The sequence below is a fragment of the Macaca fascicularis genome, chromosome 14 (genome assembly GCF_037993035.2).
Source record: "Macaca fascicularis isolate 582-1 chromosome 14, T2T-MFA8v1.1".
Classification (NCBI taxonomy): domain Eukaryota; kingdom Metazoa; phylum Chordata; class Mammalia; order Primates; family Cercopithecidae; genus Macaca; species Macaca fascicularis.
In genome coordinates, this window is record NC_088388.1 from 12,056,580 (window position 1) to 12,334,036 (window position 277,457).

The 277,457-nt window shown below is 53.8% G+C and overlaps 8 protein-coding genes, 1 long non-coding RNA gene and 2 pseudogenes across 70 annotated transcripts in view; 7 read left to right on the forward strand and 4 right to left on the reverse strand.

Moving 5' to 3' along the window:
• Positions 1-8,035: 8,035 nt before the first annotated feature.
• On the forward strand, positions 8,036-30,843 carry RAB3IL1 (RAB3A interacting protein like 1). Of its 6 annotated transcripts, none has more exons than XM_005577607.4 (10): positions 8,036-8,279; positions 19,913-20,165; positions 20,552-20,647; positions 20,743-20,820; positions 21,527-21,745; positions 23,335-23,463; positions 23,559-23,671; positions 25,659-25,758; positions 28,766-28,832; positions 29,777-30,843. In XM_005577607.4, exons 1-10 carry the CDS (start codon positions 8,128-8,130, stop codon positions 29,857-29,859), a joined length of 1,290 nt encoding a protein of 429 aa, XP_005577664.3. In that variant the 5' UTR covers positions 8,036-8,127; the 3' UTR covers positions 29,860-30,843. The 6 variants fall into 6 exon arrangements, with proteins under 6 accessions (XP_005577664.3, XP_005577665.3, XP_073869551.1 ...); XM_005577608.4 differs by having other exon boundaries at positions 29,780-30,843; XM_005577611.4 differs by lacking the exon at positions 8,036-8,279 and adding an exon at positions 11,116-11,272.
• A 4,542-nt stretch (positions 30,844-35,385) lies between these two features.
• FADS3 (fatty acid desaturase 3) lies at positions 35,386-53,899 on the forward strand. Of its 4 annotated transcripts, none has more exons than XM_074013447.1 (12): positions 35,386-35,663; positions 47,316-47,426; positions 47,959-48,156; positions 48,622-48,723; positions 48,838-48,960; positions 49,258-49,318; positions 49,889-49,965; positions 50,482-50,579; positions 50,989-51,085; positions 51,259-51,338; positions 51,473-51,598; positions 53,560-53,899. In XM_074013447.1, the coding sequence occupies exons 3-12, from the start codon at positions 48,007-48,009 to the stop codon at positions 53,609-53,611; spliced, it is 966 nt and encodes a 321-aa protein (XP_073869548.1). In that variant the 5' UTR covers positions 35,386-35,663; positions 47,316-47,426; positions 47,959-48,006; the 3' UTR covers positions 53,612-53,899. The 4 variants fall into 4 exon arrangements, 3 of the variants coding, with proteins under 3 accessions (XP_073869548.1, XP_005577670.1, XP_073869549.1); XR_012423158.1 differs by lacking the exon at positions 35,386-35,663 and adding an exon at positions 35,986-36,362 and having other exon boundaries at positions 49,889-50,065; XM_005577613.4 differs by lacking the exon at positions 35,386-35,663 and adding an exon at positions 35,986-36,362.
• A 5,678-nt stretch (positions 53,900-59,577) lies between these two features.
• On the reverse strand, positions 59,578-165,165 carry FADS2 (fatty acid desaturase 2). Of its 3 annotated transcripts, XM_074013446.1 has the most exons (14): positions 164,058-164,304; positions 109,677-109,804; positions 108,053-108,151; positions 90,267-90,377; positions 87,454-87,651; positions 87,260-87,361; positions 79,729-79,854; positions 69,641-69,701; positions 69,184-69,260; positions 63,627-63,724; positions 63,319-63,415; positions 62,901-62,980; positions 61,429-61,554; positions 59,578-61,287 (listed from the first exon to the last, which is right to left on the reverse strand). In XM_074013446.1, exons 5-14 carry the CDS (start codon positions 87,601-87,603, stop codon positions 61,236-61,238), a joined length of 969 nt encoding a protein of 322 aa, XP_073869547.1. In that variant the 5' UTR covers positions 87,604-87,651; positions 90,267-90,377; positions 108,053-108,151; positions 109,677-109,804; positions 164,058-164,304; the 3' UTR covers positions 59,578-61,235. The 3 variants fall into 3 exon arrangements, with proteins under 3 accessions (XP_073869547.1, XP_065384135.1, XP_005577676.1); XM_065528063.2 differs by lacking the exons at positions 108,053-108,151; positions 109,677-109,804 and having other exon boundaries at positions 164,058-165,165; XM_005577619.5 differs by lacking the exons at positions 108,053-108,151; positions 109,677-109,804; positions 164,058-164,304 and adding an exon at positions 99,418-99,821.
• LOC135966995 (uncharacterized) lies at positions 98,670-151,976 on the forward strand. The gene is made up of 4 exons (XR_010580783.1): positions 98,670-98,815; positions 131,743-131,792; positions 136,617-136,709; positions 151,891-151,976. It is a non-coding gene; the product is annotated as an uncharacterized lncRNA (long non-coding RNA).
• Positions 143,860-144,420, forward strand: LOC107127259 (prostaglandin E synthase 3-like; annotated as a pseudogene).
• On the forward strand, positions 145,478-146,453 carry LOC141408440 (fatty acid-binding protein 5 pseudogene; annotated as a pseudogene).
• FADS1 (fatty acid desaturase 1) lies at positions 163,556-180,241 on the forward strand. 2 transcript variants are annotated; one of them, XM_005577617.5, is made up of 12 exons: positions 163,556-163,931; positions 166,824-166,934; positions 167,499-167,696; positions 169,097-169,198; positions 169,293-169,421; positions 173,378-173,438; positions 175,031-175,107; positions 176,031-176,128; positions 176,337-176,433; positions 176,685-176,764; positions 176,876-177,001; positions 177,340-180,241. In XM_005577617.5, exons 1-12 carry the CDS (start codon positions 163,557-163,559, stop codon positions 177,389-177,391), a joined length of 1,506 nt encoding a protein of 501 aa, XP_005577674.3. In that variant the 5' UTR covers position 163,556; the 3' UTR covers positions 177,392-180,241. The 2 variants fall into 2 exon arrangements, with proteins under 2 accessions (XP_005577674.3, XP_045227912.2); XM_045371977.3 differs by lacking the exon at positions 163,556-163,931 and adding an exon at positions 163,989-164,067.
• A 3,791-nt stretch (positions 180,242-184,032) lies between these two features.
• FEN1 (flap structure-specific endonuclease 1) lies at positions 184,033-187,855 on the reverse strand. The gene is made up of 2 exons (XM_045371978.3): positions 187,737-187,855; positions 184,033-185,449 (listed from the first exon to the last, which is right to left on the reverse strand). Exon 2 carries the CDS (start codon positions 185,426-185,428, stop codon positions 184,286-184,288), a length of 1,143 nt encoding a protein of 380 aa, XP_045227913.1. The 5' UTR covers positions 185,429-185,449; positions 187,737-187,855; the 3' UTR covers positions 184,033-184,285.
• Positions 187,856-188,155: 300 nt separating this feature from the next.
• On the forward strand, positions 188,156-191,627 carry TMEM258 (transmembrane protein 258). Its single transcript, XM_005577614.4, has 4 exons — positions 188,156-188,210; positions 190,161-190,270; positions 190,847-190,983; positions 191,520-191,627. The coding sequence occupies exons 1-3, from the start codon at positions 188,208-188,210 to the stop codon at positions 190,971-190,973; spliced, it is 240 nt and encodes a 79-aa protein (XP_005577671.1). The 5' UTR covers positions 188,156-188,207; the 3' UTR covers positions 190,974-190,983; positions 191,520-191,627.
• A 616-nt stretch (positions 191,628-192,243) lies between these two features.
• On the reverse strand, positions 192,244-229,244 carry MYRF (myelin regulatory factor). Of its 39 annotated transcripts, none has more exons than XR_012423147.1 (28): positions 229,077-229,244; positions 215,325-215,412; positions 214,803-215,066; positions 211,348-211,409; positions 210,154-210,433; positions 208,913-209,163; positions 208,711-208,834; positions 206,522-206,717; positions 204,498-204,574; positions 204,199-204,309; positions 203,754-203,844; positions 203,167-203,367; positions 202,781-202,892; positions 202,159-202,268; positions 201,252-201,412; positions 201,105-201,177; positions 200,731-200,819; positions 200,371-200,439; positions 199,867-199,947; positions 199,614-199,699; positions 199,329-199,520; positions 198,834-199,085; positions 197,091-197,178; positions 196,785-196,859; positions 196,332-196,437; positions 196,047-196,175; positions 194,863-194,937; positions 192,244-194,676 (listed from the first exon to the last, which is right to left on the reverse strand). XR_012423147.1 is itself a non-coding variant. In XM_005577622.3 (27 exons), the coding sequence occupies exons 1-27, from the start codon at positions 229,120-229,122 to the stop codon at positions 194,596-194,598; spliced, it is 3,441 nt and encodes a 1,146-aa protein (XP_005577679.3). In that variant the 5' UTR covers positions 229,123-229,244; the 3' UTR covers positions 192,244-194,595. The 39 variants fall into 39 exon arrangements, 26 of the variants coding, with proteins under 26 accessions (XP_005577679.3, XP_005577677.3, XP_005577678.3 ...); XR_012423153.1 differs by lacking the exon at positions 198,834-199,085 and adding an exon at positions 198,582-198,654 and having other exon boundaries at positions 197,091-197,193; positions 199,614-199,702; XR_012423146.1 differs by having other exon boundaries at positions 199,614-199,702.
• Positions 229,245-234,975: 5,731 nt separating this feature from the next.
• Positions 234,976-277,457, reverse strand: part of DAGLA (diacylglycerol lipase alpha) — a 68,667-nt gene continuing 26,185 nt past the window's right edge. For 4 of the 13 annotated variants that reach the window (XM_005577626.5, XM_045371974.3, XM_065528056.2 and 1 more), the window contains exons 2-20: positions 262,351-262,489; positions 261,697-261,908; positions 259,618-259,719; positions 258,994-259,132; positions 256,489-256,576; positions 254,294-254,428; positions 253,575-253,652; positions 250,820-250,944; positions 247,238-247,391; positions 246,615-246,698; positions 246,443-246,520; positions 245,918-245,998; positions 244,922-245,064; positions 244,492-244,560; positions 244,039-244,111; positions 242,585-242,781; positions 241,673-241,802; positions 240,917-241,104; positions 234,976-238,452 (exon numbers count right to left, since the gene is read on the reverse strand). In XM_005577626.5, the coding sequence (XP_005577683.1) occupies positions 237,492-238,452; positions 240,917-241,104; positions 241,673-241,802; positions 242,585-242,781; positions 244,039-244,111; positions 244,492-244,560; positions 244,922-245,064; positions 245,918-245,998; positions 246,443-246,520; positions 246,615-246,698; positions 247,238-247,391; positions 250,820-250,944; positions 253,575-253,652; positions 254,294-254,428; positions 256,489-256,576; positions 258,994-259,132; positions 259,618-259,719; positions 261,697-261,908; positions 262,351-262,445 (3,132 nt within the window). In that variant the 5' untranslated portion in view covers positions 262,446-262,489 and the 3' untranslated portion in view covers positions 234,976-237,491. Of the gene's footprint in view, positions 238,453-240,916; positions 241,105-241,672; positions 241,803-242,584; positions 242,782-242,947; positions 243,070-244,038; positions 244,112-244,491; positions 244,561-244,921; positions 245,065-245,917; positions 245,999-246,442; positions 246,521-246,614; positions 246,699-247,237; positions 247,392-250,819; positions 250,945-253,574; positions 253,653-254,293; positions 254,429-256,488; positions 256,577-258,993; positions 259,133-259,617; positions 259,720-261,696; positions 261,909-262,350; positions 262,490-263,608; positions 263,905-266,424; positions 266,587-277,457 lie in introns of those variants that run through there. The other 9 variants (XM_065528059.2, XM_065528058.2, XM_065528062.2 and 6 more) reach the window with 7 other exon arrangements.

A 277,457-nucleotide genomic window follows, 5' to 3' on the forward strand; every position in this document is an offset into this window, starting at 1 on the left:
TGCCTGTAATCCCAGCACTTTGGGAAGCCGAGTCAGGAGGATCATGAGGTCAGGAGATCGAGACCATCCTGGCTAACACGGTGAAACCCCATCTCTACCAAAAATAGAAAAAAAAAAAAATTAGCAGGGCGTGGTGGCAGACGCCTGTAGTCCCAGCTACTTGGGAAACTGAAGCAGGAGAATGGCATGAACCCAGGAGGCGGAGGTTGCCGTGAGCTGAGATCACACCACTGCACTCCAGCCCAGGAGACAGTGTGAGATTCTGTCTCAAAAAAAAAAAAAAAAAACCCAGATCTCATGAGAACTCACTTACTATCACAAGAACAGCAGCGGGGAAATACATAAATACATTACCATGATCCAATCATCTCCCACCAGGCCCCTCCTTCAACACTGGAAATTACAATTCGACATGAGATTTGGGCAGGGAGGCAGAGCCAAACCATACCACATACAAAGCCCCGCATGATCTAACCCCTGACTCTTTTGCCAGCCCCAACTCTTTCAATGGTCTCCCTTTCCACTCCCAAACTCCTGCCTCACGAAATTTTTCCAGACTCCTAACCTTAAGTCTAGGTTAGGAGTTCCTGGATGTGCTCCCAGATGACTTTGCACTTCCCCTATCCTTGTACCTGAACTGTGGTCCTGTGTGTTAGTCTGTTTTGCATTGTTATAGGGAATACCAGAGACTGGGCAATTTGTATAGAAAAGAGGTTTCTCTGGCTCGCAGTTCTGCAGACTGTATGGGAAGCATGGCACCAGCATCTGCTTCTGATGAGGGCCTCAGAAAGCTTCCAATCATGGTGGAAGGTTAAGGCGGGGCATGCATGTCACATGGTGAGAGAGAGAAAAAGAGAGAGATGGGGGAGGTCCCAGACTCTCTTTAAGAATCAGATCTGGCTGGGTGCGGTGGCTCATGCCTGTAGTCCTAGCACTGTGGGAGGCCAAGGCGGGTGGATCACCTGAGGTTAGGAGTTTGAGAGCAGCCTTGCCAATATGCTGAAACCCATCTCTACTAAAAATACAAAAGTTAGCTGGGCATGGTGCCTGTAATCCCAGCTACTCAGGAAGTTGAGGCAGGAGAATCGCTTGAACCTGGGAGGTGGAGGTTGCAGTGAGCCAAGATCGTGGCATTGCATGGGCCTGGCACCAGGCAAGAAAGAGTGATCAAATAAAAGTTTTCTGTACCCCGGCCAGGTGTGGCTCACATCTACAATCCCAGCACTTTGGGAGGCCATGGCAGGCAGATCACAGGGTCAGGAGTTCGAGACCAGCCTGGCCAACATGGTGAAACCCCCATCTCTACTAAAAATACAAAATTTAGCCAGGCATGGTGGCTCACACCTTTAATCCCAGCTACTATGGAGGCTGAGGCAGGAGAATCACTTGAACTCGGGAGGCAGAAGTTGCAGTGAGCTGAGATCACGCCACTACACTCCAGCCTGGGCGACAGACTGAGACTCCATTTCAAAAAAAGAATCAGATCCTGCAGCAACTTATGACCACAGAGAGGGCACCAAGCCATTCATGAGGGAACCAAGCCCCCATGACTCAAACACCTCCCATAAGGCCCACCTCCAACATTGGGGATCATATTTCAATGTGAAATTTGGAGGGACGAATACCCAAACCATATCATGCTATAATTAGATGTCCGAATCCCCCTCTACACATAATCCCCTCCTAAGCTGTACACTTCACGAGTGCAGAAACATTGTCTGTCTGGCTCACTAATACGCCATCAGCACTTGGCATGTGTGTTCTTAAATATCTGATGAATGAGCGAACACCTCTACTGAGCTCCCAGTGTTTTTCTTATTGATCTTTGCAAATTCTTTATATGTTAAAGATATTAACGCATTGCCATTGCCTGGGAACATTTTCCCCAAGCTATTTGCCTTTTAATTTTGGCTTTTTTTTTTTTTTTTTGGCAGGGAGGAGCATAAAGAAGCTTTACATTTGAATGCGGACGGATCTATTGATCTTTTTCTGTTAAGATCTCTTCAAAATGTTTCCAAGTATAGAAAGTCTCTCCTTTGCTAGATGTGTAAAAAGTGTTCACTTCTATTTTTTATGCACACGGCTATCCATTTAATCTTCCCAAAGCAGGGCTCTGATCATTTCTCTCCTCTGCTCAAGAATGTTTAACCATCTCCTTGGAGCCTTTAGAATAAAGTCCAAATTCTTTAACTCGCCGCCAATGCTTTTCAGGATTTAATCTGAGGCTGCCTTTCCAGACTTTTTTTCCTGTCCCCCAAATGAGCCTGAGCTCCTGGCAAAGTGAGGGGTGTTCCTCTTTGTCTGTGTTGTGCCTTTCCACCTCCAGGCCTTTGTACCTGTTGGTCCCTCTGCAGGGAATGCCCATCCTTCAGTTCTTTTTTTTTTTTTTTTTTTTGGAGACGGAGTCTCGCTCTGCCGCCCAGGCTGGAGTGCAGTGGCCGGATCTCAGCTCACTGCAAGCTCCGCCTCCCGGGTTTACGCCATTCTCCTGCCTCAGCCTCCCCAGTAGCTGGGACTACAGGCGCCCGCCACCTCGCCCGGCTAGTTTTTTGTATTTTTTAGTAGAGACGGGGTTTCACCATGTTAGCCAGGATGGTCTCGATCTCCCGACCTCGTGATCCGCCCGTCTCGGCCTCCCAAAGTGCTGGGATTACAAGCTTGAGCCACAGCGCCCGGCCACCATCCTTCAGTTCTATATGGACTTTTTTTTTTTTTTTTTTTTTTTTTGAGACACAGTCTTGCTCTGTTGCCCAGGCTGGAGTGCGGTGGCATGATCTCTGCTCACTGCAGCCTCCACCTCCTGGGTTCAAGCAATTATCCTGCCTCAGCCTCCCGAGTAGCTGGGATTACAGGCGTGCACCACCACGCCTGGCTAATTTGTGTATTTTTAGTAGAGACAGGGTTTTTACCATGTTGGCCAGGCTGGTCTTGAACGCCTGACCTCAAGTGATCCGCCCACCTCAGCCTCCCAAAGTGCTGGGAATTACAGGTGTGAACCACGGCACCCGGCTCTATATGGATATTTAAATCCTATTTATTCTTCAATCCCTACTTTCTTTAAAAAGCCTCATCTTACCCTTCCTTCCTCCTGAGGCAGTGAGTGGTGGAGCTTTGGAGTCAGACAAACCTGGGTTAAAATCTGAGTTCCTTTACTTGTTAGCCATTGGCCAAATCCTTGAACCTTTCCAAATCTCAGTTTCCTCATCTTTAAAATGGGAACAGAAAGCAATGAAGGACCACCAAGGACCGTGGGGCCTCTGCGAGGATGAACGGAGTCTGAGATAGCACGTAAAGATCCCAGCACAGTCTCCAGTTCACCCCACATTCTGCCACCTTGGAAGGGAGTCATCAGCTCTCTGGGGGTCACACCCTCCTCCACTGGTCATGTTTCCCCCTCAAGGTTTCTGGTGGATTATCTGTTCTCTAATAATTCCAGGAGGTGGCTGAGCTTTCCTTCTGAGGAGTTGAGAGTGGGCGAACAGGTTTCATCTCTAGGAATTCGGCTCAGGCCCCAGGCATCTTGGTCGGCCTCCCACGCCCATCTGGGCCCAAAGGAATCCCCTCCTTCCTTCCTTCCTTCCTTCTTCATTTGAGGTCAGTTTCATTACCGGGAAATGTTGAAATGTTGACGTTTCCAAAGGGATTCACCAGCTCCTCCCGCCCCTCACCATCAGCACCCCACAATATGATAAGTCAAGTGGAACAAAGATAATCCTCCCAGGTTTAAGGTGGGTAAACTGAGGCTCAAACTAGCTTCCATATATTTGTGTCTAGAACTCGTGGGTCTTTGCAGCCAGAGAAGGGATTCGTTTCGCCTGAGGGGCCTGGGCAGCTGTGGTGGAGAACTAGGGGAGCTCTGGCCCCGGAGCAGGAGATGGACCAGGAATCCTGTCTCTCAGGGCCTCTGCCTTGTCCTCAAGTAGGTTAATGCCAGTCTCTCAGAGGCTGGCCTGGAGCTCAGTGTCGGTGCTTGCTTTGTGAACTGACTTTGGGAGTAGATTATTTTGCCTGCATCATTTGGGAAAGGAGCAAAGATGAAGACTCACTGGCTGGGGCTTTATCTCTGGGGCTGAGAGTGAGGATGGAGACTTCCTGGACAGTGAAAACAGCAAGTTTAGCTTCAGGAGGCCTGGCTGCCAGCCCAGCTCTTTTCCCAGCATGCTGTGCCACCTGGGACAAGTGCCTGCCCTCTCTGGACCCCAACTGCCCTCCCTATAACATGGAGATGGTGGTCGAAGGAGGTCTGTTGTGAATCTTAGTGTTCTCAAAGTGCTGTCCTGGGCTGAGCCCCTCCCTGAGCCCAGACTGTCCCTGGGGCCTGGCTTCACCAGGTTGGCCTGACCAAAGCTGTGACCCCATTCGGTGCCTCCACGCCCTCTGTCCTGCCCTTCCCTGAGGGGCCTGGGTCTGGTTTTGGTCAGGCCTAGGGAGAGAGCAGGGAGCCTCCAGGCCCGAGTTTGACCTCCTGAGTCGCCTCCCCTCTCCCTGGAGCCAGAGCCAGCGTCCTCTTTCCCTCCTGCCTGAAATCTGAGCTCAGGGATCCAGGGAGGACTTTGGCTGCAAAACATTCCATCCCGCTGTCCAAACACGCTGCACAGCTGGCGGAGGGAGGGGCAGCCAGAACCGGCTTTCAGGAGCCCTGGGGCTGTTGTGTTCATGGAAATGGGGGAACCCTCACTCTGAGGACCAGCGCTGGCTGACCTGAGGAGGTTCACAGGGTCAAGGAAGGGTCCACCTGCACACATGTTCCTGGGGCTTACTGCAGTGCCCAGCCCTGCAGGGGAAAATCCAGTTGCTTCAAAGTCTGCCAAGCCAGGTGTGCGTGGCTGCCTCGAGCCTGCCAGCCGGGAGGTGTCTGGGCCACAGGCAGGCGGATGGTGGCCTTGTGAGCCTCCCCTCGTGACTGAGCTCTGTGCAGAGGCAGGGGAAGGGCAGGCAGGAATGACGCTGAGATAGCAAGCAGGGGAGGTGACTTCAGGCAGCAGCTTTTACTGACGAGATGTCCCAGACTCGGCTGCTTCTTGCTGTGACTCACCAGTGACCCTGAATGAGCCTCTGAGCCTCAGTTTCCTCATCTGCAAGAAGAGAGGATTGGGCCTTTTCTGGCTCTGCCTTTTTTCTAAGAAGTTACAGCCAAAGACAAGATCCTCACAGCTTTTCATCCAGTCCAAGCTGTGTCTAAATGTCCAAAAACATAACAGGTTTTTCCATACAGTCTCCAGCAACTCTGACTCAGTTTCCCCTCTCCCCCCAACAAGAGGCTTGTGGGGCCTTGGCAGGGAGGGAACAAGTCCCACCTACATTGCCACCAGTCAGGCCAAGCCCCTTCCCCTCCTGCCTTGTTGGGGTGATGGGGAGATGCCCCCCTTCACACATCCTGTTTTCCATTAATTGTTTCCAGGTGGGCCCAGAGGTTGCCCAGCAGAGGAAGGTGGGGGCACAGGAGAATTGAGCAGGGGGATCAGAGAGGAGCAAAAACAGGAAGGGGGTGGGAGCAGGCCATGGAAAATTCATTGCCAGGAAAGGGAGGCCAGCATCTGGTTTGCATTAGGCTGAGAGAGCTTCGAAGCCCAAAGCCCAAGTGGGAGATACTGTTATCCGCTGGGCGGGGCGGGCCGGGGTGTGAGGAACTGGCAGCTTCTCCCCAGCAGGGACTCAGAGGCTACCCAGAAAGAAGAGGGAAGTCCAGGGAGAAGGGAATAGGGAACACTTCTTTCAGTCCACACTGTGGCAGACACTTCACAAATGTTATCTTCTTCTTTTTTTTTTTTTTTTGAGACAGAGTTTTGCTCTTGTTGGCCAGGCTGGAGTGCAATGGCAGGATCTCGGCTCACCGCAACCTCTGCCAACTGGGTTCAAGCAATTCTCCTGCCTCAGCCTCCCCAGTAGCTGGGATTACAGGCATGCGCCACCACGCCCAGCTAATTTTGTATTTTTAGTAGAGACAGGGTTTCTCCATGTTGGTCAGGCAGGCTGGTCTCAAACTCCCAACCTCAGATGATCCACCCGCCTTGGCCTCCTAGAGTGCTGGGATTACAGGCATGAGCCAACCCCTGTGGCTTTCTTCTTTTTTTAAACCTTTTTTTTTTTTTTGAGACGGAGTCTCACTCTGTCGCCCAGGCTGGAGTGCAGTGGTGAAATCTCGGCTCACTGCAAGCTCTGCCTCCCAGGTTCATGCCATTCTCCGGCCTCAGCCTCCCAAGTAGCTGGGACTACAGGTGCCCTCCACCACACCCGGCTAATATTTTGTGTTTTTAGTAGAGACGGGTTTTTGTTTGTTTGTTTGTTTTTAATAATAGAGATGAGGTCTCAGTTTGTTGCCTAGGCTGGTCTCAAACTCCTGGGCTCAAGCGATCCTCCCACCTCGGCCTCCCAGAGTGCTGGCATTACAGGCGTGAGCCACTGCACCTGGCCACAAATGTTATCTGCTTTAATACTCACTACTTCACAGGGGAGAACTGTTCCCATTTTATATAGATGAGGAAACTGAGTCCCAGAGAGGTTAAGTGACTTGCCTGAGGCCACACAGCCAGCGAGTGGCAGAACTAGGATGAGAATTCGGGCCAAATGAAGACAGGGTGGCACATTCACACCATCCCACAGATGGATGGGGTCTGTGTACCAGGCAAGGGGACACTGAGAAGGGTGACGAGGATGGCCCAGCCTCTGCGCAGAGGGCCACTCAGTTCTTGCGGGAGTTGCACCAGTTCCGTGGGGTGTTTGTCATGTGCAGGGCTAACCATGTGTCTGAGGGCTCTAGTGTCTGCAGAGGAAAAAAGTAACCCACAGGGGAGGGCTTCCTAGAGGAGGGGGTATGAACAAAAGAGAAACTTACCAGCAGAGGCAGGATGCAGTGGAGATTGCAGACAGGTGGGATAGTATGTGGAAAGAAGAGGAATGGGCACATCTGGGCAGTGGCAACTGGCCTGGTGTGCTTTGGAGGGTGAGAATCCATTTCATAGTTGGAGAAACTGAGGCACAACGAGGCTAACGTGCTCAAAGGCACACCGTCTGAAAGTGGGGTTGAATCCAGCCTGTCTGACCCTGGGCCTGTGCTCCCAGCTGCTACCACTGAGTTGTTCCTGGGTGGTGGTGGTGAAAAGTTTTAAGGGTAGCGAGACCCCGTCTCTCCAAACAAAAAAAAAAAATTAAAAATTAGCCAAGCATGGTGACACATGCCTGGAGTCCCAGCTGCTCAGGAGGCTGAGGTGGGAGGATGGCTTGAGCCGGGGAGTTTGAGGCTGCCTTCCAGCCTGGGTGACAGAGTGAGACCCTGCCTTGAAAAATTAAAAAAAAAAAAAAAAAAAAGACAAAACTAGGAATCTCAAATTTAAGAAAAAGAATTAAAAAATAATAATAATAACAGTTTTTTGTTTGTTTGTTTGTTTTGTTTTTTGAGATGGAGTTTCGCTCTTGTTGCCTAGGCTGGAATGCAATAGCACAATCTCGGCTCACCGCAACCTCCGCCTCCCAGGTTCAAGCAATTCTCCTGCCTCAGGCTCCCGAGTAGCTGGGATGACAGGCATGCGCCACCATGCCTGGCTAATTTTGTATTTTTAGTAGAGACGGGGTTTCACCATGTTGGTCAGGCTGGTCTTGAACTGCTGACTTCAGGTGATCTGCCCGCCTCGGCCTCCCAAAGTGCTGGGATTACAGGCGTGAGTCTCCGTGCCCGGCCAATAACAAAGTTTTAAGTGGATATTCAGGCTTGTGGTCACAGTCGGGAGGGCCTGTCAGGGCTCCACAGCCAGCTTACGACAGCTATGACAGGGTCAAGGCTGGACAGGCAGTTTCCAACGCCCCAGCCTGTGTGGCGAGGGGACAAGTAGACCATCTGGGAGCCTGGCTGAAACACGGGGCCTCCTCTTGAGGTGTCTCATCTCCCCTGGCCCAGAGCCCAGGAAGGAGGGCCCAGTGTCTTCTGCTGCCTGAGGAGCCACAGGAGTTAATAATTACGGGGTTGAAGGAGATAGCGGCTGTCCTGGGAGGTGGTGCCTCCCTCCCAGGCTGCTGCTCTGAGGAGATAGCAAAGGTTAGTGTGAGGCCCAGCCTAGTGGGGGGAAGAAGGCTCCTGCTACCTCCCTTCCCAGCACCCTCCAGAGGGACCCTCAGTCTGGCCTTCCAAGCATGGACTCTTCTGAGGAGCACGCCAGGTGCCCCGCCCGAGGGACATGCCCCGTGTTCCTGGCCATGAGTGCAGGGACTGTCCGCTACGCCCCATTAGGCCTGTGCCCTGCACTTGAGGGGAGCTTGAGAGAAGAGCCCTGGGGCACAGAAAGGTGAGCTCAGGACCTGCGGCATGGAGGGGAGGGGGAATCTTGGCGAGCTTCAGGGCAGCCGGTGTGAGAAGCTGGGCTCAGAGAGTCCTAGGGAATGGCTCTGACTGTCTTGTCCAATTTGGTGGCTGTAGAGAGGTGGAGACTGAAGCTCAGATAGGGCAAGACACTCGTCCTGGGTCACACAGTGAGCTGAGGTCAGACTTGTAAGTCCAGAATCAGGGCCTGGGTCATCCAGGCTGACTGTCTCCTACTCCTCAGCTGCCTTCAGCCAAGGGTCTGTGGTCAAGGCTGTCAGGCTTGGGATGTAGCAGGCAGAGGGGGATAGAGGGAGGGAGGGTCAGGAGGGCAGTGGCTTGTGGGCAGAGGACACAACTTTTTTTTTTTTTGAGATGGAGTTTCGCTCTTGTTGCCCAGGCTGGAGTGCAATGGTGCGATCTCGGCTTACAGCAACCTCTGCCTCCCGGGTTCAAGCGATTCTCCTGCCTCAGCCTCCTGAGCAGCTGGGATTACAGGCATGCACCACCACGCCCAGCTAATTTTGTATTTTTTAATAGAGACAGGGTTTCTTCATGTTGGTTAGGCTGGTCTCAAACTCCCGACCTCAGGTGATCCGCCTGTCCTGGCCTCCCAAAGTGCTGGGATTACAGACGTGAGCCACCGCGCCTGGCCCAGACACAACTTTTATTTCTCCCTTCCCTGCCACTGGCCAGGAACCTATAGCCTGTGCTCGGGAACCTCTTGCTGCCTGGCTGCACACAGCTGCAGCTGCCAGTGAGCTTCTAGTTTCTGGATGGTCTTTTTGGAAAACTGGTGTAAGAGGACTCAGCCCCACTGCCCCTGGCTGTGTGATATCTGGCAAGTTCCTTAACTTCTCTGAGCCCATCCTTTTTGGCTGAGGAGCAAGTTCAGCTGAGCAGTAGGGTCCTCCCTACTGGGGGAGGCAGTGAGGCCTAGGAGTCCATGGTAGCAGGAAGCATGGATGACAGGCTATTTTTGGTTAGAAATTGAGTGTCGATGCTTTCTGAGTGGTGACCACACACTTGTCCTTCGAGACCTCGCTCAAGGGCCTCCCCAGTCCACCAGCTGTCCCAGGCTGAGGACTCTTCCTCCAGGGACATAGCCCTGAGCTGACGCCTCCTCCACCCACTTTATCTCCCACTGGTCTGGGTTGCCATGACTTACCTCCTCCCGGTGCTTGTGAAGACTTGAGGGCAAGGGCCCTGTGCTGGGTTCCTTTTGTGTCATTTTCTCCTCCTTCTCTAAATAGTGAACAAAACAAGGGCCAGGAAGACAACAGTTGCTCAAGACCTACTGATGAGGGATTCAAGCCAGCAAACACATGTGGACATCTGCTTTGGGTGGGCCAGACCCTGAGCTGGGCTGGGGGCGGGGTGAGGGAACACAGCTCCAAGAAAGAGAGAATCCCTGCCCTCTGGAAGCCATGGCCATGGAAACAACTGCCCTGCTGCGTGATGGCTATGGGACGCCTGGGCTGAATGATTCTAGAAAGTTGGAAGGGATGCTAGGGAGAACTGCCAAGGTTGTTCACTGCACAAAATGCTGGCCAAGGGAGCAAGCAAGGCATAGAATCCAGCCTCGCCTCCACTCTCCAGATTCCCTACCTTGTTGTGCACTATGCCCAGTGGGGAAAGAGCACTGTTGTCTATTTGTACTCTGGACATGGAGGTCTTAGAGAATACCTCCCTCATCCTCCATCCTCCATCATGGAGCCCCAGGAGGGCAGAGCCTATGTCTGCACAGTTTCCTTCTGGGTCACCAGCCCTTGCATGGCCCATAGACTATGCTCAGATGGAGTGGCTGAATGTATGAATGAGTTGAATGAATGAATAAAATGTGTCCTCAAATGAAGATCTGACTAGCTTGAGCCTGGGGCCTGAGTCAGTGGGCCTGGAGGGGTTCAGCACTAGGACCTCTGGTAGCACCTAGAAGGGCAAGTACCTCCCCCCAAGCTCCCAGTCCTCCCCCAGACAGGGAAGGTGGGAGCCATGGTTCCTGGTGGGAGAGAAGAGGGGTTCTGCTCTTACTGGTCCAGTCCCAGGCTGAAGTTGAGAACAATGATCAGGACTCAGAATGGGTGGGACAGAGGAACTGAGGGACAGGTAGACCAGTGGTCTGGGATTCAGGGAAAGGTTTCACGGAGGATGAGGAACCAGACAGGTGTGCGTATGTGTGTGTGTTGGTGGGGGTGGGGTGGGGAATACTATCCAGAGGGCAGATGGTGGGTAAAGGCAGGGATGGGCACAGTGTGTTAAGAGGCAGGAGGCTGGGTGAGGAGAGTTGGACCAGAAGTGGAAACTCCTTCGGGGTAAAACTCAGAGAGTAGGACTCAGAAAACTTGTTTCGGGTTTGTCCCCTCCCCTTCCCAGCAGGCAGGATATTGCACAGGGACAGGCACTAAGCAGATAGACTAGGGAAGGAGTGCCGGTGAGGATGGGGGAGGGTGTCTGCTGGCCTTAAGTGACAATCTGTGTGAGAATCCAAGAGCTGAGAGCCCGGGAGCCATTGTAGGTTCTTGAGCAGGGGTGGCCCAAAGTGGGTGGTGCAGAGGGCGATTGGAGAGGACGAGTCAGCTAGGGAGTCTGAGCGCGGCGCGGGCCGCGGGATGTTGGGGGCCGGGTTCCTTCCCCGCGCCGCGGTCTCCTTGTCCCGGCGCGGCGGGCCGGGTGGGGCCGGGCCCTGGGAGCGCGCGCCCGATCCCAGCGCCCGGCCGGCGAGGGGCGGGGCCGGGCACGTGTCCTCGGGCCGCCCCCCTCCGCCACGTGACCCGCCCAGGGCAGGGTCGGGGCTGGGCTGGGGGCCGCGAGCCCAGGCAGCTGAGACCTACTGACCGGCCGCGGGCTGGGCTGACAGGCGGTGGGGCGGCTCGGCCCCGGGAGGAGTCGGCGGCTGGCGGGGACGCGGCGCGGGGAGGACGCGGCGGCGGCGCTGGGAACAAACGCCCGGGCGCCCCGAGGCGCCGGGATGTGGAGCGGGTAGGTCCGCGCGCGCTCGCGGTCCCGCGCCGGGTCTGGGCCGCGGCTGCCTCCCGGGACAGAATGATTGGGGGGGGGGGGGTCCCCGCCGGATCTGCGCCGCCACCCAGAGGTGCTGTGCGCCCCCGCCCTGCCTGCAGGCGAGCCGACTTGCGGCCGGGAGACTCCGGGGGAGGGGTCGGGAGTCTCTCTCGGGGTGCAGGATGCGAAGGGTGGGCAGCCGACCGTCCCGGGGTGACAGCGTCAACTCCTCCTAGATCATCAGGAGCGCAAGTGAGAAGAGTCGGGGTATGGGGAAGAGTGTGCACGACTCCGGGGCATGCACCTAGAGGAGAGACCCCCAGTCCACCCTCGCAACCCGTCCCTCAACCCCCTCGGCTGGATGAACTCTTGGAAAGCAGTGTAGCTGGGAAAGAGGGGCTGGGTCTCTGCCAGGGCGGCTCCCAAGTTGAGGGCAGAACCTCCTTGTGGGGCTCCCGAAGTGCGGAGGCTCTCAGAGGTGTGGAGTGGGATCGCCCTGCAGCCTGGAGTGGGGTAGCACAGATTCCGGGTTCTGGATTAGTGGCCCCTGTGGCTATGTCTGTTCAGGCCATTGGTTCTCAGGGGCAGTTGCAGTTCCTGGCCCATCTGATGTGGCACCCCCTCCCTGTATGTGCAGAAAGGTTGTGTTTTTGTGGAGTTGGCCAAACACTCCCCAGTGGCCTGGAAAGACCAGGTCCTGGAGGAAATGTGGCCCGAATGGGTGACAGGTTGTATTCCTCTGCCCCCTGGGTCAGATGAGTGGTCCCAGGAGAGGGCTACTGCCCAGCTACAGCTGGGGAGTGAGCAAAGTCCCCCCTGGAAAGGCAGGCAGGATCCACTTCACTCCATGGCACCTAGCAAAGACTGAGCTGCGATGCTAGGGGAGAGATGGCCTTTCATCCCCAGCAGGGGTTGCAGAAGAGAGTGGGCTCCTGGTAGGGGTGAGGTGTTTTTGAGACGGAGTCTTTCTCTGTCACCTAGGCTGGAGTGCAGTGGCGAGATCTCAGCTCACTGCAACCTCTGCCGCCCAAGTACAAGCAATTCACCTGTCTCAGCCTCCTGAGTAGCTGGGACTACAGGTGCACGCCACCACACCTGGCTAATTTTTGTATTTTTAGTAGAGACAGGGTTTCATAATATTGATTGGGCTGGTCTCGAACTCCTGACCTTAGGTGATCCACCTGCCTCAGCCTCCCAAAGTGCTAGAATTACAGGCTTTCACCACCACGCCCTGCCCTAAGGCTTGAGACTCTTAAAGGGAGAGAGTTGAAGGCCACCAGTGTATTCCTTGGCATTGTGCTGGGAGGAAGGAGGCTGGCTTAGGAGAAAGTGCTTGATGTGGGTTTGTGATACCTGGAGAAGTTAGGGCAGTCCTGCCTGGGGTGAATTGTGTTTGGGGAGTAGCTTCCTCTGCAGGAAGCCTGTGTCTTGTGCCGGGTGGACTCAGGCAACACAGCCACTGAGTTAGTTGCTGTGTGACCTTGAGAATGTGGACTTCCTTCTCTGGGCCTTTAGGTAAAATAAGTGGTTTCTGGGGGTGGGAATGATCTCAGGTCAGAGAATGTCCTTCCCTGGAGGCATCCAGGCCAAGGCCAGACACAGCTGAGAGCCATGAGTAGATGGATGGTTGCTTCGAGGAGAGTCGGAGAGCCTTAAATCCTGGGCAAGGACCCCTCCCCCCCATCCAGCCCCCCTGCCATATTCCCAGCGCCACTCTGGATGAGCCAGCTGCCAGGCTGACCCCCACAGAATCCTCAATGTGGCTCACTTCCTGCATGCACCCCTGCACCCCCGGGGGCCTAGCTGGGTGCTGAGCTCATATCATAATAGGTGCTTCATAAATGCAGATGGAAAGGATGAGGGGCAGTGAGGAGCTGGGGGAAGGGGTGAGGCAGAGCTTGGGGGTTATCTTGAGCTCTGTATTTCAATGGCCCCCTATATGGGTGTGGAAACAGGAATTTAGAGTCAGGGGCCAAGCCGCCAGCCCCCACTGGGTGCTTGGTGTCCTAGGAGCTCACCCAGACCCCAGCAGCAGTTGGGAGGGGTCCTGTTCAGAGTCATACTTGCCAGGTGACTGACCAAGCGATGACAACTCTGGCAGGTGTATATTTGGAACTGCTGATCTAGAATAGGAGGAGCTGGGATTAAGAGTTGGTGACCAGGGCGGGGTCAGTGATGTTTCTGGGCTTGGTTTCCTCACCTGTGAAATGAACTGAGCTCTGTCTCTTGATGGCTGTGCTTTGTTAATGGCCGGGTCCTGGTCATGGCCCCAGCCCTGGGCTGCTCTTCTGGGGTGGGTGGCAGTGGCTGGGCTCTGCAGCAGCCTGGGTGAGTTCTCCTCCTTGGGACTCCTGAGCCTGGGCCCTGAACTCCAAACCCAGAGGCAGCTCCAGTCTGACTTTAGGTGCTCCCCAAACTGGGCTGCTCCCCTTCCAATTCCCCACAGTTTCACACATTCATAGTTTTGGGTGCCAAGCCTGCTCCAAGGTGACGAGGTGAGGACAGCGTCTTGAGTACTTCTGTATCTAACACAGTGCTGGGCACTTGGGACTTGGCCAGCGGAAGCCAGCGTTCGAGTTCCCACATGACAGTGTTGCAGCCCCCTCCCCCCCGGTCTCAGTTTCCCCAGAGACAGGGCTCATCATGCCTATCTCCAGCCTCCCAGGAGTTGGGGAGCATGGTTTTGTGGCAGGCAGAGCTGCAGGGGCCACCAACTGGCTCTGTGATCCTGAGCAAGTCACTTCCCTGCCCTGGGCCTTGGCTATTCTAAGGGCATGGATCTGTGAGCTCCTGCCTGTAAGGCCTAAGTCACGGGGGACTAGAGGCCATGAGACAGAGTCTGAAGTATGGCCCGAGGGCTCCAGGGTCAGACATGCAGGCCTCTTCATTGGGAAGGGGTTGTATAACCCTTGCTGTTGCTGCTCCCTGGAAGCCCTCCATGATCTAACTGCCTGCCCTACCCCTCAACAGGTGGAGATCTTTCCTGCTGTTCCGTAATCAGGACATGGGTGTTGGGGGCAGACATCCTCATTAGAATCCTGCTTGTCCTAGACCCTTCGAGCTCTGCACAGGAATTATGCCCAGTAGGTCTTGGGAAATGAGGTAGCGGGAGGGAGATGCAAACCAAAATAGGATGTGGTAAGAAGGGGGCCGCCTGGTCGTGCAGATTGGATGGGTCACGGCTGGTGGGGTGCCTGGCACATAATGGGTGCTCAGTATACACGCTAGCTGTTGGAGGCCTTCGGTGTCAATTCTTGGACTGAATGGGCAGGGTCACCACAGGCAGATTTGAGGATGTACTGCGTGCCCGGCCCTGTAGCCGAAGAGTAGTGAGATGCGCCCCCACCTAGGCCCTGTGCTGGCTCCGGTGGAGAGACAGGGCTGGATTCCCCTGCCAGGGCTGGGCTGGGCTGGCCTGGCGGCCTGACTCACCTGCTTTGGATGTTCTGGTCTGCTTCCCATCCCCCGCTGTTCCTGACCTTCTCTCCCCCTCCTCCATGGTCTCTACTAGGACGTGCTGTTGTGCCCTTCTGCCCGCTCTGGCTCCCCCTTCCCCTGTGGCCCAGGCCCTCCTTGGTTCCCACCTGTCCGTTTGTCCCCTCCTTGCTTTGAGCTCATTGGATCCTGGCCCAACTCAGTGAGACTCATGACGATCTCTTTCATCCCCGGGTCCTGGATACTCTTCAGCTCCAGTGTCCAACACTCTCGTCTGTTCTTCCGGCTGGCTCTCAAGCCCTTGTCTCCACTGACAGCCCATCATCCAGGCTCAGGTTGCGGCTGCTTTCCCAAGCCAGTGCCACTCGACAGCGTCACCCCATCCTGCCTATTCCCCCTCAGCTGCCTACGGGACGTGCCACTTCCCAAATGCCTCAGCCACCCACTTTCCTGTCCCTGAAAGACCCCCTCCCAGTTCCTCTTTCCCAGCATGGGCACCACTGTTCTCAACTTTCACCTTTTCCTTAGTTTTGAATTATCTTAATTAATGACTGCTTTTTCCTGCCCCCTATCCAGCTGCTGGTCCTCCCACAATTCCCCCTTCCCATCTTTTGTTTCTGTGTGTCCCCTCTGCTGTCCCCTCCTAGGCCAGGTCCTGCCTGGCTGTACAGCAGTCTTGGGTGGCACCCCTAGTACTTGGGCACTGTCTCAGACTTCCTCAAACCCCATCTGCCTCCTGCCTCACTTCTCCGAAACCGCCATTCATCCCCTTTCCTCTGGGTGACAGGCCACGTGATGCGCTATGCCTGTACTCTGAGTTCAGTTCCCATCCTGCCGCTTCCTTGCTGTGTTTTCTGGCCAGGTTACCATCCCTCTCTGAACCTCAGGGGCCTCATCTGGAAACCAGATGGAGGAGCACATCTCCCTGCAATTGTCCCGAGCTTCCAGGCCCACGACACCTGTGGAGTGGTGTGCTGGAGCGGATGTGGCCAAGCATTTGGGAACCTGACATGCTTGTGGGTTGGGGGCTGAAGACTTGGCTGCTCTTTAGGGGAGCTGAGCTTTGCTGGGCTTGCAGGCTGGCTTGAGAGCTAGCCCACCAACTCTTTCCTGGGACTCCCTTGGTCCCTGGATATGAGTCACATGGCTGTCAGCCTCCATCCCCTCAGCCTCACTGCACAGGCAGAGTGTGAGTCTGAATAGGCCCCTGTGCCATGGTACCACCCCCAGGAGCCAGGCCCTGTGTCGGGGTTTCTGCAGCCTCCCTCGAGGCCTGGGCCCTGGCAGCACGCTGAGTGGTCCCAGTGTGCCCTCCCAGCCCTCTCCTTGGCCCATTTTCAGAGCCACCCGTGCTGTCCCCTCCCCTGCTTATTTAATGAATCCACTGTGCCCATGACCAACAGGGGTCTTTAGTTCCAGGAGGTAACTGGACAGGGTCCTCTTGGGCACTGGTTGAGGGATAGGCTGGTCTGGCCTCTGACCAGGCCCTGCTGGCTCAGGGAGATACTGAGGGCCGCGGAGTCTAGGTCTCCTTCTTATTTTGTGGGTCGGGGCAAAAGCCCTGCTGGCCGTCCTAGGGCGGGCCTGGTGGGGTGAGGATTGTGGTTGCTACGTTTTCTCTTAGCTGTGTGTTTCCTGGGGAAGTGACCCAGGGGGCCTTTCCTGTATGAACTGCCCGGGGCCCTCTCGGCGGTGGGAGCTGGCTCTGGGATGGGGGATGTTGGCTGCCCCATCTACCTCTGACCTTGACTCCTACCCTCTGAGCAGGCCCCTTTCCAGAGGCATCTGTGGCTCATCCCAGATGCTGGGCTCTGTTTCCGCAGGGAACGGGGACTGAGGAGGTTTGTACAGAGAGGGGTGGACCGGGACTGAGGAGGGTAGGGACGTTGGGCAGCAGAAACCTAAGTGGTCCCTGCTTGTCCCAGGACTGAGTTCGCCACTGACTTGGGTGTTCACAGCCGGGTTTCCAGGCCTCTGCTCTGGGAGGCCGCAGTGTGTGTGAGATCGGAGATTCTGGCTTCGGCTGGACCTGAGGAGCCCAGGGTCCCCTCTTTGAAATTTCTGAGTCTCAGGAGTGGGCCTTGCAGCCCGGAAATGAGGGGGAGGAAGGTCTGCAGATTCCGGCTACCCTCCAAGGGCAGGTCAGGCCCTTCTTCCCCTCCTGCTCCTGCCACCTTTGGCGTTGGGGAGTTGGTGGCTACCGGGTGGTCCCACTGTTCCCGTGTCCCACACTTCCTGCCATTAGGATTGGGCTTTGGGCTCTTCTACTGGGGGGGATGGGAAGGGTGTCACAGACTCTGTCTCAGGCCTCCTGGACCACTGTTTCCTCTGGCTGCAAAATTGGGCCCTGTCCCCACTCCGCCCCACAAGGCAAAAGTGAGTGCCTGTTGGGAAAATGGCGAGGACAGCCAGCCACACCTCCAGACCGTGTGCTTGGGACCAGCAGGAGAGAGAGTTAGTCTTTCACTGTGGCCAGAGGCCCAGACCACACTGGTGGATGAAGCCCGGCCCCCCGGGGAGGGCCATCAGTCTGCTTCTCCTCGGTCAGGGCGTAGGCAATGGTGAGAGTCTTCTGTCCTGTCCTGTGCTGTCGCTTCTTGCCCTTGGCCTGCAGTGAGCAGCCTCCAGCCCAGCCTGAGTGACTATGGCCATCCTGTCCCACCTGAGGGCTTGGGCCGTGATGATTAAGGTGGGGACACATATCTATCTCTCCATCGACAGTGTCTATGCCACACAGGGCTCTCTCCTAACACCCTTGTTTGGGGAAGTCTTGTTGGCAGGGGTCCCCAGGCCTCCAGTTTAAGCCGCGGGACCCAGAGGCCAGGCAGGCTTCGTGGGCGTCTCAGCCAAACATGGCTGTGGATTGAACACGATTCACCCAGCGCCAGGTTGGGACTGCTCTTAGAGCTCTTGATTCTTAGAGCCCCTCCTGCAGGATTTTAGCTCCTGTCCCTCAGGTGCGGAAGCAGGTTCAGAGAATTTCAGAAGCATTCTCAGGGGCTCATGTGTACCCCAGCTCAGAGGCTGACGTGGACCCCAGGCTTGCCCCATCTGGCCTGTTCTCTCTGCCACAGCTCCCCCTGCCCAGGCCTTCCCTTCTGGAAAGGGGGTTTCTGGGCCTGCGCAGAGTCTGAGAAGCCAGTTCGGGCCAGAAGTGGGTCAGATTTCCCTACTGCAGCCAAAGAGGAGCCTCCGAGTCCCCCTGGGCCCAGCAGCCCTTCATCTTGAAGCAGATGTGCGGATTCCAACACTCATACTCCCCGCCCACCTGCCCTTCCCCTGCAGTGGGGAAGCTTTGGGCCTGGGCTGAAGACCTGGCCAGCTGTCCCAGCACTGTCACTGACCAGCCGCATGACCCCCAGCAAGTGCCTTCACTCTGTGAGTCTCTGTCCCCTCATCTGTAGAACGGAATGATGCCATGAGGGCCGATCAGAGAGTTTTTTGTTTGTTTGTTTGTTTGTTTGTTTTGAGACAGTTTTGCTCTGTCGCCCAGGCTGGAGTGCAGTGGCACAATCTCGGCCCGGCTAATTTTTGTGTTTTTAGCAGAGACGGGGTTTCACCATATTGGCCAGGCTGGTCTCGAACTCCTGACCTCAGGTGATCCACCTGCCTCAGCCTCCCAAAGTGCTGGGATTACAGGCGTGAGCCACTGCGCCTGGTGGCTGTTGAGAGAATTTTAAAGGAGACAGCGTGGTTAGAGACCTGGTAGAATCTGGCAGTGTGAGTCTCTAGGGCACAGACCCCAGCCCAGGGCACCACCGTAGCTCTCAGGCTGCGGGGGACCGTTGCCAACAAGACTTCCCCAAACAAGAGTATTAGGAGAGAGCCCTGCCTGGCATAGACACTGTTGATGGAGTGATGGATATGTGTCCCCACCTTAATCCTCAAACCCACATCCCTGTCAGGCAGGACCCAGCCTGAGGAGCCAGAGCGGAGGGCAGGTGGAGCCGGGCAGCTGGACGGATCTGTGTGAAGGGACTCACTGCTGGAAGTGGGCTCCTTGCTGGAGTCTCTGGGGACCCATTTTCTGTGTGTTAACCAAGGGAGAAACTGAGGCTCAGGGGCTGCTTGGTGACCTTCCCAAGGTCCTGAGGACAGGGAGGGGAGACTGGTCCACAGACTTACCTCTCACTCCTCCCTCTGCCTCAGCTGTCCTGAGTCCCACATTCTCCTTGGCCTTGCCTTCCCCCTCTGGTGCAGCCTCCCTGAGCCCCTCCCCCCAACTTCCCTCACTGATATCAGCGGCCTGCCCAGCCCCCCAGCCCCAGCCCTGGCTGCTGCGGCTCAGAAGCTGCTGGCTCAGGAGCCTCCAGCTTTTGCTGAGTGAGCGAGTCCAGAGGTGCTGTCTTGGCACAAAACACCGCTGGCCGGGCCTTCGCCCTCCCTTCCTTCTCCAGGGTCCACTTTGGAGTGGCGGATGTGGATGGGGGGAGTGAGGCCCCACACCACCTTCAGGGTCTGCAGCTTCAGGGAAGGGAGGGTCCTGAGGCCCAGAGAAGTGGGTGTTTGCCTGAGGTCACACGGCAGGCCAGGGGAGAGCTGGGACTGCTCCCCACCAAGTCCAGGGGGACAGGAAGTGGGTCTGTCTTGCCTAAGATGTTTGCAGAATCTTCCTGCCTCAGCCCTGCCTGCCCTGGCCTCATCCTTCCTCTCGGGTCCACCCCGAAAGGGGCAGAGTTCGCATTAACTGTATCAGTGAAGGCAGCTCCTGCTTGAGTGCATCCGAGGTGCCAAGGTTTTACGCACACCTCCTCTGATCATTCAGTGGCCTTTGAGGTAGGGCCATCGGCATAGGCTTCACTTTATACAAGTGGGACTCACGCCTGATGCATTTACAGTCGTCCGTTAGACAAACAGGCTGCGCACCTGCTGTGTGCTGCACACCTACTGTGTGCTGAACACCTACTGTGTGCTGAACACCTACTGCATGTGCCAAACGCAGCCCTCAGCCCTGGGCTGGAGGGGGTGGTTGACAAAGAGGAATGAGCCTCTTGCCCCAGGAGACTTTGTGCTTGGACATTTGCCCTTGTAACAACCCTGATGATAGCTGGTAGTGTCCCAGTTTTCAGATGGAAAGGCTGAGGCTCAAGTGGTAGGCACATTGCCCCGGAGTGGTTTCTGGGCTCAGCTCTCCAAGCCTCAGGACCCCACCCTGAACCTGCGGATGCCCTTGTTTGTCTCCAGCCCACCCCAGCCAGACCAGGGCCTCCCGCCACCCCTTGCAGCTGTCCCGGTCCCCTGGAAGAGCACGGACCCCTGCCAAGGCCACAGGGAGTCCCCAGGAGCCCTGGTGGAGACCTCTGCAGGGGAGGAGGCCCAAGGCCAGGAGGGCCCTGCAGCCACCCAGCTGGACGTGTTGCGCCTGCGCAGCTCTTCCATGGAGATCCGAGAGAAGGGCTCTGAGTTCCTGAAGGAGGAGCTGCACAGAGCGCAGAAGGTGGGTGCCTGTAGCAGGCTTGGGGGGCTTTGGTGGGAAGAAGTCCGCTTGGGAGAGCTGTGGGCTCTCAGGTGCCCAGAGATGTGCCCAAAGGAGAGGGATGTGCCCTCGCTGAGGCCAACTGCAGGCCAGGCCTGTGCTGGGCACACCGATGGTGGTCTTGACTGCAAACCTGCCCTGAGCTCTGATGAACTGGCAGGCAGGGCTTCAGCTTCATGCTGCGGCTAAACAGAAAAAGCATCATCAACTGTCAGGCACCAGAGGAAGTAAGCTCTGGGCCCCACATCAAATAACCAGGGGATGGAGCCTGGTCAGGTGGGCCTGGTCCCTCCCGTGCCAGGCCTGGGGATGCTGAGGGCCTCAAGTGCCTGCGTCTTTTCCTCCAGGAGCTGAAGCTAAAGGACGAGGAATGTGAGCGGCTCTCCAAGGTGCGGGAGCAGCTAGAACAGGAGCTGGAGGAGCTGACGGCCAGCCTGTTCGAGGTACACGGGCTGAGCAGCAGGAACAACTTGGGGAATGGGTCACCTGGGCGTCCATCAGCTCTTCGCCACTCATGCAGGGACTGCCTTCTTCCTAGGAAGCTCACAAGATGGTTCGAGAAGCCAACATGAAGCAGGCGGCATCAGAAAAGCAGCTGAAGGAGGCTCGGGGCAAGGTGAGGCCCGTCCCCGCCTGCCCAGGCCAGCCCAGGCACCCGCCCTGCCTCCCGGCTCAGCGAACAGTGAGCTTCACTGCCTGAGTGGACGCTCGCCTGGCCCAGTGGGGCCAGCAGGAATGGGTGAACCCAGGCCCAGGGAGGGAAGGGAAGGGTGGGGGTCTGAGATCACAGGGCCCAGTGCCCCGGGACTTCATCAGTGATTCTGCTGCAAGGCAGAGGCTTTTCTGGGGTCGTGCTGGGGCTGGGAGGACCCTGTGATTATTGTACCTTCTTCCCTGTCCTCCCAGCCCCACTTCACAAAGCAGAAACCTCACTCAGTGTGGCTGTCTGAGCCTGGGCAAGTTGCTTCCTCTCTCCAAGCCTGGTTGCCCATCTGCAAAATGTGAGGCCTGGGCCTTTCCTGGCTCGTGGGGGCCCCAAGAATTCTCATGGGAGGCCTAGCCAGCTCCCAGACACTTGTTCCTAACAGAATCCTGCTCACAGCACGACCTTGGGCAGACCATGTCACCTCTGTGAGCCTCAGTTTCCCTATGTGTAAAATGAGTGTCTGGGTCTCTGCCACGAAGGCTGTTCTGAGGGTGTCAGGAGGGACTAGCTGCTCATCGCTGCAGGGGTGCATTGTCCTGAGTTGGGCTGATAGGCGGTGGCAGCCAGGATGGCATCCAGCCTGGGTGAGGGTTGACAGCCATCCCATCCCATGCAGATCGACATGCTGCAGGCAGAGGTGACAGCCTTGAAGACACTGGTCATCACATCCACACCAGCCTCTCCCAACCGCGAGCTTCACCCCCAGCTGCTGAGCCCCACCAAGGCTGGGCCCCGAAAAGGCCACTCTCGCCACAAGAGCACCAGCAGCGCCCTCTGCCCCGCCGTGTGCCCCGCTGCGGGACACACCCTCACTCCAGACAGAGAGGGCAAGGAGGTGAGGGCGGGAGGCGGGCTCTGGGTACGGGGAAGGGTGGCAGTGCCTGTGGTAGGCAGGGCCAGAGCCCAGTGAGGACCAGCCTGCCCCACGCTGTGTGACCTGGAGCCTGTCCTGCGACTCTTTGGGATGTGAGGGCTGGGCAGGTCCTTTCTCTCCAACCTCCTGTGATCCGAGGCACTTGGCCTGCAGCCTCCAGGGTGCACCATCTGGGGACCTGAGGCCCCCTCCCTGCCCTGCTGACTCCAAGCAGTAGGTAGTGGTCTCTGCACCTGAGCCTGGCTTTGGCCCTGAGGATGGCTTTGGCCCTGAGGATCTGGGGCTTCCACTGAGACACACATTTCCTTGGCCTTAAGAGGCCAAGCAGCAGCCACTGGGCCTCAGCGGGGAGGCTGCCTGAACCCCGTGTGGCCACAGCCTTGAGCCCCAGGACCACCTGGTTACAGCCCTGTGCTCAGGGGGTTCCTGGCGCCCTCTGACTGTCGGGCGGAGACAAGCGTGGCCTTTGGATGGTGTCTCCATCCCACCTCAGCTGGCCACACCAGTTGCTGGGTCCAGGCTGGGCTGGACTCATGGTCATGGTCCGTAGGCAAATGCGGCCACCTGTCAGCACCTCAGCTTCCTCACCTGATAAATGGGGCCTCCTGGGGCTGCCAGAGGAACCAAAGAGACAGGGACGTCAAGAGCTGAGTTCAGGGCTGCGCTCAGAGGGCTGTGGTGCCTCCAGCTTCCTGGGTCCCTGGCGCCAGCCCACTCAACTCCATCCTGGCTTCCACCTCTGTCTCCAGGGCCTCCAGGGAAGACGAGCAGGCCCTCATCCACCTCCTGAGCTCTGAGCTTCTGAATGTACATTAACTTCTCCCCTTCCTCCTGTTCTGTCTCTGTGCACCTGTCTACCTGTCTGTCTGCCTGTCTGTCCGTCCATCTGTCTGTCCATCCGGCCCAGCCCGGGCTGGCCCCGCTGCTCTCCCTGCTCCTCTGCGTGGTCCCCAGCAAGGCGGTTCACCTCACCTACGAGCCGGCCTGGCAGCTCCCTCTTGGGGAGCCCCCAGCCCCCGCCTCCACTCCCTCTCCCTCCTTTTCCCGACAGGTAAATGACCCCAGAGAAGGGCCTCCCACTTTGCCCCCTCCCAGCCTCCCTCCCTCTGCATGCGGCCTGGGGTAGGCCAGCAGTCGCCTCCGAGGCGTGGGCCCTGGGCAGCCTGTGTGTGTCCCCTCCTGTGTGCACGTGCCTGTGTACCTGCTGGTACCTGTAGCCTCCTGCCAGTTGCTCTTTGACTTTTCCTCCTCAAGGAGGCAGTGATGGTCTTCAGGACAAAGCCCTGCACCCCACTCTAAAATCCTATTGCACCAAGAAATTTAACGCCGACCTGGAAACAAAACTTGTAGTTCTAAATTCTTTGGTGCAAAGGGCAGAAGGGAGTTCTGCTGCCGCTGGACTTGGCTTCCCTGCACGTCTGCTGGGGACTGACCTGCTGGCTTGCTGGGCCTGCCCCACGCCCTCCCTCGCTCCCCTTCAGCTCAGCCTGCATCTTCTGTGCTGGCCCTAGTCCCCTGACTGCCCCCACCCCGCTTGCCCTCCCCCACAGGTGGACACAATCCTGTTTGCAGAGTTCCAGGCCTGGAGGGAAGCCCCCACCCTGGACAAGACCTGCCCCTTCCTGGAAAGGGTGCACCGGGAGGACGTGGGCCCCTGCCTGGACTTCACCATGCAGGAGGTGAGGCATGGCAGAGGCAGGGCCAGCTGGGGGACCCGCCCCTCCGCCAGGGCCCAGCCCCTTACCACCCTGCCTGCCACCCTGGTCTGCCGCAGCTCTCAACGCTGGTACGGGCCGCCGTGGAGGACAACACGCTCACCATTGAGCCGGTGGCTTCGCAGACACTGCCTGCAGTGAAGGTGGCCGAGGTTGAGTGCAGCAGCACCAAGTAAGCTGAGGGTCTTAGCTCCTTCCTGCCCATGCAGGAAAGCTCTGCCAAGCTGTGTGCTCGCTGCGCCGAGGGGCGGTCAGGATGCAGCAACGCCAATGGGACAGGGACAGTTGCTGCCCTCACAGGGCAAGGAGGCAGTTTGGCAGGTTTTCTGTGAACCTGCAGGCTCTCCAGAGAGGCTGGGAGCTGGGGTCTGCCTCTTCCTGACTGGCCTGCCCTGTGCCCTCCCTTTCTTCTTGAACCATGATTGTCAGTTGCTGGCTCTGCCCCTGCCAATAAATAATGCAGTAGCCCTGGCATTTGTCCTCCAGCTACTCACCTGGCATTGAGCAGGGGAGCAGCGGAACAAAATAGCCAGGGGGAGCAAGGGGCAGAAATTGGGGAGGATTTCACCTTGGCAGCCAAGAGCTGGCTGGGGATGGCTGGTACCCTGGTGGGAGGCTCATTATGGAGAGGGAGCATTTGAGCCAGGTTTTGAAGGATTAATAGAAGTTTGCCAAGCAGGGAAGGGCATTTCTGGCAGAGGGAACAGAATGTGCAAAGATCTGAGAAGCTGGGATATTAACAGAAGCACCACTGGGGCATCTGGCTAAGCAGTGGGGGGACAGGGAATTGGGGTGGAGGCTGCAGAGGCTGTTGGAGCCAGAGTGTAAAGAGCCTTCACAGGTTTGGGCTTTAACCCACCAGCCAGTGCGGCAAAAGTCATCAATAGGCCTGGTGCAGTGGCTCACGCCTGCACTCTGGGAGGTTGAGGCTGGTGGATCACCTGAGGTCAGGAGTTCGAGACCAGCCTGGCCAACATGGAGAAAATCCCATCTCTACTAAAAATGCAAAAGATAGCCAGGTGTGGTGGCACATGGCTGTAATCTCAGCTACTCTGGAGGCTGAGTCAGAAGAATTCCTTGAGCCTGGGAGACGGAGGTTGCAGTGAGCTGAGATCGCACCACTGCATTCCAGTCTGGGTGATAGAGTGAGACCCTGCCTCAAAAAAGAAAAAATGTCATCAGTAGCTGCCACCTGAAAAGAGGCTCTCCGGTCCATCAGAGTCCCAGTGAACCAGGAGGCAACAAATGCTCTGATAAGTCCTGCAGCCAAGGAGCTTTTTAAACCTTCTTTTATTTGGGATTCTCCCTATGTCTTGGGAATTAGGAAAGCAAGAGGGAAAGATGATGGGTTAGACGTGGGTTTTTGGAGGAGCCCCTGGCTCTGATGTGGAGAAGAAAGAGAGCAATGAGGCAGAGAGTTGGCCAGAAGGAGCCGAGGGGATGCAGGCCAAAAGCCCTGCTGCTGTGCCCTGACCTGGGGACCTGGTGAGCAAGCGGAGGGTGAGGAAGAGAGAGCTGAGCAGATCATGGCCAGCAAAGAGCAGATTTGGGGAGTGGGGCCCAGATGGGGGTTGCTCAGGGCCCACAGAGACCCTGCGTGTGGGTGGCTGAAGATGCTGAGCGCAGTCAGGCAGGACTGGGGGAGGAGAGAAGAGGGTATGCGAGAAGGCTCTTAGACGGAGTTGGTTGGCACACAGCTGAGAACCATGGGGGTTAATGGGGTCAGAAGGCCTGGATGGATAAAGCAGGGGAGCCGCTGAGTGTTGGGAAGGGGGAGGCAGCCAGACCTCAACCCTGGCCTAGCTGTGGGGAGGAGTGCCTGGTCTGAGTCCCCAGAAGTGGAGGGAGAGGCATTTGCAGAGCCTGCAGAGGGTGGGGCTCTGTACACCTGGTATGAGATTAACCAATTATCTTGCCCAGTAGGGCAAAACAAGGGTTCTAGGGGTAGAGCTCAGCTTAGTTCGAGGACTGTCTCGGGGACGGCTGGGGCCAGCTCCCTTCTCTGCCTGGCTCTGGGCTCCTTTAGAAGCCTGGTGGGGGAAGGGAGGCCTGCCCCTCCCCATGTATCCTCTTGGCTGCTGCATCTTCCCTGCATGCAGGGCGGGGGGGAGGGGGGCGAGCCCCAGCCAGCCCTCATGACCCGTTTTGCTTTCCCCCAGCACATGTGCCCTGAGCGGACTGACCCGCACCTGCCGCCACCGAATCCGGCTCGGAGACTCCGAAAGCCACTACTACATCTCGCCATCTTCCCGGGCCAGGGTGAGTCAGCCTTTGCAAGCGTTACTTGGCTCCTTTGGGGCCACCTGGGTGCTGGGACTCTGGGCCCTGGGCCTGGGAGTTATGAATAGCACTACACCTTGATTTACTTATTTTTACTGATTTATTTTTTTGAGACGGAGTCTTACTCTGCCACCCAGGCTGGAGTGCAGTGGCACAATCTCGGCTCACTGCAACGTCTGCCTCCCAGGTTAAGCAATTCTCCTGCCTCAGCCTCCCAAATAGCTGGGATTACAGGCATGCGCCACCACGCCCAGCTAATTTTGTATTTTTATTAGAGATGGGGTTTCACCATGTTGGCCAGACTGATCTTGAACTCCTGACCTCAGGTGATTTGCCTGCCCTGGCCTCCCAAAGTGCTGGGATTACAGGTGTGAGCCACCACACCCAGCCTTACATCTTGATTTACAGAGCAGGGTACAGGCTCAGAGAGGCACAGAGACTGACTTGGGCCACACAGCCAAGCCATGGGCAGTGGTTTGATAGCACGCAGTTCCCCGTGTCGGGAGTCTAAGCGCTACTTACTGGATTCTCTGCTCAGGGACTCGCAAGGTCGCAGTAAGCTGTCAGGGGACTGTGTTCCTTTCTGGAAGTCAGGGTCCTCCTCAAAACTCACACTGTTGGCAGCATTCAGTTCCTTGTGTTTGAAGGACTGAGGTCCCTGTTTTCTTGCTGGCTGCTGGCAGGGGATACCCTCAGCTTCTAGAGGACACCCACAGTCCCCTGCCACATGGCCTTGTTGCACAGGGCAGCTGACTTCAGAGCCATTAGGAGGGCCACTCTCCAGTTGGCTCAGACGCAGCCTTATATATGAAATGTGGTCGTGGGATGACATCGCCCCCCTCTGTCATTCAGTGTCACCTAAGCCAGGAGCGATGCTAGAGTTCCGGGTGAGTGCAGGGCTCCTGACACCCAGACTCAGGTGCTGGCCAAGGCTTTGGAGAAGGTTCAGAGGTGCATCTGGTGCACCAGCCTTATTTCGGCCGTGAGTGCCAAGGGGCCTCTGGGAATCCCAGCTCCCACCCTCCCCTGCCGAGTGACCCAGACCAGGACACGGGTTCTCACCGAGCTGGGGATTGAGGACAGGGATTCCTCTTCCTCTGTCCCCCTGTTGACTCTTAAGAGCATTGAGGAGAATGAGAGAACATGCTTGGAAACACGTTTCCAGTGACACAGTTCGAGCAACCATCTCAGGCCTGCTAGAGGCTCCTCGCGGGGGAGCAGGTCTAAAGGGGACAAACGGTCCCTTTGCTGGCAGCAGACTGTACTGTCCTTGCCAGACTCCACAAGGCCTCTGAGCGTGAGTCCTCCCAGCGTTGTGCTGAGCACCCATTTACTGAAAGGGAGGCTGAGCCTTGGCAAAGGAAAGGGGTGTGCTCAGGACCACACGGCCGAGACCTGGGATCCTGGCTCTGAGTCCACTGTAGCCCCTACCCTGTGGATTTGTGCCCACTGAGCCTTGTTCACTGGCCACATGTCTCCATCACCCCTTTCCAGGCCCAACCAGGGCTCAACAGCAGGCCACACGAAAGATAATCCCATGCTCAACAGAGTCACCTCTAGCACTTTAAGTCCCTGGCCTGGGTGTCCTGCTGCACTGGGTGAAGCTGGGGGAGGGAAATGAGGTGAGGGTCTGAAGTTTTAGGATGTGGTCCCTGCCCTGAAAGACCAAGACGTGTGGGGTCTACAGGGAGAAGTGTTTCCTCCCCAGCACACTCCCTGGAGAGAGAAAGCCCCCGTCCCTGCTATTCCCTGCTCATGAGCCTCTGTGGGCATCCACTGTCCCTGCTCCTGTCCTGAGCTCTGCCCTGCCCAACCCTCCTGCCGCAGCCTCTCCTCAACCCTCCCTGTGCAGCACTGTCCCTGCCACAACAGGCTGATCCCCCAACCTCGCCCCGCTCTCTCACACCTCCCTATCTTTGCCAGGCCACCACCGTCCTGCCCCTCCCCAAAGCTTCTCCGCTCCCCAGCCTGTGGGTGCCCCTCTCACTCGACGTCCCTCCCCGGGAGTGTTGGACATTCAGTAGGGGCTGTTGCGGGCAGGCACAGCTGCCAGCTACCTTCCACCCTGTCTTAGGCTGGGTTCCATAGAGGCAGAGCCTCACCAGGAGATTGTGTGCAGCTCTCAGGAGAATGAGGGAAGGGATGGGGGAGTCCAGCTAGGACGTGGCCTCAGCCGCAGCCAAGCTTCAGCCCCATCCACCGGGCTCTTAGCAGAGTTCCACCCTGAGGCAAGGGGACTGTGTGACTTCTATCTCCACACAAGTCAGTCATCGACTGAGGTCTACAGGAGGTGGAGGTACGGGGGGGGGGCCACCTCGGAGCCATTAGTGCCCAGCAGCTGGGAGATGGGGCCCAGGCCTGGGAAGGGGCCCTGGGCCAGGCACCAACAGTACCCTCTCCATGGTATGAATCCTCATAGCAGTGTCTGAGCCAACACAGGGTGCCCGGGGCCTGGCATGGAGCAGGCCTGAGGCTCCAGGGGCCCCGGGCAGCCCAGGTGAGCGGCTTCTGACCCCCTTTCCTTTCCTAATGTTATGAGTAGCACTGGACTGAGGCCTGGCTGGCCCAGACCTCCAGCATCTGGAGCAAGCCGGCCTGTGAGAAGGGTGAGCATAGACTCTGGGACAGGCTGCCCGGTTCATCTCGCAGCTCTGCTGCACGCTGGTTCATTAGCTCCGCCATCTCCGTGATGGATATCAGCAGCTTCCCCTAGGTGGTTCCGCATTCCCCCATGTAAAATGGAATAATAAGCGCGTCTGCTTCATTCGCTGCAGGCGCTTGATGAAATGGTTGCTGCTATTGTTATTATAACGGTGCTAGTCATGCTGTTGTTGATTACTACTTGAAAGCCCAGTCCCAGCTGAGTCAGGGAGCACTGCCTGGCTTTGCGGGGACCTGGGGCCTCCTGCTCTGGGCTCAGATCCGCCTGTCAGGGGATCCTGTGTGCGGGGCTGGCAGGTCACACCGTCCCCGCCTCTGCCCACAGATCACCGCAGTGTGCAACTTCTTCACCTACATCCGCTACATCCAGCAAGGCCTGGTGCGGCAGGACGGTGAGCGCCCCCTGGTGGCCGGTGCAGGGATGGCACACGGGAGTGGGGCTGGGTGGGGAAGCGGCCTCTGGGCCCAGCTGCCCCTAGTGGAGGGGAGACTCAGCTAAGAGGCTGCGGAGCGGGGAGGGCTGTGGGTTAGTAAAGGGTTCACACCATCCTCCTGGGTGCTGAGCTGTGTACCTGAGTCCGTCCGGCTGGTCTTTCTTCTGCCACCAAACCTCTCTCGGTCCTGCACAAGGGGTCACCCCTGTGAATCTCTCCCTGGCCCTGGTGTGGCCATCTCCTCCTGGTCACCTGAACACAGGCTCGCCCGCCTCCAGCCTTTGATCCCACTCTACTCCATGCTGGACAGGGCCTCCCTCCACCCCCTTCCCCCACAGCCCATTCTGCAAGGCCTGGCTCCCTGCTCCTCCACCAACTTTGCTCCCTGCTGAGTCTTCTGAACCAGTCTGGCCCCACCCTCTGAGTAAGGAGCCGTCTTCTCTCCATCCTGGGGGTCAAGTCCCCTTGGAGGCCAAGGCACGCTGGGTGTTGACGCCTGTTAGATCCCCGGATGGCCACTGTGGTCCCCCCTTCACTGCGCAGGGTCCTTGTGAGAGGGTCCCAGGGAGGCATCTGTGCCTTGTCTAATGTAGTTCCCAGGTCTGGACCACCGCTGTTGCATGTGACAGCGTGTGCCTGCGTGTCTGCATCGGGCTGTGGGGGTGGCCGTCAGTGTGGTGCAGACAGATCCCTCGAGTGTGGTCGACACGCAGCAGTTTCCAAGGCTCAAGAGTGGAGCCTCAGAGAGATCCAGCCACTCGCTGAGGTCATCTGTTTTGGGGGCTGGGGACCCTAGGGTGCTGTGCCAGCTGCCCCGTTCAAAGCCACGGGAGGGGACCTGGCCATGTGCCCGAGGTGGCCCTGAGCTGCCCCTGACCTGCCCGCCCTCTCTCTGCCTGCAGCAGAGCCCATGTTCTGGGAGATCATGAGGCTGCGGAAGGAGATGTCACTGGCCAAGCTCGGCTTCTTCCCCCAGGAGGCTTAGGGCACAGCCCAGGCCTGAAGGGGAGCTCTGAGACAGAGCAAACTCCCATCCCAGAACAAGCCGACTCACAGGGAGACGGGCCTGGAGCCAGCCCTGAGCCAGAGGCAGAACGGATGGACAGACAGGCCATGGAGGCAGCACTGAGCCAGCACCACATGTCCATCCTGGGACAGACAGAGGGACAGACGGGCCTGGACTTCACAGCAAGACCCCTCTCTCTTCCCCACTGGGTTCTGCCACCACCAGGAGGATTTCAAGAAAGCACCAAAGACCAGGGAGCTCGGATCCATACTCAGGGGGCCTCAGCCCTTGGGAGGGGACACCTGAGGCAGCCAGCGCCCCCTCCCCAGTCCCCAGAACCGCCTGCAGGTGCCTTGTTGCCGGCATGTCTTCAGAAGGGGACTGTTCGGGGTGGCTGGATCTCCAGGGTACCCTCCGCCCCAGCTGCCAAGCCCTGGGCCAGCGGCGCCCCCTTGTGGCCATCCCATGCCTTGTTCCCGGTGGCCTCCCTATTGGACTGCTGGGAGGGGCTGGCAGGGCCTCCGGAGCACAGAACTGCCCCAAAGCCTTGTTAAGATGAGTCAGGCCCCCCCTCCCTCCCTCCCCTCCTTTCCCCCTTCCTCCCTCCCCCTTCATAAAGGCCTCCCTTGTCACCTTCCCTCCCACCCCATCTCAGCCCTGTGCTCCTGGAGGCCCTGCTCCCAAAACCGCTGGAAGGATTGGGGCAGTTTCTCCCACAGTAGAACACAGACAGGGCTTCCGATCGCCCACGCCTGTTTTCAGCTGTGGGTGGCCATGCAGACACGCGCCCTGGCACGTGGGGCCTGGGTGGGCAGGCAGGACTGGGCCCTACTACCCATCAGAGCCCACTCGGGACCAGGGTTCAGGGCGCCCACCTGGACACATCCCTCACCACGTCCGGATTTCCTTCTTTGGATGGAATGTAACGCGATCTCTATTTAATAAAGGAAGGCTTTGTTGGTACAGGCTGGGTGGCCACGCGCCCTCACTCCTGCACCCTGGGGCTCTGGCCAAGGCTTGGGCATCTGAAGGAATGAAACCAAATCCTTTCCCTGCCCACCCTCGTGCTTGGGATTAAACCCAAATCCTGAAGCCACCCCACCTCCGCCATCACCACTTACTTGCTGTGGGGAGGACTATTGGAGTCCTCCCTTAGTATTCAGAGGGCTGTGGGTTACTGGGGGATGAGCCAGGCCTCCCTCTCCCCGTGGCTGGTGGCCTGCTGTCGGGAAGAATGGCACCAGGGCTGGCTCTCCCGCTGCCTCACTGTGGCACCTTGGGCAGGTCCTCCCCTGGGTCTCCTTGCCTCCAGCAGTGGCCTCCTCCAGTCTCGCAGAAGCCTGCAGCTCAGAGGCAAAGCATCCAGGCCGCCTGGTGCTCAGGGGGACAGTGACAGGATGGATTGGTGATATCTGCTGGAAGTACAGGCAGGGACCATGGAAGCTCTGGGTTTCCCAGCCCAGGTCTTAGGTGGGCTCTCACCAAGGGGCAGCAGTCATAGTTGGAAGAGGTGGGGGTGGCCAGGACCTCTGAGGACCCGGAGTGGGGCTGGGAAGGTGTCTTGTGGTGGCTGAGCCCCTCCCGACCTGTAGGGATGTGGGCCCAGGCCAGTAGGTGCCTTCCTGGGGTGGCGGAGAGCACAGCAGCTTCTGAGTCGGATCAGTGTGTACTGGGCTGGTGACACCTTGTGGGGACTTCCCTATTGGCCTGAGGCTTTGGTGCCACTCAGCTGGTAGGTCAGGCTGGCTATGGACTGGCCGGGACCTCATGAAGCCCTCCACCCATGCTGGGGACACCTGTGCTTGAGCTGAAAATGTCCGGGGGAAGACTGGCAATCACAAAACATACCAGAACATGCACAGTCAGATGGAAGAGAGGAAAGCAGGCAGGCAAAGGAGGGTGTCAGAAAAGGGCACAAGAGGCTGTGTTCACTGCTGTGATCCCCACAGCCTCTCTTGAGTGGCAGTCACTTTCTTTCCTCTCTGTCAGTCCTGGGTCAGCTGGAGGCCAAAGGAAGTTGGAAGTCTGGGCCCTGGAGCTGTCTAACCTACCCCCAGCTTCTGTGCTCCTGGCCCAGCCATACCCAAGACAGGAGACACCAGGCCACACTCCGGGAGCCAGGCAGACGGTCCCACATCCCAGACCCACGCTGCCTCCCCTGCAATGGCATAGCCTACTGTCAGACCCCAGGTGGGGTCATAAACAGAGAACTGAAATGCCTGAAGCATGGACGCGCACACTCAGCATCTCTCAACGAGAGCTAATAGCTGAGCACTGACTGGGCCAGGCATGATTCTAAAGCCTTTATTTTTTATTTTATTTTATTTTTTTTTGAGACGGAGTCTCGCTCTGTCGCCCAGGCTGGAGTGCAGTGGCCGGATCTCAGCTCACTACAAGCTCCGCCTCCCGGGTTCCCGCCATTCTCCTGCCTCAGCCTCCCGAGTAGCTGGGACTACAGGCGCCCGCCACCTCGCCCGGCTAGTTTTTTGTATTTTTTAGTAGAGACGGGGTTTCACCGTGTTAGCCAGGATGGTCTCGATCTCCTGACCTCGTGATCCACCTGTCTCGGCCTCCCAAAGTGCTGGGATTACAGGCTTGAGCCACCGCGCCCGGCTCCCTTAACCATTTTTAAGTGTATAGTTCAGTAGTGCTAAGTCCATTTACAGTGTTCTGAAATATCTCCAGAACATTTTCATTTCACAAAACTGAGACTCTATACCCATTAATCAACCCTCTATTTCTACCTCCTCCCACACCAGGCAACCCCCATTCTACTTTCTATGAATTTCACTGCACGAGGGCCCTCATTTAAGTGGATGATACAGTATTTGTCCTCTCGTGACTGGCTCCTTTCACTTCACATCGTCATATCCTCAGTGCCCATCTGTTGTAGCATGTGACAGGATTTCCTTCCTTTTTAAGACTGAATAATATTCCATTGTATGCGTAGACCACGTTTTATTTTTTATTATTTATTTATTATTATTATTTTTTTGGAGATGGAGTTTCGTTCTTGTTGCCCAGGCTGGAGTGCAGTGGCGTGATCTCAGCTCACCGCAACCTCCACCTCCTGGGTTCAAGCAATTCTCCTGCCTCAGCCTCCTGAGTAGCTGGGATTACAGGCATGTGCCACCATGCCCGGCTAATTTTTGTATTTTTAGTAGAGACGAGGTTTCTCCATGTTGGCCAGGCTGGTCTCAAACTTGTGACCTCAGATGATCCGCTCGCCTCAGCCTCCCAAAGTGCTGGGATTACAGGCGTGAGCCACCGCGCCTGGCCTGACCACGTTTTATTTATCCAGCATCTGTGGATGGACAGTTGTGCTGCCTCTATCTCTTGGCCATTGTGAATAATGCTGCTAAGAACATAGATGTACAAATATCTCCTTAAGACTCTGCTTTCGGTTTTTTGGGTATATGCCCAGAAGTGGAATTGCTGAATCATAGGGTAGTTTTATCTTTATTTTTTAAAGGCATTTTCATACTCTTTTCTATAGTTGGCTGTAGCACTTCACATTCCTACCAACCATGTACAAGGTTCTGCATCATTGCCAACATGTGTGATTTTGTTTATTTTTTGAGACGAGGTCTCCCTCTGTCGCCCAGGCTGGAGTACAGTGGCATGATCTCGGTGCAGTACAACCTCTGCTTCCCAGGCACAAGCGATCCTCCTACCTCAGCCTCCTAAGTAGCTGGGACTACAGATGCATGCACCACCATGCCCTGCTAGTTTTCGTATTTTTTTGTAGAAATGGGGTTTTGTCACGTTGCCCAGGCTAGTCTCGAACTCCTAGGCTCAAGAGATCTGCTCACCCTGGCCTCCCAAAGTGCTGGGATGCCTGGCATGATTTTTTCATTTATGTATTTATTTATTTAGTAAAGACAGGGTTCCTGCTATGTTGCCGAGGCTTGTCTTGAACTCCAGCGCTCAAGCAATCCTCCTGCCTCGGCCTCCCAAAATGGTGGGATTCGAGGCCTTTTTATTTTTTACAGGAGCCCACCTAACAAGCGTGAGGCGGTATTTCATTGTGGTTTCATTTGCAGCTCTCTGATGGTTAGCAGTGCTGAGCGCCTTTTCCTGTGCGTTGGCCCTTTGTGTGCAGCTCCTCTTTCCTGAGGAGCATTCTGAGGAGCTCCACCTGGCCTCCACAGTGATCCCTTCAAGGAGGACTTGGCCAACAGGACTGTGGTCCCTGCCCTCACTCACAGCTCTTGCACGATTCTGTGGCCCCCTCCTTCATCTTCCCCATCTCTTCTGGGGGCAGCTGGGGAAAGTGGAGGTTCTAACCTATCACAACCCCCAACCACCTCACACACAGGGGCTGAGACCAGGCCAGGGCTGGCCCCGAAGAAGGAGCCCCTGGGATGGCCGCCTCTGACCACTAAGGGCTGCTGAAGGTGGGGCCAGGGCCATGCCCCCAGTGGATGGGGCTGGATTTTGGTGCAGGGGATGCATTCCTCCAAGAGTCTGCCTTCTCCATTCCTGTGCTGTGTGAACATGGCGGGGACCAGGGCCACCAGCCATGCTCTTGCACCCCCACACACATGTGCCAGGTTGGGGTTCCAGGATATGGTCAGTGGGTGCCTCAGTGGAGAGGGGTCCAGGCAGCCCCGGTGCCTGATGACATCATGCACCTTGCTGGATGTCCTGACAAGCAAAGGCAGGAGCTCCTGGTACCAGGGAGACCTCAGAGGCCCCCTCTGCCCTTCTGGGGATACTGGTCCTCTTTAGACCAAGACAAAATATTAGCTTATCAGAGAAATATACTTAGGGTTTTCTAAGTGCATTTCCCCAACCAGCCAGTCAGCTATCGCCTGTGAACTGGCCATGTAAGTCTCTGCCTCCACACCAGACCCACCGATTGACCCCCGGGGTGGTTCTGCTGGAAGCCTTTCAGGTGGTTCTGATGGAAGTCTGACAACCAGTGCTCTGGAAGTAACCTTAGCCTGATTTGAATTCCTTGTTGGTGTGAACGCTTAACTTTTAGGAACAGGTATATTTATCACAAAGAAATCCAAAGCAATAGGGGAGGTACCTATACTTTCAAAAGGACTTGAATTTATGTAAATTTAAAAAGGGGGTGGGGCTCAGGTGCAGTGGCTCATGCCTGTAATCCCAGCATTTTGGGAGGCCGAGGCGGGAGGGTCACTTGAGTCCAGGAGCTCGAGACCAGCCTGGGCAACATGACAAGACCTCATTTCTACAAAAATAAAATAACACCAAAAATTAGCCAGGTATGATGGCGCGCGCCTGTGGTCCCAGCTACTCCTGAGGCTGAGGTGAGGGTATCTCCTGAGCTCAGGATGTGGAGGCTGCAGTGAGCTGAGATCATGCCACTACACTGCAGCCTGGGCGACAGAGTGAGACCCCTGTCTCAAAACAAAAAAACAGAGGCGTGGGGAAGCAGTAACAAGCACAGGTGTCCTCAGCCCGTGGATGGCAGCGCCCACCTCCACCCGCCAGTGCCCTCCTGCTCCCCTTCCTCCCCCCTGGCCACCCCTGGGCATTCCCAGCCCTGCAGCGCCGACGCTGGCGGGGAGGCCACCCGCCCCCAGCGGAGGGCTCCGCGATAGCTGCAGCGGCGGTGGGGGTCCCGCAGACTTTGGGGCCCATGGTTTGAAGGCTGTTCACAGGCACCCCGAGACAGCATCCCCCCTCCGGGCGCACTGGATTTGACATTGCAGGACGCGCTGCTGGAAGCCCCCCAGGCCCCGCAGCTCACAGACCCGGACTCCGCCTCGGGTTCCCGAGGGCGCGGGGAGGCGCTGCGGGACGCCCAACAGGTGCGTGTTATGTCCCCAGGCCCCGCGCTCCGGGCGGAGTAGAGAGCTCGGGAGCCCGCAGCCCGGGGAGAGGGGGCGGGACGGTGCCCCGGGGCAGGGCTGGGTGGCGGCCACCGTCCTCCCGGGCGGGGCGGGCCGCCTCGACGCCGCCCTCCCGGGCGGCCAATGGAGGCCGAGGCCCCGCGCCTGGATTGGAGCGGGCGCGGGGGGTCAGCCAGCCTCGGGGGCCGGGGCCCGGCCGGGGGCGGGGGGCAGGCGAGGCGAGGCGAGGCGAGGCGGGCGCCGTCCGCGCGGTTATAAGGCGGGGAGTTCCCTGCGCCGCGAGCCGGGAGGCGCACGCTCGCTCGTACGGCGGCCGCGGCGGCAGGGCGGGGCCGGAGCAGCGGGCGGCGGCGGAGGCGGCCCCCGGGAGCGCTCCTCGCTTCCCTCGGGGTCTCGCTCGGACCTCGGCCACCGCCTGGGATCCCCAGGACTCGTGCGTGCAGCATGGGCGGCGTCGGGGAGCCCGGTCCGCGGGAGGGATCCGCGCAGCCGGGGGCACCGCTGCCCACCTTCTGCTGGGAGCAGATCCGCGCGCACGACCAGCCCGGCGACAAGTGGCTGGTCATCGAGCGCCGCGTCTACGACATCAGCCGCTGGGCACAGCGGCACCCAGGGGGCAGCCGCCTCATCGGCCACCACGGCGCTGAGGACGCCACGGTAAGGAAGCCGTAAGGAAGCCACCCACCGGCGGGTGGAGCCTGGAGCTCGGTCGTGGGCGTGATGTCCCGCTCCACCTGTGGGGCCTTAGCATCCTCCCTCCCCTCGCTGACCTTTGACCTCCACGCCGGGACCCAGAGTTGGGGTGGACTAGCCAGGGTCAGATGTGGGGTAGGGAGGCCAGTTCCCTGTGTGGAGGACCCGCAGCTGTCCATGGAGCAGGTCTGCGGGGGAGGAGGGGGCCTCAGAGGTGGGTGTGTCATGCTGCAGAGCCTGTCCTCGGTGAGGGGCTGCCCTGTTGCTCGCAGGTCCCTGTTTCAGTTCTGCGTCCCCATGCTGGGTGCTTGCTGAGTGCTAGGGGTGGGGCAGGGCAGGGTCCCCAGGGGCCGGTAAGGAGCTGCCATTAGAGGCTGGGGGCTGGGCCGGCCTGAGGTCTGTGGCTTTCCCAAGAGCTTCTGTAAAGGGCTCAGGGACAGTGACTCACCTCTTCGGGCTAGCAGCTGCACGTGGGAGGGCTTTGCCAGCCAGGCTGGGTGGGCCTCTCCGGGAAGCACAGTCACCCCAGGAACAGGCTGGCCCCTGGGGACCCCAACTTCCCAACCCCAGCCCCTGTCTAGACAGGGAGGGATGTAGCCTGGTCCCAGGGTACTGTCTGGCTGGAGTCCGGTGGTGGAGCAGCCGGACCAGCCCCTTTTCCTCAGTTCCCCACCTGGATAATAGGGGTTGGGGCCACGATGCCCTGTCCTGACCATCCAAATTTCTAGGTTGGCCACACTGAGTACCAGGAAGGTCTTCAAGACCCGAGACATGAATTCTGAATGTTGGCGCTTTGGGCAGCAGAGGAGATTCTGTCCGGTCCCAGGACTGTGGGTGTCCGTCTTGCCAGGGCCACCTGCTCTCTGCTGATTGCCATCTCCAGCACATTGTACAATCTTCCCTGGACTCTTTGAGGAAGAAAGCCCCTCTTTTCCCCTCCACTCCATGAGGCTGAGGAGTGAGAATAAGAATCCTCCTGAAATTCTAAAAAAAAAAAAAAGAGAGAAAGCCTTATCCCTGGGTGCTCAGGGGCCAGACGCTGGCCCGAGGGGACAGCACAGCCGTGGGATGAAGCAGCCCAGGGGCAGTGTTTGAGTGTGCAGGTGTTTGCATGTCTGGGTGAGTGTGGGGGTGTGTGCCTGCCTTTCTGCCAGGGCATGGCGAGATGAGGGGCACGGCTTCTCCCCATTGGCCTGGCTGAGCCCTGGCCTCCCTTCAAGGAGTCTTGTGGATGCCTGCTCTGGTCTGTTTTAAAAAAATATGTTTTATTTATCATTTATTATTTGTTTAAAAATAGAGACAGGGTCTCACTATGTTGCTCAGGTTGGACTCAAAGTCCTGGGTTCAAGCATTCCTCCTGCCTCAGCCTCCCAAAGTTCTGGGATTAAAGGCATGAGCAACCACTCCCGGCCTGCTCTGGTCTTTTGTAACCTGGAGGACAGTATAGATACAGAAAACTTTACTCCCCGCACCCCCCACCAACCGCTGGAGAGAGAGGAGTCTTGCTCTGTCACCCAGACTGGAGTGCAATGGCGCCATCTTGGCTCACTGCAACCTCCACCTCCCAGGTTCAAGTGATTCTCCTGCCTCAGGCTCTGAGTAGCTGGGATTACGGGCACGTGCCACCATGTCTGGCGTATTGTATTTTTAGTAGAGATGGGGTTTCACCATGTTGGCCAAGCTGGTCTTGAACTCCTGACCTCGTGATCCACCCACCTCCGCCTCCCAAAGTGCTGGGATTATAGGCGTGAGCCACCACGCCCAGCCGGGATATAGAAAGCTTTTATTTCATCACTTTCCTGCCTGATGCCAGGCCCATGCTGGGGTTCCTCCCAAGTGGAATTACTGACTTAACATTTAGCTTGGGATGCTGAGACTTCCATCACACAGTTTTCTCATTGATTCGCAGCCAAGAATATCTGTTTTAAAAACGTCTCAGGCCGGGAGCGGTGGCTCACGCCTGTAATCCCAGCACTTTGGGAGGCTGAAGTGGGCAGATCACCTGAGGTCGGGAGTTTGAGACCAGCCTGACCAACATGGAGAAACCCTGTCTCTACTAAAAAAATACAAAATTAGCCAGGCATGGTGGCGCATGCCTGTCATCCAAGCACTTTGGGAGGCTGAGGCAGGAGAATCCCTTGAACCCAGGAGACGGAGGTTCCAGTGCGCCGAGGTCGCGCCATTGCACTTGGGCAACAAGAGCGAAACTCTGTCTCAAACGAACAAACAAATAAACAAAAAATATCTCTCTGCTCCTTGGGGCTGGGTCCCAGCTCTGCTGTTGGAGGCGCTGAGTGACCCTGAAGCAAAGCAGGCATGTCACGCCTCTGTGCCTCAGTTTACTCATCTGTAAAGTGGGGCGAGCTGGGGCAGACAGTGAGCTGGCTGAGGGCAGGATCATGTCTTCTCAAGTCCATGGCCCAGGGCTGCCATGTAGTAGTTTGTATTCGGTAAATGCTGCTGGCCCCTAAGTATGACTGTGCCCTGCAAACTGCAGTGTACGGTGGGACAGCCCTGCACGGCTACCCCTTTCCTGGGTGTCCTTAGCTGGTTTCGGTCCTATCTGTAGTAGGAAGGGAACACTTTAGGCTGTCTCTTAGCTCCCTCAAGGCCCCACAGCCTGGACTAGAGTTGCCAGAAACACTTGGTCCAATCAGGACAAAGGGACTGAGGTTGCTGGGGCGGAGCAATCAGCCTTTGTCCATGACGAATCCTCAGGGCAGACCAGGGGTTGGGCCAGCCCAGTGCCCTGTGTAGTTGAGCCCAGGCCCCAGGCATCCCATCCTGGGCGGTGGCCTCAGGTGGAGGTGGGGCAGCCAGTTGCCAGGGCTGTGTTCCGGCCGTCACCTCTCACCAGCCCCGGCTGCCCATCAGCTGTTCTCATGTCCAGGCAATGAAGCCTTCCTGCCAGGAAATTCCCAGAGTTTCTATGCCATGAAGTCAGCCTGTGACCATCTTGGGACACAAGGCCGGGTGCCCTGGGGAGAGTACTCTGGGCCCTTGGCCAGGTTTGTCTGAGAGTCATAGGCAGCCTGATACTAGTGGAGCCAGCCAGGGAGATGAGGCTCAGCCGCTGCTGGCCATAAGTATACAAGGGCCATGTGCTGAGCGCCTACTGTGTGCCAGGTTTTGAATTCAGTACTTGATTTATTGAAACTGTCTCTTTTAATCCTCAAAGTGCCCCTATGAGGCAGGTGCCATTTGTTGTTATTGCCACTTGACAGATGAGAAAACAAAGGCTCAGAGAGGCAGAGTGGCTTGAAATTCAGTGATTGGTCCGGGATTTGAATCCACAGCCATGTTCTTAAGTGCATGCTATGCTGCCACCTAGCCTGTTTATTTCCAGCACTCATTCGTTCTTCAATGATTGACTCATTAAATCCATCAGTGAGCATCTTATCTGTGTCACGTACAGTTCTCACCTCTGAAGCTGTGAGCAAAACTTCTACAGGGAATGAGTTCACAGCAGAGGGATCAGCTAGAGCAAAGGCTCAGAGGTGGGACCGTGTGTCCTGTGTTCCAGGAATACAGTGTGGCTGCAGCAGAGAGCAGTGGAGAGAGAGCCTGGCAGTGAGGTCTAGAGGCAGCCGGGCTGGCTCATGCTGGATGTTTGTGTCCTCGGAAGGACTTTGGCTTTATTCTAAAGAGGATGGGGAGCCTCAGAGAGCAGAGCAGGGAAGCCTGGGGAGTCTGATGGACATTTGAAAGGATCCTTAATGGAGAGAGCGAAGGCAGAGCCTTCCAGAAGGGCAAGAGAAGGGAGGATGGAGACCTGCCCTCCCCCAGGGGAGACCACTTAGAAGAGGTAGAGTGTGGCCAGGGCAGAGAGCAGGAGAGGCTGTGGACACAGGCACACTGGTCCAGTGCGAGCCATTAGACATTAGATTTAGCTGCATGTTGTCTTTAGAGAGGGAGCCAGCCTGGCCTCGCTCTATGATCTTGGACACATCCTTTCACTTCTGTTTCTCAGTTTCCCCATTAGTGTGATGAGGATGAGAATGCTTGTGTCCTGGGCACACTGTGAGGGTGGTGCTGGGCACCTGGGTGCCTGGTTACCATGGGCAACAAAGCTGTATTCATGGGTGTGGTGAACGCATTGCCCACAGCTCCTCAGGGCAGATGGGTTTCCCAGCAGCCCCTGGTGCCCTTTCGGCTGAAGCCCTAACTGGGAAAATCCAAGTTCCAGCAGACCCCTGAGCCCTCTGCCTTCGGGCCCTCCTTCTAGGCGGTCCTCTGAGCCTGGCCTGAGCTGGAGGAGGTAGTGGCCAGTGCTGCGCCGGAGGCTGCATCATAGCAATTGCAGCCAACAGTTACTGACTAGGCACTGTTCTGAGGGGTTTAGATGTGGTAACTGATTGAATTTGCCTAACAACTTTATGAGGTAAGTCCTATTGTTAACCCATTTTGTAGATGAGAAAGAGTTTGAAACTGGGTGGTGTAATGGAACCTTCTTGGGACCCTTGAAGGGTAGGGCCTTCATACGTGGGCCATGAGGGTAGGGTTTGTGTCTGGGTGGGAGCTGGGGAGGGACAGGACTAGGACCGGGCAGATTTGAGGACACGGGAGTTGAGGGGGGTGGCTCCAGAGCCACTCCACTCCCTCCTACCACACTGACTGCCTTGAAAGTCCCCTAATGACCACTCCCATGAAGTGGGACTGCTCTGGGCCTCTCGCAGGCATTTTCTGCAAGGCCACCGCCCACCCAGGCCCCTTCCCCAGAGGAGTTGCAGTGCCCTGCCCCTTCCTTGTGGAAGAGTTGGCGTCAGCAGGATACTGCCCCTGGGCGTCCCTCTCGGTCTCTTCCTGCGGGTTTCTGATGAAACAGCCAGGCTCCAGTAGTGGAGCCAGAGGTCAGTGGTGGAGAGAGGACCAGGAGCCAGAGGGTGTAGCTGCTTTGGGGCTACTGTGGGGTCAGGGACACCTGTGAGGCCAAACATCCTGGCTGCAAAAGACTTCACATATATGCCCACCCCTCGCCAGGACATCGAGGGGTGCTGGGGGACAGGGATGGCTTCCTGGGGACGTCTGCTTTCGAGTTGGGCTCCGCTACACAGGCCAAATTTGGATGTCCCATGTTTAGAGCTGTGTTTCTTTTGGACCTCTTTGGGCCTCAGTTTCCTCATCTGTAAAATGGGATATTGATAGTGCTTATGGAGCATGGTGTGCTGGGCATGCTCCTGCTCTACCCACCCACCTGGGAGAGGAGAGAGGCAGGAATGTCCTGGGGGTATCCTTTGAGGCATAGCCCTGTCACCCCAACCTCCTACAAAGGCATGAGAAGGCAGGAAGGACAGACCCCGACCACCTGAGCCCTCAGCAGCCCTGCCACACTCCCTGCTTCACCCCCTTCCTGACTGATCTGGAACATTCTGGATTCTTCTAGGGAGTGACCAAAAATCCCTCCCTGCCCTGCTGTGTCTCTGGGGTGGAAGGAGGCTCCCAGCCCCTGCTCTATCCCAGCCTCAGGCTTGGCCAGGACTTAACAGGCAGGCAGAGAAGCAGCTTCTCCACTCTCTTCCCCGACACCTACAGGCCCCTCCTGCAGGCACTTACCTCTAAGTGGACTCTCAGGAGGAGGCGCATCAGGGCTGCAGGGCTAGGAAAGAGGTGGGCTATGGAGCTCTTGCCAACCACCAGGCCCCTTCTAAGTGCTTTAGTGCCACCGACTCCATCCTCCCAGCAGCCTTGTGAGATGGGGATTTGTGGTTCTCAGTTTACTGATGAGAAATACTGATGAGAGAGGGGTGTGGTCTTGTCTGGGGCTCCCTAGCTCCTGGGTAGCAGCTCAGGTTCCATCCTGGGCAGGCCGGCTCTGGGATCCCTCCCCTTACCAGCTGCTGTGTGGGCTTCATGGTGGGGCTGGGGCAGGGCATGAGCTCTTGGGACCAACTGAGCCACTCTAGGCTTCCAGGGACTAAGGCCAGGCCGAGCTGTCTCTGCGTTCTGAAGGAGCATGAACATCACAGAAGATAGGCCTGGGTTCGAATCCCAGCTCTGCCACTACTAACTGTGACCTGGGCAGGTGTCCCTTCCCGCTGAGCCTTCATTTCCTCACCAGCAAAATGGTTCGTGCCCCTGCTTTGGGGGCTGTGGAGGTTTGGCTCTTGTTTACTTGTTCGTACCTGCTGTTGAGCAGCTGCTCTGTGCCGGCCTCAGAGGATGCTGCTGTGAACAGAGCCGGTCGCTGCCTGCGGGAGTTTGTGTTTAGGGGTGCCGTGTTGATTCCAGCGCTTTCACCCAGCTCTGCTTTGGTACCCAGTGAAAGACCTCGAGTTCCGCTTTCCCCTCACTTGGGTGTGTGTGGGGGTTGGGGGGACAGGGCTTGGTGCACATACCCCTGGGTGGATGTTCCTGGGTGCACTTAGGGTGGGTGAGGGTGGGACCTCCCACAATTCCCTGAGGCTCCATTGATGAGGCCCAAGAACCAACCACCCTCCTGCGCCCGCAGCCCACGCTCCCAGCAGCTGGCCCTTGGCTTCTTGAGATAGTGACTGGCCTCATGGCAAGGACCCCCGCACCCCACCTAGGAAAACTGCTGCCTCCCGCTCTGGTCCAGGAGTGGCCACAAGCACAGTTTTTCATTTTTTTCACTTTAAGTTCTGGAATACATGTGCAGAATGTGCAGGTCTGTTACATAGGTATACATGTGCCATGGTGGTTGGCTGCACCTGTCAACCCGTCATCTAGGTTTTAAGCTCCACATGCATTAGGCATTTGTCCTAATGTTCTCCCTTCCCTTGTCCCTCAACCCCCGAACAGGCCCCGGTGTGTGATGTTCCCCTCCCTGTGTCCATGTGTTCTCATTATTCAGCTCCCACTTACGAGTGAGAAGAGACCTGGGCTCTGATCTAACCTCAGTCAAATGGAACTGTGTGACCTTGAAGAAGTAGCTTAACCTCTCTAAGTCTTAGTTTCTGCATGGCCCCCCCACCCATCCTTAAGGAGGGGCCCAGAGAGGACCAGGTCACATGACCTCAGCCAGTTCCAGAAAAGGCTGTTTGCTGGTCTGTCAGGTTTCAGCCTGAGTCCAGGCCCCTGCCCTACTCGCACTCCCTGACAGCATGAGAAGCACAGCCCTGGGGTGCCCACCCAGCCCTGAGAGCCCAGCCTGCTTCTCAGGGAACTGTCACAGCCCCACCTGTCCCTCCCCCAACTGGAGCCCTGTCAATGGCTTTGGGGTTCTCTGACACAGCCTTGAGGGGGCTCATACCTCCCCTTATCATTGCAAGGGATAGATCTGGCTTGAAGACCCTTGGGTGGGCTTGGCTCTGTCCTCCCTGTCAGTGCCTCGACAGGGCTGGCCTGGGTGAATCAGGACCAACGGGAAAGGAGGCGAGAAGACCAGTCTGGACCCAAGATCCTCAGCTCAAGAAGGTGTCCCCAGAACTGACACGGGATGAGAGAGGGAAGGGCTGGGAGGGAGGAGATTCTGGGGCCGCAGCCACAGCTAGCATGTTGTACCGGGTGCGTCTGTGCTTGCCGGCTGCATCTTTGCGTACCTTGTGTGCAAGGCTGTGTTTGGCTGAGTGTTCATGTGGGCCGTGATTGTGGGCATGTTTCTGAGTGATGCCTGCTGGGGTGGGCTGGTGGGTGTGTCTGCATGTGTGTGTGCGTCTGGGGAGTCGCAAAGGAGAGAGAGAGACCCGGCATCACGCCGGCTCAGCCTGAAAAAGATAGGACATCCTGGCATGTGCTGCAACATGGATGGACCGTAAGGACACTGTGCTGAGTGACACAAGCCAGAGGCAAAGGGACAAATGTGATTTCTCCCAGATGAGGTTCCTGGAGGAGGCAGATCTGTATGGACAGAAGTTAGCATGGTGGTTGCCAGGGGCAGGGGGAGGAGAGAGTGGAGAATTGGTATTTAATGGGGACCGAGTTTCAGTTGCGGAAGGTGAAAAGGTTCTGGAGCTGGATGATGGTGATGGTTGGGTAACACTGTGCATGCACTTAATACCACTGAGCTGTACACCTAAGCATGCTTACAATGGTGAATTTCATGTATATTTTACTACAATTGTTTAAAAATTGGCTGGGTGTGGTGGCTTACGCCTGTAATCCCAACACTTTAGGAGGCCAAGGCAGGAGGATTGCTTGAGCTCAGGAGTTCAACACCAGCCTGGGCAATATGGTGAAACCCCAACTCTACAAAATATATAAAAATTAGCCTGGTGTGGTGGTTTGTACCTGTAATCCCACCTACTCAGTAGGCTAAGGCACAAGAATCTCTTGAACCTGGGAGGCAGAGGTTACAGTAAGCTGAGATCACGCCACTGCCCCCCAGTCTGGGCGACAGAGCAAGACTCTGTCTCAACAAATAAAAAATAAATTAAAAAATTAGAGGCTAGGTGTGGCTCACACCTGTAATCTCAGCACTTTGGGAAGCTGAGATGGGGGGGATCGCTTGAAGTCGGGTGTTTAAGACATACCTGTGCAACATAGTGAAATCCTGACTCTATAAAAAAAACTCAAAAGTTAATGAGACACGGTGGCATGTGCCTGTAGTCCCAGCTGCTGGGGAGGCTGAGGTGGGAGGATCACTTACGACCAGGATTTCAATGCTGCAGTGAGCTGTGATTGCACCACTGCACTCCAGCCTGGTGACAGAGCGAGGCCCTGTCTCAAATAAATTTTTCAGTGTTTTTGTGGGCTGGGCGTGGTGGCTCATTCCTGTAATTCCAACACTTTGGGAGGCTGAGGTGGGGTGGATTGCTTGAGCCCGGGAGTTTAAGACCAGCTGGGCAACATTGCAAACCTCATCTCTACAAAATAATTAAAAATTAGCTGGCCCCAGTGGTACGCACCTGTACCAACAACTACGGGAGAGGCTGAGGTGGGAGGATCACCTGAGCCCGGGAGGTTGAGGCTGCGGTGAGCCGTGATTGCACCACTGCACTCTAGCCTGGGCGATACAGCAAGACCCTGTCTCAAAAAAAAAAAAAAAAGTCACCCAGTGGGGTCAGCAGAACCCCAAGAGTCTTCTTCCCTCCCAGCTTCCCTGTACACCAGCCCCAGCTCCGCAGGTAGCCGGGGGCCCAGACAGCTTCCTGGGGACCCCGCAGCCTTCCCTCTGCCCCTTTTTCTACGAGTTTTGCTGCCCCTGTTTCAGGATTCATGTCCAGAGTGGGTGAGATCTGCACTTATACAGCCCCTCCTCTGTGATGAAGGAGCCAAGTCAGCCCAGGTTATTCTAGAAGGGGCACCCTACCAGCCCCCCAGTCCGCATGCTGCCCTGGGCCTCTAAAAGCAGGCAAGGGGACCCCTAGCAGATCATGTCGGTGTTACCTCTTAGTGGGTGCTGGAGGGACCTGAAGTGCTTTCTTCCCCCAGGGTTGTAGGAGAATGTCCTGGCAGTGACTTCAGGGCCCCGCTGTCACTTCCGTTTTAACCTACACCAGCTGGCAGGCTCATTAGCAAGAGGACAATAGGAGGCCCCTGTCCTCAGTCAGCTTTCTGCAAAAGGTGTTTCCTTTAGCAACCGGGAGGCCTCCCTTCTCCAGACCCGTGGGGACAACACCACCCAGCTGCTGGTTCTATAGTCGAGGCTGCTGTATGGCTCTGGCTAGCCCATTCAGAGAGAGACTCTGAAAGTACAAGGAAAAACATCAGTCCAAGACCTGTGAGCAATTAGTGAGCTGATTACAATACCACGACCACTGGCAGACCCGGAGGGCTACAGGAGCCCAGGTGTGAAGTTCAAGCTTGCTGAACTTCTGGGGCCATTTCCTGGCTGGTCTCTTTCCCTGGCCCTTATCTTTCTTCTGGTCTGTCTTTTCCTCTCACCCTCTTTCTTTACTCTTTCTTCCTTCTGCATTGTATTCCTTCCAGCTATTACACAGAATGGCAAGAATGTTAGATTATTCATTTTATTTATTATTTTTTCTTTTTTGTAAAAACAGAGACAAGGTCTCACTATGTGGCCCAGGCTGGTCTTGAACTCCTAGCCTCAAGTAATTTTTGTGCCTCGGCCTCTTACAGTGCTGGGATTACAGATGTGAACCACCATGCCTGGCCCATTTTATTTACTTAAAAAAATTAGGCTGGGCACGGCGGCTCACGCCTATAATTCCAGCACTTTGGGAGGCAAAGGCGGGCAGATCACCTGAGGTCAGGAATTAAAGACCAGCTTGGCCACCTGGGGTCAGGAGTTTGAGACCAGCTACTTGGAAGGCTGAGACAGGAGAATCACTTGAACCCAGGAGGTAGAGGATGCAGTGAACTGAGATCGTGCCATTGCACGCCAGCCTGGGCAACAGAGCAAGACTCTGTCTCAAAAAAAAAAAAAAATTATATTTTCTACTCCTGCTTCCTGCTTTGTAAGTCAAATGAGTTTAACTGTTCAAGTGTCTTCCTTGCAAACCCCCAAGGACTCAATGTGTGTGGCCCTTGACTGATCCCCCCACCCCATGACCCAGTGATCCTCAAGTTTTCCCACGTACCCTTCACCCACTGCTTATGTTTGTAAAAACGGGGTGAATCAAATGTTTGTGACCGAGATCTTATTCTACATGCAGTGGAAACATGTTTGACTTACAGAAAGCTTTTTGAAAAAGTAGAACCTTTCTTCGTGGTTCAAGAAATCGGAGTCTTCCAGGGAGGTCTTTCTGTAAATCCAGAGCTGTAGATGTTTGACCATGTTCAGAGAGGGGCCCTTGTGCTGGGTAAAGCAGATGGAGCACAGCAGGCAATGGGTGAAAAGCAGGACAACCTGGGGCCCTGGGAGGACCAGGGAGGGCCCATGGGCAAGACGGACCCACTTGGTCCCATGTCTTTGACTATTCATCAGCCGGCTGACTTTCTGTCCACCTGTCATCTGCTCTGCCCATCCATCCATGGTCCTTCCGCCCGTCTCTGCTGGCTGCTACTGTGCTACTCAGCTGTGTCTGTCTGTCTGCCTGACTGTCTGCTCTCCTTCAGGATGCCTTCCGTGCCTTCCATCAAGATCTCAATTTCGTGCGCAAGTTCCTACAGCCCCTGTTGATTGGAGAGCTGGCACCAGAGGAACCCAGCCAGGATGGACCCCTGAATGTGAGCAGGGCCCTAGAGGAGCCTCAGCCTCTGAGGGAGGGGGATGGCTGGAGGGCTGGGAGATATTGTCACATGGCTAGGAGCAGCTCCCTCGGCATTCGCCCAAGGGGATGCAGGGTCAGGGCTGGGCCTCCCCTCCCCTCCCAGGGGGCAGGCAGTTGAAAGTGAAGCTGTAGGGATGCCCTGAGAAGTCCAGGGCTTCAGATCTGGTTTAGCCAGGCACTCATTTGGATCCCGAGGCAAGCTGCCTCCCTCTTGTCACCTAGCATCCCCATCTACAAGGAGGATTTTAATGAGCTGGTTTCCCTCCTGGCTCTAGCGTCTTACCTACCCCATACCTTCTGCGGGGGGAGAGGCGGCTTTGCCACCAGCCAGTGCTCCAGCTCACACCCCGGGCTGGGTACTCTCGACACTTCATTCCCCTTTGCCCACACCCCTTGGGCCTGGTGCTGGGAGGAGTGACTGGGGCTCCAGGAGAATGGGGGTGGGGAGGAATTTCTTCCTTGGCTGATCGACCCTTCTGCTATGGCAGGCACAGCTGGTCGAGGACTTCCGAGCCCTGCACCAGGCAGCCGAGGACATGAAGCTGTTTGATGCCAGTCTCACCTTCTTTGCTTTCCTACTGGGCCACATCCTGGCCATGGAGGTGCTGGCCTGGCTCCTCATCTACCTCCTGGGTCCTGGCTGGGTGCCCAGTGCCCTGGCCGCCTTCATCCTGGCCATCTCCCAGGTGACCCCGGCTCTGTGTTGCAGCCACCCTAACTGCCCAACAGACGTGGGCCCCCATGCACGCGGGCATTGTGAACATATTTGCTAAATGAACGAATGAACCTATGAAAGGATGAATGGATGAATAAACGGATGAATGAGTGAACAGCCTGAAGGCCCATCACGCGTGTCTGTGGGTCAAGCTGCGTTCCAGATGAGCCGAGAAGTTCCTTCTTTAACAAATCCTGATCAAGCACAGGGCCACTGAGCCACAGGCTGCTGCCCTGCAGCTTCGTGACACTTACAAGCCCCCTCCACTTCCCTGGGACTCAGTTCTCACCTGTAAAAAGAGAACACTGGCCCACAAGGATCTTGAAATGGAGCATTAGCACAGGGGTACCCTGCAAGCTGAAAGGATTCGCTGGGGCCCCAGGCCCTGGTGGGTTCCGTCCTTCCCAACAGCTTCTGACCCTGCCTCTCTTCCCAGGCTCAGTCCTGGTGTCTGCAACATGATCTGGGCCATGCCTCCATCTTCAAGAAGTCCCGGTGGAACCATGTGGCCCAGAAGTTCGTGATGGGGCAGCTAAAGGTGAGGGTGGGGTGGGTGGGCAGCCAGGTGCTGAGTGGCGCTGGGTCTGCCCAAGTGTGTGGGCACAGAGTGGGGGGCACAGCCTGCTCCTGAGAGCCCCCTCCTCCTCCACAGGGTTTCTCCGCCCACTGGTGGAACTTCCGCCACTTCCAGCACCACGCCAAGCCCAACATCTTCCACAAAGACCCAGATGTGACGGTGGCGCCCGTCTTCCTACTGGGGGAGTCATCCGTCGAGGTGGGTGGGGAGGGATGTGGACACCCTCTGGCTGGGCCTGCAGCTGAGGGGGAACTGATGCACTGGGTCCCCACTCTGCCCCTGACCTAGCCCCTGATCTAGCCTCCACTCTGGCTGAACCAACCCCTGCCCCCACGTCTTTCCTTCCCACCTGCCGTAGCTGCTGGGGACGACCAGCCCAGTTGTTAGAATCTAGAATTGCCTTTGACCCTTGGCCCCAGCCAGCCCCGTGACCTTGCCCAGGAGAAGGAGGTGGCCTGGAGAGCTGCTGTCTCCAGCCACTGCCTGTCTCCACAGTACGGCAAGAAGAAACGCAGATACCTACCCTACAACCAGCAGCATCTGTACTTCTTCCTGAGTGAGTGTCCATCTGTCCTTCTGGGATGGGGGAGTGCCTGGGCCTGCACTGTCCTCCCTGCTGTCCTGGACCACTCCCCGCCACTTCCTGGGGCAGGGGCATGCCTGTCAAGTCTCCCTTGTCATGGCACCCTCCCAGCCTCTGCAGCCTGTACACACTCTCCCAGCACCATGCCTTTGCCCCAGCTGTCTCCCGTGCCTGGGACACCTTGCAGCCACGGGCCATCACAGCCCTGCTGGGAGCTTCCCCAAGCCCCACGAAGAATTTCTTCCTGCCCTCACACTAGAGTGGTCTGGAGCCCTAGAGTCTTTGGGCAGTTGTTGGGGCGGACAGAGCGAGGACTCAAGGCTGGCCCTGACCTGCGGTGAAGGGTGGTGGGAGGTGGTGGGGTAAGGGCAGCCTGAGGAGGCTTAGACACAGGGTTGGGAGTGATAGGGGTCATTCTAGCCGGACGTGACCAGCACCAACATCCCAGGGACATTCCTGGAGTAACAGAGCCCCTCACTCTGCGGCCCACCCACCTGGGCAGTCCAGCCCCACTCCTGAGCGCTCTCGTGCCTCTTCCTGCAGTCGGCCCACCGCTGCTCACCCTGGTGAACTTTGAAGTGGAAAATCTGGCGTACATGCTGGTGTGCATGCAGTGGGCGGTGAGTGGGGTTGCCCAGGACCCCGGGCATACGGCTGCCGTGGCAGGAGGTGGTGCCTCGGGGGACAGTACCTGCCCATGAAGGCAAACAGGGTGCACATGTGCGTGCAACAGTGGGGCTCACATGTGTGCGCGCAGCAGGAGAGCGAGTGTGCCCGTCACCGTACGTGTGTGTGGGGGTTGAGGAATGGGGGGTGTGTGGGTCTCTCTCGGTGAGGGTGTCTTCCCAGGAGGAATTGCTGGGCCGACTCTGCCAGGCATCTGTGTCCCTGGCAGGGTCTTCCCCAACACACCCTGCGTGACACCTTTATCACTAAAGTCAGCCTCGTGAGCTGGCAGGGAAAGGACCCTGTTCCTTTACTCAACTGAGAAAACCAGAGGGGGTGGTGGCCTGTCCTGGGCTCTGAGGCAAATCAGGCAGAAGGGTTGGATGCTGAGGTCCCCCTCCCACCCACCAGGCCTCCAGACCTCGGGGCGCCTGGAGACCTCTCGGTATTGCCTCTGCCCTCCTCCGCAGGATTTGCTCTGGGCCGCCAGCTTCTATGCCCGCTTCTTCTTATCCTACCTCCCCTTCTACGGTGTCCCTGGGGTGCTGCTCTTCTTTGTTGCTGTCAGGTATGGCAGGGGGTGGCGAGGTCACACACAGGCAACAGGTGACCCCACTGCACCCCCCAACCAGAGCTCCCCTTTCCCGGTCTGCAGAATGGGGCCAGTGGCACTGCCTCCCTGGCTTGCTGGCGGAATCACGTGAACACAAGCGTGACAGGAGCCCAGGGTCAGTGGGTTTAGGGAGCATGGCCTGGCTTGTAAGTGGCCCCGTGGGGGTCAGAGCTGCTCTGGGCTCAGCCTCACAGTGGACACTGCTCCATTCAGATTCTTTAAACACTGGCAAGGGGGCGGTGACCACACTCCTATTGTACAGATAAGGAAGTCGAGGCCACTTGGAGACAGCTGCCCTCCAGCCTCCACTCAGGGTGCCTAAGTGGTGAGCTGGACCTAGGGCAGTGCCCAAGCCTCCCCACAGGGTCCTGGAGAGCCACTGGTTCGTGTGGATCACACAGATGAACCACATCCCCAAGGAGATCGGCCATGAGAAGCACCGGGACTGGGCCAGCTCTCAGGTGGGCAGCAGGGGTGGGGCTGGGTGAGGCCCGTCCTGGGTGGGGTGGGGGATCCCTGCTAGGAGCTAACTGGCAAAGGAGGGATGAGGCCCTGACGGGGCCGCCAGGTGGAGGATGGCGGGGTCAGGGATCTGCAGCGGCTTTCTCACCTGTGCCCCGCCGGCTTCCGGCAGCTGGCAGCCACCTGCAACGTGGAGCCCTCACTTTTCACCAACTGGTTCAGCGGGCACCTCAACTTCCAGATCGAGCACCAGTGAGTGTGGGTGCTGGGGGCCAGTGGGAGGTGGGGAGTGGGTCCTGGGAGGGGTCCTGGGAGGGGACCCGTGGGTGGGGCCTGTCTCTGGAAGCCACCCACTTCAGGTGCCAGCACACGCTCCCCACCCCCAGCCTCTTCCCCAGGATGCCGAGACACAACTACAGCCGGGTGGCCCCACTGGTCAAGTCACTGTGTGCCAAGCACGGCCTCAGCTACGAAGTGAAGCCCTTCCTCACTGCGCTGGTGGACATCGTCAGGTGAGGCCGCAGCCTGGCCCCTCTGCTCTGGTGGCTTCCCCAGGGCCTATGCCTGCCCTTGTCCAGGTCAGCCTCCTGCTGAGCCCCCGGGGCCCCTGAGCCTTTCTGTCCGTGTCCCATGCCCTTCCTCCCTTCCCCAGCCTTCATGCACACAGCGAGAATTTCTGGAACACCTGCTGCAGACTCACAAACACAGCAGCGCCTGCGGTGAGCAGGTCTCTGCAAACCTGCCGCCAAAGGCTGAGGGAAAGAAGCTAACAGATCCAGTTTCTCAGAAAGAAACACTTAATAGGGACTTATAAACAGAAGCCATGTCTCAGGGCCGGGCGCGGTGGCTCATGCCTGTAATTCCAGTACTTGGGGAGGCTGAGGTGGGCGGATCACTTGAGGTCAGGAGTTTGAGACCAGCCTGGCCAACGTGGTGAAACCCCGTCTCTACTAGAAAAAATACAAAAATTAGCTGGGTGTGGTGGCGGGCACCTTTAATCCCAGCTACTTGGGAGGCTGAGGGAGGAGAATCATTTGAAACCACAAAGCGGAGATTGTAATGAACTGAGATTACGCCACTGCCCTCCAGCCTGGGCGACAGAGCAAGACTCTGTCAAAAACAAACAAAAAACCGTATCTCAGGCAGCCAAGAGTTGGTACCTCCCCTCACATGCCCTCCAAAAAGAACCCTCTGTATAGCAAGCTTTTAGGGTGAGCCCCATGCAGGTGGTTCTTATGAACCTGGTGATCACTGGAGACAAGCGTCTACAGGAGGAGGTTATCTATGCCATGAGCTTGGCATTCTGGGTCAAGCATCGGTTATCAGATTTGCTTGAAGATGGCATTGCCCTTGCCATTCGACAGGCTGTTTTCCTACAATCGGAGCAAAACAGGCTCCAGGGAGCTTCCTGCCCTCTTGGAGCTGATGTTCCTTCTAGCAGAGGAAAAGGCAAGCAGTTAAAATAACAAATAAGTACATTACAGGAGATGGGCAAAAGAACAATGAAGAGCCCCTCAGGGTGGAGACAGGGGAGGGGAGGGGGCGGCCAGGCAGGGGCTGCCGTTTTTAATAATGTGGTAGGGTGGGCGGTATTGACAGGCTGACCTGTGAGCAGGGACAGGGAGGAGGGGAGAGGCCTCGACGAGGGACGTTTAGGCAGAAAGCAGAAAGCGCTTGGCCCCGAATGCCAAGCTCATGGCATGGATAACCGAGGCGGGCATGCAGGCGCTCAGGGAAGGGACACGCCCGGCTTGCATCTTGGAAAGCTGCCCCTACTGGGAATGACTGATGGGCGGGAGTCGAAGTGGAAAAGTAGAGCAAAGGACACTGCAGCCATGCAGGCGAGGGGTGATGGGGCTCAGCCCTTGCGGTCACCTTGGAGGTGGGGAACAGAGGCCAGATTCCAGGTCTTTGCACACGCTGTTCCCCTTACTTGGGTGCCCTTCCTTCCTATGCTGGGATTCAGACGCCCACTTCTCCTTCATGATCCCTCCCAGCCTGATGCTGTGAGCCCCTGCCATTTGGCACAGCCCTTTAGAGCGCCTGGCACAGGGCTTCCTAGCAGGTTGTTGACATTTCTGGCTCCACCGCCTAATATCAGGCCCAAGATGGGGTGAGCAGGTTCCACATCCTCTCTGTCCCTGGGTTGCAGTGCCCAGCAGGAGGAGGCAATGGAGAACTCGATGCAGGAGGGACAGGCCCACCCAGGCCCATGCCTGGACTTGGCCTTGGCTGCCCTCCAGCTCCCCTACCCCACACCCCTCACCCCAGTCTAGATTCCATTCCAGAGAATGAGCATTCAGCTGTTCTCCCAACCCACCCTCCGGGCCCACATCACTGCCTGCCCCCGGGGAAGGGAACCCACAGGGAGTGGGGATATCTCCGCTCACACTTACCATGGGGGATACAGGGGTGTTAGGATTTTGCAACTGAGATCCGAACACCCACCGCCACTGCCACCCCCACCTCCCAGATCCCTGAAGAAGTCTGGTGACATCTGGCTGGATGCCTACCTCCATCAGTGAAGGCAACACCCAGGCGGGCAGAGAAGGGCTCAGGGCACCAGCAACCGAGCCAGCCCCTGGTGGGACCGACACCCCCACCCCTCCACTGGCCAGCCTGGCAGTGCCCTGCCTGCCCTCCTGGTACTGTGATCTTCCCCTCAGCCCCCTCACATGTGTATTCAGCAGCCCTACGGCCTTGGCTCTGAGCCTGATGGGACAGGGGTAGAGGGAAGGTGAGCGTAGCACATTTTCCTAGAGCAAGAATTGGGGGAAAGCTGTTATTTTTATATTAAAATGCATTCAGATGTATTATGGAGTGGAGTGGTGAATTTGCATGAGTTTTGAAGCTGGGGTCTGCCCAGACTCCCCTGCAGCATTCAGGCCCTCGGCCATCACTGTGTGTGTTGGGCTGGCGGCGGGGTGAGGGGGAGCGCTAAGGAGCTCCCTTCAGCTCTAGATGCTCTGGGCCTGGGAGCTCATGGCTGCCTGGACTCAGACCTGCCCGAGGGCCTATTCACTTCCTGTTCATGCTGGGCTTACAAGTCACTTGACCCCTCTGCATGATGGGATGAGCAGGCCCAGCAGATGAGGACCCAGGGCTGGGGGCCATGTCTGCAGACGCCTCTGGACATGGACTGGGGAAGATGGTTGTGCCTCTGGACCTGCACTGGCCTCCCACAGCCCTCCATGATGGGGGGCCTCAAAGGGCCCCATGCAGCGGGCCACCTGCTGATCTCAGCACCACACCTGGCATCACACCAGTGGTGGTGGTGCAGCCTGTGCCCAGTGGCCCAAGGAGGCAACGTCGATCTCCCTCAAGCCCACCTGGGACCAGGTGCTTGCCTGTAGTTACTGCAGTGAATAAGCTGGACCCCTGAGGCATGGCCATTCCTGTCCCTGAGTCCCTGGAGTCAGGTCTTAGGCTCCTCGTCTGGCAATGGGCTGGACTGTGCCTGTGGGTTTTGGACAGTTCTGGGGAGGGCTTTGAGTTGCTTCTTGTGGCGCCCAGAATTGAGAAGCAGATCTGGCTGGACCTCTCAGTCCCCAGCACCCACACAGCCTGACAGCTCCAAGCTGAGCTGAGGGTTTCATCTGAAATGTCGGCAGCTGGAGAAAGAAAGTTTTGAGCGAGGATTTCCGTGAGACCTTTCTGGAGTGGGAGCCGGGGTCGCCCTACCAGCTGCAGGGGTTGCCCCACACTCTTTGGGCTTCCATTGGCCTGGACTGGGTTCTCTTTGGGAGGTGGAAAAGGTGCAAATTCTGCCAATTTTTCTTCAACCCCTCCCAGGCCCATCCTCCGTGGGACAGAGCTGGAGGGGAAGCCCTGCTGCCCCATCAACCCGCTCCCCACTCCACACACACACAAGGTGGCTCTGAGCGTTGCTGCCTGTGAACTTCTCTTCCAAGACAGCCAGAAAGCTCCTCAGTGCTAAGGCTGATCACTGTAGTCTTGCACCTGCTTCCTCTCTGCGGGGAGGGGCCGTCACACGTTCCCATGGGCTCTTGCGGCTCTTCCCAGAGGCTCCCCTTCTAGAAAGTTCTCTCTGACCCGCAGGGCTCCTCCCCTTCCCTGCCCAGCCTGTGGCTGGGGTCTCCGTGACAGCACCTGGAATACTGACCTCATTTGCTGCTAGAGGCTGGTGGCAGCCCACAGCCTGGCCCAGGAGACCTTGGTGTGTGTTTTCTGAGAGGATGACAGACAGACAGACAGACAGACAGACAGACAGACAGGGTGTTTGGGTCCTGTTTCCCTCACCCTGACTCCTGGGGCAGGAGAGCACTGGGGACTGGGGGAGGTCCTCCTCAGCTCACATTATCTCCCAGGCCCAGGAGCAGACAGCCCAAAGCTCCCTATGGCCCCCAACCCAGGACAGTGTCAGCAGAGGCCTCCTGGTAGGGCCAGGGAAGCAGAGGGTGGCAGCCCCTTCAGCTTGGTTGTGCGATACCTGCCCTCCTCTGGGTGCCACCCGGCCCCGCCCTGATTCACTCAAGTCAGACAGACTTGGGGCTGGGGTGGAGTCGGGGCAAGTCCTGTCTGCCAGGACGCAGGCTGTGTGACCTTGGGGGAGTTCCTTGACCCCTCTGAGCAGTAGTACCTAGGGTGGTGGAAGAAAGGCTCTTACCAAAGGGCACAGCAGCAGGCTCAGAAGTTTATTCACAAATTTCGTGCACACAACCCAATTCCCCAAGGTGACCATTTGCTCTGTCACCTGGGACAAGTTCTTTGCCTTCCCTGAGCCTCAGTTTTCAACCGAGGGTAAGACTGGATGCTCCTTGAAAGGTACTTCCTGCCTCAGACACACACACTTCTCATACCCAGGGCGCGCCTTGCATTCAGGGTCTCTGCACAGGCTGTTCCCTCTGCGGGGACTCCCCCTTCCTGTCACTGCCTGTTTAAATCCCGTTGGCTCCTGGTGCCACGCGGGTGCCCTGAGCCAGGGCAGGCTCCGAATGGCATTCCCTCCGTCCACACCCTGGTAGAGATCGCTGTGCGATGGCTCCGAGGCACTCTCCAGGGAGATGCTAACACCGAGGACCCACAACAGCCGAGCCTGCAGCGCCACCCACGGGCGCCCGGAGCATCTGCGCCAGTGTGGGGCTGGCCGTGCTCCCTGCTGCCCCTGGTAACTTGCTTCGCGAACCCCTGGGAGGCCCCGCCCTCAGCAGCCACGCCTAGGTTTCTCTGGACTGCCTGGGATCCATCACTGGCAGGGGAATCTTTGCTCTTGCCCCACTGGCCCCCATGCTAGATCCCCTGGGAAAAGGTCACCCTCAGTCCTGAGTTGAACTCCCCCTTCTCCATCTGTAGGTCTCTTAGACTCAGAACAAAGGCTTAGTGCACTGGGGCCAGGTTTGTAAAAGGAAAGAGGCTTTGGTGGAACCTCTGAGCCTCTGAGACCGTGTTCCTTTTTTATTGTCTGTACAAGAGGCGTGGGCCCGGAGGAAAAACAGCTCCCGAGGGAAGCTGTAACTGCAGCGTTGGTTTGTTCCTTTGATCATTAACATTTCTTCGGGTCTCCCAGCCCAGGCAGATGTTGGAAATGATGATGCCCAAGAGCCAGCCCCTGCCTGGCATGTTGGGAGTAGCTGGCGGCGGGCAGGGGGTCAACAAACTCCTTTGTGACAGGACAGGCCGTGGGCTTCTCAAGGTTCCTCCCCCCACCGCACTATGTCCTCAGGCAGTGAGCCACCACGAGTACTGGGAGCTTGGCCTATTCCAAGCTCTTGGCTGCTGTCACTCTTTCTCTTGGACACTTGCTCTTGAATGGGACAATGGAGAAGAAAGACCTGAATGCCCTTAAAATCCAAAGCAAAGTGTGATGGTGGAGGACGATGGGGACGTGATCCTGAAATCTCAGCACGGTGGGTGGCTGCTTGTTCTGGATGTGCACTGGCCACATGAAGCCAGTCTGGTTCAGAAAAGGAAAACCAGTCCCAAGGGCAGTGGCGTTTCAGCCTGGGGCAGGCAGCCCCCACGGCACCCCATTTCCCTCTCAGATGTTGGAACAGGGACTCTTTGAGAGGCAGCTTCTTGTCCAGAGGGGCACACCTCAGGGGAGGGTGCAGCCAGGCCAGCTGAGGAGTCCCAATGGGCCCAAGGCACTGTGTCACACAAGCAATGACCAGCTGCTCCTGATGGCAGCCCAAGCCCAGCCCCAGGTGGGTAAACGCTTCCTCTCCCCTCCCAGTAGGCACAGAGGGCTTCAGAATGTCCAGCCAGACACCCCAAGGATCCGCCTGTGGTGCCACAGCACCACCCCCCGTGCCCACACACACACAGCCTAGGCTTGGGGTGCTGCAGATGCCCCCACCACCCACAAAGCTGATACCCTTTTATCTGTGTAGCTACCCCGCTCTTATCTCCTCCACAGAGACTAACTGCCCTCCACTGCCCCCACCCCTCCAGCCAGCCGCTGGGCCTCCTGGGAGCTGTCTGACATTTGATATGATGGGGGCAGGGTCTGGGAACAGCCCTTTCTGTGCAGGAGAGGTGGCCAGGGGCCTGCGGGTTAGGAGCAGGATCCTGCTGCTGTGTGGCCTCAGACCAGTGCTGTCCTCTCTCTGGGCTCAGCCTCTTCGCCTGTGATGGAGGTGTTGGGGTTTGATCACCCAGGGCCTTGAATATTGGGGCACCATGACTTTGGCAGGGGACAGGGATTAGAAACTCACAGTTCTGGGTGTGTTAGCAAGGGGGTCAGCTGAGTACAGGGACAGGAGGGGGCGGTTAAGCAGAGAGAAGATATGAATGTTCTCAGCTTCTTGACCCAGGGAAGTATTCAAGGGCAAGGTGGGGCTGGGGAAGTCACAGAGAAGCTCCAAGTGCCCGGTGAGACTGGGTCAAGTTTTACCTGGTGTCCTCATAGCCCCAGCGTCCATCTGGCCTTCAGTATCCCCAACTCCAAGCCCCCTGGTTGTTATGGGTGAAGGACCCATAGATTTCCGACTGGCAGGGTTGGGAGGCCTGGGCTGGTCGCCATCCTGGAGGCGGGTCACAGGCACATGGCAGAGGGTGGGAGGCGTGCTTGCCAGGGTCTTGCAACCTTGAAGGCCACCGTCAGTGGGTCCACCAGAGTGAAAGGCCTAGGGTAGGTGGGTATTGAGAAAATGGCATCCTTGGGGCCCCTCTAGCTTGCCCCTGTGGACTGTGGCCCACAGGGCCAGGGAGGGCAAAGGACTCCCCAGAACCACTGTAATGCCAGGCCCTACTCAGGACACCCTATGGCCACTGGGGAGCCATACATACCGCAACCCAGTCTGCTGGCTGTCCCTACCCGGCTGAGTTTCGGCCAGGCAAAGCAGGGGTTGGGGAAGCAGGCGGGGGCTGAGGTCTACTCAGGAGCCCTCCCCAGCCCTGCTGGGAGTAGCTACAAAGCCAAGGGGAGGCCCCGAGGTGTTGACTAGCCAGTGCCTCTTGGCCCTTCCTTAGCACACCTTCCCAGGCTCAGCCCTGCCAGGAGAGCCATCCCAGAGACGACAACGGAGCAGCATGGGGGTCCGTGGGAGACCGACCGTACAAGTACCCCTGGCATGTTACTTTGGACTCTTCCCAAGCTCTGGGGTCAGACAGACCTAGGACCCAATCTCTGTGCCCATGAACTGGTGACCCTGGGCTAGGATGATATCAGCCCCCCCACAGCCTGTGGGCTCTGAATGAGCCACTGCATATAGGGGCACGGGAGCCACAAGACAGAATGATCAGCCCGCAGAGCCTTCTTCAGCCCCTTTTAAATTCTATTTATTTATTTATTTTTGAGATGGAGTCTCGCTTTGTCGCTAGGCTGGAGTGCAGTGGCACCATCTCAGCTTACTGCAACCTCTGCCTCCCGGGTTCAAGCGATTCTCCTGTCTCAGCCTCCCAAGTAGCTGGGACTACAGTCACGCACCACCATGCCCAGCTAATTTTCGTATTTTTAGTAGAGATGGCGTTTCACCGTGTTGGCCAGGATGGTCTCGATCTCTTGACCTCGTGATCTGCCCGCCTCGGCCTCCCAAAGTGCTGGGATTACAGGCATGAGCCACCGCGCCCAGCCTTCTTCAGCGCCTTCCAAGGAGGCCAGGAATTGTGTTTGGCCTGGCACTCTGTGGAAGCCGGCTGGCCCAGGGCTGGGAGGGCAGACTGCACTTGGGGAGACGTCTGGGGAGTGAGGATGTTAGGAAGGGTCTCTGCGAACCCCTCCATGCCACCCTCCTCGGGTAGGGTTAGTTGCTGAGAGGTGGCTCCCAGCCCGGTTCTAGAATTGGGTTGGGGTCGGCTGCTGAGAGGAGGAGGACAGGCCAATGGTTTTGGGTCATTTCTACCAAGTTCTGGGCCCCAGAATGAACCTCAGAGGCAGCAGGGAGAGGCGAGTGGGATGGCCACCAGGGAGGGAGGGGATACAGAGAAATACAAGTGTGGGGACCCCTCCTGGTGCCCAGGCCCAGCTAGGAGGGCCTCCTCTATCACCCAATACCACGGCCTGGCATTTGCGTGCAGGAAACACAGGAAGTGAGAATAAAATTACTTATTTTATTTCAAAAAATTTAGCGGTGGGGAAGCAACATGATAAACATTACAATCAGCTCCCTGTGGGTTCATTCTGCCTCTGCGGGGGTCGGGGGCACACAGTAGCTGGGGGCATGCCATTGCCATGGCAACCCAGACGCTTAGATGCAGGTCCCTCCTGGCTGGTTAGAGCTGGGAGAACTAGGCGCCCTCCCCAAAGGCCCCCATTCTGAGTTGTTGGTGCCCACCCCTCCCCTGAATCTAAGAACTGATTAGTGGGTTAGACTCTGCAACAGCAGCTCAGGATCCCCCCAGGACTTCCCTCCCTCCCCTCTCACTTGCCCCTCCGCTCAGCTACCAACACTTCCAGCCCCCACCTCCTCCTCTTCTCAGCTCCACCCTGGTCCTCATGAGGTAACCCCCTCCCCAGCCCCTCAGGGCAGCCTCCTGCTGACACTCCCTCCTGCTCTGCCTCCCTGGCCCTCCCTGACAGTCAGGGCCACAGAGCCAAGGCCATGTGGTGAAAGGCAGATTGTCACAAGGCCCAGCCCTGCTGCCCACTCCTATCAGAACGCATCCTGGAGCAAAAGGTTAAACACAGTGAGGGCAGGTACAGGCAGGAGAGTGCCTGAGGCAGCGCCGTCCACACAGCAGCCCCAAGATGGGGAGGGCTGCAACGAGACCTCCCAGCTCCAGTGCCCTCCTGCAGCCTGCAGGGCCCACATCCCCTGGGGCCAAATGGCCAGGGATTGACTGGCACTGCCCAGCTGGTAACGGAGCATTTGGAGAAGGGTCGGATTGCTCCAGAATCTTGGACCTCAGGACAACCTGAGGACAAGCTGCGGGTGGGGCTGAGCCTCCAGGCCAGCTGGCGCCTCCCTGAACCTGGCCACTGCCTCTGCTGAGCCACAAGAGACAAGGGACTCCCCTTGGGTCCCAAGGTCACAGGCTCAAGTTGGGGAGGCGGTGGAATGGGGCCCGTGAAAGCCCAGGGTCAGAGCACTCTAGTGATGGGGTGGAGGACTCTTCCAGGGCCTGAGGTTTGGGCTGGCTGTGCCCGCAGGCCCGGGGCCCTGGCCATCTTAAGAGAGGCCCGGGGTACTGATCCCGGCTGCGGGAGGGAGACCCGAGCTTTATAACAAAGCAGGCCTCTCTACGAAGGGTGGACCAATGGCGGCCGTCAGGGAGAGTGAAGCCAGACCCAGAGGGTCATGGGCCCTGCCCGACTAGGACCTGCCCCCAGAAACCCCAAGAGCATCTGAAGAACTGAAGCAGGGGTGAGGCCTAGTGACCAGGCTGCAAGGGGAGGCTCACAGGCCAGACCCAGGGACCGCTGGTCTCCTCCCACCTTTAGGGGCAGAGAGTGGAGGTAGGACAGAGCCACCCGCCGTGGCCACCAATCTCTGCTCCTTGGAAGAAGGGGCTGGGAGGCCCTGGGAGGGTCATGGCTGACGGCTGAAGGAGGGCAGGCCCCATGAGGGCAGGGTGCTATGCGGGAGACGTGAAGGGAAAAAGGAGAGGAGAAAGGGAGAAAGATCCAACACGGAGTACGTGAGTGGTGCGTACACCAGCCTCTCAGACACCCCTCAGAACAGAAGCCCACCATTCCTCTGGCCATCACCCCACCTGCGCCCCTTCCCCACGGTGTCCGAGGCTGTGGCTTCATTTGTGAAGGTAGGCATCCAGCCACAGCTTCCCAGACTTCCTCAGGGACCTGCGAAGTTGGGGATGGACGAGGGTCAGGGACCAGGACGGGTCCAGCCCCAGGGAGTGCAGGGGCTGAGGAGGCCATCATTAAGGTGGAGGTCCACAGGGTGATGCCAGGGCCCAGCCCCTGTGGACCTCCACCCCTCACCTGATGATGTCCAGCAGGGCCCTCAGTAGCGGCTTCTCCTGGTATTCAATGCCATGCTTGGCACATAGAGACTTCACCAGCGGGGCGATCTTGTGTAAGTTGTGCCGGGGCATGGTGGGGAAGAGGCTGAGGAGCATGTGGGATGGGCAGAACGTGAGGACTCCAGAGGGCCAGGCTGCTCCCGCCTCCTCCCACCACCCGCGCAGAGGCTGGCTGGGGCCCTCGGAAACCCTGTCCACAGCCAGGACCAGGCTCAAAGTGTGGCTCCTCGTGTGTGCCCAGTGGGGTGCCACGTGTGTGGAGGAGAGGGTGCAGCCCTCCGTGAGCAGGAGGGCATTTGTGCTTTACGGAGCTGGGAAGATACTGGGTAGCCAGAGACAAAGTGTCATGTTTTTCAAAAAAGAAATGAAATAGCTGGAGGATGCTAGAAAAAGAGGCAGTGAGGTGGGGCACGGTGGCTCATGCTTGTAATCCCAGCATTTTGGGAGGCCGAGGCGGGCAGATCACTTGAGGTCAGAAGTTTGAGATCAGCCTGGGCAACATGGCAAGACCCTTCCTCTACAAAAAATAAAAATAAAAAATTAGGCCGGGCACAGTGGCTCACACCTGTAATCCCAGCACTTTGGGAGGCCGAGGCGGGTGGATCACTTGAGGCCAGGAGTTTGAGACCAATCTGGCCAACATGGTGAAACCCCATCTCCATTAAAAATACAAAAATTAGCTGGGCGTGGTGGCACATACCTGTAATCCCAGCTATGTGGGAGGCTGAGGCATGAGAATTGCTTGAACCCGGTAGGTGGAACATGCAGTAAGCCGAGATGGCGCCACTGCACTCCGGTCTGGGCAACAGAGCGAGACTCTGTCTCAAAATAAATAAATAAAAGTAAAAAAATAAAAAACCAGCTGGACATGGTGGCATGCACCTGTAGTCCCAGCTACTCAGGAGGCTGAGGTGGGAGGATGGCTTTAACTCAGGCATTCCAGGCTGCAGTGAGCTAAGAAAGCACCACTGCACTCCAGCCCAGGAAACAGGGTGAGACCCTGTCTCTAAATTTTTTATTTTTTAATAAAAAAAAAAATGAGTGACAAGAGGTGAGGCAAGGACAAGGGGCAGCAGGGCAGTCCCTCGGCCAATGTTCCAGGCAAGCCCAGCCTTGCTAGCCTCACAGGGTCATGAGGTGCATGTGCAGGCTCCATAACTACAAAATCCCAGGCCCACGTAGAGGGAGGTGTTATCACTATGACCAAGTGGCGCAGGACAAGGGGCACAGGACGCCCCTCCCGGAGATGGCACAGGGGAGCCCCTCTCCTGACCTCAGCGGGGCTGGCTGGGAGCCTCGCTCTAGATTGGGCAGAGACCTTGTCACAGAGACAAAGAGGTGGCCCCCACATTCTGCGCTCTGCCCACACGGGGTAGCGGCCGCTTCCCTCCCGCTGTGGGTCTCCCCGCCTCCCCGCAGCCCCGCGCTCACTGGTGCTCAATCTGGAAGTTAAGGTGTCCACTGAACCAGTCGTTGAAGAAGGACTGCTCCACGTTGCAGGTGGCTGTCAGCTGTCAGTGGAGGAGATGCGTGTCAGGGAACAAAGGAAGGCCTAAGGGCCCGGCCTCATTCCCAGGGGGCCCAGCCTTACCCAGGGTCTCCAGGTCACCCCTCCACATCATACCGTCCTGCCTGATGGCCTCAGCCCATCCAGATGCCCCACCTGTCCCTCCGGGGGACTCCTGCCACCCTTTCTTGCTTAGCCCTGAAGCTCCTAGCAGAAGGACACAGGCAGCCCCGGGAGGCCCAGCACAGCCCTGGATCAACAGATGCAGAGCATCTGGGGCCAGGACATGGACACCGGGACCAGGCTCTGCACAGCTCTGGTGACTGGCCCTGCCTTCCCTACCTGGCTACTGAACCAGTCGCGGTAGGCCTCCTGGTCAATCTCCATGACGATGTGATTCATCTGTGTGACCCACACGAACCAGTGGCTCTCCAGGAACCTGCAAGAGAACACAGCTCAGCGCAGGGGCCTCGGGGGGCCCGGTCATGGTGGGAACAGATGCACTCTCCCAACAGCCCAGGACAGCCCCTGCCAAGGGGCCAGGATGGGAGGTCCCTGGGCAAAGTGGAGCCGTCCAAGCCTCTTCTCATGCCAAAGCCCTCATCGGTGCCAGTGGAGGGCCCAGGGATGAACCAGCAAAGCCCAGGCACCTGATGAAGTTGAGGAAAAGGAGGGCTCCCAGGATGCCGTAGAAAGGGATGTAGGTGACGAAGAACCGGATGTAGTAGCTGATGGCCCAGGCCAGGTCCTGTGGGGAAAGATGAAGTTAGGTGCAGCCTGCCCTCTCCTCTGCCCGGGCACCATGTGCCTGCCCCAGATGTGCACACACCTCACACTCAGGCCTCTGGAAGCTGGACCGCAGCCCACTGAAGCACGATGGGCAATTACACACAACCTGTTTGCTCCGGGTTTGCATGGCTGCCTTTGTTTCTAGGGAAATGCTGAGTGTTTTAGCATCAGGAAGTGACTATGCCCTGTTCTTTGGGAGAGAAACGGACTCTCCTGCTGAGGGCAGTCGTGGGGTAGGAGTGGGGGTCAGCAGCCCTCTCATGGGTCAGGGGTGATTCTGAAGGTGTGCCCCCAACCCTGGGCCAGGTCCCCAACCGTCCCCCAGTCCTGTCCCTGCGCCTTGCACCTGGGTCTCCTCCTGGCCTCTCCTTCCAGCAGGACAGAGGGCTTGGAGGGGCAGGGAAGGTCAGAGGCACCATCGTCCCTACCTCAGGGCTCTCGCAGCAGAGGCTGGCCTCCCCATGCCCCACTGTCGTCCTGTGCCCCTCCACTCTGCTCTCCTTGCTGCCCCTGGCTGGAGTGGTACCAGGGACTGGGCTTGGACATCTCCTCTCATGTACTGGGAGGGTGACTTCACGGCTCTGCCCTGTCCACTGCCTCTCTGCCACCCAAGTCTTGTCTCAACTGGACCACAGCAGCAGCCTCCCACGGTCCCCTGCTTGTCCTCATGGCCACGGCAACCAGAGTGGCCTTCGCTCCAAGTAGGTCCCATCTCTCCCCTGCTAAAGCCTCCATCCCACCCAGAGTCACTCACGGAGCCTCGTGGGGTCAAGAACCTGTCTTTACTCAGCCCCCTGACCCAGCTCACTCCCTCCCCGGGGCCTCTGCACGGCCTGTTCCCACTGCCATGGCGCTCATCCTGCCGTGAGTTTAGGTACGGGGACACGTGCCACGGGCTCGGCACAGGTGTCCGAGGTGGAAGGTGAGGCCAAGGGACTGCCCTGTCTCACGTCGAACGGCTGAAGTACAAGGTCACATTTGAGTCTTAAAATAGATCCCCACTCCCCTGGAGAGGGGGAGACTAGGAGGTTATTCCAGCGGCTCAGACATGAAATGACAGAGGCCTAAACCAGAACCCACGGCGCTGACAAGGAGGTGACAGATTCCAGAACTGTCAGCGGCAACGGTGGCTGCATTTGCGCCTGCTTGGCTGTGGGGAATCTAGGCTGGTCCTAGGTGATAAGGGGTCGGGTGCCAGCAGCTGAACAGAAAAGGAGGAGGGGAGCGCTCAGGAGGGGCTGGAGATGGCTTCAGGGCCAACATTGGCTGAGGACAGGACCTCACGTTCTAATGAGGTGGCCTTCAAGGGGACGAGTGAGGCAGATGTAGCCAGTTCTGCTCCCACTTTCCATCACATTCCTTCTATTTTGTGTGTGGTGCAGTAGTGTGCAGTGTATCTACACATATATGGAAACAAAATGAGGATATGGTTATGGATTTTTTGTTTTTTGGAGACGGGGTCTTGCTCTATTGCCCAGGCTGGAGTGCAGTGGTGTGATCATGACTGTCCCAGGCTCAAGCCATACTTCCATCTCAGCCTCCCAAGTAGCTGGGACCACCACACCTGGCTAATTTTTTTTTTTTTTTTTTTTTTGAGATGGAGTCTTGCTCAGTCACCCAGGCTAGAGTGCAGTGGTGTGATCTCGACTCACTGCAGGCTCCGCCTCCCGGGTTCACACCATTCTCCTGCCTCAGCCTCCCGAGTACCTGGGACTACAGGTGCCCACCACCACCCCTGGCTAACTTTTTGTATTTTTAGTAGAGATGGGGTGTCACCATGTTAGCCAAGATGGTCTCGATCTCCTGACCTCGTGATCCACCTGCCTTGGCCTCCCAAAGTGCTGGGATTACCGGCATGAGCCACCGTGTCCGGCCTCACCTGGCTAATTTTTTTAAAGTTTTTATAGAGATGGGTTGGGGGGGTGTCACTTATTTGTCCAGGCTGGTCTCAAACACCTGTGCTCAAGTGATCTTCCAGCCTTGGCCTCCCAAAGTGCTAGGATTAGAGGTGTGAACCATTGCCCCAGCCCAATTTTTATTTTTAAGAGACAGGGTCTTGCTCTGTTGCCCAGGCTTGAGTGCAGCAGTGTGTGATCACAGCTCACTGCAGCCTCAAACTCCTGGGCTCAAGCCATCCTCCTACCCCAGCCTCCCAAGTAGCTAGACTGCAGGCACGCATCACCATGCCCAGCTTTTTGTAGAGACAGGGTTTCTCCATGTTCCTCAGGCTGGTCTCAAACTCCTGGCTTCAAGTGATCCCTCCTACTTCGGCCTCCCAAAGTGCTGAGATCACAGGCATGAGCCACCATGCCTGGCCTGGACTCTTTTTGAGTGTAGAGGGCAACACATACTCAGAGACCGTTGGTTTCAGGGGCAGGGAGTGCAGGAGATCAGAAGCAGCTAGAGAGGTGGAGCGAGGGGGCTGGGAAGAAGCCAGCAGAGGTGGCTACCTGGAAGCCAACAGGAAGAACTGCAAGCGGGAGTGGCCAGTGGTGTCAGATACAGCAAAATTCCAGGAGGGTGAAGCCTGGGAGCATCTCAGGATCCAGGACGTGGCCCCGGGAACCAGGAAGCTTGCCAGAACATGTAAACCTCCCTAGGAAGCCTCCTTCAAAGATCTAAGGGTTTATCACCTCTTTCCTCTAAGCCAGGGTCCCCCAACCTCCACACTGTTGGCACCTGGGACAGGCTGCTTGTTGCCATGGGCGGTTCTCCAGGGCATGGCAGGGTGCTTAGCACCATCCTGGCTGGATGCCCACCAGATGCCAGTAGCACCCTCCTCTCCTGAAGTTGTGACAATCAGAAGTGTCTCCAGATACTGTCAAAGGGCAGAACAGCTCCCCTGAGAAACAGTGCCCCAGGTCATAGGTGCGCTCCTGGCTCTGAAAGCCCCATGGCTCATCACATTGTCCCCACTCTGCCATCTCCTTTTAGGAACACAGGGTGATTTCTTTTCCTGTTTAATGCTTTGTTCCTTAGGGAACAAGCACAGTCAAAAACAAAAAAAGAGGTTGCTCACTGCAACCTCTGCCTGCCAGGTTCAAGCAATTCTCCTACCTCAGCCACCACCATGCCCAGCTAATTTTTTGTATTTTTAGTAGAGACGGGGTTTCACCATGCTGGCCAGGCTGGTCTCGAACTCCTGACCTCATGATCTGCACGCCTCGGCCTCTGAAAGTGCTGGGATTACAGGCATGAGCGACTGTGCCCAGCAATAGGCCATTTATGAGTTAGAACAGGATTGGATGCTAGAGGCAAAGAGATGGTGTAACATGTATGAGGAAGGAAAAAACATAATGATGCTAGTCTCTAACTTGAGCCACTGGGTGGATGATGGAGCCATTCATTAACATGGAGACCATCAGAAAAGGATTAGGTTGTGGGAGAAGAGGAGAGGACTTATATTGAATATGTTGGATTTGAAATGGCTGCGACACCTCTAGATGGAGTTAGATTGGATATATGGGTCCAAGACTTGGAGATAAAATTTGACTTGGCTGCTCTTAAATTCACAGTCAAGGTGAAAAGGACAACTTCAGTTAGCAAGCGATAAAACAGTAATCAATAGGCCGGGCACAGTGGCTCATGCCTGTAATCCCAGCACTTTGGGAGGCTGAGGTGGGTGGATCACCTCAGGTCGGGAGTTTGAGACCAGCCTGACCAACATGGTGAAACCCTATCTCTACTGAAAATACAAAATTAGCCAGGCATGGTGGCACATGCCTGCAATCCCAGCTACTCAGGAGGCTGAGGCAGGAGAATCGCTTGAACCTGGAAGGCAGAGGTTTCAGTGAGCCGAGATTGCGCCATTGTACTCCAGCCTGGGCAACAAGAGCAAAACTCCATCTCAAAACCAACCAAACAAACAAAAAACAGTAATCAATAAACAAGCCCACATTTGGTTAAGAGAGGAAAAACTTTCCCATAGCTATTGGTTGGAGCATGAGGGGCAAATAGACTGCTTAGAAAGACTGGATTTCAGGCAAGCATTTCAGAAAGTGACAATATAGTCTTTGATAATTGTCAAATAAACAACTTATCGGCTGGGTGCAGTGGCTCACGCCTGTAATCCCAGCACTTTGGGAGGCTGAGGCGGGTGGATCACGAATCAGGAGTTCGAGACCAGCCTGGCCAACATGGTAAAACCCCATCTCTACTAAAAATACAAAAATTAGCCAGGCGTGGTGGCGGGTGCCTATATTCCCAGCTACTCGGGAGGCAGAGGCAGGAGAATTGCTTGAACCCAGGAGGCAGAGGTTGCAGAGAGCCGAGATCGTGCCACTACACTCCAGCCTGGGCGACAGAGCGAAACTCTGTCTCAAAAAAAAAAAAAAGAAGAAGAAGAAAAAAGATGACGTAATTACAATGGGCCCTAAAGCAATATGAGCAACGTCCCTAGTTTAAAAAAGGAAAATTTTCAAGTATCCACTTTTGGTGAAGAAAAAAGGAAAATAAAAAAATAGGCCGGGCATGGTGGCTCATGCCTGTAATCCCAGCACTTTGTGAGGCTGAGGCGGGCAGATCACTTGAGGCCAAGAGTTCGAGACCAGCCTGGCCAACATGGAAAAAACCCATCTCTACTAAAAATACAAAAATTAGCCGGGCGTGGTGGCCGATGCCTGTAATCTCGGGTACTTGGGAGGCTGAGGCACAAGAATTGCTTGAACCCAGGAGGTGGAGGTTGCAGTGAGCCGAGATCATGCTACTGCACTCCAGCCTGTGTGACACAGCGAGACTCTGTCTCAAGAAATAAATAAATAAACAAAATAATTTTTTAAAGAGGGAAATTTGGACACAGATACAGATACAGATATGCAGAGAGACGATGTGCCAAGAGGGAGGGCGAAAACCATCAACCAACCAAGGAGAAGCCCAGAACAGAGCCTTCCAGAGCCCTAAGGAATCCACCCTGCTAACACCTCGGTTTTGGACTTCCCGTCTCCGGAACTGGGAGAAAACACATCGCTGCTGCTTATGCCGCTCAGTTCGTGGTGCTTTGTCATACAGTCTTGGCAAACAAACACACCTCTCCTCTCGGCCAACGCCCAGCTGCTCCGATTTCTGACCAGGCTGTGGGGCGACCCCGTTCATGGGCCTCAGGGCCCGCAGGGAGTGGGGAAGGAAGATGGCTACACTTGCCTCTCATCATGCTGCCTTTGAGAACTTTCTGGGGGGCTCTACAAAAGCAGGGGCTGCCCCAGTGGACTCCCTGTGTCTGAGGGAGAGTAGAGATCTTTAGGACTGGGTCCTGGTGGCCCTAGGGGGAATCCTTTCCTGAGAGGCAGCTACCCCAGGGAGGAGATGCATAGGGCCCTGCAGGCTCCACTGAGGCACACGAGGAGGCAGCGTAGGGTCCCCAGGTCCACCTGTCCCAGTCACCCTCCTCCCCATGCCAAGCCAGCTGTGTCCCTGACTCACCACCCAGTTCTTGTGCACGATCATGGTCATGATGATCTGGTACTGGAAATACATGGGGATGAGCAGCGGCGGCCCAACTGCAAGAGAGAGACAGGCACTTAGAGGCATCCATTCACCCCGCCTGTGCCGGAAGGTCGGGGGGACCCGGGCCCAGCACTGATCACAGGGGCCAGCCCTGCAGACGTGAGCAGAAGCAGCCAGGGACCCCGGGGCCTGCAGAGAAGGCTGGGAGCCCTCGAGGATGTGCGTCACCCCTGGTACTCTCTGAGCCTGTGTCGCCACCTGGCCTGTAACATGGGCTGAGGGGGTCTGCAGGGGATGGCTGCTGTGGCCCCTGCTTCTAACAAGTTTAGTGTCACTTTCTGGACCTGGAAAAGATGTCAGGTAGGAGGGAGAGAGACGCCACTCTGGGGGGAGGGGAGGGACCAGGAGTGGTTTCAGGGTGCTGAGCACTCACTCAGGAAGAAGTATTCGTGCTGGTGATTGTAGGGTAGGTATTTCAGCTTCTTCTTGCCGTACTGAGGAGAGAGGAGAGATCATGAGCGCCCAGCAGCCTCAGCTCCCAGCCTCCCATGCTCCTCGACCCGCCCTGCAGCCACCATCCCTTCTCTCTACTCAGGGCATACCACTGTCCCTTTCCTGTCAATCTGCACCCTGGGCCCACCAAGCCTGGGGCCCCTCCAGCCCTCTGGGCTCCCCATTCTGCAGCCAGCAGTGACCAACGCTTCCTCAGCCCTAGCTGAGTGCTGGCCCAATGGCATCAATCCTCCGCAAGGCCGGCGCTTCTGAGGCTGAGGCTCAGCATTAAGCCATGTCCCAAGGCCATGGGAAGTGGCCCTGGCTGGGATCAGAACCCAAAAAACTGACTCTGAGCCCATGTGACAGGCACTAAATAAATGTTTGTTGAATGAATAGGCAACAGAGCAACTCTCGGCGGGGCATAAGCACCCAGGGGAGCTGCTAGGTCACCATGGAGAGCTCCTGGAGCCCACTGTGGCAGGGAGAACCTAGGTAAGGGCCCCAGAATTGCTGCCAGTCAACAGGCTGGGAGCATCTTCCTCCTTGGAGCCTCCGTGTAATTTACAAGAGTGAATCACTCCTCCCCAGCTGGAGCCTAACCTTGAGGACAGAACAGAGGAGGCCATGGCACACACTCCTAGGCCACATCTGGCTACCTGAGGTCCCCATGAAGGCACCTGTTTCTTCCCCATCATAGCCTGCACTTTGGGCAGCCTGATGCCCAGAGGCTCTGATGGAGGAGGGCTGGGCTGGGTCCCGGGTATCGTCACTGTCCAAAGCTGCTCAGGCCACTCAGTGTGAGCCAGGCATAGGAACCACGGTTCCAGGGGACCTGGAGCCCTTAATTCCATGGTCCAGCCCCTAGGGACCAGCCCACCCTGCTCTTTCAGGACTGAGACCAAAAGATACTGCTCACTGAGTGGCACCTGCTCCTCTTGCTTGCAGTGTGGGGAGGCTGGGCTTGGAGCCAGAAGATGCGCTCGAGCCGACTCTGCCTCTCACCAGTGCTGAGACTGCGTGAGTCGCTTAGCCTTGCTGAGCCTTGTCTGGCATTCGAATCAGTGGTCGGTAAGAGGAGCCAATGAGAACATGGGCACAGGTGCTAAGTGCTCCCTATACGCCTGGATCCAAAGGCCACAGTTGCCTCCTCCAACAGTGTCCAGTCCTACTTATTGCAGTCAGGAGGTCCAAGTGAGTTACAGAGGGAAGGAACCTTGGATGGCGCCTAGGCCAGCGCCCCTGTCATCCAGGTGAGAACACAGAGGGAAGTGATTGTCCAAATCACAGGGAGAGCACAGACTCCTGAGGGAGGAGGCTGTGGGTGGGAACCAGGTCCACTCTGTCCCCAACACTTGCATCTTGGCACCAATGGCCGTGGACACAGCACGCCCAGCCGAAGAACCCCCAGAAACAGTCCCTTTGTTCTGTGTGGCCTCCTGGGCCTTGGCAAGGATCTCACCCATTCCCAGAAGGGACGGCCACTTGTAGGAAGACTATCATTAAGGCCAGGGCTGAGGCCGGCCATGGGGAGGTCCGAGCCAGGAGGCCTCACAGGAGCCTTTCATGAGTCTCCGGTCGATGGAGGCGCTGGAGAAGCCAGCACTGCAGACCATGCCCTCGAGGTGGCCAGTCTCGGAGGCCTGCAGTGGCTCACAGAACAGGCCTCTGGGTCCTGCTCTAAGCTTCTCCCCGAGGAGAGGGAGCAGGCTCACAGCCCCAGCCTTAGCGTGCAGTGTCTCCAGCCCTGGCCAAGAGCTCCTCCCCACCGCATGTCTGTCCCACACAGCGTCCCGTCCCTCTTGGGCTGGGCCGGCTGTACTCGGAAGTGAGCACAGAGGGCAACCCAGGCAGGTCAGCAGGGGCCAGGGCATCCTATGGAGGGACTGAGGGCTGGCCACGCTGCTGTGGGGGCCTGGGAGGCACCTGGGGAGTCTGTTTGGAGCTGCATGTGCACAGTAGGCACCCTGTTCTCATGGGTGATGGTGGCCTTTGGGTGGACAACAGAGGTTACAGGGGCTGCCTCCGCTGGTAAGCACTGCTGGCTCTAGTGTGCACCCCTTTAATGCCCCAGAATGACCCTCGGGAGCCAGGGGGCCCTGCTTGCCAGGCAGCAGCAGGCCTCAGAGTGGGCCTCTGTGGGACAGTGAGCGAAATGCTTATCATAGTCATACGCGTGTATGTGCGTGTGTATGGTGACATACCACTACACATCTGTCCCCATCTCGATGGCCTCAGCTGCAGCGGGTCTGCTGGGGGATGGCCAGTACTCCCCTCCCAAACCAGAAAGTACAACTGTGGGCTTGGGATACCAAGCCCTGCCCTGTGGCTAACTCTCTGCTCTCATCTTTCCCACGCTTGGTTCTTTGCCAGAGCTTTGCCATTTAAGTCATGGGAGCAGGGAAAGGAGGGAGAGGTATTTTAGAATGTACCAAGCTGGGGGGGGGGGGTGAGTGCCTGGCTGTTTAATTGATCAGAAAGCTGGGGCTACCCAACAAACGTATTTCGCAAGGGTCCCCGGGACTCCGAAGCTGTGGTGTGCAGCCAGACGGTTTGGGTTTGGACAGTGGTGTTGCCTTTTCCTAGCTGTTACCTTGAACAAGTCACTTCATGTCCCTAGGCCTTAGTTGTTCCATCCATTGAAGGGGTCGATGACAGCTCCTGCCTCACGGGTTAAGCAAGGACTAAGTGACGTTGGGCACGCACACTGCCCATCGCGCTGTCCAGCCCACAGACTCACTCAACAAGAGTCAGGCTTCTTCCCGACTGGGGGCTCAGAGCCCCAAGTGTGGGGAGTGGAGAACCCCACACATCTCCTCTTCCCGAGGAGTCCCCGTCACACACACAGAGAAAGCCCAAGAGGCAAGGAAGACACACGACTTTCACTTGGCTGGGCTGCGGCCAAGGGTGTGGGTGGCACACATGGACCTCCCCCTGACCAGGGACGGCGCCTTCCCAGACTGCGGCTGATAGGCGGGGACTCAGGCCAGGGGCGAGGGAGGGAGTGCAGCCAACCCTGGCAGTGGGGCTGACTCTCCTGTCCTGGGTCTCTCTGCGCACCACAAGGCCAGGCTTGGATGAGGGCCTGGAGGATGCCGGGCCATGTGGAGAGGACCTTTCAGCTTTGGAACAAAATGTCTGAGGAATGACAAGGGCCCTCCTTGTCCGTGGAGGGTTGGGGGAGGGGAGCTGTCGCAAAGCCCAGTCTCTTGACTCTGGGAACCTGCAAACTCACACACACACAGAGAAACGGGCAGCACGACCTCCCCAGCAGGAGCAGAATGGCAAGGTCCCAGTCCAAGGTCCCTGAGAGGGCGGCCTGTGTCTCCCAAGGTGGGATGGGTGGCTTAGGCCTGTTCATGAAGGTCTGCCTGAAGCAGGAAGACCAGGAGGTTAGCTTCAGACAGGCAGGGCAGCAGAGGTGGTTTCCCGGATGGGAGGAGGAGGGGGAGGATCTCAGGCATGGCATGGCTTCTGAGGCCCATTTACACTGCTACCGGGATAATGGCCTCACCAACCCCCTCAGAAAACGAGGATATGGCAAAAGAAGAACAAAACAAGACTGCTGCCAATATCACCACTATTAAACTCAGCTCTGAAATTTCCCGTCAATGCAATAAAACCCAAAGCAGACAACAGAATGGAGCTATTAAAAGAAAGAGACTACACTAACATCCAGATTAGAAGGAAGGAAGGAGGGAGGGAGGGAGGGAGGGAGGGAGGGAAGGAGGGAAGGAAGGAAGGAAGGAGAAAGAAAAAGAAAAAGAAAGAAAGAGACTACACTAACATCCAGATTAGAAGGAAGGAAGGAGGGAGGGAGGGAAGGAGGGAAGGAAGGAGGGAAGGAAGGAAGGAAGGAGAAAGAAAAAGAAAAAGAAAGAAAGAGACTACACTAACATCCAGATTAGAAGGAAGGAAGGAGGGAGGGAGGGAGGGAGGGAGGGAAGGAGGGAAGGAAGGAAGGAAGGAGAAAGAAAAAGAAAAAGAAAGAAAGAGACTACACTAACATCCAGATTAGAAGGAAGGAAGGAGGGAGGGAGGGAAGGAGGGAAGGAAGGAGAAAGAAAAAGAAAAAGAAAAAGAGGACGGGCGCGGTGGCTCAAGCCTGTAATCCCAGCACTTTGGGAGGCCGAGACGGGCGGATCACGAGGTCAGGAGATCGAGACTATCCTGGCTAACACGGTGAAACCCCATCTCTACTAAAAAATACAAAAAACTAGCCGGGCGAAGTGGCGGGCGCCTGTGGTCCCAGCTACTCGGGAGGCTGAGGCAGGAGAATGGCGTAAACCCGGGAGGCGGAGCTTGCAGTGAGCTGAGATCTGGCCACTGCACTCCAGCCTGGGCGACAGAGCCAGACTCAGTCTCAAAAAAAAAAAAAAAAAGAAAAAGAAAGAAAGAAAGAGAAAGAAAGAAAGGAAGGAAGAAGGAGAAAGAAAAAGAAAAAGAAAGAGAAAGGAAGGAGAAAGAAAAAGAAAAAAGAAAAGAAAGAAAGAGAAGGAAGGAAGGAAGGAAAGAAAGAAAGAGAGAAGAAAGAAAGAAAGAAAAGAAAGAAAGAAAGAAAGAAAGAAAGAAAGAAAGAAAGAAAGAAAGAAAGAAAGAAAGAAAGAAAGAGGCAGGCAGGCAAGCAGGCAGGTAATCTAGCGTGACTATGTGTTTTTTTGGTTTGTTTTTATGTTTTTTTTTTGTTGTTGTTGTTGTTGTCATTGTTGTTTTGAGACGGAGTCTCGCTCTGTCGCCCAGGCTGGAGTGCAGCGGTGCGATCTCAGCTCACTGCAACCTCTGCCTCCCAGGTTCAAGTGATTCTCTTGCCTCAGCCTCCAGAGTAGCTGGGACTACAGGTCTGTGCCACCACGCCCAGCTAAGTTTTTGTATTTTTAGTAGAGATGGGGTTTCACCGTGTTAGCCGGGATGGTCTTGATCTCCTGATCTCGTGATCTGCCTGTCTCGGCCTCCCAAAGTGCTGGGATTACAGACATGAGCCACCGCGCCCGGCCAAGAGATTACGTTTTCATTATTTTCAAGGATATGATCATCTACCCAGGAAACTCAAAAGAATCAACTGAAACACAACTAGAATTGTGAAGAGATATAAGTGGACACTGGTGGGACAAAAGATAACTATCCCATTCATGGGAAGGCCATGCAAATTAAAATTTAGAAAAAAAAAGAAAATGAAGATAACTACCGCAATATCCACTGCTTTCCTGAGTACCAGAGAACCCCCAATCATGAGGACAAAATATAAAACGGATAAGGATTGTGTTTTAAAAGAAACATCCATGAGACATATAAAGAAATATAGACCTTGGCCAGGCACAGTGGCTCATGCTGGTAATCCCAGCACTTTGGGAGGCTGAGGCAGGCAGATCACTGGAGGTCAGGAGTTCAAGACCAGCCTGGCCAACATGGTGAAACCCCATCTCTACTAAACATACAAGAATTATCCAGGCATGGTGGCACGCACCTGTAGTCCCAGCTACTCGGGAGGCTGAGGCGGAAGGATGGCTTGAGCCCAGGAGGTTGAGGCTGCAGTGAACCAAGATTGCACTACTACGCTCTAGCTGAGGTGACAGAGCAAGACCTTGTCTCAAAAAAAAAAAAAAAAAAAGAAAAGAAAAGAAAAGAAAAAAAGAGAGAGAGAGAGAGAAAGAGAAGGGGAAAGGCACCCCACTATGAACTTCCAATGAGTTAAGTGCCAAGGATGAATGAGTGAGTGTGGCTCCCAAGTCATCCAGACGGTGGCCTGGGAGAGGACAGACAGCCCAGCCCAGGCCAAGCCCGGGCTCAGGAGCACTCACTGCCTCAAATGGAGAAGCAATGCCACCTCATGGGGGTGCCGGGAAAACTGGCCGACTCTGGAGAAGAGTGAAGGCTGAACATCATCCTACCCATATCCCGTTTGGCAGAAGTTAAAGATTGAAACATGAAACCTTAAAGAACTGAAAATCGTATGTATGAAGAACTTTCTAAGCACACAAGAAATGAATCTCTGGGGGAAGTGAATATACTTTGCTGCATATGACAAAAAGAGTCCTCCTGGACAGCATCAATAAGACCAAAAGGTAGAAAACGAGGGAAAGGGCTCTACTGCCGAGCACATGCTATTCACAGTTCCACGTGCTGGAGCCGCCTGGCTGGGCTGCTTTGCTCATCTGTCCCCAGAGACAGGAGCTCTGGCCGGCGTCCTTGCTCTGGAGACTGGGATAGCGGCTTGAGACCCTGAGGCCTAGCCGCCCCACCTGGCCCTGCTGTGGTGTGTGGGACTGGCATGTGACAAGTCCCATCAGACCCACCGTCACTTCGGTCAAGAGACCAGAGTTCCCTCCAGGGCAGCCGGGTCCTCTGAGACCCAGCACAGGCCAAAAACCAGGAACCCGGGAAGCACCAGTCCTTTCCCTATGAGTGAGAGAGGGGATTTCCAGAACACTGCGGCACTGGCTGGGGACTTCCAAATGCCACTGGTAATTGGCCAACCAGATCCTCACAGCCTCCCACCCCCATCTCCTGCCCCAGAGCCAGCATTCCAGAAGTGTCAGGGGTGAGAAGATGTTGGGAAAGCAGAGGCTTCTCTGGCCACCACACACAAGAAAGACGCCTTCTTGCCAGTGCAGCTGGCGGGACTAGACTTCCTTTGTTAGAGACACAGAGAACATCTGTCAGGACAGCCAACAACTCTACACCACAAAGCCTCCCCGATACGGCGAAGCCTTTGTCCCCACTTATCAGAAGACCTCAAGTTCACCAGTTCCGCTATCTAGACACCTCTAATTAAAGCTGGCAAACGGTTTCCTAGAAGAATAACAATAGCCTGTACTTTGGCAGAAAATAGAATCCCTGGCAGCTTAGAGAGGCTTCCAAAGTACAGAACTGTGGCTAATTTCCTGCGAATTGGCCACGTTACAGAAAAATCCATGTTACTGCTCAGATCGCCTCACGGGTGGACATGAAATAAGAAGAGGGCATACAAACCAGAACTGGGGAACCAGGCTGTCTCTTCACCTCGTTCCAAGCCTTAGGCGCCAACGCTGTCGGGAATACTACTTCACTCAGGGCGCCACTCCTTAGTGAGAGAAAATTGGCCTCGCTTGGCAAATGCTGATGGAACCCTACTCTATGCATGGCTTTGTGGCTCCTGAGATCTGCATAAAAGCCACAAGGATCTTCTAAACTTTCATTTTCATTATTAATGTATTTCCAAAAAGCAGCGAATATATTTATTTTTTTTCTTGTAAATTAGGCCCTGAGATAGAGGCTGTACATTAAAAAAAAGAATGTATTAAATAAGAACATTTTTTGTGGGATGCATTGTTGGGGCTTTACTTCAAAAGAAATTATGGGCCGAGCATGATGGCTCACACCCGTAATCCCAGCACTTTGGGAGTCTGAGGCAGGTGGATCACGAGGTCAGGAGTTCAAGACCAGCCTGGCCAGGATGGTGAAACCCCGTCTCTACTAAAAATGAGAAAATTAGCCAGGCGTGGTGGTGTGCACCTGTAATCCCAGCTACTCAGGAGGCTGAGGCAGGAGAATCACTTGAACCTGGGAGGCGGAGGTTGCAGTGAGCCAAGATTGCGCCACTGCACTCCAGCCTGGGCAAGACAGTGAGACTCTGTCTCAAAAAAAAAAAAAAATAAATAAATAAAAGAAAAAAAGAAAGAAAAAAAAAGAAAGAAATTATGAATGACTAACACTCAATTTTTCTGCCTTATAAAATAATATAGGTCCTGTTATGGTTCAGAAATACAACAGAATACTATATGGCTAGAGGGAGATGAGACCTGGCTACATGAACTGGTGGGGAAGGGCGTCCACATTCACAGAGGTGGCAAGTTGCAGGACACAAGGTAGAACTTTTTTCTTTTTTCTTTTTTTGTTTTTGAGACAGAATCTTGCTCTTCTGTCCCCGCTAGAGTGCCGTGGTACAATCATAGCTCATTGCAGCCGTGAGCTCCCAGGCTCAAGTGATTCCCCCACCTCAGCCTCCCCTGCACGTGGGACCACAGACGCACAACACTACACCTGGCTAATCTTTTGTATTTTTTGCAGAGATGGGGTCTCACTTTGTGGCCCAGGCTGGTCTTGAACTCCTAGGCTCAAGCAATCCTCCCACTTCAGCCTCCCGAAGCACTGGGATTACAGGTGTGAGCCACTACAGCTGGCCTAAAATTTTTGTTTGTAAAGAAACAGATATATGCATGTTTATACATATATAAAAATATCTAGAAGACTATATAGCATCTTGTTAACAGTGGTTACCCTCAAGGGCATAAAATTTGGGGCAAAGAGGAGGTTTGAGAGACTCACTTTTTTTTTTTTTTTTTTGAGACAGGGCTTTACTCTGTTACCCAGGCTGGAGTGCAGTGGTGTGATCATAGCTCACTGTAGCCTCAACCTCCTGGGCTCAGCTCAAGGGATCCTCCCACCTCAGCCTCCCCAATAACTGAGACTAGGCACATGCTACCATGCCTGGATTTTTTTTTTTTTTTTGAGACGGAGTCTCACGCTGTTGCCCAGGCTGGAGTGCAGTGGCGCGATCTCGGCTCACTGCAACCTCCGCCTCCTGGGTTCACGCCATTCTCCTGCCTCAGCCTCCTGAGTAGCTGGGACTACAGGCGCCCGCCACCGCGCCCGGCTAATTTTTTGTATTTTTAGTAGAGACGGGGTTTCACTGTGGTCTCGATCTCCTGACCTTGTGATCCGCCCGCCTCGGCCTCCCAAAGTGCTGGGATTACAGGCTTGAGCCACCGCGCCCGGCCCATGCCTGGATTTTTTAGAGACGGGGTCTTGCTGTGTTGCCCAGGCTGAGACTCATGTCTTAATTCTGGATATTTCTATACTGCTTAAAAGTTTATACCAAGTGTGTTCTATATTTGTGGTAATACAATGAATTAATATGAAAATAAGATGATGTAGTAAATGGAAGGCAATGGCCTAGCAATCATAAGGTCTGGGGCCTCACCCTAGACTGGCCACTAAATTACATGACTCTCGGTTGGGTGCGGTAGCTCATGCCTGTAATACCAGCACTTTGGGAAGCTGAGGCAGGCGGATCATGAGGTCAGGAGTTCGAAACCAGCCTGGCCATAGTGAAACCCTATCTCTACTAAAAATATAAAAATTAGTCGGCATGGTGGTGCATGTCTGTAATCCCAGCTACTTGGGAGGCTACTTAGGAGAATTGCTTGAACCCAGGAGGTGGAGGTTGCAGTGAGCCAAGATTGCGCCATTGCACTCCCGCTCTGGGCAACAGAGCAAGACTCCATCTCAGAAAAAAACAAATAAATTACTTGACAGTGAACGTGTTCCATCCTCTTGCCAACCTTCAATTTCACATCCACTGGTGAAGCAGATTGGACCAAGCCATGTTGAGGCTCCTCCCAGTGTACAGGATGATGATTCTCTGAATAAGGTTTTCTCAACATGAGCCAGTCGGTTGGCAACCAAGCTTGAGCCCCTGAAATCCTGCCTTCCTGCTGAACTGGAACAAGATTTCCCTCTACCCTGGGAAGAAACAAGACAGAAAATGCTCTTCCTGGCCTAAGGGCGGGCGGGAGGCATCTACCATTCTAATGAGGAGCTGAGTCCCGTATTTACAGGTGAGGCCATTCCACATACATTCCAGCCGGAACAATTCAGGGTACCTAGGAGAGGTGTCTGTGTAGCAGGAGATGCAGACCTGGCTGGCTGAATGTTGGCCCTCTAGGCTTCCTTCCCAGCTCCCTGCTCAGGCCAAACACTTCCTAGGTCAACACCATCCCCTTAGTCATACCCCAGTGGGCTGCCATTCACCCAGGCCAAACACTTCCTAGGTCAACACCATCCCCTTAGTCATACCCCAGTGGGCTGCCATTCACCCAGGCCAAACACTTCCTAGGTCAACACCATCCCCTTAGTCATACCCCAGTGGGCTGCCATTCACCCAGGCCAAACACTTCCTAGGTCAACACCATCCCCTTAGTCATACCCCAGTGGGCTGCCCTTCACCCAGGCCAAACACTTCCTATGTCAACACCATCCCCTTAGTTGTACCTCAATGGGCTGCCATTCGCCCAGGACAAACACATGCAGCATGTTCACATCGGGATCCTTGTGGAAGATGTTAGGCTTGGCGTGGTGCTGGAAGTGGCGATGATTCCACCAGTTGGCAGAGGCACCCTGTGGGGAGACAGGGGTTGGGATGACCCATGCAGGCCACCAGAGAACCAAGCTCACCTGTGATAGGCCCTGCTTACGAGCAGTTCCCAGCACCTTCAACCCTCAGGGACAGCACCTCAGGCCCCGACAAGGTCAGAATCCAGCCCTGCCATGACTGAGCTCAGAGCATGGGCCAGCCCCAGATGGAGTGAAGTCACTTTATCTCTCTAGGCTTCAGTTTCCTGGATCATAAGACAATGATGGCGGGTGAGGCATGCTGCTGTGGGACCACATAATGAACGCTCCAGCAGGTGTGGGAGCTGGTCTCCGCCTCTCCACCACCAGGTGTGGAGCCAGAGCTGTGCGAGGTGAAGCCGGGGTTTCAGGGATAGAGAGAACTGGTCCCTGCTATGTGGCCTAGAAATCTCCCTCCTGAGTGTATATCCAAGATAAATGAAAACATGTCCACACACTAACTCATAGAGGAGGTTCATAGCAGCATTCTTTAAAAGAACCAGAAGAGCAAAAACAACACAAGTGTCCATCAACAGATGAGTGGGTGAATGAAGTGCAGATTAGCCACACAATGGAATATTGTTTGGCTGTGCCATAAAACAGAACGAATCACTGACACTTGCTACAACACAGATGAGCCTGGAGAACATGCTAAGGGAAGGAAGGAGCCACAAAAGACCACATATCGCATGATTCCACCGACATGAAATGTCCAGAATAGGCAAATCTATAGAGACAGAAAGTTGAGCAGTTGTGTAGGGCTAGGATTGGGGTACGGGAGGGAGTGAGGGGGTTGGGATGTGATGGCTAAGAAACCTGGGATTTCTTTTGAGCATAGTGAAGACGCTCCAAAATTGACTATGACAATGGTTGCATAAATCCGTGAATATACTAAAAGTCATTGATTTGTCTACTTTAAATGGGAACACTGGCTGGGCGCAGTAGCTCACACCTGTAATCCCAGCACTTCGGGAGGCAGAGGCGGGTGGATCACTTGAGGTCAGGAGTTAAAAAGACCAGCCTGGGCAACATGGTGAAACCCCGTCCCTACTAAAAATACAAAAATTAGCCGGGTGTGGTTGTAGGCGCCTGTAATCCCAGCTACTCGGCAGGCTGAGGCAGGAGAATCACTTGAACTGGGGAGGCAGAGATCACACCACTGCACTCCAGCCTGGGCGACAGAGGAACGGGATAACTGTATCTCAATAAAGCATTTGGAGATTGCAGTTGTGCTGCTATGCTGAGGGTGGGTCCTGAGATTCATGTCACACCAGGAAGGCTGGAGGGAGGGCTTAACAAAAAACTGCTAACATGAACAAAAAGAACTTTCCTGTTTCTAATACTCAAATAGGATCCCATGAGACAAGATGCATAACATGGATATTTCTTTTGAGGCTGCAGATTTCCATCTCCTCAGCTCAGAGGCATGGCCCTCAGCAGTTGCCCAGCGACAGATGAAAGAAAACACACTTTCCTGACCCTTTAGCATCACGACTATTCTGGTGAGCTCTTGCCAGATCAATGCTTTGGCTAAGGGTCTGCAAAAAATGCCTGTCTGCTAAACAAACATTTCACTTGGGAGATGCTTTTGGCACAAACACCGTCTATGGACAAATAGCCATGGTTGGGAACAGCAATGGACAGCTGCGACCTTTGCAGTGACCTCAGGCCCCTGGAAACAGGCAGGCCTCAAAACCCATGAGAGAGAGAGGAAAAAAAAAAAAAAAGTCAGAGTGAAAGCTTAGAGTCTTCACTTTGGGAGGCCGAGGTGGGTGGATCACTTAAGGTCAGGAGTTCCAGACCAGCCTGGCCAACATGCAGAAACCATCTCTACTAAAACTACAAAAATTATCTGGGTGTGGTGGCGGGCACCTGTAATCCCAACTACTCAGGAGTCTGAGGCAGGAGAATCCTGTGAACCCAGGAGGCAGAGGCTGCAGTGAGCCAAGATCGCACCAACGGCACTTTAGCCTGGGCAACGGAGCAAGAGTCCGTCTCAAAAAAAAAAAAAAAAAAAAAGAAAGAAAGAAAGAAAGAAAAAGAAAGCTTAGAGGCTTGAGGAATCAAATGATGCATTTGTGTTTGTTGTCAAAAGGAACAAAATTCCTGGGAAGAATCAAATGGAAAAATCTCTGGCACAAAGAAACCGAAGAGCAAGGCACGAAACGAGCAAGCTTGATGTTTGGAGGATACCAACCCAGAGATGTTTATTGAGCAAATAGATGGAGGAAAGCAAGACGGGCCGACAAGGAGCTAGTGAGGTGGGCCAGTCCCAGCTCTCCCTGGACTCGGGATGAGAAGTAATGAAAGCATTTTTTGTTCATGCTACTCCTCTGCTGTGATTCTCTTCCATTCTTTTTTTTATTTTGAGATGGAGTTTCGCTCTTGTCTCCCAGGCTGGAGTGCAGTGGTACCATCTCACCTCACTGCAACCTCCGCCTCCCAGGTTCAAGCGATTCTCCCGCCTCAGCCTTCCGAGTAGCTGGGATTACAGGCGCCCGCCACCATGCCCAGCTAATTTTTGTATTTTTAGTAGAGATGGAGTTTCACCATGTTGGCCAGGCTGGTCTCGAACTCCTGAACCCAGGTGATCCACCCACCTCGGCCTCCCAAAGTGCTGGGATTACAGGCATGAGCCACTGCACCTGGCTTCTCTTCCATTCTTCTTCGCCAGGTGAAGCCCTGCTTGTTCTTCAAAAGCCCCTCCTTCCGAGCACCGGGAAGCCCCCCTTGTCCTGGAACAATGGCCAGCTCCTAGTTTCCAGAATGTGGTGCAGGTATTGCCTACCCTAAGCCAGCTGCTATGCTCTGCCTGGGAGGTGAACCAAGAGACAAAGCTCTTGTCCTCAGGGAGCTGTGAGGGAGGGTCTGGCGTCATCACACCAAATCCAAACTGAGCTGGAGCCAGGAAAGCTAAGTGTCCACGCAGCTGGAGAAGTTGGCCAGGCAGAGTGAGGGGTGCTTTCCTGACAGAGGGAAGAGCCTAGGGGAGGCCCTGGGAGGGGAAGGGGGAGTGTGGAATGTTCCAGAAGCCAGAGGAAAGCTCCTTGGTATAACTGTGACCAGCAGTGCTAGGCGAAGCCATATCAGAGACTGAGGCAAAAAAAAAAAAAAAAAAAAAAATGCACTCCTGGCTTCAATGGAAGCAAATTCATCGATAATATTTTCAAAGTCTACTTTTTGCCTCATTTCATTTTCTTCTTTTTTTTTTTTTTTTGAGATGGAGTCTGGCTCTGTCACCCAGCCTAGAGTGCAGTGGTGTGGTCTCAGCTCACTGCAACCTCTACCTCCCGGGTTCAAGTATTCTCCTGCCTCAGCCTCCCGAGCAGCTGGGACTACAGGCGCCCACCACCACACCCAGCTAATTTTTTGTATTTTTAGTAGAGACAGGGTTTCACCGTGTTAGTCAGGATGGTCTCGATCTTCTGACCTTGTGATCTGCCTGCCTCGACCTCCCAAAGTGCTGCGACTACAGGCCACCGCGCCTGGCCTCATTTCATTTTCAGTGGAAAGAATTGCTGAGTTTGATGGTTTCCGTTAACCAAGCGATTAGCTTAAATACTTTTTAATTTTATTTTTAATTTTTGAGATAGAGCCTCACTCTGTTGCCCAGGCTGGAGCGCAGTGGCACAATCTCTGTTCACTGCAACCTCCACCTCCCTGGTTCAAGTGATTCTCCTGTCTCAGCCTCCCAAGCCCCGGGATTACAGGCGCGCCATCTCGCCTGGCTAATTTTTGCATTTTTAGTAGAGACAGGGTTTCACCATGTTGGCCAGGCTGGTCTCGAACTCCTGACCTTAAGTGATCTACCTGCCTCAGCCTCCCAAAGTGCTGGGATTACAGGCTTGAGCCGCCACACCTGGCCGAGCCAACGTGCCCAGCCTTAACTGATTTTTGATTACATTCAAATGAAGCAAACGTATAATAAACTCTGTTTTGGTATAAATAAAGCATTTTCACTTAGAATGTTATGACTTTTAATACGTCAACTTCTTCATTGTTAAATATTTTTTCAACTACTTTAATGCTCTGGAAAAAAAAAAAATCCGTTAAAAATTGACACACGAACATGTATAGAGGGGTGCATGCTTTTCCATTTGCCTCAGTTCATCCTGATCTTTATTTAAAATTTTGATATTTTGTTCATTGTGGATTGTTTTTGCATTAATTTTGTTTTTTAAAAAAAACAAATTGCAGGCCGGGCACCGTGGCTCATGCCTGTAATCTCAGCACTTTGGGAGGCTGAGGCAGGTGGATCACCTTAGGTCAGGAGTTCAAGACCAGTCTGGCCAACATGGGGAAACCCTGTCTCTACTGAATATACAAAAAAATTAGCTGGGCGTGGTGGCACACACCTGTAATCCCAGCTACTTGGGAGGCTGAGGCAGGAGAATCGCTTGAACCTGGGAGACGGAGGTTTCAGTGAGCTGAGATCACGCCATTGCACTCCAGCCTGGGTGACAAGAGTGAAACTCCATCTCAAAAAATAAAACCAAACCACGTTGCATTAAAACATCATTTTTCTTGAAAACTGAATTTGTCTGGTGTCCCGTTAGATTTTATACCCTAGGCGAATGTCTTACTTGCTTTACTCTAATCCTGGCCCTGGTGGCCTGAGATGAGGCTGCAGAAAGGCTAGTGATGTCCATTACAGATGCAGCGCCCAGATGGCACTGGGCCTTTCAGCTTGCATTTGTTTATTTAGAGACAGCATCTCACTCTGTCATCCACGCTGGAGTGCAGTGGTACCATCACAGCTCACTGCAGCCTTCAAATCCCAGGCTCAAGCCATCCTCCCACCTCAGCTGCCCCAGTAGCTGGGACTACAAGCATGCACCACCACCCCTGGCTAATTTTTTTATTTTTAGTACAGACAGGGTCTTGCTCTGTGGCCCAGGCTGGTCACAAACTCCTGGCTTCAAGCGATCCTCCCGCCTTGATCTCCCAAAGCGCTGAGGTTATAGGCGTGAGCCACTGTGCCTGGTCGAAGTTTGCATTTTATCCTAAGTACAGTGCTGAACTATGAAAGAGTTTTAACCTCAAAATAATCTTTGTAAAAGATCACACTCTGGAATAAATGTCTGCTGGGCGTGACACGGGCTGAAGGCAAACAGAAGGTCAGGATGTGGAGAACTCCCATGAAATCCCACTAGCAGTGCAGCTAACAGGAAGAAGGGGGTCCCAGCCTCTCACAGCCCCTGGTAACCTACTTACAGGTCTCTCCAGCTTGTGATAAGACATCTGAGTTGGCAAGGCCCTGGAGGACCTCCCTGCAGCCAGTTCCCTTTTTCCCAGTGATGGGAAGAGACACAGACCTACAAGATTTTTCTCCATGGTTGTGCACCTGCTGAGTGTTGGAGCCAATTTTGAGCAAGCTTGACCTCCCTACTCTGGGGCACCCCTGAGTGAGCCGCATGTCCATGTCCTTGGCCTGGCTCTGTGACACAGCACCAAGGACATAGCCAGTGGGGGCTGCGGGCCATGAGTGGAGCCCACATCCCCAAACCCAAGGACCCTATTTGCTGTCATCCACGTTCTACCTAGAGACCAGTCCTCTCTCCTGGCCCCATCTCCCGCCTGATGCAAGAGCTGTGCTCTGGAGCCCCTCAAGGACCGAGGGCCATTGGATAGGAACGGTCCCCCCTGCCTGGCCCCTGCCCAGAATCTGGAAGCAGGACACAGCTCATCTTTGTTAAGTGTGTGAGGGCTAACGTGGGTCAGGAGTTAAATGTTACTTTGCCATACTGAGGAGGGTTTGATCCCACAGAGAAGAGTATAAAATGAAACAAAGCACTGCACTATGTGCACCCTCTCTCTTTGCCCCTGAGATTCTGGACAGAGACCAGGTTCTCAGGCCACTTCGGGCTCAGGGCCAGGCAAGCTGCTCGCTGCGAAACTGGTGACCAGCTCAGGGGTGGTTGGCCGCCAATGGGATCTGCAGCTGGCAAGCCAAGGGCCCCGTTGTGGTCTGGGTGGAAGAGGGGATCAGCTACACTCGACATGTAGCTGTTCCCTTGCCAGGGTGTGGAGGGATGGAGTCTTTAGGACCCCGCTTTTCTCAGGAAGCAGGTACTGTTGGGTTGGGTAGGGATGGGGACGGTCTATTTCAGAGAGCAAGTCGGCAAAGACTAATTTTCAAAACTGAGGAGATAATGCCTATCAGATCAGAACAAGGCCATTGGCAATTCCAGCTCGTCTTTCTACAAACGTGCTGAGCCTCTGTGGTCTGCTTCCTCATCTAGGGGGAGGTGAGAGTGGAACTTCCTTAACTCCTGCGCTTCTAACGGCTTTTGTCCTTTGGGCCAGTTGATCATTCCATAGTTTGGTGTCCCCTATCTGAGGCCTTATAGGATGACATTTACTTTTTGTACCACACTTATTTCCAAAGAGTATTTGAAGTGGCTTAACATAAAGGACTCATATATAACAGAAGGCTAAAATAAAGATAAAAGCATAAATGCCAGATGAGGAAGGAAAGAATGGGTGCACCAAAAACACAGACTAAAGATAGTTGCTGTTTCAAATGCTGCTTTGTACCTCTTGGCTTCTGAGGGGAAGAGAGGAACATAATGTGTTTCTTTTTTTTTTTTTTTTTAAGAGATGGGGGTCTCACTATGTTGCCCAGGCTGGTCTCAAACTCCTGGGCTCAGGCAATTCTCCTGCCTCAGCCTCCCGGGTGGCTAGGATTACAGGTGTGTACCACTAGACCCAGCACAATGTATTAAAGAGCTCATATCCCCAGTGAAAGGAAGCATACCAACTCATCAAAAGAGACTGCTACTGGCTGGGCACGGTGGCTCACGCCTGTGATCCCAGCACTTTGGGAGACCAAGGCAGGTGGATCACAAGGTCAGGAGTTCGAGACCGGCCTGGCCAACATGGCAAAACTCCATCTCTACTAAAAATACAAAAATTAGTTGGTCATGGTGGCAGGTGCCTGTAATCCCAGCTACTCGGGAGGCTGAGGCAGGAGAATTGCTTGAACCTGGAGGTGGAGGTTGCAGTGAGCCAAGATCACACCATCGCACTCCAGCTTGGGTGACAAAAGCAGGACTCTGTCTCAAAAAAAAAAACAAAAAAAAAAACTGCTACTTTACTGTCCCCAAACGAAAACAGATTTGTTAGATGAGTCCTTAGCTAAGGAACATCAAACAATACAACCCGCTGAGCCAACAGACAAGAAAGGGTGTGCCTGTCTTCACAGTGAGCAGTACACTGTGTCTTCATGGGTCGGAACTGATCCAGAGACGGGGCTCAGGAAGCCAGCAGAATAGAGAGTCACCATGGCCCACAGCATAGGCACACCTGCCTTGTCACCCTGCAGCCTCAGAGCACTGAGCAGAGAGGAATCCTGGTCCCTCTGTCTCAACTGCTGTCCAACAGGACAGATGCCCGGGCTGCTGACATTTACCTTTAAGTGACCAATGACGAACTTGTGGACAAGGTGGTTCCACTTGGGTTTCCTGTAGACAGACAGGTGGCCATAGTCGTGTTGCAGCCATCCAGCTTGGGCCTGGGGAGACAGGGTCACACAAGCTGTCACAGCCTCAGCAAACAGGCACCAGGCCTCTGTTAGCTGGCAGAGGTGAGGGTGTCACGCCTCACCTGAGAGGTAGCAAGGACAAAGGCCGTGATGAGGGTAGGAATCCAGCCATTGCCAAAGTAAAAGACGGTGAACCACGCGATGCTCTCCAAGGCAATGATGTGGGCCAGGAGGAGGAGGAAGAACACGTGGTTGGTCTTGAACAGGTTCATGTCCTCAGCCGTCTTCTTCAGGGCCCGGAAGTCCTCAATGATCTTCGACTGTTGACCAAGAGCACAGGGAAAGGAGTCAGCCACCAGCCACTCTGGAGGGAACATATGTCTCGGGCTGCCATTTCAACAGCCAATGGACAACCCAGAGAAGCTGTGGCAAGAGGGGGCCAAGCCACAAGCCTCAACCCTGCAGGAGTCCCTACAATAGGTGCTGTTGCCACATGCCCCACACAGCCCTGAGCCCTGTATATTTGTCACAGCTAGGTAAGAGTGACCGAGAAAGGCTTTGACTCAAAAGCTTGCATTTTGTACACCCTGTGTTCATAGCAGCTCTATTCACATGGGAAAAAAGGTAGAAACAACCCAAAGATCTCATGACGGATGAATGGATCAACAACACCTGGTCTATCCGTGCAATGGAATATTACTCAGCCTTGAAAAGGGAGGAAATTCTGACACATGCTACAATGTGGGTGAACTTTGAAGACATCATGCTAAGGGAAACAGGCCAGTCACCAAAGGACAAATATTGTATGATTCCATATACAGGAGGTCCTTGGAGAGGTCAAATTCAGAGACAGAAAGTAGAATGGTGCCTGCCAGGGGCTGAGGGGTGGGAGAATGAGGAGTGAGTGTTTAACGGATGTGGAATTTCAATTTGGAGAAGATGAGAACTGATGGCGGTGATGGTTACATAACAATGTAAATGTGCTTATTTAATGCCACTGAACTGTGCACTTCAAATGACTAAAATGGTTAACCACACTTTTTAAAAAAAGGAAAGTTTAATCCCAGCACTTTGGGTGGCCGAGGCGGGCAGATCACCTGAGGTCAGGAGTTTGAGACCAGCCTGGTCAACACGGTGAAACCCCATCTCTACTAAAAATACAAAAATTAGCCGGGCGTGGTGACAGGCGCCTGTAACCCCAGCTACTTGGGAGGCTGAGGCAGGAGCATGGCTTAAACCCGGAGGCAGAGGTTGTGGTGAGCTGAGACCGTGTCATTGCATTCCAGCCTGGGTAACAAGAGCAAAATTCCGTCTCAAAAAAAAAAAAAAAAAAAAAAGAAAAGAAAAAGAAAACTTGCATTTTCCACCACCCAACAGAGCACCACTTGCTCTGTGCCCACTGTTGGGTCTTGAGGGGTTGAGTTGGGGCAACACAAACTAGTGCAGGAGGATGAGCTGAGGCAGGCAGGAGGGTGAGCTGAGGCAGGAGGCAGGAGGCTGAGCTGAGGCAGGAAGGAGGGCGAGCTGAGGCAGGAAGGAGGGCGAGCTGAGGTAGGAAGGAGGGCGAGCTGAGGTAGGAAGAAGGGCGAGCTGAGGTAGGAAGGAGGGCGAGCTGAGGTAGGAAGGAGGGCGAGCTGAGGCAGGAAGGAGGGGGCTGTGAGCCCCAGGCACATGGAGCCAGGGAGGTGAAGTGGAATCAAGGAGTGCCCTGGGAACACAATGGCATTGCGAGAAAGAAGGAACTTGGGACAAGAGGCAGGGGCAGGGCTGGACAGGGAGGAGAGTGGATACTAGGAGAGGAGCGGTACCCACAGGGCATGACCAGGGTGCTATGAAAGGTGGTTCTGGTGGCACACGGTGGGAGCCTGGGTGCTAAGTGATGCAGGATCTGCAGCACAAAGGGAGAGCAATGGACAGAGCCAAGGAGCAAGGCCATGGAGGAGGGAGCTACAGGGCAGGACAAGCAAAGCTGGGTAAGCTGCAGGCCAGGAGGTGCCGGGGGGTGAGAGTGGGAGATGGACTTGTGAAGGAGGCAGGAGGGGACAAGCATGGGTTGGCATGGGTACGGGGCAGGTGATCTCATATACCATGGAGGGAAATATGAGAGTAGGGGCATTGGCCTCTGGAGGACCCGCAGGGTGGCCTGCAGCTCATCAGGAAAGCCAGAGGCAATGGGGGCAGTGGGGGACTGGCCAAGAGTCCAGGCCAGCAGAGACCCTGGTCCTGGCCTGGCTCTGCTAAGCAGAGGGGTCCAGCCCAGGCTGGCAACAAGAGGAGGAAGGGCTCGCTGAGGCCAGGGTGGGACCTCCATGACCACCCTGGTCATGCCCTGTGGGTACCACTCCTCTCCTTGTAACCACTCTCCTCCCCGTCCTGCCCTGCCCCTGCCTCCTGTCCCAAGTTCCTTCTATACACTGCTCCACCATTTACATGGGGACTTCATTGTTGAACAAAACAGCCCGTGAAACCTCAGGGGTTGCTATTTTCACACGTCACTGTCCTGGAAACCCAGCACCCAGGAGAGTGTCTGACCTGCAGACGATGAAGAAATGACCAGGAAATGGCCATTCTTTCTCAAAGAGGTGCTCCCAGACCCCAAAGCCACTCTTGTCATTAAATGACATTTTTCAGTGTTTCTGTCCTGTCTTTCCCCTAGATTGTCATCTGGCACCTTTCTGGAAAGGGATGGAGGAGAATGAAAGTGAAACTGGCTAGAAGAGAGGAGACGCCACTAGCTGTTGTCAAATCCCAGCTCCCAGGGAGGCTCTGAGGCCCTCCCTGACCACAGGTGATCCACAGTGGCTCCTCCAGGACAAAAGCACCCCTGCCTGCCCCAGCCCCAGTTACCGGTCTTGGGGTGAGGGGACCCTCTCTCAGACTCCCAGCCACCCCCAGCCTCTTCTCCACCCCCACCCAGGTTGCAAGCCCGACTCACGTTCTTGCCGTGGTCCTGGCTAGGCTCTTCTGGGGCCAGCTCACCAATCAGCAGGGGTTTCAAGAACTTGCCCACGAATTTCAGGTCAGGGTGGAAGGCGCGGAAGGCATCCTGGAGAGCAGAGGGCAGTGGTGAGGCTGAGACCCGACCTCTGTCTGCTCTCAGGCCCCAAGCAGGACAGTGCTCAACCAGCAGCAGCTCCATGTGTGCACCCAGACACCAAACAGGGTCTCCTGTGATCTGGCCCCAAATGCTGTCTCCAGCATTTTTCCAGGACAGAACCCTTAGTGCCCAATGCCAACAGCAATAGCCACCTGGACTTCTGTGCCGGCACAGGCATGCTAAACTCCCCAGGGGTTTGTGGATAGATGCACAGGCTGCCTTTGGGCAAGTCAGGAAATGGTGACCCTCCAGGAAGGCGCACCAGGAAGACATGGGGCTCAGGGAGGACTTGAGCCTCAACTGCGTGAGATGAGTGCCTTGCATGGTGCACAAACTGCACCACCCACCACCTCTTGTAAGTTCCTCACCTTCATATCCAGGGTTATCGATGAAAAGAACAAGACCGAATACTACCACGGCATTGGAAATGTGCTCAGATAAAGTAAACAAAAAATAAACACAGAGTTATGTAAAAAGCATTCCTGAAAAAAAGCCTGGGATGATCTAGGCTATTATTATACATGTTAAGATAGCTGGATTATGCCTTGCTTTATTTTCATTACTTTCCGAACTCTAACACTGCTATAATGATAAACGCTTTAATCTTTTTTTCCCCAATTATAACGTAAAAATGTGTTGAGTTTTGGTCAAGTTAGAAAAGGCACAGCAGAATAAAGAGGAAAATAAATATCACCCAGAAAGTAATCATTATTGCTAATATGTTAGCAGTTTTCCTTCCAGCTTTTTTCTATACACATTATGCATATTACATTAATTATCTCATAAAAAATCTAGCATTTCTATTAGAGATGAGCTGGCACCAGGCGCGCCTGAGGGGATGCAATAGAATGTCCCAGTGGTGAACACTGTTTAATCTGCATCAAGTCAAGCTTCCAGACATTGGTAGGATTGGCAAACCAGTCAAGCTCCACCATGAGAAACAATCAGAAAAATCAATATAGCTGGGAAAAAAAATACAGGTTTGTGGGAAAAAAAAAAAAAGTATGGAAGCATGGTCTAGATTAAAAGAGACTAAAATGATATAAAAACTGCAACTTTTGTTCAGTCGCAGGGGCTCACACCTGTAATCCCAGCACTTCGGGAGGCAGAGGCAGGGGGATCACTTGAGGCCAGGAGTTCAAGACCAGCCTGAGTAACATAGCAAGACCCGTCTCTCTAAAAATAAACAAAATTAGCCAGGTGTGGTGACCTGCACCAATAACCTCAGCTACTCAGGAGGCTGAGGCAGGAAGATACAATAAGTAATGATGGTGCCACTGCACTCCAGTCTGGGCAAGAGAGTGAGACCCTGCCTCAAAAAACGAACAGGCCAGGCACAGTGGCTCATGCCTGTAATCCCAGCACTTTGGGAGGCCGAGACAGGGATCACCTGAGGTTAGGAGTTTGAGATCAGCCTGGGCAAAATGGTGATATACCATCTCTACTAAAAATACAAAAATTAGTCAGGCATGGTGGCGCACGCATGTAATCCCAGCTACTCAGGAGGCTGAGGCACAAGAATCCCTTAAAACCAGGAGGCGGAGGTTGCAGTGAGCCAAGATTGCACTACTGCACTCCAGCCTGGGTGACAGAGTGAGACTCTTGCCTCAAAAAACAAACAACATCCTGCAATTCTTTAATGTGAAAGGCTCTCACTTGAAGGAAAAAATAAGTTATACAAGGGTTTTCGGGGGTTGAATGAGAAAAAATGAATATGGACCAGATATTCGATCGTATCAAGGAATTACTATTAATTTTCTTAAACGTGACAAAGGTACTGTGATTATGTTAGAGCATCTCTTCTTTTTTCTTAGGAAATGATGAAGACCTTACGGATATGATCACATAATGACACAGCATATTTTCAAAAGGAAACTGCACACGTGTAAAGAGGAAAAACGCGAAGGTGGCAAAATGTTAAGACTAGTGAATCTTGGTTGAGGATACACAGGTGTTTGCTTGCTCTTTCGACATTTCTGAATGTTGGGAAATTTTCAAAATTAAAAAGAAGAGGGGGCTGGGTGCGGTCATCTTAGCACTTTGGGAGTCCAAGGCGGCAGATTGCCTGAGGCCAGGAGTTTGAGACCAGCCTGGCCAACATGGTGAAACCCCGTCTCTACTAAAAATAACAACAACAAAAAAATTCGCCGGGCGTGGTAGCACACACCTGTAATCCCAGCTACTAGGGAGGTTGAGGCAGGGGAATTGCTTTAACCAGGGAGGTGGCAGGTTGCAGTGAGCCAAGATCATGCCATTGCACTCCAGCCTGCCGACAGAGACAGACTCCATCTCAAAAAAAAAAAAAGAGCGTCGTGGGGAGGTGGAGAAGGTGCTAACCACTCCTGGAAATCTTTCCACCCCCACATGTAAGGATCTCCTAAGGGTAACTGCCAGTCTCCCATCATCTCTTTACTACATTCCTGGCATCAAGTCCTTTGCTTGGTCTTTGTTCTATTTGTGTCTAGAACAGACTGACAAAGCAACACTTCGTGCAGGAGAAAACTGGGCCCATGGTTTTTTAAAAAATGCCTACGACCCACTAGCCAAGCAGACAAGGGATAGTAGCAGGGGATCAGGTCAAGTGTATTTTCACGGAAAAGAGATGTGCTGTTCCAGGGCCCTGGGGACGCAGGGAAGAGGCCCAGGGGGCAGGCAGGGAGGAGGCCCTGGGTGGCGAGGAGGGAGGAGCCCCGGGTTGCAGTGGTGACCAGCTTTGCCGGCTCTGGGTGGGGTGAGCAGTCCCCACCAGAGCCTCAGCCACCTCTGCAAAATAAGCAAGGACCTGGGAGAGGCCTGGAGGAGCTGCCAAAGTCAGGGCCCAGGGCTGGGCCTGAAAAAGCCCCTTCATTGGTCCTCCTCACATCACACCACAGCCTTTGAGAAATGAACAGGAAGTCCCTGGTAAGGCAGTTTCCTAAGAAGCAGCTGCAGCGGCTGATAACTAATGGATTCCTCTTGTTTCATTGAAAGGCAAGATTCAGTGGCTTACAAATGGACTCATCTCTGCTCCTGCTGCCTCCCCAACACCCGAGACCTGCAGTCCAGGTTCCAGCTCCAAGGGAGCAGACAGATGACAGAGCCCTGCCTTGACCTGGGTTGCTCCTCAGCCATTTCCAGAAGGCTCACGGGCAGCCTCACCTCCCTGAGCCCATGGGTAATAGGCATGTGCCAGGCAGGGAGCCAGGAGTGTTGTTCATATTACTCCCTTAGGCCTCAAGCCCCAACTTTTGAGATGAAGACGCAGGAAGCAAAGTCCTGGGCTCCAAGTGGCAGAGCCAGGATCAAATCCAGGTCCATCTGCCTTTAAGGACTCCTTTCTCACGTGCCACACGCTTCCTGCCATTTCAGAAAATCGAGCAGTCTGTTGGATCGGCTCCTTGCCCATGGTCAATGTGGCAGCTTTCCGAGCAGGCCTGGTGTGGACCACCCTTGAACATACCACGCTCCTTTCCACACCAGGGCCGCCTCCACTCGGGACTCAGACTCAATATCACCTCCAAGAGGCTTTTCCCAACATCACATCCAAAAGAGCTCTCCCAGCCCTGGGCTTTCCCTGGGTCAATGTCCTATTAGATCTTCATAGCAGTCATCAAGGTTCGTCATCAGACCGTGTGACGTGCCCACTTGTTTATGGCCTGTGTCCCCCGCTGGAGCATAAGCCCCAGTTGGGAAGGCCTGCACCTGTCTTGTTTGCTGCAATAATCCCATTGCCTGGAACGGGGCCTCATAAGATGGCTCACGAGGGAATGAATGGACCCAGGACCCCACAGCTGAACACACTCTGATATCATACTTTTCCACTGTGCAGTCATGATCAGACACTTGTCCTCTTCCGCGTTTCACACAACTTAGCTTCTGCCTCTGGAACACCAAAAGCCTTCTCCGGCATCCCCACGCTGGTGGTTGCTACAGCTGCCACCTGCTGAGGTGACGCAGGCGAGACACAGAGCCCCGGGAGTGGCTTGCATACATCAGCCACGAATCTTTACCAAACTTCGTGAGGCAGGTCCTTTTTTAGAGATAAAAAATGAGGCGTAGGTTGGCAGAGCCACCTGCCCACTATCACACTCGGGGATGAGCTGAGCAGAGTTTGAGTCACATGTGGCTACCTTGAGTGTTATCTGCTGTTCAGACAAAGGCTTCCTTCGACATGAGCATCCTGCTCCCTGAGAGTGGATTATTTTTTGTCTCTCGCTTCCCATTGCATAAATGTGTCTCACACGCTGGCAGAAGGTTCCCAGCACCTGCTGGGTTACAGGACTGTCTGGCAGGTATAAGGCAGACCAGGATTCAAGGCAAGGGAGGGCCAACCCAAACATTGTCTTTGGACCAAGAATTGGAACCGCGCTCTATCCTTGTGTAACAGGAGAGAAGCCAGAGACTTTCCAGAAAGAGGACCTGGAACATGGGGAAGAGAAAGGATTGGCAAACAAGTGAAGAAAGCAGAGCTGCACACACCCGGCAGGGCAGGTGTGTGAGGTGGGGATGTCAGAACACCCAGATTCCGAAGTGCATGTCACACTTCGCTCTTTGCCAGTTCCTGCTTCTGCCGTCACCCAGCTTTGATGACAGTCAACTTCTCCACAGGGATATTTTCCCTGCCCCTGCCCAACTCCAGGTACAACTCACAGTTGCTCGCCATCCACTGAGCACCTGGTGCCAGGATTTGTTTATGGCTGTGCTCATGTCCTCTGCTGAGCAAGGCTAATCTCTGATCGAATGCTACACAACTGGGCACTTGGCCCAGGACTTGGAAAGTGCAGGACGGGCAAGCTCAGGGCATACAGTGCAGTAGGTGGCAGCCCTGCAGACCAGAACTTTACGGAACAAGTGATCTAAGAGTGTGGAGATGCACAGGAGGGACCCTCGCATTCTCCAGTGGAAATGAAGAGCAAGACAGGGACGTTGACTTCCTTTCTGCAGCAGAGAGATGCAGGCAGGGCAGGAAGCCCCTATGCCATGTCCCCTCCAAGAAAAGAAGAGGCTGGTAGGGCCGTGCTCTGTGGCCAAAGAGCCCTGCAGTGAGAGCCTCCCCCATAACACAGGGTCCATGCACTACCCTGAGGGCAGAAAGGCAGGGCTGTACAGGAGATAGGCCCCTGCAAAGGCAACCTGGGCATGAAGAAATTGGTGCCATTCACCACTTCCATGGCAGAACTGCTTCCTGGGGATGCTGAGGCTGCAACCACAGGAATTGGACGGCTCCCACCCAGATCTCAGCTGGGGAGATGGAGCTGCCCTCCAGGCCTGGGAATTCATAAGGCTGGGACTGGAACCCAGGTCCCCTGCCTCTAAATACTACAACCCTCCTGCCTTGTCCAAAGGAGGCCAGAGTTCCACTTTAGATCTGTTGCCTTTTCACAAGAACAACATAAGAGCAGGTTGAAAGGTGGAACAAACCTCTGGTCTCTTCTCGCCTTCCCTTGATTCTAAGAGGTCACCAGTGCAGACCAGGCAGAAGCAGCTGCTGAGACAAGGGTTAAGGATGGGGGGCTGATGTCTGGAGGCAGAGGGTCCAGATCCAAGCCCCAGCTTGACAGAGAGCAAGGGGAGCACATCCCGCAGCTTCAGGTCTCTGTCTGTGGATAATTCATCTTTGTGTCTGGGCCCAGCTCAGAGCTATGGAGACACTCAATTAATGTTTGATGAATTGTTGCTGAAGATGAACAGTTCTGCAGTGGTGGGACTGCTGTGAAAAGAGCAGACACACTCTTAGGGCGTGGGTGAGGGTTCCTTTTGCCCACAGCAAGGAAAAGACGAGAGAAGCACCGCAGCAACAAAGGGAAGAGATCAGAGGTAGAAACAGGAAGAGAAGGAAGGTGAGCTGGGAAGACTTGAGGTCAGATCCTGATTTGAAGTCTGAGCACTGCCACTTGAGCCAGGTTTGATACCTCAGAGCAATGAGAGGTGCCTACGGGGCTGATCTGAGAATGAAATGAGGTGAAATATATGAATGTGCTTTGTAAGCTGCAAAAATCAAGCAACTTGTATTATTATAGGCAAGGCCAGGGTTTAACTTCTGTGGAAGGACCACGTAACAGTTGCCCCATCCTTCTAGGGAGATGGATCCTGACTACCTGGATATTTTCCTCTTCAGAAAAAAGAAAATGCCCTATTGAGGCCCCGAATTGTCCCCCTGATCTTCCGAGATTGTCCCGAGAATGACTTTGACTTCTGACCTGTTTCCAGGCTGGTGTTAGGAATGACTGCACTGTGATGGGCTCAGAACATTGCCTGGGAATGTTCCAGGGAATCCAAGCTGTCTTCTGATCAGTCTCTCCCCGGACTGTGCCTGGTCCATAAATTGTCACTCCGCTTGCTCTGGGGAACAAACCATCACCCAAAGGGGTAAAGCCACTTGCTCAACAGCCTAGACAAGGTGTCTCTGGATTTCAGTAGCCTGTTTCTGCCTCTCTCTTTAGGTCCTCTTTCCACATGCCCCACCCACCCTATGCTGCTCAAGGCCTTTTTCCAACCTGGTCCTGGACAGTTTAAACAAAACAAAACAAAACAAAACAAAAAGAACCCAGCTGCTCACTCCACCATCACCATCATTCAATTCTGTATCCCCAGTTCGTGTATTTCATGCCCCAAAAGTCTTATTTTAGAAGACAGGAAGCTCTGGGGACAGGGATTGTTTTTACGTGTTGCTACACCAAATAAAGCTAGCATAGATTTAAATTTTTTCTTCCAAATTCCTCTTTGCATACTTTCCATTCTAGCTGTTTCATAATCCTTGTTCTTATTCTCGTTTGCCTGAAAACACCCCATTGCATTCATCTGGTGGTTACAGTTGCTGGGGTGCTTTGCCACAAATCAGATTCGTTGAAACAGGTACAGGTGTACCTTATAGATGAGGAGAGGTGGCTCAGTCAAGTGACAACACTCAGTGAATGAGCCCAGTAATGACATCTTTCTTCAATTCTAGATCTGTTTGCAGCCCAGGTTGGCTCTCAGCTTATGAGAGTAACAAAGCAACTAACATCCAAGATGCCAGGTTTATAGTCCATGTAAGTTATACAGAAAGCGCTGGAGCAGGACCAGAAATGAAGAGACTATTACGTTTTTATGAGACAGAGAAAAGGTCAGGGAAGGGTAGGGCATCCTAGTCCTCTGCTAGGAGAGATGTAAGCACTGATTTTTGGAGGGAACTCAGTGTTAAGGTCAGGTAAGCACTGAGAACATCCAGAACAAGGATGAAATAAATCGATGTGATATGGTAATTAAACCAGAAAGGTCAAGGCAATTGCCAGACTGAGCGTTCACGTAAGAAAATATGTTTAACAATATGGAATAATCAGACCAAATCCATTGTATTTGACTTTTCCTTCTGGAAAGCTTTTGGTGAGGGCCTGGACAGGGCAGGAACCTTCTACAATTTACCTATACAATTAGAAACAGACCAGCCCAAGTCCAGCAACATAGAGTGGAAAGATCCCAGCCAGGATCCAGAAGGTCCTTTACTTAGGAATTACCTTTACCCAACCTCCTCACTGGGTTGTGGAAAGGTGCAGGTGAGATAGTGCTGAAGGTATGTGAAACATACCCACCTAAGTTCTAAATAGCATCACAAACCCCCTGGGCTTAAGCAATGTCCATAAGCAAGTAAAACAGGATGGGGCTGGAAGCTGTAGGGAATTTCAATATCGCTGACCTTCCCAATCTTAGATAAGCCCTGGCCCGGCTGGCCCACACCACCTGTCCACTGTCCAGCTTGGATTATGGCGGCCTGGTCTGGCCTTCCCCTGGAGATGCAAGAGGTGGGGAAGGTAAGGGTTGGGGCTACGCAGCTCAGAGAGCAAAAGCCCACAAACAGTTCCGCATCCTAGACCTCCAGGTGGAATGATCTACTTCAAGTTCATCCCTCCTTTCTGCCTCTCTCCTATACACCTTCCCCAATTTCTCTATCCCATCAGACCTTTTTTCTCTGCAGCCTATTCACTACCACCAAGAGCCGCCCTTTCTTCTCTCCTTGCCTCTACTCTTTTCCCTCTAGCCCATTCGAATCCATGGGATACCAGCTGCACCTTTAATAAACGCCAGGATTTCAGACTGGGGTCCCCGGTGCGGATGGCTGGTGCAGGGTAATCACTGAGCCATGCATTTGGTGCGGGTAAGGTGGGCAGCCCTGGCTCCAGAGAGGCCCACTGCCTTTAGGAGTGCAAGATGAGGAAAGGGCGTTCTTGGCAGGATTTAAAAACAGAGAGCCATTGAATTGAACGCCCGAGAGTAACCTCGAGTGCAGATGGACCTGTTGCCAAGCCAGTCTAGCGCTGCTAAATCCACCGGCTCAAGGCCTCACTCGACCTGGGCTTTGCAAACCCCAGCCCGTTCTCCTTCCACCAATCCCCGACGCCGGTCCCCAAGAAGGTCGACTCGAGCTTGGGGTGAGTCTAGATAATCCCTGGAGCGTGGGAACCCGAGCTATTGGGCGGTTTTTCCCAGGCGGCCACTGAGGGCCTTCTTAGACAAGAGTCCCAGCAGGAGCGATCCCCGGCCGGGGACGAGCTTTCCTTCTCGCCACCTAGTCTGGATGGAGAGTGCTGGACAAGCGCAGAGTCCCACACCTGGCTGCCTGCGCTCCCGCTCCTTTCAGCGGCGCGCAGGGGCGGCCATCTTCCACGCTGGGGGCGCCAGAGCCGTCGGGCCCGAGCGCCCCACTTGGAGAGTCCCTGCCTCCGGGCAAACCCCACTGAAGGGGAGGACGCGTGGGTCCCGGCGCGCGCGGTAGATGCTGCCCTGTTCTCCACCGCTGGGACTTTCACCGCAGCGCCGCCTCCCGGGGTCCCAGATCCGGTCTCCACCCCAGTCGGCCCAGAGGAGGAGGAGGATTGGGGCGGGGGTACGAGTGCCATAGATGCACTTTCCTTCCCTACAGGACGTCCCAAGCTCCATTCAGCGCCGGAGGTCTGTTTGGCGCCCGGGGAGCCAGGGCTCCTGACTCCGCCTGCAGCAGAGAAGGGTGGCTGGGGCGCCCCCAGACCCTTACCGTTGCATCTTCTCCAGCGTAGTGCCCGATGACCCGTTGGCCCCCCGGGTGCTGGGTGGACCATTTGGTGATGTTGTAAACCTTGCGGTCAATGACCAGCCACCTGTCGGTGCGCAGGTTATGCTTCTGAATCTCCTCCCAGCTGAAGGTGGGCATCGGCACCTCGCGCTCGGCGGCCCCCTCGCCCTGGTTACCCCCCTTCCCCATGCTGCCTGCCTATTGTGACGCCCGGTGCACTGAGGCCTCCCCGCGCCGGCTGCTCGCTGCACAGACGGCTGCCTCCCAGCCGGTGTGTGCAGCCCGGGCCCTCTTCGCTTTCGGCTTTTGTCTTCTCCTACTCCTCCCACCGCGCCCCCTCCCCCAGCCTCCTCGTCTGTGCTCGGGAGTGTCCCTGCCTTCCTGGCGGAGGATCCCTGGCTTCCCAGTGCCCCAAAGCGGTCCCCTTCCTCCGCCCCTCCCTCAGCCCGCCCGCTATGGACTTTTGCCTCCAGTAAAAACTCCCCGGGAGCTCAGGGCCTCGACACCTCCTCTGCCCGCCCCTCCGGCTCCCCCCGCCTCGGGTTCCTCATCCTCCCGCGTTCTCCGCCGCCCGGGTTTCCACAGCGATCAGCAGAGCGCCTGCACCAATCGGGTCGCGTCGCCCCGCCTGCCATTGGCCCAGGAGGATCTTTCGAAGGCCAGCGGGCTGGAGCGGCGGGTCCCCGGCTCCCCCGCCCTCCCGCGTGGAGTAGAGCCCTGCTGCGAGGCAGGCTACGTGTCCGACCTCCTCCCTCCCCCACGCTCCGGCCCCGGGCGCCGGAGGAGATCCCAGAGGAGATCCGGGTGGGAGCGACGAATGGGCTCTGCGCGCTCCGGGGCGCGTGCGCGCACGCCCGGCGCTCTGGGGTTTGCACCTGATGCCGGTACAAAGCCGGCGCGGCCACCAGGGTGCCAGCAAGCGGCCGGGCGGGCAGACTGGCGGGCTGCGGGGCACTCAACTCCAGGGCCAGCTTGGCTAGGTGACGCCCTTCCTTGGCGCGCGGCAGTCGAGACTCCAGTATCCCACATTGTCCGCACCATCCACATTCTGGCGCCTTCCTGCAACCTCCCTAGAGACACGAGCCGGCCTTGGGTTAGAGTGCTTTGAACCCTCTCATCAGACAGTCTTAGAAAAGAATTGCGGAACCTCTGCTCTGCTTTCTTGGGCTGGGCGTCATGGCTGCGGTGAGGGGGAAGGGAGGGGAAGGCAGAGGAAGGGGGCGACGAGGAACTGGCGCGGTCCTTGCCCTGGTCTCAGTAAGCTCAGTCTCTTTGGGAATCGTGGAAGCAGACGCATCACTGGGGAGTAATGTTGTACAGACTCCAGGAAATAAAGACCGCCGTATCAAAGGGATAGGGGGAGGGTTAGGATTTTTAGGCGTGGGGCGAGAGGCAGGCCCCTCAGACCCCAGCTGGATGAGGCGGCTTAGTGACGGTGTCCTGGGGAAATGGGCCTGACTGCATCCGGAGGGCTAACGGGACACGTGGGAAGTAAGCATGAACAGAGCAGGTGGGGTGCACGAGGCTTGGGAATCAGGAGAGGAGTTACAGGGCCCTGATTTCAATGGGATTTACAGGTGCCTGTGTGCTAGCACACCCTAATCATTAGATTCTCACCACAGGCTGACAGGTAAACAGGACCCATATTATGACATCTCACAGAGGCTGAGATTGAGAGAGATGGTCAAACAGGCCCTATCTAAACTTCACACTGACGCAGGGGTGGTGGGGAGATCACTCTGCCCAACTGGTGGAGTTGTACTGGGGGGCCAGATGGGCTTCCTTTCCTCACATTTACACAGTCCCCAACCTCCCCCATCGCATTTCATGCTGGTGTAAGCCCTGAGCACCCCTCATTCACTCCACAAACTGCAGACATAAAGACAGCAAGGCCTCTCTGTCTTTGAATGGAAGCAGACATCCCAAACAAAAGCCTTCCGTACCAGATAAGAGAATGAAGCAAGACCTCTGGAGAGTACAGTGGCCTTGATATCTGTCAAAGGTTGATGGAAATGGAACCAAGAAAATTATTTTTTCAGAAATGGATTAACACACCATATAGATAACTTCAATGAACATTTATAAAGGGTGTGGAGCTCCAAGCAGGGAGTGATATCTGAAAGGCAGAACCAGGGAATATCTCAGAGAGGAGCCTTTGAAGGTTCAGGCCCTAAAAGGCAGCACGTGTGGGTGGCCTGTGTAGGGTGGCTGAGAAGTATGGACAGGCCAGGGCCTGGGGTCCCCAGTGGCTCCCAGCACAACACTAGCCAGGGTAGGTCCTGAAAACACATAAAAACGTTGTGTTGAAGACACAAATGAATGAATGAAGTTCAAAGAATGGCTCCGGTGAGACCAGCGGTAGATGGGGCTCAGATTGGGCAAAAAGCCCCAGCTGCCTCAGTAAGGGGTAAGAATGGAGGACTTGACCATGGAGGGGGCTTGGACATCCATAAAGCAGGTGTGCTATGATCAGATCCATAATGTAGAGAGAGAACTTCAGAGGCTGGGGCTGGACTGGGATGTAAGGGAGAAACTGGGGAACAGCAATGAGTTCAAAGATGAGGGCAGTGCTCAAGGAGAGGGGAGGGGAGGCCTGAATTAAAAGAGAACTTTAGGCCGGGCGGGGTGGCTCACGCCTGTAATTCCAGCACTTTGGGAGGCCGAGGCGGGTGGATCACAAGGTCAGGAGATTGAGACCATCCTGACTAACACAGTGAAACCCCACCTCTACTAAAAATACAAAAAAATTAGCCGGGCGCTGTGGCGGGCGCCTGTAGTCCCAGCTACTCAGGAGGCTGAGGCAGGAGAATGGCGGGAACCCAGGACGCGGAGCTTGCAGTGAGCTGAGATTGCGCCACTGCCCTCCAGCCTAGGCAACAGGGCGAGACTCCGTCTCAAAAAAAAAAAAGATAGAACTTTAGGGGGCTGACCCCACACCGGACACTGCCATGTGCCTCCCTGCCCTCTAATTTTTTAATTTTTTGTACAGACAGTGTCTCATTACGTTGCCCAAGCTGGTCTTGAAATCCTGCTCTTGTCTTATTTCTTGCACTCTCTACTTGGAGAGACTGATGAGACTGTCCAGAGACAGTCTGCCCAGAGAAAACCTCATAGTATCCATACAACCCCAAAGTCGCTTGGGAAAAGGGGTGATCTCAGAGCAGAACGAGGTTCCCATGGCTTCCTCCTGCCCCACAGAATCCTCCCACCCTCCATCCCCAAGCAGCACCAAGGACTGCAGCTTCCTGGGGATCTTGCCAGGACCTTGTTGTGACCATCGTACTGTACTTGATCAGGGACAAAAGAGACTGGCCTGGGTGGCTTGGAGCCCAGACTCTTTCAGGCAGCCAAGTGGGTGAAAGGCTGGGCTGGGTGGGGGTGGTGCTTTGGGAGACGGGGCCTGGTGCGCTGGAGCCCATGCCACCAATCCCCACTGAATGGGTGAGGGAGGCTTTCCATCTTGTCCTCACAAGGAGTCTGAGGTCTGTTGGGGGACTCGCAGGGTCATGGGAGCAAAGACACTGGCTGATTAGAGGCAGAGTGAAAGTGAAAGGCATCCTTCAGCCACCCAGCAGCCAGCAGGGGAACGAGAGGGACTGTGACACTGACACGGAGCACCTGGTGGGCAAAGGAGCAGCAGAATACCTTTCCTGGCCTCTTCCTTCTCTTCTTTCCTTGGATAATAAATCATCTTTATCAACCAATCGTTAAAAAAATCTGAGTTGTGTCCTTCTCAAGCCATCACCCCTATCTATCGCAGTCAATTCATTGTCAAATTTTGTGAATAAATAGCTCTCTCTGGCTCTTTTTTCCCCTCCCTCCCTCCCTCCCTTCCTTTCTTCCTTCCTTTCTTCCTTCCTTCCTTCTTTCCTTCCAGTCAGGGTCTTGCTCTGTCACCCAGGGTGACTGCAGTAGCACAATCACAGCTCACTGCAGCCTCGACCTCCCAGGCTCAAGCGATCCTCCCACCTCAGCTTCCCTGGTAACTGGGACTACAGGCACGCACCATCATGCCTGGTTAATTTTTTAAGTTTTTGTAAACACAGGGTCTCGCTATGTTGACCAGGCTGGTCTTGGACTTCTGGACTCAAAGAATCCTCCCACCTTGGCCTCCCAAAGTGTTGGCGTGAGCCACTGTGCCTGGCCTCTGGGTCTACTTTCTGTCCCATCCATTTCTCAGATCATTGCAGTCTTCTCTGATTCTAATAGTAAAGATAACCATCCTTCTGATGGGCTTATCAATTTAGGTGTGCAAAGGACTTTCAAATAATGGACAAAAGCATTTGCATGCTGTCCGGGGCCGAGGAAGCATTCAGTAGGTGGTGATTCTTATCCTTCTTCCTCCTAGCTTCATCCTCATGACAAGGCATAAGGTAGGTATTGTTACTGTGTCTTTCCAGATGAAGACATGGGCGCTCATGGAGATAAGTCTGGCCCCTCCATCTGCCCATGATAGATTGAGTCTTGAAACACAAACCCCAGACCCTGAAGGCAGCCCTCTTGGCCTGCTCCCATCAAGCCTTCTGGAACCCTTTCTCAAAGGTCAGCAAATCCAGCTGTGCCTTCTCAGACCTCTTCGAGGCATCCAGCGGGCTGATGTCCTGAAATGCCATGCTTTCAGATTCTCTGACAATACACAGTTCCCAGTTTGCTGCTGGACCACCCCCTTCCTGCCTCCTCCATTTGTTTCCCCTCCCTCTCCTCCTCCTCCTCCTTCCCCTTCTCCTCCTCCTCCTCCCCCCTCCTCCTCCCCCCTCCTCCTCTCCCCTCCTCCTCCCCCTCCTCCTCCTCCCCCTTCTCCTCATCTCCCTCTTCCTCCTCCTCCCCTTCCTCCTCTTCCTCCTCCCCTCCAAATGCTCCGGGCCCTTGACTCACTCGGCATTTTCTCCTTTTGGGAGATGACTGTGTCTCAAATGGACATCCACAGACCTTTCCCAGGGCCAGAGCAGATTTCTAGTCAGCTCTTGCACATGCAAAACTGAGTTTCCTGCTAGCAGCTCAAAGACAATACAGCCTCCTCAGGGCAAGGGAGAAGTCGCACCAGATGTGCTCTGGGACCTATCCAGGTCCAACCCTCACCGTTTCTGGCCCCAAACTGAGGTCATCATCGTCCCTTCAAAAAACCGCCTCTTCTTTTAACTCCTTCATTTCTATTCACGATACCACTGTTCCTCCTGTGATTTGGTCTCAGAATTCCAGAATGTCTTTTGCTGCTTCTCATCTCCCACTGCCCACCCTTAAAAAAAAATTGTGTTCAGCAGACTGTACCCCCAGTGGTGTTTTCTTCTGCCTCTGCTGCTGCCTGCACTGGCCAAGGCTCCCTGGCAGACAGCTGTTGCACACACTGCTGCAGGGCCATCTCGCTGAGGCCAGATCTCACTGCACCCAAATTTTCAGTGGTTTCTTGTGGCCTAGAGAACTCAGTAGGGATGGGGGAGGAAGGAAAATACACAGGAGAATTGCCACAGAAGCAGGGGCACTGATTTTGCCCAGCCCTGATGGCTCCTGAAGACCCCTTGGGGAAAGAGCCCTATAACAGAAACTCAAAGACATAAACTCTAGTCCTGGCTCTGCAGCCACCCAGCTTTGAGATCAGTTTCATGTCTGGTCAAATCAGTTGATTAGATCAGATGCTAAGTTGTGGCCAGCTCCAACATCATAAATATGCATAGATGTCATATATATAGATAGGTGAGGGAAGCATTTAACTTGCATCGTATCAATTTTAAAAGTGCTTTTTCTATCAGTTATTTCAAATGATTGTCACAATAGCCCTTTGAGGCAAGCAGGATGTGTATGTTTCTCTTTTTTACAAATGGGGAAACAGCATTGAACAGGTTAAATGAGTAGCCAGAAGTAAGCCTAGTTAGAGAACAGAGTATACTTTGGAATCAGACCTAAAAAGTCAAACTCCAATGACTTAACTTTGCAGAGCTTCAATTTCCCTGATGTAAAATGGGGATCATAAAGTAGTGCCCACTTCTCCATATGTTGCCTTCTTTGGGTCACACCACATTTGGGCACCAGCAGTGAGAGTCAGCCATGCTGCAAACCAAAGGCTGGGAGGTAGGGGCTGGACACTAGCTTGGTAAGACCCTGAGAGGGTCTCTCAACCTGAGACCCTCAACCCAAGAGGTTCTCTCAACCCTATCCCAGGCAAATTGTGGCCTCCTAATGCTGCATCTCTCAGCAAACACTAAGGTGAGAGGAGGGGGCCCAGACACAGCATAGGAGGACCACAGGGGGATCCCCCAGGATCCAGACTCTGAGACCCTTTGGAGCTCTTTGACCCAGTAAGCATCACCCTCCAATGCTTGCATTTGCTTGTGGTATTGGATCAGGTCTTATCATGCATATTTGTCTTGGCTGTTATCACTAAGGCACTGACCTCAGCTCTGAGAGAGGACAGATGTCTTCTGAGTCAAGTTGGTGTATGGCCAACTTTGAGAGGCTGGGGAGGGGCAGAGGAGATGCCACCAAGGAAAGAGAGCCTGTGGCAGCTAGGGGGGCAGCGCTGAAGCAGAGGGGGAATGTGGTCAAGGTGCCAGCAGGGCAGGAGCCCTCGAAAATACATAGCCGGAGGCACAGGCCAAGAGACCACAGGGTAGGAGTGCTGTACCTTGGGGCAGAGAGCAGCCTGGCAACTCTCTGGCTTTACCTTAAGACAGGGAAACTGAGGCCCAGAGATTGGCTTATCCAAAGTCACACAGAAGGAAATCTGAGAGGTTTCCTATTTCTAAGACTAGGATGGTCTAGACATCCGGATCCACCCTCTCACCAAAAACACATACAAAACCTCAATAAAATAAAGCATCACTGAAATGCAGCAGTCACTGACCAATTGCTTCATCTGTGCAAAGGTTTTTCAGATTTGGCTGACCTCTCTCTCTGATGAGCTAATGTGCTAATGAGCAACATCCTTTACCTTTGGGTCCTGCCCCCAAGGGAGATGACATCCTACCCTAGCACCACCACTTAATGTCGTTGGCCATCTCCATCTGAAGGCCAAGTCGAGCAGGGGGAAACCAGATGACAGCGCACTGTGGTAAGAAGGATGCCACATGGGGACAGGATAGGCTCAAGTTCACTGCCCTGGTTCTGTCTGCTTGGCTTTTCTGTTTCTTGTAAAGAAAATGGTTTTGAGTAGATAGCCTCTAAATTCCTCTCATCTGTGATTCTGCTTTCTCCAAGGGTGGTAGATTGCTTCAAGCCCAAGGCACCACCTCCTTTGTTCCAAGGTGGCCAACCTTCGGCGGTCAGTGTGCGCAGGAGTCAGCCCGCTCCAGTGCTGGCTACTAGAAGGAACCTCCTGCAGTCTGGAGGTCTCTGAGTCATCTGGGAATCCTGTCTGGACAGGCACTGGCAGACTGGCAAACACTAGAGACCTTCCTGCCTGTAGGAGTCTGTCCCGGAGTCAGGAGTAAAAGAGGCTGCTGGTGTCACCTCTCCTCACCTCCTGTCCCAGGCCCTGACATTGGGTGTGGCACAGGGAGGGGCTTCCTCATCCATCTCTGCCATTGCTCTAAGCCCTCAGTGTCATACCTACACCTCTCACGCCCTCAAAGATATCCTCCAGGTCTGCCAAGTCAACTCCTCCCCCTAATTGTCTCAAAAGTATATTTTCTCTCACCAGCCCTAGGCACTGCCCAGGTCCAGCCATCTGCATGTTCCTGCCAGAGTTCTGCACCCAGCATTTAAGAGCCTTGGTGGTCTGGCACCTACCTCACTTTCCTGGCTCTATTCTTTCCTCCAGTCATCCTTCCCTCCGGCCATGCAGGGTGGGTCCCCGTTTCCCACGAACGGCCATGGCCTGCCAGTCCTCCTGGCCCTTGGTCCGTGCTTATCTCCTGGCCAGAGTGCCCTTCCTCACCTTGGCTGCCTGCAACTCCAATTCCACCTTAAGATCCCCCTAGTGACTGGCCTCCACTGTGGCAAAGTCAGGAGTCCTCTCTTTTGGGCTCCCAAAGCACTTCTTATATACACAGCATCAAATTACGTGTGCATCTACCTCCACCAGCCAGCCTGGAAGTTCCCTGTGAGAAGAAGCGGAGTCTGATCAGCATGGAGTCTTTGGTGTGGGTCACGTGCTGGATGCTTATTAAACACGTGTGGAATTCAACTCTAAAGAGAGCTCTGGGGAAAGTCTGAGCCACAGGCCTCACACCTGAGCAGTGGGTGTGTCCTCTGTGGTGACCCTGTGGCTGGGCTGAGCTTCCACTCCAGTAAAGCTGAGCTTCCGGAAGTAAACATGGTGCAGTGGAGCCCCCTCCACTCACCCCACATTACATTCCAGTTTTGCCTCTCAACTGCTTACTGCATGCCCCGGTACAAGTCACGTCATGCATTCATTCATTCATTCATTCATGTGTTCGTTCAGCATTTAATGGGCATCGGGGTGGCTTCATAGTGTGTCTACTTAGCTAAGCTGAACTACATTGCCCAGAATTCCCTTGCCCAGAGGGTCATGGGCTGGGGTGGCGGGGGGTGGCCAGGAGAAAAACGTGCACAAGATTTGGAAAGTGGAAGGGGAGCACAGCTGTTTTTGCTGTGCTCTGAAGCTGTGCAGGGCAGGCGCGCGGCGGCACCTCCCCCACGCTGTTGCTGAACGCTGGCTTACCTTGTTGGCCCAGGGCAGCTGCGGGGCCTGCAGGTCATCCAGCTCCTGGACCAGGTGTGTGGCTCTGGAGTGAAAATCCCCAGTTTGTCCCTCAGGGCCCTGGCATCATGGAGATTGCAGGTGGTGAGAGCTAGATACCATTCCAGTTTGTTCTTTGTCTTTCCCCCTTCACATCCAGCCTCTCTCCCTGAGCCACACCAGCTGACCTCAGGCCCAGCAGAGACACAGAGATAACCCCTTACATAGATTAACCAACCAGCTCCCACCACTGAAGAGTTCTGAAACCTGGAGAAACTCCTTATTCTCTATGGCTCACTGGAGTTCGGCTTCTGATGGAACCCCAGTGGATCCTCTGTGACAGGCACCCTCCTTGTCCATGGAGATAGGAAAATAAGCAAGACATGACCTCCCTGGGCCTCAGGTTCCTCACTTTTACAATGAGGGTGGAGGGGCAATTGGATGATTCATCCCTAAAGTTCCCAGCTGCTCTGTCGAGGGTGTGATTGAACAAGCCCCCAAGTGAAAGGCACACGGAGCCACCGTTTGCACACCTATGGCTTAGGAAACTGCTACTCCCGGGACAGAACACCAAGAGTCCAGAAGCCACCCAGAGTCCGGGCACAGTGGCTCATACCTATAATCCCAGCACTTTGAGAGGCCGAGGCAGGCAGATCACCTGAGGTTAGGAATTCCAAACCTGCCTGGCCAACACGGTGAAACCCCGTCTCTACTAAAAATACAAAAATTAGCTAGGTGTGGTGGCAGGTGCCTGTAATTCCAGCTACTCAGGAGGCTGAAGCAGGAGAATCACCTGAACCTGGGAGGTGGAGGTTGCAGTGAGATCACACCACTGCACTCCACCCTGGGCAGCAAAGTCAGACTCCAAAAAAAAAAAAAAAGGAGAAGCCACCCAGGAGCCAGGCTTTGATGACCTTGAGGCTGTGTCTGCCCCGGACAGAAGAGAGACCTTTGGGCTCTGACCACCTGTTAGTTTGGCCAAACCACCACTTGTTATTTTTCTTTCTGTTAATCCTGAGGTCAAAGACCTTCCATGCTCTGTGCAGGAAGTGGGAGGTTTGCAACCTCTACACTGTGCTTTTTAAACTATCAGTAGTGAAGGAATAGCTTATTAAAAAGAAAAATCCAATCTGTCACAGACTGACACTCATAAAATACAATAAAAATGAGTCATTAGAAAAATAAAATGAAAAAAAGAAATACCTGAACCCAGATTTTTTTTTTTTTTTTGACAGAGTTTTCTCTTGTTTCCCAGGTTGAAGTGCAGTGGCGCGATCTCAGCTCACCGCAACCTCCATCTCCTGGGTTCAAGCAATTCTCCTGCCTCAGCCTCACGAGTAGCTGAGATTACAGGTGTGTGCCACCGCACCCGGCTAATTTTGTATTTTTAGTAGAGGCAGGGTTTCTCCAGGTTGGACAGGCTGATCTCAAACTCCTGACTTCAGGTGATCCACCAGCCTTGGCCTCCCAAAGTGCTGGGATTCCAGGCATTGGCCACCATGCCTAGCCCCAGATTTTTTTAAAAATTGGAGCTAATAGGCATAAAATTACACCATCAAACTGCTAGAAACATTTCTAACTGCTTACTCCCAATTCCTGCACTTACCTCATCATGAACTGGCCACGAACAATCTGTGGAAAGTGCTGATGTGTGGACCACACCCCAAGTAGGACGTACCGGGGGCGACCATGGCTCCCTGATGTGTAGGCACTGCGGATGAGGTTTCTTGCATTCTAGTGCAGAACAAAGAACATAGGCCTTAGCCTCTTACTGTGTGACCTTGCTCCAAGACCAAACCTCTCTGGGTCTCCAGTTTGACATCTGTAAAGCGGGGCACTGGTGGACCGCTGGTGATGTGATAGCACATTGTACATGGTTTCCATCATGTGGTGAAGACCAGTTGAGTCTACACTGGGAACTGGCCGTGGCTGCTGATTGGTGGTTGGTAAAAGGGCTCTGCAAGGAACATATTTTGGGGGTCCCGGAAGCAGGGATGGAGAAGGATCATTGTCATATCTTTGTGAGACTAAGGAAGGCCACCCATGCTTTCTCCAGGCCCGGAGACACAGAAGGGGACAGAGCAGAGAAGGGAATGTGCCTCCTTTCTGGGAGATGCAGAGCACAATTTGGGGCAGTGAGGTCTACAGGAACCTTATGCCTTTAGCGCATCAAAGCTTCTGCTACTTTGGGAATGTGGACAGGCTGGCAAGTATGGGGTCTTCTGCAGTGCTTGCTAGTGGGGACAGCTGTGAGGCACGTTCTTAAAGGAGACCACAGTGGGCAGGTTGGTGAACCCAGATAAGATACTCTCTGCGGGCCCCCGTTATAACTGGGGGAGCCTTTAAACTACAGTATGCCTTCTCAGTGGGGCAGTATCACCCCCAGAGGGGTGAAAAAGTCTTGTTCTTTTAATATATGAAACACAGATATGCATACAATATGTAAACATATATGGCATATCCATGGCTTCAACATTTCAAAGGGGTGGTTGCAATTAAGGAGGAAAATTTCTAAAATGGCTTCTTAGGGGTAAAATAATGGAAAAAGCATTTAGACACACTAACCTAGAAGGTCTAAAGTCCTGCTCTTATGTGAACAGATGCAACAAGCCAGTGAAATTCATTCACAGGTGCCACTGTGAGCTCAATGGCTCCCCGCCGGGTTGCTAAGACCCAGGGGTATCCAAATTGTGTTATTTGTAACAAAAAACCCCAAACTCCCGACTCCCTGCAAACAGGGACACCACAGGAGTCTGCAGTCTCTCCTCTGCCCACTGTGCTTCCGTACCAGGCTGGTCTCTTCCAAAGCCCCGATCTGTCCACAGGTTGCTCCTTGGCTTACTGTTACCTCTGAGTCATCTTAAGAAGCTACCAGTTCACTCCAGGCGCTGAATGAGAGGATCCAGGAGGTTTAGTACAGATTGTGTTTAGCCCTAAGGAGCAAATCCCGTGTCTGATTGTGTCAGCTTCCAGAACAGTACTCCAAGCCTATGGCTGTTCTGGACACATTCACTGAATGGGGATCTCTTCCCTTTCTGGCCCCTGTCTCAATGGTCCCCATAGAGAGCCTGGCAGCCGTGGCACCAGCGACCTTCTTTTCCCTCTCCACTCCTCTCTTGTAGCCTCCTGATGATCCTCCGGCTTCCACTCTTAGCCTGCTCCATTCAGTTTGAGTGACCTTAAAATATAGGTTGGGTCCTGTCATTTCCTGGCTTAAAACTTTCCCATTGTACTTAGAGTAGTCCTAATGCCTCACGTCAAGGCTGCTTGATGGTTTTGAAAAGTCAAGTTCTTTCCTGTTTCATGGCCCTTGCCTAAACTGTTGCCTCTCCCCAAAATGTCCCTCCTCTCCCGAACTCATATCTGGCTCAAAAGTCATATCTCAGGTGAGTTTTCCCTAACCGCCCTGACCACTTTTTATTTTCTGCCACCCTGTTTGTTCTCTTCATACATACATTTGTTTGCTGATGGATTTATTGTCTTTCTTCCCACTAGAAAGGCTGGAAACTTCCTGAGGGCAGAACCCAGTCTATCTCGCTCACTGCTGTATACTCAGCCCCTTGCAGAGAGCCCAGGACATAGAAGGCATTCAATAATTAGTTGTTGGATGAGTAAATGTATGCATGAGCAAACATTGTGCTGCAGGAAGGAGCGGGCTGGTGTGAACGTACATGGGACTGGTCAAGGAACTGGAAGACTGACCCTCACTGGGCCTGCCACCCACACCCAAACCCCAGCACTGCTATTAAGGATCCACATGGGCCTGTGACAAGAGGGGACTGAGGTCAGAGAGGGTGCAGCCCAATATCTTCCAAGGTATAGTCCCCAGGGACCCCGGGGGACTTCATATTTTTTTTTCTAATCCATGAGGCCTATTGGAAATTAACTCTGAGGTTAACTTTCAAGTTTCTACCGCCTCCTTGGTAGACCTGCTCTATAAGCGGGTAGGAAGGGTGGTTCCTCCTCTGCCTGCCCTAGTGAATATGTTCTAAAGGCTGGACAGGAAGGAAGAGAAGGCTTAGTCACCAATCTTACAGTGCCAGCAATGTGAGCAACATCGATATTTTTCTAGGGTGCTTTTATTTTCAAGGAACTGTAATGACTTCTATACAATTTCCATGAAAAATGTCTCTTTCACTGACTCAGCCACGCTAATTCGTTGTGCTATTTGTAACGCCAGTGGGTTTATGTTTTCAAGGAATTGTCATGTTTCTAATCTTTCTGATTGACTTAGCTTAATCATCTACACCATTCTCTGGGGAAGAAAATAGAAAGAGTGTCAAATAACTTAGCGTATAGTAGAAATGTGCTTTACAGATTTTATCTCATTGATCAGTCACTATCTGAGAAGTAGGTTGTATTATTTCCATTGTACAGAAGAGGAAACATAGACTTGGAGACCATGAGTAATTTATCAAAACCACAAAGGTATTAACTGAAAAGCCATTAAGAGTTTTTCAAAAGAACAGGTTGTATTTTTCCGTCTTAAGGATGTGTGATAAAAGATTTGGATTAAATGCATATATCCACTGCGCAATCTATGATCAAGAGACATTTCCTTAGAGAAGATTCAATGTTAACAAAGTCAAATAACATCTGTTTATCAGCCAGCAAGTGAGTACTGGGAGATCTTGGCTGCAGGGAAGTGAGATTAGAGATCTTCCTGTGACACAGAATGAAAACTTCACTGGACCAGGAGGCCTGAGTTTAGGTCCAGTCTCATTTTTCACACATGATGTGCCTTTCACCATCCCCTTCACCTCTCTGAGCCTCAGTTTTTTCAACAATAAAGCAAAGAGGTTGAACTATATCTCACTAACAAAGTTTCTTCTTGCTCGAATGTTCTGTGAGTGAATCATTCATCTTCTCTAAGACTCAATTCAACCTTCCTGGACACAGCACCATATTTCCTGAATTATTTTCTGACTGGCTCTACCGTGTTTCCTGGCGGCAAATTGTGAAAATTCAAGGTCCCCATTCCCCTCTCTAGCAAATAAGTATTACCTCCACAGCCAGTATTCTTTCTTTCATGTTATTCAGATTTCACTGCTTCCCCCCCACCCTGCCTCCCCTTTCCTGCCGCCACCATGCTGGTCCAGGTTGTAATTGCTTTCCAATTGGTTTCTCCCTCAGTGTCAGCTCTGGCCCAGCTTGTGGATGCCACCAGACTGAGCTTATTAAGAGATTGCAAAACTGTTCTCTCTGTTCTAAACCCTCAGTGACATCTCTGAAGACATGGCCTTTCCCTCCAGTCCCTCCCAGGTCTAATCCCAATCCATTCTCAGTGCCCTCTTAACTAGTCCCTTGGAAACGTGACTTCTCCTGGCCTCTTTCCTTGTCCCTAAAAAAACAGAGAGTAGATAAAGTCCTGCTCAAAGTCCCCTTTGATTGAGAATCCCCTAACTCTACCATAGCCAGGCTCTCATTTGTCAGCTGGCCCTAGCATTTCCAGCCCCTTGCCTGCCTACTCACTATTCTGTCTGAAATGTCTTGGGAGCAACTGAGAGTGTGACTGGTAGAGAGTACGGAAGGTCTAGGCCCATGATCTGGGCTAGTTCTATGATTCTGGATATAGTGTTTAACTCCCTGAGCCTATCTCTTCAACTGTGAAAAAGGCAAAGCTATCCTTTTCCTGTCTCCTTTACAGATTTGTTGAGAAGATCAAATGAAGGAATGATTATAAAAGTAGCACTTCCTTCTTTCCTTCCAAAAGTATTAATGCTAGGCACCAGGCACTTTGCTGGGCATTAGGTATGTTGTGGTACACTGGGCAGATTTGGTCTCTGCGCTCAGGAAAAGTTTTCAGTGTAGACCAGAGCTATCCAATAACACTTTCTGGGAGGTAGAAATATAGTAGCCGCTAATCACAGGTGGCTACTGAGCACTTGAAACACAGCAAGTATGACAGGGTCTGAATCTTTAACTTTATTTATTTTTATTTTATTTTAATTTATTTTTTTGAGATGGAGTCTTGCTCTGTCACCCAGACTGGAGTGCAGTGGCACGATCTCGGCTCACTACAACCTCTGCCTCCCAGGTTCGAGCAATTCTCCTGTCTCAGCCTCCCAAGTAGCTGGGATTACAGGCCCGTGCCACCACACCCAGCTAATTTTTGTGTTTTTAGTAGAGAAGGGGTTTTGCCATGTTGGCCAGGCTGGTCTCAAACTCCTGACCTCAGGTGATCCACCCAAAAAACCCAAAGCGCTGGGATTATAGGCATGAGCCACCACACCCGGCCAACTTCGTTTAATTTTTAACTAATTTCATTTTAAATAAGCACACAGGGGTAGTGGCTGCTATATTGCATGGTGCAGGCCTGGACATTTAGTGAGTAAAAGAGGTATTAAAAACAAGTTAATGGAAAGTCCTAGCCAGAGCAATCAGGCAAGAGAAAAAAATGAAGGGCATCCAAATTGGAAAAGAAGAAGTCAAATGATCTGTCTGCTGATGATATGATCTTGTATATAGAAAATCCTAAAGACTGCTCCAAAAGGTTCTTAGATTTGATAAATGAATTCAGTAAAGTTTCAGGTTACAAAATCAATGTACACAAACCAGTAGCACTACTATAGACCCACAACAATCAAGCTGAGAATCAAACCAGGAACTCAATCGCTTTAACAACAGCTACCAAAAAAGTATCTAGGGATATACTTAACCAAGGAGGTGAAAGAGCTCTGTAAGGAGAACTACAAAACACTGCTGAAAGAAACCACAGATGACACAAACAAATGGAAAAACATTTCACGTTCATGGACTGGAAGGATCAACATCATGTAAATGACCATACTGCCTCAAAGCAATCTACAGATTCAACTCAAAGCAATCTACAGGTTCAACACAATTCCTATCAAAATACCAATTTCATTTTCCACAGAATTAGAAAAAAAAACCCTGAAATTCATATAGAACAACAACAACAAAAAAAGCCTGAACAGCCAAAGCAATCCTAAGCGAAAAGAACAAATTTGGAGGTATCACATTACTCGACTTCAAATTATACTACAAGGCTATAGTTACCAAGACAGAATGATACTGGTATAAGACACATAGACCAATGGAAGAGAATAGAGGATCCAGAAATACTTACAATCAACTTATCTTCAACAAAGCACACAAAAATATAGACTGGGGAAAGGACATCTTACTCAATCAGTGATGCTGGGAAAACCGGACAGTCACATGTAGAAAAATGAAACTGGATTCCTGTCTCTCACCACATACAAAAATTAACTCAAGATGGATTACAAACTTAAATCTAAGGCCTGAAATCATAAATATCCTAGAAGAAACCCCAGGAAAAACTCCTCTGGACATTGGCCTAGGCAAAGAAGTAGTGACTAAAGCCCCAAAAGCAAATGCAACAAAAACAAAAATAAATAAATGGGACTGAATTAAACTAAAAAGCCTGCAAACTAAACACAGCAAAACAAATGAGTAACAGAGTAAACAGACAACCTAAAGAGTAGGAGAAAGTATTTGCAAACTATGCATCTGACAAAGGACTAATATACAGAATCTACAAGGAACTCAAATCAGCAAGTGAAAAACAAATAATCCTATTTAAAAAGTGGACAAACGACATGAATAGACATTTCTCAAAAGAAGATATACAAATGTTAAACATATGAAAAATGCTCAACCTCACTAATCATAAGGGAAATGCCAATTAAAACAATGAGATGAAAACTTACCCCAGCCAGAATGGCCATTATTTAAAACTCAAAAAAAAAAAAAAAAAAAAAAATAGCGGGGCACAGTGGCTTATGCCTGTAATCCCAGCACTTTGGGAGGCCGAGGCGGATGGATCATACCGGAGGTCAGGACCAGCCTGACTAACATAGTGAAACCCTGTCTCTACTAAAAATACAAAATTAGCCGGGCATGGTGGGGCATGCCTGTAATCCCAGCTACTTAGGAGACTGAGGCAGGAGAATGGCTTGAACCCAGGAGACGGAGGTTTCAGTCAGCTGAGATCGTGCCACTGCACTTCAGCCTGGGCAATAAGAATGAAACTCCTCCTCAAAAAACAAACAAACGAACAAATAAACAAAATGTTGGCAAGGATGTGGTGGAAAGGGAATGCTTATACACTGCTGGTGGGAATGTAAATTATTACAACCCCTGTGGAAAACAGTATGGAGATTTCTCAAAGAACTAAAAGGAGATCCACCATTCAATCTAGCAATCCCACTATAGGGTATCTACCCAAAGGAAAAGAAGTCATTATATCAAAAAGACACCTGCATATGTATGTTTATTGCAGCACAATTCACAATTACAAAGATATGGAATCAACCTAAGTGCCCATCAACCGATGAGTGGATAAAGAAAATGTGACACATATATATAACTACTATGCAGCCATCAAAATAACAAAATAATATATTTTGTACAACTTGGAACTGGAGGCCATTATCCTAAGTGAAGTAACTCAGACATGAAAAACTAAATACCACATGTTCTCATTTACAAGTTGGAACTAAACTATGGGTATGCAAAGGCATATAGGGTGGTACAATGGACACTGGAGATGCGTGAGAGGCATGGGGAAGTGGGGGAGGAATGAAAAAGAATGCACAGTATTCATGTGACCGGTACACTGAAATCCCAGACTTCACCGATATACAATTTGATATGGCTAGGCTTTGTGTCCCCACCCAAATCTCATCTTGAATTGTAATCCCCATAATCCCCATATCCCTACATGTCAAGGGTAAGACCAGGTGGAGGTAATTGAATCACGGGGGCGGTTTCCCATGCTGTTCTGGTGATAGTGAGTGAGTGCTCACAAGACCCGATGGTTTTCTAAGGGGCTTTCTCCCCTTCAAAAGGCACTCCTCCTTTCTGCCAACTTGTAAAGAAGGTTCCTTGCAGGCCGGGCACAGTGGCTCATGCCTGTAATCCCAACATTTTGGGAGGTCAAGGCGGGCAGATCACTCGAGGTCAGGAGTTCGAGACCAGCACAGCCAATGTGGTGAAACCCCATCTCTTTTTATAAAACTACAAAAATTAGCCGGGCATGGTGGCACACACCTATAGTGTCAGCTACTCAGGAGGCTGAGGCAGGAGAATTGCTTGAACCCAGGAGGTAGAGGTTACAGTGAGCCGAGATCTCACCACTGCATTCCAGCCTGGACGACAGAGCGAGACTCTCTCAAACAAACAAACAAACAAACAAACAAACAAAAACCAGAAGATGCCTTGCTTCCTCTTCACCTTCTGCCATCATGATTGTAAGTTTCCTGAGGCCCCCCCAGCTATGCTGGACTGTGAGTCAATTAAACCTCTTTCCTTTATCAATTACCTAAGCTTGGGCAGTTCTTGATGGCAGTATGAAAATGAACTAATACACACTTCATCTCTGTAACCAAAAACTACTTATACCCTTAAAGCTACTGAAATTTTAAAAAGTTTAATAAATTCATGAATGATTTCTGAAAAAGTTAAACATAGACGTACTTTATGACTCAGCAATTCACTCCTGGGTATGTACCCCCCAGATTGAAAACAAGTACAGGCATTCCTTGTTTTCCTAAGCTTCACCGTATTACACCCTGCAGCTATTAAGTTTTTACAAACTGAAGGTTTGTGGCAACCCCGCGTCGAGCAAATCTATCTACACCATTTTTCCAACAGCATGTACTCACCTCCTGTCTCTGTCACATTTTGGCAGTTCCTGCCTCTGTTGTAGTGATCTGTGACCAGTAATCTTTAATGTCACTATTGTCATTGTTTTGGGGTGCCATGAACTGTACCTGTATAAGACAGCAAATTTAATTGATAAAAGTCATGTGCTTACTTGAGCCCTGGAGTTTCAGATCAGCCTGGGCAACATAGTGAGACTTCATCTCTACAAAAAAATTTTAAAAAATTAGCCAGACATGGTGGTGCATGTCTGTAGTCCCAGCTACTCAGGAGGGTGAGGCATGAGGACTGCTTGAGCCCAAGACGTCAAGGTTGCAGTGAGCTGTGAGCACCACTGCACTCCAGCCTGGGCAACAAAGCAAGATCCTGTCTCCAAAAAAAAAAAAAGTCGTGTGTGTCCCGACTGCTCCACTGACCAGCTGTTCTCCCATCTGTCTCCCTCTCCTCAGGCCTCCCTATTCCCTGAGACACAACAATATTAAAATTAGGCCAACCAATAACCCTCTAAGTGTTCAAGTGAAAGAGTCACATGTCTGTGACCTTACATCAAAAGATAGAAAGGATTAAGTTTAGTGAGGAAGACACGTCTCTACTAAAAACACAAAAATTAGCCTGATGTGGTGGCAGATACCTGTAATCCCAGCTACTTGGGAGGCTAAAGCAGGAGAATCACTTGAACCTGGGAGACAGAGGTTGCAGTGAGTCGAGATCACGCCACTGCACTCCAGCCTGGGCAACACAGCGAGACTCTTAAAAAAAAAAAAAGTTATGCTAAGTGAAAGAAGCCAGATGTAAAAGAGCACATATTTTTTTATTCCATTTACATAAAATGGCCAGCAAGGTAAATCTTTAGAGATCAACTGGTGGTTGCCTTGGGCTGAGGGAAAGTGGGCACTGGGGAGTGATTGCTTAAGGATATGGAGTTTCCCTATGAGATGATGAAATGTTTTGGAACTAGATAGAAGTGATAATTGCACAACATTATAAATGTACTAAGTGATCCTGAATTATATACTTAAAATGATTAATTGCATGTTATGTAAATTTCACCTCAACGAAAGTAAATAAATGCAAATTAATACTTATTGTGACTGATATTTTAAAGGAAAAACTGGCATGCTTTGGTAGAGAATAATGGGGAACCGGGAGGGGACCTTGTATCCAAGGTTGATAAGGAAGGGCTATCCAGCTGATACCTGCAGGTAAGTAAGGACTTTGCTGTGGGAGAGTAGGTCACTGGTGAAAAGCTACAGATCCCCCCAGATAGAACTCCCATCTGTGCTCTGCTGGGGGGCCCGTGGCCTCCAGGAAAGAATGCCTGCCCTCTCCCCAGCCTGAACTTGTGCTGTCCCCCTGCCAGACTTGAGTTCAGTGAGGGAAAGGTTTCCAGTAACCACAGATCCTGACACTAATTTGTCATGTGATCTTTAGCAAGCCCCTTTCTTCTGTGTCCCTTTGTGTCTTTATCTGAGTAGTGAGATACCCAAGGCCCTCTTTACCTCCAAAATTCTCCAGGCTAGAGTGTCAGGGCAGTCAGCACTGAGCCATGTGCCTCTGTGTGTGAGGCTGGGAGGCCCAGGAAGTGTGCTGACATCCTACACCTGCAGGAAGGTCATGCCCACGACCTGGGCATTCGTGCCCCACCTCTTTTCTGGGCAGGACTGCCAAGGTAGAGAATCAGACATACTACCAGTGATCGAGGGGACGCAAACCAGGTGGGCTTTGCTGGTGTCCTCTGAGAGGGTGCTGCATCTGGGCCTGGGCCACCACTCCACTTCCACCCCTCCTCACTCCCCAATCACAAACATACACATCTCTCCTCCTGAGGCTTAATGATTAGCATAGGTGGTGGGGTCAATAGCCCCTGGACCCACAGGCCAGAGGCAGCGGGCCAGACTTGGTCACAAAGCACCTCCACCTACTTTATCTCCACATCAAAGCTTTATGGGAGGCATTATCTCTATCTGGATCAGATAAAAAAATATAGATTACAAGAACTATGAAATAAACAGCCCCAGATCACACTACAAATACTTGGTAGACCTGTGTCTGTGGCTTAGCTCTTATATCTTCTTTAGCAGGATTCCTTGTCTACACCTGTGGATGCCAACATTTGTCCTTGCAGCCACGCTAGGCTGGCTACACTGGGAATTAAGGACTTGCTTCTAGAGATGCTGATTCAAGAACACAGGAAGTCTGTGGTCTAAAGCAACAAAAGGCTTCACTTCTCTGCTACTCCCACATTTTGATATGGATTCTGGCTCCCTATATTCTCCTCAGCCCCGACTTTGGCCATCACCAATGGGGACGTCCATGTCTATGCCAAGTTCCATCTCATGTGGTAAATTGGTCTCACAGGGTCCACTGCCACGCCCCAACCACATACCGGAGTCTCTGTGTGAATTGCCGACGTCGGGGGTCTTCCTCCCTAACATGCTCCTCGATCATTGCTCCTTGCCTTACTGACAGGTGACAATGTGCTAGCAGCCCTCACTCTCAGTGCCTCTTCGGCCTCCGGCCTCGGCATCCACTCTGGCGGCGCTTGAGGAGCCCTTCAGCCCGCCGCGACACTGTGGGAGCCCCTCTCTGGGCTGGCTGAGGCCAGAGCCTCCTCTCTCTGTTTGTGGGGAGATGTGGAGGGAGAGGCGCGGGCGGGCCGCGCACACCTCGTGGCCGGCTGGCACCACCGGCCCAGGGCAGTAAGGGGCTTAGCACCAGGGCCAGCAGCTGCGGAGGTTGCACCGGGTCCCCCAGCAGTGCTGGCCCGCCAGTGGCGCCGCACTCAAATTCTCCCTGGGCCTTAGCTGCCTCCCGGCCGGGCAGGGTTGGGAATCTGCAGCCTGCCATGTCTGAGCTCCTCCCCCTGCGATGGGCTCCCCCGCGGCCTGAGCCTCCCCAACGGGCGCCGCCCCCTGCTCCATGGCGCCTGGTCCCATCAACAGCCCCAGGGCTGAGGCGTGCAGGCGGGGCTCGGGACTGGGGCAGCTCTGCCTGCAGCCCCGGTGCAGGATCCACTGGGTGAAGCCAGCTGGGCTCCTGAACTGGATGGGGACTTGGAGAATTTTTATATCTAGCCAGAGGATTATATGTGCACCAATCAGCACTCTGTGTCTAGTTCAGGGTTTGTAAATACACCAATCAGCACTCTGTGTCTAGCTCAGGGTGTGTGAATACACCAATTGGTATTCTGTATCTACCTAACCTAGTGGAGACTTGGAAGACTAGCACTCTGTGACTCTGTGTCTAGTTCAATGATTGTAAATGCACCAATCAGCATTCTGTGTCTAGCTCAGGGTTTGTAAATACACCAATCAGCACTCTGTGTCTAGCTCAAGGTTTGTAAATACACCAATTGGTACTCTGTATCTAGCTAACTCTGTATCTAGCTAACTAGCACTCTGTGACTCTGTCCCTAGCTCAAGGATTGTAAACACACCAATCAGCACTCTGTCAAAACGGACCAATCAGCTGTCTGTAAAATAGACCAATCAGCTCTCTGTATAATGGACCAATCAGCAGGATGTGGGTGGGGCCGAGAGTCAGCCAGCGGCCCTTGGGTTCCATTCTGCGTTGTAGAAGGGTTATTTTTTGGCTCTTTGCAATAAATCATGCTGCTGCTCAGTCTTCAGGTCTATGCTGCGTTTATGAGCTGTAACACTCACCACGAAGGTCTGCCCCTTCAGTCCTGACAGAGAGACCATGAACCCACCAGAAGGAAGAAGCTCCAGATACATCTGAACATCTGAAGGAACAAACTCTGGACACACCATCTTTAAGAACTGTAACACTCACTGCGATGGTCCACAGCTTCATTCTTTTAAGTCACTGAGACCAAGTACCCACCAATTCCAGACGCATTACCCTGCAAAGCACACACACAACTCACTCGGACCTCCGGTAGGGGGTTAGGCTGCTTGTTCATTCCCTAGCCTTCTAATTATTGTTTGTTTTTAAGGTATCACTGTCCATCTCTGTTTCATTTATGGCTCCATAGAACAGGCAATAGGAATGAATTACAAATAGTAAAATACACCATCTCAGCTGCCTGTAGGCCTGCTTATCAGGAAGCCGAGGCTGGAGGATCGTTTGAGCCAGGAGTTCAAGTCCAACCTGGACAACATATTGAGAACCCTCTTTAAAAAAAAGTAGTAGTTTGGTTGGGTGCGGTGGCTCAAGCCTGTAATCCCAGCAAATCACGAGGTCAGGAGATTGAGATTATCCTGGCTAACATGGTGAAACCTCGTCTCTACTAAAAATACACACACACACACACACACACACACACACACACACACACACACACACAAGCCGGGCGTGGTGGGAGGCGCCTGTAATCCCAGCTACTCAGGAGGCTGACACAGGAGAATGGCGTGAACCCGGGAGGCGGAGCTTGCAGTGAGCTGAGATCACGCCACTGCACTCCAGCCTGGTCAACAGAGCGAGAATTCGTCTCAAAAAAAAAAAAAAATTGGAAGAAGTTTTATAAACAACAAAATGAAGGCCTCCAGGTGGCTCTGACGCCTAGGCAGGGTGGAAATAATGGCAGGGTCCCATCGCCATTGTCCCCCAGCCTGCCTACCAGCGCCACCGCCACCACAGCTTCTACTTTCCACAGCCTCCAGTGTGTGCCTCACTACCCAGCCCTCTGTTCTCCAATTCCTGAAGCCCAGGCCCCCTTTGGGGCAGGCTGCCTCATCGTCTGTTTTCTGATATGTCTGCTTGGACAGCATGATCATTCAGTCTGCAGTGCTGGCCTTCCCTCGCTTAGAGAAGGCGGAAGCCATGCTGGGCCACAAAGGCTCTCCAGGGTGTCAGTCATCCTCCACATCTACATCTGCCTGGGCATAGTCTGCAGAGCCGCAGAGGCTGGTCAGCCCTCCCTAAGCCCCAGGCCTGGTTAGCCACCACCACGAAGGACCAAGGGCCAAGGACCAGCAGGAGCAGTGGAAGCAGCTCCCACAGTCATCTGGAAACCCCAGGGCTATGGTTGAGATGGGGCTTCCAGAAGGCCATGGCCTCTGCTAGGAGAACAAAGTGCCACCTCTCAGCTATGGTTAGGAGGACAAGGAGAGAAGGCACGAAGAGGTTGGGGTTAATGTCACCCCACTGCCAAGGGCACAGGACCTGGGCTCTGTGATGCTAGATCCTGAGAGCCCCCCCCAAACAGACAAAATGGCTGCAAAGCGTACTGAATGTCCTAGGGGCACATACAGCGCTAGGCTCAGTGCCACCTCTGCCTCCTCCGGTCCGCAAGTAGATGCAAACGCACTGCAGGGCCAGCCCTAAGGCAGAGATACCTGTGCCCTCAGGTGTTCACAGTCCTCAAAGAAGATAAGATCCTTGTAAAACTAGGAGCAAGAGCCATCAGGCTACAGGAGCTTGGGGCAGGCACTGCAGAGGAGGGCAGGAGGCCAGAGATGACAATCAAATTGGCTCTTTGAGGATGAGGACAATACTGCTAGCTAAAAGGGTGGGGAGAGAAGGCAGCATTCTAGACAGAGGGTATGTCATGGGCAAGTCACAGAAAACATCGTGGGACCCCAAAATTCTCATGGACAGTAGCCTGTTGTAGAGAACACCCTGAAATTCCTTCACTTGTCCAAGAATCCTACCCTAAGCCCTCACCACGTGGAAAGCTCTACCCTAGGTGATCAGGGGTATGGATCCAAGAAGAAACTCATCTCTGCCCTAAAGGACATCCGGTCTGCAGGAGAAACAAAAGGGAAATAGTAGCTGAGGATTATGGAGTTTTATCTATCAATGGAAATTTCCAGATGACTTGGCCTGAATTTTTTTTTTTTTTTTGTAAACATAAGAGAAAGAAGAGGTGGAGCGATATGTCCAAGACAAAAATCGTGCTGGTAGGAGGGCCCGAATGAGACTCAGGTCTTGAGATTTCCATTTCTTTTTCTTTTTCTTTTTTCTTTTTTTTTTTTTTTTTGAGACAGAGTCTCACTCTTGTCGCCCGGGCTGGAGTGTAGTGGCACAATCTTGGCTCACTGCAACCTCCACCTCCCAGGTTCAAGCGATTCCCTGCCTCAGCATCCCAAGTAGCTGGGATTATAGGCACATGCTGCCATGCCCAGCTAATTTTTGTATTTTTAGTAGAGACATGGTTTGACTATGTTTGCCAGGCTGGTCTCGAACTCCTGACCTCAGGTGATCCGCCCACCTCGGCTTCCCAAAGTGCTGGGATTACAGGCGTGATCCACGGCGCCCGGCCCAGATTTCCATTTCACGCTCCTTTCCCTGTACCAGGCATGGCAGACACCACAGAAGAAAAGTTTAACTGGCTGTGGGAACTGGGAGGACAGTGGGAAGACTTCTGGTTGGGTGGTGTCTGAGCGAGGCACCCCGGAGCTGGACGTCAAAGGCGGGAAGGCCATACTGTATGTGCTCAGGAAATGTGTCCTGCGGCCATGAGACAAAGGGGATAGAAGGGGCCCACTGGAGCCAGGCATGGGAGGACCTTCCAGGGAGTTGATACTTTGTTTCTGAGCAATGAGGATGTGAAGAGGCATTGGAGGGTGTTGTGGGATTTGAGCTGTGTTTTTGAGATCATCTGGGGCACATGGGGCGTGGGATGATGGAAAGGGCAGAGACCTGAAGGAGAGGACCAAACAACTGTGGCTGCAAGGCTGAGGAAAAGATGACAAACACAAGGATGCTAGTGACTTTGAGGTGACAGAAACAACAAGACTGAAGGACTGAGGAGTGGGAAGGAACAGCTGGGACCAGCTAATCATTGTCCAGGAAGAGCACACAATGTAACACAGGACTCCGACTGCCACCTGCCTGCCATCACTAGTCCTCCCACAACACCCTCCAATGCCTCTTCACTTCCTCAGTGAAGGCAGACAGACCACCTGAGGTCAGGAGTTCGAGACCAGCCTGGCCAACACAGTGAAATCACATTCCTACTAAAAATACAAAAATTAGCCAGGCATGGTGGTGCACGCCTGTAATCCCAGCTATTCGGGAGGCTGAGGCAGGAGAATTGCTTGAACCCGGGAGGCAGAGGTTACAGTGAGCTGAGATCGTGCCACCGCACTCCAGCCTGGGCAACAAAGGTGCACTCCACGTTTCTAGGCTTATGTCCCAGTGTTCCTGTGTGTATATACTGCTCCAACCAGAATTGACTCTGGTTTGAGCGCCATTTAATGGTATCAAGCCTCTGTTGCAGCTACACAACTACTCAACTCTGCCAGTTTAGCATGCAAGCAGCCATAGACAATAAATACACAAATGAGTATGGCTGGGTTTTAATAAAGCTTTATTATCAGAAACAAATAAGGGGCCATATTGGGGCTGTGGGCTATGGTTTGCAAACTTGATCTAGGGGTCTGCACCTCTATGTGACTTTCTGTTGACTACTGATTAAAGACTTCTGGGTCTGTGAAACTCCATGTTAACTTGTAGATTTTTGTCAGGCAGAGTGAAAATAATTTATCTCAGGTAGGAAAGATCATTCCAAAGGATTTTTGTCCTAGAGGACAATGCCAGTTTTGTATCTGACCTATCAATTTTATTCTAACATTCATTTTTTTAAATCTCTATACTTTCTTCCTCAAATTCTCCCTAGCGCCATCTTTATACCTGCTGAGTCCCTCGTTAATGAGTTAAATAAACCTCTAACCTATGTTATTTCTTTAAAAAAAAAAAAAAACCTGGCCAGCCACAGTGGCTCACACTTGTAATCCCAACATTTTTGGAGGCCAAGGCAGGAGAATCGCTTGATCCCAGAAGTTCAAGACAAGCCTGGGCAACAAAGTGAGACCCCCATCTCTACCGAAAAAAAAAAAAATTAGGTGGGCATGGTACATACCTATAGTCCTAGCTACTCAGGAGGCTGAGGCAGGAGGATTGCTCCACAGTGGGGCGAACACCCCCATAAGGCAGTGTCAACCGCACTGTGCTGAAGAGCACGCTGTGGTGTGGAGGGAGAGTGGTTTACCCAGCACTCAACATGTTGCACGCAGGGCTGGGGCTTGAACTCTGTGGCCTGGGTTTTTATGACACTTTGGCCCAGGCCTTTCACTTCCGCCCACTCCTTTTATGTGAGCCCCAGGGGCTCTGCCAGAGACCCAGAGGCTATGCTGGATGCTACCAGGCTGATGACGCAAATGGAACAGTCTTAAACTGTTTACGGTCTGCTTCCAATGATGTTATGATGTGTCTAGTTGTAGGAAGGGCTTGCTATGAGTCATTTGCAGCTGCTGGTCTCTGGCATTCCAGGCTGCGCCGAGTGTGCACACGGAGCGCTGAGCATTTAAGGCTATCTCAGTCTGTTCGCTTGGGGATTGCTGCCTCTCTGCCTTAGGACATTGATTTGCTGGCCCTGGTGGTGCCACAGGCTGAGTTCCACAGGGGCACTGTCCTGCTGTGACAGGGGCATGTTGGTTTGTTCCTTGGCTTCTCACTAATTAGGACTGATTCTAAAAAACTCAAAATCCTCCTCTCGGCAGGCATGAACCCTGGGACCCTGGCCTGAGCCAGTGAGCCTCTCTGCAGCCACAAGGATGTGAGCTTATTCCCCCAGTCACTCATTGAGCTATAGGGCCGCATCAAGAAGCACAGGTAAACAGCCAGGGAGGTTCCTGAAATGCCTGCCTTGAAACAAGCTGCCCAGCCGTGCTCTGGGTTATGGGGATTAAGCAAGGTAAACTTTCTGCAGTCTTGAGGCTCTTCAGGTCAGCCTCTGGCTGCTGCCCCTTCCAGAGAGGGATGAGGTTGTCAGGCGCATGTGCTTTTCACCATCCCACATCACTAGAGCTCCTTCTGTCATGTCATTCATGGCCAAGACAAATCCCTGCAGATCTTTCTGTTTCCTTAACAAACAAATCATGAGCCAGCAGCTCCACTGCTAGGTGTAACCACAAGAGAAACGAGTGCATCTGCCCACCAAAAACACGTGCAAGATCCATCAGGGGAGCTTCACTCATAACAGTCCTAAATTGGAAGCACGCCAAATGTCCATTAGTAGTAAGAAAGGATAAGCATATTCAAACAATGAAATACTACTCAGCAGCAAAAAAGAACAAGTTACATGCAACAGCTTGGAGGACTCTCACAGACTCTATGATAAGCAAAGACGGTAGACATAAAATACCCCCTGTGTATGATTCCATTTAGATGAAGTTCAAGAACAGGCAAAACTACTCGATGGTGCTACAAGTCAGAAGAGTAGTTACCTTGGGGCAGGGTCAGGGAGGTACTGTATGGGAAGGGGAATAGGGAATTTTCAGGGTGTTGGAAACATTCTTGGTCTGAGTGGTGGTTGCATAAGGTTTGAGTGTGTGCATACAGGTGTGTAAAAATTCTTCAAGTTGTACACTTGAGATTTGTGCACTATACTGTATGCATGTTATGCCTCAATAAAAAACTGACCAAACACATTCAAAATTTGTCCTTTGAAATATACATTCCTGGCCAGGTGCAGCGGCTTATGCCTGTAACCCCAACACTTTGGGAGGCCAAGGTAGGAGGGTTGCTTGACCACAGGAGTTCAAGACTGGCCTGGGCAACACAGACCCCATCTCTACAAAAAATATGAAAGTTAGCAGGGCAGGTCGGGCACGGTGGCTTACACCTGTAATCCTAGCACTTTGGGAGGCCAAGGCAGGTGGATCACCTGAGGTCAGGAGTTTGAGACCAGCCTGGCCAACATGGTGAAACCCTGTCTCTCCTAAAAATACAAAAATTCGCTGGGTGTGGTGGCACGCACCTGTAGTCCCAGCTATTTGGGAGGCTGAGGCAGGAGAATCACTTGAACCTGGGAGGTGGAGGTTGCAGTGAACCAAGATCGCGCCACTGCACTCCAGCCTGGGCGACAGAGTGAGACCCCATCTCAAAAAAAAAAAAAAAAAAAATGTTAGCCAGGCGTGGTGGCAGATGCTTGTGGTGGCATATGCTTGTGGTGGCACATGCTTGTGGTCCCAGCTACTCAGAAGGCTGAGGTGGGAGGACCACCTGAGCCCAGAAGGCCAAGGCTCTAGTGAGCTATGATTGCACTACTGCATTCTGGCCTGGGCAACAGAATGAGACCCTGTCTTTAAAAAAAAAAAAAAAAAAAAAAAAAGTTATACATTCCTACTCTCTTTTCCAACCAGCTGAAGCATCCCAGGAATACTTGCTATCTCCGTCAGCTGGCTACTGGATTAGCTGCTTCCATAAGTGGCTCTTCAGAGGTTTCAGCTCTGAAGTGTGGAACACTGTGACCTGCTGCCCCCAGGACCTGCCTACATAAGCAGCTTCTTCTCTTTGCCATTTGTTTCCTAACCCTTTATGTTCCTGTATTAGTTCGTTCTCACGATGTTAATAAAGACATACCCAAGACTGGGTAATTTATAAAGAAAAGAGGTTTAATTGACTCACAGTTCCGTGTGGCTGGGGAAGCCTCAGGAAACTTACAATCATGGCAGAAGGCACCTCCTCACAGGATGTCGAGAGAATGAGAGCCAAGCAAAGGGGAAGTCCCTTATAAAACCATCAGATCTTATGAGAACTTACTATTATGAGACTAGCAGGGGGAAAACTGCCCCCCTTGATTCAGTTACCTCCCACCAGATCCCTCCCATGACATGTGGAGATTATGGGAACTACAATTCAAGATGAGATTTGGGCAGGGACACAGCCGCACCATATCAGTTCCTATATAAAGTGTCCCCAGGGGCAAAAACAGAAGAAAAAGAGGGATCCTGAGCAAGGATGTGGGATGTGGGGAGGCCTTAGGAAGGAGTGAAAATTTGAGCAGGGCTATGGTGGAAAAAGACCTGGAAGGGGCACGCTAGATTGGTAACTGTGGTCGTCTCTGCAGAGAAAATGGTGAGGGGGGTGTTCACAATTTACATATTTCTGCAATAGCTGAAGGTATTAAATGAATATGAATTTATGACTTCTGCATTTAAAAATAATAGCACATATTCATAACCTCATATAGTCCAACCTCCTCCATTTGCCAGTGGCAAGGTTGAGGGCAGAGATGAGAGGAATGCTTTGCCTGAGATGATGTGACTGTCCCATTGTGGGCCAGGGCTGGTCTCATGTCTCTGCCGACCAGGATCTTGTTCTTCGGAACTTGTTTTATACAGGAGCCAGCCTGGAATTACAGCTGACTGCTTTTGGTTGTACCCCTTGGTGACAAGCTGATTACATTAGCCTTGTTCAAACTGGAAAAGGTCAGCAATTCCTCTTCACTGTGATTGATACGCATATCAGTCTTTCCTGCCCACAGAGCCTCAGCCAGCACTGAGGGCTTGCGGTACTCAATATGACAACATGAGACCCCACATTGTCTAGCATGGGACTAAGCACACACTCAAGAGCAAAGGAGGTGTGGCAGTGGGTATGTGACCATGAAATCCACTGGCCCTATCTCACAGGGCTCCACTTAGATGCTGACAGCCTGGCAGAGTGATGGAATAACCTTTTGAAGGCACCAACATGGAGACCATAGCTTTCAAGGATGAGGTGGCATCTTCCAGGATGCAGTATTCACCCTAAGACCATGACTTTTATAAGATACCATGTCCTCAGTAGGTAGAATCCATGCCTGTCTCTAAGAACCAAAGGGCAGAAGTATGTATGAGAGGCCCTGCTCGCCATTACTCCTGGTGGCAGGGTTAATTGCCCTCTGATCATCATGAACAGGTAGGATTTCTGTTATACAATAAGGGCAGGGAAGAATATGTCTGGCATCTAAATAATCCATGGAGGGCATCTTTTCATAGCCAGTTGTCTGTGTCAGCTTTATTGAGATAAAACTGACATACAATAAACTTCCCTATTAATAAGTGACCAATTTAATACGTTTTGGCAAACACATAGAAGCAATATAACCACTCCCACAATCATATTACAGAATATTTCTCTCTCTCATTGTATCATTTCTTTCTCTCTCAAAAAAAAAAAAAAAAAAACCTAACCCAGGAGCCACATTGCATTTAGTCATCATGTCTCCTTAGGCTCCTCTGGTATGTGACAGTTTCTCAAACTTTCCTTATATTTTTAAGTAGTTTTTTAATTTTTATGTGGATACACAGTAGGTGTATATATTTTGGGGTACATGAGATATTTTGACCATATTACAGAACATTTCTGTAATATGATTGTGGGAGTGGTTACATTACTTCCCAGAAAGTCTCTTGTGCCCCTTTGCAGTAAAATTTATTTTCCTACACCATAGTCCCTGGCAACTGCTGAGGTGCTTTTCCTGTCATTATAGTTTTGCCTTTCCTAGAGTGCATTAGAAGTGGACTCACACAGCATGTAGTTTTAGGTGTCTGGCCTTTTTCATTTAGCTTAATGCTTTCGAGATTCATCCATGCTGTTGCATGTAGCAGTAGTTTTTTCCTTTTTACTGCTGCATAGTATTCCATTTTATGGATATACCACAATTTGTTTCTCCATTCACCAGTTGATGGACATTTGAGTTGTTTCCAGTTTTCAGCTATTATGAATAAAACTGCTACGCACATTACAAGTCTTTGATCAAATATTTCCTTCTCTCTTGGGTAAATGCCTAGGAGTGGAATTGCTGGCTCACATAGTAAGTGTATGCCTAACTTTAAAAGAAACTCCAAACTATTTTCCAAAGCAGCTGGACCATTTTGGGTTCCCACCAACAATGCATAAGAGTTCCCAGTTGCTCAATAGCCTTGCCAATACTTGGTGTTTTCAGTGTTTTAAATTTTAGTCATTCTATTGGGTGCAGTGGTACCTTGCAGTGATCTCATTGTGGTTTTAATTTGAATTTCACTAATGACTAATGATGTTGTGATATACGGTTATAGAGGTAGATATATATAAAATACTTAGTGAAGTGCCTTATTTGCGACCCATATATATTGAGGAAGTGACTATTGAAATATTTTGCCACCTTTTATTGGGTTTTTGCTTTCCTATAAGTGGGTTGTCAGAGGTCTTTACATATTATGTGTACAAGCCCTTTGATGGATTTTTGTTTCACAAATATTTTTTCTCAGTCTGTGGATTGACTTATTTTATTATTTTATTATCTGGGGAAGAAAACATTTTTAATTTTAATGAAATGCAATTTATTAATTTTTTCTTTTAGAGTTTTTGCTACTTTTGTGTATTCAAGAAATCTTTTCCTAACTCAAGGCCACTATGATTTTTTTCTTATGTTTTGTTCCAGGATTTTATCATTTTAGCTTCTAAATTTCTTACATTTAGGTTTATGATTCTTTCAGAGTTATTTTTATATGGGAATTATTTCTTCTTCTAATTTTGGAAGATTTATGTAGAACTGATGCTATTTTTTCCTTAAATGTTTGGTAGAATTCACCAGAGAAGCCATTTGGACCCAGAGTTTTCTTTGTGGGATTTTTTGTTTGTTTGTTTTTTAAGTTTATACTTTGTTGAGCTTTCCCTAGTTTCAACCTAGTGTCCATTTTCTGCTCCAGAATCTAACCCAGGAGCCACATTGCATTTAGTCATCATGTCTCCTTAGGTTCCTCTTGTCTGTGACAGTTTCTCAAACTTTCCTTATATTTTTAAATAATGTTTTATTTTTATGTGGGCACATGATAGGTATATATATTTTGGGGTACATGAGATGTTTTGATACAGGCATCCAATGCATAATAATCACATCCTGGAGAATGGGGTATCTATCCCCTCAAGCATTTATTCTTTGTGTTACAGACAATCTAATTATATACTCTCTTAGTTATTTTTAAATGTTCAAGTAAATCATTATTAACTATAGTCACCCTATTGTGCTATCAAATACTAGGTCTTATTCATTCATTCTTACTATTGTTTTGTACCCATTAACTGTCCCTAACTCCCCTCCACCCCCACCCGCAACTACCCTTCCTTGCCTCTGCTAACCATCCTTCTACGCTCTATCTCCACGGGTTCAACTGTTTTGATTTTTAGATCCAACAAATAAGAGAGCATGCAATGGTTGTCTTTCTGTGCCTGGCTTATTTCACTTAATATAATGACCTCCAGTTCCATCCAGGTTGTTGCAAATGACAGGATCTCATTCTTTTTTGAAGGTACCAGCACGGAGACCATGGCTTTCAAGGATGAGGTGCCCTCTTCCAAGGTGCAGTATTCACCCTAAGAAAATGACTTTTTTAAGAGATTAATGTGGCTGAATAGTGCTCTATTGTGTGTATGTACCACATTTTCTTTATTCATTCATCTGTTGATGGACACTTAGGTTGCTCCCAAATCTTGGCTACTGTGAACAGAGGGGCAACAAATACGGGAGTGCAGATATCTCCTTAATATACTGATTTCCTTTCTCTTGGGTATACGCCTACCAATGGGATTGCTGGATCATATGGTAGCTCTATTTTTAGTTTTTGAGGAACCTCCAAACTGTTCTCCATAGTGGTTGTAAACTTTCCTTGTTTTTGATGACCTTGGCAGTTTTGAGAACTACTGGTTTGATAATTGTCAGATATACCTCAATTGGGATTTATGTGATGTTTTTCTCATGATTAGATCCGGGCTATGACTTCTGGAGAGGAAGACCACATATAGATCAGTTATGGCAATAATTAGCAATGGCTTAAGTTTCTCCAATAAGAAGTCAAAGACTCAGACTAAAGATGAGAGTTAAATTATAGGTTGTTTACAGAGACTCACTAAAAACAAAATGACCCCAAACAGTTAAAAGTTAAGGCTATGGCAAATGCACACACAAAAGAAGCAAAAATTAATGTCAGATAAAGTAGAAACCTCTATTAAATGTCAAAGACACTGTTCTTTTGTTTTTTCAACTTTTATTTTATGTTTAAGGTTCATGTGCAGGTTTGTTATATAGGTAAATGCATGTCACGGGGGTTTATTGTTTCATATTCCAGGTACTAAACCTAGTACCTAATAGTTATTTTTTCCTGCTCTACCCCCTCCTCCCACCCTCTACCCTCGATTAGGCCCTAGTATCTGTTGTTCTCTTCTTTGTGTTCAACAGTTCTTATCATTTAGCTTCCACTTATAAATGAGAACATGTGGTATTTGGTTTTCTGTTCCTGGGTTAGTTTGCTAAGGATTATGGCCTCCAGTGCCATCCACGTTCCCATGAAAGACATTATCTTATTCTTCCTTATGGCTGCATAATATTCCATGGTGTATATGTACCACATTTTCTTCATCCAGTCTTTCATTGATGGGGATTTAGGTTGATTCCATGTCTTTACAATTGTGAATAGTGCTGCAATAAACATTCATGTGCATGTGTCTTTATGGTAGAATGATATATATTCCTCTGGGTATATACCCAGTAATGGGATTGCTGAGTCGAATGGTAGTCTGTTTTTAGTTCTTTAAGGAATCACCACACTGCCTTCCACAATGGTCGAACTAATTAACACTCCTACCAACAGTGTATAAGTGTTCCCTTTTCTCCATAACCTCGCCAGCAACTGTTATTTTTTGACTTTTTAATAATAGTCATTCTGACTGGCTTGAGATTGTATCTCATTGTGGTTTTCATTTGCATTTCTCTAAAGATCAGTGATATCGAACTTTTTTCCATATGCTTATTGGCCACATGTAGGTCTTCGTTTTATATGTGTCTGTTTATTTCCTTTGCCCACTTTTTAATGGGGTTGTTTGGTTTCCCTTTTTTTTTTTTTTTGAGACGGAGTCTCACGCTGTTGCCCAGGCTGGAGTGCAGTGGCGCGATCTCGGCTCACTGCAAGCTCCGCCTCCCGGGTTCCCGCCATTCTCCTGCCTCAGCCTCCTGAGTAGCTGGGACTACAGGCGCCCGCCACCGCGCCCGGCTAATTTTTTGTATTTTTAGTAGAGACGGGGTTTCACTGTGGTCTCGATCTCCTGACCTTGTGATCCGCCCGCCTCGGCCTCCCAAAGTGCTGGGATTACAGGCTTGAGCCACCGCGCCCGGCCTACCCTTTTTTTTTTTTTTGGAAATTTGTTCAAGTTCCTTATAGATGCTGGATATTAGACCTCTGTCAGATGCACAGTTTGAAAATATTTTCTCTAATTCTGTAGGCTGTCTGTTTATGTTGTTGACAATTTCTTTTACTGTGCCAAAGCCGTTAAGTTTAATTAGATTCCATTTATCAATTTCTGCTTTTGTTGCAATTGATTTTGGTGTCTTCATTATGAAATCTTTGTTCATTCCTGTGTCCAGGACGGTATTGCCTACGTTGTCTTCCAGGGTTTTTATGGTTCTAGGTTTTACATTTAAGTCTTTAATCCATCTCTTCCATGCCACTGCTCTTACTAAGGTCATCCTCATGGCCCCCAGTAACCTGGCCTCTGTCCACGGCCTCTCAGAAGCTTTTTGTTGTTGTTGTTTTGAGACAGAGTCTCGCTCTGTTGCCCAGGCTGGAGTGCAATGGTGTGGTCTCACTCACTGCAACCTCCACCTCCCAGGTTCAAGTGATTCTCCTGCCTCAGCCTCCCAAGTAGCTGGGATTACAGGCACGGACCACTATGGTTAGCTAATTTTTAATTTTTTTAGTAGAGACAGGGTATCATCATGTTGGCCAGGCAGGTCTCAAACTCCTGACCTCAAGTGATCCATCTACCTTGCCTCCCAAAGTGCTGGGATTATAGGCGTAAGCCACCGTGCCCGGCCTCTCAGAAGTTTTGACAGTTGCACCCTTTCTCCTTCTTGAACCACACTTTTGCCCTGGCGGCCATGAGCCTGTCTTCTCCTGTTCCCTCTCCCATCCCGGATGCTCTTTCCAGGCTCCCTGGCCACCTCCTTTCCACTGCCCAGCACCCCGCTATGGACGTTCCTCAGGGCCCTTTCCCAGGACTCCCTTCTCACTCTCCCCAAGCGGCTTCCATCACCACCTAAGGGCCCAGGTCTCCCCAGACCTGAGTCTCTCCAGAGCTCTCTCTCCAGCGGCTGAGTGGACAGCTTTGCCAGTGTCATACACATTTCTCAGACTCAGAACACACAAACCTAAGCTCCTGTTCCCTCCGCCTGCCCCTGCACCCCTCCTTCTTTCTCTTGGCCAGTGGTACCACTGTTTGCCCAAAACAGCAATCGCTTTTGGTTTCCTGTTGCCTCACTATGTTCAATCCACATAAGGCCGGTCTATCAATTTGATGCCACCCCACCCCGACCACACTGCATGGCAAGCCCGCTCATGCCCCTTTGCTGCTTAAAATGGGTCCAGGTTCTCACTCCCTTAGAATATCTAAGTCCAAACCGCTGACCATGGCCTCCACGCCCAGGCCCCTATCTGCATGTCTAGCTTCCTTCTTACCACTCCCCATCTCACCTCCAGCCCTCTCTACTACACATGCTATCCCAGAGCCTTCCCTCTAGGTTCTCCAGGGTCCTCCCCTTCTCCCACCCTCGCGGTCCTGTGCCCCATCCTGCTTTCCAGAAGATGGGAAAACTGCCAGGACAAGCGCTGAGTCCCATGCACCCCTAGATGGACAAAAAAGACCCACATTTCTCCAGAAGTTCATCGACACAGCAAAGAGCGAAAGAGAGAGGGAAGAGAGAGACAGGAAAAGAGAGAGAGAAAGAACAAAAGACAGGGAGAGAGAGACCTCCTCCATGGCAGGAAATCCAGGGCTATTCATTCATGGAGGTAGGCAAACAGAGACCCACTGGGCATCAGGGCTCCCGGCTCCCCTTCCCTTGTGGGGGTGAGCTCCAGAGATGGACCCAAGGCTTGGGAAGTGGTTCCTCAGTCACTGATGACACCCACCCTGCAGACCTTGTTTATTCTGTAAGGCAAGGATCTGCTGCCTTTCAGGGAGACTAATGGGGGTGCCTTGCTTAGTCTTCTGGTTAAGAGCCATCAGTGGGCTGTGGGCCTACCTGCCAAAAAATAGTGGGGAAGTTATTATAGAATTTTGACAAGATTTCAAGAAACCGCAATGAAAGGGGGAACTCCAAAACTCACACTGGAAGTTCCTCACCCTGGATCTAGCCAAGTGGATCCACTTCCTCTTCCCTGACCCCTAAGAAACCTAGGTCTGCTCTCCCCGAACCTATGAAATCCAGCAAACCCTGTCCTCTGAATAAGTCACAGCTCCTCTGAGTCCTGGATCCCTGAGAACTACATTCTATTTATTTATTTATTTATTTATTTATTTATTTATTTATTTAGAGATAGGGTCTCACTCTTGTTACCCAGGCTGGAGTGCAGTGGTGCAATCATGACTCACTGCATCCTTAGCCTCCTGGCTCAAGCCATCCTCCCACCTTAGCCTCCCCAGTAGCTGGGACCACAGGTACACACCACTACACCTGGCTAATTTTTTTTTTTTTTTTTTTTTGTAGAGGTGAGGTTTCGCCATGTTGCCCAGGCTGGTCTTGAACTCCTGGGCTCAGGAGATCCTCCCGCATCAGCCTCCCAGAGTGCTGGAATTACAGGCGTAAGCCACTGCACCCAACCCCAAGAACTACATTCTTTTTTTTTTTTTTTTGAGGCAGAGTCTTCACTCTGTCGCCCAGGCTGGAGTGCAGTGGCGCGATCTCGGCTCACTGCAAGCTCCGCCTCCCGGAGAACTACATTCTTGAGACTCTACCAGCATTAGAGGAACAGGCTCCATCTCACTCCAACTCCAGGAGCCCTCCCCTTATTAGGACTCACATTAGCAGGTCGGGTTGTGTCTCACTGGCCATTGGGACTAGAAACAACTCCCTTGTCTGGATGCAAGAAGCCAGATTCCATCATGCCCAGGAGTTCAAGAGGCCCACAGTCCCTCCCCCTGACTCAGCTATGCCCAGAAAAGCTTTGGAAAACAGCCAGTTCTGTATTCACCCTGAGACACCTGGGTTTGCTAAGACTTAGCTAGCTGCTAGGTCTTCTGGGAAGTTGCTCACTTGCCAGGGACCCCAAAGCCCTTGTCAGTTTATTCTTCCAGCCTGGAAGCCTGGAAGCCTGGGACCAGATTGTCCTTAACCTTCAGAATCCACTTACAGCATTCACAGGAGTTCCAGAAAAACTTGGAAGGAAGTGACATTAGCCCAACTTGAGACTTGGAGAGATTAAGAGACTGCTCCAGGATCACGCAGGTAAGTTTCAAGGCTGGCTTTTGATCCTGGCCCTGTCTGCCCCTAAAGCCTATGCATGCTCTTTGCCCCATGCCTCAAAGCCCTTTAGAGAAGATATTCTTAGTGCCAACTCTGGCACTTAGAAACCTTATGTGGAAAAAAAAAAAAAAAAAAAAGGACTTCTCCCAGGGGCTGGGGAAGATGGGGAACGACTGCCGCTGGGTACAAGATTTCCTTTCAGGGTGATAAAAATGTTTTGGAACTAGATAGAGGCATTGTTGCACAACATTGTGAATGTCCTAAACACCATGAACTGTGCACTTTAAAAATGGTTAATTTTCTGTTGCAGGAATTTTTATCTCAATTTAAAGAAGAAATTGTAAATAAAAAGGCTTCTCTTTAACAGGATGGGCATCGTGGCTCCCACCTCTGCTAAGACAGCAAGGGATTTGGCTTTTGAGTACAGATAGCCTTCCTGTTAATTTTCCTCAATAATCAGGCTCTAGACATTTCTGACACATCAATCTGAACCACTTTTCAATACCCTTGTCTGCTAATTCCATTATTTGTCAACACTGAGTCTGTTTCTATTCATCATATTTTCCCTAAGTCTTAGTGTTCCAGAACATCCAGCATGAAGTTCACATATTCTCACACATGACTGAATTCCACAGATTTTATTCAGGGCAAGTGAGAAAAGCAGATTCCATTGTTCTTACAGGCACCAAGGATCAGAAGTCAAAAGTCGGCTTGTGGGTTCAGGCTCAGGGAATAATTCCAGGACAAAACTGCAGAGGTCACCCATTAGACCAGGATTACATAGGCCTTTTGTTGTTGTTGTTGTTGTTGTTGTTGTTACACCTTAGCAATATTACTCCTTTTTTTTTTTTTTTTTTTTGAGACGGAGTCTTGCTCTGTTGCCCAGGCTGAAGTGCAGTGGCTGGATCTCAGCTCACTGCAAGCTCCGCCTCCCGGGTTTACGCCATTCTCCTGCCTCAGCCTCCCGAGTAGCTGGGACTACAGGCGCCCGCCACCTCGCCCGGCTAGTTTTTTTGTGTGTTTTTAGTAGAGACAGGGTTTCACCGTGTTAGCCAGGATGGTCTCGATCTCCTGACCTTGTGATCTGCCCGCCTAGGCCTCCCAAAGTGCTGGGATTACAGGCTTGAGCCACCGCGCCCGGCCTACTCCATTTTTAAAAAAGCTTTCATGAACCACAGTATCTCATTCCTAGAAACCCTTAGCTTCTTGCTGAAATGAGAGCATGAGCAGAGGACCAGGGATAAGAGCCAATGTGCCTGGGTCAGGCCAAGGCCTCTGAGCAGAAGGGCAGCCAGCAACACCGTTTCCATCCTTAGCTCATCTTGACTGTCTTAGTCCATTTGGGCTGCTATGACAAAATACTATAGACTGGGTGGCTTCTAAACAACAAACATGTGCTTCTAAGTCCTGATGGCGGGGAAGTCCAAGTCACCATCAGATTCAATGTCGGACAGCCCATTTCCTGGTTCATAGATGATATCTTTTCATTATAGCCTCATGTGGCGGAAGGGACAGGAAGCTCTCTCTGGCCTCTTTTATGAGAACACTTCCTGTCCTCATAAGGAATGAGGTCCTCATGAGGACCATTCCTGAGGGCTCAGCTCCCAAGACCTAATCACCCCCCTAAAGTCCCCACTTCCAAGTACTATCACCTTGAGGGTTAAGCTTTCAATATAAAAATTTTGGGGGGACACACACATTCAGGACATAGCACTGAACAAGACACAGGAGAGTCTCAAGTCAGGAGGACTGCACAGAGAACTGCAGGAGGATCTGCTCAAGTCTCTGGCTGAGTGGTGGTATGAACACACACGAGCGGAAATGACTCAAGGCCAGGGGAAGAACCACCAGCCAGCTGGAAACCAAATGATTTCTGGAGCACACATAAAGCCAAGATGGTTCTAGTAGCTGAGTGGAAAGACCTTACAAACACACAGGGCAGTGCCATAGTAGTGGGAATGAGTTAACCCTGGATTAAAGGCTGCTATGGATCCACCATAACAAAGCTTAAAAACAAGTCTCAAAAGCATCAATCACATTCCAAGTCACTTACTGCATGCCAGAACAAAGGCCAACATCATTTAAGTGAATACAACAAATCCATCATCCAACAGTATAAAACTGACACTGTCTGGCAGCCAATCAAGTATTACTACACATGCAAAGAGTCAGCTCATATCCTGGGCCATACTTAAAAAACTTTCATGAACCACAGTATCTCATTCCTAGGAACCTCTACCTTCCTGGAGAAAAATTGATGAATAGAAACAGACTCAGTGTTGACAAATAATGGAATTAGCAGACAAGGGTATCGAAAGAGCTATCAAAAATATGCTCCATATTTTCAAGAAGTTAGAGGAAAATGGGAACAAGATGAAAGAAATGAAAGATATGTTTTTAAAGATCCAAATGGAATTTCTAGAATGGAAACTACAACATCTGAGATGAACACTAGATTCGATGGGATAAACAGCAGACTAGACATTGTAGAAGAAAAGATCAGCGAGCTTGAAGGCATAGCAATAGAAACTACCCAAAATGAAGAATGGAAAGAAAAAAGACTGACAAAATATGAACAGATCATCAGTGAACCATTCTAACATACGTGCTATTAGAGTCACAGAAGGAGGGGAGAGAAGAGGGGCAAAATAGAAAAATAGCTGAAGAAATAATCAGGCCACTTTTTGCTGAAAACCCTTCAATAATTTTCCGTGTGCCTTAAAGCAGTGCCCACACTCCTTACGTTGACCTGCAAGATCCTACTAGCCTCCCTGCTGCCTCTCCAATCTGAGCTCCACCACTCACTCCTTCACCCACTTCACTCCAGCCACGCCAGGCTTCTCTCGACTCTGTGAAATTCCTCCTCTCCTGGGCTTTCCCACATGCTGTTCCCTCTACCAGCAGGCTCTCCTGACTCTCAGTTGACTTATACTCCTCCTTTGGATTTCAGCTAAATACCACTTCCTCAGAGAAGCCCTCCCGGACTTCCCAACCAGACATGGTCCTCTCAGCACCCTTAACACCCACACTTCTCCATGGCAGCATTTGGTACCTTTCAGATGAATTAATTACGGTTTTAATCTCTTCTTCCTTAGAGTCTTGTTCATGGCCATATTCTCAGTGCTTAGCCTAGTGCCCCAGCCCTCCAGCTAGAAAGTGAAAGAGATGAAACTTCTTTTCCTTGGTTTGTCTCTCTCTTAAATTATGTTTGCAGTGGCAAGCAATTACCTGGTGGGACTTCTGCCTCCTCAGCATGGAGCGGCTGTCTCAATGCAGTCCATGGTAGCCCCTCTTCTATCTGCTGGCAAATACTGTCTTTTCTATGAGCAAATGGGCCAAGGGAGCCCTTGGAGAGGGCCACAGATATCCATCTGTATTAGTAAGAGCTCTCCAGGTAAAACGGAACCAATGGGATTGGGGGAGGGCAGGGGGAGAAAATTGGCTCACAGCATTATAGAGGCTGACAAGTTCAAAGTCTGCAGGGTGATGGCTGGGCGCAGTGGCTCACGCCTGTAATCCCAACACTTTGGGAGGCCAAGACTGGCTGACCACCTGAGGTCAGGAGTTCAAGACCAGCCTGGCTAACATGGTGAAACCCGTTAACTACTAAAAATACAAAAATTAGCCAGGCGTGGTGGCAGGTGCCTGTAATCTCAGCTACTCGGGAGTCTGAGGCAGGAGAATTGCTTGAACCCAGGAGGTGGAGGTTGCAGTGAGCCCAGATCGTGCCACTGCACTCCAGCCTGGGCAATAAGAGCAAAACTCCATCTCAAAAAAAAAAAAAAAAAAAAGTCTGCAGGGTGGACAGGCTGGAGACCCAGGGAAGGGCTGATGTTGCTGTTCAAGTCTGAGGTCCTGTCTGCTGACAGAATTCCTTCCTGCTCAGGGGAGGTCAGTCTTTGTTCTATTAAGACCTTCAACTGATTGGATGAGGGGTATCTCCTTAATGGAGGGCAATCTGCTTTACTCAAATACCACTAGCCTAAATATTAATTCATCCAAAAAACACCTTTATGGAAACATTCAGAATAATGTTTGACCTGATGTCTTGGGCACTGCGACCCAGCCAAACTGACACACAAAATTAACCCTCATACCATTTAAGAATGGACGCTTCTCTGCACAGTAAAGGAAACTATCATCAGCATGTACAGGCAACATACAGAATAGAAGAACATTTTTGCAATCTACCCATCTGACAAAGGTCTTATATCCAGAATCTACAAGGAATTTAAGCAAATTTACAAGAAAAAAACAAACAACCCCATCAAAAAGTGGGAGAAGGATATGAACAGACACTTCTCAAAAGAAGACAATTTATGAGGCCAACAAACACATGAAAAAAAGCTCATCATCACTGGTCATTAGAGAAATGCAAATCAAAACCACAATGAGATACCATCTCACGCCAGTTAGAATGGCAATTATTAAAAAGTCAAGAAACAACAGATGTTGGCAGGGCTGTGGAGAAATAGGAATGCTTTTATACTGTTGGTGGGAGTGTAAATTAGTTCAACCATTGTGGAAGACAGTGTGGCGATTCCTCAAGGATCTAGAACCAGAAATACTATTTGACCCAGCAATCCCATTACTGGGTATGTACCCAAAGGATTATAAATCATTCTACTATAAAGACTCGTGCACACGTATGTTTATTGCAGCACTATTTACAATAACAAAGGCATGGAACTAACCCAAATGCCCATCAATGATAGACTGGATAAAGAAAATGTGGCATATATACACCATGGAATACTATGCAGCCATAAAAAAGAATGAGTTCATGTCCTTTGCAGGGACATGGTTGAAGGTGGAAGCCATCATTCTCGCAAACTAACACAGGAACGGAAAACCAAACACTGCATGTTCTCACTTATAAATGAGGGTTGAAAAATGAGAACACATGGACACAGGGAGGGGAACATCACACACCAGGGTCTGTCAGGGATTGGGGAGCAAGGGGAGGGAGAGCATTAGGACAAATACCAAATGCATGCAGGGCTTAAAACCTAGATGATGGGTTGATAGGTGCAGCAAACCACCATGGCACATGTATACCTATGTAACAAACCTGCACGTTCTGCACATGTATCCCAGAACTTAAAGTAAAATTAAAAAAAAAATTAGAGTGAGGACTGCTTTATGTTAGCTTTATACATTCAGAAAAAAAAAAAGAGAGAGAGAACGAATGCTTCAGACACACCCTGCCCGTGCAACCTCTCCCATTCCCATGAATTCTCCCAAAACACTTTGGGTCTTTGTTATGGAAATTATACTCTACTTGCATCTGTCTCCCTCTATGCAAATGGAGTGAGGGGTCAATATTACTCATTTCTGTGTCCCCAAAGGCTTTTCTTGGTATCTGACTCACAGTAGACACTTGTCTACACAGGCAAACACTTGCTAAGTTGAATGGCATGAATTAACATCAGGGAACATGCTTAGAGGAGCTCTTTCTAAACTCGCCAACCTAAACCCAGGGCTCACATTTACCTGGAGAAGCAAAGGGAAGGCAAAGGAGCCAGGTGAGGCTGGAGAGCTGGGTCCAGACCCCTTACAATGCCTTGTGGAGGCTGAAGCTACTCTGTGGTGGATGCTGATTTGCCATGTTGACTTCTGATTAACCCCATCTCTGGGAAGGCCTCTAAGATTTCCAGTTCCTTGTGTAAGAGCACATACTTTCCATGAATCCTGACCTTAGGTCTAAACCTTAATGTTATTGTACTTTGATTATCTTACACATTCCTTCTGAATCACACGTACTGTTCCCCCGTGGTATATAAGCCCTGGATCTGGGAGTAATGGCACAGGATCCACCATATTGTCTTGCTGCCGCCAGAGACACAAACATGGCTTCTGTTCCTAAGTGTCTATTAAATCTTTCTAAAAAACTGGATCTGTTAGCCTCTTTCTTTGGCCTCTCAGCTCCCTCAGACTTTTGGGGGTAGGCTTGCATAAACCTGCCCACAACAAAACACACCTGCCCAACCAACCCCAACTGGCTTTGGGGCCTTAACAGCTGATGGAGACACTCATTAATCCCTGCTTCACTGATTCCATGATTAAGGACACAAGCCTTCACCATAAGGCAATAGACACAGGGCACGGGCTTTGGAGTCCACATAATAGGAGTTGAATACCAGTGTCTATCTTAAAAAAAAAAAAAAAAAAAGACAGAGAAAGACGAATGATACAATGGAACAATGGCTAAGGAATGTAAGTCAAACAGCCAAAAATATGCTTGATTTCATTAGTAATTAAAGAAATATATATTAAGCAGGACACAACTTTTCATCTAAGAGATGAACAGAGATATAAAAGAATGATAATATACAATGTTGGGTGAGCTGTAAGTTGCAAGGAAACAAAAAACCCTGCACAGAGGAGCATCAATGAAATGTGTATACCCTTTGAATGAGTAAGTCCACTTCTAGGAACTTATTTTATAGAAATTAGCAAAGATATGCCTATAAGTATGTTCAAAGAAGTACCAGTTTTGAGTACATATAATTTAAAAATACTCATAAAGTGATATATGCAGCTATTTTTTAAATGGCACAGAGCCATATGCTCTAATCTAAAATGATATACAATTATATAAGTGACCACAAGCAAGTTACAAAACATGTAATCTAATCTTTGTTTAAAAATTTAAGATAAGGCTGGGCACAGTGGCTCATGCCTGTAATCCCAGCACTTTGGGAGACCGAAGTGGGCGGATCACCTGAGGTCAGGAGTTCAAGACCAGCCTAGCCAATGTGGTGAAACTCCATCTCTACTAACAATACAAAAAATTAGCTGGGTGTGGTGGTGGGTGCCTGTAATCCCAGCTACTTGGGAGGCTGAGGCAGGAGAATCGCTTGAGCCCAGGAGGCAGAGGTTGTGGTGAGCTGAGTTTGCGCCATTGCAGTGAAGCCTGGGCAACAAGAGCAAAACTCCATCTCAAAAAATAATAATAATAAATAAATAAATAAGATAAATATGTCGAGCCTGTTGCTGCCACCATCGCCTGAAGGGAGCAAGAAGAGGTTGCAACCAGGGAGAAAACACAGGAGAAGAGTCAACTCCCTAGCCGCAGCCACTGCCAGAAAGGCCCATGCACCCATTTCCCCATCCCCCTGTCCCCTTTACAATGCCACCTGCTTCTGCAAAGTGGTACAATCAATCGAAGGGACCATGTCTTCACTGAATTTTCTGTTGAAGACAGTAAAGCTGCTCATGTACATTTTGAAAAATCCAAACGTACATTCAGTTGTCTTGGAGGAAATGATCATTTTAAGCATTTAAATGAAATTGATCTTTTTCACTGTATTGATCCAAATGATTCTGAGCCTAAAAGAATGGACAGATCAATTTTATGTTGTTTATGAAAAGGAGAATCTGGCAGTCATGGCCAAGGTTAACAAACAAAAAAAAAGGGCAAAGCTTAACTGGCTTAGTGTGGACTTCAACAATTGGAAAGACGGAAGATGATTCAGATGAAGACATGTCTAATTTTGATCATTTCTCTGAGGTGATAAACAGCATGGGTGGTGGTGTGGATGTAGATTTACCAGAAGTAGATGGAGCAGATGATGACTCATGAGAAAGTGATGATGAAAAAATGCTAGAGCTAAAGAATATTGTCATCACTTGGATTTTGAGAAAGAAAAATAACTGCTCTGCAAGATTTCAGAACGGAGAGAACTCCTGAATTGATTGCTCAAAAGGCATGCTCTATTTGCCTACTTTAACCCATTTTTCAACCTGTTTTGTTTTTGAAAAGGCTTCACAGAGGGTTGATATGTACCATTGTATGGGGCAATTTTAAGGTCAGCTAAGGCAATAACCTGATGTATGAAGACATCCCAGATTTCCAGGAAGCTGTTGAGGTCCTAGGCAATGGATGCAGCAGTTGGAATAAATACAAACATCTCACCTAAGTCTCCTTTTCTTCATAGCATAGATACTGACATGATAGAAAGCTCTCAGCTTAGGGAAACAGAACTAAATTTTAGGTTATAGAACATGGATTCAGAAGTGGCTGGAACAAATTGGCTGACACCTTACTGGTAACCTACTATTCTTCTGGTATTATCCTTCAGGATTTTTCACTAAAGTTTATTTTTCAAAAAATTTACTTCACATGATTCTTGTCAGTGTTCCAGATGTATCTTAGCTAAAACTAGTGAATGCCTTAACTTAGATGGTTTTTTAAAATTATTCATTTGGGCCGGTTGCGGTGGCTCACACCTGTAATCCCAGCACTCTGGGGGGCCAAAGCAGGTGGATCACCTGAGGTCAGAAGTTCGAGACCAGTCTGGCCAACATGGGGAAACCCTATCTCTACAAAAATTAGCTGGGCGTGTTGGCAGGCACCTGTAATACCAGCTGCTCAGGAGGCTGAGGCAGGAGAATCACTTGAACCCGGGAGGCGGAGGTTGCAGTGAGCCGAGATCGCGCCATTGTACTCCAGCCTGGGTAACAGAGTGAGACTCTGTCTTAAAAAAAAAAAAAAAAAAATTATACATTTGGTATTGTTTGACCCTTAAGCTTTTACATCTCTTAGCATGGAGGACAAAGAAAGCTGTACGTTGTTGTATGAGAGTGTGTACATTTAGACCAGATTTGTAGTTGCACTGTCAATATGACAAATGAGTGAAAAAAATGTTTAATACTTTTTTTTTAATTTCTTTTTTTGATTCAGCTTATACCAGAGCTGAAAACCTCAAGTTAAGTTCATGACAGTGGGGATTTTTAAAAACATCTACATTCTTTCTAATAAACTGTTGGAAGACTTAAGAAAAAATAAGATACATATCTACTGGCATACGTGTAGAAAAAGTCTGGAGAAACAGAAATAGAAGCTCTTTCTGGGGATGCTTTTACTCTGGTTTGTTTAAATTTGTTAGAATAAGCATGCATCCTGCATACCATCTTCATAATAAAATAAAAGCAATCAAGACTTTAACAACAAATGGGCATCTGGGGCAGGTCCCTTCTAAAGTGCCTGTAGGTGCCAGGAGTCGCACAGCCCACTCTCCATGCCTGACCCCGCTCTGTGCACTCTGCACGCCGACCCAGGTCACTGCTGAGCAGCTGGAAGGAAGATGGTGCCTGATGGACACCAAAGGCTTTGATGAAGACATGAAAGAACTGGCAGTGGGAATAGCTCTGCAAAACATGGGTGCAATGGCCAGACCAGATTGTATCATCTCTCATGATAGCAACAACCTCACCATAAAAACTGAGAGCACTTTGAAGACAACAGTTTTCTTCTTACACCCTGGTTAGAGAAGTTAGAAGAAACTACAGCTGATGGCAGAAAAACTCTGACTGTCTGCACTTACAGATGGAGCATTGGTTCAACATTGGGAGAGGGATGGGAAGGAAAAACACAACAACAAGAAAATCAAAAGATGGGAAATTAGTGATGGACTGTGTCATGAACAATGTCACCTGTACTCAGATCTAGGAAAAAGTAGAATATTACACCATGGAATACTATGCAGCCATAAAAAAGGATGAGTTCATGTCCTTTGCAGGGACATGGATGAAGCTAGAAATCATCATTCTCAGCAAGCTAACACAGGAACAGAAAACCAAACACTGCATGTTCTCACTCATAATTGGGAGTTAAACAATGAGAACACATGGACACAGGGAGGGGAACATCACACACCGGGGACTGTCGAGGGGTGGGGGGCAAGGGGAGGGATAGTATTAGGAGAAATACTTTTTTTTTTTTTTTTTGAGACGGAGTCTCGCTCTGTCACCCAGGCTGGAGTGCAGTGGCCGGATCTCAGCTCACTGCAAGCTCCGCCTCCCGGGTTCACGCCATTCTCCTGCCTCAGCCTCCCAAGTAGCTGGGACTACAGGCGCCCGCCACCTCGCCCGGCTAGTTTTTTGTATTTTTTAGTAGAGACGGGGTTTCACCGTGTTAACCAGGATGGTCTCGATCTCCCGACCTCGTGATCCGCCCGTCTCGGCCTCCCAAAGTGCTGGGATTACAGGCTTGAGCCACCGCGCCCGGCAGGAGAAATACTTAATGTAGATGATAGGTTGATGGGTGCAACAAACCACCATGGCACGTGTATACCTATGTAAGAAACCTGTACATTCTGCACATGTACCCCAGAACTTAACGTATAATTTAAGAAAAAAGGAAATGAAAAAAAAAAGTAGAATAAAAATTCCACCATCACTTTGGACAGGAATTAGCTACGAAAATAAACAGGCTCAGTTCAATGAGCAGATCTCCATACTGCTGGGTTTGTTTTTTTTTCTTCATTACTGTGTTCAATTATCTTATCACAAACATTTTACATGCAACTATTTCAAAGTGTTGATTTGGTTAGGATCATCCCTTTGGTTAATAAATGTGTCCACGCTAAGAACAAAAACAAATATAAAACAAACAAAACAAAGAATGCAGTGTGTTTCCTTTAGCAGCTGTATGACCTCAGGATAAGTTATTGACTTCTCTGACTCACAGCTTCTTCATTTGTAAAATGGTCAACAAGAATATTGTCAATCTCAGAAAGTCGTTGGCAGAGTTAAATGAGGAAATATATGTGAACGCTTGAGCACAGGACTTAGCCGATGTCCGTGCCTAATAAATGATCCCCTGTCTCTTCTTTACTCCTTCTATCCCTGTAGCCATGTTCTGTCCCCCTAGGACGTTAGTCTTGAGTGAATGGCCAATTTTGGTTCTCTGTACAGGAACAGTTTGTCTTTCTCTTCCATGTCGCTGGTTTTCATCCTTGGATTGTCATTTTGTGTTTATTAACGACGGCGAGGTTGACTATTCTAGTAGCCAGTGGGCATGTCCTGTTTCCCGAGTCTCCTTCTGGCTTGGCCCATCTGTGTACCTGGGTAGGGCTTGCTGATTTGTGTGTGTCACATTAGGACGAATGGGTTGGGAGCTGGTCTTTGGATTGTGGGAAACTGAAGTGGCAGAACGGAGGGGCTCTCCTCTGGGTTGCCAACTCACCGTAACTGTCAAAGCTCTCCTTTAGCAGTTCCTTCATCTAGAGCTAAATGGCTGGTGTCTACCAGCACAGGGTGAGGGGACAGGGAGAGGGTGCGAGAGTGTTAAAGAGTGTGAGCAGCCGACAGATGGAGCTGTTTAGTAGGTAGACTTTCAGGAATCCCTGGCATGGCCCCGCTGGCTCACTCCCATCCCCCGCCATCCTCCTGTCCAGGACTGACACTGTGCAATGGGATAGCTGTATCCTCCCGCATTCTTTATTTATTTATTTTTTTTGAGATGGAGTTTCAGCTCTGTCACCCAGGCTGGAGTACAATGGCACGGTCTCAGTTTACTGCAACCTCTGCCTCCTGGGTTCAAGCGATTGTCCTGCCTCAGACTCCCAAGTAGCTGGGATTACAGGCGCCCACCACTTCACCTGGCAAATTTTTGTGTTTTTAGTAGAGACAGGGTTTCGCAATGTTCGCCAGGCTGGCCTAGAACTCCTGACCTCAGATGATCCGCCTGCCTTGGTCTCCCAAAGTGCCCGCCCACGCTCATTCTTGGCTGTGGTTTTCTACATTCCACTGAAATTCATTTAACTCCCTTGTCCACTGAAGGGCCATCCTATTTTCTTCAGTTTTATGAGCTTAGTTTTCCTTCCTTCCTTCCTTCCTTCCTTCCTTCCTTCCTTCCTTCCTTCCTTCCTTCCTTCCTTCCTTCCTCCCTCCCTCCCTCCCTCCCTCTCTCCCTCCCTCCCTTCCTCCCTTCCTTCCTCCCTTTTTCTTCTATCCTTCCATTTTTCTTTCTTTTGCTCTCTCTTTCCTCTTCTCCTTTTTCTTCTCTTCTCTTCTGTCTTTTCTCTTTTCTTTTCTTCTTTTCTTTCCAGGATCTTGCTCTGTCACCCAGACCGGAGTGCAGTGGTGCAATCACAGCTCACTGCAGCCTTGAATTCCTGGGCTTAAGTGATCCTTCAGCCTCAGCTTCCCATTGTTTCTTTGCTTAATTTTAATGGCAAATCAGGAGGGGAGAAAGACAAACACGTGTTTGGTTTGCTACACTGCAAAGAAGTCCGGACTAGCCTTTTAAAAGGCTGACTTCTTTTCTGACTTCTTTTCATTTGAAGGTTTTGATCCACGCCAAAGTTCCCATGTCCCAGAAGAGGTACTACTTGCTGTTATGAACATTGATGCCCTTATGTAAATGCGGGCTGTGAGCACACCTTCTGATCCACCTCGATGGATCAGTCTAGATGTCATGCACCGTAGGAGTTGCTGTGCATGCATAACTCGCTTACTCCTCATGGGAACCCAGTGAAGCGGGTATTACAATCCCCACCTTAAAGATGAGGTAATTGGGGCTTAGAAAGGAAACTAACTTGTGTGAGAATTTTTACAATATTCATTTATTCAAGAAATATTTACCAAAAGCCTTCTATGTGGCAGTCACTATTCTAGGTGCTGGGGATAGAGAAGTAAACAAGACAAAGTCTGCCCCCCAGAGCTTATATTCTAGTTGGCAGAGATGGACAATACAGGAACTAACAAACAAACAAATATATGGCGTGTCAGGTGGTGATTGTGCTATGGAGAAGAACAAGGCAGGAAAGGGAGCAGGGACAGGAATTGAAGTAGGGCACCCTCTTAGACTAGATGAGAAGGCCTCACTGAAAAGGTAGCGTCAAGACCCAAATGGGGACAATACAAGCTCCCTCTCTGATAAATGACAACCACAAAATGAGTCTTTTTTCAAGAAGGGAATCAACTCTAATTAAATAGAGACCATGAGGCCCGGGTGCGGTGGCTCACGTCTGTAGTCCCAGCTACTCGGGAGGCCGAAGCAAGAGGATCTCTTGAACCAAGGAGTTCAAGACCAGCTTGGACAATGCAATGAGACCTCTGTCTCTTCAAAAATAAATAAACAAATGGAGACTATAAAGCAAGGTACTTTATTTGGGTACTATACAGGCATTTCTCTGGGAAGCTGACTTTCCAACTGTAAATGACTACATAAAGATACTGGATGAGCTGAGGTAGGAGCTCAGGTGAAGGTCCCAGTGAGCTCTGCTCTGTTCTCTATCATAGGTTACAGGTTCCTCCACTTCATCTTCCTACTATTTGACATAAAGAGATAAGAACTCTCCCATCAAACTGTTTGATTGTAATATGCCTTTACTACCTAAAATATAAACTTTCATGTTTGGTAGACATCAAGGATTGTGAATCAGGTTTTAGCTATAAGAAGCCATAAGACGGTATGCCACCACTTATGTAAAAAACAGGAAAAGGTGCATATGCACACACATGAGTACATACATGCACTCATCTTCACACACATGTGCTGTCATAGACAGCAGAGAATGCCCTTAATTCTTCTCCTCTCTAAATGTGTGCCCTCTTGCAATGAGACTTTACACTTCTTTCCACCATGATGTGGGGTCTATTTCTCCATCCCTTGATCCTGGACGTGGCCATATGAGGTTCATTAGCAAATATAATGAAAGCAGAAACTTGATACGGCTTGTGTGTTGGAGTATAACCCCTTTCGCTGCTGGGAACTCTTCTGTCATCACATGAGTCGGAGCTAGTCTCCCAGATGATGGGAGGCATGTGGCCATCACTTCAGTTGACATAAGCCAACTTCCAGACATGCAAGGATCTTCTGGTCCACCCAGCCTGACAATTCGAGACATGTGACTGAGGGTATCCTCTACCACCTAGCCTTGCTGAGCAAGCCCAGACTAGAAGTGCTCCACAGGCCCATAGACTCCCAAGCTTGTTTTTTTCTTAACTCACTAAGCTTTGAAGTGTCTTGTCATGCAGCAAAAGCCAACATATATGTGCAGAGAATATCTCTGGAAAGATTTTCTTAACTGCTGACATTGGTTGGCTGCTGGGAAAGGTGGGTGTGGTCAGAGGCAGGGATCACAGGGAAACTTCGTTCACTGCATTATACTTTTTTTTGTATCTTTTGAATTTTGAACCCTATGTATTAACCTGTCCTAAAAAACACACACACAATTGTAAAATGTTACAGTCATAAAACATGACTGATGGAGAAGAGAGTTTTCATCCATAAATTGTACATTTTGCTGTTACTTCAAAAATACAGTAGGTCATCATTTAAGGATGCTGATAGGTTCTTGGGAACTGCAACTTTAAATGAAACGACGTATAACAAAACCAATTTGATCACAGGCTAATTGACAGAAACAAGAGTTAGGTTCCTACAGCATATTTCTGTCACAAAAGCATCAACAAACTTCTAGATAAAGACCAGAACACTCCCAATATATTAACATTGAAATAAATGTGAACTACACATACATTTATGAAAGATTGGTAAAAACAAATAAGATAATTAGTCACCCAATTGTTTCAGTTCAAGTGGCCGGAGTCTATCTCTGCAACTCAGGGCATAAGGTGGGATCCAACCCCAGGCAGGACACCATCCTGTCGCAGGGCACACATTCACACCACACACACACACACACACACACCTCTGTCTCTCTCCCACACACACACTCACACACACACACACTCACACACATATACAGTGACACACACTCTTACACATTTACACTCACTCTCTCCCACACACACAAACACACACACACTCTCACACAGACACACTCATACTCACACTCACACTCACACATTTTAACACACACACTCACACTGTCTCACACACACTCTCACACAGCCTCTCACACTCTCTCTCACACACACATATCCCCACACTCACATCCTCACTCTCCCTCACACGCTCACACTCACATCCACACATACACCCACACTCACTAACACACACCCACACTCCCACACACACACTCACCTCCCCACACTCATACATGCACAGTCACGTACCCACTCACATCCCACACTTACCCACACCCTCACACACACCTACGCTCACTCACATATCCACACTCACTCAAACTGGGACAGTCTAAACACAGTGTAGACAATTTAGATGTGCAATTCACATCTTTGCACATCTTTGGGATGTGGGAGGAAGTCGGGGGACCTGGAGAAAACCCTGCAACACAAGCTCAGACACCCAAGGAGAACGTGCAAACTTCACTCAGAAAGTGGCCCCGGCAGGGAATCGATTTTTCCTCTCAGCAGCGTTATAATGAAATGACGTTAATCGAGGACCCGCTGTAACTGAACTGAAAACGAACATGCACGGCTTTTTCTTGTTTCCCTTTCTCAGATGCATCTAAGACCTTTGTCCTCAACACAAGCCTCAGCGTACTATCTGGTGTTCCAGACAATAGCCCAGGCTGCAGTGGCTGAATGTGAGTGCTTCTGACAGTTTCTAAGCCTGTAACACCATGCAGTATTGTTTTGTTCACATCTTGCCAAAGTTCTTATTCCGAGGTCCACTTTCTTTCCACTGTAGTGTGCTACCTCCTTACTGGGGAAGAAGGATGAGAGCACTGGGACCTGAGCTAAACTGGTTGCATCTGATTAAACTTGAATTGGCTTAGAAAATAGGAGGGGGCTGGGCGCAGTGGCTCACGCCTATAATCCCAGCACTTTGGGAGGCCAAAGTGGGAGGATTGCTTGAGCTCAGCAGTTTGAGATCCATCTGGGCAACATAGTGAGGCCCCATCCCTACTAAAAACTTAAAAAATTAGCCAGGAGGGCCAGGCGCGGTGGCTCAAGCCTGTAATCCCAACACTTTGGGAGGCCGAGATGGGCGGATCACGAGGTCAGGAGATCGAGACCATCCTGGCTAACACGGTGAAACCCCGTCTCTACTAAGAAATACAAAAAAACTAGCCGGGCGAGGTGGCGGGCGCCTGTAGTCCCAGCTACTCCGGAGGCTGAGGCCGGAGAATGGCGTGAACCCGGGAGGCAGAGCTTGCAGTGAGCTGAGATCCGGCCACTGCACTCCAGCCTGGGCTACAGAGCGAGACTCCGTCTCAAAAAAAAAAAAAAAAATTAGCCAGGTGTGTTGGCACGTGCCTGTAGTACCAGCAACTCGGGAGCCTGGGGTGGGAAGATTGCTTGAGTCTGAGAGGTTGAGGCCGCAATGGGCCATGACCACGCCACTGCCCTCTAACCTGGGCTACAGAGTGAGACCTTGTCTCAAAAAAAAAGAGAACAAGAAAAGAGAAGGATTTATTCCCTTGCTCAATTCAGGGGAAGGCTGAATAATCTAACCGTGGGAAATGTGGGGATGGGACAGCCTCGGGAACAATTGGATCCCGGGACTTGAATGCTGCCAGGTTCTCTCTCCTGTTTCACCTTGAGGTGGCCTCATTCCCTCTTCCTGACGACAGTTTCTGGCAACAACTCTTGTTTTCTGGCAACAAGACAGTTCTGAAAACAACTGAGTCAGCATTTATGGCTTGCTGCATTAGAACATAACACCTTCTAATCTCTGGAGGTATAAGGTCAGACACCCGAGGAAGATCTCTGACTGGTACTCCCTCCTTGGGTCAAGTTCCCATGACTGGATGGGTCAACCATGGCCTGGAAATCAACCTCCCTTGAGCTCAGTCTACACGCTAGAGTAGGAGAAGAAGCCATTTTCAGAAGAGGTGGCTGCTTCCAGGAGAAAAGTAACTGCTAGACATAATACTAGAATCTGGGTGCAGAAAACTATGGGCTTTGGAGTCAAGATTAAGCAAGCCACCCAAAGTCACACTGTGGTGGTGGCCACTCCACTACAGTGTGACTTTGGGTAGTTTAATCTTTCCAAGCCTCAGTTTTGCCATCAGTAATACCTACCCCATAGGATTGCCTTAGGTGTTGACGATAGCATGCCCGGTGCGCATAGTACGGGCGTCTGCACAGGTAAAAACTCTTCACTGTGTCTGCTCAGCCCCAGCACCAAATAGACCTACTGGGGACCCTTCTGCAACATGGAAACTACTTGTGAATAAAGTCTCAGAATATTAGGTTGGAAGAGACCTGAGATATCATTCAGTCATCCCCAAGAGCTGGTCCACAAACTGGTCCGAGATATGACAGAGTTTTCAACAGCTAATGAAAACACTAGAAAAATAAAAAAGAATGTAGAGTATTCCATAAAATTAAGGTTATTCCATTTAAATGTTGGCCTTTTATGAAAAAATTATGTCCTAATTTTTTGGTACTAAAATGGTTTTTGTTTTTTTATTTTGTGCTGTGTGTTTTTGTGGGGATTTTCTGTTTGTTTTTTGAGATAGGATCTTGCTCTGTCACCCAGGTTAGAGTGCAGTGGCACAAACACAGCTCACTGAAGCCTCGACCTCCTAGGCTCAAGCAACCAGCCCTGACTCCAGTTTTGAGCATCTGAAAGAAGTTCAGTAGGTCTGGAACACAGAAGCAGCCAAGGGATGGGGAAGTGGAAGGGAGAGTTTCAGGCAAGAGGAAAATTGAGAGACAAGGCTGGAGGGGCAGGCAGGCTCAGGCTGCAAGGGCCTGGCAGGACACACTGAGGAGCTGGACTTTATCTTCAGGTTAGGGAGAAGCCAGGAGATTGACTGGCTACAGATGGAGAGGAAAGTAGAGGGTGGCAAGACTGGAGGTAGGAGGTAATCTACTCACTCATTCAACAAATATTTATGGAGTATCTACCCTATGCCAAGCACTGTTCTAAGAAATGGAAGTACAGCTGTGTGCAAGCATTTGCTCCCACGCTACTCGTATTTTAGTCGGGGAGACAGATAACCACCAAATAATTTCCGAGAGTCGTCAGTGTGCTGGGAGGAAACAAAAATAATAGATAGAAACTGATAGAGGGCAGGAAGAGATGGGGCACCACGGGAGACAGGTTATGAGGAATATTGAAGAGCTAGAAGGAAAGACATGGTTCGTCTCCTAGATGAAGATGGAGTCTTGTCAGTGCTGAGTACAGTTAAGGACTAGCAGATCCCAGTATTTATAAAAGCTGCCCTTAAATGGAAGCATACAGATTGTTAGTGTAGTCTTCCCACTTAGTGATGTAAGCCTGAGTTTTAAAAAGCAGTAACGTGGCAAGAATCTGGTTTCCTTCTCAGTTCTGGCAGGAGCTTTCTTGTGCAAAAGGATTAGGAGCAAGGGAAAAGCTGAGACAGATGTGTAGCCTTGCTCATAGCCATCTCTCTTCCTGCAAGTCCAGTACCATTGGCTATGTAAAGTCGGAACTTAGAGTAGGAGTGCGTGTCTCTGTGTTTTTGTATGCGTGTTCTCTTCTTGCCAATCTCTAACCTAATCTGACACTGCAGGAAGGCAAGAAAGGCCTCTCTGAGAGAAGGATATTTATTGAAGCTAAGAACTGATTACTCCTGTAATCCCAGCACTTCAGGAGGCTGAGGCAGGAGGATGGCTTGAGGCCAGAAGTTCTAGACCAATCTGGGCATTATGGCGAGACTGCATCTCTACTAAAAAAATTAGCCAGGCCTGGGGGTGCATGCCTGTAGTTCAAGCTACTCAGGAGGCTGAGGTGGGAGGATCACTTGAGCCCAGGAGGTCAAGGCTGCCGTGAGCCATGATGGTGCCACTGCATTTCAGCGTGGGCAACACAGTAAGACTCTGTCTCAAAAACAAAAACTAACTGAACCCTAAGGAGCCAGGCTAACAAAGATCTGAAGGAAAAGTACTACAAGAAGGCAGAACAAGAGAGTGGTGAATTTGGCATGTTCAAAGCATAGAATGAGAGGTGGTGTGGCTAAAGTATGTAGTGCCTGAGGGGGCACCAATAGAAATGAGGTTTGTGGTTTGAGAGGGAAGCAGTGGCCAGATCACCAGAGATCTTGAAGGTCTTGGTAAGGTATTTTTAAGTACACTCAGAACTCCTGTAAGTTCTGAGCAAGAGAAAGAAATTATCTGACATATTTTTTAAAAGATTAGTTTATTTGTAAAGAATCTGTTGTAAAGGGGAAAGAAGGAAAACACAGAGCCCAGTTAGGCGACTATTGTAGCAGTCCAGGCAAAGATAGATGTCGCTTCAATCAGTGGCAAAAGTGATGGAGATTGAGAGAAGCAGATACTTTTAGAATGTCTTTTCTTTCTTTCCTTCTTTCTTTCTTCCCTTTCTTTTTCTTTCTTTCCTTTTTCTCCTTCTTTCCTTCCTTCCCCTTTCCTTTCTCTCTTTCTCTTTTCTTTCTTTCCCTTTCTTTGTCTTTCTTTCTCTTTTTCTTTTCTTTCTTTCTCTTTCTTCCCTCCCTCTCTCCCTTCCTCCCTCCCTTCCTTCCTTCCTTCTGACCGAGTTTCGCTCTTGTCGCCCAGGCTGGAGTGCAATGGTGCAGTCTCGGCTCACCGCAACTTTCATCTCCTGTGTTCAAGCAATTCTCCTGCCTCAGCCTCCTGCGTAGCTGGGATTACAAGCGCCCGCCACCATGCCCAGCTAATTTTTATATTTTTAGTACAGATAGTGTTTCGCCATGTTGGCCAGGCTGGTCTCGAACTCCTCACCTCAGGTGATCTGCCCACCTTTGCCTCCCAGAGTGCTGGGATTACAGGCGTGAGCCACTGTGCCCAGCCTAGAATATCCTTTGGAAGTAGAATAAAGACCTCATTAGTTGGAGGTACAGGGGCAGGGGTGATGGTAGAGATGAAGGAATAAGAGAAATAAATCTGATTCTAGCATTTGAGTTGAGCAAATAAATAGATAATGGGACCATTTACCAAGATGAGGGAACAGAGTGAGTACAGGGGTGAAAAATTAAAAATTCTATTTTAATGTTATGTTTGAAACACCTCAGCTGGGAGCAGTGGCTTATGCTTATAATCCCAGCACTTTAGGAGGCCGTGGTGGACGGCACCATGCCCAGATAATTTTTGTATTTTTAGTAGAGACAGGGTTTCACCATGTTGGCCAGGATGGTTTCGATCTCCCGACCTCATGATCTGCCCACCTTGGCCTCCCACAGTGCTGGGATTACAGGCGTGAGCCACCGCACCCAGCCAAGGCCTGATTCTCTCTTACTGCAGAAGGGTCTCCTCCATGTGACAAAAAAATATGACTGTATTTGCTAAGCAACATTAGCAGAAACAACTCTCCCCCATTCCCTGCTCCCAAGGATTAATTCCAGTTTAATGGGCTCTGCGGCAGCTGCTAATCATTGGGTCATTGTTATCAGAGGGTTGAGTTACTCTATTCGGTGTAGGTCATAAGCCAGGCAGCAGACCTGGGCTTTGGGAAACAGGGTCTGTTCCTTTTTGTAGGAAGTCACAAACCAAAAGCAATCACAGACCTCTACAGTATTCCTTTTCCATACCTACCACGTGATGTTAGACCTCTGTCTCTGACCTTCCGTTTCCTCATGATAAAAAAGAAATAGTGACTTCTTTTCCTTCCTCCCCTTCCTCCCTCCCTCCCTTTATTCCTTCCTTCCTTCCTTCCTTCCTTCCTCCCTCCCTCCCTCTTTCCCTCCCTCTCTCCCTCTCTCTCTCTCTCTTTCTTTCTTTCTCTTTCATGAGACGGAGTCTCACTCTGTCCCCCAGGCTAGAGTGCAGTGGTGCAATCTTGGCTTACCGCAGCCTCTGCCTCCCAGATTCAAGCGATACTTCTGCCTCAGCCTCCCGAGTAGCTGGGATTACATGGCATGCGCCATCACGCCCGGCTAATTTTGTATTTTTAGTAGAGACAGGGTTTCTCCATGTTGGTCAGGTTGGTCTCGAACTCCTGACCTCAGGTGATCTGCCCACCTCAGCCTCCGAAAGTGCTGGGATTACAGGCATGAGCCACTGCACCCAGCAGAAATAGTGATTTCTAACCTATCTCATCTATTTTAATAACGAGGCTTAAAGGACACCAGGTATGTTAAAGTGCCATACATGTATTTTCTTAGCTAGCAATATTGGTGAGGTCAAACTTTAACCAAGCTCACTAGATAATGATTTATTAATATGTGGTGAAAGTCATAACTATTTTTTTAAATAAATAATTTTCTACAGCAAAAATGGCATCAACTTAGTAAGTGCATCAAATTTAGATGACTTAAACGACAGGCTGGGGAACCTATCTAAGAAACTGGGTTAGGCCAGGCATGGTGGCTCACGCCTGTAATCCCAACACTTTGGGAAGCCAAGGTGGGAGGATCACTTGAGCCTAGGAATTTGAGACCAGCCTGGGCAACACAGTGAGACCCTGTCTCTACAAAAAATAAAAAATTAGCTGGATACAATGGTGCATGCCTATAGTCCCAGCTACTTGGGAGGCTGAGGTGGGAGGAACGCTTGAACCTCAGAGGTGGAGACTTCAGTGATCCATGATTGTGCCACTGCACTCCAGCCTGGAATGCAAGACAGAGCAAGACCCTGTCTCAAAACTCAAATAAAATAAGGTGGGTTGTTATCTGCAGGTGGACATTGATAAAAAGTATGGTATGTTAGGTAAAACTTTAATTTAAAGCACAGATTCCTAGTGCTGGAAAGCATCTGGCCAATCTCTTCACTTTACAGATAAAGGATCCAAAACCCATAGAGGTGGACATAATTGTCCAAGATTACACAGCAGTAGGTGGACTAGCAGGTCCAGGTTGCAGGTGTCTCAACTACAATCCTTATTCTTTCTATTCTACCACATTGCCTCCCTTCCTTGGTACATTCTACTGAAACTTGATGGATCCTTCTCCAACTCTGAAGTGCACAGAGAATAGAATTTGAGATCTTCATATCCCAGAGTCTAGTGCTTTGTTCCTGCATCTTTAGTGTGCACAGTATTAGTGGAGAGGTACTTGGTCAAGGAGCTGCAGGACACAATTCCTTTCCTGTTCTGGTGACAAGAAGTGCAGTAAAACTAAGGAATGCATACTAAGTGCTCGAGGAATACCTGTGAAATAATTTGGCAGCAGGCCGGGCGCAGTGGCTCAAGCCTGTAATCCTAGCACTTTGGGAGGCCGAGACGGGCGGATAACGAGATCAGGAGATCGAGACCATCCTGGCTAACACGGTGAAACCCCGTCTCTACTAAAAAATACAAAAAAAAAACTGGCTGGGCGTGGTGGCGGGCGGCTGTAGTCCCAGCTACTCGGGAGGCTGAGGCAGAATGGCGTAAACCTGGGAGGCGGGGCTTGCAGTGAGCTGAGATCGCGCCACTGCACTCCAGCCTGGGCGACAGAGCAAGACTGCATTAAGGAAATCCCATGAATTCCTCTATGAGCCTACCTCCACCCCATCCCAATCTCCATTCTTAGAATGCAGCAAAATGAAAGAGTCCTGTTTCTAGCTCTCGCTCTGCCTCTAATAGAGGTATGACTGGGATTCTCCCTTTAGTTTAAGCACTGTATGTCATAAATTATTTGTAATATTACTTGACATTAATCTGCAGAATTATTATAGATGACTTTTCTTAAAACAAAGACTGGTTCGGTTAACTTTAGTGCCTACTGTGTGCCTACTGTATTGTAGTCACTACACCCCCATAAGTTATCCAATTTCACAGAAATCCAGATTTTTCAAAAATGGTTTTGGTCTTTAATGGCCTGAGGGACTGCGACTGAGGGGAGGCTGCAGCAGAGGCAGAGCACAACCAGTATTGCTCCTCCTCTGCGTGTTGACTTTGTAAAGGATACAGGCTATTGGAAAAACTATTATGTTTAGGATCTTTTGTTAAAATGAATCAAAATTTGAATTCACAACGCAGGCTATTCCAACAGCCACTGGCAGTTAGGTTATTCAATTATGGCTTCACTACAATTGGCATTAAGGTCTTTTTTTTTTCTTCTTCTTTAGAGAGAAAATGGTGGGGCAGTGGGGAAGGGGTCTCACTATGTTATCTAGGCTGGTCCTTCAACTCCTGGGCTCCAGTAATCCTCCCACCTCAGCTTCCCAAAGCACTAGGATTATAGGCACGAGTCACTGTGCCTGACCTGGCATTAGGATCTTAAGCTCATTTCGTTCTCTTCCTTGAGGATTAATTTGGCTAGAACAAGTAGTATTCATAAGTGGCAACCTAAAATTAAGCATGTGATTCATATCCAGGATAAGGCAAGTTCTCTTAGGATCAACAGGGCCCACAAGGCAAACATTTCCTTTAGTTGGCCTGGATATGGGTTTATTGCAGTCTGCATGACCACATGTGTAGGTGGATAAGGAGATGAGAGGGCAATACAACATTTGCCTAGTAGCCTATATGCTTACTCACCTGTATTTTTTCAGGTTGATATCATCAGTTAATTCAGCAAATTATTTATTTATTCATTCATTCATTCATTCATTCATTCAATTTTGAGACAGAATCTGGCTCTGTCGCCCAAACTGGAGTGCAGTGGCTCAATCTCGGTTCAATGCAACCTCTGCCTCCTGGGTTCAAGCAATTCTCCTGCCTCAGCCTCCCAAGTACCTGAGATTACAGGCACCCCCCACCACGCCTGGCTCATTTTTGTATTTTAGTAGAGAGAGGGTTTCACCATGTTGGCCAGGTGGGTCTAGAGCTCCTGACCTCAGGTGATCTGCCCTCCTCGGCCTCCCAAAATGCTGGGATTACAGGCATGAGCTACCACGCCTGGCCAACTCCACAAATTTATGTGGGATTCCACCTAGAACTCCAAACCAAGGTGCTCTGAACATGTATCGGTAGTATAAACAGAATCCACAGTCCTATCCTGAATTATAACCTCGTTAGGGAGGTGGCAAAATACATGACACTGACCTAAGAACATGAATAGCCAAGAAACATGAATGCAAATTCATGTCATATAAGCTGTTTAAATCCTGAGCAAGATGCATTTAATTTGCATCTATAATACTGACCTATTATCCATGATTCTCTTGTCTCTCCTCCCACAGACATGGCTAGGCATGACCCATATAGTACTGAACTTTGGATTCCCAGCACCTTACCAAAGTAGCTGCTGGGAATACAAAGAGAAGACACCCCACAAATGCTGAATAAAACACTTAATGAATGGTTCTAGGTAGGTGGGGTTAATCAAGGAATTATCCTACAACTGGCACGGGTTTTTTGGCTTTTTCTGAGATGTGGTCTCACCATGTTGCCCAGGCGATTCTCCTGCTTCTACCTCCCAAGTAGCTGGGATTACAGGCATTAATTTTTATATTTTAGTAGAGACAGGGTTTCACCATGTTGGCCAGGTGGGTGTCGAGCTCCTGGCCTCAGGTGGTCCACCTGCCTCTGCCTCCCAAAGTTCTGGGATTACAAGTGTGAGCCACCGCACCCAACCTAGTCTTTTTTAATGAACAGTTATCTCTGCAGTCAAACTTACATCACATTATTTTATTTAATTTTCCTTGATTCTGTATTAAAGGAAAGATGATATTATTTTTAATGTCTGCAAAGTATTTCAGTGATGGGCATTTACAGTGTTTCCATTTCCTGCTATCATAGATACTGCTTTAATGAATATTTTTTCTTTATAGTTTTTTTTTTTTTTTTTTGTAGAGACAGAATCTTGCTCTGTCGCCCAGGCTGGAGTGCAGTGGCACAATCTCGGCTCAATGCAACCTCTGCCTCCCAGGTTCAAGCAATTCTCCTGTCTCAGCCTCCCGAGTAGCTGTGACTACAGGCGCACACCGCCACACCTGGCTCATTTGTTTTGTTCAGGCTAGTCTTGAACTCCTGAGCTCAGGCAATCCTGAGGCACCCTGCCTGATCTATAAATATTTTTCTAAGAACATTTCTTTAGGCTATATTCCTAAACATGGAATTATTGGGAATATTTTTTTTCTAATTTTTTTTCATCTCTTCAGTATTCAAAACATTCCTAAATTCAGGCCAGGCACGGTGGCTCACGCCTGTAATCCCAGCACTTTGGGAGGCTGAGGCGGACGGATCATGAGGTCAGGAGATTGAGACCATCCTGGCTAACATGGTGAAACCCCATCTCTACTAAAAATACAAAAACAAAATTAGCCTGGTGGGGTGTTGGGCGCCTGTAGTCCCAGCTACCTGGGAGGCTGAGGCAGGAGAATGGCATGAACCTGGGAGGTGGAGCTTGCAGGGAGCTGAGATCGCGCCACTGCACTCCAGCCTGGGCTACAGAGTGAGACTCCATCTCAAAAAAACAAAAACAAAAACAAAAAAAACCTTAAAATTTTGATATAAAGTTGTCAAAACTATTTTTTTCCAGATTAATCAACTTACACTTCTACCAGCAGTATGACACCTTTTATCCCACTGCACCATCACTATAGGGAAAATGGTTTATGTAAAGGACCTCTCTTCTGTTATTTAATACCCCTGAATTTCTTACATAGTTGTAATCAGTGAACCCATACTACTTTGGGTTCTGCTTATTTCACGGGGAAGGATTCTGTATCTATCAATATAGTTCACATTCTGGCCATTCAAAATCATTCTTTAATTCTTCATTGTGCTAAAAGATCCCAATAAGCTTGGTGATTTTCTTATTGTCAGAACTCAGGGTTGTTTCCAGTTTTTGCTATTAAATTGGCTATTTCTGCAACTTTGCACAGTCTCCCCAACTTTATCAAGAGTGAAACTGCTTGATCAAAGAATAGAAAATGTTTTGTAGCTCTCATTAGACATTGCCAAGTTTTGGGCAAGGTGTTTTAAAAAGGAGTACTGGCTGTACAGAAGTGCAGCTGTGTGGACCATCATTCTTGAGCAGGGTCCAATAGCCTGGCATCTTACCTGGAAGTCAGGACATCTAAACTTCCCTATGGGAACTTGGGAAGTCCCTTCCCCATTTCGAACCTCAGTTTTCTTATCTATAAAATGAAGAATTTGGATGGAATGAATTAAATCCTTTTCTACCAGAAATCTAGCCATATTTCACCTAGTCTGTTTTGTATAACCCTCTCCTGACTCCTAGGGGCTCAGAATCTAGCTCAGTGCTTGGGACAGTTATGTTTCCTTTCCAAGTGCCCAAATACCAGTGTAATCAGAAAGATGGCAGAGCCTGGGAGTTCAGAGCACAGGCCAGGGTCAAATCTCAGCCCTCCACTTACAAGCTGTGTGACAAAATAACCTCTCTCCGGCTCAGTTTCTTCACTGTAAATGAGGTTAATAGTTCCTACCTCATAGGGTTGTTAGGAGAATTAAATGGACTTAAGGTTTGCAAAACGCAGTAAGTGCTTTATAGTGTTTGTTGAAATAAATAAAATTTTAGACCTAAACTCTGGGTCTCTTTAGAACTGCAACAGCTTCGTAACTGGCATCCCCACTTTTGGGTGCGTTCCCACTCCTCTTTCTAAAACTCAGATATCTAAATGCCAAATCTCTTTGCTTAAAATGTCTCCCAGGCCTCCCAGGCACCTCCAGGCTAGAACAGAAATGCCTCAGCTTGAAGACCCAGGTTTTTCAGGTGAAACACCTAAGGGTCAGGAGATGCTAGGATCATCACTGAAGGATCTCAGTGTTTTTTTCCAAAATATATATTTTAAAAAAAGGCCAACAGGGTTATAAAAATTGTGGGGTATTTAACAGCCCTCCCCCAACCACCACCAAGCCCAAGAAACCCTAAATATGTTGTTCACAAGATAACTGCAACTTTCAAGGGCTCTCAGGCTTCTACTTCGGGCGGCACAATTGGCGGGACGACGTGGCGAGCAGGCAACAGTTTCCATGACTGGAGGGTCAGCGTCTGGAGACCCCGGCGACGGCATCCACAGCCTAAAGATGATGTCCGCGACCGCCCGGGCAGCCTCGTGCACAGAAAAGCCTCGGCCCCGGCCCCGACCACCCTTCCTGCGGCTACCCCGCAGCCCTGGACCCTCCGTCCATCCACTCCTGGAGCGCGGTCCCGCCAGACCCGGTCCGGCCAGGCCCCGCACCGAAGGCCTGCACGGGAACCGCGATTCCCACCGCGGCGCCTCTGGGAGCCAACGCCGCGACGCCCGCCTGACGTCAGGAAGTGGAATCCGGCGGCGACGCCTTTAGGGAGCCCGCGAGGGGGCGCGTGTTGGCCGCCCCGCTGTGAGTTGCCCAAGACCCGCCGGGGGGCGGGGTCTCGCTCCCCGCGCCACGAGGCTCGGCCAATGGGAACGCGCGCTGCGAGGACCGGAGGTCCGCGCCGCGGTGCTGAAAACCCCGCGCGCAAGCGGCTGGCTCTGGGCGCGCGCCAGCAAACCCACTCCCGGAGCCCGCGGACCCCGAGCACGCGCTTGACAGCCCCTGCTGAGCCGGCGCCCGGCGTCGCCAGGCCAGACATGGCCCCCGACCCGGTGGCCGCCGAGACCCCGGTTCAGGGACCTACCCCGCGCTACTTCACCTGGGACGAGGTGGCGCAGCGCTCGGGGTGCGAAGAGCGGTGGCTAGTGATCGACCGTAAGGTGTACGACGTCAGCGAGTTCACCCGCCGGCATCCAGGGGGCTCCCGGGTCATCAGCCACTACGCCGGGCAGGATGCCACGGTGAGCGCAGCCAGGCGGGGGCACAAGAGAGGGCGGGACCGGAGGCAGAGTGCAGGCGAGACAGTTACGCACCCCGAGCCAAACACCGACTAATTCGGAGGAAAGCCCGGAGGCGCCTGAACATACCTGTTGCCCGGTGATTGGGTGTCCTACGGATGCGGGATGCAAAGGCGGGAGAGAGGCCCTGAGAAGTGGAGTCTGGGGAGTGGGGATGGAGGCCAGCAACACGCACACACAAAGGGCCCCGCCGCCCAGTCGTGCATTCCGTCTGCAGCCCCGAGCCTCAGGTCTCCGGGCGAGGACAGGACCCCGAGCTGGGTGGGCTAGGAGGAAGGAGAGCAAGGATGCAGGCCGCCTGGGGAGGGAGGGAGTCAGTGGCCAGGGGAGGGAGTCATATCCTGTCTCGATGGCTAGGAGGTGCAGCGCAGCCGCGTCTGGACCTAGATGCGGGTCTCCACTCGCCAGCAGGAGCGGAAAGGGAGCAGGAAAGGAGCCCATTCTCGAGGATGGGGCTGAAACGGGAAGCTTGGGGAGACCGCTGCCTTGGGGACCGCTGCGTCGTGTGAAGACTGGAGGACGCGAAAGGGACAGTACTGTTCGGGGAGGGCAAGCGTCGGCAGGCGCACAGAAGGGATTGGGAATGGCATACACTTAAAGAGGACCCCCAGAGCTGTCCTCGATTCGCCGGGGAGGCCACTGAGCCGCAGGCTGGAGAGGTCTTCAGCTATTCCGCGGAGCGGGCCGCTGTTTACGCTCTGGGGCCGTAGGCCCTTCGCGGGGTCCCGTCCCTTCTTCCCTTGGTCTCACTGTGGGGTCGGCGCGCGCCCCAGCCCCGGGTCTGCTGCTTCTCTTTCTAGACCACAGCCCTCAGAGCTAAGGCCCCGGCGCCTCTGCTGGGTTGGAGTGCTGGGGACTCAGCCCTGGGAACTCGAAAGTCCGGGCGTTCGCTTCACCACGTTTCCCCCCTGGCGGCCAGAATGGCGTCCCCTCCTCTTGCATCCCTTTCTGATCTCGTGCCCTGCAGCGTGACGCCCTCCACTGTCCCTATCCACTACCCTGGCGTCCCAGAGTGTGCCGCGGGTCACCAGGGTGCCCATAACGTCGCAGCAGAGCTTAGACGCTGCGGGGCGAAGACCCGCCCCACCCTCTGACGCGACCAGCCTACAAGGCGAGGCCAGAGCTTGCGCGGCTCAACCAGAGCGACCACTCGGGAACACTGACGGCGGCCGAGGGCGCAGGCGTGGGCCAGCGCATGCGCAGACGAAACAGGCACCAACGCTGGGGCTTCCCGCAGTGTGATTTGGGGAGCGGGATACCGCGGCGGGGACGGCGATTGGTCCGGATGTGTGGTGCCACCGGCCGCCGGCTCCGCCCCACACGCTGAATCGCTTACAGGGCCTGGGGCTGCTTGACCGGTGGACGTGAATCTTACGGCTATGGACCTTACCTTGCACAACCCAAATTAGCTGCCTTGGGGCAGGAGGTGGCCACAGTGCTTAGGGAAATGTGGAGCCCTACCCAGAACAACGGTGGAGGGAAAAGGAAGAAATGCAAGTGCCCCAGTTCGGACATAGGGCAGTCTTTCTCTTTGTGGTTTTTGGAGAACTCCAGCTAAGAGAGGAAAGGGACTTATTAAAAGACCCGCAAGAAGAGACGGAAGTCTCATAGCCCTGAGAGGTGAAACCAGCTGAACTTCCTGGGTCTAGTAGGGACCTAGAGAACTTTTCTGTAGCTAGCTAGAGGTTTGTAAAATGCACCAATCAGTGCTCTGTAAAATCGCACCAATCGACGCTCTGTAGCTAGCTAGAGGTTTGTAAAATGGGCCAATCAGTGCTCTGTAAAATGGACCAATCAGCAGGACATGGGCAGGGGCAACTAAGAGAATAAAAGCTGGCCACCCCAGCCAGCTGCGGCAACCCGCTGGGTCCCCTTCAGCACCGTGGAAGCTTTGTTCTTTTGTTCTTCATACTAAATTTTGCTGCTGCTCACTCTTTGGGTCTGTGCCACCTTTAAGAGCTGTAACACCGCAAAGGTCCACTGCTTCATTCTTGGTCAGTGAGAGGAACCCACCTGAAGGAACCAACTCCCGATACAGCCCCACCCATCCCTCCTGTTTCTCACCTATACCGAAATTCTTGGGCAAAAACTCTCTGTGGACACACCCAGGAGAAAGGCCAGCCCAGGCAGGTGTTCCTTGGTGGTCCCCCTCAGCCAATGCTTCCCATTCCTTGATGCACCCTTCTAACTACAGCAGATGCTGGGTGATCTTAAACTGTGGACACCTGGGAAGGGTATGAGCACCCTCAAAAGGCAGCTGGGCCAAGGGAGATGGCCTGTGCTTCTGTGTCGGGAGTTGGTTCCTTCGGGTAGGTTCGTGGTCTCGCTGACTTCAAGAATGAAGCCACAGACCTTCGTGGTCAGTGTTACAGCTCTTACAGGTGGCACAGACCCAAAGAGTGAGCAGCAGCAAAATTTACTGTGAAGAGCAAAGAACAAAGATTCCACAGCATGGAAGGGGACCACAGCAGGTTGCCGCTGCTGGGGGAGGGCGGGGGGGGGGGTGGGCGTGGCGAACGGGGTGGGAGCAGCTTTTATTCCCTTATTTGTCCCCGCCCATGTCCTACTGATTGGTCCATTTTACTAAACCTCTAGCTAGCTACAGAGCGTGGATTGGTGTGTTTTTACAGAGCACTGATTGGTGCATTTTATAAAACTCTAGCTACAGAAAAGTTCTTCAAGTCCCCACTCGACCCAGGAAGTCCATCTGGCTTCACCTCTCACTTCAACTTGGGTACAGCCTTCCGGCAGGCAGGAGAATGACCTTTGGTGTGAACACTGCCGGAGTCCAGGGGGCTGGCTCCCTCACTTTTCATCTTCTCCCCGCACTTGCAGGATCCCTTTGTGGCCTTCCACAGCAACAAGGGCCTTGTGAAGAAGTATATGAACTCTCTCCTGATTGGAGAACTGTCTCCGGAGCAACCCAGCTTTGAGCCCACCAAGAATGTGAGACCCTGTGTTTGCTATGTGGCAACTCTTGGTTGTTGAGAGGGACAGAGAGGAGATAGGACAGTCTAGATGGGATCACAGTCATAGTAGTCATAGTCAGTAGTAGCTCTGGGGAATCTTGAGGTCCCTGCTTCTTTTGCATAGTCCTGAGGTCACAGGGCCAAGGGAGCATGACTTTGCAACCTATGGCTCCCTCAAGGCTGCCACTACCATGGCTTCCATCGTTATCATCATCATCAGTATGAGCACTTACTATGCGCCAAGCATAAACTCATAACTCTCACACATTTACAGATGAGATAACAGGCTCAGGGAGGTTAAGCAACACAGCCAAGGATCACACAGTTAGTAAATGGCAGAGCAAGGACTTAAGTCCTCTGAACTCTTAGGCACTATCCCATAGCACCTCCTTCTGTCATCCTCATTGTCGTGGTATCTTTGCCTAGGAATGTGGACTTCCTACAGCTACCTCAGTGGGAGGTCCTTGAGCCTGAGAGGGCCCTTGTCTCCAGTAGTGTTGGGGTGCAGATGAGAATAACAGCTCCTCCTCCTCTTCTGCAGAAAGAGCTGACTGATGAGTTCCGGGAGCTGCGGGCCACAGTGGAGCGGATGGGGCTCATGAAGGCCAACCATGTGTTCTTCCTCCTGTACCTGCTGCACATCTTGCTGCTGGATGGTGCAGCCTGGCTCACCCTTTGGATCTTTGGGACATCCTTTTTGCCCTTCCTTCTCTGTGCCGTGCTGCTCACTGCAGCTCAGGTGAGAGCCTTTGGCTTGTCAGGTGCACTCAGTATCCCTGGGGAAAGCTCCTTTGGTGTTTGAGGAAGGCCAAGAATTCCTGCCCTCCAAGTAGGGTAGATCTGAAGGTATGCGGGAGAGTGCAGGAACATGCATTCCACTGTCTTGGCCTGTCTGCTCTTTAGCCACATGGGCATCTTCATTTCTCTCACTGCCTTTTTAGCTGCTTCTCCGAGGGTTCCCTTATTTCTACATGGTTTGTCCTCTGCCACAGCCCACCTGTGCCAAGAACCAAATTTCTGGTTTTTTAGCAAAGCCTGGCTCCCTCCCCACCACTGACATTGCCCAACATGTTAATAATGATTGAGCACTAATTCTTAACTGTCAGGACCCATTTGGCAAGCCTTCTGCTCATGTTTGAGTCCTTTCTGTATTCCAGATGTCAGTCCATCATAGGTCATGGGCTTCAGGCCGGGCGTGGTGGTTCATGCCTGTAATCCCAGCACTTTCAGAGGCCAAGGTGGTCGGATCACTTGAGACCAGTTCAAGACCAGCCTGGCCAACATGGTGAAACTCCACCTCTACTAAACATACAAAAAGGCGCGGTGGCTCACGCCTGTAATACCAGTACCTTGGGAGGCCAAGGTGGGCAGATCATTTGCGGTGAGGAGTTTGAAACCACCTGGCCAACATGGTGAAACCCCATCTCTATTAAAATACAACAAGTAGTTGGGAGTGGTGGCGGGTGCCTGTAATCCCAGTTACACGGGAGGCTGAGGCAGGAGAATTGCTTGAACCTGAGAAGCAGAGGTTGCAGTGAGCCGAGATGGCACCACTGCACTCCAGCCTGGGCAACAGAGCGGGACTCGCTCTCAAAACAGGCCAGGTGTGTTGGCTCACGCCTGTTATCCCAGCAGTTTGGGAGGCCGAGGTGGGCAGATTACCTGAGGTTGGGAGTTCGAGACCAGTCTGGCGAACATGGTGAAACCCCCAACTCTACTAAAAATACAAAAAAATTAGCCAGGCATGGTGACGGGCACCTGTAATCCCAGCTACTTGGGAGGCTGAGGCAGGAGAATTACTTGAATCCAAGAGGTGGAAGTTGCAGTGATCTGAAACTGCACCACTGCACTCCGGCCTGGGCAACAAGAACAAAACTGTCTCAAAAAAAAAAAAAAAAAAAAAAAAGTCATGAGCTTTAGAGCTGGCGAAACTGAAGAACAGAAGGGATGGTGATTTGCCCCAACTCACGTGTGAGTCAGTGGCAGAGGCAGAACTAGGCCCCATGTTTCCTGACTCCTGAGGTGCATCATGGGCCTTAGCAGATGAAGGAAGTGGGAGAGGCTGAAGGAGGCACAGAGGTCAGTGAAGGGGACACTGGGTCTGGTGGGCTGCTCTCAGCATTGACTCTTCTCACCTAGATCCAGGCTGGCTGGCTGCAGCATGACTTGGGGCACCTGTCGGTCTTCAGCACCTCAAAGTGGAACCATCTGGTACATCATTTTGTGATTGGCCACCTGAAGGTCAGTGGGATGGGGAGGGGCTCTCTGAAACTCCAGGCAATGAAGGGCTGCCTTGGGGGAAGGTTTTCATACTCGTGTCCCTGCTTTTCTGTAGGGGGTCCCTGCCAGTTGGTGGAACCACTTGCACTTCCAGCACCATGCCAAGCCCAACTGCTTCGGCAAAGACCCAGACATCAACATGCATCCCTTCTTCTTTGCCTTGGGGAAGATCCTGTCTGTAGAGGTAAGTGGAGGTATCAGTGGAAAGGTCTTGGGGAATAGGAGGCAGCCAACATAGGGGGGTTGGGGAAGGTGCCCACAATGTCAATGTGGGCAAGACACTGGAGCTGGGCTAGCTGGGGCTTTTGCGATTTTGGAAGTTCTAGAAGGCAACAGGCAATAAATGGGGGCTGCCCAGAAGGGAATCACCATCTTCCCTAGACCGTTCAGTCAGCAAACCGTTACTGCATAAAAGGCACCTCATTTTGCAAAGGATCCAGAGGATGACCAGAAGCATCCAAAGGATGAGATGGCCTATCCTTGAAGGTGCTGATGGCACCTCCTGGAGGTGATTTTTTGACTTTGTCCCAGGCAAGCATTTCCCTTGCACTATGTATTTCTCTCCCACACTTAGGTAGCCTTCTTGTCACAGTCTTCTCTGTCTAGGGTTGGATTGTCTGACTCTTCTTTGATGTCCAGTTATCTGGAACATTCATTCACTGAGTACTTCTTCTCACCCTGCTGATCCCCAGCCTGACTTCCTGGGTGGTCAGCGTTGGGTTTGAGTTGTCATCTGAGATTGTGAGCAGAAATAATGTAGCCGCTGAAGGAATAATGCCTGGGGGTGGAGATCTGGTGAACTTTTAGTGAGCATTAGGCAATGGAAGGTTCTGAAAGGCCAGCAGAGATCTTTGGAAAGTTAATTTAAAGCCCTTTGTCCCAAGCCTCTAGGCTGCAGAGTTCTTCCAGGTCCCCTCCTCCACTTTATGATGTTTCAGCTTGCCAGGAATTAATTTGTCATTAAAACATTTCAGTTCTAGGCATGAGTCCAAGGTAGCCTGGCTCTCATCTCGCCGTGAGAACTTTGAAAGGGCTTTGGCAGCACTGGCTGGCCTGGCATGAGGAGCTCATAGCTTGAGGCTCATGCCCCACCTGTCCATAATGCTCTTATTTTCCCATCTCATGAGCATGGACTTGGGCTTGTTATATGTCCGATACCATTACGGTCAGTACTGTGTGGATGATGAAGCAGCCCTGCCCACCGTCTGACTCCCGTGGCTGCTTCAAGGGCAGTGTGGTTATTTGCTGGGCAGTAGCATGGGGCTTGTGCATTTCTACTGTCACTACAGAGGGTTTAAAAAAAGACACGGGCAGGTTAAGTGGAGGGGAACCGTCTCACACCATCACCTTTACTGCTTCCTGGTACTTGGGTTTTCAGGAAATCCCTATCAGCAGACATAAAAAATAGAGAATGAAGGGACGCGACTGGCACGTGCCAGTGGTCCCAGCTACTTGGGAGGCTGAGGTGGGAGCATCGCTTGAGCCCAGGAGGTGAAGGCTGCAGTATGATCACGCCACTGCACTCCAGCCTGGATAACAGCGTGACCCTGTGTGTAAAAAAAATAATAATTTTTTAAAAAGATTAAAACCAAAAAATATTGTAAACAGAGCTCAAGGTGACTTACAGATTTAAAAAAGTAAAATATGACAGAAACTGAGAGGTAGTCATGACCAGATATGGCCTCCTTCAGGTGCTGACATCTGAACTGAGACCTGAATGATGAAAAGGGCCAGCACTGCAAAAATTCAGGGAAGGAACATTTGGAACAGAGAGAACAGTCAAGTACAAAGGCTCCTGGATGTTCAGAGACAGTAAGCAATGAGAAAATGAGAAGACCAGAAAACTAGGGAGGGGCCAGATCATGTGGGGCCTTAGAAAGCCATGGAAATGGTGTGGTAAGAAGTTTGGGTTTTATTCCAATAGCAATGGGAAGTCACTGGAGGGTTTCTGGTGGGTATAGCAATCTGCTTTGCACTTTAAAAGGCTTGCTCTGGCTGGAGGTGGAGAGGATGAATTATAGAAGGTAGGTATAATCACAGATATAACCTCAGAGAGGAAGCTGGAGCGAGTCCAGACCAGACCAGGGAGGAGCAGGTGAAGCCAATGGATTTGGGATATGTTTTGGAGGCAGTGTAAACAAGGCTTGCTGAGGACCTGGATGTGGTGGTGAGAATCACCCCATCTTCAGCAACATTAACTGAGGGAAAATTGAAAGAGGGGCACCCTTGTTTGGTGGGATGAGTGGGGCAGAGCCCCACCCCACCAGGGTGGCCTCCTATTGTGGAACTGTTACGGAAAGGAGCCCCATCCATTGCTTCCTCCTTGAATGGCAAATGCCTTTATGACCCCTATAACTTGCCCCATTATGTTTAGACCCTTGGTGGTCAGAAGGGTTCTATTTAGGTCAGTGTCCCCTGCCCCTCCTTGTCCTCCAGGAATTTTTGAGAGGCACTGATGTGGATGTCATGGGGTCAGCACAGGCATCAATATCCCCAAAGGGATGGAACCAAGCAGCCTATTGCCCAGGCATTCACTAACAGGCAGCCCATCCTCAGCCTCATAGCTGGCAGGGGTGAAGAAAGGCTACTTTGAGTCCCAATTTTTTTTTTTTTTTTTTTTTTGAGACAGAGTCTCGCTCTGTCACCCAGGTTGGAGTGCAATGGTGCGGCCTCAGCGCACTACAACCTCCACCTCCCAAGTTCAAGAGATTCTCCTGCCTCAGCTTCCTGACTAGCTGGGACTACAGGTGTGTGCCACCAAGCCTGGCTAATTTTTGTGTTTTTAGTAGAGATGTGGTTTTGCCATGTTGCCCAGGCTGGTCTCAAACTCCTGGGCTCATGCAGTCCACCCACCTCAGCCTCCCAAAGTGCTGGGATTACAGGTGTGAGCCACTGCACCCGGTCTCTGTTTACAAATTTATCACTAGCTTCATCCCCTAAGGTTATAAGCTCCAAGAGGGTGGGAAGTCTATATTGTTCACCTCTGTATCCTGAGCACCTAAAACATAGCTTGGCACACAGTAGGTGCTCAAGTACTTGAATCTGTTAATGTAGAAAGCATGCTTCATCTAGCTGAAGTGCCTTGCACAGAATAAGCTCTCAATAAATGAACTGTGGACACATGGAAGGGTGAGCTAGAGCTCTGCTCAGGGGTTGAATGCTCCTCTTATACCCTTGTGGTTGTCTGGTTACCTGAACTAATTGGAGTGCGATACAGACAGTCATGGAGTGAGACAGCAGAACTTTGCTGTCTGGTTTGTGAGCCCACACCAGGGGTTCTAGGCTGGCTGGTTGACATGGTGGCCCCAGCCCGTCTCTTCAGCAGCTTCAGCAGGGGATTTGATAAAATCCCCTGAAGTCAAGAGACCATGTTGAAGTCAAGAGACCAAAAGATTTTGATGGGGAGGGTTAGAGGCTGGATATAGAGGGAATACTTAACCTGTATAGGGGCAGATATGGTTGTCCATGGACATTCTGATGTCAAAAAGTACGATGGCGGCTGGGCACAGTGGCTCACACCTGTAATCCCAGCACTTTGGGAGGCCGAGGTGGGTGGATCACCTGAGGTCAGGACTTCGAGACCAGCCTGAACAACATGGAGAAACCCCATCTCTACTAAAAATACAAAATTAGCTGGGTGTGGTGGCAAATGCCTGTAATCCTAGCTACTCGGGAGGCTGAGGCAGGAGAATCACTTGAACCCAGGGAGGCGGAAGTTGTGGTGAGCCAAGATCGTGCCATTGCTCTCGAGCCTGGGCAACAGTGAGACTCCGTCTAAAAAGTAAATAAATAAATAAGCACGATGGGAGAAAGGGGAGAGGGTAGTGGGGCCTGGAAACCTTATGACAAAGAGAATGAACACAAGAGGGCCTGTGGTCCTGTAGACTGTGCTGGGCACATCCTTCATGTGAGCATGGGCCATCCAGCTGCAGGCCATGGTGTGACACGCTCTGCAGATTACAGCCTAGGGCTTCATGTTCCATGTGCTGCAGGTAAGGCTGGGCCTCTTGGAGCTTTCCAATAGCACCAACAAACTGTCAGCCCTGGAGGAGGCCTAAACTTCCAAGCAGGGAAAGGTCAAGGTCACAGAGGGAGGAATCACTGGTCTCTGAATGCTCATGTGTTTGCTTTTCTTCACAGCTTGGGAAACAGAAGAAAAAATACATGCCGTACAACCACCAGCACAAATACTTCTTCCTAAGTGAGTGTCCCCATCCAACACAGGGGAGCTGCCTCAGGAGGGAATGCTGAGGGAATGAGGAGGATGTGGCTCTCCAAGAGATTATGGTATTTTAAGGAAAGAGGCTACAGGAAGTACCCCACCCCCACCCCCAGTTACTCCCTGCTTGAGAGCAGTTTGCCATTTCAACTGAGTGAAGTGAAGTTAGGCTGATGATTGGCTGAAGGTTATTTGGTTGGGGGCAAACTAGTTCCTCCCATCCAACCCCAGTTTCCACTAGGAAGCTGGGTGTTTGGAGTGTAGAGAGGCCTTTTGCTTTACCCTCAACCTTATCTTAAACTTTGTCAAGATGGGCCAAGGTAACCTGGTAGAGCCCAGTCCAACCCCCAGAGGAACAAAGGTACGGATAGTTCTGGAAGGATGGGTCTGGAGGAGACAGGAATTGCTGTTAGAACTGAGAAGATCTTTCTGATGATTCCATATATTCCCAGCTTTAAAAGTCTGTCCCACCTACTAGGGAAACTGAGGTGGGAGCATCCTTTGAGCCCAGGAGTTTGAGGCTGCAGTAAGCTCTGATTGTGCCACTGCACTCCAGCCTGGGCAATGGAGTGAGATCCTGTTTCTTAAAACAACAACTCTGCTCCATAATGCCTAAAATGAGCTTTAAACGCCTTTATATTTTCAAATTTTTTAAAGAAGGGAGGGAAGGAGTCCACTGATCTTATTTTAGTTTGAAGGAATTCATCCTAACTGCCTATCACCAACTATCACTAATAGAGAAAGGTGGATGGGGCAGAAGGGTAGAGCAGAGACCTCTGGAAGAAATGATTTTAGAATCCATGGCACATCAAGATGGAGGAGCCGTGGGTGGTCATTGTCATACTAGGAGTTATGGGTAGCATCAGGTGCCACAGAGAAGGGCTACAGAAAAGGAAATGAGGCAGCATGTAGAATGCAACACTTCTTCAACTCCCAGTTTTCTTTCAAGAGAGACCCCTCAGTTCCTTCCCACGACTGACCTCCAGGGCTTCAGATTGGGGTGGCACAAGCCCATCTCCCTAGTCTAAGGAAGTGAGCTTCACAGCCTGTGAAGGATCCATAGGGTCCTTCCCAACACACACACACTTTCCTGCTTCTGCCCCTTCACCTGCATGGTGGAGCTGCCAGGAACAAAGGGCAGATGACTGTAGGGACAGGACTGTGGCCAAGGTAAGTAAGAGAGTATTGGCACCCTTTTAAAGGTGTGGGATCCATGAAGTGTGTATATAGGAAAGTGAAGAAAAATGAAAAATAATAAAGGTGTGGGAGCAGAGCAAGTCCCATGCGTGAGGCCTGAGTTCCCAGGCTGCCTGTCACTTAAGAGTGCCACTCACGCCCCTCACCTTCCCTGGCATCCTCTTAAGAGTTTTTGCCCTCCCCATACTTGGATTTATGCCCACCTTCGGTGCCTGCTGGTTCCAGTGGATTGCAGAGCACTCAAGCAGCTGGAGGGGAGACAGAAGGGATGATCGGAAGAGGCAGTCCCCTGCTAGAGGCCATCTCTCCAGCATCAACTGGCCCTTTCATGACCGTCTTGTGCTCACGCCTCCTCTTTGTCTTGGTTTCCTCCCCAGTTGGGCCCCCAGCCTTGGTGCCTTTCTTCTTCCAGTGGTATGTTTTCTATTTTGTTATCCAGCGAAAGAAGTGGGTGGTGAGTATCCATGACCCAAGAAGCCCACATCCTTGTCTCCAGCACCCAGAGTAGGGCATAGGGATTCCCCAGGGGAAACTGAGGCTGACTCCAGGCCTAATTTAGAGCAAACTAATAGAAGCAGACACAGATCCTTGCCTTCTCTAAGTGGGACAAAATGATTTGAGCTTAGCAGGCAGCCTGATTCCCAATGTGCAATTTCATGCAGCCAGTGTCTCCAGAGGTTCTTGTACTGGGCATAATGCCAGGGGGCTGAGTTGGGAATGGGCAAGATGAATGATAATACCTACTTTCAAGGAAACTTCTGATGAAGCAGAATGTGGTTGTTAAATCGGAAAAGAGGTACAGGCAATAGGTTCTGGGGACTCCAAAAGGGGCCTGACTGCACCTGGCTTTGTAAAGTCACTTTTCTAGCTGGCCTTGAGGCTGGGCGGGGTTTCTGACAGGCAGAGGTGGGGCAGTGGGGATGAACTTCAAGCAGAAAAGCTGGAAATGAGGGGTAAGTTTGACAACCAGACATATTGTGGAGGACTAGTGTCAGGGGAAGAGTATGGTGCTTGGTTCAGTGTACAGAAAAGCAATGAGAGATTTCATCAGGGCACTGGCATGGACTGAGCCATGGTCCTGGAAGATTCATTTGGCAGCATGCTGAAGGATTTAAATTGGCTGGGAAGAGCTAGAGGCAAGGAGACCTTGTAGGCCTTGGTACTTTTGAAGGGGACAGCAAGAAGAGCTGGGGGGTGCCAATGGGAATGGAAGAAAGGAGCAGTGGCACTAGATATTGCAGGATTGGACCCCTGAGAAGCTGAAGACGACTGAGTCTGGATACCCAGGAGAATGGCTGCACCATACAAAGAAAGAGCTGGTGACAGGAAGAGAAGAGCTGTTCGTGACTGTTATGCTCACTGCTTTCCTCACTATAGGACTTGGCCTGGATGATCACCTTCTACATCCGCTTACTCCTCACTTATGTGCCACTATTGGGACTGAAAGCCTTCCTGGGCCTTTTCTTCATAGTCAGGTAGTATTTGGTGGGGGCGGGTAGGGACTGGTGAAAGAAATGTTGGGGAGTGACCAGTCTGGTCTAGGGGCCGTGCTGGGGCTTTGGGTAACAGTGGGTGTTTCGGGAGTTGGCTTGGGAAAGTAGATAGGCTGGAGCAGTTATCTGAGGGGGAAATCCGAATTCTGGGCTCTGTGTATACTGTTTTTGTCTGTGTAACATTCAACAGGTTCCTGGAAAGCAACTGGTTTGTGTGGGTGACACAGATGAACCATATACCCATGCACATTGATCATGACCGGAACATGGACTGGGTTTCCACCCAGGTAAGGGACAGTCACTCAGAAGACTGGAGCATAACATAACTATTGAAAAGGGTGGGTAGGTGAAAATAGCAAAAACAAAAAGTCCCCCAAACAGCATTTTCTCATTAGCCTGAGGCTCTTGTTCTGCTACCATGTGAAGGGAGTGACCAAGACAGTCTCACGTCCCTGCCTCACCCAGCTTTACCTGGAGAATGCTGGGCTGGCCTTTCCATCTGATACTCAACATGCTCTCCCCTGACCTTTTCCTCCAGCTCCAGGCCACATGCAATGTCCACAAGTCTGCCTTCAATGACTGGTTCAGTGGACACCTCAACTTCCAGATTGAGCACCAGTGAGTAGGGAGCCTGGGGAAGCAGGGTCCTGGGGAGGGTATAAGTGTAGGGTACAGGTGGGAGCAGAGAAGCAGGAACCACTGACTCCCTGCTGTTCGTTCTCCCTGAAGTCTTTTTCCCATGATGCCTCGGCACAATTACCACAAAGTGGCTCCCCTGGTGCAGTCCTTGTGTGCCAAGCATGGCATAGAGTACCAGTCCAAGCCCCTGCTATCAGCCTTCGCCGACATCATCCAGTGAGTATCTGAGCCCAAGAAGATGGCCGGTAGGGAGGGAAGAGGGCAGGGCAATGGAAATGATGACATGTAGGGTGGGGAGTGAACAGAAGGTATTCCCAGTCGTGTGGGATGGAGTTCACCATGGCAAAGGCAGGATTCTTTATTGGCCCTGTGGCCAGGTCAGGCCTTTGCCCTCACTGGGGTTCCCCTCAGTACCATGGCCCAAGCTAGCTTTCTCTAAAGTAGAGGGGAGGAAAGCCTCCAGCTGGAAGAAGGCCTTAACCTCACTGCTGCATCTCTGGTGGGTTCAGCTCCGCTTGCCTCCCTCACTGTCTGCCCCCATTTTGTTCCTGCAGCTCACTAAAGGAGTCAGGGCAGCTCTGGCTAGATGCCTATCTTCACCAATAACAACAGCCACCTTGTCCAGTCTGAAAGAAGAGGAGGAAGACTCTGGAGCCAAAGCAGAGGGGAGTTTGAGGGACAATGCCACTGTAGTTTAATACTCAGAGGGGGGTGGGTTTGGGGACATAAAGGCTCTGACTCAAACTCCTCCCTTTTATCTTCTAGCCACAGTTCTAAGACCCAAAGTTTGGTGGACACAGAAGCCCCCAGAAGGAGGGAAGGAGCTGTTGGGGCAGGGGTGTAAATTATTTCCTTTTTCTAGTTTGGCACACACAGGTGGTTGGTGAGCAGAGAGAACCAGGAGGGTAACAGAAGAGGAGGGACCTACTGAACCCAGAGTCAGGAAGAGATTTAACACTAAAATTCCACTCATGCCAGGCATGGCGGCTCACACCTGTAATCCCAGCACTTCGGGAGGCCGAGGCAGGCAGATCACAAGGTCAGGAGTTCGAGACCAGCCTGACGTAGTGAAACCCTGTCTCTACTAAAAAGAGAAAAATTAGCCGGGTGTGGTGGCGCACGCCTGTAATCCCAGCTACCCAGGAGGCTGAGGCAGGATCATCTCTTGAACCGAGGAGGTGGAGGTTGCAGTGAGCTGAGATCACGCCATTGTACCCCAGCCTGGGCGACACAGCAAGACTCCATCTCAAAAAAAAAAAAAAAAACCAAAAATCCACTCATACAAAGGGTGAGCTCAGCTCACTGGTCCACTTCTCAGTGCCTTCTCCATCCTCATTTGCAAACCTCAGAGGGATAAAGCAGTTGAACCTGATGAGCAAGAATTATAACAGCAAGGAATCATTAATGCTTAGAACTCTGAGGTCCAGCACAACTCAGTCTCTAGGAGCTCAGCTCACTGCCCAGGGATAGGTATGACCTACGTCTGCCTTAGGCTGCTGGTAGAAGCCATTCTCCAGTTTCAGAAGCAGGAAGGGCAAAGGTCAAGACTGTGGTATTGGAGTCTTTTGGCTCTGAAGGATCCTGGAACCACTGATTTTGTTTTATTCCCTCCAGGGTCTAAAGAGAACAAGAGGTGCTAGCTCTTACCAAAACAGATGGTAGAGAGTTGCTGGCTATTTAAAAGCCCTTTCATCTTTTAATTCACCACTTCTTTTCACTTCTTAACCATCTAACAGGAACAGAACACTCCTAGGACTGGGAGTCTTACTTTTAGCTCCATAAGCAAATGAGCAGATGGGACAAGTTAGTCTTTTCTCCCTAGAAACAAAGGGGATGCCTGGTGGTTTCCCTTTGCTTCCCAACCTAAAATTTCAAGTTTAATAAAATAGCAGTTAGCATAAGTGACCAAACTGGGAGATAATTATCAGTCATGAGGAAAGATACACATTTCAGTCATAAAGAATGTAAGGGCTATAAGCACAAACTTTCTATAACCTAAATGATGTTATAGCATTAGTATTTTTTAGCAGGAGCAGAAAGATTAAATATGATCACTTCATACTTCTAAATCAGAGATAGGAAGATTAAAACCACAGAACAGTTTGTGACTGCCGTTGCTATAGCTAGGTATCTTACTCTGTCCACTCTTGTTCAAGTATCTAACTCTTCTGGAGACCAAATAGGCTTTAGAAGAGATTATCCTAAATTCCTATCAGTGTAATACTAAAATATAACTTTTTAATCACCTGGTTTTTAAAAGATAAACAATTTAGCCCATCTCTCCAGAGAGCAAACATAGGAATATGCCTCAGGAGCCTTTACTCCCTGGGTTTATCATCAGCCCTCATACCCGTTTCCCCCTCCAACCCACAGCCTTTGCTTCCAGGTGGGGGGATTACTTCTTTGCCTCTTCAGCAGCATCTACTCTAGGCGTATTGATCACTTTGGACACTGGGAGAAGAACCTCAAACTAGGAAGAAAAGACAGAGCCTACATTTAGTTTTGGGAGGGGATGGCAGACAGCAAGGAGATGAGCATCCTAAGGCATGCTGGGATAGGGTCAGAGGCACCACCCATGGAGAGGTTTGTCAGCACAAAGACGTGGAAGGTTAGAGGTTTGTCAACACAAAGACACAGGAAGAATGGGCAGCAGAAGATTTAGATGTTTTCCATTTGGGCACATTTAACTTAGCTGGATAACTTGGTTTAAAACAGCCTGGGTAGGAAAATTAGAAGCAAGCTGGGTGCAGTGGCTCATGCCTGTAATCCCAACACTTTTGGGAGGTCCAGGCAGGAGGATCGCTTGGGCCCAGGAGGTCAAGCCTGCAGTGAGCTGAGATCACCACTGCACTCCAGCCTAGGGTGACAGAACAAGACCCTGTCTCAAAAAAAAAAAAAAAAAAGAAGCAGAATTGAGGAGCTGTACCTCATTGGCTTCCTGACTCCAAAATAGGTGCTGATCCTTCCTATTTGCCGCCTAAAGTTTGTGTGTGGTGTCACCAGCCTGTTTAGCCAAATGGCTTTGGGCCCAGGCTGCCCAATCTGAGCAAACACCAGTGAGGCTCTATCGAGCCAAGACCAGGTCCTCAAAGCACCTGAACCACTGTGGCCTTCTCAGCCTACAGCACAGTGGTCTTTCACATGGCCACAAAGGGACACACAGTGACAAAAGGCTCAGAATGTTACAGTGGTAAAATGAGTGATCTCAAATCTACTGACAGACATAAAATAGGCTTAGAGAGGAAAAGCTGCCTCTGGTCAAATAGATCATGGCAGAACGAATTCCAACTCACGTTTTTACAACTCCAACTCCTATGTTTATCTTGGTTCATTTTTTTTACAACCTGGCCAGAGGCATTTTTTTAAATCAGGCCCAATATCAGTATCTTTTTGTGTGTGCCAATTTTGTTATCATATCCCTGTGAAGTTGAAAAATAAAGTTAATTTTGACCAAAAGACTTCATTTGTAACCCATGATGTTCCTGTGTGTGTGCAGGATTCCTGAGTGCCTCTGCTACAAGTTACTGTTCACCTCTCTGTGCTCTTTAATCACTAGACTCCCCTTTGTATAAGCTCCTTGGGCAGAGGAAGGAACATCAGGACCCTCGAGAAAACACCAAGACAAGGGTGGAGTATGGCAAGGAAGAGGAAGGCAAACTCCTTCTGATGACTCCCGTGTTCAAATGTGAGATTGTCAGTAATCTCACCAAGTTTCACATGTATCAATTCCTCCTATTCATGAGGCAATGCCCTTGCCCTTTTGTCCTTCAGCTTTCCATTCTGAATTATTTTCTCTTTATTTTTACTTACTTGTTTTGAGACAAGGTCTAGCTCTATGACCCAGGCTGGAGTGCAGTGGTGCTGCCATCTCAGTTCACTGCAATCTCTGCCTCCCAGCCTCAAGTCATCTTCCTATCTCAGGCTAATCGTTTTTGTTTTGTTTTGTTTTTAAGACCAGAGTTTCACTCTTGTTGCCCAGGCTGGAATGCAGTGGCATGATCTCAGCTGATTGCAGCCTCCGCCTCCTGGGTCCAAGCAATTCTGCTTCAGCCTCCCGGGTAGTTGGGATTACAAGCATGTACCACCACGCCCAGCTAATTTTTTATTTTTGGTAGAGACAGGGTTTCACCATGGTGGCCAGGCTGGTCTTGAACTCCTGACCTCAGGTGATCCACCCACCTCAGCCTCCCAAAGTGCTGGGATTACAGGCGTGAGCCACTGTGCCTGGCCTCTCTTTACTTTTAAACTCATTTCTAGTTTCCAAATAGTCTCCCTAAGTCCTATCTGCCTAAATTCTTTCTCTGCAAGTGTGATCCCTCAGAGCTGGACTGCAGAGCAATGCCTCTTAACCATCCAACTAAGACAGCTCTCCTGAGCAAAAACATTTGTAGGCATCATTAATCTTCCCTGCAGTGTGCACACAGAAAGTTAGATAGCAAAATTCTATAGGAGACAAACTTACCTTCAAAAGACAAAAGAAAACCACTACAATCTTGACTACCACAGGGTATAAGCCCTTAATTATCAAGAGTTACTGCACTGAGGCAATAACTCCTAAGAAATCTTAACATTTCGCCAGGCAAGGTGGCTCATCCTGTAATCCCAGCACTGGGAGAGGATGGCACACGCAATCCTAGCCTTTAGGAGGCCGAGGCAGGAGGATTGCTTGAGCCCAGGAGTTCAAGACCAGCCTGGGCAACAGTGAGATCCCATCTCTACAAAAAATTGAAAAATTATCTAGACATGGTGGCCTGAGACTGTAATCACAGCTGCTTGGGAGGCTGAGGTGGGAGAATCGCTTGAGCCCAGGAGGTTAAGGCCAAGATCACACTACTGAACTCCAGCCTGGGTGACAAGAGAGACTCTGTCTCAAAAAAAAAAAAAAAAGGGCCAGGCACAGTGGCTCACGCCTATAATCCCAGCACTTTGGAAGGCCAAGGTGAGCAGATCACGAGGTCAGGAGTTCGAGACCGTCCTGGCTAACACAGTGAAACCCTGTCTCTACTAAAAATACAAAAAAATTAGCCAGGTGTGGTGGCAGGAGCCTGTCGTCCCAGCTACTCGGTAGGCTGAGGCAGGAGAATCGCTTTAACCCAGGAGGCAGAGTTTGCAGTGAGCGGAGATCGCGCCACTGCACTCCAGCCTGGGCGACAGAGTGAGACTCCGTCTCAAAAAAAAAAAAAAAAAAGAAATCTTACCATCTTTACATCTTTAGTTCCTATCACTACTACTGCAGACTTAGAAGCAATCTACCTGAATCAGAAAATAGAGCTCAAGGCCGGGCGTGGTGGCTCAAGCCTGTAATCCCAGCACTTTGGGAGGCCAAGATGGGCGGATCACGAGGTCAGGAGATCGAGAGACGATCCCGGCTAACACGGTGAAACCCCGTCTCTACTAAAAAATACAAAAAAAAAAAATAGCCGGGCGAGGTGGCGGGCGCCTGTAGTCCCACCTACTCGGGAGGCTGAGGCAGGAGAATGGCGTAAACCCAGGAGGCGGAGCTTGCAGTGAGCTGAGATCCGGCCACTGCACTCCAGCCTGGGTGACAGAGCAAGACTCCGTCTCAAAAAAAAAAAAAAAGAAAAAGAAAATAGAGCTCAAATAAGTTGTGTGGCTTGGTATAATCTGGGAAAATCAGTTTCAAAAGTTACCTGCCCTTGGGATAGAACTTTTTGTCAGCATCAGAGTTTTCAAAAAGTACCCTAGTTATGAAGCCATTGTTGGGTAAACTTTATCCCATTCCAGCTTCAACCAGAGGCACTTGTATATCCTGAAATTTCACATAAGATTACATTTGAAGAATAGGTTTCTCCATTAAAAAACTTGAAAACTACTGGTCTTCAGGCTCCCTAACTGTTTAATCTGTCAAGACATTGCCAGCTTAAATTTCGGACAGTTACATAAGTGTCCATGTTAACTTCAAATGGCCCTGACAGGAATGCTAAAACATCGGACATTCAAATGGGCCAGTTCCCCACCAAGCTTTCTCAGGATTATAAAACTTTCAAAGTTCAAAAACATGCGATCTCTATGGGAAACAATACCTTGGATTTCAGTTTACAAAAGGAACAAGAAAATGGTTTCTGAATGGCAGCTTTCGGTTTACAAGTAGTGGCAAAGTAAATGCTTGGATGTTATGACGTAGATGATCTAACTTGTGAGACTTTCTCAAAGGCACTCCTTTGATCTCACATGAGAGATCTAGAAATCTATTCAAGGTATTAAAACTCCTCTCCCAGCAAGATGAAATAAAGCATCCTCCTCCTAATGGCTGAAGTTCCATCTGCTATGGCCATTTTATGGAGCATGGTGCCATCTTGTGGACACTCTCAAACCACCCATTGTTAATCGGGTGCAATTACACAGCATGTTGAGTGAAAAGGAAAACTATTTGGAGTCATGGTCACTTGGGATATTTTCAAATGTTCTCAAAGAACATGACATTTTGGTCACTTTTATAATTTTATTGACCTTTTTTCTTCATAACTTTAAAACAAAAACAGCGCATGAAAACCAGTGTCTTATCCCAGTCTCAACTCAGCTGATTGCCAGATGAACATCACCATCTTACTCCTCTGAATAACCAGACACAAATTACATAGCAAGTTCGAGTTTCTGCCCACCCAAGACATAGCCAATAATCAGTCACAAACACAGACACAGTCAACTCCAGGGGCTCCAGCTCTCTGCCTATCTTCTCTCAGCAGTTCCTCCCATCTGCTAAGAAGCACCTTCCTGATGGCTCTCTCTCAAGGTAAGTCAAGGCTGAACAAGACAGAAAAGCACAGTCTAGGTCCACCATCACCTCCCACTGGCCACCAGTTGACCAGCCAGGAAATCATTTCTGTACATCTTTTGTCTCCCCCTTTTATCTCCTCTCTTCTGCAAAACTTGTTGCTATCTATCACTTTCATGTAACAATGGACTTAGTGTCCATTAAACTGCCTGAGAAGTGGTTTGAGCCTGATATATTTTCCTGAGCTAAAAAAGGAAAAGTAGGCCGGGCGCGGTGGCTCAAGCCTGTAATCCCAGCACTTTGGGAGGCCGAGACGGGCGGATCACAAGGTGAGGAGATCGAGACCATCCTGGCTAACATGGTGAAACCCCGTCTCTACTAAAAATACAAAAAAACTAGCCGGGCGAGGTGGCGGGCGCCTGTAGTCCCAGCTACTTGGGAGGCTGAGGCAGGAGAATGGCGTAAACCCGGGAGGCGGAGCTTGCAGTGAGCTGAGATCTGGCCACTGCACTCCAGCCTGGGTGACAGAGCGAGACTCCGTCTCAAAAAAAAAAAAAAAAAAAAAAAAAAAAAAAGGAAAAGTACCTCTGTGGCCTTCTTGCCATTAAGATCAAGTAAAAAAGGGACTAGCACTACTGAAAAGGGTCACACTAGAAAAGCCTTAGAATCCTCTCTCCACTCCTGTGAAGGTTTCTCTAGTTGCAGCTCTTAAGGGTACAAGAGGGCAAATATTCTGGGGTCAAGGAGGTATAATGGGGAAACATTTATTTTCCCCTTTTAAACTTCCCTGCTGCCCCAGTCTTTGCCTTCTTCTTAGTGGATCCCTTGGGTTCTGGCTCCTTGCGCTTAGCTGAAGAGAGTGAGCCGGTCACCTTGAAGAAATCATCCAGGCGGCCCTGGGTGCTGCCTTGGCGGCTCTTACTCAGCCTCTTGACCCCACTGCGGATTCGCTCCTCAGAGAACTGCTTTTCACCACACATGAACTTAACCAGCTCTTCTTCATTTGGCTCGCTCCACTTCAGCTCCACAGACTCTGGGTCCAGCACCTCAGGTTTCAAGAAGAGCTGGTGAGCCTCCTTGTGGAGCCAATTTTCTGGCACAGGGTACTTGCTGGGGTCAAGTCGCCGCACAATCTCCTCGATGCTCTTGTGCTTCTGGATGAGGTCCACAGCCCGCTTGGGCCCAATACCCCGGATACTCTCACAGTAGTCACTGCCTAGCAGGATGCACAGATCCACAAACTGTTCCTGGTTCAGGCCCAGCTCCTGAAGAATCCGGCTCAGGTGGAATTCCTGGATTGGCAGCTTTTTGGCTTCACTGGCAGTCAGGTGTCGCATTAGCACAGGGCTGCCGAAGGTGAGGCAGTCCATGTCCTCAGTAGCCGCAGCATAGACTTTGCCAGCCTTCACCAGGGCAGCACAGCTGGCCTCTGCCTCGCTGGGTGCATCAAGATAAGGGATGCCCATGAGGCTCAGCAGATGTTTGCACTCATCGTTGTGCTGCTTAGTGACCTTCACCAGTCGCTTAGTGAATTTTTCCACCTCCTGCTCGGCCCCAGCAGCCTGAGCCTGCTGCAGCTGCTTCTCTGCCTCAGCCCGCCGCTCACTGCGTTTCGCCAGCTCACCTGACTTGAGCTGTGGCGGCTTGCCATCAAAGACATACACGGGCTTGATGCCATTCTCCATCATGCGAATGGTGCGGTAGAACATGCCCATCAGGTGGCTGGTGGTCTCACCCTCCTCGTTCTGCAGCACATCCCCACCCTGACGAACAGCAATCAGGAACTGATAAATGCTCATAGAGGCATCAATGGCCACCTTACGGCCAAAGTAGCTCTTGATGTCATTCTCCCGGATGGCACTGGGGGCCACATCAGCAATTAGTTTGGCCAGGCCTTGAATTCCCATGGCAACACAGAGGAGGAATGACTAAAAAAGAAAGGCAAGTCAGAGACGGAGGAAAGGAGAAGGGTTATAATTGGTGTTATCTCACCAACTTCATGCCTTCAACTAAATTCCACACAACAAAAAGGACAAGTCAGCACTGCTAAAGACGAACAAGACAAAGTCCTCATTCTCAAAAAACTCAGTCTAGCAGAATTTACTCAATAGTAAGGCTTAATGAGTACCAGAAATAGAACCAGGTGCTTAGAGAAATAAGATATTGTTGATATTCTAAGGTAGCAGCATTATTTATTATACAAAAAAACCCTACAACATGGGTCTCTATCAAGGACCACAGAAGGCCAGGGTGCCCAGCCCAGCTTGAGGAGTCCAGGGACCATAATGGCAGACCTGAAAGGCAAATACCAGCTAAACAAATAGATCTGATTTGTTTTGAGTCTCTGGAGAACCCTGACTGATAAGGCAGTCTTGAAAAAGGATTGCAAACATATCTGAATGGAGGTGATGTGGCTTTCTCACAAGCTTCTCTAAACTCTCTTCATCATCGCCTCAGCACATAAGAGTTTCTACTTTTATTATGATGTTACTAGAGTTTCAAGTCTTTCCCTTTGCGTTTTCCCTCCACTACTCAGTCTGAAATGTTAACTCCATGGCTCCTCCCCAGGTCCTGATTTAGGGGTCTGGCATGCTATAGTCACTGGGCTCAAAAAAGTATTGCACTTCAGAGTTCAGTGTTTCCCAGATAGCAGTGTTTCCCAAATCACCCTCACGATTTTTGCCACTTCCAACTAAAACCTGTACTTTCATTCACTTAGAATTTTTTTTTAAAAACTAAACTGGAAAACTCATAAGCAATAATATTTGTGTTCTATTAGTTATATTTTAATATGTGTTAAATATATAACTATTAAAAAGGATTTTTAGGAGGTGCAATTTAAAATCATCTTGCCATCCTGGGCAACACGGTGAAACCCCCTCTCTACTAAAAATACAAAAAAAAAAAAAAATTAGCTGGGTGTTGTGGCGCACACCTGTAATCCCAGCTACTAGGGAGGCTGAAGCAGGAGAATCACTTGAACCCAGGGGGCACAGACTGCAGTGAGCCGAGATTGTGCCACTGCACTCCAGCCTAGTGACATAGTGAGACTCCGTCTCAAAAAATAAAAACTCATCCTGTACCCACTGGCGGTATGTGTCCAATACTCCAAGAAATATTCTACCAGGGCCAGGCAAAGAGGCGCTGGCCAGTAATCCCAGTACTTTGGGAGGCCATCATGGGAGAATCACATAAGCCTAGGAGTAACAAGCTGCAGTGAGCTATGATTGTGCCACCACACTCCAGCCTGGGCAACAGAGCAAGACCTTGTCAAGAAAAGAAGAAAAGACAAATCAAAACAAAAGAGAAAGAAGAAATGGAAGACTCCACCAGGACTTTTCATTGTTCCCATTCTTCCTTCACAGGGTTCTTTCTAGAGCATCAATGACTGTTCAATTCTTCCTTCTAATTCAGTCCAAACACTTCAGCATGGCGTCACGATCTTTCATGTTCTGGTTCCCAACCTAACCTTACATTCTGGGATCTCAACAGAAAGCTGGAATAAGGCCCGCCTTTTTCAACTTTTCCTTAGCTGTGCCCTCCTCTCGCCATCCTCTCACGCGTCCTTCCAGGTCCATCCCTGGATTATTAATCAATTAATAATTAATTGATAATGAATTATTCATTTGATTAATATGAATAATTCCCCTGTGAATTGCAACGGCGAAAGCTCTGGCCTTGAATCCAGGCGCGGCATTTTCCATCCGTGTGACATTACCAAGCCACTGAGGTTTATGAAGAACGATTACCATGATTGTCTCTCAGGGCTGCTACCAGGGTTAACTGAGACAACAGACGGAAACCCCTAATGTCCCCTCTCCAGGCCTGTTCAACCCTTCGGCTCTTGCGTCAAGCCGGCGGCCCTGCTGGAATGTTGACTGAGGACCAGGCCGTGTAGCCCTTGATCCCCTTGCGGCGTCCCACAGACAGGCAGGCAGGCAGGATAGGGGCTAAACAACTCAAGTGTCAGAACTCTTTCTCGTCCAAGGTCTTAGGAAAAATACAACACGACCCCATAAGGTGGAACTTATTACCGCCTTTCTACAATGGAGGAAAGAGAGGCTCGGAGCTTACGCGACTGGCCCACGGCTCACAGGGGGAAAAGTGGCCGGACCGCTTGACTGCATATCACGCGCACTCCACACCCCGGCTCCCCACGGCCCCAGCGCCAAGCGGACCCCGTCGCCCCCGGAGGCGCTTCCCATGGGGTCTCACCTGGCCTTTGAGACACGAGGCCTCGGCAGCTAAAGCTTTGTTCGGGGTTGGCCCGGGCAGGCGGTTCCTAAACCTGATCTCCCTCCTCAGCTTAGCGGCGGGTCGCCTGACGCTCAACCGCCTTCCAAAGCCCGCGCTCCCATCACGTGACCTGCCCGCCACGCACAGCCTCTTGGGGAGTGTAGTGCAGGCTGCGTCCCCTCAGACGGCTACTCTCATGGCAACCAGTCCCTCCAGGGAGAACAGAGTCTCTCAGCGACCGTGGCGTACTCTTCTCCACCGCTTGTCCCTACTCCACCCACACCAAGTCCCCGCAGGCCCCTGCTCCCGCTACACCCGAAATCGCAGGACTACAAGTCCCCCAATGCCACTTGCGCCGGAGGCACTTCCTTTTCCGGTTGTGCTAGGCGCCTGCTCCTGCGGACGTGTGCTTCCGGTGGCAGAGCGGCGGATTAGCCTGCGCGGGGCAAAATGGTGAGAGGGTTAAGGGGAGTTCCCGACGGAGATGCGAGGACCCCTCGGGGTCTGACCCACACCGCGCTTCTCTCCTCAGACGCCAGAGATCCAGAGGGCTAGACGCTCCTGGAAACTCCGTCTTGGGCTGAAGGGTGGGGAAGGGGGAAACCCCTTGTCATGAACTCCTTAGGAGTTCATGGTTTCTTAGGTTTCTGAGCTCGCGATTTGTAAGAATGAGAGGCGTGGGGCGTATTTTGAATACCTTCCAGTTTGTATCTGTTATCTGTGGTGTGTTATCTTTATCTGGAAAGTTCTTCTGCCGAACCCGTGCCCATGCTACAATGCCCTGGGCAAATGTTGTTTCTTGGTGAGGCACTTCCAACTCTGAGGCACTTGGCCAGACTCTCCTAGGAGCGCCCACAGCCTCTGTACACGTTCCATGGACTCCTTTGTTTGCGGCCGCGCCTCCTAGTGACCACCGTCTGACGCGCATCTAGCTCTGGGATGATGTCTATTCATCTTTGTGTTCCCAGTGCCAAACAGAGGGGCTGTAATTGGAAGCTCAATAAATGGCAGTGATTGTCTTTATCATTTTGGGGGAAGGGGGCCGTGATTGTTTACTGAATTGAATTCCAGTGTCTCAGAACAATGGGGGCAGTTTACTTCTCTAGAGTTGTTATGTTCTGGATTTTAGAAGCGTTGGCTGACGGGTGACAATGAAGTTAACATTTGTACAGATCTTTACGTTTACAGCCCTCTTTCATAGGCGTTATGTCATCATGTTCCCTACAACCTTAGGAAGGAAGCAAATACCTATGGAGCAAAATCCTCCCTGCCAGGCACTAGAGTTTTGATTCATCATCTTTCTTATACATCAGTCCTGTGAAATAGATAATACAATCACTTTACTCAGACTCAGATTACTCAGTAGAACCAGAACTTGAATGCCTTCCCTGTAGATCACAAGATTCCGTAATAGTATAGGTAGTGAGGAAAATACTGAATTAGAAATTGAGGGCCAGGCTCGGTGGCTCACGCCTGTAATCCCAGCACTTTGGGAAGCTGAGGCGGGCGGATCATGAGGTCAGAAGTTCGAGACCAGCCTGGCCAGCATGGTGGAACCCCGTGTCTACCAAAAATACAAAAAATTAGCCGGGCATGGTGGTTCACGCCTGTAATCCCAGCTGCTCCGGAGGCTAAGGCAGGAGAATCACTTGAACCCAGAAGGCAGAGCTTGCAGTGAGCCGAGTTCGTACCACTGCACTCCAGGCACTTCAGCCTGGGCGATAGAGCAAGACTCTGTCTCAAAAAAAAAAAGAAAGAAATTGAGGCTGTGTGCGGCAATTCACACCTTTAATCTCACTACTTTAGGAGGCTGAGGCAGGCAGATCACCTGAGGTCAGGAGTTTGAGACCATCCTGGCCAACAGCAAAACACATCTCTAGTAAAAATACAAAAATTAGCCAGGTGTGGTGGCGCGCACCTGTAATCCTATAGTCCCAGCTACTCAAGAGGCCGAGGTATGAGAATCTCTAGAACCCAGGAGGCAGAGGTTACAGTAAGCCAAGATCGTGCCCCTGCCCTCCAGCCTGGGTGACAGTGAGACTCCGTCAAAAAAAAAAAAAAAAAAAAAAAAAAATTGAGATCTGGGTACCACCAGTGACTTATAGCAGGCGTCCTCAGCTTGGTGTCTATAGACACTGGTCCGCAAAGCTCCAGAAATTGTAGGCAAACTTTTTCTTGTATGTGGTTTTTCTCAGGCAGAGAGTTCGTACTTTTAGTCACATATTCATAGTGGTCAGATCATTGGCCTCAGAAAATGATAAGGACCATTGATCTGCAGCTACATTTCCAGGCCAAAATCAGCCTCTGTTTCACAGCAGCACCAGGCTCCTTGATAACCCCATGTTCTCTCCAGGCTGAAATCATGGAATTCTTTGATAATTCTGATCTCTTGCCTTCCCCTAGGAGCTCGAGGCCATGAGCAGATACACCAGCCCAGTGAACCCGGCTGTCTTCCCCCATCTGACCGTGGTGCTTTTGGCCATCGGCATGTTCTTCACCGCCTGGTTCTTCGTGTATCCTTTCACTGAGCAGCCAGAGGACCAGTGATTAGTGATTTGGGAGGCTAAGGGAGAAACCATGCTAAGTACATGGACCCCGCCAGTTTTGTACATTGGATTGGGGCTGGGAGAAGGTAAGGAGGGGAGGAGGGCTGGTTATGCCCAGGAGCAGGTTATGGCCTTATTTCCGAAGTTCAGGTGAGCTCAGTTTGTCCTTTGGATTTTCAGGACAGTGAGCAGGGAGGGGGCCTGGCTGGAGTGGAGGTGGGGAATAGGGGTGCTACAGTTGGAAAGGTGGCATAAGGAAGGGTGCACTCAGGTGTCGGGAGGTCTGAGGGATAGTCCCAGCTCCGGCCCTCATGAGCTATGTGACGTGGGGCAAGTGACCTAACTCCTCTGGGTCTTATTTTCTTCATGGCAGTGGAGCACCAGAGTCCAAAGCATCTCTTAGGCCCCTCTGCCTGGCTGCTCTGGGCTGGATATGCCTCCCAGAAGGCATTGAGCCAATACTTTTCTCCTCAGAGTGCCACTGGCTGGGCTCTCTGCACTCCACAGTCCATCCCTTCACTTTGCCTTAACTGCTGTGCCCAGTTACGAGGTCACCTCTACCAAGTACACTCGTGATATCTATAAAGAGCTCCTCATCTCTTTGGTGGCCTCACTCTTCATGGGCTTTGGAGTCCTTTTCCTGCTGCTCTGGGTTGGCATCTACGTGTGAGCGCCCAAGGGTAAGAGCTGCAATGGGATGGACGCATGAGCCAGGGAAGCCTCCCCATAGGCAGGTCAGCAGGGTCCTTAAAGCTCTTGCCAGCATGACCCCTTGGTTGATGGAGACAGACTCAGTGGAATGGGCAGGGACACTAGACATTTGTGCCTCTTTCCCTGCCCCTCATACAGACTTGAGCCAAATGTGACTTTGTCAATTCTGAGCTCACATGGCCCAAGGCCTCGATCTGCCTTTGGGATGTACCACGTAGGAGTGTGAATGCAGGCTTCCCATGGTTGTACATTTATGCTCTTAGAAGTCAGACCCCAGTGACTTGGAGAGGCTGCTGGGAAGTTGGCTGGCTGAAAGGGGGTCAAGATCCGGGGCTTAAAACTTGCTGCAGACAATCCACCAAACAGGCCACTGGGAATCAGCTCTGGTGGCTCATCCTCAAAGGCATGTGCTCGACAGCCTTTGCCCCAGGAGCACAGGGGTGCAGGGAGAGAAGGTAGAAAGAAGGGCCATTGGTCTCATTTTGATACCCCTCTCCTCTTTTAGGTAACAACCAGATGGCTTCACTGAACCCCTGCTTTTGTAAATTACTTTTTTTTTACTGTTGCTGGAAGTGTCCCACCTGCTGCTCATAATAAAGGCAGATGTATGGCAGTTCTGTCTGGGGTCCATTCTGCGGGGGTGGCGGGGTGCTGGGACCTACATTCCTTCCCCAATCTCTTCCCTTTCCCATTTCTCATCTGCCTTTCGCAGTTCCTGCTGCTGATCTACTTCAGGGGGATGAGATTTGTGTGGCACGGGTGTTTTGTCATTGGAATTTAAGGCTCACTTGAGGATAGGAAGGGTCTGGGCCTACCCTTTTCTGTTGTTTCTAGGACAGACTTCTCTAGGAACCCGCATCAGTCCTTTCTGCCCTAGGCCAGTCCCTGCCATAAACATAGCTACCCTTCTCTGTGCTGGGGCATCCTCACCAGGCTCGGCTTGTCCCCCTAAGAAGGCTTTTCCCCTCGGTGGCTACTTTTAACACAGGTGGGCAGCAGCGGGTGTGCGGGAGGGGAAGGTGTGGCCACGGGAGGGGCTGCTGAATCCACTCCTAACTCCAGTATGAAGCTAAGAGGATAAGGGGTATGAAGCATCCATTTGGCCCTCTGGCTCAGGAGCTCAGAGATTCCAGGCTTCTCAGGAAGAACTTTGAATTCCAGTTGGCCCTCGCCTCATAGGTGACTCCTCTCCCACCAGACCAATCCCAAGAAGAGACAAGGAGGCAAGCTCAGATACAAAGCAGTATTTATACATTTATTTATATATGTATATTTACTTCAGAAGAAAAGAACATTTCGGGGACAGGAAGCAAGCAGGCCCGGGGCTGCTTCCCTCACTGCCCACCTCAGAGTCAGAGTTGGCACACGATAAATACCAAGCTCAGGGAGAACTGGGAGTTAACTGGAAGGTAGGGGGCGCTCTATGCACACGCAGGCTTCTAAGGGGGCACAGAATGGGCAGGAGGATTTGCACTGGGAGGCCCTATGTACAGCTTGAAGCTAGGGGGAGATTAGCCCAGTGGCTACAGGAACAAACACCAAAGGAGAGAGGAGAAGGGAGGGATGACCTGCTGGACCCCAGGGCAGGGTTGGGGCCAAGACACACCATTGCCAGCCGGGCAGCTGGCAGCTTCTAGCAGGTGGCCCACTGACCTTCCCTGAAGCCCTTTTACCACAGGCTTAAGGCAACTTTGGTCCAAGGTTGACCCCCTCAAGCAGCTCGGAGCCCCAGCCTGGCCCCAACTCCTGCACTGAGGAACCCCTCCCCAGGCATGGAAACAGAGCCAGCTGCTAACAGGTTTGGGACTGTGCTGTGTCCAGATGGGCTCCAGGGGGCAGTGGACGGTCACTTTCCAGTTAAGGACTGAGGGGCCGCAGTCCCGTTGAGGAAGCCCAGGAATCCTATTACATGGAGTGGGGCTCGGCAGTTTTAAGGCATAGGGAGGATTCCCCTAGTGGGAGGGAGAACAAAGTCATCCTAAAGAAGGCTCAGCCCCTGCATGGTATGGGAATCATAAAATTCCTATGTCAGCGGAACCAAATTGGGGAGGGGGCTGGGAGGAAGCTATCCCTGCTATTCCTGCATTCCCCCTGCTGTTCCCTATCCTGAGGACAAGTGCTTTGAGATCAGTGGCAAAAGGGGGCCTGCAGTTCATAGGCTTCAAGGACTCGGCTCCACTATAGAAAGGCCTCCCATTCAAAGCTGAGAATGAGTGGTGGTACAGGGGCAAGGCCTGCTTCCCAAAGAGGTGGCAGCATACCACAGGGCAAGGACGGCAATTCCCTTTCCCATTTCTGGACCCATGGCAGACATGGCTAAATGAATACCACACTCCTTCCATGAGCCTGGGTGTAGCCTCAGAATGTACCAGGCACCACTAAGAAACTTGAAGTTGGCACTTAAGATACAACTTCTTCCCTAACCCAGGGTCTTGGTGGTTGGGAGTGGGATGGGTGTCTGAGGCTCCCTGGGAGGGATCAGAGTCAGAGCCCTGTCTTTGCAAGTGTCACACCCCTGCTCTGGCCCACTCGGAGCTTTCTAGCTCCATCCTTCCACTCCTTCCTGCCCTGGTTTAAGTGCATTTAGTAATTACTTCATTAATAACAGCAAAAGCTATTTGCATTTGCCCACCAGCCAAGACCAGGCTGCTGCTTGAGGGATTCCTGCTCCTCTGCTCAGAGAGAATGATGTGGTCACTGATCACTGTGAGCTCTGGACGCTCCCAGGAACGCAGGCAATGAAGCTGCAACACCATCTGGGTGCTCAAAAGGGAATTTCCTCTTCCCCGATATTCCTGGTTCAAGGCTCTAGGGCTTACCTGGCCCACTGGCCCCTACTGGTTCAGGCCTGTGAAGGGCTGAGGGTGGCTTCATCAGGCACTGAGTAGACTTAAGGCACAAAGTCAGTTTCTCCAACCCATCCAGGGCTGGCCTTGGCTGCCCTGGGACTTCTTGGGAGCCAAGCTCTCCCAGGGAGAAGAAACCTCCTGGGCCACACTTAAAGCTTAGAAATCCGAGTCTGGCGTAACAGGCAAACCCCAGAAAGTCCACTACCAAGCCATCCCCCAGGGAACAGCTTTAAGGGGGAGAGCCGTGTGCCCTCCATTGACTCATGGGAGTCCACCCAAGTCTCTTAGGGCTGGATCCAAGTCCCCTGCTGATCTCAAAGGTGGGCAGGTCCTCTCTCCAAGAGGGTTGGCCCCAGTCTCAAAAGGGGAGGCAGGGAGAGTGGGCTCTGAACAAATCAGGGCCACAGGCTTCCCCTTCCCTCCAGGGTACCTGAACCAGCCCTCCAACCACCATATCTGGAAAGAGGTAAACTGGTCCTGTCCTGGCCCCTAGGGGTGGCAGGCAGGAAGGCCCAGGAAGTCTCCGGCTCTCAGGTTCCCTCTGTGCTGTGAGGGACGACCAGCTGGAACAGTAACTCCAGTGTGAAGACTTCCAGTTTCACCAGTCTTGGGTAGGGCCAGTGAACAGCAGAGCTGGCCTACAGCAGGCTCCAGTGTAACACCATTGCATCCAGTATTGGGGGGTGCCTGGGCACCCCAGTCCCTGGTGCGGTGCTGCCTCAGGAGGGCAGCTCAGTTACACAGGCGGTAGAAGTGGAAGTAGTAGTCTGTGGCTGGCTGGACAAGAGCCTCCGAACTGCAGTTGGCCTGACCCTGGGTGGAAGGGCAGTGGGAAGGTGAGGCAGCTCTGGGGGTGTGAGACAGACGGCACTCCCTGCTGACGTTGCTTAACACTGTGCCCCCAGTGCTACCACATACTGTGCAAATCCCCCATTCCTCAAGCCCCACGTCGCAGATGGGTACCCAGACCTCCGGGGTAGGTGGGATGCCCCTGCTCACCAGCAGTGCCACCCGGAAGTGGTAGGTGAATTCGCGGAAGGACAGGATGGTTATTGGCCACTGGTGAGAGGTGCCCTGGAGAGAAGAGAGACGGGTCAGGACAGACGGCTGCCCTTATCCCAACCAGCATCTCTCACCACAGCCGTCACAGTTCTGGGGTCTGTGGGGAGTTTTATGAAGGAAAAAAGCAGAGAACTTTGAAGAAATGGGAAGGAGCATGTTCTGCTTTGGCAGAAGGAGCAATGGCAGCTACTCCATGCAGACTGTGCCTGGGACTGGCAGGTCCACGGCCACCTCTGCCTGGCCCCTGCCTCCTTCCCAGTCCTGTTGTGCTGGGTTCCCTCACCCGCTATGCTCTGGGCACATCAAAGTATTTCATTAGCCCCATCCTCAGGACAATCCAATGACACAGTGCTGCTACTAGCCCCATCTTCTGGATGAGGAAACTGAGCCACTTGCCTAAAAATCACAGTGTGGCAAAATCACACAGCTGGGATTCAAACCCAGGTCTGTCTGGCTGTCTCCCTCAGGGTGGCATGCAGCCTGCCCATCTACCTGAGGCTTTGGCTGTGCGTCTGTGATGTGGTTTCAGGCCCAAGCACCATGTCTGCTGCATGTCTAGCTGGGCTCTCCGTCTCTCTCAGACACTGGCTCTTCTGCAGGGCCACAGGGCTCGAGCCTCCCCGAGAAGCACCCCCTCCTCTGTTGCAGGAGCTTCCTGTACGTCTTTTCTCCCTCACTATAGAGTACGTTCTTAGAAATCAAAACCTGTGTCTGCTCCACCTCTCTCCCCTGCAGCTGGGCCCACCCAGCACAGGGCCTGGGACAGATGGGGCCCCAGTCAATATTTTCTGAGTAAACACATGAATGGGCGAGAACAAAAAATCACTACTTCCCTTAATTTGGCCTGAGAGTCTTCTCCCGTGGCCTCTTAGGCCCAAGGAGAAACTGGGGGTCCATCGGCCCCAGGGACAGCTATAACTTCCGATTACTTGGCCAGGGAGGAGCTGGCCATCCAGTTCTCCCAGAAGAGGTGGCCAAACATGGAGCCTGAGGGGTCCTGTAATGCTGCACATCTAGCTGTGCCACTTCCCCAACCTGAGCATGAGGTCAGCTCCTTCCTGCTTCTGCAGACACCTCCAGTGAGCCACAGCCCTCCCCGCCATGGGCTTCCAGACACCCACCTGTTTCCATCATTGCACTCTTCCACATTAGCCCCTGTGATCTGCTTTCTTCCCCAGGTCTCCAGCATGGCAGGGCCAGGAGATGCTCAGCAGAGTGAAAGGAACAAACACGGGCACGCGTGCCCCTCCCTGGGACACAGAGGCCCAGGCCCCAGAGTGTCCCTTGTGGAGATGGCTTCACTCTGTAACTCCCAGCTCCTGCTCCTTGCCCATTTGGGGGCCCAGTTGTGCCAGGAGAGAAGCAGCTCGGGCCTGGCCAGCCCACAGCTTCCCAGTCCCACCTACCTGGGTGTCCTGGTGGGTGTGGAGACTCTGTGGAAGGCTCCCTTCCTCACACGGCTCCTCCTTTGACCTCAGGCTGCACAGCATCACAGACACGGGGGAGGAGGAACTGGAGACAGGCCCAGATAGCAGAGAAATGAGGTTTTGGAGTCCCTCAACCTCAGCCCCCTTCCAGCCAGCCTGCCTCTGAATCTCCACCCAGCCTGAAACACCACATAATAACCAGGGCCCTCGAACAAAACCTTTCCCATCGACCATCCCACGTGGTCCTCAGGCCATGAGATCAGGTCATTTAGCCAATTAACCACGAAGCAGGCAATGAAGTCAGCACTCATCCCACCATGTAGGAAATACCAGAAACTCTCCAGCTATCCTCAGACTTGGCTGTTCTGAGGCTCTGCAGGAGATTCTCCCTGGCTCCCCTCCTGCCTCCCGCTTCCCCGTGCTGGCACTCACTTCATCTGCAGAGTCAGGCTGAGGTGCAGTGGGGTGCCGCTGCTGACAGGGATGTGGTAGGTGAAGTTCCCAGGCCTGCAGGGGCAAAACTGGCACCTTAGCCTGAGGGCACCCTGCCACCACCCCCCACCCGTGGACTCCTCAGCCCCCAATCTGTACTGGAGCCCTGCAGAGGCCTGGAAAGGGGCTGCCCTGCCTTATGGGAGAGGCTTCTCACTGAGGGGGCAAGTTCTGGGCAATCTGTACCACCTGGGCTCATGTCACCTGAAGGGACCTCCCTGGGTGAAGGGAGGGAGCCCAGCCCACCTGCAGGCATCCCCTGGAGCACAGTACTGGGAGGTGATGGGCATCGAATTCTCCAGCACCTGGATGGAGGTCAGGGAGGGCACTGGCTCTGCAAGGAGAGAGGCTGTTGGGGCAGGAGTAAGGTGACAAGGCAGGACACAAGTGAGAAGCAGGCAAGTCTTTCCTTGCCAGACTTGGATCAGTCACTCACACCTTAGTATGAATAAGTTCCAAGTTATTTTTTTCCAGACCTCCACAATGGCCAGAATCACACTACACTGTTCCCTCAGCAGCCCTAGGACTACCCAGTTCCCATGAACCTGACATCTGCCTCCTCAAAAGAACTGGAACACCTAGAAGGAGGGATGGGTCTTCACATCCCTTGCCAGGTATGCAGGAGCCCGCTCAAGGCCTCCGTTCCTGACTGCGGGCATCTCTCCCAATTCTGGGTTCAGAAACATCAGTTACACTGGTAGCTTGAAATCGGCGGTTGTGACAGCATCACACAAATCAGGCTCCCCCCGCCCCGAGGCAGCACGCTGCTCCTCGCAGCCTCCCTGAACAGACCCACTGCAGGCTGGCTGGCTGGGTAGGGTGGGACTGAAGTGTGACAAGCCAGATGGGGAGACAGGCCTTCTTGCTCATCTAGTTCACGTACAGTCTTGCTGCTGCCTGACTATCCACCCAGGAAGGGGGAAGCTGGGGCCACTCAACATTTGCTGGACCTGGTATGTTTTCAGCTCTGAGGCATGACCCAGGGACCCAAGGACCCCAACAGGATCCAGGACACCCTGTGTGGCCAGGACAGGTATCAGATACAGATGAGATGGAAGGTGCCCTTCCCACATCCCTTCTGGGCAAATTCCAAAGATCCTTTAAAGAGTCAGCTCAAATGTCACCAACTCCAGAGAAGTTTTCCCTGATCCTCCCCACCTGTGTCCAGATTAAGTGTCCTCCCCAGTCCCAAAGCTACCGGCATGTCCCCTCAGAGCCTCATCACACTGCTGTGTTTTCATCTCTGTGAGGTCTTTGGGGACAGGAGCGTATCCGTCTTCATCACCCCCAGTCCCCTGTACAGAGCCGGCCACAGAGTGGCAGGCAGCTCAGTAAATGGGTGCCTGGTAAACATCTCCCCCATGGGGTTCCCCCATCACTTTGAATTTCCATCTCTGTAAGCCACATTATGTTCCAGGGTTTCTTTTTCTTGAAGCCACAAAGCCCATCAAATGAAAGTTAGTGAGAGCAGAGCTGCCTGGTTGAAGCCAGGAAGCCTCCCACCCTCCCCTTCAACCCCCAGGGCAGCCCCCAGGGTGCCTCAGAGGAACCCAGTTTGAAAACTGAATAAAAGGTTCTGTAGCTTTGTTAAAACCAAAGATATGAGTTTGGGAAATAATAGGCGAGACCCGGTATAGCACCCTCCTGGTGCTGGCATGGTGAAGGAGGCATCAGGCTCGGTATCAAATATAAGCCCCGCCTCAGAGGGGCTGTATAACCCTGGGCAGGTCACTTCACCTTAGTCTCCATCCCATTTCTTCAGCTGAACAATAGGAACAACAATTCCTTTCTTGCAGGAGTGCTGTGAGGACTAAATGAGATGATTTATGTAAGGCTGCGGGCCTGATTCCTGACCCTTACTCTATGCTCAGCAAATGTCTATTGACTGACAAGTCTGAACCCAGACAGTCACATGACTGGGCTGAGGTGGGCCCTAGCCAGTGAGCCTTGCCAGGCTGGGCTGGGTATTATCAGGGGTGCAGCAAGTACCTGACTGGCCCTGGCCCCAGGTGGGCTGAGCAGGGCCCACGCTGGACTGGGGGGCCCCTCGGCGGGCCCGGCCATGGAAACCAAGGCTGGGACTGTTCTTGGCTTTGCCCAGCCCCCCAGGGAAGGGGACTGCAGGGCTGGCCAGAGGCTCCAGGCTCTTGTGATGCTTGGAGTGGCCAATGCCATTGACTGAAAGACCCCAGGACTTGGCTCTGATGTTGGTGACTGGCAGAAGGGCCATCTGGCTGGGGCCTGTGGATAGAACCAGGGACAGGCTGAGAAGCAGGGAGCTGGCTGCTTCCTGTCCAGCTGTCTCTAGGGCCCCATAAGACTGAGTGAACCCCATGTGTCTCTTGGTCCTCTCAGGGGAACTTCCCAGTCATTGTCCAGAGCCCCTTTCTGGGCTCCAGGAGACCCTCCCACCAATGAGTATTTGGGCCTTTCTCTCTACTCAGGTAGCCCTCGCCCCAAGCTCCAGCCCAGAGAAAGCCTTACCTGAACGGTTGGTGCTGGGGCTGGGACTTGGGCTGAGAACATGGCCAGGGTTAAAGCTGGGGCCAAGACTAGGACCAGTGGTAGGGTTGGTGGTGGGTGAGGAACAGCAGACGACAGGGCAGGGGTGGCTGGAACATAGGTCCAGGGTGCGGATGGCAGAACCTGGGGCCGAGCTGGTGAGGCTGGTGGTCACTGAGGAGGCCAGAGGCTGTGTGAGCCGGAGGAGCCCCCAAGAGAGAACATAGCAACCTCCCCGTCCCACCCCAGACCTGCCCAGACACGCACCCAGCAGCAAAGTGGGCTGTATGCCTGGTAGCCCAGTGGTTATGGGGGACTGTCGGAGCTGCGTGGTCCCAAAGCTCTGGCTGGACCTGCTGGGGAAGGATGAGCTGAGCTCAGAGGGGCTGGGAGAGCCTGAGGGGAGAGGGCCTGGCAGTCCTGGAGAGGCAGGAGGGCAGGAGAAGGCAGAGAGGGAGGGGAGGGAGGCAGGAAGAGGGGCAGCAGGAGCCAGAGGAGAGGGGTGCCGGTCAGCACGTACCATGGGCACAAGGCCTCACTCCCCCCAGGGGGCTGGGGCCGGAGCAGGGCCAGGAGACAGGAAGTGGACACGGCAAAAGAGCTAAGGGGCAGCAAAGAGGCAAAGGGTGAGACAGGCAAAGGGGAAGAGAGAAGAGAAGACACAGTCAGAGGTGGCCCCAGGAGCTGGGGGTGACAGTGGGCTCACAGAGCCCAAGGCCCTGCCCTGGCCCTCCTTCTGCCTACCCCATGTTCCAACCCCAGCCCCTCAGACAGCCCTGACTGGCAGGCCCAGCTACCTGCAGGGGCACTAAACAGGCCAGACACAAACATTGGCGTCAGCAGGGACTGGCAAAGGCTGCCCACCCTCCAAGGAGGCCCTCCCTGGACCCCCACAGCACCCCAGCAGGCTGAGAGGCTAAGGATGAACTCCTTTAGAGAAGACAGTCTCATGGCTCTCTGACCTGGGCCTGCCCACTGAAGCCCCACCTGGCCTGGAGGCTTGGCATGGCATCCAGGAACCTACCCGTCAGTGTCTACCAGGTCCTCCTCTGTGCGCAGGCTCAGCACGTACAGTGTGGACATGGACACCACGCTGGAGCCACGGAAAAGGGTGACTGTTAGAGCTGGAGCCACCAGCCAGTGCCCTCTCTCCAGGACAAGGCTGTGGTCCTTGCTCCTGAAGCTGGGCTCCCAGGTGATGCCTGCAAAATGGGTCACCCCAGAGGGGAGGAGGCAGAAAGGCCCACCTCACTGAGACCTCAGCTGCCTGATCTCCCAAGCTACGTCATCCTCTTCCCCTAGGCCTGAGCCCATGGGCAGCTGACTCCACTGGGTAGCTCCACTCCCCTAGTCAACCACCCTGAGAGCCCAGGGGACAAGTCACCTGAAGGCCATGACCACCACCAGGGCAATGATGGTTCCCTGCAGGAAGCGCTGGCTGATGCAGGCCTGGTCCGGAACCACGGACGATGACTGAGGACCAAGAGGAAAAGTGCAAATGCAAAGAGGGCCAGGCTGAGGCTGCCTGCAGTGGGCTCTGCTGGAGGTCGGGCGGGGGGTGGTGGTTAAGGGGGTGCCCCATTCCTCCAGGGGGCAAAAGGAGAAGAAAGAGAAACTGGGGACTAGGAGGGCTACAGAGTCACAAGGAGAGGGAAGCACCAGAGGCCATGAGGCTGGAGAACTGCAACCTGGAAAGGGAGGCAACAAGGGGTGGGGAACTCCCCATCCAACCCACCTGCCATGCCTGCTCACCCTTACCTTGCTGGCCACCTTGGGGGGCCTCTTCTTGTGGGGGACACTGCCTGCCCGGCTGAACTGGCTCCCTGCATGACTGCAGCAAGAGGGCCAGGATCAGGGGTGTCCCCGGGAAGAAGGGTCTCACCTTCCCCCACCCCGCACCCCTACCTGAAGGCGCCCGAGCTGCCAGTGGATTTGAGGCTGTCGAGCCGCCGCAGCTTGGCCAGCTTGTGGCTCCAGCGCTCCAGCTCATCAATGCGCGTCTCCAGGTTGTCCGTCAGCTTGCACAACTCCTTCACAGCCCCCACGTTCTCCATGAAGATGCGCTCCTGCCATGGGCCATAGGCCAACACAGAGGGCCCAGTCAGGCCTGGGAGCCCCAGACTGCCAGACCTCCGGGGGCAGGAGGGGCGGCCACTGTCCTTGGCCACCGGGAGGCCCTCAAAGCCTCCCTACCTGGGCGGGCCCCTCCAGTCCAGCCTCAGCACCCACAGCTCCTGTGCCTGTCTCCAAGCAACACCCCCACCTCTGCACCTTCACCTGGGCTGTCCCACCTGCCTGAATGGCCCTCCCCACTCCCTGCCAGAGCTCTCCTCCCCTAAGCCTGAAGGCTGCAGCCCCGGGATCTGCCCCCTCTGATGACTGCTGTCTCAGATGTCAGCATTTCACTATTCAACTGGGGTGGAGACCCATTACATGCCTCCTTGGCGCCCAGACTCAGGACAGGTGACAAAAGTCATCCTCACAAGAAATCACGTATTTCAGCGTGGAGGTAACCATACGAGGATGTCTGCAGTTCTATTACTGCCCTCATTTTACTGGGGGTGGAAGGCCATGGCCCTCCCCAGGGTTTCTCTTGCCCTTGATCACACAGGCTCCAGGGGCCAAATCCCTACCCACTCATCTCCTTGAACACTCACCCCTTCCCTGTGGGGTGCAGAGGGCACTCTGGAAGCAGCATGAGAGCTGAGGTTGCTCCTGCAGTGCCCCCCCCCAGTATCTATGGAGGTGATGAGTGTCCCCCAGCTGCTCCCCCCTTGCCTCTGGGCCCCTTCCCATTGCCTCACCCACAGACCTTGTTCACCACCAGGAAGTTCTCTATGGTTTTCCCATTGGCAAAGACCATGTCTCCGGTGTCTTTCACAGCCTCAGGCAAGATCTCCTTCACCTCCTGAGCGATGACACCTGGAGGTGGGGGACAAGCCAAAGATGGGTGGGGGGGTGGGAAAGGGCAGGATTGGAGAGGGTAAAGTTCTGGAACCCAGAGATTTGGATTCCAAGGAGCCCTGGAGCAGGGGGATCCCCGAACAAGTGTTCACAGAATTGCAATTCCAGGGCTCAGGTGTAAGGTTCCCGGGCTGGTGTGGGGCGGATTCCTGGGGGTAAGGATCCCAGGGGGAGTGGGTAGTATTCCGGCAGGTTAAAGGTAGGATTCATCTAGCGAAGGACGAGGGTCCCTGGGCCGCGATTCTCGGATTTCCACTGACAAATGGGGCGAGGTTCCGGGGACCTGGAGAGGTGCGATTTTCCAAGGTCTGAGGGGCGGGACTTCTAGAAGGCATGATTCCCAGGGGCGCAGTTCCAGGAGTCAAGAGGAGGGGTTTCTGGGAGTAGGATTTCCAGGTGACGGGGCGAGGTCACTGAGACCCGTGGTTTCTGGGTTCCCGGACCCCAGTCCGCGCCAGCCCGGTCCCTACCTGTCTCTGGCGCAGTGGCCTCGATGCCCGCGCTGGCGGCGAACTCGGGCTTGTATCTGTAGTGCACCAGCCGCATGCGCGAGATCCTCTTCAATTGCTCGGTGGTGTCCACCTGCGGGGAGCCAGGCCCGGGAATGAACCCCTCCCCTCCTGCGGCGGTCCCGGAGCAGGCCCCGGAGCCCAGGAGGGCGGCAACCTGGAGGCTGCAGTGTGGAGAGGAGATCCTACTACTGGAGTCGTTAGATCGGGATTGGAGGCCAGCCTCCCTCCCTTCCTTCCCCGGCAGCCCCGCCTTTCCGCGTGGTCACGCCCCCTCCCCAGCAGCCCCGCCCCCGCGACCCGCCCCAGCCTCTAGCCCCGCCCGGCCCCCACAGCCCCGTCCCCACCTCCTGCACGTGTTCCTTGGCGCGCAGGTCGGAGGGGTGCATAAGCGAGCCCATGACCTTGACATTCCCGTGCACAACCAGCGCCTCGTCCGGCCGGTCAGTGTTGATGCCCACGCGGCCGTGGTGGAAGACGGTGTCGGGCACCTGTGCCCGCTGCCACAACACATCGCTGTCGCTCTCGAACTGGCCTGGGTTGGAGGCCTACCGCGAGTTGGGGCTGGATCAGTCCTGGGGGATAGGGAGGGGACCTGCAGGGCCCTGGGAGCAGGGGAAACTCCACAGCAGCCCCTCCCCTTCCAGCCAGGGCTTCTCACTGCACCAAGCCCAACTTGAACTATCCCTCCCATTGTGACAACTTTTTCTCACTTGTGGGATCCCAGAAGCTACCAGGTCTTTGTCCACCTCCCTGCTTTACTGTGGAGACCCTGCAGCCCAGAGAGGGTGGGAGCCTTGCCCAAGGCCACACAGCCAGTGCCTAGCAGGATGAGCATGCCCACTCTTGACTCTCAGGACCCGGGTACTTCTGCTTGCTGTTTCTCCCAGCCCTAGGGAGGGCTGTCTACGCCCTGGGAGAAGGTGGCCCTCACCCGCACGATGATGCGCTCTGAGATCTGGGCAGCCAGCGTGTAGTTCTGGTTCTGTGCGTGGGCCTGGAGGGCCACGACCAGCATGAAGTACCTGGGACACACAGGGGTCTCAGAAGTATTCAGGGCCTGCCCCCTCCCCAGGGCTGGCCTACCCTTTCCCTGGCCAGATGCATGTTCATCTCACCCATCCTACAGAGGAGGAACCCGAGCCTCCACCAGGGGGCAGAAATTCCCCAGAGCCCACAGCAAGAAGCCAGGGCTGTTTCTCAACACAGGAGCCAGGCTTCTGCTCTTCCCACCCTTAAGTCAATGAAGGGCTCTAAATCTCAGGTCTCTCATCTGTGAAATGGCTCAGCCTGTAGGGCTGTGTGCCTGGTGTGCCACACAGGGCGGTGTCTTCCTGCCTCAGAAATGGAGGGCTCGGGGCAGGCTCCCACCTGCTCACCTCTGGTCAGGGTTGGGCTTGCCCTTCTTACGCATGTTGTTAGCGGTGGTCTCGCTGAAGTGCAGCCGCCCCACAGTCACCTTCGTGACCTGCTCAGGGGGCAGATTGACCCTGCAGAGGAGAGGCAGGGTGCTCAGGGGGCATGGAGGGAGGCTGCAAGAGCCACGCCGCTCAGGGGCACCCAGGCCAGCAACGTAGGCAAGGCGGACACCCTGGGTGCCTCCCTGGCCCCTCCATTCCCAAACCAGCTTTAGTGTGGGTCCTTCTAGGTACCACCCCCAACAGGGTCAAACACTCACGTGACCGGGTTGAAGGGCCGCTTGCTCCGGTCTGACTGGGACTGCTCGATGTTAATGGACTGGTTCAGGGCCTCCAGCTGTGGGGAGTGAAGCCAGTGGCACCTCAGGATGGGGCTACCCAGGTGGTCCTGCCCTGCTGCCCCCTCTCAGCCAGGCCTGGCCCAGCTAGAGCTCACCAGGAAACAGGGCAGCACCCAGCCCTCAGCCGTGTTTCCCACAAGCTCAGATGCCTTCTGCATGGTCACACCCCCTCACACCCTACTTCACACCCACACCCTCCTCACCCCCTCACAGCATAACACTCCCCCAACTTCTGCACAGCTGCGCATGCACAGTCACTCCCCAAACACCCACACCCCCATTCCACACCCACACACTCCCCCCACCTCTGCATGTGTGCACACACACACACACACTCACAGCCCCACCCTCCCTCAAGGCCATACCCACACACCTCACAGCAGCCTCCAAGCCCATCCACTTGCACCCAGGCCCACTCACTCCCCAGATCCTCTCCATACCCACGTCTCCTCTACTCCTCCATGTGCACTGGCAGAGCCATGCCAAGGTGCCATGCCTGGCTCACTTATGACACCGAAGTCGACAGACCCAGCCATGCTCCCAGGGAGCTCATAGACTCAAAATCAGCCACTACTGGGGTTGTGCTGTGGTGCCTCCCAATAGGCCTCAGGGGAGGGGCCCTGGGGAAAGGACTAGCATGGAGTCTGCCCGGAGAGGAGGGATGTGTGTTGGGAAGGGCATCCAAGGCAAAGGGAGCTGCAGGGTGGAGGGCAGGGGCTGTGATGGGCACGAGAGGTTTGGGGTACCACACGTGGCAGAGCTGGATTGGAGAGCAGGGCCCCCAAGGCCCCCGTGGTGCAGCTTGGAAGCCGGGGCTTTGATGGGAAGACACTGGGGGCCTTGGAAGGATAGGGAGTGCCGTGGCCCCCTGAGTCTCAAGTGGGCCAGGAGTTGGGGGTCCCAGCTGCCATGGACATTCTGACAAGGAATGGAGGTAACCCAGACCAGGGGATGGACAGGAAAGAGGCAAGGACCGGACCAGGTACAGGGATCTTCCAGGGCAATAGCAGGGCCAGATGCATGATGAGAGGGGAAAGAGGGCCCTGACCCAGATTTGTGGCTCAGGTAACTAAGGCCCTGCACCCCATTCCCTGAGAGGGGAGCCCAGGGTGGGAGGCAAGTGTGCAGGGAGTTTAGTTTGGGACCTGGAGCTGAGGCACCTGGTACAGGGCTCGGGAGATGGGTCTTGACTGGGGTTGCAGACTTGGGAATCACAGGCTGGAGCAGGAAACGGGGTGAGAGGGAGGCAGGGAGGCAGAGAGGCAGGGAGGCAGGCTAGGGAGCCCAACGAGAGGGAAGCAGGCTGAGAAGCCTAACGTTTAAGGGGCAGGCACAGGGCGAAAGGGAGGCAGGGAGGCAGGAATGCAGGTTGAGGAGCCCAACAAGAGGGAGGCAGGCTCAGGAACCCAATGTTTAAGAGGCAGGCGCAGGGCGAGAGGGAGGCAGGCTGAGGGGCAGGCACAGGGAGAAAAGGAGGGAGGGCGGGGTGGCAGTGGCAGGGCAGGATCTAGTTTACACATACAAACACACACACACATTCGCACACATGCTTGCCTTTTTTTTTTTTTTTTTTTTTTTTTTTTGAGATGAAGTCTCACTCTGTTGCCAGGCTGGAGTGCAGTGGCACGATCTCAGCACCCTATAACCTCCGCCTCCCGGGTTCAAACGATTTTCCTGCCTGCCTCAGCCTCCCGAGTAGCTGAGATTACAGGCCCGCACCACCACGCCCAGCTAATTTTTGTATTTTTAGCAGAGATAGGGTTTCACCATGTTGGCCAGGCTGGTCTTGAACTCCTGACCTCAAGTGATCTACCCGCCTCCCAAAGTGCTGGGATTACAGGCGTGAGCCACAGCACCCAGCCAACCCTTGCTTTTTCTGGGGTCTTTCAGTGCCCCCCAAAGGGCCCTCCTGCCCTCCCTTCCTTGCCGAGCCCCAAACTTGCCTTCACTCCATGCAGCTTCAGATAGAAGCAGTCGAGGGGCTTGAGGCCCTCAGGCGTCTTGACGAACTTGGGCTCGCCCAGCATGCCGATGTACACCGTCACCTGGAAGTGGTTCTTCTTCTGGCACACAAAGGCATCATCGCCCACCGAAAAGTTGAAGCCCTTGTCCGCGTCCACACGGTAGGTGAGCATGGGCCTGGGGACGGGTAAGGGCACTCCCCTGAAGCCCCAGAGCCAAGCCTGGAACATCGGTTCCTCCCACCTGCTAGGTTGCAAAACCGTTTCCCACCCCACACCCCTGCATCCTCAAACCACCATTGCAGCTGCCCCCACTCCTGAGAAATGGAAACTGAGTCCCGGAAAGGATTCTAGTACAGGGTTGCAAACTCCTTAGACAACATTATCTCCTCTACCCCATGCCTCAGGCCACCGCCCTGTCCTGGTGATGGGGGAAGCAGGGCCAGACCCTGAGGCCCACCAGATGGGAGGGAACTCCTGAGCCAGGGAGGGCTTGACTGCCCTCTCCACACTTGGCTCCTTCCCAGAAGGCTGCCTGAAGCCCCCTCACTCACCCAAGAGGGACTGTGTCTGCAGAGCCTCACAGAGCCTGACAGCTAGTTGCCCTGGAAACGGTGGAACCAGGCGCCTGCTCTGCTGCAGACCCAGCCCCTGCCCACCGGCTTGCTCAAGTCTCCAGACACCCTCATTCGCACTCCCTCCTCATTCCTACTCCCTCCATCTGCCCGGGGAGGGAAGGGGCACTCCTGGACTCTCCCTCAGACTCAGCCTCAGTTTGCCCATCTGTTGTTGGGTTTAGTGTCCCACGTTTGGCCCCTTTGGGACACCTCTAGTTGACAGTAAAAAGAGCAACTGGGCCAGGCTCGGGCTCACGCCTGTAATCCCAGCACTTTGGGAGGCCGAGACAGGCAAATCAGGAGGTCAAGAGTTCGAGACTAGCCTGGCCAACATGGTGAAACCCCGCCTCTACTAAAAATACAAAAATTAGCCGTCTGTAATCCCAGCTACTCGGGAGGCTGAGGCAGGAAAATCTCTTGAGCCCAGGAGGCGGAGGTTGCAATGAGCCGAGATCACACCACTGCACTCCAGCCTGGGCAACAGAGCAAGACCCCGTCTCAAAAAAAAAACAGCAACTGTTGGCCTGTGGCTTAGCGCACCCTCACTCAGGTCCCCAGGCACAAGAGTGGGGACAGGAATGCCCAGTGCCAGCCCGGAGGAAGCTGGGCAGGGAGAATGCTTCCAAACTTGTGGGAAGAGGCCTCTGGGCCTGGCCATTGTTGTCAAAGGCCTGGGCTCACCACCTCTTCCCTCCCGGAGCTCCACCCACCTGCCTGACCTAGCAAAGCACCCAGGAAGTGCCTGGGCCACTTCTGGGGCTGCAGCTGCCAAGCTTCCTGGCCTTAGGGCCTTGGGTGGCAAGGGTGGCCCAGAGTATGGGGGTGAGAGTAGGGGGCTTCCTCCCCATGCCAGAGAGGCTGGAGTGCCATACGACTGCAGCCCCACCTGGCAGGACTTCACGGGACCCTCCAGCCACCCAGCAGCCAGATGCCCCCAGCCCTGGGGCTGCTGGCTAAGAATTCCCCCAGAGCCTGCAGCACCCAACTCCATGCAGCTGTTCTCATCTGCTGGCCCAGGCCTGGCCATATCCACGCTACCCTGTCACCGGCCCACTGGCCTTCTAGGGGAGCCACGGGAGTAGTCCCCACAGGGCTCCCGGCCTGGGGCCTGGAAAGATGGAGCCATCTGGTGTTGAGGGGGCACTAGGAATGCTCAGGCAGCCTCTGACCTGATCCTCCCCAGCCCCTCCTCCCTCCCTCTAGGGAGGGGCTGCCGGGAGGGTCCCGCTTGGGCTCAGCTTCCGGCTACCTTCCTGGAATGCAGGGGGAGGAGGCGGGGAAGGAGGAGCCGGGAAAAAGCACCCATCTGCCCACTTCTCCCTGACTTGGTTCCCAGCTGCCCCTCCCTGGCAGTCATCACCTTCTCAGGGAGGCCTGAGGCTGGCCTAGGAGTCAGGAGCCCTGAGTGCCAGTCCTGGCTCTTCCCTGAGCCTGTTTGCTCTTCTGTGAAATGAGTGCTTCCAGGCCCTGCTCTAGGACCTTGATGGGGTCCTGGGCTGGGGCATCCCAAGATGGGGTGGGCTGGAGGAGTGGGCATTGTCGCGAGGCACTCACAGCTCCTTGTAGTTAGCGTCGTACAGGGTCGCCCACTTGTTCTGCTGATGGGGCTGCCACTTGATGGACTGGTAGTTGGGGTCCAGGTAGGAGCCACTGAGGCTGTCACTGTCCTGCAGGAGGCCTGGAGGGAGGGAACGCCCATGTGGGCCCTGCACATTGGGCCCCACACCCCACCTTGAAGGGCTGGCCAGCCATGTACCTGGGGAGGGGGCACCTGGCGGGTGCCAAGGTGGTGTCTGGACACGGGCAATGCTGAGAGGCAAAGAACCAGGGCCTGGGGAGAGTGGACCCTGGGGAGGCCAGGGTGGGGATGGGGCTCGAGTGGGGTGCAGAGGCAGGGCTGTCACCGTCCCGGGCTCCTGTTTGATCATTCCATTCAGCATCTGGGCATTGAGGGTGCTGGGGGGGGATTCGGAGTGCTTCCTCTTCTTGGAGGGGTGTGTGGGGAGCCTGGGGGGACAAAGTGTGCACCATGGGGGCTGGCTTTCCCTGAGCCCCTCCCACTGGGTAGTATCCACCTCTCTCCCCTCTCTAGCCTGTTTGGGCCAGGATATGCCCCGCCCAGAGGACACCTCCTGCAGGAAGCCCTCAGGCTTTGCCTCCTCCTACTCCCCATTGCTCTGTACTGTCATTTTCTGCTTCCATCACTCTTTGCTTCCCCTAGACTGTGGACAGGAGCCACACCTGACTTGGTGTCTCCATCATGCCCAGCAACTGGGCTGGCTCACGGAATCACAGCAATCGCTTGAGGAATGAATGAGTTTGTCCCTGCCTGCAGTGTCACACTCAAGGTCACCCTTTATAGTAGGGGCTCTACGGAGAGCAGGCCCCGTGATCAGAAACAAGCCACAGAGGGCCTGGGTGACAAAAGCCAGGGAAGGGGAGCTTCCTGGGGCAGGGAATTTAAAGGGGACTGCACAGCACTCCTTCCCCTTCTGGTTTACAAAATGCTTTGACAGCAGAACCTTCCTTTGAATTAAACCTTTCATGGAATCTCCGTGTAAAACAGAAGACAAGACAATCATGCAGGTTGAATCAGAGTGGGGGCTTGGGCTTGGGTCTAGGAAGAAGACTCCTCGGAAACCTGAGGGTTCCATGAGACAGCTGCAAAATCACTGGGGTGTGGGTAAGAGCACAGCCCCGGGCCCAGTCCTGGCTCATGATCTGGGCGGGACCTTTCCCCCATCAGAACCTCAGTTTACCTACCTGTGCCCACCAGATAAGGTAGTTGTGAGCAATTAGCCATGGCTGTAAACCCCTCAAGGTATTGCTGGGCAAACGTGTGTAAATATGTTGACCCCCATCTGCCCTGCAGAGCCTTCTGCCCTCCCTGGGCACATCCCGGTCCCTGCCTCCCTCTCTGGCCTGCCCGTCGCCCTGCCCACCCTGGTTCCTGCACCCCACCTTCCCACCCCAGGGAGCCAGCCGCCCACGTCTTACTCAGCTCCGTGCTGCTGCAGGAGCTGGTGCAGCATCTGGGACTGCTGGGTGTGGTGGAGATCAGTGGGCACCAGCCCCTGCCCCATGGCAGCGTAGGGGGGGACCGGGGGCTCGGCCTTCATGTACAGGTCCCGCTGCAGGACAGGGTAATGAGGTGGAGGTGGTGGGGGTGGCGGGGGGCCTGGCAAGTGGGCTGGAGGTGGGGGCGGATGCTCCAGGCGGGAGGGCACTCCCACGTGGCACAACGTCTCAGGGGTTATCGTGCGCAGGAGATGGGGTTCTGCAGGAGAGATGGGGGAGCGGACATCTGAGACCAACCGCACCGTCCTCCCCAAGGCAGAGTCTCCTGCTTCTACTGCGTCCTGAGCCAAGCCCGGGGACTGCCCCCCACCTACCCTAGGTGGGAGGGCCATTGGTCAGCCACCTACTAGAGGCCTGAGCAGGGAGGCGCAACCCTGTCCAAGGAGGGGCAGCTCTTCACCCCATCCTAGCCACCTCCTGCCCCCAGGCTGGGCCAGGAGGATCCAAGTCAAATCTAAAGGTCCCCCTCCGTCCCCATCTCCTCTGAGGCCTGCTCCTCCTCTGGGCCTCAGGAAGGAGTCTCTGGAGACCCCCAGCCCAAGCCTGCCCAGTGCTCCTCCCTCCAGCAGGCAGCCCCTCTTCTGGGCTCTCAGGGGCCAGCCCCCCGGCCTGAGTGGGGAGGCCCCAGCTCCCTTTGTTCCCCAGGAGGCATTCCAGGGATGTTTTTGGTAAGATAAACAGAACTCTTGACCCCAATCCGGACTGCGGGGAGCCTGCTCCCGCGGTGGTTCTGCTCTTGACCACCTGGGGGCCGGGGCACCCCTGAGCACCCTCTAAGGTGAGGTGGGCCCGGCCTGGGAAGCCTGCGCCCAGGCTGCACCCGCGGCCACGGCCTTCCCCAGCCACCCACTTACCGCTGAAGGGTGCGTCCATGATGGCGCAGGCAGCCAGGCGGGTGGCATCACCGCGGGGATACTTGCTCAGAGGCAGGGCCAGGCTCCCCACCCGCCCGTGGGGAAACAATAGCCAAGCGCCAGGGAGTATTTGACCAGCGATAATCTCAGCCCGTTGTGCAGCCGCTGGCCCCCTCCCTCCTCCCCTACCTCCCTGATAAGGCCGCCCCAACCACTTGCCCGAACCCTGGAGCAGGAGGGCGGTGCCCGCTGGACTCACCATTCACCTGCTGGGGGGAGTAGGCCTCGGAGCCCGAGTCTGGGGGAGAGTCCGGCAGTGTGCTGTGAGAGCCAGGGGAAGGGGCCGGGGGGTGAGCAGCCGAGCCCCCGCCTTCCAGCTGGGCAGCTCCTCTGCATGGTAGGGTCCCAGAGCCCCCCAGAAGCTGGGGACACAGGTTTCCTCACATCCACCCTTAGGGGCATTTCTCTGCACCACCCACATAGGGGTGCCTGGCAGGGCCTGGGGCCGAATTGTGGGTAGGGGGCTGCCCCTTAGACCTACAAGGCACTTAGGGGGCAGTTACTAGTGTCCTTGATGATGGCACAGGGACTCAAAGACTCCCGCCCCAGACCGAGGGCCAGGCCTTCTTCTCTCTTCCTGCACCCACGGAAGCCCCACAGCTTCCTGGAAACGCAGGGCCCTAGGGGGCTGGGCCTTGGGGCATTCAGCAGGTCGCGGGGGGCTGCCCCACCAGAGGCAGGTGTGAACTGGGAAGGGAGCCAGCACCACCAGGCCTGGGTTTATTTTTTTCTTGCAGGTTTCACTTTATCAGTGTTCAGGAAAAAGAACAAACTCAACCTAAGAGGTCAACACGTCCTGCGTGAACCCTGAGCTCGCCCAGCAAGTGGGAGGCTGTGGCCATATGGGATCCAGCTCTTTGGCCATCCCTGGTCCCCACATCTGGAGCAACTCCCCATTCCCATGCCCAGGGAACTGCCAGAGGCTATGGCCCTGTTGTGGACACAGCCCCAGGACTGGTTCCAGAGTCCCCTTGCACCCTGTGCCAGCCACCCACCCACCTTCGGGGCCTCGTGTGGAGACCTATACAACTATTCAAGAAGACAGACTCTGCAGGTTTTGTGTGAATGATACAAAAACATGGATGGGACTCAAACCCATACTCCTCGCCACAGCCTCAGGCACCCTGCGCTGCCACTCCATCCTGCACTTCCCTGACAATGCCCGGGCCTTCTGTAATGTGTGAAGGGCTTTCACACCCTGCAGTCCCTGCAGTCCCATGCCCCAAGTCCACAGCACCTTGTGTCTCTCCTGCTGAGTTCCTCTGGCATCTGATTATTACTCTACTTGGGGATGCAGTGGTGAATACCTCTCCCCACTTAGGCTTCAGGATCCACTGCAGAGCCGTGTGTCTGTATTTTTTTTTTTTTTTTTTTTGAGACAGTCTTGCTCTGTGCCCAGGCTGGAGTGCAGTGACGCAATCACCGCTCACTGCAACCTCCACCTCCCGGGTTCAAGCGATCCTTGTGCCTCAGCCTCCCAAGTAGCTGGGATTACAGGCATGCACCACCACACCCGGCTAATTTTTGTATTTTTAACACAGACTGGGTTTCGCCATGTTGCCCAGGCCAGTCTCGAACTCCAGGCCTCAAGTGATCTGCCCACCTCAGCCTCCCAAAGTGCTGGAATGCGTGAGCCACCATGCCCAGCCTTTTTTTTTTTTTTTTTGAGAGGGACTTTCTCTCTTTTTGCCCGGGCTAGAGTGCAATGGCGCGATCTCGGCTCACTGCAACCTCCGCCTCCCAGGTTCAAGTAATTCTCCTGCCTCAGCCTCCTGCATAGCTGGGATTACAGGCATGCACCACCACACCTGGATCGTGATCTCGGCTCACCGCAACCTCCGCCTCCCAGGTTCAAGTAATTCTCCTGCCTTAGCCTCCCGAGTAGCTGGGATTACAGGCATGCACCACCACACCTGGATCATTTTGTATTTTTAGTAGAGGTGGGGTTTCTCCATGTTGAGGCTGGTCTCGAACTCCTGACCTCAGGTGATCCGCCTGCCTCGGTCTCCCAAAGTGCTGGGATTATAGGCGTGAGCCACCGTGCTCGGCCTTTTTTTTTTTTTTTTTTTGAGACAGGGTCTTACTCTGTCCCCAGCAGTGGCAGGCGAGATCACAGCTCACTATAGCCTCTACCTCGCTGGCTGAAACTATTATCTCACCTCAGCCTCAGGAGTAACTGGGACTACAGGCACATGCCACCACACCCAGATAATTTTTGTAATTTTTGTAGAGATGGGGTTTCATCATGTTGCAGGCTGGTCTTGAACTCCTGGGCTCAAGCAATCTGCCTACCTTGGCCTTCCAAAGTGCTGGGATTACAGGTGTGCGCCACCACGCCCAGCCTCATGTCTCTTGTTTATCACCTAGACCCAGGCCTGGCCCTGGGTCCCTCCCTAGAGTGGCCCTGGCCACAGAGTCCCTGTGTGGCTCTGGACAAGCCGCTTTCCCTCTCTGAGCCTCAGTGTGCCATTAAAATCCTGACAGGAGCAGTGGCCAGGGCTCCTTGTGGGGTCTCCCAGGAGCTGGATACCTGGGAAGGCTGATGAGCTCACACAACCATAGGCACGTGATACAGCAGCGGGCACCAGCAGGCGCTCACCAAATGTTAGTTCTTCTCCCTCTGCCCCCAGGGGCCTGTAGTTTAGGAACAGCCTCACCACCTCAAGCAAACAGTTTGCCTTCTGCAGCAAAGGTTCACCCCTGGCACCCCAAGCCTGGCCTCCACTCCCTTCCCCGCAGAAGCCAGGGAGCTCAGGAAGCATGGCCGGCCATGTGTCCATGGCCACCATGCACCCAGGGCTTCCTCTGTGCCCTTGCTTACTTCCCACGATAATCTTGAGGGGTAAGCATTTGGGGGCTCACTTCGCAGGAAACTGAGGCCATGGGTTAGATGGCTGGTACATGGGAAAGCTGAAGTTGGAGCCAGGCTGTCTGAACACAGTGTTCATGCACCTAGTGTTTTAATGCTTTTCTACCCAGAGACAGGGGCCCCTATGTTTGCCCTGAGCTCCCCTGCAGACCCACGCTCCCAGCCTCCCACTGTGAACATGTGCCCCGGGGGCTGCCCTGGCATCTGGCTGGGCGGGTGGCTGCCTGGAACCTTTGGTCAAAGCCAGTCCCAAGGTTCAGCCCTGGGTCAGACCCCTGGTGTGGACTCCTCAGAAAGATGGGGGGAAGGGCCTGGGTTCTGGGCTCCATGAGGCTTGCTTTGGTAGGGCGGAGCTAAGGTGCCACATCTGAGCCGTGGTCCAACTCCTGTGGCCATAGTACACGTCCGCTGGATGCGTGAGTGAGTGGGCCCGGCATGTGTGCACAGGTATGCAGGTGTTCTCATGAAGGTAAACAGTCACAGCCTCCAGTCCCGCCACCTCCTGTCCACTCTCCACACAGCACCGAGATTTTTCTAGCACTTACGTCAGCCCTCATCACTCCCCTGCTTAGAAGCTTCATGGCTGCCCAGTGCCTCAGAACAAAGCCCAGGAGCCCCCCCTTGGCCTGGACCCAACCTTCCTTCCCTCACCTGCCCACACACAGCCGGTCACCGAACCCATCCCATGCCAGGCCAGTGTCCAGGACCTCCCAGGCCATGGCCACAGCCCTGCTCCCTGCCTGCACCTAGGCCTCTGTATCCCCCTACTCCCTGCCCTCACTCACCCTGGGGCATAGGGAGCCTTGGGCTCGGCCTTGATGGGGGGCCCGGCGCCCCCCGGGAAGGGCTTGGGGGCAGCGCCCATGCCGTTGTTGTTGTTGCAGTTCAGCGGGGGGCCGTAGCTCGGGGGTGGGAGGGGACCATGGCGTCCCGGGGAGGGTCCACCCCCAGGGGGGCTCAGGTGGTGAACCCCGCTGGAGCCGGGCATCGCAGGCTGCCCGTGAGAGTAGGAGGCCGAGCTGGCTGGAGCAGAGATGTCAGGGAAGCAGCTGCGGGGAAGGGTAGCGGCTCAGCTCCAGCCAGGACCCCGGCCCCAGCAGGGAAGTAGCCGCCCCCTCCCCGCAGGGAACTCTGGAGATTTCGGAGGAGTCAGTGGCTGGGAAAGGACGAGGAGCAGCTTTCAGAGGTGGGACCACAGGTGGGACCACGGGAGACCCCAGGTCCGGCCCTCAGACCTCCCTGGTGACAGAAGAGAGACAAAGGGCTGGGGGCTGGGCAGGTGCAGGGCAGGCAAGGGGGCCACTTACAGGTCGGAGGCATCCTCCTTGCTGATGTACTCCTCCAGGATGCTGGTGTCTATGTTGGAGGGCTCCAGGGCACCGTTGATGTCGTGGCCTGCAGGGCAGGAGAGGTGGGCTAGGGAAGGGGCCCGGCTCCCTGCAGACCCTGGGCATCTGGGACCAGCCCTCCATCCCTGCCCAGGCTAGCCATCCAAAACAGACGCCCCTGCTCCTTTCCACCCAAGTATCCATGTGGGGGCCAGCTCTCACCCCCACTGCCTGGCACCCCTCCAGGAAGCGCTGATAATGACCCCCGCCCCAGCACAAGGCCCCCTTGAGTCTCAGAGGAGAGGGGCCCAGGGCATGGATCTGGGTACAGAGAGGCCGATCCTGCCACGCCCCTTTCTAGCTGTGTGACAGGGAGCAAGTCCTTTCCGCTCATCTGTCAAATGGGGTCACTGTCCCTCTCTCTTATGGGGTGCTGTGAGGCACAAATGAGGTGCTTACTGAGTTGAGAGCCCCATCGGTGCCCACTGCCCTCGATGGGATGGCTCGGACCCAACAGGCACTGTCCTGCCCTGTCCTCCAGGGGTCGGTTCCAGATGGCCTAGCTCCAGGCACGCAGGAGCACGAGGCCTGGCTGAGTGGGACCGTATATCCTGGGGGCCCACAGGGCTGTGGGAGCCTCCTGCACCCAGGCCCTGGCCGCAGCGGGGAGTGGGGATCAGGATCAGGAGAGCTCCCTGCACCCTCACTGGATATGCCCATCACCCTCTGGGGCACGGGCTGGGGAACTTAGCCCCCTTTTTCCAGAGGAGGCAGAAGCCTAGAGAGGGAAGGGCTTGCCCCGGGCTCCCAGCAGGAAATGATGGCCGCCAGAGCTCCACTCCTCTGCCTGCTGCCCTCTCCTGGGCCCTCTGCGCTGGCCCCGGCCCCACCAAGGGGAGGGGCCCCTAGAGGAAAGGCAGCCAGGGCTCTTGGGCATCATGAGGGAGGACGGGGGAGGTGCCGGCCTTTCCCCTCCCAGGGTCACCTTGCGGGGGGAGCCAGAGGGCGGGGTGATAAGGGGGCTGACGTGGGAGATGCGTCAACCCCGATAATGGAGGACAGCCCCACCTACACAGCTGACCCAGGCTGGCCAGCCCCACTGAGGCAGGAGGGCTCCTCCCACAGGCCTCTGAAGCCTGAGTCTGGGGTCTGCCCTCTTCTGTTGAGCTCAGACAGGTCCAGGAACAAATCCTGGCTCAGCCACTCCCTGCTGAGTGATCTTGGGCAGGTCACACGCACTCTCTGAGCCTCAGTCTCCTCATTCGTGCAATGGGGACACGTACAGCTAGGGCTTCATGGGGCTGTTTTGAGTATGAAATGAGATGAGGTGTGTGAAGTGCTGGCCACTTAGTGGGTGCTCAGCGGTCAGAATAGCCGTCCTCACTTCCCAGCCCCAGAGCCCTGGGGTCCCTGGGAGCCCCCCGCCCAGGCCCCTCCCTGGCCCCAGCCGGCATTTCAAGAATGCTGAGCCCCGCTTAGGTGATTAATGAGCGGCTAAGCCCTCCTAGGAGTCACGCGCTGCCTGCGACAGGCCAGGGCCCTCCTGCTGACCCCCACCCCCAGCTCACCCAGCTAGGAACAAGGGACACCCACCACGCACCACCAATGGCTGTTCAGGGCGGTGCGGCCCGGGGCAAGAGCAGCTTCTCCAGCTGGGCGTGGCCACTGCGCGTGCCTGGGTTCCAGGACCCTGCCTCTGCTCAGGCCCCACCCTGCCGTAACCACAGGTCCTATTTATTGAGTGCCTACTGTGTGCCAGGCACTTTGTGAGTCAAATACATTAATAATCACAGGAGTTTCTTGTCTGTACTTTTTTTTTTTTTTTTTTGAGACGGAGTCTTGCTCAGTTTCCCGGGCTGAAGTGCAGTGGCGCAATCCCGGTTCACTGCAACCTCCGCCTCCCTCCCAGGTTCCAGCAATTCTCCCACCTCAGCCTCCCGAGTTGCTGGGATTACAGGCGCCCGCCAGCACACACGGCTAATTTTTTGTATTTTTAGCAGAGATGGGGTTTCACCATGTTGGCCAGGCTGGTCTGGAACTCCTGACCTCAGATGATCTGCCCGCCTCAGCCTCCCAAAGTGCTGGGATTACAGGCCTGAGCCACCGTCCCCAGCCTAATCACAGGAGTTTCTTATGCACAAGGCATCCTGCAGGCTCTTCACCTGCAGCGTGTTACTCAACCCTCCCAGCCCAGAATGGTGACCATGACAGAGACAAGTGACTTGATAGTGACAGAGACAGTGACTTGACAGTGGCTCACAGTGAGTATCTCCCAGTGCTTCTCAACTCATCATGGTGATGATGACAAAGACAGTGGCAGTGACAGTGACTGCAGCTCACACTGACTGCCTACCAGGCCCGGCACGATTCTAAGTGCTTTATGCATTTTCCCTCTCTAAACAGTGGGAATGTTCAAATAGGTACGTGATCACCATCCCCACGGTTCAGAGAGGTCAAGTCTCTTACCCTAGGCAACACAGCAAGGAGGATTCCAGCCAGGTGCAGGGGCCTGACTCCAAGGGGGAGGGTGTGGCTAGCGGTTGCTGTGCCTTCCCCACCCCACCTGGAGCATCACCCCCACTCTGGCCGCTGAAGCTGCAAGTTTTTGAGCCTGAACTTGGAATCTACAGTGAATGATGGGCTGATGCAGCCATAGTGTTGCTATTTATAACAGACCCAGCCCCCTCCTCTCCTGGCCAGGAGCACTCCTAATCGCCCCTAATCCTCCTGCCCACCTCCCTCGGGATAGGGGGCCTCAGGCAGAGGCATCCTGGGAGACCCTAACGAGAACCAGATGTGCTTTGGGGGAGGAGGGACCCTCCCGTGCCAGGGTCCGGGCGGACGGAGGACGGAGGAAGGAGGTGGGAGGAGGGAACTGATGGGGCAGCGTTGCGGGGAGGCCAGTGGGTGGGGAAGAAGTTTGAGGGTTGGGGGCTCGGAGGGCCTCCTGAGGAACGCTGACCCCACACCTTCTCCTGGAAGCCCTGGAGGCCACGTCGTCTCTTCCCCACGCTGCTCGGCCCCCAGCCCGCCCGTGAACCACACTGGAGATTTCTAACAGACATTCCAGGTGGACAAGACGAGGGTGGGGGCTTGCCAAAGCCCACGGATTGCTGAGGCTGGGATACAGCCCCTAAGAACCCAGGACGGGGGCAGGGTCCCATGGGCACCCTCTTGGGAGCACCTCTCCCCACTGCTCCCAAAAGAGCCCCAGAATATCACTGGAGCCCAGCCAGGGGTACCTGCCAGGCAGAACGTGGAACATGGGCCACATGGCTCACTCTGATCCTCAAGACCCCTCTGAGAGAAGGGAAGCCGGGCCCGCCAGACGCCGCCCAGGGCCCAATAACCCGAAAACAGCACCATGAGCTCACAAACCAGCATCTCTGTCCTTCGCTTCTCAAACCCTTCAACAGCTTCCCACTGCTTGGGAGAAATCTGGAGCCCTCTGGCAGTCCAAGGCCTGACATGGTCTCCTGCCTGCCCCCGACTGCCTTTTCTCCTTCCCCAGGTCCCCTCCCTCCCCTCCTCTCAGTGGTCGGCCCCTGCGGTCGGCCCCTGCCTCCTTTCCATCCTCCATCCCACATCAAGGCCTTCACATGTGCCGTTCCACGCTGTTCCTATTCACGCTTTAGGTTTTGTCTTAAATGTAAATTCCCCCAAGAGGCCATCTCTGACTCTCCCATTCTCTTTAGCAAGGGATGGGCAGGGGCGTTGTAATTCCTTATCAGCTCTTTACCCTCCCGCCTACACACACCCTGTTGGGCAGGATGGGCGTCTGTCCACCACCCACCCACCACCCACAGCTCACTCGCCCAGTGGCTGCTCTGTGCCCAGTCGTGTGCCATGCACTTTACATGGCTCATATTGAATTCTCATCCCAACCCTACAAGGTAGGTGATTTTCTTTTTCTTCATTTTACAGATGAGGAAACTGAGGCTCAGAAAGGATAGGCATGTGCCCACAGCTTACAGGGGCAGGTGCTGGGCTATGAGCGCTGCCCTGTTCTGTCTCTCTGGGATATAGTATGCCAGCACACAACAGGCACCTAGGAAATGTTCACAGAGTGGATGAGCCAAGTGGCCAGTGAGGGACCTCAGCCAGGCCATGCTGTGGTCAGGGCTGGGGCTACCCAGGGCCCCTCCAGGTCCTGCCCCTGCCCTGCTGAGCTATGCGCCTCAGCTGCTCCTCATTAATTAGGCCCTTTATTACCTGCCTGGAACAGGAGCCAGACGCTGCCCCTTCCCAGGCAGGCTGTGATCCAGACTATGGGCAGGCACCCCCTCCTCTCCCCTCTCCTCTTCTCTCCTCCTCTCCTTAAGGCCACCCAGCTGGCCACGAAAGGAATGGAGGCCACCCAAGCCAGGTGCAGGATGAGAGCAGGCAGGGGCCCAGGTGGTCCCTCCACCCAGGACCCCTCCCTTCCGCCCCTCCTCGTGCTCATGTGCCCCCTCCGCCCCCCACCAGCTGTGGCCGCTGGCTGAGTCTCGGCCATTGTCCCAGGGAACGGGGGAGGGTGGGGACACGGCACAGTGGGAGGCTTGTGCCCTGCCCACCCCCTCCCCTGCCCCGTCAATGGGGCACTTGTCAATTCATGCCCCAAACATGGCGGAAATCCCGTCAGCCACGTGGCTGTGGGTAGGGTGGGCCGGGTCCCGAGGATGCTGGCCAGGCCTGGTCGATCCGAACCTGGGGTGCAGAGGGCACCAGGGCCCAGGCGCATTCCCAAAGACCCCAGTTGCTCTGAGTGTCCACTCGGGGCATCTGAACCTGAGGGGTACCCTAGCTTCAGGCAGCAGCTGAGGGCCAGGGTGGTAGCGGTCAGGGGACAGCCCATCTGGGCATAACTGCGATGCCCAGAGAGATCCCCAGAGTCAAAGAGGCCTGGTTGCTAATGTGGACTCCCCACTTCATGGCTATGACCCTCAGCAAACGACCTGAGACCTGGCTTCCTTCTCCATCAGATGGAGCACGAATCCCTGCCATGGAGTGAGCCTTAAACGAGGTGACCCCCAGGAGGCCATTCCGAAGTCAGGGTGAACCGCCCTCTTTCCATCTCTCTTGGGACTCCCATCTCCTTTCCTGCCCTCACGCCTCCACCCAGGCTGTCCCCTCTCTCCCAGGCCCCTCCACCTTGCTGCACACCTGCTCCGGAGCCTCCGAGGGGCCTCCGTGCCTTCTCCTAAGTCCCTCTGAGGCATGGCCAGCACTCTGCTGCTATTCTTACACACGCACAGCATAATCCAGCCTGTCAGCCTCGGCCCCAGTCATCCCTTCCAGTGGGTCAGCCTTCTGCGACTGCCTCCCTGCCTGCCCAGGCAGCCCCTCCCGTCCTCCCAGTCACAGAGAGCCCCTAGTGCTGTGGCTCATCTCCCAACCAGTTTACATGAGGGCAAGGCACTGTAGGCCTCAGCTCCTTTGGTTTGGACTTTGTCTTCTTATTAATATGATCTATAGCCAGGCACGTTGGCTCACACCTGTAATCCCAGCACTTTGGGAGGCCAAGATGGGCAGATCACGAGGTCAGGGGTTTGAGACCAGCTTGATCAACATGGTGAAACCCCGTCTCTACTAAAAATACAAAAATTAGACAGGCTTGGTGGTGCATGCCTGTAATCCCAGCTACTCAGGAGGCTGAGGCAGGAGAATCACTTGAACCCGGGAGGCAGAGGTTGCAGTGAGCCGAGATCGTGCCACTGCACTCCAGCCTGGGTGACAGAGCGAGACTTTGTCTCAAAAAAAAGAAAAAAAAAGATCTATAACTGCTAGCTGTCCTGCTTTAGGCTTCAACTTGTGACCAGAGCCTTCTTAGTCAAAATGCCTTCAGGTCAAATGTTTGCTTGTGTAAGCAACCCTTTGCCTCTCCGAATCAAATCCTCAGTCAGCTTGGGCCCAGTAGCCACACCTGACAAAGATGGGGCTCTTGAGCCATTTTTCTATCAGGTTCTTCAATCTGAGTCACAGTAGTCTTTGTTCTCTCCCAACTTCTTACCAAAAATGCAGAAGAGCCCCCACAGGCTGCCTACAGAGACCCTCTCTTTTTTTACTTTTTTTTTTTTTTTTTTTTTTGAGACAAAGTTTCACTCTATTGCCCAGGCGGGAATGCAGTGGCGCGATCTCGGCTCACTGCAACTTCTGCCTCCCGAGTTCAAGTGATTCTCCCACCTCAGCCTTGCAACGAGCTGGGATTACAGGTGCGTGCCACCATGCCTGGCTAATTGTTGCATTTTTTGTAGAGACGGGATTTCATTATGTTGGCCAGGCTGGTCTTAAACTCCTGACTGGTGTTCAAGATCCACCCGCCTCAGTCTCCCAAAGTGCTGGGATTACAGGCATGAGCCACCGGCCCAGCCGGAGAACCTTCTCTTCTAGGAGACCCAGAATCTTTTTTTTTTTTTTTTTCTTTTGAGACAGAGTCTCATCTCCAGGCTGGAGTGCAGTGGCTCAGTCTCGGCTCACTGCAAGCTCTGCCTCCCGGGTTCACACCATTCTCCTGCCTCAGCCTCCCAAGTAGCTGGGACTGCAGGCGCCCACCACCACGCCCGGCTAATTTTTTATATTTTTAGTAGAGATGGGGTTTCACCACGCTAGCCAGGATGTTCTCAATCTTCTGACCTTGTGATCCACCCACCTCAGCCTCCCAAAGTGCTGGGATTACAGGCGTGAGCCACCGCACCCAGCCCGAGTCCCAGAAATCTTTAGCCACCCTTGGGCTATGGCTACATCCACTCCAAGTCCCCACGAAGCTGCCACCCTGTCCTCAGGTCAACACAAGGCTGAACTCACAGCCCCAACATGCTCCAAAGCCAGGTCCAACAGCACCAAGGCCAGCGGCTAGGACCTGTTCCTACTCTCTCCCACAGGGACCAGAGCAGGCAGGCCACCAGGTGCCAGGTAGAGACCCTGCAGCTTGGGGTGGACACAGGTCTCCACCAGGGTCACCTGTGCCCATCTGTGCCTACGCACTGGTATGGCCCCAGGCAGGCACACTGCAACACACACACGTGTACATAAGAGTACACTCTGCAGTCAGGTATCCACTGACATGCACATGATCACGTACCACATGCCCCCTACTCACGCATACACAGTACTGACACACACAGCGGCACGCCCCACTCACATACCCACACACATGCGCACACCCACATTCATCTGTGTGCCTTCATTCATTCGGCAGTTATTTACTGAGCACCTGTTGTGTGTCAGGCAAGCATAGTGGCCAGCTTTGGGGCTACAGCAGTGAGCAAAAGGGACAAAAGCCTTGCCCACATGGAGCTGACGTTCTAGGGAGCACAGTCAGATGACAAGAGCAGTAAAATGCCTAGCATTCTAGAAGGTTCCAGATGGTGGGGACAGCCGGTGCAAAAGCCCTGAGGTACGAGCATGCCTGTGCATGTTCACACCTCAGCAGACTTCACAGGCATGTATGCCAGGATACGCATGTACACAAGTGCTCACTGACCCGACGGCAGGCCCAGGGCCACAGGCACAGCATCCTATGTGTGGGTTAGGTTAGTGGCCACCCAGGAAGAGCTCCCGCCGCCTCTTCTTCCCTCCAAGCCCCCTCCCGACCTGCTGTCAGACCCTCCCTAAGCAGCTCCGGCTGAAGCCAGGCCCCACTCAGTGAACTCAGTGTCACAGATGCAGCTCCACTCCCTAAAGGCAGCCCCCTGCCTCCAAGCTAGCAGGGCAGGGGATGGGGATCCCCTTCCCCCAGCCATGGAGGGAGACAAGAGGGGAAGTGAGGGAGGCCAGAGGGAGATAGGATCCTCAAACTCCACAAAGGAGAGACAGATGCTGTGGGTGTGCCCTCCGGGGGCTGCAGGGACCCGGGTCGGCTGGAGGGAGAACTTCCCTCACTGATGTGACCTGGGGCACAGGGAGGACAGAATGCCCGGGAACCCCCTCCATAATCTAGGCCGGCAGGGGGCTCCGGACCCAACTGTACTCCCCATCCCGGGGCTTTGCCCCTCCCCCTGCACTCCAGGCCCTGGCACTCATGGGGTCTAACTGCTCACGTCATGCAACCTTGACCATGTGAGTGAGGGCTCTGAGGTCTTAGAGAGGTCAAAGAGGCTGCATGGATGTCATCTGGTGTGGCCACCCATGCTGGAGCCACTCCTCAGCAAGTCAGGAGGAGAGGCCCCTTCCCCTACCCACCCCAGGCTGGTACCCAGCTGGGACCCAGGCTCCAGTCCCAGCTCTGCTGTGGCCACCTTGAGGGAGCCTGATACATCATCGCCTTCCTCTCCTGCCTCACAGCATGCCTCAGAAATGGGAGGACATCACCCACCCTTCCACTGCACCCCAGGACTCCAGGAAGACAACATGCAAAGAGCCTGGGTGCGGCAGATGAAGCCACAATATAGTCAAGCCCCTCCCCCTTGCTGGCAGCAAGAACAGGACCCAAATCTCAGAGGGGGAGGTGGGGTGGGCCTACTGGATGTGCCAGGCACCAGGACCAGGTCACGCTGGGCCAAAGCTGTCATGGTGCAGGCCCTGTGCACAGAACCACAGAACATGCTCAACAAGCCCCCTAAGCTTAGCGGCACTGACCTATCCTAGGGACCAGTAATCTTCAAGGTAGGACGCAGAACACCTGCCATGGGCCAAAGGAGTGTTCAGCAGGCCAGGCACTATCTTACCTAATCACCCCAGAAACCCTGGGACGCAGGCCCTGCCGTTACAACTGCATTCCCATTTTACAGATGAGAAAGCGGAGGCACAGCGGTGCCCTGATACGGCCAAGAGAAGGACTGTGGGTAAGCAGCAGAGCTAGGAACAGACCCCAGCTGCCCCCGCTGGCAAATGCACAGAACCATTACATCATCCCACTCCGAGACCCAACCAAGAGGTACCCACACCCTGTGGCAGCAGGGGCTGAAGGCCTGGAAATAGGAGAGGAGGCCCCCACATACTCCAGCACCCAAGGCCATGAGAGAAACTGAGGCCCAGAAATGTGCTAGGTCCGTAAGGAGGAAGGTGGGAAGGTAAGGCAGGCTGCCTGGGCAGGGCGGGGCCACCCGGTTAATGATTCAGTTAATAATTTCTGCTCCCTGCTCCTTATCAGGGAGGGCAAAGTCCAAGGGTGACAGCCAATCAGCAGCCCCGCTGGGCTGTTACCCAGCAGCCTCCGCTACCAGGGCCCTCCAGTCTGTAACCCCTTGGGAGTTTGTAAGTGGGGAGCCAGGCCCCCAGGGAAAAGGCCATTCTGCCCTCAAATGCCCTCCTTGGCTCTACCTAAGATGCCAAGGAGCATTCCGTCCAGCTTTCCAGTCTCAGGAGAGTCCCTGAGGCCAAAGGGTTAGTAACTGCCTGCTTCATACCCCTGCACTGACCCCAAGCCCTCCAGAGAGGTGCTTTCTGGGGTGCGTCCCCCACCCCCACTGCCTCTGTTCACATACCCATTGTTGCCTCCATTGACCCTGAGAACACTTCCTGCCCACTCCCCACCCCTGCCCTGCACTGGGTGCTGGGGACACAGGGATGAGTCAGACCCCCCACTACCATTTCCTCCCCTGCCAGGCTCAGGGCCTGGGGCAGGTCTGGCAATCAGCTCCATGCACTGGGGCTAGGACCGGAGTCCTCAGCGGGGCTCTGGATGGACCCAGGAGGCAGGTCCTCTCCCTGGGAGTCAGGGGTCAGGAAACCCTGTGCCTGGCCACCCCTCCCCTCTACTTACTCCCTGGGTGCACCAGGGACAGACAGAGACAGACAGGCTGACACGGGCCACAGTGCCACCTCCATCACACAGCCCAGCTCAGCCCCGGATTCCTGTCCAGGTGGGGGTCCTCTCTTCCAAATCGTCAGGTAGTCTCTACCTGGGACCTCTTCCTGCCCTCCAGAGGCAGAGATGTTTGTACCTGACAGGTAGCCCCCCACACCAAGGTACTGGTGGCAGGGTAGGGAGCTGGGGGCTAGGTGTCCGCTCTGGCTAACTCTGGCCAACTCCCTTCTCTCTGAGCCTCAGCCAGCACCATTCCCCTCCCCTCACCCATCCCACAGCTGGGAAGGGTGGCTTTTGAACCAGTATCCTGGTGCTCCAGGGGCTGTGGGGAGCCCAGCCCCCCTTATCCACTGTATCTGCCCTATCAGGAGACTATGAGTTTGTTTGATGGTTAAAAAAAATTACATTGAGGCCGGGCGCGGTGGCTCAAGCCTGTAATCCCAGCACTTTGGGAGGCCGAGACGGGCGGATCACGAGGTCAGGAGATCAAGACCATCCTGGCTAACACGGTGAAACCCCGTCTCTACTAAAAATACAAAAAAATTAGCCGGGCGTGGTGGCGGGCGCCTGTAGTCCCAGCTACTCGGAGGCTGAGGCGGGAGAATGGCGTGAACCCGGGAGGCGGAGCTTGCAGTGAGCCGAGATCGCGCCACTGCACTCCAGCCTGGGAGACACAGCGAGACTCCGTCTCAAAAAAAAAAAAAAAAAAAAAAAAAAAAAAAAAAAATTACATTGGAAGCCCCTGCTCTGGTCCAACGCACTTACTTACCCTAGGAGGGGAATGAGGCCAGAGAAGGAAGTCACTAGTCCAGGCCACCCATCAGCTTCAGAAGGGGCGAAATCCCAGGCCTCCCTCCTCTAGCCTTAGTGAGGCTCCAGAGGCCCCACTAAACTCCAAGTGGTCTCTCCAGCACCTGCTGGAAGGCGATGTCCCTCCATCCTCCAAGGCTCCCTGCACACCCACCTGCTTTCTGGGGGGCACTGGGCTGCTCACTCCAGCCTCATGTGCCCCTACAATCTGGGGCCAGCAGCCACCCCTTCCAGGCTCGGCCATTCATACTCTAACATGTCCCTCCTCCCCAGGGCTGGGTGGTGAGCTTCTTCAGAGCTGAGGTTCTTCTCTGCCACCCTCTCCTGTCTTGCAGGTGAGGAAAAAGGACCTAGAGAGGGCAAGAGCTCTTTGGGGGTTCCCTGCCAGGCACAGACAGTCACCCCGCTCTCAGTGGTCCAGCCTGCACTAGAACTCTGACGTCCTGGCCAGATTCTCAGACGCTGCCCTGTCCCGTGCCTGCCCTGGCTCTGGGGTCCAAGGCCCCCTTACACTGTGGCCCGGTTACCTGCTGGGAGCCAGTGCATCCTGCCCGGTGGGTCCCCTCTCTGCAGGCCCTGTGCCCGCCAATCTGGGCTGCCTTGCCTCTCTCTAGGGGATTAGCCAGGCGGTCACGGGGGCCCGGCTGTACCAGCCTCGAGGGGGCCGCCCTGTCCCGGCCTCCCACCCGAGGTCCAAAGCGCCTTAGCCCCCAGCCCACCACCGGCACAGGGCAGGACCCAGCACCTATGCTTGGTGTGCCCAGGGAGGGGCACCACGTCAAGTGAGGGGGCGCGCTGTGCTGCAGCCCCTTCAGTAAAACCCTTTCGCAGTCTCCCAGCACAGAGCCGAGATCACAGGGTCCGCTATCAACTGTCCAGAGGGATGACCAAGGCCAAGTGGGGACCAGGAGGAGAGCTCAGGTGTCCCCAGCCCCAGTCCCGAGTGTGAGAGCACTCAAGAGTGACGCAGCCACGGCTCAGAAGCACAACTTCCCGCTCCCTCGCACTTTACACTCACACTCACAAGCACACCAGGCCCTGCCGCTCCCAGGCCCGCTCACACCTACAGTGGGTCCTCCACATGGGCCTTCCCCTCCCAAGTGGCCCAGAGACCCTAGCCCTCAGGGCCCACCCACACCTTCCCCCATCGCAGAGGCTGGGAGCTGTTTCCAGCCCAGCCCTCCTAGGCGGGCAGCTTCACACCCCTCCCCTGCTCCCCACAGACATTCTTGAGTCTCCTCTTATCTCTCTGGAGGGAGCAGCGCAGCCTCCCCCCGCCAGGCTGCCAGGCCGCTGCATGGCTAAGCCGTGGCGTCAGCCCCCACCCCCCAACCCATGGTCAGGAGAGAGCCAGGGAGTCCAGGCCAGCCAGGCCCACCCCTCTGCTCTCTGTCCAGGCCCAGGGTCCTGAGGAAGGCAGTGTGGAAGTCAAGGGAGCCTGGCCTACGGGTCCTCTGGGTACCCAGCAGGCTTAAGGCCCCCCAAACAGTAACCCAAGCAGGCACGAATGTCTGGTCCCCTCTTCCCTGAAGGCCTCAAACCGCGTCAGGCCCCTTGAGAGCTCCTATGGATCAACAGTGTCTGGGGAGAGCCAGAGCCCCGGGACAGATGGGGGGCTGCCTAAGACCCTCAGATGGCCCAGCTGGCACAGAGTCAACCGTTCAATCTAGTCCAAGCCTGAATTCTTGGGGTCTGGGTCTGTGGGGTGTCCAGAATCCTGAAGTGGGATGACTGAGGCTTGGGGGTGCCCCTGCCTGGGCTGCTCAGCCAGTAGGCGTGAATAAGGGTTCCCACCTCCCAAGTCACAGAGGGAGAGAAACTGAGGCACTGGAAGAGCTGCTTCTCTCTTCCACAGGACTCCACAGGAATCTGGGGCTTGAAACTTCGGCCCTGGTTCCCTGCCCTGCAGCCCTGATAGGTTCACACATGAAGGAATGTTCTCAGTGCACCAAGCAGCAGGATGTGGCCTTAGGGACTAGAGGGAGCTCGGGGCAGGGGCTGGGCTCGCTACATTGGTAGACAGGGGCACAAAAGGGGGCCAGAGGGTCTGGCTAGATGTTCCAGGGAAGTTCTGAGAAGTGGAGAGAGCTGGGAGGCGCCAGCCTGCACTTCCCCTCCCCCTCCCATGGCTGTCCCATCCCTCCAGAACCCACCACCAGGAGGAGTGGCGGCCCGCAGGAGGGGCAGGGGCCGTCCAGGAAAAGACAGGGAGTTGGTTAGATGTAGGAGCAGACCTCCAAAACCAATGTAGGGATGGGGGCAGAAGAAGATATTATGGAGTGTATGTCAATTCCACCCCAGAGGGCTCCTTTCAGGGTCAAGGGGGGGTGAGGTCACTCTTTGAGGGGGTGAGGTCAGAGAGGCGCAGCTCCAGGGTTGGGGGGACACAGTGCTGAGGAGCCTCAGAGGGCTGGTGGGACAGAGTTCACAGCACTAGAAGGGTCTCGGAGAGCAGAGGTAACTGGTGGCAGGGATGTCAGCTTCAAGAAGGTTCCAGCCCTAGGAGAGCATGCTAGGGAGGGGGGTCCCAGCCCCAAACAGCAGAGGAGTCACTAGAGGCAGCATTGTGGAAAACAGGTGGCAGTCTCCAAGGGGTCCCAGTCTCTAAAGTGGTCCTACCCTCATGGAAGCACAGTGGGGAGGTCCCAGCTCCTCCTAGAAGTCAAGGGTGATGGCGCCAACCTGAAGGGCACACAGGGGGTCTTGGTCTCTAGGTGGGGGTCACAGATTCTGGGAAGCAGGCTGGAGTCCAGCCTCAAGAAGTATGGAAGGTCCTAGAAGGCACGCTGGGGGTCTGGGCCTTGAAGGGGGTTCTAGCCCGCTTGGGGTCTGGGGAAGAACAGTGGAGGGTCCCCAGACTCGGGAAGTTTGCTGGGGGCGGGAGTGTCACAATTTAGGGAAAGTTCCGGGTCCTGGAAGGCTCAAAGGAGGTCCGGACCTGGAAGGGGACACAGTCCCAAGGAAGCTGCGAGTTGAGGAGCGGGGAGGGGGAGCCCAACTTCAGCGGCGGCGGGTGGTGACCGCCAGGGGACTTCCAGCCCCGGCAGCCTGTCTTGGCGGGCTGGTGCCAGCCTGAAGGAGGGTCCCAGCCAGAGGAGGCGGAAGCACAGCGGGGGGCCCCAGCCCCCGGGGAGATCAGCAGGGGGTTCCCAGAGCCAGAGGGTCGCCGCCGCCAGCCGGCGGTCTCTCACCTTCGAAGAAGCGCTGCAGCGCCTCCGTCTCGTCCACCACCTCCATGTCCCGCCTGCCCGGCGCGCACTCCAGCCGCGCACTCCAGCCGCGGCCCCGCTACAGCCCGGCCCGGGGGCGCGGCATCGCCGGCGCGGCCCGCGCGATAGTCCCGGCTAGGCTCCGGCTGCGGTCCCGCCCGGTCCGCAGCCGCGCTCGCCCCCCGCGCGGCCCTGGCCCGGCCCCTGCCCGCCCCACGCGCCCCGCCCGCCGCGCCCGGCGCCCCCTGCCGGCCCGCGCCGCGCCCAGCCCGGTCGCGGGCACCACGCTCCCGACTCCTGCAGGCGGCGCTCAGCTCTGGGCCGTCCCAGGCTTGCGGGGCCTGGGGCCGTCCCGGCGCGGGACCGTCCCGGGTCGGGGGGCGTGGGGCCGTCCCAGGCTTGCGGGTCGAGGGGCCTTCTCGGATCCGGGTGGCGCGGGGCAGTCCCAGGTTTGCGGGGCGCGGGGCCGTCTCGGGTCGGGGGAGCGGGGCCATCCCAGGTTTGCAGGGCTTTGGGCCTTCCCGGGTCGGGATGGGGGCGAAGGGCCACCTGGCTTCTGTGGGGTCGGGACTGGAAGGGTGTGCCCTCGCCGTCCTCGCCTTCGTCTTGCACAGGACAAGATGTCACGATTCCGAATCCAAACCTCAGAGACAGCCCCCATCCCTCTCATTAGCCACCCACCCAGCTCAGCAACAATAACAGCCTGCATTTAGGGAACGTGTGTTATACGCCAGGCCACACAGGCGTTATCTCATGTAGTCCTCACAGGCACCCTATCAAGGAGACGTTGTTGTTACCTGCATTTTACAGATGTGGAAACTGAGGCTTAATGCATTAAGGACTGCCAGGAAGTCCTGTCCTGTGGCTGTGATGATGGAAATGTTCCCTGGGTTGTCCAGTATGGTAGTCACTGGCCACAAGTGAGTACTGGAAATGTGCCTACTGAGACTGAAGAACTGATTTTTTCATTTTGTTTAATTGTAATTAAACAGTTAACGTGTGGCTGTGGTATTGGACAATGCAGGTCTAAAAGCTTCTTTTTTTTTTTGAGATGGAGTTCAGCTCTGTCACCCAGGCTGGAGTGCAATGGCGCGATCTCAGCTCACTGCAACCTTCGCCTCCTGGGTTCAAGCGATTCTCCTGCCTCAGCCTCCTGAGTAACTGGGATTACAGGCACCTGCCACCATGCCTGGCTAATTTTTGTATTTTTAGTAGAGACGGGGTTTCCTCATGTTGGCCAGGCTGGCCTTGAACTCCTGACCTCAGGTGATCCGCCCACCTTGGCCTTCCAAAGTGCTGTGATTACAGACATGAGCCACGGCTCCCGGCCCTGGCCAAGAGTTTCGAGGTCATTAAAGTTCAGAGTCAAATCCTGGCTGTCCCGAGAATCCAAGCTCTCCTTTACCGTGGCCCTGTCTGGTATAATGAAACCTGGAGATTCTAACTCGATATAAGTCCAGAATAAAGCCATTGTCCTTGTGCCCCTGCCTTCACCCTTATGACTGACTGCCTCCGCATCTCTGTCCCGCCCAACTTGCACAGCCTCTTGTCTCAATGATTTCCCCTTCAGTCCTCCCAAATCACCCTTTCTGAAACATACATCCAATCATGTCATTCCTTTGCAAAACTAAGTTTCCCTTTGCACTCAAAACAACATCTGAATGTCTTGCTCTGGTTTCTCAGGCCCCACCTCTACCACTGACCTCAGCTCTTCCCTTCTCTACATTGCTCACCGAATAACAGCTACTAAGGCCTCCTTGCCATTGCTCAAACATGCAAGGTCCACACCTGCCACAGGGCCTTGGCACATGCTATTCCATCTGTTTACAATGCTTGTCTCCACATGGCTAGTTCTTTGCAGCAGTTGGTCTCAGCTCAAATGTCATGTCCCCAACCACCCTACCTAAAGCAGTTCTCCCTACCTAGGCATTTCTTGCTCACCATGTAAATGATTCTTATTTAGTTTCTGTTATTATCCTTCTTGCTCTAGAACGGAAGCCCTATGAGGGCAAGATATTTTTCTGTATCAGTCACTGCTATAACTTCAACACCAAGAACATGACCTGGCACGCAGTAGGTGCTCAATAAATGTGTTGAATGAATGGATGGTGGCATCTTCAAACTACCGAATCCAGTCAGGCTCCAGTGGCTCACACCTGTAATCCCAGCACTTTGGGAGGTTGAGGCAGGAGGATCGCTTGAGGTCAGGAGTTCAAGACCAGCCTGGGCAACATGGCAAGATCCTGTCTCTACAAAAAATTAAAAAATTAACTAGGCATGGTGGCACATGCCTGTGATCCCAGCTACTCAGGAGGCTGAGGCAGGAGGATCACTTAAGCCCAGGAGGTTGAGGCTGCAGTGAGCCATGTTTGCAGCACTGCACTCCAGCCTGGGCAACAGAACAAAATCCTGTCTCCAAACACAAACAAACAAACAAAAATCTACAGAATCCCAGATCTCTGAAACCTTGGGAGCAGATAATTCTGGAATCCCCAACCTAGAGAATCATCCCACTTCAGAGTGGCTTAACTTGAAGCTTCTCAGGACCCTTCAAGGCAGCACGTAAAAGCTGGAAAAACCTACCTCACCCAACCACTGTTTGACAAGCCACTAAACAGAGGCCAGAGGTGTGGGGGACTGCTGGCAGATCAAGATGCCAACCTAGCCCACCTCGGACTCTCACCTCTGCCTTGCAGCATCCCTGGGGAGGGCGGGGCACAAGCCAGGCCGCCCTGTGGGGATGGGGTGAGAGGCCTGGAAGCCGCTCCCACCCCAGCCTCCCTGTCAGTCCTCAGTGGCCAGCCATGGGGGAGGGGCAGCCAGTGCCTGAGTCCCAGATGTGGCCCAGTCAGCAGGCCCGTGGTGGCCCGCCGAGGGGGGTCAATGCCACGACAGTTCTGGGGTTGGGGGAGGGGGTGCTGAGGCCGGCGGGTGCCTCACAATGAGGTTTTGTCCCTCTGGGGGCCGCTCTCGGAGCTGTTGCTCTTAGATATATAGAATGGGATTTTGCTGGAGGCCCCAGCTGTGTGTGCTGACCGCAGCTCCCCCACCGCCTGCGCAGGGGCTGGGCTGAGAGGGGGGAGAGGGGCCACACTGAGACTCCTATTCTTTTCCAGCTGATGCACCCAGAGGTTTTTCTCCCTCCGCAGACTCCCTTAAGACAATTGTTATTCTCCACCCTGCCCCTCCTCCACCCGGGGTCAGGCCTGCCTTCGGACAAAGTAGACACCCGCCTACACCATGCGATTCTTAAAAATGGATTTACATTATGAATTGCCTGGGACCAGCCACAGAACCAGCTTCTCTATAAGCCTCCACGTACCCATGGATCTTTCCTCCATATCCCACGTGCTACATAACTGACCATCATCTAAGTTCTCACCACCATCCATTGAGCTACACATTGTCCCTGTCCTGGTCAGCAAGGGCTGGAGGTAGGAGGGAAGACTCGCACTTTGTCCCTAACACTCCAACTCCACTGAATTATAATCAATTAAGATTATAGATTATTCATTTTCTGGGGTAGCCTTGAAGTTGGAAGGGGTGGAATGGAGCCTCCTGTTAACCCCATAGGAGCTGATCTGGCCAAGGGAGCTCAGGCCTTGCCATCTCCCCTGTTCAACTAGGTCACTGAGCAAAGGAGCAACTGTCCCAGGGATTTTCATCTCTGGACTGGAGGAAAGAGGTGACTGAAATGTCCCAGACTCAAGGGCTCAGCCAAGAGTCGAGGCTGCCATCTGCCAACTCCATAATGAAGTTGGGGCCCAAGCATCGCTGGGGCAGGAAGGTGGCTAGGCTGGTGAAAGGGGCCCAGGGGACTTGCACACCAGGACCTAGGGAGCCCATCAACGGAGATGAGTCCCCATCTGTGCCCCTGGCTTCCCTACCGAGCCACAATGAGTGAGGGGCTGAGATTTCAGCCCTGGCCCAGAAGACATGGCTGTCCCCTGTGGCCAGCTCCACTTGGTCCCCAACGCCTGCCCTCTGTCCTCAGAGGCCTCATCTGTAAAGGATGCTCAGTGTCCCTGCCTCACAATGGAGGTAAAGTGCCAGGTCAGTGATGAGTAAATGGTGCCCTCTCCAGTTCCAATCAGCTCCCAGCACCCATCACTGGGCCTTGAGTGGGAGCAGGGCCAGGAGGAGGTGGGAGACAGAAGGCAGCACTGGGGAGAGGGATGCTGGGACCTGAGGGTTAATGGGTAATGGGTGTAGAGGCCAGCCCAGGAGAAGGTAGAGCCCTGTCCTCCCCACCCCGAGACTCTCCTGCTCTCCCATGGACCCACACAGCACTGGCATCAGGCCATTTCACAGAGGAAGAGGAGGGCTGAAAGTGGGGTGAGTGTCAATCCAGCAAGCCATGAGGCTGGGGGTCCAGCTTCCCTGGACTAGGGCCCAAGTGTGCACCTGAGTGTGGAGACCTGCGGGGTAGATCCCCTTCCTGACTGCAGCGGCACCAGGACAGGAGGCAGCTGCTGCAGGTACTGAGTGGAGCTCCAGGCAGAGTGCCTCTCTAGCCCTTCCCAGCACTGACCTCTCAAGACCCTCCCCATGCCACACCCTGGCTGCGGCCCTGGGCAAGCCACAGAGCCTCCCTGGCCTTCAGTTTCTTCTGCCTGTGCTGTGCTCACTGGACAGGATAATTTGCAGACCAATGAGACCACTGAGGGCAAAGAACCTCTGAAAATCATCAGGTGTGGTGGAGGCTGGAGTCCTAGGCTGGGAGGCCCTGATTCTGGTCCCCAGTCTGTCCCCACCTCCCAGGCGACCTTGGGCAGGTCTTCACCCTTGTTTGGCCCGTTTCTTCTTCTGTTCAGTGGCTGTGGGTGAAGACAGGCTCTAAGGCCGAGGGCATTCTTCTATCACCCTCCCTAGCCCCTCACCAAGTAGGGTCACTGCACACTGGGGGCTGAGATGGGGGCAGGGTAGGGGGAAGGGAAAGGTCCGGTAAGCTTGGCTGGGTCAGTGCCTGTGACTTGACTCTGCGGTCAAGGCAGGACTGACTGGATGAACAGCGCCACCTGCTGTGTGGAGGGGGCAGGCCCCACCACCTGGGCCTTCCAGCCACTCCCCAGGCCTCACTGCCCTGAAGCTAGGCTGGGCTGGGGTTCCTGGGCTGTGCTGGCCCTGGCCAGGTATTTTGTGCCCTCTTAGGAAAGCCCTCAGCAAAGACGTCTGGTGGGCCCTGCATTTCAGTGCTGTCCCACTGGGATCTCCCACCTCTGCCTGCCCTAGCTGTCCGCATTGTTGGGGAGGGAGGTGGGCATGGTCAGACCAGCCCGGTCCCCCAATCGCTGGCTCAGCAGTCTTGGCCAGCTTATCCTCTCTGAGCCTCAGACCCCTCAGGGAGGAAGGGGTGGCCAGCAAGCTATATCTTTCCAGGCTGCAGTATGAATGTGCACCCGCTGGCACATCTCTCACACAGGCAGGACTCCGCAAGTGGCTGCCCTCATTCACAGGGGGCTTCGAGGGTCTTCTACTCCCTCTCTGCAACTCAAAGTGTGGCCCTGGGCCAGGGCACTGGCCGAGCAGGAGCAGGTTAGAAATCTATACCTGGGCTCCATCCCGGACCACTGAACCCGCACCTGCATTTAGCAAGCGCCCCCGTGAGTCATGAGCACCGTGAACTCTGAGAAGCAAAGCTCTAACCCAGTACAGACAAAGGGCTGAACCTGAACCACCCAAACACACCTTGCATCTTGGGGTGAAACGGGCTCTGGTCCCAAGGAATGTTTCCCCCTTAGGCCTTCTGTTCCATCCAAGGAACAGTGGCAGAGGCCCTCCTGGCCCCCCGCCCCATGCCCACCCCCTGCTCTGCTGCAACCTCAACATCAAGTTTCTACACAGTCCCCACCTGAAGCAAAGACATTCGAGGCAGCCAGCGTGCTTCTACATCCGGTTTATACACAGCTCTATACAATATACAGAAACCTTTATATACAGATATATTTATAGAATAAGCTATATTAATTTCTCTTCTTTTTACAGCAATATTAGTTTGGATCTTTCATACATTAAGTACAAAAAAAGTCTGGGGAGAATGGCACGTAAAGTGCGTGAGGGTCTGTGGGGCCCAGCTGCTCGCTACTGATTGCATATGGAGTCGCCTAGGCCCCTGGGCGGACAGGCCCGCATACTTGTGCTGCAGGTCTGGGGATGGAATGGGGGTCGGTCTGAGCCGAACCGGGCTGAGGGGGGTGGCTCAGATCCCCCAGTGTGGTATGGGGTGGAGGAGGGAGACGTGCAGCAGGCCCATCCTTCAGGGGCAAGGTGGGTAGGAGGCAGATTAGGGGTGGGCTGCCCCTGGGTGCCCAGGACTAAGCCCAAGCCTGCCCCAGCCCCAAGCCTGAAGGTGTGGCTGCAGCCTTGGGGGTGGGGGGTCTGTCCCTGATGGCTCAGTCCTGGGGTGGGCGACATGCCCACATCAGAGGTCCCAGGACCCACCCTGGCAGAGGAGGAATTAAAAGACCAGACATCAAGTCTCTCCCTGTGACTGGCCGGGGTACTTGTCAGATCTTTCCTCTGAGAGTCTATCTTGTTTGCTAAACTCTCAAGAGCCACTGATTTTGTCTTGTTTCTGTGCTGGGCTGAAGCTATGCCTCAGCAGGGCCAGGGTGTCCTTGAATCTGGTGAAGGTGGGAGTTCCACAGGATGAGGGGAGGCCCAGCTCCCTCTGTCAGGGTGGGCAGGGGTTCCCAGGACAGCCATCCAGGCCAGTCCCAGCTGTGTGGGGAGCCGGGGGCCAGGATTCAGGCCCCCAGGTACCAGTGATCATGAGATGGGGGGCTCTTCGTCAGGGGAGCCTAGGCCACTCAGGGAGGCTGCGGGTGGGGCCAGAGTGGGAGGGACCATGCCACCGCAGAATGAAGGCACGAGCAGGCGGTCAGCCGTGCAGTCAGCGCCTCGGTACACACCAGTTTTCCAAACCAGGGGTCAGAGCAGCAGGCGCGATAGGAACAGATGGTGTCTAAAGCTGAGCTTGTCCCTGCAGCCCTGCCTCGAAGGCCCCATCATGCTCCCTGACCATTTCCTTGGCAGGCTGGGAGGGACAGCAGGCAGGCAGGGCAGGTAGGGTGGGCGGCCCCAGCAGCCCCTTCCTCAGGAATGGTGCACACTCATGCACATGCACACGCGCTGACACTAGCATGCACACCCTCCCACCCCGCTTCTGGGGAAACACCGGGTCGCTACCTCCCTAACTGCTTCCCAAACCCAGCAGGGAAGGAACTCCTATGGGGACCTCAGGCTAAACCAGGACTGCTCCCAGCCCTAGGCCCCTCCCTGGGCAGTAGACAGAGGTCTCCAGCCAATGCCCACCATACCCCACTCTTGGCCCCACCTCCTAACAACATGACATTGAGGGTGGGAGGAAGGAAGGCCTGCTCCCAAGAGGGTGCCCAGGCCAGCGAGGAGGGAAAGCTGAGGGGGACCAGGGTGTGATGGTTCCAGATCCCCGGGCCCAGAGCTGCCTAGGCATGGTGGGGGTGACACCAAGGGGTCAGGTGGGGCCCTCAGAGGAAGGGAGCTCTCGGTGCCTTCCTTCTGCCCAGGGCACTGACTCTGCAGCTGGGGTGGTCACAGCAGTGCCCAGCACCCTTTGGGTGGCCAGGATCCTTGGGGGTAGAAGGTAAGCCAGGAAGTAGCCAGCAGGCAGGGCAGGCCTGGGTGCCCAGGACCCATGAGCAGAGGAGGCAGCATGAGAGGCACAAGGCAGAGAAGGGGCGGCCCTGACCCCACCCTCCTCTGGCCCCTCCAGGCCCCTGGCTGCCTTGGGCCCTGCGCGGAGGAGGGCTACTGAACACGAGTGGGCAGGGGGCTTGCAAGCCCAGAACACGTCCTGGGCCAAGCCCAGCAGCTTCTGTAAACATGTACAGCACTGCAGGCCACCTTGGCAGGGGCACCCCAGGGGGCTGGCCAGCAGGCACCAGATCTGGGGGGTGGCCAGGGCAGATGCCAGCCTGGACCACAGATAAGAATACATGTGTGCGGGACACTGCTCTCCCCCCCGCCCCCGGCCCCCGGCCCCTGGGAGAGCAGCCAGCAGGCAGTGATGGGAGGCAGCTTGCCCATGGCCTGTCCTGGAGCAGGGGGTGCCAGAATGCCCCCATGGAGGCCAGTCAGGCTGAGTGTGGCCCACCCAGCAGGCTGCCCAGGCTCCTCCCCACTCCACACCGTTTCCCATCTTTCCCCATCTGCAGGGCCAGATCCCAGCCACCTTGGCTCTGGGGGTCCTAAGCTGAGGTAGGGATGCGGACCCCCAGCTCAGCAGCGATGCCTGTGCCTGAAGCTAAACTGCCCCTGCGGGGTCTGTCCTCAAAGCTGCCTGGCCGGGGACAGGCACCAGGTGCCCACGGGGCCACCTGCTCCTGCCTGGGCCCGGCTGGCCACACAACAAGGGTGCTAGCGTGCTGAGATGACCAGCTCATCTTGCTTGGCAGGGCTGGCTCCGTGGCCAGTGGGGGTAGAAGTCCGGATCTTGTCAGCTGCCAGGCATTCCTGGCTACTGAGGCCCGTGGGCGTCAGGTCCATGAGCTCACCCGAGGAGCTGAGCGGGAAGGAGGGCGAGAGCGAGATGCCGGAGGAGGGGTCGGCCGAGCCGGCAAAGAGCCGTGGGGGCTTGGGCACCAAGTTGGGCTCAAACTGGGCACGGAGCAGGATCTCTTGCTGGCTGGGGGACTTGGGGCCCTCGGCATAGTCGCTGGTGGGACTCTCAGGCACCACCATGCAGTAGAGGTCCTGGAAGGAGCTGCTCTTGCTGTCCAGGTTGAAGAGGCTGTCGATAAACTCGGCGAATTCCAGCACCTGAGGACTGGGCGAGTCCCCCAGGCGCCCGTTGTACAGCGCCAGCTCCCCGCGGGAGGCCAGTCCGCCACCCCCACCCCCAACCTCTTCCTCCTCGTCATTGGCCGAGGCACTGGGGGGCCGCTCAGGAGTGACGCCCCCGCTGCCCAGGGCCGCCTCCAGGGGCTGCGTGTCCTGCGAGTGCTTGGACAGGCTGTCAGCCGCCAGCAGCTCGGTGCGCGAGCTCAGGGATGGGTTTTCCTCAGGGATGGCAGGGTCAATGTAGAAGAGGTGGCCTTCATCACGCTCCAGCACAGCGTGGAGGCTGGGCGAGCCGCGGATGCTGCGGAAGCCGGAGGAGCGGCGCGAGTCGAAGCTGTACAGGGACTCCGTGTCCGAGAGGCTCTCCATGGTGGCCAGTGGTGCCCGCCGGGCCTGGAGCTCTGCTGCCAGCCGCTCCTGGGTGGACAGCAGCAGCAGCTCCACCGGGTCCTGGCGGGCTGCCGCTGCCGCAACCACCGGCGACAGCAGCCGTCCCTCTGAGAAGCCCTCCAGGCTCATCTCAGACTGGGACTTGCTCCTGCAGAGGGAGGGGAGAGCAGGGGGTATGAGACTCAGAAGGGAGAGGAGACTGAATTCCAGCTCCCTGGCTAAAAAGAACTTGCAGGGAATAAAGGGTACAGTTAATTTAGCAGTTGTTGATGGTTTGGGGCAGGGAATGCTTATTTTTTTATTTTTATTTTTGAGACGGAGTCTTGCTGTCGCTCAGGCTGGAGTGTAATAGTGCAATCTCGGCTCACTGCAACCTCCACCTCCCAGGCAGGTTCAAGCGATTCTCCTGTCTCAGCCTCCTGAGTAGATGGGATCACAGGCATGCGCCACCACATCCGGCTAATTTTTATATTTTTAGTAGAGACCGAGTTTCACCACATTGGCCAGGCTGGTCTTGAACTCCTGACCTCAGGCGATCCACCCACTTTGGCCTCCCAAAGTGCTGGGATTATAGGTGTGAGCCACCGCGCCTGGCCAGGAATGATTACTTTTTAAAAACAACTCACAAGAATCCAAGATAGAAGACAAAATAGTTGATGCTGGGTTGAGCCGTGGTGGGGGGTCCCTAAGGGGCTAAGGCCCTGCTGGCAGCACTAGGACTTCAGGAGTGCCGCTGGGGTTCTCTGCACCAGAACCCCTGTCGTTGTACCGATGCGAGAATGAGGCTCCAAGAGACTGGCTGCTCCAGGTCACTCATGAGGCCACAGTGGAATGAGAGAGACAGTGGGAGGGAGGGAAGGAGGGAAGGAAGGACAGAGGGCAGCAGGGAGGAGACAGGGAAGGGAGAGAGCCCTGCCCAGAGCTGCCCGACTGGTTCCATGCCAATCTCAGAGCCAGCACCCCTGGGTGCCACTCCCAGGGATCTCATCACTTCCTTCCTCATCCGGGTCTCCTCCTGGTCTCTCCCATGGGCTGCAGGCCTCTGCTGGGTGGGGAGCCTGGGGCTCCGCAGACCAGCCTGCAGGGAGTGAGTGATGAGGCAGGAAGTGGGTGGCTTGCAGCAGTTACTGCAGCCGGAAATGGACACTGGCTCCTTCATCTGGTTGTGCAGCTGCCACAGGAAATGCACAAATGGCAGGGAGAGACGTCCAGGTGTCCCTACCAAGGGCCAGGAAGCAGCCTCTTGACCAGATCTGTGACCAAGCACGCAGGGTCTATGTGGGAAGGTCCTAGAAAGGCAGGACAATCCTCCCCTGGAAAGACTACCACTTAAGAGCCTTGCAACCCTCAAAGAGTGTGTGAATAGGAAGGGTGCTGTGGCCCGCACGTGCGCGCCCCTGTGAGCATGTGTGTGTGCCCCTGCATGTGTGCACGCCCCTTTAAGCACGTGTGCATGCCCCTGTGAGCATGTGTGCACACTCCTGTATGTGTGCACACCCCTGTAAGCACGTGTACATGCCCGTGAGCACGTGTGCACGCCCCTGTGAGCATGTGTGTGCCCCTGCATGTGTGCACGCCCCTGTGAGCATGTGTGCACGCCCCTGTGAGCACGTGTGCATGCCCCTGTGAGCATGTGTGCACACTCCTGTATGTGTGCACACCCCTGTAAGCACGTGTACATGCCCCTGTGAGCACGTGTGCACGCCCCTGTGAGCATGTGTGCACGCCCCTGTATGTGTGCACACCTCTGTTCATGTGTATGACTGTGTAGACCAGATGTCTGTGTATGTCAGCTGGCCTGTGTGTCTGGGTCTGCGCACGGGTGTATTCATGCATTTCCATGAGTGGCTGCCTGTCCACATGTGTCCTTGTATATGTGTCTCCACCTTTGTCTTGGTGTGTGTCTTGTACATGTGCATGTCTACAGGGGGTAGCATGTGTAATTATAACTAATAATGTATGTGTGTAAGCTTCGATACAAATATGGAAGTAAATGCGTGTCCATCTGTTTGGGTCTAAGTGTGAAAGAGTGAATCTGTGCAGGCCAGGCACGGTGGCTCACGCCTGTAATCCCAGCACTTTGGGAGGCTGAGGCAGGCGGATCACCTGAGGTCAGGAGTTTGAGACCAGCCTGGCCAACATGGTGAAACCCCATCTCTACTAAAAATACAAAAATTAGCTGGGCATGGTGGCAGGTGCCTGTAATCCCAGCTATGTGGGAGGCTGAGGCAGGAGAATCGCTTGAACCCAGGAGGCAGAGGTGGCAGTGAGCCAAGATTGCGCCACTGCACTCCAGCCTAGGGGAGAAGAGCGAGACTTCATCTCAAAAAAAAAAAAAAGGAAAAAGAAAAAAAGAGTGAATCTGTGCTTTTGTGGCCCAGGGTTTGTGGGTCTGTGTGCCTCCCCTGGCCCATGTGGGATTCAGGGACAGCAGGCTGGGGGACAGTTGGAGCACAGCAAGAGAGCTCTGGAGCACAGAGGGGGAGTTTGACCCCTCCTGGGCACGTGTGCAGAGCTGAGCCCAGTGCATGCACAAAATGCACATGCATACAAGTTTATGTGCTCTGAACCACACTCACCCTGGGGTGGGGCTGGGAGTAGCCAAGGCTCACCTGACGCTGCTGTTGCGGTGGTCTGCAGTTGGCAGCTCCAGGGCGAGGCCAGCGGGCATGGGTGGCCCCGTGGGGAGTGGCTGCTGCTGGAAGATGAGCTCAGGAGTTAGGTCCACCTCGGTAGGGCTCACCATGACCTTGGCAGCAGAGAGCAGAGCGGTCTTCCCCTTATTGTAGTTCTCCAGCACCTGAGGACAGGACAGAGGAGGCTGGGGGTGGTGGAGGGACACCAGGCCCCATTCTGGGGCCAATGTGGAGCCAGGGCCCAGGCCTCTCAGGCTAAGCAGAGCCTCATGGAGTCACCTGGGTCCCACTCTCCTCCTCCCGAGGGCACCACTCCCCAAGGCCTGAGACTTGCCCATCTGGTCACAACTTGCCCCACAGCCCAGCGAGTGCTCCTGCCCTGCCTGCCTTCAGCCTTTCCGCAGACAGGGAGTGGCTGTGGCTGTCGCTGCTTGCCCATGCATCTGTTAAGTGCCAGGTGGCCTTCAGGGCCTCTGAGCTGAGCCTGCCTAAGGGACAGGCCCCTGGGAGTCTCTTTATCTCCTCCCCACCATGGGGCAACGTGGTATGTGGAGAGAGCCAGGGGTGTGAGGTTGAAGTATTTGAGTGGGGCTTTCTGGCCCAGCTACCTACTTCTCTGAGCCCCAGCACCCATGTCTGTAAAATGGGGCAGTGATCCGACGGTGCTTACGGGGTTCTGATGGGGTGACAGTGCCTTGTTCCCTGGTGACACCCTGCCGGGAACTGCCTCACCTTGTTGAGCCCCTCCATGACCACATAGGGCAGGTGCTCGTGCAGCATGGCTGGCGAGATGATCACCTCATTGAAGGCCTTGTTGTCGCCCCAGATGGCGAAGTACGTGGGCTCCTCCTGCTCACAGCAGCTGAGAGGGACGTGGGCAGAGGGGAGTTAAGGATAGGGTGGTGGCCTGGCCCTCAGCTCCTGGCTCTGCTCTCTGCCCTGCTCAGCAGGGCTGGTATGGTTTGGAGGCCCCTGGCCTGCCTGGCAGCAGGGCTCTGTTCCCTGGCCTGGCTCCTGCCCTGCCCTCAGCCTGGGAAAGGCTGACCTTGAGCCTCAGCCATGGTCCCTCCACAGCCTTCGACCAGCTTTTGGCCTGGGTCACACCCGTTCCACCTGCTGCAGGGCCCAGCTCACCAGCTTTGTGTCAGGCGAGGAAGCGGACCCTGGAGGGAGGAGCCAGAGCCCAGCTGTCTGAAGGAGCGCAGTGGGAAAGGTCTGCCCACTTGTCTGCTCCTGTTCTCTTTCCTGGCGTGGCCCCCACCTTGCTTACAGCTGTCTTCGAGGAATCCCCTTGATGAAGCCAAGTGACAACTGAGGTGTGAGCTGGCCAGGGCCTGAGGGGTGAGCCCTCCAGGGCACCTACTTTTAAATGGACCATGAGTGGGGAGAGTTGCCCTGGGGGACACCAGAGAAGGGCTGACACTGGAGGCGAAGCCAAACTATGGAGAGAGACTCCTGGAGTCCTGCTCAGGGCTGGCCTTTTGTTCCATTTCCAGAGCCCGATGCTGGGGAAATCCCGCCATGGAAGCCCTGGGCCATCTTCTCCCAGCCCCCACCCCCAGCCCCGAGGGGTGACTAAGCCAAGGCCGGCCCTGCCCTCCACGGCCGCTACCCCCTGCAGCAGCAGACCCTGGCAGAACCTACCAGCACTGCTCCGCAGGGTGGTTGTGGACCACGTGGATGATGCGGCCAGGCGGGTAGAGTGGAGTGCTGGCTGAGAGGGCGATAGTTAGATCGCTGGGGTGGGTCCAGAGCCGCGTGCTGGCCAGGGTGGTCACCTCTACCTCCTCGGGCAGTTCCGACTTGGGGATGCATTTGGTGGCCCCCACGATAATCCGCCACTGTGTGGGGTGGAGTGGGAGAGATGGGGACAGAGCTAAGTGGCACTGGTTGGGGGGCAGGGGCAGGGGGACTGAGAAGGAGGGCTCAGCAGGTGAGAGGTGGGTGGTGAGATGGCAAAGGGGCAGGGGAAGGGCAGTGGCCGGAGCATTAAAGGTCGGTGCCCACCTGAAGAGGCAGTGGCTGAGGTGCACGGTGGCCAGACGGCCAATAAGGTGCCAAGGACAGATGACATGGAATTGTTGAATTTCAGGGCTGGCAAGGGGCTGGAAGCCCAGCCAACCCCTAATCTAGTAGATGGGGAGACAGGCCCAGTGAGGGGAAGGGACTTATTCTGGGTCACTCAGCAAGTCCAAGACAAAACACACCCTGGAGTTGAGTCCAGCTGGACCTGCCAGGCCTGGCCTGACGAAAGCCCAGGACTAATCTGGTGGGAGCAGTTCCACCTCCCCAGAACCAGGCTCCTCCAGGCAGGCACAGTCCCACAAAGCTTTGCTGCCCTGCTCACCGCCTGGCACCTGGTACCTGGCCCAGGGCCCTGCCTGCCACAGGGTCTAGGGCACCAAAGCTGGGAACGGTCCAGACGGGGCTGAGACAGTGAATGGGCGGAGGGCTCGCCCAGGGCAGGGGGTGGGGGGCGGGGGCCGAGGAGGGGTGACCACACAGAGGACCCTCTCCTCCTGCGCCTGGCCTGCTTCAGTGTGCCTGGCCACCACGTCCCCACCCCCACCTGGCCAACCCGCCCGCCAGTGTCCTCCAGAGACCTGATGCGGATTAGGAAGGGCTGACCCTCTCCTCTTGGCCACAGCAGAAAATGAGAACAAACTGTACCCAAATCCTCTCCACAGGTCATTCCCAGCCCTCTCTGAGCCTGGGGAATCTCAGTCTTCAGCAGAGGCCTTTCCTCACCGCTCAAAGTCTCCAGATCGCTTTCTCCTGACTGTGGGCAGCTCCCAGTTCCGTGTGATGGAAGCCTCTCGCTTCCCATCCTGATTCTGTTCTAACTTGTTATCTGAGCAAATGCAAGTCCCTCCCACTCTGGGTCTCAGTTTCCCTATCTGCACAATGACAGGGGTTGTATGGGTTGAGCCTAGGGAATGCTGAGGGTCTGACATCCTAAAGTTCCCATGACACCAGCCACACCCTGCCCTGGCCTCCCATGGCAGGGCCTTTTGTGCTTTGTCCCAAGAAACCAGTGGGGGTCAAGGGCAGGGACAGATGAGGCTGCACAGAGGCAGGGTGCCCAGGCGGGGGCTCACTTTGGGCTTGGTGCTTCGCTGCAGGACGTCCAGGAGCTGTCTGCGGAAGCCTTCCAGCTGGGAGAGGCCAATCCTGGGGAGGGAGCGAGACAGGGCCGTCAGCCAGGCCTGGTCAGGGGCTATGAGAGGTACAGGGCGAGGGGCGGAGGAGCAGGCACACGCCTAGCCCCTGGAACAAGAAGACACATCAGCCAGGGTCATGGGGTGGAGAGGCATCCACAGAGCAGCTCCCCAGAGCAGAGCCGAGGAGTGGAAGGACAGGCAGGGAGGGCACCAGCACGTGCGTTCACCTGGGCTTCTCACCACTGGGCAGCTAAGGGTGGGGAGGGGCATGGAGTCCCTTGAGAGACAGGAATCAGAGTGAGAGAGACACAGGGGCTGGGGGGTGGGGAGAGGCCTGGAGGAGAGAGGAACAGCCTGGCAAGGGACCGTGGAGTCGGGGGAAGGACTCACCTGGGGACGAGGTCTTTGCCCAGAACCACAGCAGTCACGAACTCCTTGGAATACTCCATCGCATCCTCACTGCAAGGGAAGCCGAAGCAGAAGCTAAGGCCAAGGGGGAGGGGTGGTGGCGTTCCGGAATCGGGGGGCCCAGCCACGAGCAAGCCCTGTTCTTGCACTCCTGGGTTGGGTCCCGGGGAGCTGGCTGGTGGCAGGCTGGGCTGCCTGCCCCCTACGCTGTCTTTCCCGCTGGTAAGGCTTTGCTGGTAGATCCTGGGGGGCGCACGGCATTTCAGAGCCCCCACCCTCCACTCTCCAAGCCACTCCCAGACCTCCATGTGACTAGAAGTCAGACTCCCAGTCCAGCCCCTAGCACCAGCCAACCCTCAGCCTCCACTGGTCCCAACTGCCCCAGCCAACTCTGAGGCCCCAGATGGCTCACCTCAGCAGGCCCCCTGGCGGGGAGTAGGCAAAGCACTTGAGGGTTGGGTACTGTGGGCGCAGAAGGAAGGAGAGGATGGCAGCGGTGCCCGCACCCAGGGAGTGGCCCACCACAATCAGGCCGTAGTGTTTGGTTCCGCGGCCCTGGAGACCGAGAGAAGCCTGAGAGCCCTGCCCCGCTGCCTGCCAAGTGACTGTCTTAGCCAACCCAAGGGAGGCAGAGGGTCTTCCCACCTTCCCAGAGTCCTGGGATCATGTCTGTGCTGTGTGAATGCTGGGGCACAGAGAACCAAGCTACGTCCCCGCAGAGCGACTGCTTAGGCTGACTGTTCTAATAAACTCTTACTTATGCTTCCAAACCTTGCTCAGAGGTTACATCCTTAGGGAAGCTCTCCTGATTTTCCAGGAGTGGCTCGCTCCCTCTAGTCATTGCATCTGTACCTGGGATGGAGTTTTTTTTATCACTACAGTGATTACTCTGCTATAAACATGTGGTTACCTGACCCCACCTCTCTACCATTTCACTACTAGACTGAAGTCTCCTGAGGCCAGAGCCTGCTTTGCTTTGGAAAGGGCAGCTGGTGGCACCTCAGGAGCTACCTGCACAGACCGTGGCCAGTGGGCAGGACTCAGTTCCCGCCCCTCCCTCAGTTCCCCACTTCTCTCTGCTCTGTATTTTGAGCCTCTCCATGTTTCCTTCTGACAAATGATTCTGCAGCTAGGAAGCTTAAAAGCCGCCTGCCCTGAATCATCTTTGTGCCGCTGGTGTCTGGCATGAATCAGGTGCCCAATGACTGTAGGTGGGGCGGAGCAGGACGCCCACGGGACCTGGCACAAAAGAGGAGGGGTTGGGAGCCAGGCTCGAAGAGGTTGCAGGAGCCTGGCTTGTGTGGGAGGTGCGAGGCTCCATCACCCATCCATCCTCTCCTCTCTCTGCTGCCTTGGAGGAGGGGGACCCAGGTGTGACAAGGGCTTGGTGTCATGGAAAATGCCTCACCAGGTCTCGCCCAAAGGCCTGGGAGAGGACCATCTCCTGCTCCAGTTTCTTCTTGATGTACTCAGCTGAGAGGACCATTCCCTGGGTGGGCAGGAACAGAAGCAGGTGTTGGTGGGAGGCCTCCCAGTGACCAGCAAACCCACAGTGACCTGCAGCTCAGGAACTCCGCCCCATCCATTTTTCCCTTTGGGCCTCGTGACAACCCGGCTGGCAGACATGCTGACCGTGTCACTTCCATTTCACAGGTGGGAACTGAGGCTCGGAGGGGTGGTGTGGCTAATGAAGCTGCTATGATCACTTCCCAGCTGCCTCTCAGGTTCTTCCATGGACAGGCTCTGGGCTGGGCAGGGCAGTGGGGGTCGCAGCAGTGGGCCGCATAGGCCTTCCAGACTAATCCATGCCTCTCTGACCAATCTCTTCCAGTGAGCCCAGCAGGCAGGGAGGAACCCCCAACAATACACGCCTCTGCATGCTGGCAGGGGAGGAAAGAAGCCCAGGGACTCTGGGGTCCATGATGTGGGGTACCTTGTGGCCTAGCCAGGTGCCGTGGTGCCCCTCCACGGGGAGGCGCTCAGCGTCACCCGTCAGGTCAGTCAGGGCATCCTTGGGGAGAGAGGAGACAGGTAAGGGGTGGGCTAAAGAGGATAGGAAGAGGGAGGCAGGCACCCCCGGGGGCTGGAAGCCACGGGCAGCGTACCTTGGGGGACAGGGTCCCCCGGATACTGATCACCACCTTCTTCTTGTCATGGTCCACCGCCACGTAGAAGGGCGTTTCGTAGACCTAGGAGGTGGGCAGCTCGTGAGCCTGAGCGGCCCCGGTGGGGCCAGACTCGGGGAAAGTGACCTAGGCAGGTCTCCTTCCCGGCCAGGAACTCTGGCTCCACCAGCCACGGGGCCTCTGCCGCTGGAAAGGGTCACTGGGGATCTTCTCCCGACCCCAGTCACAGGCCTGCCCTGCCCTCCCAGCTCCTTGCTGGCTCTGGCAGCCCTGAGTGCCACCACTTGCCCCTCAGTCCAGGTGATGTCTGCCCCTCCCTGCTTCTGCCCTCACTTCCTTTCCCCAAAGGGCTAGGGCCCGGCAACCCAAACACTGGGTGTGGGGTTGATGTCAGATTTCCCAGCCCCAGAGGTGGTGCAGGTAGGCCAGGGTCCGGGGAGGAGGGGGCCACCTCTGGTCTGCCCAGCTAGGGATGCCTGGAAGCTGCAGCCAGCCAGCGCCAGCCAAGTGAGGGCTCCTGCTGGCCTGGAAGGACAGCCTCAGCACCCTAGGCCCTCAGCTGCCTGCTCCAGACACGAAGCTCCCGCCCTGCCTGGCCTCACCGCATCGTGGCAGGAGGTATAGACGATGTCCACCGCAGTCATGTTCTCATCCAGGAAGTGGCGCCGGATGGCAATGGCGTTACAGCCACAGCAGTTGTCTTCCTCGATGGTGACTCCAGGGGCGAACCGCGGCCTCGCAGGACACAGGCAACACCTGGGGTAGGGTGACAGAGAGTTCAGGGCCAGGGAGTCCCTGAGGGAACAACTGTCTCCTGCCACCGTCCCTGGAACCAGTTCCAGTTGGGCGTTCAGCCCCACTGCCTCTCCCAAATCACCCTTGCTAAGTCCTGGTGACCCCCACGTCACCAAATCCACTGGACACTCTTAGCCTTCCTCTTAACTGAGCTCTTGGCAGCACCTGACCCTGTGGGCCCTTCCCTCTCCCCACCTGGCTGGGGCCCCCTCCCCTCTGGGATCTCCCCTCTGGGCAGGGCCTACTCAGCGATGCCCCCAACACTGAGGTCCTGGGGTCCCTCTGGGGGCACTGGCTCCTCCATGCACTCATGCAGTCTTATGTTTCAGACACCATCTGCATGCTCAGGAATCCATCCCAGGCCTGCCCCAACCCCCAGATGCTTCCATCCAATGGCCTAGCCAACACCTCCCTCGGAGGCCTGACAACCTGCCAGCTCTCAAACCCCTTCCCTGCTTGTGTACCCCAACCCTCCTGAGGCCTTCCCAAGGCCCCTTGGTTGCTTGGCCTCTGGCTTGCAGCTGTCTGTGGCTCCTCAGCCCTCACCCCCACGGCCATGCTACTCGGTCAGTACACGTGCTCGGCTTCCCTTCACACTCAGAGCTGGACTCCAGGCGTTCCCTCACCTCCCCTACCCCCGTCCTGGAAGCTCTGCCTGGGACCGCCATAGTGGCCTTGACTGGCCTGGGACCGCCATAGTGGCCTTGACTGGCCTCCTTGCACTTGCCCCTATGCTCTCAGCTCAGCAACAGAGTGGCCTTTTAAGAGAAGTCGAGCCACATCATTTTCTTTTTAAGACCCTACAGCAACACCCTGTGCACCCCACCTGGCCCTGGTCTCTCTGATCTGCCGCCGGCATGTTCAGCAGCACCTGAGACAGCGTGGCCTGGCCCTTGCTCCTCTGGGCCTCTGTTCAAATGTCCTGTCACAGTGAGGTCTCTCCTGCTACCTCATCTAACAGCGAGGGCTCCCCAGGCCCCCAGGCACCTGGCTTCATGTGGGTCCAAAGCGCCCATCTGCTCCACCATGTGCCCTATTCGCCTTGTCTATGTGCTGTCCACCTCCCTGCTGGGCAGTGATCACCACAGAGAGGTCCACGGCTGTATCCCCAGCACCCAAACAGTGCCAGGCACACAGTAGCCTCCCCTGTGAGGATGAGGCAGCCTGGGAGCTGGGCACCCGACTAGGTGCAGCTGCGCCTCAGGCCACCAGAGGGAGCCAGCACCCAATGGCTAGGGCACCAGGCGCTGGAGCCCACGTGACTGGGCCTGCCAGCTGTCACGGGATGACAGCTGAGATTTTATTAAGAAGCTTGGATTCTGGCGATGCTGGGAGGTTTGTCTTTACTTGGAACATCACCTGAGTGACTATTACACACTTTCCAATGGGGAGAGGATTCGCTGAGAAATCCACAGTGTTTGCAGAGGGGCTGCAACCCCAATGTACAATGGGACAGCATGGTCTCCCCCACTGCAGGTCAAGTGGTGGCGGGCCAGGGTCTAGGGGCTGAGCTCCTGTGCTCGGCAGCTGTTCCCTCTTCAACCTCAGCTGAGCATGAAGCTGTAACAGTGTGGCCTTTGGAGACTGGAAGCTTGAGTTTGAACCCTTGCAGTGTCACCTCCTGACTGTAAGGGCCTGGAGGTCATTCAGCCATTCTAAGCTTCAGTTTCCTCTTCTGTAAGAGCAGGTGCTGACAGCTACTTCACAAGGGTGGTGTGAGATCAAGGGTCCAAGATGCAGAAATGGTCTGGCCTATTATAAGTTCTTAATAACGGGTGGCTCCTCCCTTCTCTGGTGACAGGGCTGCCTCTGAGTCAGTGATCTGCAGGCCAGGGGGACCAGTCAGGGGAGCAGGGCCAGCACCCTGGAAGGCAGGGCCCTGGGGCTCATCCAGGGCAGGGCTGGGGCCCAGCCAGAAGCAGGCCTGGCTTGCTGTGCTCTGCATGGGCTGAGAACTGCTGCCAGGGGAGAGGCCTGGGCCTGAGGCAGATGGGCAGCCCTTCTCCCTCTGGCCAAGCTGCTATGGACAGGCTGGGGCACTGAGAAGGACACTGGACTCTGGCCTCCTCCTACCACCCTGGGCTGCAGACCTGCCTCTCTCAGCCCCACAGGTACCTGGTTCTTCCAGGCAGGGGCCTGGCTGGGCCCTCATGAGTCTAGGGACTCTGCTCTCTCTGCAGCACAAAGGCACCTAATGCAGATACCAGCTTCCCTCCTGTCTGCAGAGCACCAAAGAGCCCTGCCTGCCAGTGACGCCCTGGGTTCTGAAACACCCTATGGGCAGGCAGGACAGATACCACCTGTTACAATTTAGGAAACTGAGGCTCCAAGAGATGTCCTCACACTGACAGCGAGTAATGGAGCCTGGTGCTCATTTTGAGAAGTTCTCTGCCATCGCTGGGACTCCCAGGAATGCAGGCAAGAATGCCAGGCACGTGCAGCTGACAAAGATGGGAAGTGGGCATGAGGTGATCTAGTCCTCTCTGATCAGTTGCTGGAGGGATGATGAGATTCGGCCCCGAGAGCCACTCAGCTTTCTGAGGACAGGGAGGGCATTGCAGAGTAGGTGTGGCTGCTGTGGGTCCCAAGGGCAGAGGTGTCAAGGAAAGAAGCTGCTGCCCAGAATGCCAGTCTTTCCAGAACGGGAGCCCAGGGAGCTGTCCTCCTTCTGCCTGGCATGAGCTGAGGGCGGAGACACCCAGGACAGGGAGGGCTTCCTCCTGGAGCAGGTGCCCTTCTCTGGCCCACTTAGGAAAGCAGAGTCCACCCAGTCCCCAAGCGGTGGGCTGAGGGCGGAGCCAGGCTGCAGGCCAGGTCTGGGGCTAAGGCCTTTCCCAGATCCCTACGAAGAAGGTTGGAGCCTTTAAGTAACAGGCCTTCTTGGTGCCTTTCCAGAGACCTCTATGGATGGGGCCTCCCTACCAGGAAAGTCCTTTCTTCTAGAAAGGCAGAGCACATGAGGGGAGCTGAGAGAAGGGAAGATGTGGGCAGAAGGGAATGGCTGAGGGGGCAGAGAGAGAACGCCAGAAGGGGAGGGAAGGCAGCAGTATGGGTGTTATGCAATATCTCATCTAGCCCTCTCCAAAAAATTCCACGAGGTATGTATCAACATCTTCACTTCGCAGATAAAGAAACCAAGGCTCAAAGAGGTAGACCCACTTGCCCAAGGCTGCAAGTGACAACATCTGGATTCAAACCCATAACTGTGTGACTCCGAAGCCCACAACTTCACTGCTCAGGGATAACACAGAACTAGAAAGGCTGAGGCCCACAGAGGCGCAGAAAAGAAGCCATTCAGGGCAAAGCAGCGGGTGCAGCCCCTTAGCCCTTCCTCACATACCACCCGGGAGGAGAGGCGCAATCGCCAGGAGACGGGACGGGGTACTCACGAGCAAGACCGAGCCAGCTGGCAGAGGCCGCAGGCGGGCTTCCGCATCAGGTACATGGGCCACCCATAGGCAGCCAGGGCAAAGAGCATGTAGTAGCAGACCTCTTTGTAGCGGAGCATCTCTTGCTAGAAGAGAGGAGGCAGAGGGCAGTCACCTCCTGCCCTTCCCGCCTGCAGCCTCAGGGCCCAGCAGTTCCCAGGGTGGGAGACTGCAGACCCACCCCCAGGCAGGGAGGCGCTGCTGGTCCCCTGCTGAGGTGTGGGGCCCAGGCCGTGGAGGAAGGCCACTCCTCCAGGTGATAATTGCATTTCCCTAATTATCTCCATGCAACCAGAACACGAATCCTCAGAGATCTGTCCTGTTGCTCCAGTCTCAGAATTAATGATTTGGGGACAGAAAATCACTTGGTCCATTTCCTTGCCTGTTTTTCAGAGAAGGGAAGAGTTGAGGGGCGTGAGGAGTAATCCCCCCAACTCAGCAATCAGTGCTGGGAAAATGTAGCCCTGAGAGTCCCCGGCCCTCTAGCTGGGCGGGGTGTGTGGGCCTTGAGCAACAGGGCAGCCACGCTGGGCCAGGAGACCAATCACCAAATCTCTGGCCCTCCTGTTCTTTGACTGCAAATATCGGGAGCCTTCAACTTGACTCAGCCAGCTGCAGGTTCCCAGGGCTCCGGGCAGGGGCTGCGGTGGTGGGAGATTGGGATCTCTCCGGAGAAAGGCGCCAGTTTGAAAGTCAGTGTGTCTGAGGCCCGGCGGCCACTGTTGACACTGAGGAGGTTATTGGCTGCTGGGGTGGAGGGAGGAAGAGGCAGGGGTGTCCCAGCAAAGTGTCTGCCAGCTTCCAGTCTTTCCCGAGTGCCCCAGGCACTGGGAGAGGGAATTAGTCACCTTGTAAAAGTTAAGGAGGGTGATTAGTCACCTTGTGAAGTGAAATAGGTAGCACCTTGATCAGGGCCCGGAGGGGTGGAAACATCCCTGGCCAGCTCAGCTGCTCTTCAGGAACGAGAGTGGGAAGGAGGTAATTATCCTCTCCCTGTCGGGAGCTCCCGGCAGCCCTGGGGATGGGGTGGGCCCTGGCAGCCTCTGCCAGGTGGCAGGTGTGACCCTGGCACCTCAATGGGAGTCACTTGATGGGAGTCACAGCTGTCTGCCCTGCCCGCTCCCTGTGAGGAGTGGGAGGGAGAGGGTGGTGAGAATACCCAAGACAGAGCCTGGCAAGCAGAAATGGGCTGGTTTGGGGCACCTACTATGGATATGGCTGTTTTCAGAGAGGATACAAATGCCTGCTTTAGTGGGGAGTAGGGACAGGCAGGGAGGACTGAGGCTTTTCTTTTTTTTTTTTTTTTTTTTTGAGACGGAGTCTGGCTCTGTCACCCAGGCTGGAGTGCAGTGGCGCGATCTCGGCTCACTGCAAGCTCCGCCTCCCGGGTTTACGCCATTCTCCTGCCTCAGCCTCCCGAGTAGCTGGGACTACAGGCGCCCGCCACCTCGCCCGGCTAGTTTTTTGTATTTTTTAGTAGAGACGGGGTTTCACCGTGTTAGCCAGGATGGTCTCGATCTCCTGACCTCGTGATCCGCCCGTCTCGGCCTCCCAAAGTGCTGGGATTACAGGCTTGAGCCACCGCACCCGGCCTGGACTGAGGCTTTTCTAGAGGATTGAGTGTTGGGGGCTTTTTTCCTCTTTTTAAGGGACAGTGCAGCTGGAGTGCAGTGGCAATCATAGCTCACTGCAGCCCTGATCTCCTGGGCTCAAGCAATCCTCCTACCTCAGTATCCCAAGTAGCTGGGGTCACAGGCATGTGCCACCATGCTTGGCTATTTTTATTTTTTATTTATTTATTTTTTTTTACAGAGACAGGGTCTCACTATGTGGCCCAGGCTGGTCTCAAACTCCTGGCCTCAAGCAATCCTCCCACTTTGGCCTCCCAAAGTGCTAGGATTGCAGGTGCAAGACAGCACATGTGGCCTAAAGGACTGAGACTTCTAAGAGACGGAATCCTTTCCATTAGCATCCTGGCTGGCACTGAGGTTTCCTGGCACTGTGATGGGAATGGCTCGCATCCTCTCAGCACAGCTCTGGTAGAAGGTGTGCCCAGCGTCATTTCACAGATACAGGATCAGGCTCAGAGGCGATGAGGGGCCTGCTGGAGGTCGCAGAGACAGGCATCAGAGCAGATGCATGCTCCAATCGTTTGCTTCCTAAGGCAGGGCCTGTTTCTCCCGGCTGCCAGCTGTGGTTTCAGCCTGGGCTGTACTAGGCCCTGGGCTGTGCTGGGCCCTGGGCTGTGCTGGGCCCTGGGCTGGGGCCCTCCCACCATGGTACTGGTACCACCTTTCCCTATAACACACTGAATTTCTACGAAAGACGATTGAGAAAAGGTTCCACTATAAAAAAGCTCGGAAACCCAAGTACTACGCCCCTTGTGTTTCATAACAGCAGCAGGAGCAGCAAAAATCCTAGCAGCTCACCCTGGTGAAGCACTCTGTCATCTCAAGAGGCCAGGACCAAACACTTCTGAACTTGGTAAAGGAATTCAGGGGATTTGTTTGTAGAATCGGTGTGAGGTGGGTGGTTCTCGTGAGGGGCATGATCTGAGCAGAGAGGCTCTCCGGAGAGCCTGGAGGAGGGGGACAGGGCGGGGGCAATGTGGCTGGCACTGCGAGGGCAGCTGGGAGGAGTTTGCTTAGGTCATTGTGGCAGAGTGCGAGGGATGGGGATGGGGATGGGGTGGGGTAAGAGCTGATCTCTGACTCACCGAATTCTTGAGGTCGAGGTACTTGGTGTTTCTGGTCACCGGCATCCCAGACAGGAAGGCCAAGATGTCATTGTTTGCCTGTAAGACAGGCAGGTGAAGAGGGACAATCACTGGCCCAGGCCCAGCTGCACGGCCGGGAAAGGGGGCCCAGGCCCTGGTGTCCACCTGCTTCCCAAAGGCCAAGAAGCCCAAAGGGCATGCAGCTTCTAGTTCTTCCAGGATTCAGCCACTTTTCCAAAATCTGAGGTATCCCCATATTTCCAGATGCTCTCCTTCTACCCAAAACACCAAGCCCCTGAGGACATTCCTGGCCCACAGCAGGGGGAGGGTATTTTGTATGAGACACTGAGAAACCCTAACTGGGGTTGGTGTGCTGGGGGGGATGTGGAGTGGGCAGAGCAGCCATATAGAAGACCAACTCGGGAGCTCACAGCGTCCACTAAGCCTGCGGTTAGAAGTCCTTTGAGAGCCAGCCCCAGAGGCAGCCATGCATGGCCCGGAAAGTCCCTTGAATAGTAGTCACGGAAAGCCTGGCCAAAGGACAAGCTCAGGAAGGCAGGGGGAGCCAGAGGAAAAGGTGACCTCCAGGGTGCAAGAGGGTGCATGGTCACTGGGGAGCGGCATGGGAGCCGAGTCCTCTGCTGCAGGGGCTGCAGGGAAGGGGCTTGGAAGGAGGGTGGTGTGGAGAGGTGACCTGGAGAGGGCCTGGCAGTGCTCACCTCGTCCAGCACGGCATTGCGCTTGGCCCGCTGCCGCTGCCGGAGCAGCACCAGGCCAGCAATGATGTCGGACGGCACAATGTCAAGGTCCCGGAAGAACTCCGCAAAGAGGTAGGCAATTTCTGAGTAGGCATCCTATGAGGTCCAGGAAGGCAGGAGGCAGTGGCAGGGGAGCAGGAGAGAGGACGAGAGGCCAGGAGTAAATCCCCCAGGACTGGGACGCTGCAGAAGCAGGTGTCTGCTCGGGGATCCCCTGGGCAGGTTCTCCCTGGCACCTCCACAGCGCCCGCTGAGCCTGACCCCATGCGGCCCTGTGCGCCTGTGACCCTGAGGGCCCTGCCCAGGGCTCTGGGCTCCTAGACCTGGCAGTAGCCTCCCAGCCCTCTCCTCTCCTTGGAATTTGCACGGTGCCCACTGTCTACCAAGAGCAGGCACCTACTTGAGTCACTCCTTTCTGCTTTCCCAGATGCTAGGATCAAGGCCGGGCGGCTCTGGCTCATTTCTCCTCTAGCCAGCTCCTGGCTGCCTTCGCCCCACCAGCTGGGACCTTGGAAGTCCCTCTTAAGGCCTCTGTGGAGCCTGCTAGGTCTCAGGTCCCCTCCCCCAGCTACCCACAGGCTGCTGGCTCAGTGATCCCCACAATGTGCCCTAGAAGGGGGGTGTTCTCTCTGGTCCAGTGGCCCCCCTGTGGCTTCTCTCCAGGTCCTTGGCCTGAGGACAGCGCATGTCTGGGCCTCAGGCCAGGAGGCGAGCCCTGCTGGCTGGTGCACTCTTAGTCTTCCCTTCCTGGCCCCACGCTGCAGCCCCAGCCCCAAGCCTCTTCCCTAACCTGTCAGGAGACGCTGAGGTGGGAACCACCACATGGCCAGGTCTCACCGGGTCTCGCCCCTGGATGTTTGGTACTCGTAAGTGAATCAATCAAGGGCTGCAAATTCAAATGCCGAATGGAGCCAAACAGAGCCAGCTACTGCTCAGCTCCAGCTGACCGGAGGCCCTCCAGGACCCACTTCACCAGATTTAGAAATACAGAAGTTTATGGAGACACCCCTGATTTTTAAATACTGGCATCCAATTAAAGTGTAAGCAACACAACACAGGCTGATTAAAACGTGCTTGGGACCGGACCTGGCCCCTGAGGCCATCAGTGTCTATCGGGACCTTTGCCCTGGGGCTCCGCTGTGATGTGCTTGCTATCTTTTCCCCAGACTCTGACAACAGCCCCAGCTCTGCCCGTGCACCCGGAGGGGCGGGCGTGCCCTCCACGCAGCAGCCCCAGCCTCCATCCGCCAGGGGCCAGCTCTCTGCCCTCTGCATGGCCTGCCTACAGCCCAGACCCCTCAGACCGCCCCAGAGAGACGCAAGGGGGTGCTCCCCGCCCACCAGGGAACTCGGGGGCTTTCTTACACTTGATTACTCACTCTACGGCTCACCAGGGGACGCTGGTGGGCAGGAGCCACTCGAGGCTTCCCGGTGGCTTCCGTGGAAGGCACTTGGCTGTCTGCCTCAGGGAGGAGTGGTCTCCTGACCTCACTGGCTCTGCTACTAACTAGCTGTGGGACGCTGAGCAAGTCACTCCACCTCTCTGGGCCTCAGCTGCCTGATCTGTAAAATGAGGGGTGGGACTAGATGATCTCTAAGGTCCCTGCTCGCTGCGGGGCGCCCCTGGAGGATCCCGGGGCCTGCTTCCCTTCCCTCCCCTTGGGGGCCACCCCCAGCTGGCCGTGTCTTCCTTCTGCAGTGCCCTGGCATTAAGTCTGACCCTCTGGCCACTCCTCCGAGCTCCCAGGTGCTGAAGGCTATGTGTCCCCCCCATCTAAGACCGTGCTAAATGCCTATCGGCTTTGCCAGGCCCTCTTGATTAATTTGCTGCTGGTGAAATGCTACTTTTCTTTGTCTTTAGGTCACCCTGACTCTGCATTATTTCTTCTCCTAAACTACAGTGTAAGTTCCAAGGGAGTCGATGCAGTCTTCACAGCTTTCTGTTCCCTTGACAAAGCAAGTGGACGCGGTCTTGCACGCTGGAGCGAGTGGCTCAGTGAATAACAGGCCCTGTGTGAGCAGGCTGTACTTGCTGCTGGAAACCCAGCTCCTTCCCACCAGCCCTGCCCCATCCTGCTTTGCCAAAGGAGCAAACAGCCCCTTAATCACCTGACCACAGGATGTGAGCCAGAGGGAAGCGACCTCCCAGTACTTACTGACTGGGAGTCCTTCGTCCGCGTGCAGCAGAGGAACACTTTGAGCCGGCGCGACCAGCTGGTGGCTTGACCCTCCTCTAAGCGGTGCCTGCAAAGCAGGAGAGGCGGTATGTGTGAGGTCAGAGGGCTGGACCAGAAGAGCTGGGACCCAGACATTCTGGAAACAGGGCAGCCTGTTCCCAGGACCTTACCAAAGGGTTCCCACAGGGGGTTCTTGGGGGTAACAGGGCGCAGGCCCTGTCAGAGCTGGTGGCCAGTGGCCTGGCTGCTGGCCAGCAGCGGCACTGCCTGACGGACTCCTGCTAGCCTAAGATGGTGTGTGCTGTTGGCCAAAGGTGGGTGGGTGGAAGAGGGAGGTGGGGAGTGCTGGAGAGACCTGGCTTTTGGAAGACCGAACACAGGCAGGCTCTGGGGCTTCAGAGCTGGGAGCCCAAAGTGGGGGCTACCCTGCAGCTCAGGTGTCCAAAGACTCAAACCCTGGGAGAGGTCAGCAGGGTACTGGGCCTCTCTGTCGTCTTGTTCTAAAGCCTGGAACAGACCTTCCAGAAAGACCTGCTTTTCCCCAGAAAGGATTTCAGACACTTACATATTCTACTTACAGGAAATTTATGGGGCTAAATGAGGCTCTGCATTTCCCAATTCCTCGGATCTGATACCTAGGCAGAGGGCTCCATCCCTCACCCACATGGTTGCCCTTGTCTATTCTCACCCCCCAACCCCACCCCCAGTGGGTCTGGCTGCTCGGATGGAGATTCAGGGTCTCCAGGAATCTGTACCCAAAGGCAGAGCAATGCGCCAGTTATTCACAGAGGTTCCTCCTAGGCTGGATGTCTGCAGTCAGTGTGTTTTCAGCGTAAAGACAACAGATCCAACGTTAAAAGTGCAGACCTCCAAACCGAGCAAGAAGGGGCTGGCTTGCTTTTGTGCCATGTGCTGGCCCCTTAAAAGCCTGATGCTGGGTGGTCAGGAGAGGAAGGTAAGGGTGGCCCTCAGATGCATTCAAGGCACTTAACATCCATCTGGAGTGACAGGCCAGGCCATTTTTGAGCCTCTTGGCTCCTCCGTCTCTCTAAGGACCGTTTCCTGCTCTCCAACCCTGGCTCCATAAGGCAGATGGCCACGAGGAGGGCAACAGGGTCTTCCAGGGCTAAAGAAGGTGGGTAGGAAGGGTGCAGGGAATTGCTGCTCTGGGGACCTGCTGGATCTTAGGGACTTGGACAGCTGTATATCCAAAACCAATGTCCCACTTTCCAGGGCTTGATGAAGGGACAGTGTGCTGGCCAAGCAGGATTCCCCAGAGCACTGTGGGATGGGTGGTGGTGGCCAGCTGGGCTGGGAGGGAAAATGGGCTATGGGGCCTTGGCTCCTAGACCTGACATTTTGGGCTGGGACGTGGCCAGAGCAGGCACGGGTGTGGCTCTGGCTGCAGTGCTGAGCTGACGTGGAAGGTCCACGGGGAGCCGAACACAGCAGCGCAGGAGGGTGGGATGGGGAGAATTCCTGCCGGGCGGGGGCGTCCAGGCAGCCTGCTCCCCAGGTGAGGGCGCTTGAGCTGCTGCTCTGGGCTGCAGGTGTGGTGCCAGCTCTGCACCTCAGCAGCTCGACCCGGGGCAGGTGACCTGCCCTCTCTGGGACACGGATTCCTCATCTGTGAAATGGATCTCACAACCATGCCGGGGTTCACAAAGGGATTAAATGGATGAATTGTGTGAAGGGCTCGGCATGGGGAGCTCCTTACATAATGCACTGTAGAAGCCCCATTAACAGGAGGTACTGGGACCCACCCTGGAAGCCCCTGTCTTTTTCTTTCAACAAACAGAAATTACTGTGACACTGCCTGGATGCCCTCTCTCATTTTGTCTGCCATGGCACACTTTCCCCATCTTTAAAACATCATGCAAAATTCATGCCCTCTAGGAAGCTTTCCTTGACTTACCTCTCCCAATCTCTGAATCCTAGAGGCAGCCTAGCCTAATTTAACAGTTAGTTAAGCAAGGACTCTAAAGCCAGACAGCCTGGGCTAGTTCCCAGTGTTACCATTTTCGAGCTGTGCCACCTCGGGCCAGTCCCATCATCTCTCTGTATGTCAGTTTCTCCACCCATATGATGGGGAAGATGACAGCTGTCTGTCTGGTGGACTTGTAACTTACTACACGCAATGCTTGGTTTCACTGTTATTATCATTGTTATTATCAGCAGTGACAACGATGACAACAGTTACTATTAACTGAGCACTTACCCCGTGTGAGCACTGTGTTAGTCACTCTGCAGGTATCATCTCGGTTAAATCTCACAACAACATCACGAGACAAGAATTGTTATTCCCACTTTATAGACAAGGAAACTGAGGCAGGGAGCAGTTAAGCCCTTTGACTAATGCCCATGGCTCACACGAGGTTGGCATGCAGTCTGGGAGGCCTGGGATAGCCTCCTGGAGAATGGAGACCTCTGCCCACCAGTCAGCAAAGCCCACCCTGGGACTGCCCACCCAGCCCGCTGACTGACCGCAGGTTGTAGGTCCGCAGGTTACGCTGCCTCCTCTTGGTGGCTCTCAGCTTGACAAAGGTGCGGCCCGTGGGGTCAAAGACGCACAGGACAGTGATGCACACGCTGAGGATGACTACCCAGTTGCAGACAACCATTCCTGCGGGCAGCAGTGGGAGGCAATAGGCAGAGGCGCTGGGGACACTTCTCTGGCTCACCCGCTCTGAAGAAAGGGACATTGGAGGCTCCCTAACCCCAAATGCTGCTGAGGACAAAAGCCAGGCTCCAAAGCCCCTGGTCCCAGTCTCTGGCCACATACGTGGCCACCCTCTTGCCCACCCACAACCCCGAGGGCCACTCTTGGCTCAGAGCAGGCAGCTTTGTGGGTTTCCAAGGAGGTGTTGAGGAGCCTTGACTTGACCTGAGCAGCTCTGTGCCTGCCGCAGCCCACCCCAGACCAGGGTCCCCCAAGGGTAGTTGGCAGGCCTCAAGGGTGAGGGAAGCAGCCTCGCCCAGTCAACCTGCTGGTGCCCCCAGAGAAGCCACTTCCCTCTGGCAATACCCAAGCTTCTTCCTCTCTAAACTGATCCTGTCCCCTGTGCCCCTGGGGCTGCTGAGGCTCCAGCAGGCCTCACCCAGACATACCGAGGGTGACATTCTTGGCAGTGAGGTCGTTGCAGGAGGTGTAGTACTGAGTGAGCCAGACGATGCCCACGATGGCATAGATGAACTCGATCACCAGGATGGCTGCAAGGAGAGCAGGCCTGGCTGAAGGATGGCTGCCACTTGCCCCCCAGGGAAGGGCCTAGAACCCTGGCCTGGCCTTTCCTATTGTGGGGCTTTCAGCCAGCTCAGTAGCAAAGGCAGAGGCAGTGGGCCAGCAGCACTCCCCCACCCCCACCTCCCAGGCCCAAGCCTGTCCTGTCACCATTTGGTCCTGTTGGCCCCTGCCCGATCGCTTGCAATGGGCCCACCACCTCTCCGAGCTTCTGTGCTCTCAGGTCCCCAGGGCCTCCCTGATGGAGTTTTGCTCTTGTTGCCCAGGCTGGAGTGCAATGGTGCGATCTTGACTCACTGCAACTCCTGCCTCCTGGGTTCAAGCGATTCTCCTGCTTCAGCCTCCAGGGTAGCTGGGATTACACGCACCCGCCACCAGGCCCAGCTAATTTTTGTATTTTCAGTAGAGACGGAGTTTTGACATGTTGGCCAGGCTGGTCTTGAACTCCTGAACTCAAGTGATCCACCCGCCTCGGCCTCCCAAAGTGCTGGGATTACAGGCGTGAGCCGCCGTGCCCGGCCCATTTCCTCATTCTCTCAGGATTTCAGAATCAGATGTCCAGACTCTGGAATCAGACATATCTTAGGCAAGTTACCTATACTCTCTGAGCCTCCGTTTCCTCATCTGTAAAATGGGAGTGACAACATCTATGTCATAGGACTGTGCAAAAATTAGATGAGAGCATGTTCACTTCATGGAAACTATTTCCCAGCAAGAGGCCTCTGGAACCTGATGGAGGAGAAGGGAAGGGTCCAGCAGCCGGTCTGCATCCAGCTCAGGCCCCTCAGGGGCCAAGACTGGAGGGGAGGGGTATGGAGTGGTGGCTGAGGAGATCTGCTGGCCTCAGGAGGGCAGCCTGGGAAGCCCCAGCTCTGTGGGCAGCAGTGTGGCAGCTCAGAGACCAGACTTTGGAGCCAGACAGCGTGGGTTCAAATCCCAGTTCCAATATTTACATGCTTACTAGTTGTGTGACCTTGAGGGGGGCTAAGTCTGGGCCCCAGTTTCCTCATCTATAAACGGAGAACAGTAACACCCGCTCCCTGTGAGTTAACACAGGAAAAAGGGCTTAGCCCAGCGCACAGAAGCACAAGAGCAGTGTTCACTAGAAATGACCAGAAGAAGGGGCTGCAACCTAAGCCCAGGAAGAGGACACAGGCTGGTCCCCTGGCGAGCTGGCCCAGACCCCTGAGGGGGTTCCCAGGAAGCAGGGGGCCTGTTTTGAGAAGGATCACAAGGAAGACGTGCTTTGAAGAGATGCACATGGTTTGGGATGGGGTCAGCACCTTTTTCTGAAAAGGGTCAGAGAGTAAACATCTTGGACTCTGGGACTCCTCAACTCGGCTGTTGTAAGGCAAAGCAGCTGGAGACAATACCTAACTGAAAGGATATGTTCCAATAAAACCTTATTTTCTCTTCTTTTGAGATGGAGTCTTGCTCTGTCACCCAGGCTGGAGTGCAGTGGCACGATCTTGGCTCACTGCAACCTCCGCCTCCGCCTCACTGCAACCTCTGCCTCCTGGGTTCAAGTGATTCTCCTGCCTCAGCCTCTCAAGTAGCTGGGATTACAGGCGTGTGCCACCACACCTGGCTAATTTTTGTATTTTTAGTAGAGACAGGGTTTCCCCATGTTCGCCAGGCTGGTCTCGAACTCCTGACCTTGTGATCCACCTGCTTCGGCCTCCCAAAGTGCTGGGATTACAGGCATGAGCCACCGCACCTGGCCCAAAACCTTATTTAATAACACATACAGCAGGCTGGATTTGGCCCTCAGGCTGCAGTTTGCTGACCCCTAGTCTAGAATGTAAGCCATAGAAGGCCTTAGTTCACTGCTGTACCCCAGTGCTAAAACGAGGCCCGGCTCACAACAAGTGCCCAGTAAATACTGGCTGAATGAATGGAGAGGTGGGAGTTGTCTGGGGCAGCACCCCAGGGTGGGTGGCCCTTACCCAGGCGCACGTAGAGCACGTACTGCATGGAGTCGCGGGGCTCCGTGTAGAGGATGCCCCCGCGCATGCTCAGCCAGATGATGGCCATCTCAGCAATCATGCAGCTCAGCAGGATGCCCAGGTAGCCGCGGCCGTGGTCCACCAGGTTCAGGGAGCAGGCCTCGTGCGGGTTATAGACCAGGCCGAAGAGCACCACGGACAGGATCACAAACCTGTCACAGGAATGCCCATGTGAGCGAGGCCAGGAGGCCCCTGCACCTCAAGATGCCACTAGCAGGCAGGCCCTTCCCCAGCCCGGATTCAAGGGAAGGTGGGGTGGCAGCAGGCGCCTCCTCCATAAGACCATAGTCCACCTGGCATCGAATGCCTAGAAGGGCATGGGCAGCCAATAAAAGACTCAGGGTTAGCCATGGGGAGACAGCGGCAGCAACTCCCCCCAGTGTTGAGGGCAGGTCCAGCAAAGGTAGCAGGGGTCTCGGCTCCACGTGGGTATTGCCCTAAGGGGCTCGATGTTTCAGGCACCTCCTCCAGGCAGCTGGGGGCATGACAGGGTCAGGACTTGGGCCCAAGCAGGGAGGAACAAATGGCCAGAAAGCTTCCTTCCAGGCCTTTCTCCCCAAACCCAGGCCTGTGCCCCTGGGCCTGGGGACTCACCAGGTGGTATGCAGGAGGAAGAGGAAGATGGCCGGTAGGACGAGGTCATCGCTGCCCACAGACCAACGCCGCCGGAACACCACGATCCCGGGCATGGCTGGCGGCTCTGCAGAGGCTCAGCGGACCTGGTGCTCACCTCCTGAAAGAAAGCAGAGGACCTTGTAGCTGCCTGAGGAGGTGAAAGCACCCAGGGCCACTGCATTCCTGGGCCACGGGACCAGTCCCTGGTGTGGCCAGAAGCACAGGCATTTTTGGAGCTGGCCACTGGAAGTGCTGACCCATCTCCGGGCAGGAGCCAACACAAAGGACCTTAGCAGCAGGACACAGACTTCAGCCTTCCCTCTGGGGTCTCTCCTGTCCCCCGAGACTGGCACTAGCCCCTAGGGATTGGTTTCTACCTGGGGTTACCCCAACAGTCACTGTTTAGCTCTATTAAAGACCCCCTTTCTCCTCCTTCATGGGATCAGTGGGACCCTCAGCCCAGCCCTCAAACCCTATAATCTTTAGACCTGGCCCAGTGCACACTGCCCTTGGAGTCAAGGGAGGGGCTTCCCAGACCAAGAACAAGCCCATCCAATAGCACAAAGCCTGGCAGTGAAGGAGGAAAGCTGACGGCCTTGGGAAGGTGGGGGCAAGGGACCCTGTATAGCTGGCAGCTGGAACTGACAAACATGGAGGGTGAGGAGTGCCTGGCATAGAGCAGGTGCTCAGTAAGCATTTCTTGAATGAGGGCTTCAGTTTCCTGCTTTGCTAGAAGCCAAGAGCATGCTCTATGAGTTGGTTTTGAACCCATCAGACAGAAGTCCCCACCACAGCTATGCCTCCAGGAAGGGAAGGGCACGGTTGAGGTGCAGGGTCAGGAGTAGGGCTTGGGACACCTTCCACCCCACACTGCTAGAAGGATGGGGTGAGCCCTTTGGGGTAACAACCCTCCCGGCAACCATACCTCCCAAGCCCACCCTGAGCCATGCAGCTTTTACAGCTGGATTTCCAACTCTCTGAAGTAGCTGAATTCAAATCAGCCTCGAGCAAGCTCAGGAAAGAGTGCCCAGGAACTCAGGGCCCCCACTCCTCAGCACCCCGAACAGAAAGGAGGCAGCACGGGTGGGAGGCGACCCAAGAGGGAGTTAGGTCCCCAGAGATGCCCCTAAAGGAATTTAGGGTAGCCCTACACTAAACTGTGGAGAGGGAGCCTTGCTGCAGGGGGCTGGGGACCAAGTTGGTGGGCAGCTGCCCCCTGAGGCCAGTAGAGGCTTACATGGCACCTGGTCCGGGGCAGGCGGCAGATCCTCCTCTCCCCAGTGGCGGCTCCGGGAAAAATGTGTGTCCGAGGAGCCCGGCATCATTCGGGGAGAAAGCAGCCAAGTCTCCCTTGGCCAGTGGGCATAGCCCTCAGGGTGGGCGAGAGGGCGTGGGGCCGGGTGGCCAGCCCGCATGTCCGCCCGGCCCGCCTCCCTATCCCCGGTGCAGTCACTTGGCGAGCTGTGGCCTGGCGCGGGCTGGCGGGCTAGCCTGCCGGGGTCGTGCCTACTCCTCCCCCCACCCTCAGGAAGTGACATCATCCCACTCTCTCTCCAAGGAGGAGTCGGAGCTCAGCTTCTGGGAAGCGGGGAGAAGGGTGGAGAGTGAGGGAGCGTGCTGGTGGGGTGGCTGGGCTTGGAAGGGGGGTGGTCTGTGGACTGCAGGGGGCCGGGGCTTCAGCAGTGCCTGTGACATGTGGCTGACAGCACCAGCTTCAGATTAGGGTTGGACATGATAGGACAGGAGGGGGCCAGAGCACCACGGGTGGCAGTTGGGCTGGGGCAGAACAGAGCTGCCAGGGGCCAGAGCACCACGGGTGGCAGTTGGGCTGGGGCAGAACAGAGCTGCCAACAGCTGGTCTTGCCGCCTCCTCCCCACCTCCAGGTGGCTCAGAGGGTGGGGCGCAGTGCCGGGTCGGGCTCAGGGGGCTGTCGGGGCTCCCAGGAGCCCCTCACATGAATGGAATGGAATGGAATGAATCTAGAGATGGGGGAGCAGCACGCCCCTGCAGGTGCTGTGGCTCTGCATCCTGCTCTGATCTGGCCAGACCGGTGGAGAAGGGGGCAGTGCTGTCCCAGAGGGGCTAGCTGGAGGGCTAGGGTCTGGCTCTACCCAGCCTGCCCCCAGGCCTGCCCCTGCCAGCAGCCCAGAATATCTCCTTCTCAGGTCCACCCCATGGATGGCCCCTCTCAGTCACCCTGGGAGGCCCCTCCTCTCACTCCCACCCTTGGCTCCATGGAGCCCAGGACAGCTAACACTCCTCGAGATCACACACCATCCACCCAACATGCTCACACTCACTCTGCACTCCCCTCCTCTGCCCGAACCATGCCCGCTCGCCCCAGCTCTCAGGCTGGAAGGAGTGAGCCGAACCTGGCACTGGGCCCTGCAGAGGTAGCTGCAGGACTGTCAAGACGCTGGAGGGATATGACCAGTGGTAACCACTGCCCCCACCTCGGCGTGACCAGCCTTAGGCTAACTGCCATGGTCAATGCCAGTGCCTACCTAGAGCATGAGGCGGGGCTCATGGGGCCAACCCTGCTGGGTACCCAGTGACAGGCCTGCACCCGTGGCTGGCCCACCACCACAGAATCCGAGGCACAGGGGCTGGGACGCAAGAGCCAGGCTCGCTGGTTTTGAACCCGGGCTCTACCACATACCCACTGTGTGACTTATGAGTTGTGCCTCAGTTTCCTCAACTGTAAAATGTCAATTTGTAAAATGTCGATTATCCCTACCTCCAAAAGTCCTGGTAAGAATCACATGAGAGAAGGTCTGCAGAGGCCCTAACTGTCTGAGCTGGGGCGGGCAAGGCGGAGGGAGTGCAGGGAACCCTTTGCTGGACCAGCCACCCCTCCCCCCTGGGCTGGTGGAATGTCCAGCTGGTCACCAACAAGTCAAGGTCTGGGGTGGGGGTGGCAGGGCCTGTGCTGCATGGGGCTTGGGGGTGGGCCGCACCACTCTCCAAGTCAATTCATACATCTCTTGGGGCTGCTATTTTTAAGGGCCTGAATGGTGCCCTTTCTCTAGAGACCCCGGCCCATCACAATAAGGGCCTGTTCCCCTGCTGGGGATGTGATTTCATCTGGAGGAAATGTCTCAGGAGTGGGGAGGGCAGAGGCTACTTCCTGGTCTGGGGCTGCCACAAAGCACCTCTTCTGGCTCTCCTCCCCTGAGGCATGGGGTCCTCCCCTCTAACAGCCACAGTGGGGCGGGGGTGGGCGCTGCCTGCCCTTTCTATCCCACACCAGCGGGGCTTCCAGGGTAGGCACGGCACACCTTCCAGCAGGGGCCACAGGGGCATTGCTGGGGGCTCCTCCTGCCTCTGGTTGGACCCCCAGCACGGGCAAGTGTGAATGGGGTGCCGGGAACCCTCTCACATGGATGGAATGACTTAAGCAGCCCAAGGAAGCCTCGTTCTTCCCCCACCCACACAGCCCCATTTTCCTGCTGGTGATTCAGGCCCCTGGACTAAGTACTAACCATTCTGGGAGTTCCTCTTTCTAAAAATGCAAACTCTTTTTAAAAATGCACATGCTGCCCCCTACTTTAAAAACCTTCCTGGCTCCCCATGGCCTGCAGGACAAAGTCCAAGTCCTTGGGGCGACAGCTAAAGGCTTCCGTTACCCTTCCACTGACAGGCAGTGCAACCTCAGGCACATGCCTCGCCCTCTCTGAATCCATGCATTCCCTTCTCCCCTGGGCAGAAAGGGATCCCAGTGCAGACAGACGCCAGCACAGAGCCCACCCTCAGCTGACAAGTCCTTCTGGCTGGGAAGGCTCTCCAGCACCTTCTTACACTGCCACATCCTTCTTTCTCAACACCCCCCAAACGTGCTGCTCCCCAGAAACACATCACTGGAATAGTCCATGCTTTGCTTACTCCAGTTCTGATGGGTGAAATCCAACTCATCTCTCTAGGTCAGTTAAAAGTCACCTCCTCTTTGAAGCCCTCCCTGACAGGCCCCATGCATTCCTCCTGGAGGAATGGCTACTCCCTTATGGGAACCCCGGACCCCTTCCCCCAGTGCGGCCCTGGTTACACTGTGTTACTGTTAACCTGCTGACTCCTTGCTGCCCAGCTCAACAAACAGTCTCTGGGGCCAGGGTCTCACAGCATCCATCGCCACACCTCCGGGTGCCAGCTGCAATGCCTGGCTCAAGCGCCTCAGCCCCACCCCATGGCCTCCTCAGCACAGCTTCCCTCCCAGTCACAAGGGCTGAGACAGTGGCTCCTTCCCCCTCTGAGCTCACACCCTTCCCTTCTGGGGAAATGTCCCTCCCTTCCTGACTGCCAGGCTGGGCTCCCACCCCAGTGCCTTCCCTGACAGCTCAGGGAGAACCCTCTCCCCCTCCTCTAGCTAGATGAACTGTTCCAGGACCTCAGTTTCTTCTCTTGTAAAATGGGGCTAACACCCCTCTCAAGGCTGTGGTCAGAACGGGCTGGGATGACGTCACTACAGGACCCTGCACAGGCCCTGCACACCCCAAGGATCTGCTGATGGCTGCCGTTGCATTAGCAGACACCTGAAGGGCTTTGTGGGGACCTCCTGTGATGTGACCTGTGACTGGGTGCTGGGGTCTGGAAGGTGCTGCTGGTGCCCAGCTGGTCAGAAAGGGCTGGAATAAGCAAACAGAAGCCCTGCCGGAAGAGCCTGCCCCCACCGTGAGTGCTCCGGTGCTGCTGGGAAAAGCACCCCAGGCTGGGTCTCGGCCCCTCGTCCTAAGGCACCCTGTGGGCTTGGCTCTGGGAGCAGATTTTAGGGAGCTGAGTCCCTTGGCAGCCGGGCTCCCAGCAGATGGGGCTCCAAGAGCTCCCAGGGGGGTGAGGGGTGGGAAGAACGTGCTGGCTCAGCCCTCTGGAGTGTCCACAGGGAACTGGACAATGAGCTTGGGAACCCCAGCTCTTGGTCCAGCCATAGGGATCCATCTGACATTAGCTGAGCACCTTCTGTGTCCCAAGTCCTAGACTAACTGCCTTCAGTCCTCACAGCAGTAACACAGGGTCGCAGTGTCGCTCTCATTCCACAGAGTGTGCAAGGGGTGGTTAAGACCCTGTACTCTAAAACAGGCTGCGTCTGAGTCTTGGCTCTGCCACTTACTGGCTGTGTGACCTTGGACAAGGTACTTAACCTCTCTGTGCTTCAGTCTCCTCATTTCTAAACCAGGGATAAGAAGAGTACCTACCTCCGAATTATCAGGAGGGTTAAATCAGTCAACACTTCAAACAGCACCTGTCATCTGGTAACTGCTCAGCAAATGCTGCCACTGCCATTACTATTACTACTGAAGAATGAGATTGACATGCAGAGACTGCCTGACACCATCCTAGGATCAAGAGGACAGGCAGGCAGGAGGTGCAGGTCATTCCTGCTGCCATCCAAAGCCCACACCTAACAAAGGTCAGAGTTAAAAGGAGTCTCAGAACAGTCCCACTGTCCCCTTTTAAAATGGGAGAGGAACCTGAGGTTCAGAAAGAACACAGAGGCCCCAGCTCTTCCCATGATATCCATCCCTGCAGCGTCACTGCCAGGTGCTGGACACACAGCCTGAGCCCCCAGGCCAGCCTGCTCCCTACCTCACTACATCCCCCACTCAAACTCCTCATTGACAACAGCATTAGCAGCCTGTCACCCCAGGGAGCCTGGGCTGAGATCCTCTCTTTCACGCTCTTGGAGATGCCTAACCTCCCAGAAGCCTGCAAAATCTGCAGGAGCTCCCTCACTGGAGATAAATCTGCAGGGAGGCATCAGCCATGTGCCTACTTCAGTCACCTGTGACTGGCTCTCCTGCCTCCAGCGGTGGAGTCCCTGTTGCTCTGCAGCAGCTGTGGTGACAGAGAGGAAACTCTCAGACAGATCCAGAGAGCCACCTTCCCCGGGCCTCCATTTTACTCCTGCCTCCTGGGGCTGGTGATGGGGACCAGATCCAGCCACATCCTAGGACTGCCTAGTGCTGGACCAAGAGCAGTGTCCCCAGGACAGAAAGTCCCAATCTCTCTAGGCCCCAGTAAATCAAAATAGAGGGCCGGGAGGATGAGTCCATTGCACACGTGTGAGACATAAGGGCCCCCACAGTTGCTATATGTAAAACTAGCACTGGACGCCACACTTCCTGGTGGCCAAAGTAAATGCGGAAACTGGCAAGTCTGTAAGGGCTCTTTTTCGCTCTGCAGGGTTTTTTGACCCTTGGTGTCCTGAAGGGAGAGCCCAGGACTCCCATTTCCATGATGAATGGGATTTCTATGTGAAAGGGCTTTGAAATTGGAAGGTGGTCCAAAATAGTTGAGAGGAACTGATGCCTGCTGCCTGCTATCCTCTTGTGGTCATCTGATTCTGAATGTGCCTTGTTGGGCAGGAGCTTATCTGGTCTGGGGGACTTAGCACAGTGAGGCTGGGTCCCCCGGTGGCCCCCGCAGGACACTGGTGACCCACCCCCCAGCAGAAGCGTTGTGTTCAGAGGCTCCACCCCAGCTAGGGCAGGCTCACCAGCAGGTCACTGTCTGGCCGCGCTGGGCTGGCAGACAGGTCCTGCTCTCTTTAGCACAGGCTTTGGCGGTGGTGAGATTCTAGCTGTTCACTCTGCGGCTGCAGGACTATGGGAGCGAGTTAACCTCTCTGCACTGGCGAAACTGTAGGCTCCAGGATCCTGGGTGGTGACAGGGACAGAATGATCTCAGCCACCTATAAGTCGGGTGCTTCGGTTCTCCTAACATTTACGAATTGCCTACAAGGTCTTGGCGCACGTATATGCCCTTTACAAACATGAACTCACCTAGTCCTCATAACAGCTCTGTGAGGTAGGTACTACCCTTCCTCTTATTTGACAGATGAGCTGAAGTGACTTGCCCACAGACACACAGCCTAGGCCCAGAACCCAGGTCTTAACCTCTGCATGCTGCTTCTGAGAAGCAGGATTCACCTTAGCGCCTGTTTCTGAACTCAAAAGCTGGCTCTAAACCTCTTCTTACAGACTGAGGAGTTCTCTGGGTCTTCATCTGGCTTCAGACTCACAATCGTGTGGGACAGCATGGGACCTGTTCTGCAGATGAGGAAAACCGAGCCCAGAGGAACTCCACAGAGCAGGCTGCGGAGTCAGGAGAGAGCACGGCGCTAGAAACACTATGTGTCATCCAACTCCAGCCTCATCAGGCTGCAGGGTATTACCCCAGCTTTACAGATGAAGAAACCAAGGCTCAGAGAGGCAAAATGGTTTGCCTGAAGATCCCTCCACGAGGACATCGCAGAGCTGGGATTTCAAGCAGCCTCCTTGAATTACTTGCAAGAAAAAAAAAAAAAAACCCTCTCCACCTGTCAGTCTGACTCCTTATTTTCACAAACACAGACACAGAAGGACCCACAGGTCCCACCCTGGGCTCCCGGGGCTGCAGTGCCTTCCCCTTCTTCCCAGTGGCCGAGTGGCTGGCCTCTGAAAGCACAGGAGGGGGAAGGTGACAAGGGAGACGATGGAGAGAAAGCACATGTGGGCTGGGGGCCGCGTGCGCCACCAGCCTGTACCCGGGTGTGTGCAACCCAAGTTAGGGGCCTGAAAGCTGTCGCTTTTCACACGTCAGCTGTGCAGGAGCAGAAGGCAGAGCGGAGCCTGCCCAGGGCTGGGGCCAGATTTCAGCGTGAGATAGGTCCTCACACGCCCAGGCCTAGGGATGAAAACAGTGTGCCTGGTGCAGCCGGGGGCAGGAGTGGGAGGCCACTGACATTTGTCCCCTCCTACCCGCCGCCCAGGGTCTTAGGCTAACAAACGCCTTTCCCACTCTCCTCCAGGATGGCCTGGAAGGACCAGGGGAGGCACCTCCTCCACCCCTCGCCATGTGCCAGCCACATAACCATCCTCACTCAACTCCAGGGGTGGGTCTAGCTGTTTGCATGTCGTGGATGGGGAAACCGAGGCTCCAAGAGTTTAAAGACCTAGTGAGTGAGTGGCCGAGTCAGGCTCTGAAGCCAGGTTGACCTGCTGTGTTCTCTCTGTGCCCTCGTCGTGCCTCTTGGCCAGAGACCCCTCCCTATAAAACAGTAGTCAGGGAGCTGGGCACAGAGTTCAGGGAGGAGGATGGAAAGAGAAGTCCCAACGACTTGGGGGCAATGCCATCCTGCTGGACCCAGAAATAGTTCTAACAATTATTCAATCGTGTTTACTTAAAAACAACTCTTACATAGCATTTACTACACGCCGGCTACTTTAACAAGCAGTTCACAAGGATTACCTCTTTCAATGTAATCTGTTAACAACCTCTTATGCCCTGTATTATGGATGAAGAAATGGAGGCCCAGAAAGGCTAAGTAACTTGCCCAAGGCCACTCAGCTCTTCAGCGGCAGAGCCAGGCCTGAGGTTGCAGAACCTGTGCTCCAGGCCTCTCCCCAGAAGGCTTCACCAGGGCTCCATTTATTACCAAGGCTCCAGCTACTCGTTCTCACGCTAATTATTTTCTACTTGTCTACAATGAGCAGAATTTGCCATCTGCCACCAGCCCTGCTACTGACACCAGCCAACTCCCTGGGAATCAATTGGGGCCTTTCGTTTCCTGCTGGTTGTTTTGGAAGGATGGCTGGCTGCTGGGGAGCGGGGAGTGAGGGCCAGGAGGGCAGCAGGACCCTTCCCTGGTGGCCAGGCTGGGCCCTCCTCCTGCCCCCAGCCTCCCTCTGACCTCTCCTCCCAGGGGGATTCCTACCAGAGCCCACTCAGTTCTGGGCTCCGACGATGTTTTCCAATAGTGAAAGGAGTCCCCCAGGCTCTGGCCAGGCCAGGTCTGGCTTCTAGATTCTTCCTTGGAGATTATTCATTTTTCTGAAACTCGGAACAAGCCCACATCCCATACGTCCATGTCCCCTCTGGAGAGGCCCAGACAGGCTCTGCTGGCCTCTGGGATGGCTGCGGCCGGGCAGCCTGGTTCTCCAAGCCCTCACGCAAAGGCCGACACCGCCCCACAATGGGTGGCACCAGGCTGTTTTCTCCTGCCTGTCTGTGGGGAAGGGTGTCCGTGGTTTGCGTCCTTTCTACCTGCCCCCGTGGTCTTCTCAGTCCCCTCATGCCCTAACACGTCTTTACCCCACTCTCCCGGGAATGTGACTCTCAAAGGCATTGACTTGGAGGGTGTGGCCATCCAATAAGCCTACCGAGGGCTGCCTTCTGGCCTCGGAGCGGGGCAGCCCTGGATTTGAATCTTACTTCCATCACTTCTAGTTGTCTATGACTGCCACTTCTCTAAGCGTCAGTCTCCTCATCTGTAAGATGGAATAATGAGGGTACTCACTTCATAGGGACTGAGTCATGAGGAGTCAATGAAATAATGCACATAAAGTGCTCAGCTCTTAGAAAACAGGAGCTGCCATTACTGTGATTCAGTAACTATCTCTCCCCAATGTGCACAGAACCTTTTATTCACCTTGCATGGCAGGGGCAATAACTCTCAACTCTCTGCAATCTAAGTCAACCCTCCCAAACAGACAGGTGAGCAGTCTGACCCACACCTGCCCTCACCCTTCCAGCCTGCGTAATCCTCTGACCTGCCTTCTTGGGCAGGGAGGGCTCCATCTCCTAGGAGCCAGCACAGCCGTACTGGCACTGCCTCCTTTAATCCATAACCACACAGGGAGAGGGGACTCAACACCCCTGGACCAGCTTGAACCACAGAGCTCTCACCCAAGGCCACAAGACTCTAGAACACTCCAAAGCCTGAGATCCTGCCAGGATGCCCCGCATCTATCTGCTTGCATGTCTGAGTTTCAGGGTGTCTCGTTGCAGGCCCCTTCCCAGCTCAGACACAGGATGCCCTGAGAGGTAGAGGTCCCCCCTCCTTTTAAGCCCATCTGCCCTTCCAGCTTTCCACTGGCCCCACCCTCTGCTCCTCCCCCGAGAGACACCCCCTCTCCTAGGAGCCACTTGCTGGGAGCTCACTCCCCAGATGGCCGCCCTGCCAGGCAGTTCATCAGCTCCCAGCACGAATCCCAATGCTCTGGCTTCTCAGAGCTTCCTCGAGAGGAGACTCCGTCTGGGTGCTGGCAATGCCTCAGTGAAGAATTAGCACCTTCCACTTCATTAGGGGGCCCCCTAACGAAGCTGTTAATGATATGCTAAGTGGGCACACCTAACCTGACACCTCCCCTCTTGGGGCCCCCGCCCCCTTGCCCAGCCTACCCTGAGCCCTGGTCCTGCCGCCTCCTTTCCTCAGGCTGTGGGTTGGCCCTCGGGGTCTGGCTGGAGTGGGTGCATGCTGCTCAAAGGTGGGAACGCTTCATGGGCCACCTCCTTAAGCTGTATGGCCATCTAGGGCACAGGTTGGCCACTTGGGCTATTGGGTTTCCCTTCGACTGTTTCCCGGGCATCTCAGAAGCAAGCACAGATCAAGTGACTTTGTAACAGGAGCTCTTTCCCCAGGGGAGGAGGTCTGCAGAGCTCTAGTATGTGACAGGAAGGGCCAACATCCCCTGCCCCCATGAAGGCTGGAGAGGGAGGTGGCATCTGCTGCCACCAATGGCACACAGGCTCTGGCCCCGTCCCCTCCCTCTGTCACCCTCCTCTCCTTCTGTGCTCAATGAGGGGGATCTCAGGGCTCTTCAGTGGGTTTCCGGAAGCCCTCAGGGACCCCAGATGAGGGGAGATGGCCATAGTGGGCGGGCTTCAGTGGGCTTGCAGGCAATGTCAATCAGAGCAGCTTTCAGCGGCTATACATATTGGGATTCCTTGTAACATTGTGTTTGAACAAAACAATTTCAGTGCTTAAAAATGTCTGAAGGCCAGGCGCGGTGGCTCACGCCTGTAATCCCAGCACTTTGGGAGGCCAAGGTGGGTGGATCACCTGAGGTCAGGAGTTCGAGACCAGCCTGGTCAACATGGTGAAACCCCATCTCTACAAAAAATTAGCCGGGCATGGTGGTGCACGCCTGTAATCCCAGCTACTTGGAAGGCTGTGGCAGGAGAATTGCTTGAACCTGGGAGGTGGAGGTTGCAGTGAGCGAAGATCGCACCATTGGACTCCAGCCCACCTCAGCCTCCCAAACTAGCTCAGAGCTTTTGAGACTCTGTCTAAAAAAAAAAAAAAAAAAAAAAAGTTTGAAAGCCACTGAACAGCATGTGCTCTCAGGTCCATTCTAGCCTTGACTTTTAGAGTTTTACTTGCAGAATAGCCAAGGAGAGAGTCTGGGGGCTCCATACAGGTATCTGAGCTCACACAATGATCACAGCATCTCCTCCCCTCGCCTAAGCCAGGAGGGCAAAAGGGGCCACAGAAAAAAGTCACTGACCCAGAAGCTTAGACACCTGGGCCTAGAGCTGACAATTCTGTCCTTGAGACCTTCCTATTCCCTCCCATCACCCCAGCCAGGGCAAAACGGGACCCAAGCACAAGGCCTCCAGTAAAGGGCAGGGGCTCAGAAGGCCCCCTGCTGCTGGGTGGAGGACAGGACTGGACCCAGCTTTGGTCTCAGTGCCTTGATTTACTCAAACGGCAACAGAGTTATGACCTTCGATATACAATGCAGCCCTCTCCTTGTCTATAAAATAGGATGAGGATGATGACAGTGCCTCCCTCTTGGGGTGGCTGGGAGGACAAAGTGAGTTAACAGTTGTAAAGTGTTAGGCCGGGCGCGGTGGCTCACGCCTGTAATCCCAGCACTTTGGGAGGCCGAGGTGGGTGGATCACGAGGTCAGGAGATCAAGACCATCCTGGCTAACATGGTGAAACCCCAACTACTAAAAATATAAAAAAAAATTAGCCAGGCATGGTGGTGGGCACCTGTAGTCCCAGCTACTCGGGAGGCTGAGGCAGGAGAATGGCGTGAACCCGGGAGGTGGAGCTTGCAGTAAGCCGAGATCACACCACTGCACTGGAGCCTGGGCGACAGAGCAAGACTCCGTCTCAAATAAATAAATAAATAAATAAATAAATAAATAAATAAATAAAAGTTGTAAAGTGTTGAGAGCAGGCTCCAGCTCAGAGGAGGCGATTGGTGACATACAGCTTTAATTAAATCAACCCCCAAGCCGGGCGCAGTGGCTCACGCCTGTAATCCTAACATTTTGGGAGGCCTAAGCAGGCGGACGACTTGAGGCCAGAAGATCAAGACCAGCCTGGCCAACATGGCGAAACTGCATCTCTACTAAAAACACAAAACCTAGCCAGGTATGGTAGGGGGCACCTGTAGTCCTAGTTACTTGGGAGGCTAAAGCAGGAGAATCGCTTGAACCAGGGAGGCAGAGGTTGCAGTGAGCAGAGATTGCATCACTGCACTCTAGCCTGGGCAACAGAGCAAGACTCAGCCTCAAAATGATAAAATAAATAAATACATACATACATACATAAATTCCCTTCTCAAGAGCATATTATGACTCCTAAATGCCCTTTAAATAAAATTAAAACTCCCAACCATTAGCTATAAAGTTCTACACCAACCGCACCCCTACCCTGCCCTGCCCAGCTGTGCTGTAAGCACCCACACCATCCACCTCATCTGACTCTGTCCCTGCCAGCCAGGCACGCCCACTCTCAGCTCCTGTCTTTCCACCTGCTCAGCCACTGAGTGCACCCCGTGCCCAGGCATTTCCTCCTCTCCAGATAGCCCCGTTTGCTTCGGGCACTCCTCCCCGACATGGCCTCCACAGCCTCCGAGGCCTGCTTGGATGTCTGTCCCAGCTGGCCTTCAGCCCCAGCCCTGGCAAACCAGCCCACAAATGACCAGGTAAGCCTGTGACCCACTTTCTTGCATGTTTCTGTTGTGCCTGCCTCGCCTCCTCCGTTACACTGTAGGTCCCAGGAAGACCCTGGCCTCCACCTGCCTCTCTCCCGGCCTGTGGGGGAGTAAGCCAGGAGGCTCTGGGCAACATGGAGACTCGAAAGGGGAGGGGAGCACAGGCCTCCGCGATGAGGGCAACCCCATCAGACCCCTGAAAAGTGCCAGCCTCTGCCTGCCCATGCCTGAGCAGGGCCATGGACCCACTCTGTTCTGGGTAGGTAAGGACTCATCTGCTCGACCTCTAATCCCGGAGTTTCGCATCACTTTCCTTCCCAAGGGACTCACCCTCAGGAGCTTGGGGCCCCAGCCTTGTCACGCTGTCACTTCTGTGGCCTCTGCTTCCCGACCTGCTCAGGGTGTGGTGGGAGGTGGAGCTGGGGCCACATGTTCGGCACAGCCCCTCTGGCCCCAGTGGCACTCCACTCCCACTTAACGAGGACATGGCAGAGAGGTGGCGGGAGTGCAGGGCTTCATCCCAGTCAACCAGGGGCTGGTGCCCTCGGCCCCCTTAACCATCTGCAGTGGGGAGGAGACAGGCTCCCGCTAATGCCTACTGGCCCAGGGGAGGTCAGTGAAGCTGCTGTAACTCCAAGGCATGAACCTTTCTAAGAAGGAGCTGACGGCAATGTCTGAGAGAGACCAGCAGTGCTAATGGGACGCCCAGCTGGGGTTGTTAAGCCAGACAAGGTCCTGGTGAGATCGGCAGAGGCCAAGGCTCCTGCCAGGCAGAAAGTGGCACCTCGTCTCCTCCAGGGTTTGGGGACGCAATGTGACAATGCCTGCTTCCTCGGCAGGCCCAGTCCTAGGAAGACTCTGGGGTGGGGGTGGTGGTAAGGGAGTCAGCAAGAGCTAGGGGACCTCAGCAGGGTCAGCCTGCGTCACAGCTCATGCTGACTCCTCCACCTTCAGTGGCCGCCGGCTGCTATAAATACCACTCCTGTCTCTGGATGTTGCAGGAGGTGACCTAGAATCATGGGCTCTGAGGCCTCCTGGGTGCACCCCCCGCCTGTTTTAGACAGAGCCTGCCTGACCAGAAAATCCTTGCAGGTTAGAGCCCACCCCCAATCACAAGCAGGGCCCTCGGCCAGGAGATAAAACCCCAACACTGAGGGGAGATGGCTTCCAAACCTAGAGCTTCCCCCAACTTGCACCTCGACATGTTCATGGGCAGGGTGCAGATACCAGGTCCCTAGGAGCAGAGCCCTGGCCAGCCCAAGAGACCCGAAAGAGACATGGCACCCAGGACCACTGGTTCAGCCTGAGACCTGCTGCTAGTCATTCTCCTCCACGCCCACCCCCGTCTGGACTCCAGCTCAAGGGTGAAGGCTCCAAAGCCATTTGATCCCAAGTCCCTTCCCCGCCCCCAACTTCTCAGTCCTATGGTTGTCCTCGATTCTTGATTCAGCCTGGTTTCCAAACTCGTCACCACCCTGGCAGCCTCCCTGGGGTATACTCTGCTTCGAAAGCGGCCCTGTGAGGCTGTTCTGCAGTTCTCAGATGAGTCCTTGACAGTTTCATTCTTCCATTTGGTAGCACGCTTCTGAGTGAGCCCTTCCCTCCTCTAGCGGTCCCAGCCAGGCCCAGGCCTCAAACCCCAGGCTGGGCTGGCCCAGGAGCAAGGACAGGAGGTGGTACTGGCCCCAGCAGGTGTGAGGACACCAACACCCACAGATGGCCAGGGTTTGGTTCCAGGCTCCCTGGCTTAGGGCAGGTGCAGGCTCTCAGAGTAGAAAAGGCTGGAAACAGCTCTGGGGGTGGACCCTGGGTGGTGTGAACACATTTGAAATCTGGTTAAAGTCAAACTAGTGCATGCAGCCATTCTCCATCCGTCCACAAATCACCAGAGTGCCTACTACGTGTCAGGGATTGGGTGGATGGTGACAAATAAAAACCGACACGGTGCCAGCCCTTATGGAGCCTGCAGTCCAGGAGGAAAGAAACTTCAAGTGAACCTTCACATATAACAAAGAAAAATCCTCTGATGCGTGCTCAGATGGGGAGGCTGCCTGCAGAGCTCGGAGCTGGAGCTGTTTCGGAAGGACTAGAAGAGGGAAGCGACCACAGGAGAGGGCGGCGGAGAACACGCACTGGCGCACTGGAGGATACCCTTGGCAGCAGGGCCCAGATGTGAGGACAGTGGAGGCCTGGAGGATGGAGCCAAGTCCAGGGCCAGGCCAGCGAGAGGAGGCCGAGGCAGGCAGGCTGGCAGGGCCAGGCCCTGGGTTCTGAGCCTGGGAACAAGCCAAGGTGGGCGCGAGGGTGAAGAGAAGTGGGTGGCCCAGATGGAGATTTAGCAGACAAAATGGGGACAGACAGGGCGGGTATTAAGGATGTTTACT

What these genes read in the sequence shown, in the direction of transcription:
- FEN1 (XM_045371978.3), bottom strand. Translation starts at nt 185,428, where the DNA reads ATGGGAATTCAAGGCCTGGCCAAACTAATTGCTGATGTGGCCCCCAGT.
- RAB3IL1 (XM_005577607.4), top strand. Translation starts at nt 8,128, where the DNA reads ATGGACTCTTCTGAGGAGCACGCCAGGTGCCCCGCCCGAGGGACATGC. An exon ending in AGCTGCACAGAGCGCAGAAG is followed by an intron (nt 20,166 to 20,551) that starts GTGGGTGCCTGT and finishes CTTTTCCTCCAG; the next exon opens with GAGCTGAAGCTAAAGGACGA. An exon ending in TGGACTTCACCATGCAGGAG is followed by an intron (nt 23,464 to 23,558) that starts GTGAGGCATGGC and finishes GGTCTGCCGCAG; the next exon opens with CTCTCAACGCTGGTACGGGC.
- FADS3 (XM_005577613.4), top strand. Translation starts at nt 36,150, where the DNA reads ATGGGCGGCGTCGGGGAGCCCGGTCCGCGGGAGGGATCCGCGCAGCCG. An exon ending in TGGTGTGCATGCAGTGGGCG is followed by an intron (nt 49,966 to 50,481) that starts GTGAGTGGGGTT and finishes CCTCCTCCGCAG; the next exon opens with GATTTGCTCTGGGCCGCCAG. An exon ending in GGGACTGGGCCAGCTCTCAG is followed by an intron (nt 51,086 to 51,258) that starts GTGGGCAGCAGG and finishes GGCTTCCGGCAG; the next exon opens with CTGGCAGCCACCTGCAACGT.
- FADS2 (XM_065528063.2), bottom strand. Translation starts at nt 164,429, where the DNA reads ATGGGCTCCTTTCCTGCTCCCTTTCCGCTCCTGCTGGCGAGTGGAGAC. An exon ending in GCGAATGGCAGCCCATTGAG is followed by an intron (nt 69,702 to 79,728) that starts GTACAACTAAGG and finishes CTCTCTCCTCAG; the next exon opens with TACGGCAAGAAGAAGCTGAA. An exon ending in TCGTGCACAAGAACTGGGTG is followed by an intron (nt 63,725 to 69,183) that starts GTGAGTCAGGGA and finishes CTTTCCCCACAG; the next exon opens with GACCTGGCCTGGGCCATCAG.
- MYRF (XM_015434612.3), bottom strand. Translation starts at nt 229,122, where the DNA reads ATGGAGGTGGTGGACGAGACGGAGGCGCTGCAGCGCTTCTTCGAAG. An exon ending in CGGCCCTTCAACCCGGTCAC is followed by an intron (nt 204,310 to 204,497) that starts GTGAGTGTTTGA and finishes TCTCCTCTGCAG; the next exon opens with GGTCAATCTGCCCCCTGAGC. An exon ending in ACACCCACCAGGACACCCAG is followed by an intron (nt 194,938 to 196,331) that starts GTAGGTGGGACT and finishes TCTTCTCTCCAG; the next exon opens with GGCACCTCTCACCAGTGGCC.
- FADS1 (XM_005577617.5), top strand. Translation starts at nt 163,557, where the DNA reads ATGGGAACGCGCGCTGCGAGGACCGGAGGTCCGCGCCGCGGTGCTGAA. An exon ending in GGCCTTTTCTTCATAGTCAG is followed by an intron (nt 176,129 to 176,336) that starts GTAGTATTTGGT and finishes AACATTCAACAG; the next exon opens with GTTCCTGGAAAGCAACTGGT. An exon ending in TGGACTGGGTTTCCACCCAG is followed by an intron (nt 176,434 to 176,684) that starts GTAAGGGACAGT and finishes CTTTTCCTCCAG; the next exon opens with CTCCAGGCCACATGCAATGT.
- TMEM258 (XM_005577614.4), top strand. An exon ending in TTCACCGCCTGGTTCTTCGT is followed by an intron (nt 190,271 to 190,846) that starts GTATCCTTTCAC and finishes TGCTGTGCCCAG; the next exon opens with TTACGAGGTCACCTCTACCA.